Source organism: Alligator mississippiensis, chromosome 8, assembly GCF_030867095.1.
Source record: "Alligator mississippiensis isolate rAllMis1 chromosome 8, rAllMis1, whole genome shotgun sequence".
NCBI classification, from domain to species: domain Eukaryota; kingdom Metazoa; phylum Chordata; order Crocodylia; family Alligatoridae; genus Alligator; species Alligator mississippiensis.
Genome location: NC_081831.1, coordinates 67,903,097 through 68,145,262, shown reverse-complemented (window position 1 = coordinate 68,145,262; position 242,166 = coordinate 67,903,097). Strand labels below are relative to the sequence as shown.

General features: G+C 44.5%; 3 protein-coding genes and 1 long non-coding RNA gene across 12 annotated transcripts; 2 read left to right on the top strand and 2 right to left on the bottom strand.

The window, feature by feature from the left end:
- Positions 1-55,795: 55,795 nt before the first annotated feature.
- NXT2 (nuclear transport factor 2 like export factor 2) lies at positions 55,796-108,639 on the top strand. 3 transcript variants are annotated; one of them, XM_019487805.2, is made up of 5 exons: positions 55,796-56,015; positions 65,598-65,691; positions 102,976-103,062; positions 104,402-104,546; positions 105,522-108,639. In XM_019487805.2, exons 3-5 carry the CDS (start codon positions 103,045-103,047, stop codon positions 105,698-105,700), a joined length of 342 nt encoding a protein of 113 aa, XP_019343350.1. In that variant the 5' UTR covers positions 55,796-56,015; positions 65,598-65,691; positions 102,976-103,044; the 3' UTR covers positions 105,701-108,639. The 3 variants fall into 3 exon arrangements, with proteins under 3 accessions (XP_019343350.1, XP_014462750.1, XP_019343349.1); XM_014607264.3 differs by lacking the exons at positions 55,796-56,015; positions 65,598-65,691 and adding an exon at positions 100,434-100,544; XM_019487804.2 differs by lacking the exons at positions 55,796-56,015; positions 65,598-65,691 and adding an exon at positions 101,085-101,493.
- Positions 108,640-112,688: 4,049 nt separating this feature from the next.
- On the bottom strand, positions 112,689-117,181 carry KCNE5 (potassium voltage-gated channel subfamily E regulatory subunit 5). Its single transcript, XM_059732818.1, has one exon. The coding sequence runs from the start codon at positions 116,491-116,493 to the stop codon at positions 116,149-116,151; it is 345 nt and encodes a 114-aa protein (XP_059588801.1). The 5' UTR covers positions 116,494-117,181; the 3' UTR covers positions 112,689-116,148.
- Positions 117,182-119,954: 2,773 nt separating this feature from the next.
- On the bottom strand, positions 119,955-191,730 carry ACSL4 (acyl-CoA synthetase long chain family member 4). Of its 7 annotated transcripts, none has more exons than XM_019487806.2 (18): positions 191,648-191,729; positions 173,358-173,411; positions 158,479-158,555; positions 149,234-149,278; positions 145,898-146,438; positions 145,404-145,581; positions 144,267-144,376; positions 144,044-144,182; positions 142,925-143,075; positions 141,526-141,649; positions 139,539-139,610; positions 137,179-137,318; positions 136,471-136,643; positions 136,223-136,297; positions 134,790-134,981; positions 133,858-133,972; positions 131,318-131,475; positions 119,955-123,591 (listed from the first exon to the last, which is right to left on the bottom strand). In XM_019487806.2, the coding sequence occupies exons 5-18, from the start codon at positions 146,246-146,248 to the stop codon at positions 123,434-123,436; spliced, it is 2,136 nt and encodes a 711-aa protein (XP_019343351.2). In that variant the 5' UTR covers positions 146,249-146,438; positions 149,234-149,278; positions 158,479-158,555; positions 173,358-173,411; positions 191,648-191,729; the 3' UTR covers positions 119,955-123,433. The 7 variants fall into 7 exon arrangements, with proteins under 7 accessions (XP_019343351.2, XP_014462726.2, XP_019343353.2 ...); XM_014607240.3 differs by having other exon boundaries at positions 145,898-146,137; XM_019487808.2 differs by having other exon boundaries at positions 145,898-146,134.
- A 40-nt stretch (positions 191,731-191,770) lies between these two features.
- On the top strand, positions 191,771-227,709 carry LOC109283245 (uncharacterized). Its single transcript, XR_002090340.2, has 2 exons — positions 191,771-192,065; positions 224,373-227,709. It is a non-coding gene; the product is annotated as an uncharacterized LOC109283245 (long non-coding RNA).
- Positions 227,710-242,166: the final 14,457 nt, after the last annotated feature.

Here is a 242,166-nt window from a genome sequence, read left to right as displayed (position 1 = left end):
GCCACCCAAGGCCTATGGGAGCTGCTCCAAGAGGGAGCAGGGCAGAACAAGCTGTCGATGTGAGAGGGGGTGGAGTGCAAGAGCCCCTAGTAAGAAGAGGGCAGTGTGAATGTGCATGTGAAAGAGGCCTGACAGCAAGGGCTAAGCTTGGTCTGGCTTTAGGCCAGGTGTATAGCAAGAATTTATGATGCCATATGTGAGGCATGGGCCACCGTGTAGGGAAGGTTCAGAGCAGTGAATAGCGCACCCTGGCATCGGGGCCTGTAATGGATAGTCTTCCACATTTTCCACCAGTTATGGGAACAGCAAAGTCATGGCAGGCAAGACTAGGTTTACTGCCCCATAGAGACAGGTGGGTGGGCTGACTCGAGACTCGGCCCTGGGCTTGCCCCTGTCACACATTCACTTTTAATTCCAGAAATGCAACCACATACCTGCGGTGACCCAGGCCAGAAGCGAGGGAGCGCTAGAGCACACTTCTCTGCTCAGCTGAAACAGACAGCTTGGGCCAGGGCTAACCCACCCACCCTGCAAGGGGCGGGGGGGATTGTGGGTGAGGTGCAAAGTATCCAGGGATGCTGGGGGACTGAGAGTTAACTTGACTCTGGAGGGGTCTGGAACAGGAGTTCAATAAACATGATTTAACATAAAGTCTGATACTATATCCATTTGGGCTTATCTTAAACCATTTTTTGGCCATTTTGAAAGCAGTTTATGTATACTGAACTTCTATTGTGTTACAGATCTGAACTGGTTTCCAATTACTTATATTGGTTTATGTGTAATGTCTGTCCCTAGTCTAGAAGACAACTTCTTTGGAGTTCTGGTTTCTGGTCTGGGAGTTGGAAAAGGTTGGAGAGACAAGTATATTCTAGAGTCTTACCCTCAGATTCATAGGAGAAGCTGGCACAAGTTGAAGCAGACAAAGTAAATGAAAAAGTAATAACATAGATGATGAAATTCAGTCAACATTCTTTTCCCTCTGTTTTTATGTTTCATGTTCAGCAAGCAGCTAGTGATGCTGGTTCAGTGTGATACAGATGCTCAGCAATAGAAAAGTAAGAAGATGAACAGAAAATGAGTCAGTATGGCACTGTAGGAACATACTTAAGCATTAATTTAACTTTAAGTTGTAGGTGGAATCAGTGTAGTGACTGCCCACTTCTTTTTGTAGGAACAGGAAGAAACAGTCAGATGTCTTGCATTAAATTTGTGTAGTGCTGCCTGCAGTAATAGAACTTAATAATGAATAATAATTACATTTCAGAATGTCATAAATGAATAGCACTTTATGTTAAATTGTAGTTAAGATTAAATGAAAGGTTTTGAGGCTTTTTCAAGACCAAATTTTCATTAGATCTTCCTAAAATGTTTTATGCATAGTTCTGTTATTACTTCCAAAAATAGAAAGTCATTACATATGAACTAACTTGGGATACCAGCTATATAATATAAGAACACTGGACAAGAGCTGAATTCCAGAATTCACAGCAGTGATTCAGAAAGAAACCCTATTTTATTTCAATAATCAATTGCCTCAGGGTTTCATAAAGCATATTAAAATAGAAGAGATAATCCATGTAGATATGGAGGTTGGTAAGCAGCCAGCTCCAACACCTACACAGCTGTAACAAACAAACAAGAAATTTAAGCATTCAGTGGCCGGCCAGCCTATGCTGGTGCTACACAAGTAGAGTATGAAATATGGCATGGAAATTAATAGGAAATCTAAGGAGCTGGCAAGCTAATCAATAGATATTCTTGCCTCTGTATAAACAGGGTTTTTTTGTCAGACTAACAATATCATGGAGATCAGGACTCTTTAATAGATGGCCAATTGGAACTTTTTTTTTACCTTCTAAGGGCGTGTCCTACACATGTGCAGGGGCGCGCGTTTCCCACAGGACAAATAGCAGCAGCACATATTTGTGTTGCTGCTATTTGTCTGCAGGCATGCCCCTGCATGTACACTCCTGTGCACAGCAGAGTGACCTGGGTGGAATGCCTGGCCACACCCCCCTCAGCTCAGTCCTTTGGAAGCGAAGGGAGGGCTGCTCTAGCATTCCTTCCCCCCCCCCCCCCCCCAACTTGTAGCCTGAGCCACTGCAGGCATGTTCCTGCCTTTTTTCAGTCCAGAGGGGATGTCTGTACAGTTACAAAGTGATTTTGCCTAACCAGGTTAGACTAACCTGCAAAGATTGAATCAATTCAGGCTCAGGCTTTTTGAATGTATACCCTAGCCTTGAAGCCTGGCCAACAGGCAGAGAGTGGCTCTGGCTGGCCTGGCTCCCTTTCTGGCAGTGCATGCTGCTGCTGCATGTGCTGCACCACTTACTTTTAGCGGTAGCTTTTTGAATCTGGGATCTCCCAGTGTCAAAAAAACCCGCTGAATGGGTGCGTGTGTGCCATGTATGGTTTTGCAGTGCCTCAAAATGCTTTAGGAAGCATTTTAAGAAGCATATCAGTAACTACATGTACGCGCTCATTGGGATGAGCCCTAAAAGGCAACTAAAAGTCGTGAGTTCAAATCCAGGGCCTTACCAGTTAAGTTAGGCTCCAAGCATCAGATGGTATAAATTAACAAAATTCTACTGAATTCCTTTTAAGTCAAGAAATGCTGATAGACTCCAGCTAAAGATGTTCAAACAAGGAAAATCTTTGAGGGTAGGCAGGGAACATAGATACTTATGCACCTCTGATTCTGTTTTGATATACCAATATTATTTTCTGAGGCACATTTGGCACTATAATCTGTCCAATTCACTAGTCATGTAGAATTATATTTCCAAAGTCTGGAAGATATTTTAACAATTTCTGATTGTTCTGCAACAAAATCACCTGGCTTAAAAAATTGTTTGTGCAGTATGTTAGCACGTATGCTCTTGTGCACATCATTTTACTGAACATAACCTCAGCCATTCTTAAAGTATTAATTTCTTGCTTCTCTGGCTTGTCTAATCTGAAAGATGCATTTAAATTCATCTCAAATCCCCCCCACTCCCCAAAATTGCAAAACTTAATTTATCTGACAACTATTCAAGTTTCTTCAAGTAAGAATATACTTGAAGAATAAATGCAAGTAGTTAAGACAGTTTAGGGCAAGTTCCTACTGTAAAAGATTTTGTGTCACAAGACCATCCACCCAGCACTAATTTACAGATTTACAGCCAGAACACTACACTTCCTGCATGCTGAAAGTTTAAGAAAAAAAGAAAGAAGAAAATCTTTCAAATGTATCACCAAAGGGTATTTTCAACATAGCTTTAAAGGTGGATTGACAGAAATGTCTTAAGTGATTGTTCTCATGTATTTCACCTGTTGTAGTGGACTGGATGGGTAAGCTAAGTTTTATCCTGGAAGCAATACAACCCAGCATCCTATTTCGTACCATCATCATCCATCAACATGATGGGCACTCATAAAAAAAAGAATCAAAATACCAAATACATGATCTGGCTGTTTAGGGTGTCTGCCTGTGCTTTTGTGAGAGAGGGCAATATAGTAAGAAGTGGGGAGAGAGGGTTACATGATTTCCCTTTAACACATCTGCATTGTAAACAGAGCCTGGTTCTGCATACTGATTTCAGCAGTCAGCCAATGTCAACACTGACATTTTCAATCTCTTTCTTTTATGTCACATTAGTGGAAAGTGACCTGTTGTGTTTGTGGAAGCTCTGGAATCCCACAGGAGAAGGATCACTCAGCACAATGGCAATCTGCCAAGTACAACTTGTTCTGAAACACAGTGGCTCTGGGAACTTGCATTATCAACTGAAACACAATGTCAGCTTAGCGGGAGGTACGTTAGACTGTTGATTAGCTGAGCTGTTACTGAACAGCATACCCTCCGGGGTACAACACACCTCTGCTACCAGGGTCTTTCTCTTTTTTTCTTCTTCCTCACTTCCGCCCTGACTCTCTTGTGTCTGACCATTGCATAATCCAGACCAGTGCCTGCTTCTCGGTGATACCGAGTTTCTGCGGTTAATGCTGTGTTTGCTGGGAGTGCTCAGTGTCTTATAAAATGTTTTCAGCATCTTAAACTGTTAAGCTCCTCAACAGTCACATTTTGTGTTCCAGAATTATACTGCACTTGACCCTAGTAACAAAAATGTAAGTGATCCTAATGTATATTTCTGATACCCATCTATTTTCTATTGCTTGTTCTGGGAAGGCCAAAAAACTAATATCAACTCTACTTCATGGGTAGGGACAGACATTCAAAAAGCCTGAGCCTGAATTGATTCAGTCTTTGCAAGTTAGTCTAACGTGGCTAGGCTGAATCAGTTTGTAACTGCACAGACATCCCAGACATTCAGGCACATGCCTGCAGTGGCTCAGGCTAGAAGCTGGAGAGCCCTAGAGTACCCCTCCCTCCCTCCCTTCCACAGTGCTGAGCTGAGTGGGGGGGAGAGGTGGGGGCATGACCAGGCCCCAGCAGGATGTTCTGATTAGGGAGGGGTTCCCCCCTTTTCTGACAAGCCCAGCAGGGAATTGATAACAGTGTTTATCACCTCTAACTCAGTGTTTATCACCCCATTAAGAAAACAGAGGGACATTACCAGCTATCTGTTGATTCTGCCTTTGTCCCATCTGCCACAGCACAGAATGTTAGCTAATGTTGAGACATCTGTGTAAGGCAGAGGGGACTGGGGAATCCCTGTTTAGCAGGGAATGGGGAGGGGCGGTTGGGAGCAGGGGGAAGCCAGGCAGACCCCTGCAGTCTCTGCCAAGCTGCAGCCAGGGAGCAGTGGGGAGGGGTCAGCTCTGCCATGAAGCAGAGAGCCCCGCCCAGCCCAGAGAACCTGCCAGGATGCTGGGGGAGTCTGGTTTAACTTAAACAAGGGGTCTGGGACAGACAGTGCATAAACTTGTTTGACCCAAATCAGTTAAGTCTGATACTACATTCAACCAGGTTTATCTCAAACAGGTTTCAGTCATTTTCAGACTGGTTTATGTGCACTGAACATCTGTTCTGTTACAGGTTTAAACCAGTTTTTGATCATTTAAACCGCTTTATGTGTGATATCTGTCCCTAGCCCATGAGATTTCTGATAGGACATCATCAAATCAATTTGAGAGAATAAAGAGGAAGGTACAGTAGGCAAGAAACATCAGCTTCTAGCTTTATAGTAGACTTTAAGGTGAAGCTACATAATAGACTGACAATGACTTGTCTTTGTTTTTAATCTTTGATATTTGTGGATGGATATCAGTCACAAAATTTAGACATAGATTTATATTTAAGCTCCCTGCCTCCAAAAGTTGGACAGGAAAATAATTATTGGTTCTGATTTTGCCTTTTATTGAGATAGAGCACAAAAATCTGATCCAGACTGAGTTTTGAATATTGGACAGTACTGTGATAGAGTTCAGGGATATTCTGAAGTTGATTATTGGACCATCTCCAGTTGAAGTTTTATGACATAATGTAATGAATTATAGAAAGTTCAAAGCATGTAGAAACTGGACTGCCACCCAAGTGGTTTTCTCAAAACCAATCACAATTTGCTTTTTAAACTTTTCAGTTCTTAGGACCAATGCCAGACCAAAGGAATTGTGGGAGAGCAAACTGGATTCTGTTCTGGCCATACTTCAGCAATTTGTTAACTTTAGTTCTAACTGCATTATTTTATTACTGCTAAGAATATTATAGATGAGCTGTTTACTACCAGTTAATGCTGGAAAAAATTTTTTGATTTGTGAATTCTCTGTGGAAGTTGTTTGGGGTTTTGATTCAGCTTCAGTTTAAGTCAGAAGGAAAATTTTTATTGTCTTTGTTACTAGGATACATACAGAGGCTAACAACAAAATCAGTTTTCTGTCTTGTTGAAAGAACTCTCTTGCAATTGAAAATAAACAGCATAGTATATAAAAATCCTGATATAATTACGAAAGATAGGATTTGATGTGTTTAAGAAAACCCCTTATGAATCAATTATTTGAGTACTGGTGAGGAGGCAAGTTTTGTTTAAAAATATCTTTGCTTTTTCATTCTTATGATGCTTCAAAGCTAAAAATATCTTAGCCAAGCCAGTAACAACAGTGAAAGGAAGCTGGTAAGCTTTAACTAATGTTAGCTTTGTATTCATGCTGCTACTGTATGTAGTGTCTGTATGACATTAAGTTATTATGTGAATTTGACACATTCTCTGCTGGAGATAGCTTTTGGGAATGAGCATGTCCTAGTAAGATGAGGAGAAATGTCAGTGAAAGAGAAAATCAGAATAATTGCTTTAAAGATCATGGTAAGTGCCACATACTGATGTGAGTAGTAAATATTTACACAATATTGGAATATTACTTTACAAAGCTAGGTAATTTGTCTTGTTTGGAACTTGCAAAATACTAAAGGAGAAACAGTCAAATAGCCTCTTTAAGAAAAAGCCATATAGCAAAGCTATTCCAAGAAAAACAGTCAAAGTATGTAAGATTATAGATCTTCTTATTTATATTCAGTACAAGTTCAATACAAAAGCAAACATATAGTACAGACTGAAATGGTCAAAAGTTATACTTCTGTTCCCTTTGACCTATTATGCAGGTCATTGCAGGCCACTTCACAAACCTTCAGAGCCAAAGCCTTTGAAGGCTGTGCCATACAAACACTATAAACAAGTTGATCTTTGATTTTTTTTTTCAGTGGGCCTGTGGTTATATATTACTTGTTAAATTCTAAAGCAAAGACACTGTATCATTTGAGACTATAAAGTTTGATCGATTTGAAGCCTTAACATGGTGGCCTAACATGCCCTGCTGAAAACTGAAAGTAGTAAACACATCTGTTGTACAGTGGCATTTCTGATCGATAGATTGATTGGTATCAACAGGACTGCTGGCTTGAATAAAGGTGGAAGGACTGATAACTCAATGAGCAAAAGTAAATGAAATTAATAAATCAGCTTTATTCAACATAAAGTTAAGTAAATTCTAAGGGTCAAATCCAAATCTTCCTCTAAATGGCACTTTCAGAGCCTTTAGGTATCTAAACACAATGCTAATCTACCCTGTGCTAGTAATACTATGCTATTTGGACAGCTTGATTCCTTACGCATCTTCATTTTGGCCTTTTTGAATTTGCTTAGAAGGCTTGCAGTGAGACATCTACTTTCATTTATGCTCAGTTGAAATTTGAGTCCACCCTCACAAGCATCTAAATGTTGTGTGAGTCCCAAATATTTAGTCACAGAAAAACTGTAACTAGGGACTGTTGGATACAGAAGAAGGAAACATCCACCTTTTAGCAAAATAGTATTCTGGTCCTCCTAGACTAGAGAGGTTTGAATCCACATCTCTTATTTCCAACTAAAATTCCCTAACCCCCAGGGCATGAACTAAGCAGGGTCAAGAGTACCCTCCCTCTATTGATGCTGGTCCACTGAACAATTAGGAGGCAAAGAGTGAGTAGCCAGAAGAAGAATATGCAAAAAGGAGTGTGACTCTGTGGCCCAGTGAGGAGGGCACTGACTCGAGAAGAAAGGAGGCCTCATTTGGGGCAGCTGGCAACAATGCTGTTTATGCATTTTGTCTAATCACTATTCAAGTGCAAAATAAGGAGACGCCATTGGGAGCACTAGCTGGAAGCAAGGACCAGAGCCCAAATTTGCATGCTTATGAAATCTGAGAAATGGATTTTAATTCCACTGAGATAGGCCCATCAGTGATCCTGACTCTATTGTTCTACATACCTCCTATATTCCACTGCTCTGTTCTTTTTTATTATTATTTTCTTTCTCCAGACTTGTAGTTCTGTTGATCATTGCTATACTTAGACCTTTGTTATAGTGAAAACTAAAGCAAGACGAACATAATTAAGGACTTAACACAAACATCTCAGATGCTGTGTCATTAAAAGGGAAATGGAGTTCCATAAATGAAAATATTAATCTATTAAAATTAATAAAATTACAATAGAATATACAGCTGTACTTAGGATTTTTAAAGAGAAATTCCTGTATTCAGTGGAAATAATACCATGGTAACAAAAAAGAGGTATTTTGGGGTGTTAATCACAGCTGCGACTATACAAATTCTCAGATCTAATCTACAGGGCACAAAACTGTATTATAATTATTAAATACCAAAGGCTATGTTTAAATAACAGTAAGATCATCATACAAGCTGATACTCTTCCATTCCAAAAATGAAAATTTCATGAGTTTCAGAATGGAAGAGCCAACCTTCTTCAGACGGTTTATCATTTTTTGAAAGATGGTAAAATATGGATTTTTTAAATGTCAAGACATATTCATTGTAATTGTGAAATATATGCAAGACTATTGAGGTTTCCTAGCTTTGTGCTGGTGTTATTCCATTGAGATCCTGATCTAACGTTGTGTTACTCCAGGATCATGCTTACCTAACTTCACTAAATTAATTCAAGCTAGATTGACTTTAATTGCCAGATTACACTGGTTAATCTGTCTCTAAATATGCACAGAACCTTGTACTTATTGCATGTTCTTGTAACAAATTATGCTTCAGATCCAGCAGTTGCGGGCTAACAACCCATAAAAGCCACTTGAGCTGCGTGGCACCATGTACTACACATTCAGCAGTTCTCTGTGCTGCAAGGGAGCAGCTTGTTGTTGTTTTTTTCACCCCTGGATATCCAGGGGTCAAAAAAACCTGTTAAAAAAAATAGCAGTGCAGTGTACACAGGGACAGCACATGCCACTCAAAACCAGAGCCTGGCCAGCTGGAACCACGCTCCAGCTGCTGGCCAGATTCTGAGCGGCCCCAGGAAGCCCCCAAGACCCCAGGTAAGGTTGCTGGGGCCAGCCCAGTGCTGCCCCAGCCTCCCCTACCCCACCCAGTGTAACCTGCCATGCACCAGAGGGTGCATGGCACAGGCATTCCCCAGGTACAGATAGCAGTGGCACAAGGTGTCCTGCTGCTGGTTGTCCCCAGGGAACCAAATGCTCCATGCTCATGTGGATGCGACCTTGGAGTCTTAACTGAGAAAAGATTTAACCCAAAAGTATAAATGAGGAGATATGGAACATTCAGACTAATTACTGAACTATTCATGATTTGAATTACATTAATATCATATAAACAATGAATTTTTTGACCTATCGTTACCCATTACTAATATATAAAAGGTGCATTGTTTAACTGGAAAGGTACAGAAACTACATTGTATACAGTACTTAAATCATTAAGAGCAACTGTTCATAGCACTGATTGATATACCTCCTTTTTTTAGTTCAAAGTATCTCTGTTGTATTGGAAGAGTTTGACACTTTACACTAAATAGCAGCTGCCCTTAATAGGTTTAAAAATAAAATATTATTTTAGCTGTTAAGTCAAATCATTACATATCAGTAGTACTGCATATAATGCACTACTGATATATGATAAAATAACGTAAAACTAATAAAAAATATAGAAACAAATAACATCAAGTTCAAACAAGATATTGGAATGCTTAAAAATCTAAACCTCAACAATATCAAAATTCTGAAATGAAATTTTTCAGAAATTCCATTTTGCAGAAAATTAATTGCTTTGATTTAGGATTAAAACAAATGTAAAAATGTTAACATTTCTTAGCATCAGAAATTCCAGGTTCTAATCTGTTCTGCTTAAGAACTATTTCTGATTTAAGTGTTATTTCTAATATCTATCACTTCTGAATCTTGTTTTTATTTTTTTTCTCCTACTCATTAACATAAACACATCTACATTTTAGATCTCCCTTCTTCTTTTTAGTTTGTCAGACCTTGGATATTCAGGACAGGCTGTGAGATGCATCTATTTTTCCTGGGAAGTGGAGAGATGATTGCTGTATAGTTTAAGTTAAGATTGGGGGGTTTGAGTGTTCACATCATGAGAAGAGTTTATGGAGAGTTGACACATAAGTCGAACATCTTTACTGTGCAATTATAATAGGCTGTTTTGTGATTAAGGTTGGGGAATGTAGCTTGAGTATGCTATCTCCTCCTTATCTTCTGGACACAAAGGTACACTGGTGGGTACACTCCACTAATAACCAATCTAGCAATCCTGACTACCAAGACAAATACAGAACACCTGTTATTTGCCAGCAACAGGTAAAGCAGTCTATTATTTGTCCTGTTGGTTGGATTTGTCACTCATTTGGATTTGCCTTCATCTTTCTCCTTTCCCCTTAAAGCCAAAGTGCACACTTCTACAGAACATGATAGGAATTGTCTTGGTGACTTCTAACTTGATGACTTCAAGTTCATCTTCCTGTCAAAAGGAAAGTGTTCCCCCTTCCCCAGGAATGCTCACATAATGTTGGTTCAAAGGGGTATTTTGGATAATTCCAAGAGGTGTCTACATGTCACCATATGGCAATGTTGGTACAGCACCTTTTGGAAGTACTAAAGCACAATGCAGTACAGGTGGTTACTGCAACATACGTGCAGTGCACGTTTAGATTTTGCCACTATGTTGCTGTAGTGGTGCACTGTACTGGGGAAGTGCGCCACTATGGCAATGTAGCTGGAGATCATGTGTAGACCCACGTGATAAGTGACTATGTTGCCATGGCACACCACACGGCGACATAGTGCATAGGGCGACATGTAAATGCACCCACAGAAGAATATCATTTTCCAAAGGAGTCCCTGACAGACAAGTGCAGCTCCTCAGATATAATAGCAGGTAGGAAAAATATGGTCCTCCCTGTCTTTTATGCAAGACTGACTCTTTGAGAAGTTGTTCTTTTTGGGGAATTCTGCCTAACCCAGTTTAAATTCCACTGGCATTACAAGGGCTTCACATCAGAGAGAGATTTTGTATTTTTATGAATTGACTAGACCATTTGAACTGCATAGTCCATATAGCAACCTTCATTGTGGAACTGTAGACATACTTTACGCTATGAAAGCCTAAACTTTGATTATTTTAATATGCTGTTCAGAAATAACTATGGCAGTTAAACCATTAAAGAGACCAACTGAAGTAGTGTAATCTAGTAAGTGGAGCCTAGGACTAGATGGTCTTATACCTCAATTCCTGGTTATGTCTTTGATTTGCTCCATTATTTTCAGCAAACCACTTAAACCATTTTCTGAAGTGGCCGTGAATTTCTAGGGGCCCAGTTTTGCAGCCAGATTTTGCAGATCATTCCAATGACTTCAGTTAATTTGTGAGTTGTCAGACCCCCAAAGCAGGTCCCAAATGTCTCAGGCTGCCCCACCTTAAAAATGAGTCACCCAAAAATAGGGTCACTCTTGCCTTTTTTTATCAAAAGGCATCTCTCTGTGCCTCAGTTTACTCATTTCACAAGAAGGTCTTGTGACTCATGTCACAAGAAGATGTTACTAATAATCTAGTTCTTAAGGTTGGGGTGATTTAGAAACCTAATTAATTTTTTAAAGTGCTTTAGGATCCTTGAATGGAGGTATTATATAGCAGATTAAAATAGAGATCCGAAGAAATAAGTTAGTAATGAAGCTCTGAAGAGATTAAAAAACCTGTGTGTGAAAAGAATTGTTAGAAGTATGAAGTCACAGCTTGCATTGAACTTAAATTCTCATTCTATTCTTTCAGCTGGAAGGGGCCTCAAGCACATAACATGCCTTTTCACTTTTAGAGGCCCTCTATGTAACACAAATTAAAACCAGGGCACATATGCTGTCAGAACCTCTGCCAGGCATTTTATTTTCATAGCTGCTAGTGCTTGCTGACTTCAAAACCTGCCCTTCTGTTCTTAAAGTGATGTTGCAGGTGAAAGAAGGGAAAATATAAGGGAGGTCTGAGGACTTGAATGAAAGTGTTAGTCATTTGGAACATTCTCTTTTAGGCCTGTAGGTTCCTGGCTTAGCATCTCAGAGAATATGTCAGAAGTTAGGGGGCGGGGAACAACAACTAGTCTAGACAGAAGAGGCCAATGACTAGTTGTCTACTCAGGTTTCAGATTAGAAGTGGATAACATTCAATTTTTCACAGATGTTTGGCAGCCATTTTGCTTTGGTTTTCATAAGAAGCAGGATTTTTCTGTTCTGAAAGATGCAGTGACCAACATATTTACATATGTAGCCTCGTGAAATAATCCTCTACTAGAGCTGTGGGGCTAATGAAGCCATTTGGTGAGGGTTACATTTCTGAATGAGAAAACAATTATTTTTTAAAAAATGCATGATCATTTGGATTATGGTTGTACTAAGTAAGTTAAACTATGCAAGGCATGGAATGAAAACAGCACATGTTCTCTTACATTTTTTTGGATCGAGTACATCTCTTGTGTATATTCATTGTAGTCAGTGGTTTTAAACCAGAGATAAATTTAGCCCTTTATTTTAAAGTCAAACTGTAATTGTTAAGTTTCTTTAAGGATTAGAAAAATGTGGAACACCTTACTTATTTGCCAGGTCTGCAGTTAAAGGGATTTTTTATTTATTCCTTACTCCACTTGAGGGGAAAAATGCTATGTAAAAATGGAGAGCAACTAAGTAAAACATTGTAGTCACAGAGGTAATCTTTAATTAATCAAATATCATTAAGGTTATTGGAGACTTGACAATAGGGTAAGACCTTAGATCCTTTTGTCTCTAAAGTACATCGCCTAGCATAGTATGAAGGGAGAAATTCCATTTGCTTATAGCAGTATAGTGTCTAGGAAAAAACTCTGTTTAGCAGAAGCAGTTGTACTAAGCGTAACAATGCTTTACTCAATGAAAAAAAGAAAAGTAAGTGGTTCCTAACAGTGCAAAGGATAGAGAAGAAAAGATAGTGAAAATTGAACACTTTTAATTTTGGTATCTATGGGATTGTCAGAAATTTTCATTGCAGGATGATCAGTAATTATGGTTGTAAAAAAAAATAAAGGCAGATTTTTGGCAGAGCATCTGTTTATAAGAGGGAAAAACATTACAGGTTGACTTGGGAGAAGAAACTTTTATGTACTTTTGTGGTCGGAAGTTGATAGTTTGGCTGTTTCTCTCTGTGGTCCACTTTCCTGTTATTGCAGTCCACTGGTAGCATGCTTTCAATGTTTAAATAGTTCACTACAACATACATTTCTGTCACTGTACTTTTAAGCCAGTGTGTTATTTCCTGTAGAATTAGCTCAAACCTAGGGTAGATCGGCAATTCCAACTGTATTTGCCCTTTGGTTACAGAGGTTCAATATACAGAGAGAGATAATGAGAAATAACGGGATCAAAATAAGAACAAGAAAAACTAGGCTTAATAGGAAGAATGTTTGTGTTTTTGTTTTTTTCCTGAGATCTATTAGACTGTAAAATGTTCTCCCAGAGGAAGTGCTGAAACTGAATCACTTGGAACCATTACAAGTCTCCTGGAAGTACTATGAGAGGGGGAAGTCATACCTTAGCTGAGAAATTAGCTAATCGGGTCTTTTGGACTGTTTTTATCAAAGTTGATTCCCTAATTCTACTTTGTACAAAACCCAAAGGGTGTTGTGATCTACTGATGGGGTTCCTAGATCCTATAACAGTGCAAACATTAAAATAATAAGGCGGGATGGTACTGTAGTAGTATGCATCTTCTGCTGTGAAGGCTGCATTCAGCAAATATTCACTACTTCCTGCAAAATTGTTCATAGTCCAGTGGATGAAACACAAAAACTGAGAGAGGTCTCAGTGTACTACTTGCCTGGCCTTTATGTTTTCAGTGTTTGCTGGCACTCTGGCACAGATGAGATGTAAAAGGGATTGGAAGGAGGATGACATTTGCAGCTCTTTAGAAGATGTTTTCCCATCTTTAAGACTTTTCTGAGAGGTAATTTTGAGGGTATTTAAGAGAGATATGGATTAGCAGATGGTAAGGTATTTGTTGGAGTTTGAAAAATACATCAGCATTGTCTTCAGTATTCATTTGCCTATTCTAAAGAACTTCCTTTGTTAAAGTTCTTTTTTTTTTTTGTATTCACTTTCCACTATTACTGGTCAATGACTTGTCTAATGACAATATTTTCCAAAAAGAGATGGTTAAGTGGCTGTTGTAAAATATTTGTAGAAATATTCGTTATTCTGATTTTCACACTGGAAACATCATTTTAAGAATAGTACTTAATCTGGGAACGAACACTCTTAAAAACTTGCTCAGGAAGCTATGGACCATGAAGAATTTGCACAAAAATATTTTACAAACAGTTTTGCATAACTAATTAATTAAAAGGGGGGAAAAAACACAACCTGCTTATAGTCTGTCAGACTATTCATGAACAGGACAAGAGGTGAAATTCCAGAATAAACAATTCCTTATGAATTTTACAATGGTCCTATTCTCCAGCTCTATCTTTACTGGTTCTGTGCCTGGGAATATCATAAAGGCAGAGTGTCATAGTTTCAGAGTTGGTAGGGTAGGAAGGGACCTGAGCAGATCATCAAGTCCGACCCCCTGCCATGGACAGGAAAGAATGCTGGGGTCAAACGACCCCGGCGAGGTGATTATCTAGCCTCCTTTTGAAGACTGCCAGGGTAGGAGCGAGCATCACTTCCCTTGGAAGTTGGTTCCAGATCCTAGCCGCCCTGACTGTGAAGTAGTGCCTTCTGATATATCTAGCCTGAATCTACTCTCAGTCAACTTAGGGCCGTTATTCCTAGTTACTCCCAGTAGTGCTCGGGGGAACAGGGACTCTCCCATAGCCTGCTGGTCCCCCTTGGCCAGTTTATAGATGGCCACCAGATCCCCTCTCAACCTTCTCTTGTGGAGGCTGAACAGGTTCAGGTCCCATAGCCTCCGCTCATAGGACCTACCCTACTACCCCCTCATCATGAGAGTGGCCCTCCTTTGGACTCTCTTGATGCTGTCCACATCCATCCTGAAGTGCAGCACCCAGAACTGGACTCAGTACTCCAACTGCGGCCTGACCAATGTCGCATAGAAGGGGAGAATCACCTCCTTGGATCTGCTCGTGATGCATCTGTGGTGCGTTTAGCCTTCCTGACCGCATCCTCACATTGGTGGCCCATGCTCATCTTGGAATCAATAACGACTCCAAGGTCCTTTTCTGCCTCTGTGCTAATGAGAAGAGAGTTCCCCAGCCAACGTATGCTGCTGGTTCATCCTCCCCAGGTATAATACCTTGTACTTGTCAGTATTGAAACCCATCCTGTTCTCATCCGCCCACCCCTGTAACCTGTCCAGATCTAGTTGCAGCCTGTCCCTCTCCTCTAACATGCCACTTCTCCCCATAACTTAGTGTAATCTGCAAATTTGAACAAGGTGCTTTTCACCCCCTTGTCCAAGTTGCTGGTGAAGATGTTAAACAGTGTGGGCCTGAGGACCAAGCTCTGGGGAACCCCACTGCCCACATGCCTCCAGGTCGAAAACGACCCATCCACCACCACTTTCTGGGTGTAGCCCTCCAGCCAGTTTGCAACCCATCTGACTGCATAGGCATCGACACCACAGTCGCCTAATTTTTTAATGAGAATAGGGTGAGAGACAGTGTTGAAGGCCTTCCTAAAGTCCAGAAGGCCTTCCTAAAGTCCAGACAGGACCTGCTTCTAATGAGCCCATGTTGGTTGCCCCTAAGCATAATCTCCCCTGCTGGTCCCTTGCAGATGTGCTCCTGGATAATTTTCTTAAAGAGCTTGCCCAGGACCCAGGTAAGACTAACTGACCTATAGTTTCCTGGGCTCTCCTTCCTCCCTTTTTTGAAAATGGGGACCACATTGGCCCTTCCCCAGTCCTCTTGCACCTCTCCAGAGCACCATGACTGCTCGTAAAGCTGTGCCAGGTGTCCCGCAATGACCTCTAGTTCCCTCAGCACTCTGGGCTGGAGATCATCAGGACCTGCTGATTTGAACACATCTAGTCCCACCAGAAGCTCCCTGACTAGGTCCTCACTGACCCTGGGCCTGGCTGCACCTCCCCTGGGTCCATCGGGGATCCCAGTGGCGGGGATGACCTGGTCCCTGCTCAGAAAAATGGAGGCAAAGAAATTGTTAAAGAGGTTAGCTTTGTTGTCTGGTGCGACCACCAGATTTCGTAGCATGTCCTGCAGAGGCCCCACATTACCCACTACCTTCTTTTTATCTCCTATGTATTTAAAAAAGGACTTCTTGTTATCTTTGATCTGGGTTGCTAGTCCCAGTTCCATCTCCGCCTTAGCCTTCCTAACAGTCCCCCTATAATCTCGAACTATGGAGGTATAATCCTCCTTGGTGATGGCCCCTCTCTTCTATTGAGTGTACACCTCTTTTTAAGCTTTGAGACATTCCTGGATGTTTTTGGTGAGCCATGGGGGCTTTTGACCAATCTTGCCCCCTTTGATCCACGTTGGGATTGTCACCCTTTGGGCTTGGAGGATCGTCTCCTGAAGAAACGACCACTCTTCTTGGACTCCCAACTCCCCTGCCCTCCAGGACCTCAGTGCCTCCCCAACTAGTCTCCTTATCTCATTGAAATCCTCCCTCCTGAAGTCCAGGGCTGCTGCCTTCATGTAGGCCTTTGACACCCTGCACTGGATGGTGAATTCCAGTAGGTGATGATCGCTATTGCCCAGGTGGTTGAGAACCCGCAGTCCCCTCACCAGGTTGTTGCCTGTGGCCAGGATCAGGTCCAACAAGGCATTTCCCCTGGTGGGACTGTGCACCTCCTGGGTTAGATGGAGGTCCTGTAACTCGGCTAGGAACCTACGTGAGCGATCAGACCTGGCTGACTGCTCTTCCCAGCAGATGTCCGGATAGGTTAGGTCACCCATGATCACCACGTCCCTTGACTTAACTGCCTCTGTGAGCTGACCTGAGAATTCCCAGTCCAGCTCTTCCCCCTGGTTGGGTGGTCTGTAGTAGACCCCCGCCATTAAGTCCCTCTCCCTCTGACCCCGACAAGAATCTTGTATAATTTTCAGGCAATCCTTCTGAGTGAATTGGCAATGGCTTTTATGGATGAGAAAAATAAAGTGATGTAAAACTTAGGTCTGAGAAGGGGAGGGAAATATCATGGAGCTTCTAGCAAAGAGAAACAGGTGACATAAGGAAAATTCATTATCAGCCATCATTCCCTGATCCATGCAGAAGTTGTAAAGGTTAGATAAAAATACAGGGCCTGAAACATGGTGAGTTGCCACAAGTCAACTGAAGTGTTTGTCCTTATGGGAAAATCCATCCAAATCTAATAGAAAATAAACCTGATTCCAAAATTCTATAATATTGGTTATGTTCCTGCTATAGATTTCTAAAGATCTTTAAATGTAAACTATTTTATTTTCTAGTAAATTCTTTGGGCATTTAGAGTAATGTCTCTAGAACCTTGCAAAACTTTTCCATACAAGTACAGCTCCCACTGAGTTCAGTGGGGGTTTTGCCAGTGCGAAAAAGATCTAACCCTTAGTTTGCAAGCTACCTACTATGTTGGTTTAACACTGTAGGATGGTCTCATTTTGGAGAACTTCTTCCCATTTGAAAACTGTGGACCTTATACTTGGTGGTAAAAACATGATTAGATTACTGCTGCTTTTTTTAGTGGACTTAATCTTCTTAACAAAACTGAAGTTGAAAGGTAAAAGTGGCTTGTCTACAGCCACAGAGGGAGCTGGCAGACTCGCTTGTTTAACTCATGGTGCTTTACAGAAAGCACCAAGAGTTAGACTAACCCTCCTGACCCAACAGCCATTTGCTGTTGGATCAGGAGGGTGGAGGATCGAATTCCATTTTGGAGCTGATCCAGCAAGAGAGTCACTGTGTCTGTAACCTCTTTCCCTAGTCCTGCCCCCACTCTCCCAGCTCCAGTGCTATCTCAGGATGGGAGGGGGAGAAGCCAGGGAGGGAGGTCCATTCTGGCGTTTGCTCAGCCTGCACTGGAGTAGTGGGGGCAGGTGGCTGGGAGCCCCCCGAGCTGGGGGTCTAGAGGCTCCATGATACTCTTTGCCAGAGGCTCCATATGTTCCTTCCCCTCTCAGACCTAAGCCAGGAAGATTAATTCCTTTCCCACATCTCCCCAAAGCTGGCAAAGATACTCAAGCTGAAAAAGTACAGTTTGGTTCTACCAGAATCTTCAGTATGTATTGTACTTGTTCCTGAATTTTGCATTAACATTTAAGAAAGCATGGCAGATACAGAGGATATAATATTGTTCCTGTTTATGCTTAGTAATGTTTAAAGTTATCAGTATTGTTAGCTGTTTCTATAAGATAAACACCAAATTTTTAACTACCTACAAGTTCAGGGCTGCATCCCATGTTTATATGATTTAGCTCAAGATGACCATTATTCATTCGCGGCATTTGTTGCAACACTTGGGCCAAATTCCAACTCATGTGAACTCTTCCAGTATCTACTGTATGCACATTGCACATGCACCTTGCCCCCCCCCTCCCAAAATCAGCCCTCCAAAATTAGGGTGCATGTCTTAAGCAGGAAAGTTGTTATTTGGGGTTTTTTTGCTGGAATAGAAGCAGGGAGGAACAGAAGCATACCCATGCTGTGCTTTAATGGCTGCCATTTGTTTGTGGCCCAGGAGGCAGAATGAACAGTCATAGGCAGGGATCCTGGTTTTCTGTTTCCCATGGAAAAACAGAGAAAACCACGGATTTCCCCTTTTTATCAGAGAAAACGCGTATTTCTCTTTTTAGCAGAGAAACCCACGGATTCCCTGCTTTTGCAAAATGCTCTGCAGGCTGGTTGAGCTCCAGCCTGCAAGAGCTGTTTGCAAACAGGACAGGAAACCCCCAGCCCTGCCTGGAGGGGAAGAGGGAGGAGAAAGGGACTCCTTCCGGAGAGGCACTCAGAGTTCCAGAGAGGCACTCAGTCAGTCACAGCTCTGCTCAGCTCAGCTTCATTCTTCGCTCCTGGAGCCTGAGGTAGGTGGGGCTTACAGGGGGCTGGGGGCCCCTCTGGCAGGGTTGGGGGGCAGGGGCTGTGGGTGGTGTCAAGAGGCACAAGTAGGGTGGCGGGCTGTTGTGGAGGCAATGAGGAGCTTTTCATTTTAATAACAGATTTGGGGGGGTTTATCAGAGAATTTGTGTTTTTTTGTCAGAGAAAACCAGGATCCCTGGTCATAGGCACCAAGTTCATGGGGACCTGGCCCCGCTTAGAAAGAGGGTAGGGTGACCACGCATCCCTATTTGGACAGGACAGTCCCAAAATGGGAACATCAAGTCCCAGTCATGGGTTGCATGACTCCAGGACAGCATTTGTCCCAGATTCCTAGTACAAGGCAGGGATCCAGGTTTTCTGTTCACTGCGGTAAAACCTGGGAAATGCTGGGTTTCCCCTTGCAAGCTGGCAGAGTTCCAGGCTGCAAGGGGCTGCAGGGAGCAAGACGCAGGGTTTGCCATGTGCATGTGTGCACACACACGTGTATGTGGCCAGTAATACAGCCCCAGGTTGTGGTGGAGAGCAGCTTCCCAGCTGACTGCAGGTAAGTTTATGGGCAGGGGGAAGATTGAGGTCTTGGGGAAGCTCTTTGAGAATATTATCCAGGAGCACATCTGTGAGGGACCAGCAGGGGAGATTATGCTTAGGGGCAGCCAACATGGGTTCATTAGAGACAGGTCCTGTCAGACCAACCTGGTGGCCTTCTATGACCAGGTTACAAAATACTTGGACGCAGGTGTCACAGTGGACATAGTCTTTCTGGACTTTAGGAAGGCCTTCAACACTGTCTCTCATCCCATTCTCATCAAAAAATTGGATGACTGTGACATCGATGCCTACACAGTCAGATGGGTTGCAATTTGGCTGGAGGGTCGCACCCAGAGAGTGGTGGTGGACAGGTCATTTTTGACCTGGAGGGATGTGGGCAGTGGAGTTCTCCAGGGCTCAGTCCTCAGGCCTGCACTGTTCAACATCTTCATCAGTGACTTGGATGAGGGAGTAAAAAGCACCCTATTCAAGGGGGTGAAAAGCTTCTTGTTCAAGTTCACAGATGACACTAAGATGTGGGGAGAAGTGGGCATGTTAGAAGGGAGGGACAGGCTACAACTATTCCTGGAGAGATTACAAGGGTGCATGGATGAGAATAGGATGGGTTTCAATATGGACAAGTGTAAGGTACTTGCACCTGGGGAAGAAGAACCAGCAGCATACGTACAGGCTGGGGAACTCTTTTCTCATGAGGACAGAGGCAGAAAAGCACCTTGGAGTCACTATTGATTCCAAGATGAACATGAGCCACCAATGTGAGGATGCAGTCAGTAGGGCCAATCGCACATTGTCATGAATCCACAGATGCATCATGAGCAGGTCCAAGGAGGTGATCCTCCCACTCTGCGACATTGGTCAGGCTGCAGTTGGAGTACTGCGTCCAGTTCTGGGTGCTGCACTTCAAGAGGGATGTGGACAGCATCAAGAGAGTCCAAAGGAGGGCCACTCGCATTATGAGGGGAGGCTATGGGACCTGGACCTGTTCAGCCTCCACAAGAGAAGGCTGAGAGGGCATCTGGTGGCTGTCTAAAAACTTACCAAGGGGGACCAGCAGGGAATGGGAGAGACCCTGTTCCCCCGAGCACTACCAGGAGTAACTAGGAATAACAGCCATAAGTTGACTCAGAGTAGGTTCAGGCTGGACTTAAGGAAGCACTACTTCACAGTCAGGGCGGCTAGGATCTGGAACCAACTTCCAAGGGAAGTGGTGCTTGCTCCTACCCTGGGGGTCTTCAAAAGGAGGGTAGATAATCACCTCACCGTGGTCATTTGACCCCAGCATTCTTTCCTGCCCATGGCAGGGGGTCGGACTTGATGATCTGCTCAGGTCCCTTCCGACCCTACCTACTATGAAACTATGAGGCCCCCATGGTGAGAGAAGGAGTGGGGCAGGGGCTGGGCATGAGGCACTGACCAGCTAGGGCAGGGCATGAGGCCTGGAGCTGGGGCAGGGAGTAGAACAGAGCCACAGGCAGGTCATCCAAGGGGCAGTGGGTGGCAGTGGTTCCCTGTCACTCTGTGTACTCCTGGGGATGGGAGAAGGGAGGCCATGTGCCCGCCAAAATTATGCGCAGGGCAGGGGTGGATGTGGGCTGTGCACTGCCAGCTCACGGCTCCCCACCCTGCTGCCCTCCTCACTGGGAGCTCGGCACTGTCTATGCCACTATAGCAAGAACCCCTTGCCTGCCCAGCAACAGCGGGGACACAATTCTGTGCTGCTACTGCTGCCATTGCTGCTGCTGCTAGGCAGGCAGGGGGTGCCTTGCTGTGGTGTTACAGGTGGCACAGGACTCCCAGGGGGAGTACAGCAGGGCAGGGAGCCTGCAACAGGCAGCCCACATCTGCCCCCACCCCTCCATCAACTCCGCTCGGCTCTGCTCTGGCTGTACCATTGTGGGGAGAGGGCCATCAGTTTAGGTTCCCCTCCTAGCAAAAATTAAAATGGCTGCCTATGAATGAAGTCCAATGTTAACCTTCTCACAGTTGCTAAGGAATTTTGCAGTAGCTATTGGCTGAGCACTGAAGCAGCAATTGAGCTGGCTCAAGGCAAGTGAGTTGCTGCATGCAATCTGCAGGATCTTAATAAAGCTTGTGCTGTAGAGAGAATACTTTATTTACAGGAAATTATATAAAAACTATTTACAGTAAAGAAGTAACTGTCTTGCGACTGCCCTTGCAAAAGTATGGGGCCTCACCTTGTTGCTGTCCTGCCATACCATGAAGTTCCTGCTTCCTCACCTGGACTGTCTCCTAGGATGCCACACTTCCTGGACATTCTGTTTTCAGGATTTCCTCTATGCCCAGTCAGCCATGACCCTGGAAAAAATCTTTTCTTCTACATTCTGCCTAACAAAAACAAGGTACATATCTTAACTGGGGGCATGTACTATGTAAGAAACTTACAGTAATTTGCCCACAGCTTAACTTTACTTGATTTGGTATTTTTCACTTCCACATCTAGAATACTGCTATATAGGCTAACTCAAGGGTGTCTAAAGCCGTGTGCAGACAAAACGAGAGGTGTGTGCGCACAACACTTTAAAGCAGGCTAAATGCTTTTGCACCGCTCTAGTGGTGTCGGTGTTTGCACACCTCTGTGGCGTACTGCGCATTAATTCCAGCTGCTGTAGGAAATATGGCAGCATAATGTGCCTTAAATGACTTGGGGTGCAGCAAACTAAAACTCCTTCAAGGAGTTTTAGTTTGCTGCCCTACAGCCATGGAGCGAAGCACTGGGCTCTGTGCAGTTCAGGGGCTCTGCAGGAAGCCCTGCAGGCAGCCTGGGATAGCAGCTCCACCCAAGAAAAGCGGCAAGCCTGATCTTTTTTTTTCCTCCTCCCAGAGCCTGCCTGCCTGCCTGAACTGTGCAAGGGCCTGGTGCTTCCCTCCATGGCTGGGGTTCCCCTCGGGGTTGCCTGAGCTGGGTGCCTGTGGGTGGGTGCTGCCTGGGGCGGGTGCTGCTCCTGCAGCCCAGGGACTGCTTCGCCTGTCAGCAGCTCACCTTCCTCTCCCCGCCAGACAGGCAGGTAAGTCAGCAGGGTGTGTGCATGACCTGGGGGTTTAATTGGCCCTAAATTGAAGCAGTGCTTTTTAAAACTCACCACTTAAATTTAGGACCCCTGTTTTGTCTACACACACCCAAAGATACAGCCTGTGGGCCAGATTCAGTCCTCAGAACCTCATTATCTAGCCTCTGCTGCTGCATCTGGTTAGGGTGACCACCCATCCCTAATTGGGTTGGACAGTTCTGGAATGTGAATATCAAGTCCTGATCCCAGGCTGCATGACTCCAGGATAGCATTTGTCCTTGATTCACAGTGTTGTGTAGGGATTGGGAAGTAGTGGGTTTCCCTTTGCAGGCTGGCAGTGATCCAGCCTGCATGGGGCTTCCAGGAGCAGGATGCAGGGGGTGCCACATGCATGTGTGTGCCTGCACACATGGACTTGGCTGGGAATACAACCAGGCAGCATGGAGAGCAGTTCCCTGCAGGTAAATCAATGGGAGGAGGGGATGTGGGCAGTGGTGACGTGTAGGGGGTGTACAAGGGGACACGTACATCCCCTCAGAGTGCTGGTGCACCCCCTGACAGCCAGTGTTCTCCTCTTAGGTGACAGGCAGGCGGGCAGGTAGGAGTGCTGGCCTCCCCCCTGAAAGCACCGGCTGGAGAGTGGGGGCACCAGGAGAAGCGCCCCTGGTCACTGACTGGCCACTTGGGGGGCAAGTGTCCCCCCAACTCAGGAGGCACCAGTCACCCGTGGGTGTGGGGGACAGAATGAGGTCCCCAGGGTGAGGGAGGGAGTCGGGCTGGGGGCTCTGCCCAGCCAGGGTGGTGCAGTTAGCCCAGGGATGTCTGGGGCTGGATCAGGGAGTGGAATGGAGCCATGGGAGCCTCCTCCAGGGAGCACAGGTGGGGATGGCTCCCCACCACTGCATGTACCCCCCATGGGGGGGGGGGCCACGGGAGGGCACATGGCCCCCAAATTTGTGTGCGGGTTGGAGACAGGCTGCCGACTGTGGGCACAGGGCTCTCCACCCTGCTACCTTCCCCTCTGGAGCCCCCTGTGCTAGCCATGTGCCTCCTGCCCACCTGGCAGCAGCAGGGGTGGCAGCGGTGGAGGTATGGCCCCTGCTGCTGCTGGGTGGGCAAGGAGCATGCGGCTAGTGTGGGGCTTCTGAGGGAAAGACAGCAGAGTGGGGAGCCCCAAGCCCAAAGAGGGCAGCCCTGGTCTGCACCCATTTGGCTCTGCTCTGGCTGTGCCACTGGCAGTCGGGGGGGGGGGGGAGTGGGGAGGGAGGCAGGTATGTGTCCTGCCTTTCCATTTTGAAAAGGTGGTCACCCTACCCTGGGTCCAAAGTGGACCGCACACAGCATGCTGAATACAGGTTCTCCTGATCACGGTTCTCCTGATCACTGTGGGACTTGTGCCACATGCAGTACTGCGCCCTCCCCAACCATTCTGGGATTTGCACCACTCTGGGACATGTGCCATGCAGTGCCCACTCTGGCTGTTCTGGGACCTGCACTGCATGCAGGGCCTTCCTTCCACCCACTGCAGTGTGGATCCTGGTGCAGCTCTAGCAAGCACCATGTGTGCTAGATCCAACATGGAAAGGGCAGCTCTGTGGGCGTGACCCGGTCTGTGAGGCAAGCCACATGCCATTCATCTAGGCTGTGGACTGGTTCTGCACTACTCATCTGGCTTACTGGGGCATGAGTTTGACATCCCTGGGCTAACTGATTCATATTTCCATCCCCAGAAATGCATTGCAGTGAGAAGTGAAGTGATTTCACTGTAAATTTGTAAGATACTTAGTGCCCAATTCATTGTTGTGCCAGAGTTGAACTTGGGAGAGAGTGCAAGGTTAAGATAAAGGTACTTTTATAGCACTTTCCTCTCTTATTCTGGGCAGTTACTAAAAGCTGGATGATAGTACAGTTCTACACTGTTTCCTCTAAAAATTCTTCACATGCCTCCTGTCCTAGGGACTAGCATGGGAGGGAGTGGAGTAGAGCTGGATACATTCCTTTTAAGCCAGGACACTTATTTGGGGTGGAATCTGCAGAGCCAGGGTGAAAGATCTGTAAGGCAACACTGAATCAGGCATTTAGAGTTACTTTATGATGAAAAGTTATCAGTATATAAATGTAAAATATTTTCAACATTTGTTCCCTGAATTCCCAAGTCTAAAAAATCCACATAAATACATCTCCATGCCCAGCCTTCAAAGGATAAAATGTAATTCACCCAACTGAACACAGTGGCAGTTCCAATAATATGGAATGAATTACATTCCTGAATTATGATTTGGTTAAGTTGACTATGGCTTGGAAAAACAGTATTTCTAGTGAAAACCAACTGCATAAGGAGATTTAAGAGGTTAAGTCACAATATGGGTTAGTCACTGCTAGAAAAAAGAGTGTCATCTCACACTGAACTTCTGATTAACCTGGCAGAAAATGTAATGTTTGGTGTGTTAAAGATACTGCTCTTAAAAGGGTTTGGGTCTCCAGATTCATGTTTTGACATTAAATCCAAAGTCTGAAAAATATATTATAAGCTTTGACCACAGTGAAAAACAATATAAATAGAGTGACAGGAATGGTGCATTAAAAAATCTTGCAAAGTAATTGCTTTTAATTTTCCATTACATAGAGATCTGTGGTCTAGTGGTCTAAGCACAGTAGTAGGAGCCAAGAATTCCAGCATTCCAATCCCCTCAGCCCTTTCTGACTGTCTCTATTGCTCTAGGAGAGACACTAACCTTTCTGCTTCAATTTCCTTCTGCTTCCTAGGTTTGAGTCCCTAATGTTTGTAAATTACCATGAAGATATATAATACACTAAAGATGTAGAATAATAGAGAAGTTAAGTATTATTAAATTAACCCCAAATTCATTAAGGCCACTTTAGCATGAGAGAGAGGATCGGGCATTTTCCTGGGACTCATGAGACACATGTTCAACTTGCTGCTCTGACAAAAGTTACTCAAAGCCAGATCTAAATGGTACCTATCTTTCAATGATTCCAAAGGGAATTGGGCACCTAAATAGGAGCTAGGGACTAAAATACCTTTAACGATCTAGGTCCTCAGGTAGGGGGACAGATGAAATAACTATACTCGTTTAAAAGGAGAAGGTTTTAGTATGCATAAAGTGGATCCATTGTAACTGTAATTGTGTGTCCACTCTACCATGCAGTAAATACAAAAGCTAAAGCAGAGTAATTTAGTGGGTGATTCATTCAGGTGTAAAATACCCAGTTTAGCTTCTGCTTGATGCAAGATAGGGCAGACATATGAAAGAGTTATAAGGAATAGCTTATGTGAGTTCATAAGTGGTAAGTCTTTTCCCACTTTTAATTCACTACAATTGTTTTATTCCTCTATACGTTTAGTTTCTTGTGCTTCAGTTCCTAATCTGTCTAATGAGGATAACAGAACACTGACTGGGATTTGTGACAATAAATACATTAAAGATTACAAAGGGATTGGGTTCTATAGTTATGGGGGCCATATCAAACTGCAGGTAAATTTTGCTCAATAGGGATAGCCATAGGCATATGATTAAACTGAAGGATATGCTTAAATGCCTAGTCAAATCTGAACTTTTATTTTTTCTGTTACATGAAGATGTGCTGTCTAGTTGCCTGTGTACAGTAGTGAGAGTCCAGAGTTCCAGTTCTAAATCCTTTCAATCCTCGCCTACTCTCTGGGTGCTGACAGAAGTGATGTTTTGTCATGCAATCAGCCACTAAAAACACTCTACAGCTGTGCACTGACAGAAGTGCACAGCTGCAGAGCACTTTAAAAAGTTCCTGATCGCACAACAAATAAACTCTCACTTCATGAGTGTTCAGATGAAGGTGCTCCAAAGCAGAGCACTTTCATTCACTTCTGTTGGTGTGTACTAAGAGCAGGGCTGAGCTGAAGTATCCTAGCCCTATCGCTGATGCTGTCTTCAGGATTGGAGGAGGAAAAGGGAGGGAAGGGAGTTCTGTCTGGGGTTTGCCCAGCCTTTGCAGGTAGATTGGAAAACCCAGACATGGAGGGTCAGGTTCAGAAACCAAGGGTCTGCAATATCACAGGACCACAAGCCAAGCCAAGGGTCACAGTATCAGGTGTCAGTCCAAGTCCAGTGGTGGGTGCCAGGGGGTCAATCAAGTCTGTGGTCAAGGCCAGGCCAGAGATCAGAAGCCAAGGAATCTAACACAAAGAATGAGATAGGCAGGAATGAGGTATGGGGGATCCAAGGCTGGAGACAGGGCAGGAGGGGCAGAGGCAGGGCAGGAGGGGCTGAGACAGGAGCAGCAGTGCCAGAATCAGGCACAGAGGTCCACTACAGAGCTAATACAAAACTTGCAGGGGCAAAGCCCTACAGGTAGTGGGAAGGTTTTATAGTCCTCCTATCAGGGCTTTGCAGGCCACATTGGGAACCCCACAGAAGGACCCAGGCTAGGCTGGGTCCAGTATCAAACCAACTGCTTTGTGATACTACAGTCCAGGCATCCACCCATGAGCCAGGAAGACTGGGATTTGAATCCCTTGTGTCCTGACATAACCAGAGCCACAGGGATTCATACATTTCTACTTTTTACCCTAGCTCTGCAATTTCTAGCAGGTGCAACCCTAATGCTAGACCGGAGAACCTTACCAACCCCAATGAGTCACAACCAAGATGCCCAGTCTGTCCCACTCCTAACCCTAGCTTTGCAAGCCTTGGCAGCTCTAACCCTACTCATAACCCTAACCTTAGCCTCAGAGCAAAGTAGCCACAACCTAAGGATATAGCGAGCTGACTTATCAGCTCTAGTACTTACCTGACATCTAAAACCTCTTGCAATTGCATCCCTAACTCTAGCAGCCACAACACAACCCTTCTCGGGAGCACATTACCAGTTACCTTAATGAAAAGAGCAGAGCTCTATGCCTCATGCTGGGTTGGGGTCAGTGTGGTAGGAAAGAGAAAGTCAAGAAAGGTTTGGGGTCCTTGTTTAGCAGTACCACAGCAGTTAATAGTCAAGTGAACCTTTGAAGAGAGGATTTTCCCTTTAATAAATGTGTGGCCCTACTTGTGGCAGGTGACTGCTGAAAGTGCAAGGGGTGAGCCCTTGAACCACTCCAAAGCAGTCTCTTAGTTTGACTTTCTGATGCTTTTTGAATCAATCTTCTGGCTTAAATTTGTGAATGAAGCTAGTTTGTCTCCTACTCTGTTTAACTTCTGCACAGGACAGGAAGGCAAATGTACTACTTTTCAAAATAGGATGGCAGAAGTCCAAGCATATCTAGCAAAGGAAGGAAGCAATCTTATCAGAACTCCTGGCCCATTGATAAAAACCATAGAAGGAAGTCATTCAGCTTTAAATAAGAAAGGGAAGTGTTAGAAAAAATTAGAAATTGCCCTAGGAATTCTTACATGAACAAATAACATACAAACAAATAGCAAAATTCTCAGCCTCTGTCATCTGATGTAATACGGAGCAGAACTATCTTTTACAACCTTCTATAAGCTTCTTTACAGTGGATCAATTGAGATATTTATTTCTTCCTTGCCTGACTACTTTTATGTCGCATGCCTTTATGTATGACCTCCTCTGTTAGCTATCTGCAAAACAGCCATTGCTAAACTGATTCTAGCTCCAGTTGTGTCATCCTAAGAACATAGACAATCACACAGTTTAGCTCAGGGGTAGACAATTATTTTGGCTGGAGGGCCACTCACCAAGTTTTGGCAAGCTGTCGAGGGCCTCATGGGTAGTGCTGCCCCTTGGCAGGTACCTCGTCCTCTAGTCACTATCCTGGAGCCAGAAGTCCTGCCCCCTGACCTTTACCACCAGAAGCCCTTCCCCTTGTCCCTAGAAGTCCTTCTTTTGGCAAGGGGGTTTGCCATCTCAGAACCAGAAAAATACCAAATTATATTCTAAAAATCAAACATTTATTACAACATTTATTACTTTGATTTCAAAAAAATATTTTTGTCCTGATTTACTTGTGTTTTTATAGTGTACATGGAGGTGATTATATAATAGCTTAAAATGAAGTCTTACCCTTGCATATTGTGGGGAAGGTGTGGGGGGTATAGGTGGGTGGGTATAGGTTTGTGGGGGCTGTGGGTGTGTGGGTATTTGGGGTATGGTGGAGGGTGTGGGTGTGTGTAGGGAGTTTGTGGGGGTAGATAGGTGGAGGGTGTGTGTGTATGTGGGGTGGGGGAGCATGTGGGTGGGTGGGTGGTTATTTGAGGTGTCAGTGGGTATAGGGGTTGTGGGGGGCTGTGAGTGGGGGGGGTGGCTGGGGAGGGTTGTGGCATGTGTGGAAGGGGAGAGTGGCTGGGGTGTGCGAGGGGGCATGGGGTGTGCGTTTATGGCAGTCTCTCTCTCCTGCTGCTCCTGGCCCTAAGGCATTGGTGTGGGCCCCCTGCCCCCACTTGCCCCTCCCCCTCCCACTTGCTGCTATGGTACCATGTCCCAGCTGCAAGAGCTGGCCTGGCACTGCATGGAGCCAGTTGAGAATCATGAGGACTCCTGATGAGTCCTGCAGTCAGGCAATGCAGCAGGGAACCACATGGTTCTGGAAGGGCTGGTGGGCGGTGCTGGGCAGGAAAACAGAGAAAAGGCAGTGGCAGGTGGGGAGGTGAGTGGCAGCAGGTGTGCAGGAATGCAGCGACAGCTTGGAAAGAGCGTGGGGCCAGGACTGGTGGGGTGCCAAGGTGGGGCATCAGGAGCATGAGGCCCAGACTGTCAGGGGCTCCATGGAGCCAGGATGAGCTGTGCCAGCAGGAAGAGGGGGGAGCCACTCACCGCCCCACATGCCGCCGCCATTTACCCACTTCCTGCCCACCATCGCCTGCCAGCCATTCCAGCACCATGTGGTTCCCTGCTGCACCACCACCACCAGCTGGTCCAGCACCACGTGATTCCTGCCTGCATCGCTGAACTGCAGGACTCAGCAGGAACTGGCCTCGAGGACTGGAGCAATCACCTGCAGTTTCATGCCGCCCGCAGTGGGGGGGCCTCCCCGCACCTTATCTGAATTTTTCCTTTTGGGTGTAAGGAGGTGGGAAGAAACCCAGGGTCCCAAAGCCAAAAGCTTCCGATTGTGGGGAAGGAAGTGGGCCAGCTTTGCTGCTGCAGCTGCTGGGTCCTGTTGCCGCCTCCTTCTGGGTTGTACTGCCACTGAGTCCTGCCTGTCATCTTTGACAGGCAGCCAGGCGCAGATAAATATTAATTTTATAGATTTTTTAGAGGCCCCGTGGGCCGTATTTTGCCCTCCCCTGGTTTATCTGCTTTCAAGAGGTAAGCAGAGGGAGCTGCTGCTCAGGAGTAAACATCAGCTGTTTGCATCCACATGGGCCCATAATAACATAAGGTAGCTTAATTGCCCTCGACAGCTTGCCCTGACTTTGACCCTGAATGAACAGGTTTAAAGTTGGAGTTGTTTTGCTACACTTCTATCTAGTGTAACAGTTGCATGGTAAGGTCTACATTGATATTTTTTATATCAACACAATTGTTACATTTGTCTATATCCTAATTCACAGGAAGCGTTTTACTAGGCCATCTAGTATCCTAGGCAGGGAAGATTGATGTGATATCTTTTATTAGACCAAATGAGTAGTTGGGAAAAGAGTTCTTAGCAAGCTTCTGGGCACAGTCACCCTTCTTCAGACGTAGGGAGTTTCTGCTGGTCAGAGACTCTCTATGCTTGAAGAAGGGTGACTGCGCCCGAAAGCTTGCTAAGAACTTTTTTCCAACTACTAATAAAAAATATCACATCTACTTAAAGAACTTTGCCTACCTGTGTCCTTAGGCCACCATGGCTATAATCAAAAACCCAGCATCTAGTGTCCTATTCTTTTACTTAAACACCCCTTTATTTAACATGCCTTTATTTTTTACTTCCTGTCATTCAAAAAATCAAAACAGTTTTAAACTTTAAGGGCCAAAACCATGTGTGGTATAGGCTAATTGCCAGCCAGTATTACAGCTCAGATGAGTTTGTCCTACTGTACTTAAAACATAGTCTATGCTATAGAGTTTGCACATACTTATATCAGTGCAGTGCCACATTTCTGCCAGCATTATTACATCACATCTCTCAGTAACAGAAACTTTTGCCACCTATAGCAGCAGGCATAGGGCATGTAGGCTGATGCATATAGATACTTTTGTGCATCTGCCAGCATTAGTGGTCCTCCAGTAACAATTCCACACTTGTCCTTGCCAACTGCTTTGGGCACTATTGGCCAAAATTCAAGCATTTGCATGAAAAATTTCTAGAATTTCTTCAATATGCTCTTTGGAGATCAGGGTATTTTTAGGTGCCTGGGGAAATACAATCTCAATTTCCAAATTATTAACTAGGTGCCAAGTACTGATCAGTGCTGAGTACCTGACAGTCCCAAGGAAGTCAACAGCAGTGGCAGGTTTCCAACCACTCTCTTAGAGATTCTCTAAGATTCTTATCTGTGTTCTCTGAACAGCACTCCAAGCACAGAGATGACAACACACAGGAATTATGAAACCACATGGATTGCTTAGCACCTACAGTGTTTTTAAGTTACAGTCTTTTATTTAAGCTCTGATGACTAGACTTAGGCAATGAGATTAAATGTTTGGACAGACCTGTGGGTATATTGAGTTCTCTTCTATATGCTAAGAGTTGAAGGACTTGTCTATATTGTCAATTCACTGATCCATATTCAGTTAGATGACATGAATTAACTGTGAATCTATAAAAATACCCATAAGGGAACAATCAATGGCATTATCCTCAATTTAGTGTGTCTCGAAATTTAAACACTGAGACTACTTGCAGACATTAAAAAGAACAACCCCCCCCCTCCCCCCCCCGCTTTTTTACCGGAAGCAGCACATTACTTTGACCCAGCTCTGCAGCATCTGTACAGATTGGGTGCTTCAGTGGGGCTTCTTGGTATTTTAGCTAAAGCTTATTCAATCAGCTCTTAGATAAAGGTGCCAAAAAGCCCCACTAAAACACTCGATCTGTAGAGATGTCAGGCGAGCCAGGTTCAATTAAGGTGCTGCCTCTTCTGGGCATGCACAGGACTTGGGAACATGCTGAGTTTAAAGTAAAGTACTGTTTTTGTTTTGTTTTTGTTTTTAAGGTCTGCAAGCAGCCTTAGTCATGGGCTATTTGAATGTGCCAGAGGCACATTTTTTCAAGCTTACTCATGTAGTACCAGTTTTCACTGATACCACAAAAAATCTGCTATGCTAAATTATGTTTGTATTTGTTTGAGCCCCATCATTCTAGTTTCAGCATCACAAATGGTGACCTTTGCAATGAGAAATATGGACAGAAAGCTTAAGGCATTAACTAACCAGGAGTTTAACCATCTTTTTCTTAAAGAATAAGGAGATTATGTGTAGGTATGAGTCTGAGAGAGAAAAATAGAAACTTGACCAAGTTCCTTCTCTCACTGTAACAGCTACTGTACCAAATCAGTAGGGCATAAATAAAGGAAATCATCCTAATATCTTGATGCTTAGTTAGTACTGTGATGGGCTCTTTAAAGATGTCACAGACCATAGAAACTCTTCTATTTTCAAGTTGATATAACGTAATTGGGATAATCCAGAATGCTGGCTATTCCAGCCACTCTATTGTTTACTCACTTTAAGGCTTCTTGTTTTGTTATCATTGACTCACTGTGTGGTTGTCAAGCCTGATTTATCAGAGCCCTGTTCACTGTGACCTTTAAAGTACAGAACGTTACTGCAGCAAAGTTGGTTTTCCAGTAACAGAGGAATGAATCAGTTGACATATCCATGCCCTTTTACAACCTGCTAAATTTATAGAGTGATGGGATCTCTTCGTACAGTTCTATTAGACTGTAGGTCAGTAATATGTGAGCTAAGTATAAGTCACATCTCAGAATACCTCCCTTCTATGTAAGGTTACCTATTACAGTCTGAAAGGGTTTGTGTATATTGCAAAAGTGAAAATGTATTGTTCAGCACTGAGCAAATAAAGAAGTAAATCACAGGCTCTTTGAATAACACTCAAACACATTTTTTTACATAAACATTAGGAATAGAATCAAACTGTCAGATCCTCAGTTATAGTTCAGGTAAAAAAAGGTGGAAAGCAAAGTCTCCACTCATGCCTGACAGTCTCCTTTCTAAGTAACACACCCTTTGGCAGAATGACAATTGCCACAGATTGAAGCCTTGTAAAGTGATGTGTCATGATCTAGCATGAATTACATGGACATGCTATTACAAAACATTTTTACATTACCTCGGACAGTGACAGCCTATATATATGTGGGTTCCACTTTACTAATAATAAAATCCAGAATCAATTCCAGATTACTTATTAAAGTGGTTCTCAGAAGCTGCTGGTACTTTAAGCTTTGGTGAATTTTATACTGAGTTCCATTTGAAAAACCATTGACTTCTGAATGGGTACATTTACCCCAAAATGTTAGAAATTAATGACTTGGTACCTGTTCAGAATAGTTCTTTTCTCACAGTTATCTTTAGATCCTGGACTGTGGTATCTCTTATCAACTTCATATCATAGCAGTTATCATAGCAGCTATAGTAAATAAAAGAAAAAATACATATATTTGTAACATGGGATGAGAAGGGAACAGGAGGGGAGGATTCACATGGCTTGTCTTTGAGATTGGGATGGGGTCTTTGGGATCGTGTACTGACGGAGAGAGACCAGACCGACTGAGCATAGGCAGGTGCAAGTGACAAGGATTTGGGGGTGACCATGACCGTGCCCAGGGGAGACTCCCGGTGAGAGTCAGGACTGTCCAGTGAAAGTCCAGGGGTGGGGACTGGGGAGACTGGGTGGTTTACATGCGCCTCCTGCTGTAATACATTAGGAAAGACATTACAGGGGGTAACTGGTATTTGACTCCCCCTACTGAAATCTGCAGGGAATGACACACAAGGCTTAACTCGCTCAAAAGCGCAGTTCATGCAAAGAAGAACTCGGTGTCGTGGAAATACAAATGCACCGCACCAAAAAAGCTGTGTTAAAATTTTCAGGCACTCTGCATTAACGCCTGTGTCATCTACACACACCCAGAAGGAACAATTTCTGCTCTCACTAGCCACATTATAAACCACATTGTAACAGGGTAAATTAGGCCTATTCTGTCTGCTGACTAAGACTAACCCCTCCAACCAAGATTCTTCTAGGAACCTGCAGCATTGAACATTAATTCCATAAAAGAAATTGTTTAAAGAGAGGCCAAATCCATATTAAATGCATCTTCCTTTTGAGCATTGCCCATTGCAGTTTCGGTTGTTTTATACTCATGTGGAGATGCAATTCAGACAGGTGTAACACAGGTACTAATCTTTAATTGGGTCAAATAACAATTAACTCTGACAGTTAAAAATAGGCTAATTGCTTCAGGCTCAATTTAACAAGAATTAGCCCTCATGTAGCAAATCATTCTTATTATAGTATGGGGAGTGAAGCTACTTTTTTGATAGCATAGTCAGAAACCATGATTTTTAACCATTTATGAAGACGTATTAAGCATTCAGGGCCAAACTCTGCCCTTAGGTTGTTAATTCCCCAACAACGTTTTCCTCTTATAGTCTACGTTGAGATTTAGCTCAAAGCCCTTCCCATGGTCAGCACATCTAGCAGAGTCCTAGTCCTGGAATTTTACTGTAAATTTCCTGCTCCCCTATTCTGAAATGAAGCAATTGATGCAACCCTGAACAGTTTGCAGCTTCTCTCTTTCTACTAGCTGGTATGTTGGGAGTGTATGAAGCCAAGGAATTGCCCGTTTTCTCTCTTTCAGACCTTCCATATCCACTTAGGGAAAAGTAGATGAGAAGAGAAAGTATAGCGCATGCAGTTCCTGCTCTCCTTGAATTATGTATGAGGAATGACATGTCATGTCACCCCTTATTCCATTGTGTTGGTAGATTAAAGCCACTCAAAAACTAGCTATATGTATCTGTACAGCACTTGGTATATAGTGATTTTCGCTGAGGCCTGTGACCCTGAGTAGTCAAATATGCCAAACAATTACAGTGGGCCAAATTCTTCCATGGTATAACTTTTGATGTGAATGGGTCTGGAAAGAAGTGTGTGGGTAGCCCAGTATTTTCTTGGTGGGCTTTATCTACTCATTGTCCATTCTTGTTACTGTAGAGTCTGCTTGCTTTGTTAGCTCAGTTAAAGGAGGCTCTGTTCAGTCTTTGTATGTTGCTAATTGGAGTAAAAGGAATGTGAAGAATGAAAATATTTAACATAATCTTCTTGTGGACTTGAACATAAAAAGTTTGATGACAGGTATTTCCCAATTTACTGCTTCCTTATAATCCTTACTGGAACTGCTCTGTCAAAACATTGATCCAATATATGTTACAAAATACTTGTGGCTACAAGAGCTGAAATGACCCAGTGAAAAAGAGGGTCATGTTCTTCTGGCTGATTGTACATCTGTTATGCAGAGGGATATTTTGCTGGTCTCTGGGAAAGCTTTATTTTCATTTCAGGACTATATTTTGGTACCATTACATTTTGTAATAAAGTAGAAGATTAATAATAACAAAGTCAGAAGAACAAAAACTCATGCTCGACCTGGAGAGAAGAATGGTTTTGTTCTTAATGCTTGATACTAGAAGTCTGAAGTTTATCTAGCTATTTCAACATTTATACTCTGTTTATCTCACTCGTGTCAGAGATCTGGATTTTATTCCCATCCCTGTAACCTTAGACAAGTCACATCATCTCTCTGTACTTCTGTTTACTATCTAGTCCTTTGTCTTCCTTGTTCATTTAAATTTACATTCTGTTGGGCATGATTCAAATCATTTTGTACTTGTCCAGTTCCTAGCACAGTGTGACATAAAGCTTAGCTGAGGCTTCAAGATGCTTCTGTATTCCAGTATGTCTCTTTGCCTCAATTTTCTCCACTACAAAATGGAGATATTAACTCACAGTTGTGTTATATGGCTTAGTTCATTAATGTTAGCAAAGTGCTTTCAGAATCTTAAATAGAAGATGTTAAAGGAAAGAAAGGTAGTGTGAGTTGACATTAAAAGTTTCTTGAATTTCCTGTTGCAGTGACCTACATATAACTCCTTTGCATCCTTTGTATACATAAACATGTTCATTAAAAAGCAGATTTGTTTGTTCTATCACACAGTTCAGTCTGCCTTGTTTGAATGCATAGTGATTTGAATAACTTGTTCAGTGTTGTAACTACATGTTTTTGGATTTGTGCAGTCTTAACAGGAAAAAGAAATAAGGTAGAAGCCATACATGCATTTTGCTTCAGGAATACTAGGAATGTTAACGATTTCCTGTGTAGTGTCTGAAGGTCCCACTTGTCCAGTCAGGAGTGACCCTGTATAAACAGCAGCAGGGTATCTTTGAAAGACTTGTAAGGTAAGAATAAGGAACTAACTAGTTATGTGACTTTAATGCTATGCCACAGAATTGGAACTTGAAAAGCCTAGAAAAATGAAAGAGCAGTTTGTAGTAAAACTCAGTTCTACTCACACTCGTACTAATAGAAAGTATTGAGAATCAGTCCAGCAGTCTAGCGGTAATACCACAGCATTGTCCCAAGGAGCCATTCAGTTCTTTGTTCTTCCAGGCCAGCCGGGTTGGGGAACCTTCCTCCATGCACAGCATAATATGAGGAATACAGAGAATATCATCTAGCAAAAGAAAGAACATGGGGCCACAGTTCATAAAGAGGCTAAAAAACAGTCTTGGGCAGGAACTTCCTACAGACATATGGGGAAAATTGAGAGGATTAATAAAGAGAGAAACCTTTCAGTATTTAACAAAGGTCTAGAATGAAAGCTCCATTTCCCAAGAAGTAGTTTTTTCCCCTAAGACTGGCTGTGTATGTAAGACCAATGATGTAAACATTCCGCAGGAATGCTAGTGAATGGCTGAGTAAGCAAGGCAAAGGTTGGAGTGGGGTGGGTAGGAAGAATGTTTGATAATGGACTTCTGTAGCTGCTGCAATGTGTTACTTTTTTATTTTCTACTATGGCTGCTTCAAAAACTTTTAGGCCTTTACTGATAAGAAATGCTTTCTGTTCCTAGAATATTTTAGCACTTCTTATGGCTTTATTGGCTCGATATAGTTTTCAGAAGCAATAGCTTAAATAGATTAAATACTCCCTGAAGGCTTTTTCAGTCAGGAAGTGTCCCATACTCTATTCTAGATTTCTGTGGCAGCAGGAAACTATTGTAGTGCACTTAGATGTGTAGGACAGGGGATTTAGAAATCTAATAGCCCTGAAGGGATGCTGAGTATGCTCAGATTCAGGAAGAAAAAAAGAAGACAGGATCCTGATAACTGAAGAGACATTCACTTTACTTTACCCAGGCAGGCAGGAAAGTGAGCGCTACATAAGCAAGATACTTCATTTGTGGTTGAATCCACAGATGAGCTATTGTAGAAAGTATTCTCCAAAATATGCTTATATGAGAGATGGGGCACATGGTACTGATTAGAATTTGTACCAGAAGGGCAGATTTATTACACAGAACTGTTCCAGCCAAAAGCTGCTAATGTGTTTTAGTGTCAGAAAGTCCCCATCAAGTGTTGTGTACTGCAAGTGCCCTTTATGGGAGTTGAGGGTACTGTGTACCCTCTCACAAGGTGCTCAGCTCCTCTCTGGACTGGCCTAATATCACAGTTACAATAGTTCACAGATAGTGAACTAGAGACAATGTGTTCTTGTACTAGTCAAACATGCTGGAAAACAAAGGAGGAAGCATGCCTTACATTCCACTGAAGCCAGTGGTTTCAGCCCCTTTGTACATTTCAGATTACTTCCAGCCGTCTTTGGCAGGAGAATAACAACCCGTCTTTCAACCTCCAATGTCTGTTTTCATACATGAGCAGTGAGTTTGTGTCTCAGAGTAGGAGTGACAGACCCCTCCATTTCCATGCACTCCCTCCTACACCCTGCACCCTCTGTCAGTAACTCATCCTGCCTCATCATTCCAACTGATAGCTTAGTCATGGGAACAAAAATTGGTCCTACATTTTTGTTTCAAAATGAACTTCAGTGTAGTTTTAAATCATATTTTGAAGAGAAGGGAATTTTTTTTTAATTCAGACCTCCCTTCCCTCCATATACCCTAATTCAATGCATATTTTTCTAAACAATATATTTCAGTCATATGGACATTTGCATTAGTCTACTGAAATGTACTGGACTGTATAATAAACATTAGAAGTTTTCTGAAACTTGTTTATCTTAAAATATAATCAGTAATTGAGTAAAACAAATATAATTTAGTGCTTGTTTTATATTTATTTATTTATTTATTTATTTTCAAAGACTCTTCCAACCACTAGCTAATACAAAAGACTTAATTCTCCGTTGAATGCTTTTCATTGAGGATTGTGAACACTCACATATTTGTAGATCTATACCCACCAAGTGGCTTTCCCAAGGCAAAATAGAGAGTCAAAATCAGTGTCAAGAGTAGCATTCAGGAGCTTCTAGCATCCATAAATGCAGGTCCCGTCTAAACTGGTAATTAGTTTTGTAACTGATTAGAGCAGTAATAGAACTGTGCTGTTGGTGGCTGAAGGTGACATGATACATATTTATTGAATAGATTTCAAGACTACTTTATAATGCCCAAAGTCAGGTATATGCTACCATTTTAATTGGTTTTAAAATCAGGTTAGCTAAGTCATTTTTGAAGTGGTTAGTAAATTTCCCCAGCATAGACAAGCCAACAGAATGCAGCCCTGTTAATGTTTTTTTAACCAATATATATATTGGTTATATATATATATATATTAAAAAGTTTAATAATGTTCAGTATGTATTGAGTTTGACAATTACAACATTCAAACCTGTAATTATCTGCCTGCCTATTTTCTGTTTCTCTACCTCTCCCTTTATTCTAGTATCTAAATTGGTAGAAAATTGAGTTTCTACAGCTTGGCTTTATTTCATTAGCTGTTTTCTACACCAGGAAAGAATAGCAACATCAATAGTTTTAGACCATACAGGCAGCACTCTACCAACAGTACAACTTTTTTTTTCAAATGCCAATAGTGTATGATTGAATTAATGTTAGTAGATGGATGCACAGATGGATGATGGAAGATGCTCACAGGCTTCTTAACTAGTGCTGTTTATCATGCTTACCATGAGTCTGTATCCTGTGACTGTTGTGCATATGAAAGCCCCATGAATGTTAGACTGTGCCATGTCTGTACCTCACATATAAAATTATAGGTTTTTTAATTGTTCAATTTCACACATGCCCTGGCAAATGTGTATGATTATATTTTAAAAAACACTGTTTTACTAGTGTTAGTGTATTTTCCCAAAGGAAGTGTGAGGGGCCCTCCCAACATGAATTGCTAATTAGTTTCCTCTTCAGACTTCACAAAGAACTCATTAAACACCAAATTACTTCCCTAAACAATGAAAGAACACCAGTTTCTTCTTGGCCTAAATGTCCAAGTTAAGTTATTACAAGTAACAACTTCCTCGATTGATGGATACATTCACAGGAAGAAGAAATCAACACTAAAGTTGTTTTTGTGTCGTCTGCGGTCAAGGAAAGCATCTGAAATATTTCTTAAACGTTGAAAAACACCATTTATTTTTCATGCTCAGATACCTTAAAAACAGCAACATGGAATTTTACCAAATGTCTATGAACTCTTTTTACCTTTAGGCTGAGACTAAGAGCATAAGACACATCAACTTAATGTGTCATTATTTTTTGTTGTTGTTCAGTGCTCTAAATGCTTGAGAACAGGAGGTTAAAATTAAAGTGCCTCCTCCGCTATAACAACAGTATCACTCAAAAGCCTCATAATGTGTGTAAGTGTGTGCATATGTGAGAGAGTGCAGAAGGGAGAAAATTAAGAAGATATCTTGGAAAGATGAAACAAGGCTAACGTTTTAGCAAATAATGTAAAAGATAAACATTATGGGAAAATGGATTTTAGGGAAAACAGCATCACTGAGAAAGATGGGAAATTCGACTAACAAGAAATAAAACAAACTGAAGAAAGAGAAAAGGGAGAGGGAAGGAAGAGTTAAAACAGCTCTTTCATCTCTGTTTCATAATAATTCACTGCCCATGTATGTTAAATATCCCATACTCAGTGGAAGTTTGCCCGAGCAAAGACTAGGTAATCACTGAATTTAGTTTCAGTCAGGCAAGGACCTGAGCACCTTGTAGATCTGAGTTCTTGAAAGGTCTGATTTTAAAACTGTATGCTAAAAAGGCACAAAAACTGCCCTGTGTAACCTGCACTAGACTGTCTCCTGACAAGGGCAAAGAAAAGCCAGTACTCATTTAACAGGAGAGTGATTGGAGAATTCTGGCAGAAAACACTGTGGTTATATGTGGTTAGGTTAGGGAACAAGGAAGGCAAATGCCACAAAAGAATGTGCCCATAATAGGGAAAAACTAGGTAGAGATTGAGAATAAGCCCAGTATCACAAGGATGAAGGACAACAAAGTGTATCAATCACGGCCACAGCTAGGAGCTAGCAACAGTCGGGGAGGTTCCAGGGAGGTTTCAGTACAAGTCTGGTTTAGCTGGAATCAACAGAAACATTGTTAATGACAAGGAAACAGTGATTACTATTCTACTTTCCTTGGGCAAGTAGAGGCTCACCTCTGTCCTGTATCTTTGGTAACCCTGACTCATACAACTTGACTGGAGCTACAAAATGGAAATCAGTCTCCTACCACTGTTCCTGTATATCACACATTCACAACACTGACACGTGCATATTTGCATACTGGCCATTACACATTTATTGGAAGGCAAAACAAGAAATGATATTGCGGCCATGTTAGAACATGCAAGGTGTGGTTCTGGCTACACCTTATTCTTCAGTCAGGTCCATTCTGGAGTGCCAGTTGATGGATGAACAAAGGTTTTGCTTTGTGATGGCAAGATATGAGTGTGCACAGGAAGATTGTTAGAGCATTTCCATTTTCTTTGGATTACACTACATTGAAACTATACCTTATGGCTTTTCTTTCCCATGTGGTGTAGAGCAGAATCTGGGTCCCATTAAATATATTTTAATGTACTTAATTGCTCTTAGGTGACAACACATAACCCACTCATCTGGCATGTTGTTGAATCTTCTTATATTAACCTATCTGAGAGGAAAAATAGTAAAAAAATTGCTCTGTTTGACACATACATGGGGAATGTTGGTCTGCAACCCGAGTCAACATAAATCTGCAAAATTCCTGTTGGATTATTGCTAGTAGTGTCTTCAGCAATATACCATGCCTGTTATCTGGTTAGATGAATTATTTTTGTGTTATTTCAAGGCATTCCAGTACATTAAGCTTAAAGTTGACATTAATTTGTATGCAGGTTCTGATATAATGTTACCATAACCTCTCCATTCCATATGGCAGTATCATACCCTCCCACTAGCATTCTCACTCTTCAGCTTCCCAGGGTATTCTTCATATACTCTTCCCAGTGAAACCTATGAGATATCTGCATGATTATTGGTGTTATTGGTACTATCTTCCTTTTCAAAGCTCATTTATTCCATGAATTCTAGTAATGTTAACCCTCATAAAAAAGTAAGTAAAAATAGACTATATTTCAGGGTCCAAGTGCATCACTGTTGCACTGGTATAAATCTAAAGATCTTTGGCTTCAGGATTTTAAACAGTGCAATAAATCAGAATCTGGTCTTAAGAAAATTCTGTTATTGTTTTTTTCTACTAGATTTTTTTTTTATTAAAACCTGCTCGTGTTTGGAGTTATAACTAGGTAGGTAGTCCCTCCACTAAGGCCACCTCCACACATGCAGGCATGTGCACTTGCAGCAGCTCAAATAGCAGCGGCAAATTTGTGTAAAAGATTTGTGCCTCAGCGCACATGCCTGAACATGCACTTTGGTGTGGGACAAATTGTGCCACTTGGGGCAAGTTGACCCTGTCCAGCTCCCCCAGGATCTTCAGCCAGGGGGAGCTGGAGGCTGGGGCTAGCACCTGTGCTGCCCCAGCAGTATAAAAAGCTGCCCTGGCAAGCAGCTCAGGGCTAGCTGCCTTCAGGAGTTTTGGAGGCCCAGCCAGTTGGTTTCTGGGGACACTAGCCCCTTGTGCCAGCTGCACTGCTGAAGCACCCCTAACCAAGAGTGGCCCCTGCACCCTCTACCCACTGCAACAGTCTGGCAGTGGGGGCTGCTACCACCTGCAACAGCATGCGGCCCAATGGCTGCATGCCTGCCAGACCAGGACGGGGACTGCATGGCCGCCTGGGCTGTGGTATGGGCACTAGTGCAGCGTCACCTGTACTTCTGAGCCAACTGCCAGTGGGCCATGGCTGCACAATTGGCCTTCATGAGGAACTGCTGTCATGTCTTCTGGTGCCTGTACCCTGCCATCTGGGTAGTTATAGCCCAAAAGATGTGCTTGTTGTGGTACCCTGCTTTGAACTGTCAAAGCGTGTCCTCCTGGCCCCAGATGGTCAGGTCAGCCACCTTGTTTGCCCTCCAGCTGGGTCTCCAGTGCTGGCCTTGGGCAGGCTTCTCTGCCCGAGTCTCACCACTTGTCTCACCAGCAGGGATCCTGGTGTTCCCTGTTTAAAAATTGCAAATTCTGCAATTAAAAAACCTGAATTCTCTCATTAATATACCCAAAATCCGCATTCTTCAATTAAAATGAAACGTCACTGTATTTAGAGAGATCAATTGGGCAATGTTGTATTGATATATTTAAAATTTTAAAGCAATTTGGAAGCCTCTATCATCATAATAAAATTAATTCTAAATATCTATACACTTTGGCCTTTGCTTTTGGCTAAGTATGTAGGTGGGGGGTGTGGGGTTTATGTGTAGGGGTTTGTGGGTGTGGAGGGATTATGTGGGTGGGGGGGACTGTGTGGGAGTAGGAGGGACTTCTTGGGAGGGGTGGGTCTTGGGTCCCCCACCTGTCCCCCCACGCAGTGCACAGCACCCCTGCAATAGCCACAGCCTCTGTGCACTCAGGGCCTGCTGCTGGCAGTCCCCCTGTAGTGCAGTGCAGCCTTGGCCACCCAGCGCTCCCTGTGCCAAATGTTGCAGGCCTAGTGCAGCCTGGCCCACAGGTGTGCACCTATGGGCAGACCCGGGCCACTTTTGCTGTTACCCAGGGTCCTGGCACTGCATGCAGGGACTGTGCATCAGGCCTGCCTGGCTCCTGCCTCCAAGTGCCCTGTGCACTGTTGGGCTAGGCCAGCTACATAGAAGCAGGACCTGGCCTGGCCTGATGTATGGCCCCTGCATGCAGTGCTGGGAACCCAGATGAAGCAAAAGGGGCCCTGTCCTGCCTGAAGGTGCACCCCCCTGGGTCAGGCCATACCGGGCCCGCAACACGTGGCACAGGCAACGTTGGGTCTCAGGCAGCCAAGGCTGCGCCATGCTGCAGTGGGGGGGCTCTACCAGCAGCAGGCCCTGAGGGCCTAGCAGCTACTGCTGCTGTGGGGGGGCTGTGCACCATGCGGGGGGGTTGGCAGGGGACTCACCCCTCCTGAGCAGTCCCCCCACCCCCACACAGTCCCCCATACACAATCTCCCCCATGTTCCTACTTACCTGGGACAGCGCCTGGGTCTGGGTCATGCTGCAGCCTTGCCCAGCTCCTATTTGGGGCAGCATGCTGGGGCAGCAGGGGAAGGGGGCAGCCATAGAGACACTTTGGCTGGGTGCCAGAGCATCTCCTTGGAGGACCCAGCCTCCAGTAGCTTCAGGGCATGCTCCAGGAGCACACCCTGCACCTTTTTTTTCCTGTGGGTTTGTTTTTTTTTTATACCAGGATTTCCCAGTATCAAATTTATAGTCCATACGGCAAATATGCAGTGTGGGGTACATTTTTTTGTTCCCAGTCTGCCTCTTGAGGCATCTCAAACTGCTTTGAGATGCCACAACAGGCACATGAGCGCTCGTCTGAATGCGCCCTAAAAGGCCAAAATGAAACCCTTTCTCCTGCTGACTTTGGCTGCAGTTGACCCTGCTTTAGTTCTCTAAATACTCACCTGTTAGAGAGCTGCTACAGTGCTTCTACTTTCAGGGACTTGAGACCTTACTATGCAAGTAAGTTATTGTTCAGAGGAACAGATTTGCAAATCAGCTTACTCAGAACAGCTGTCAGTTTTGTAGCAAGGGCAAATGTCATTCCACTGCTCCTGGAAGAACTGACCACCCATTGCAGTGAAGTCATGCCAATCACTGAGGCAGTCAAAGGAGAAGAGACAGTGTTAAACCTTGGTCCTGCAAGTGCAAACACAGGTTCTTCAAATCATTCCGCAGCTCCTGTTGATGCATCTGAGATCTCAGTGTACTTTATCTTTTTGGGTTTTTTAAATTAATGATAGGTATACAGCCAAATTTCAGAGACCATAAATAAATATAGTACAGTATTTGTATACAACTGGCATTTATGCAATGGCCTAAAGTCTTTCATATGCACACTTGGTCTGCTTTTCTGAGAATGTGTTCTGGTTGCAAACTTAAAAAATATCCATCTGAATGGAGATTTGGGGAATAAGGGTAGAATTTGCAAAAGCACCTGAGGGGCTTAGCTTAATGCCCATCTTCAAATAAGTTAAGGCCAGAAAAGGGCTTAGGTGTCAAAACGTAACTTAGAGACTAAGTGCAGACAGTCAAAAAGCCCAAGGCTTAATTGGTTCAGTCTTTGCAGGTTAGTCTAAGATTAAACCAATAAGCAAAGGAGCAGACAATCACTTTTGATTGAGGAAATGCATTCAAGCCAGAAGCTGGGGGGTGCTAGAGCAAGCCTGCCAGCCACTGCCAAAGGGAAGGGAAGTGAAAGCCCTCTAAGACTTTCCCCACCACTTCCTGCTGGAGTGGAGGGTGCATGGTCAGGCCCCAGCCCATGCTTTGCCTGGGGTGGAGGAGGGGTGCTGCCAAACTGAGGAGTGGTGGGTGGGGAAAGAGGTAGTGACATTGAATTCATAAAAGCTTGAACAAGAATAATTCTTTCTCTGAAGAACTATAAATATATCATGGAGTGTGTGTTCGCTTCCTCTTACTGCTGTCCCTGCAGTCTCTGGGATTTGCAGTCCACAATTACAGCAGCAGGACTCTGTAGGGTTGCTCATCACTTCCTCTTCCTGCTTCCAGGTGCCTCTGGGATTTGTAGTCTATAGTCACATCCAGCACTAAGTAAGCCAGTAGGGCAGGGCAGGGCAGCTATGTACTCGGGGGGAACATGAGCTTAACCCCTCTCCCTAGCCCCAGAGCCCAGCTAGGGTTTGAATGTGGAAGGCCAGTGAGCTAGCACTCACTGCTCTGGCTAGGGAGCAGCGGGGTGGGGCCAGCCCTGCTTTCTGGAGCAGACAGCACAACCCAGCCCAGGGCTGCAAAGCATGCTGGGATGCTGTGGGACTATAACTTGAACCAGGAAGGGGTCTGGGACAAAAGTTTCATAAACCAGTTTGACCTAAATCAGTTAAGTCTGATACTGCATTCAACCAGGTTTATCTTAGCCATTTTGAAACTGGTTTATGTGCACTAAACTTCTGTTCTGTTACAAGTTTAAACCAGTTTCTGATAGCTTAAACCAGTTTATGTGTAACTTATGTCCCTAGCCAGGGAGACCAAGTCCAAAATTGCATTCCAAAAAACCCTTGCTCAGCTGCTGCCTAATTTCATTAGATGCCTTCCTTTTGAAAGGTCCTAGGTGTCAAAAATTCTGCCTTGTGGGCATAGCTAGAACCATCCCCAGCTGAGCAGTGGGATACCCAACTCTCACATAAACCTCATTTGGATCCAGAAGCCAAGTAGAGTGACACTTAAGTTCTCTGAGGGGCCTTTTCAGTTTTGGCATGCTCATTGGTACTGCCCAAATGTTATATAGTAGTCTCCTGGTTAGAATGGAATATTTCAACCCATGGGTTGGGACTCAAGAATGGGTCACAAGACTATAGGAAAGTGTTGTGAACAAACTTTAAAAAATGGATCAACAAATTTAAAAAATAGATTCTCTTTTAAAGGAGAAAAACTTGGGAAATGGTGGCTTTTCCTTTGCAGGCTGGCAAAGTTCCCCCTGGTCAGCCCTGTGGAAAGGAAGGGCTGCTCTAGTGTCCCCTCCCCCAGCTCCTAGCCTGAGCCACTGCTGGCATGTGCCAGCATTTTTTCAGTCCAAAGGGGATGTCTGTGCAGTTACTAAGTGATTTAGCCTAGCCAGGTTAGACTAACCTGCAAAGATTGAATTAATTCAGGCTCAGGCTTTTTGAATGTCTGTTCCTAGCCTGGGAGCCTGGGTACAGGGGGCAGCAGGTCAGGAATGAGGGGCAACGGGTTGGGACTGGCCAATTTTTACAAATAGGTCCTGGTACAAAAAAGGTTAAGAACCATTAGGTTAGAGTACCCACCAGGACATAGGAGACCAGGATTTGATTCCCTTCTCACCCAAGGGGATTCATTCTCATGTCTCTCACAATAGTGCTCAAACCACCAGGCTATAGACTAGTTTGCAGGATGGGGGGCCCTCCCACTCCTGTTGAAACTGTGCCAGTATGCCTAAAGAGATTCAAGATTCATGGGGCCAAAAGGATAGCCAGCAAGAGAAGCCTGACTTTGTATCCCAAGGGGAGCCCTGGCTTCTGGGCCCTGCTTTCTGAACCATTTCTGTGTTTTATCCAATGGCTATATAATGCAAAACACACAAGTCAGGAAGCTTCGACCAGGATCCAGAGCTCCCTTCTGCCAGCTGAGTATCCTAGCCACTGAGCTGCAAAGTTATACTCCCTCTTGTCTGTTCTCCTTTTGACTCCACAAATCTTGGATTCCTTTTTTGCATAGTGGTTCAACCTCAACAGGAAGAATGAAAGGTGCACCCCCAAATATTAACCTTTGATTAGAACATTTCATAGAGATAAGGGATGTGGTTCTGAATTCTTTCTGATTCTCAACCAGCATGCCATAGCATTCTAGGGTGCCTTGAGAGCATTTCAAGGGTGCCATGTGGTGCCCTGCAATGTTAGCGCTATTAGGTGTGAAAACATGATTCACAAGATAAACCCAGAGATTTCAAATAGGAATCTGTAGCATTAAAAATACCACAACAGGGCAGAATGTTTTTGAGTTCTTTGCAACAAAATTGCTCTATTATTTTTCCTGTAAAGTACTCAAAAATATTTGAAAAATAAGAGCTGGAATATTTTGAGAGGTGCCTTGAATCTGTCCAGAGTGACTTGAGTCTAAAAAGATTGAAGACCACCGCATTGGGCTAGTATATAAACTAGGGGCAGCACCACCATCACTGTCATTTTGAAAAGGATGAGCCCTGCTGAGTTCCTTCAATTAATATTTTGTTTCAGAAGTGCATTTTAGGATCTGGATTCTGATTAAAGCACTTTCATTGCAGTCCTGACTTAGGTGCTTGAGCATTATAGAAAGATGAAATTTCAGATGAACTCATGTGCTTAGTGATTTTTATTAGCTATCTCCTACTATGCAGATTTTTGAATCATCTGATTTCCCCCATCTACTGGATAAGAATCATAGGGCATTTTTAGACCAACTCCGAGAGCTGATCTAATTAAAGTGCCCAAAGTATCTCATGTATCAGTGTTCCCATGCTTCAAAATGGTAGTGGGGGCACTATCTAAATCTCATCAAATAAGCTTTAATTAAAGCAAGCCTGGCACCATTTCGAAGCACGGGGACGTTGATACACAAGACGTTGGAGGCGGCTGGAGCACAATGATTACCACTCTCTAGCAGACTCAGTTAATCAAGTCTGCTTTGACATGCTGTGCTTGTGTATATGCACCCGCAGGCATCTAACTCTGGGATTTGGATTTCACTTTGGAAGCTAGGCACCTAAAGGCACCTAGGGCCTTCCTTGGAATGGCTTTTAGTCATGGCCCATGTCTTGTTGCCTACACTAATGGAGTTGCCCAAGAATATGGAACCTTGATATACAAACCTGGAGGTAGCAGTCTGAGGGCAACTGCACACAAAGAGCTATTCTAGGAAGGAATTGTCTTTGATTAGAACCGATTTTCAAACTGCTGCAGATTTACTTGATGTCAAGGAGCTGCATCTTTTTGTAACATTATTTTTTTCTTGGGGTAACTAGAGTTTTCCCAGGATATCTCATTCACATGTCTATGGACTTAGGATCTTAAATATATTAGACACTTCAGAGAAGGCATGCAGGCACAAGTCACTAAAGTGTTTTGAAAATATTATCCCAAATTTTACTGTGGTTCATGGGCACTGGTACAGGTACTGACAATCACCTTAGTTTTATGTTTAATCAATATTTTTACAGTAGCATTAGATTTTGTTTAAATTAAATTGATTACTGTTTTCATACAAATGCAAAACTGTGATGTGGTATACATTCTTAAATATAGATAAGCATTAGATCTCATAGTCACATTAATAAATTACATTTTTTATATAGTCTTTCCCTTCCAGAAGACAGGAATAAATACATATGTACACTAACTATTCCTAGTCTAAAATCCCAAATCTTTTCAATTCATCCTCTACATTTTTCTGTAATTTAATACAAATTGTGCTTGGCTGCCCTGGCAAAACCCAGTAACATTATGGAATGTTTGGCCAAATTTATCTTCAGTGAAATTCACTGGAGCTCATTTGGAGATTAATGTAGTCCATGTCATGTAGTATGAGACTTATTTAGTCACTTGACATAAGTTGTTGAGTTCTAGAGGTCACTCTGCCATCAGGAGAAAGCTGGAACTCTAGGGGTTACTTAAAGTCTAGGAAGCCTGAAAGACTATATAGGAGGGTTGGCCAAACTTACCAACCCTTTTAGCTGCAAACCAAAATCTTGATATGACCAAGACCCCAGGATCCATAATCAGTATGCTGATTCCAGCTCAAACAATAACTTCTTGTCATGCCATGAGTCAGCGTGATGAATTTGGCTCCACCCCAAGGTCGGGGTTCCTCCAACTTTCCTGCCATGACTTGATGGTATATGTAAAGAAGGAGGGGGTTCATTGGGATCTTTCCTCCCCTCTTGTCCCGTAGGTGGGGTACTCATGGGTGTGCCGCGGTGTTCCTCGGGGTTCCACCTCCCCTGTACCCCATCCACATGCCAACCGCCCGGGTACGCAGGTCTGCGTCCTGAGGTGATATCTACTCCTTGACCATGGGGTCCACCGCTGATGGTAATGCTCCAGCTCATCGTCCGGATGAAGTTTGCTCTGACAGCCCCGATCCCCCTAGCTACAGGGGTCTGAGCCTCCCTGAAAGGAACGCCTGCCTGGAATTCTTTAATGTGGAGAAGCTGGGAACAGTCTGTCCCCAGCTTGATGCCAGCCACTGCTCCCACTCAACTGCCGCGGGGCAGTGCCAGTGGAGTCTCTGCTGCTGGAGCCTGGAGCTCCCCACTGGCCAGTGCACTTCCAGCCATCTCTCTGTCCCCTGCTGGCTTCTTGCAGGGTTTTTAAATTCCCCACGATTAGCTGGTTCCCCGTGATTCCCCTGCTGCAATCAGCCAGCCACTGCCCCACCCGGGAAGCAGCCTCTTAAAGAGCCATCAGAATGCCGGCTCGCGTGGCTCTTGCTCTGCCCCAGCCCGTCTGGGAGGTAAGTTTCCCAGGGTGCAGGGGGCTCTCTTTCTCCCTTCAGGAACTCAGGGGGTTGACCCCAGCATTCCCAGCGCCTGTGGGGACCTCTCACCACCACACTTGCTAAACAATTTATTAGCATAAATAAAAAAAATTATGATCTGAAAAAAATAAAAAATTCTAATAAAATAAAAGGCTTAATTTGTGTGTGTGTGTGTCTGTCTGTAATGCTTCTGGCCAACTGCACATGTGTCGCAGAGAGGGCAGGCGGCTATTGGATTGGCAGCCCGGGCTGCACAGGCCCAAGTTTGCGCTGCTGCCATGGAAGTTTGGCAGTAGGGAGCACACCTGGGCCACCCAAGCAGCAAGGTTTCCCCATGCCTCCCTGCCTGAGGGTGAAGTGGGGAATCATGGTGGTGGCGCCCCCCTGCCTGGACACTCTCCAGAACAGCCAGCAGGGAAGGGGAGGCGGCAGGAAGGGAGGGGAGTGGGGAGGCAGGCACACCCGGAACGGCAGTGGGGGGAGTGGGGTCGGACCCAATGCAGTGGGGGGAAGAGGGGGAGTGGGACTGGACCTGAAGCAGTGTGGGGAAGGCGGGGAGTGGGTCCGGACTGAAGTGGCGGTGGGGTGGAGCGTGGTTGGACCCAAAGTGGCAGGGGGAGAGGGGGAAGGGTCAGACCTGGAGCAGCGGGGGGGCGGGGAAAGTGGGGTTGGACCCAATGCGGCAGGAGGGTGGCAGGGAGCAGGATTGGACCCAAAGCAGGAGGGGGAGGCAGGGAGTGGGGTCAGACCTGAAGCGTGGTGGGGCTGAGGGGGAGCAGGGTCAGACCCGAAGCGGCAGGGTGTGGGGGGGAGTGGGGTCAGACCTGAAACAGAGTGGGGCGGGGAGGAGCGGGGTCAGACCCAAAGCAGCGGGAGAGGGGTGGAGGTAGAGCAGGGCCGGAAGAGGAGCAGTGGGGATGGGGCATACGACTGGACATGAGGCTCTGTCCCTGCCAGCTTCCTAGCCCATCATTCTTGGTGGGCAGTTTGCTAGTAGAAAATAATGAACAAAGAGAAAGTAAAAGAATCTTTTCATTGAGCTGGCTTTCTTCAGGAGTTGCATTTAAACTGCCCAGGATCTGCATGTGATTTGCAAGCCATGGCTTGGCCACCACTGCTACATGACATGGTATTTTCTTCCCCTTGTGATCTTTCCTATACACCAACATGTCTAGTAGCCAGGTCACCATTACAGTTCCCTATTTGCCATCCTGTCTTGATTGGGTTATAGAAGTTAGATTCTCTAACTGCCATCCACCCTCCCTTGCTTGGAATATTGCACTTCGGCTTCTTTTCTAATTTGTACATAGGACTCATCAGAGGCCTCAGAGACTTAAATGTCTAGTGGGTTAAGTGATACTTGGACTCTCCTCAGCCAGAGATTGTTACAGACAGGCAAGTGGCTGCAGGGGAGTGTTGTGGGAATGTGGAGCTGAAGCTAGATGAGGTTCTGCTTATTTTAATTCCCATAAGGCCCTACAGCTTCATTCTTCATTCTTCTGGGATCTGAATAGTTACCTAAGACTTTCTAGTTCAAAGTTTGTTTACCACGGCTGGAGCTCCCTTTTCGTGATAGCAGTTCAAGGCTGTAAAGATCTGTCTAAAAATAAAAATGAGCACATCTCCCCAGTGCATATTTCTATATCTCTTTTCTCAAACAAGACCACCAGAAAGCAGCTGGCACTAATACTAGCACTCACAGTTGTATTTAGAACTTTGCTGAGAACACAAGGGCAATGGTGAGGGCTTGCGTGCTATTGTCACTGCACTATAGCTATATGATTCATTCTCAAAAGAATGTTGTTCTGATGTGTGATAAGTTGCTAAGAGAAGGATTTCTCATTGCAATAGTTTCTGTGATGGAAACATAGGTGCATCTTAGACTGTTGGACTGAATTTTCAGGGGAGAGTAAGGTCTTTGTTAGGCAATGATGGAATGTCATTGGTTCTTAACAATATTCAAAGACTTAGACAGCTGGTATAAGTTCTTTTAAAATGCCCTTTCCATTTTGATCAGCCAGCCACACACCCACATAAAGCTATGAGCACAGTGAATATACATATTGTGCCTTTTATTCTCTGTTTCAGCGTGTCTCGGTTTAGACCTGATACCAGGACTGCAGATTCTTATCCCATTACCTCGATTAGTTTTTATAACCCCTATGTCCCCCAGTGAATTAATTGCTTTGTTTTTCTCTCTTCTACCTCTCTCAGCCATGCCTCCTCCTTTTTCATCCCACTTTTCTACCCTTAGCTTTCTAATATAACCAGTCTGTTTAGAAGCTCTGCTTCTTGCAATCCCTTTGAGCATTTGATGAAGTAAGCTGCTGCTTACAAAAGCTTATGCATCTCTCATCTAGTTAGTTTGTAAGGTGAAAATCTACCCTGCCTTCTGCTTGACTTCAAACTAACACAGATAACTACCTCTCCCAAATTTTGCTGCTAGTTACACAGGTATAACCATTTTGGTAATATAAAACTTGTTTAAAACATATATACAATATAGAGCAATAGGACACAGTCTAGCAAGTTTTAATCATATAGGGCTTATACACATGAGGGGGGTTTAATCCTTAGGGTTGCTTATTAATTGAAACCCACCATTTCAATTTAGGGCTTTTATTTTTCATCACTGTTATGGCAAGGGACCCTATCCTTTTGTTTCTGGTGGAGCCTGCCTGCAGCTGGGGGCAAGCACCCCCTGAGCTGCATGGGCCCCGGTCCTTCCCTCCACAGCAGAAGTACTCCCCAGGCCACCCAGGCAGGCAGCTAGCAGGCTGGGTGCTGCCCCAGCTTGGAGGTGGCACCTGGCCTGATCCAACTGTTCCCTGACCCCAAGCTGGCGCAGCACCTGTGGCCCCAGGGGGTGCTGCCAAAATGGAGAAAAGGACTGGGGCCCCCTGCAGCTCAGTGGCCACTTGGCCTGCCAGTAGCTTACACCGTGGCCGAGGGAGAGATGGGTAGACTCTGCCGGGGGGGGGAAGGATCGGGCCCCTCACCACTTCTGCCTTCTGAAGGCAGAAGCAGTGAGGGACCCAATCCTTTTATTCTGCAGGGCCTGCCTGCCTCTCCTGTGACCAGGGGGCGAGCTGACATCAGTATTGTTGCAATTTGCAATGTTGCAAACTAAACTACATCTATAATTCATACTCTGCCAAGTCCTTACTGAGTGGCTAACATGGAGATTTAGGGCCTTGAACAGTCTCTTCTTAGATCCATAGATGTAGGGTTGGAAGGGACCTAAGTAGATCTTCAAGTCCGAGCCCCTGCCCTGGACAGGTGAGCCCAGTATTCACTGGGCTCATGTGACCCCAGCTAGGTAATTGAATAGCCTCCTCTTAAAGACGCCCAAGGTAGGAGACAGCACCACTTCCCTTGGAAGTTGGTTCCAGATCCTAGCTGCCCTGACTGTGTAGTGCCTTCTAATGTCCAGCCTGAACCTGCTTTCAAACAACTTATGGCCGTTAGTCCTTGTTACTCCGGGAGGTGCTCAGGGTAACAGAGTCTCTCCCATTCCCCCTGGTCCCCCTGGTAAGTTTATAGACAGCCACCAAGTCCCCTCTCAGCCTTCTCTTCTTCACTGGATAGAATTTCCTTTAAATGAAGAATGTTGCCAATTAAAGAGGATACATGGCCCAAAGTAACTGGCATTGAAATCAGTCAAAAGAGGCCCACAAACTTCAGAGGGTATTGTTTCAAGTCCTAGGACAGACTAGTTTAAAATCTGACAAAGTCTTAAATAGGCTGCTTGGGGATATTTTATTAACGTGTTTGCAGTATATCCTGCATGTATAAATTATAGCTACAACCAGGAATCAGAGGCACAGGGTAGTTAAGTCTAAAGAGCAAAGATGTACTGTTGACCTTAAGACCCAATCCACTAGAAATGGTTCCTGGTTTTCTCTCCTACTCTTTGTGTGAAAATATACACAGGCAGGTATGCAAATTTATGGACTCTATGGGGAAACTTTGAAAGAATCCTCTAGAAAATGTGCATTCTGTCACATTCCTAGGGCAATAAATGTTTTCCTCAGAAATATTTTTATGAACTCTGTAGATAAAAGACCCCTGTCTCCTTCCCTTTGTTTTTCCCAACTCCCAATGGGGCAGTGACCTCAAAAGGCATGAATAACATTCCTTCTCTACCTGCAGTATCTATCTAGCTTTCAAGCTGCTTAAGGGGTTCGTATAGCCATCACCAAAAGATCTGAGTACCTTCCATGTAAAAACAGATTGTCAGTAGCAGAATCCCTAATGGACTTCATGATTCTTCTCCTTTTTAAGACTATAGGATGTCCTACTTGTAAGGAGAAGCTGCAGAAGCTGTGTGGCTGGATAAAGCACTAGTTAATATTGTAAATGTCAGTGTAGTTATGATAGAAATGCTTTCTCAAAGTTTGGTGTCAAAATTTTTACAACAGACTTTTAAATGGGTAGCCTCCCACTTAATTGACATCTTAATTGAATCAATTAACATCAAAGGCGTGGTGGATGAGATAGGCAGGCGGTTGCCCAGAGACAGGTGGGTGGGCCGTGGAGATCGGCCCTGAGGAGGCCCCCTGTCACACCCTTATTCAGCCCAGTTTCACAGGCCCAGAATTCTGTACAAGCTTTGGAGAGGCATGAAAGTTTAGAGAGGTTAATTCAAGCAGCATCCAGTTTTAAGTGTCTTGATGCTTGCCCATCAGTAACTCTAGGACAAAAATGGTGCATCTGGTAGCCATACAACCAAACTTATTGTTCCATTTCAATTTATATGTCATAACTTTTCATGCCAAAAAATTGTACTGCAAGCCATATTTTCACCCATCATGGCTGAACGTATTGGACTGTCCCACTGACACAAGGTCTTAAGTGAACATTTGCAAACATGTCTCTTATTTTTCATTCATGAAAAATATTTTTCAGCATGAAAACTAGAGTTCCTCTCTGTGTATAAAGTAAATGTATTGCACCAAATTTCACCCTTTAGACCTTACTCTGACATACGATGACTAAGTGTTACAGTCATGTTTGACCTCCATCACAAACCATATACTGTTTGAGAGTCTAAGAATGTTTAGCCCATGTCTAACCTTAGTCAGAAATCCATACTGGGGTATGGAAATAAACAATGCTATCATCTCTACAGTATTTAGTGGGGGAAAGCCAACTCAACCATGTTGCTTATGTGCCACCTGTTGGTGAGAGAGAAAACAGTGGCTAACTCCAAGGATATCAATTTCCTGGATTCTTTTTTCACAAAAACTGTTACTCAACAAATTTTAAGTATTGGCATTGGCCAGTCTAGGTAAACAGAGCACCTTTCATTTAATTAAATGACAGTATCACTGGTGCCTTGGTTACCTTTGATACCCATTATGCCTCATATTCTTTTTTTTTTTTAATTGGGATACCAGCAAATATCTGATCCTTCTTCAAGGGAAGAATTATCATTCTACAAACTTTTTCCTTTGCAAAGCCATTGTGGAGATCCACATTGTTGGGATGTTGTCCAAAAGAAGACCATTCAGAACCTTTACTGGTGTTTTTGTGTTTGTTTATATTTTAGGACTTAGAAAAATAAATTAATCAAATATGCTCCTGAGCATCAGAAATCATTGGGGTGTGCACATTTGATGGGTGGAGGCAAATCCTTTTCAGAAGCGGGGCTGCTTTCCTCTTGTGGAGCTAACATGTAGTGATCAATGTTCCTTCTAAAGAGTAGCGGTCTGTGAGCATGCCGCCTCGGTCCAGCATGGGATGCTTACTGAAGGGGGCTGGGGCCTGGAGGCCGGGGGCCAGAGGCTGGAGCTGGGGGCTAGGGGCTGGAGCCAGGGCCGGGGACTGGAGCCAGGGGCTGACGCGGGCTCTGCTGGCTCCAAGAAAGTGCTCTGCTCCCCCACATCAGGTCTGGGGAGTGGAGCACTTCTCCGGAGCTGGTGGAGCCCACACCAACCTGCTGCTCCATCCCTGCCTTGCCTCACCTCGGGGAGGAGCCGCTGCCTGCCCCGAGTGAGGCTCCACCAGCTCCGGGACACTGCTCCGCTTCCCAGCATGGCCTTGAGGAGCGAGGAGGCACATGGCATCAGGGCCAGGGAGTGTAGCAGTGTCTCAGAGCTGGCGGAGCCTCACTGGAGCAGGCAATGGCTCCTCCCCGAGGTGAGGCAAGGCAGGGATGGAGGCTGGGACTGGGGGCTAGCTCAGGCTCTGCCGGCTCCAGGGAAGTGCTCCACTCCCCGGCCCTGTTGCGGAGGAATGGAGCACTTCCCCAGAGCCAGCAGAGCCTGCACCAGGCTCCCGCCCCCACCTCACCTAGGAGCTGACCTTTAGCTCCTCTCCTGGTGCGCGGCCTTGAAAAGGCTGTGCGCGGCCACACTTTTAGTTGTGTGCGACCGTGCGTATGCGCACCTCAGAGGGAACCTTGGTAGTGATCTAAATGAACTGACAGACAGTCAAGAGTGTGGTCCTAAGCAGGTAAGTCAGTGTTTGCAGCTGTTATTTCTGCTGACAGCTTCCCTGTTCTTCACTGAGTCTATCAGTTAATGATTTGATTGGCCATGTGTAGACAAAATGAGAGGCGTGTGTGCATGACACTTCAAAGCAGGCTAAATGCTTTTGCACTCTTAGTGGTGTTGGTGTTTTCACATATCGGTGGCGTATTGCGCATTAATTCCAGCTGCTGTAGCAAATTCGGCAGTGTAAAGCACTTTAAACGACTTGGGGCGCAGCAAACTAAAAATCCTCTGAGGAGTTTTAGTTTGCTCCTACAGCCATGGAGCAAAGCACTGGGCTCTGTGCAGCTCAGGGGCTCTGCAGAAAGCCCAGTAGGCAGCCTGGCAGGAACCCAGGAAGGCAGGCTCCGCCCAAGAAAAGCAGGAAGCCTGATTTTTTTTTTTTTTTTTTTTTTCCCCTAGAGCCTGCCTGCCTGCCTGAACTACACAGGGACTTGGTGCTTCTCTCCACAGCTGTGGTGTCCCCCGGAAGCCCCCCGAGCTGGATGCCTGCAGGCGGGTGCTGCTTGGCGGGGGGAGCTGCCGCTGCCACAAAGGGAAGCTTTAGCCCCCCTGCCTCAGCCCAGGGATTGCTCCACCTGCTGGCAGCTCGTCCTTCCTCTGCCTGCCCCCGGAGAGGCAGGTAAGTCAGCGGGGTATATGCGTGACACGGGGGTTCAAAGGGCCCTAAACTGAAGCAGTGTTTTTAAAAACCCACCACTTCAATTTACTGCCCCCACTTCATCTGAATAGTCCTTCCTTCCCTTTGGAGCATATTTTAAAAGCATCAGTTTCTTCTGGCTGGATCCTGATGGGCTTCTGTAACTCTCTCATCTGGTGGTGGTTGTCAAACCTCTCTAGCCATTCCTAATTTATCTCCTTAGGGAATTCTTCTTTTGCCCCTACTATGGGGTCCCTACTATGCCTCTTTTGCCTTCTTACTATTGGGTCCCACTAGGCTCTGTCCTTGGCTCTCTCCTCCTCTTGCCGAGAATGAGGGGCAACAACAAGGCCAGAGGGGCTGTAGGTTGGGATTGACAGGCACTGGCAGGGCCAGGGGGTCTGTGGGTCTGGAGTGAAGGGCACCTGGGGGGCATGGGTCAGGAGTGAGGGACACTGGTATTGCCAGAGATGGTGGGGGACTGTGGGTCAGGAGTGAGCAGGACTGGGTGGGGCTGTGGCTTAGAACTGAGAGGCAATGGCAGGGGCAGGGACAGGGTACTGACATATCAGGGCTGCTCAGTGCCACAAAGCAGTGTAGGGGACAGCCACAGCTGAGTGAAGGGGGCTCTGATTTCCTAAGATTAAAAAAAAAAAAAATCAAAAGCCAAAATATATAGGTATTTATAATGATTGAGGCACTGGTAGACATCCAAATTGCTTTACAATTGTAAATATATCAATAAAACATTATGTTCAACTGATTCTTGTATATATAGCTGTGTTTCACTTTAATCATGGAAAAAACATGGGTTTTAGGTGTTTTCATCAGAGAATTTTGGACCTTTATCAGAGCAACTAGAATTTTTAAACAGAGAAAAGCAGGATCCCTGCTGATAATACACAATGGGCGCATCTACACATGACACTACATCACCATAGCATGCATCATACCACAGTGATTAGTGTCCACGGGTGTCTATTAGGGCTGTGCAAAGCTTCAGTCCCTGATTCAATTTGGCAGAGATTCGACCCCATTCAGTGGCCAAATCTCTGAATCCGAATCGAATCAGGAGACTCTTTAATCTCTCTCAAATCAAATCAGAACCCTCCGAATCGATTCAGAGAGATTCAGATATAGACACAGCTTTAAATGTGTTTTCTACATACCACAAGCTACCAGGCAGCTCATAATGCTGCGATGATGGGGTAGATGGAGTGTCCCATTGGAGCACAGGGGGCTCCCCAGCATACTCGGCACCAGACCCGGAAGTGGACTAGAAGCACTTCCAGTCTACTTCTGGTCCGCCAGGGGGAATGCCCTGCATCCCTTCGCTCAGCAACTGGTGCCTCCTGGGTCTGGGGGGGCATGTAGGGTCCCCCCCATACCCAATCACTGAGCCAGGCAGGTGCAGGGGAACCCCCTGCATGCTTGCCAGCAGACCTGGAAGTGGACTGGAAGTACTTCCGGTCCACTTCCAGGTTTGCTGCCAAACACGCAGGGAGGCCGTCCATGCTCCTGTTGGATGCTTCATCTGCCCCAGCATTGCAGCATTCACAAGCTGTGCCAGGTACCTCAAGGTATGTAGAAAAATCATTTAAAGCTGTGTCTATGACTGAATCTCTGGTTCTCTGAATCAGCATCAAATCTTCAGAACTGGATTCAGCCGAATTGAATTGGGGACAGTGATCCGAATCAACAAATCGAATCGCTGTCCCTGATTAAGGCCAAATCTGAATCAAATGTGGCCCATTTCACACACCCCTAATGTCTATATGTGACCAGCAGCTACTTCACTGTAGTGGCAGTCTCCCTTCTTATAGCACACTGCTGTGGTGAAGTAGCTGCTAAATATAACCATGTGCTGCATGTACAGTGCAGTACAGGTAGTTATTGTGCCATGCTTTAGTACTTCCAAAAGGAAGTACTAAAGCATGGCGCAGTAACAATGTCACCATAGGGCAATGTGTAGATGCGCCCAATGTTTCCATTTAGATCTGTCCTTGTATTTCTATCTCCACAGCTAAGTCTGTTATCCATACACTCACCATTTCCTGCCTTAACTACTCTAACCTACTCCTCTATGCCCTCCTTGATACAGATATAGCCTGCCTTCTAATTCAGATAAATGCAACTACTGATCTTATCTTCCTGGCCCACTGATCTGGCCATGTCACTTCCCTGACATCTTAAATCAACCTTGTGACTCTTCTCTTTGAAGATAGGGTCTACATAACTCTTCTTCTTCTTCTTACTTACATTTCATTGTGCCTGTTTGGATTGAAACACACTGAATTTGACTTTTCCATAGATGCTGAACACCCACAACTTCAACTCAAGTCATGGTACCTCTGAGAATCTCTTCCTAAGTGGCAAAAATTGGTCACCCTAAAATTTGTTGGGTCCCAAAATCAGTAACTACTTCTTGAAAATTTGGACTTAAGGGAGTACAACAATTTTCCAATTCAGAAACCTTATGAACAGTGGAAAAAAAATATTCCAAACCCCAGGACAGTAGGAAAATATGACATTTCCATTATTTCAAACTAAGTACAGAATGTCCGAATACAAATTTAGCAGTCAATTGTTTGTGTCAGACAATATGACAACTATTGAGCAAACAGCTGTTACTCCAGATGGAGTATGTTTGACAGCTGTAGAGCCCAGGTGCATAGCTCTGGAATAAATCAACAGAACAGGGGCATGTGAGTTTATTATTGGCTGTCTGAATGGCACTTCTACCAGTTTATTTGATACTCTTCCTCAGGGAACCAGTTCTTGAACACTTATACATTAATCTGTTGAAATTTAAATATAGCATCACAAAAAGGGAATTTGGAGATAATCCACAGATTCTCATATATTGTGTAAAACCTAGGTACAGAAGATGGCCACTTAGCTTGTATTTTCTGCTTCAGATTCCTGAAGTCACTTGGTAGCTGAGATAAATAGTGTTTTACTCACTTAGCCTTAACTGGTACACTAATGACAGGAACTCCCATTGACAGGGGCACTTTATTCTTAGGAACTGGAAACAAATTTCAAGTTGGGAATTGAATGGTGTTCGGAACTGGCTGGGTTCAGTTGGAGGTCTAGATATGAAAGGCTGGACAACCCATTACCAGTAATTTGCTTGATTTATGATTTTAGGGTTGAGTTAGGAGGCAAGTGATGTGTCTCAGTCTATTTGTATCCATTCTTAGTCACCAGGAAATGTAAATCAAATAATATTTTCCATGTAAGGATCTGCTCATGTTTCTGCCTCGGTCTATTCTACAACTCTGAAAAGAATCTCCACACTTTTAAGTCTGTTATCAGGAGAAAAAAGGGATCATGGAGTGGTAGATTAAAATGGACACTCACATTCCTTTAGTCATTATAAACTTTGAAGCAATGCCAAAACCCAATTTTTGCAGTTCTCCAAGCTTTGTTTTTTTTTTTAAATTGGCTTTTTTGGCTGGCTAAATCATGATAAAAATCAAGAATGTTCTTGTAAATCAGCTTTATCGATTTGCCTTAGTTACTAGCTACTGTGTTTTGTTTTGTTTTTTAACATATTCTTCATTAACAGACTAATACAATCCAGGAAGTAATAAATCAGGTGTTGTAATCATTGGTGAACCAGTATTTTCACTGCAACAACAGAAAATTTGTTATTCATAGTCTTTAGTGGGAAAGAGAATCCATTCTAATAGTTCTTAATAAGATCATGAAATCTGTGACAGGAAGATTCACATACTATACATTGCATGGAATCACATTCCAGAAATTACAGCTTTTCAATAGGTAAATAAATCAGGCAGCCTAGAGCTATCTGTCTAGTTTCTCTCTCAACCCCCACTACTGACAAAATGAACCCTGACTATTTGCTTTTGCTGGGCATACCAGACACCAGCCATTAGGTGAAGTAGATTACTTGGAGGAGACCTCGGTGCTCATCCCAGCACTGCACTTTGTCTCATACCACTCTGAGATTCACCATGAGCCCATTGGCATAGTTCTGAGCCTTCTGTTCTGCCTAATTGATGGTCTTCGTGCATCCTAGCTGAAGCAAGTGGATGGAGTTTATGTCAGCAGTGGCTCCAGGGGCAGGATGGAAGCTATATAATCTCTACGTAGACTGATGGGAGAATATATACAGTGACCCAATTTTAGGGCTTCCCTGGATCATCCGCCCTTGGCGAAAGAATTTGTAAAATTAATAGAAAGTAATAATCACTTCCTGCACAAAAGTATTTACTGAAAATAAAAAGGTCTTGACCTAATAAAAGAGCAGAAGGAAAAGCACATAGGAAGAATACTCATCTGATTATCCTGGCCTGTGGAAGTCAGTCAGAAGCTTCACTGATGACAGTGGTGGTTTTGTGGGTGTCAGGCCTATGGAATTCAGTAGCAGCCAAGTTCAGCAGCAAGTTCAAATTCTCATGGACAGCAGCAAAGTTCAGCAGGAGTTCTCTGTGTGCCTGCAAGGGTCCCCTGGCTGTCAGTAAAGATGGGGGTTTCCCTAGGAAATCACTGAAGAAGACTTGTAAAGCCTCAAGAACTTCAATTGGAGATCACAAAATTCTTGTGTGTTCTTTGTTGTTAGCAAGACTACATTTAAAGGACTCCAGGAGAATCCTCTGAAATTAGTGCTAGTTTTATCAGTCTATTAAGTTTGTCAAAGGCTAGGGTTGCCAACTGTCTGTAAATGTATGGACATTCCATAAATAACCAGGCTAAAAATGCTTGTCTATAAAATCCATTTTAAAAAATTGTGCTGTCCATAAAAACACAAAGCAACCAGAGATGATTAAAGCTCTGTGGTGGAAAAGAAGCTAGAGGCAGTGTTGAAGCACAGACTGAGTACAGCAGTGCCACCTCGGTCACATTCACACATGCAGGAATGTGCGCTTGCAGGAGCTCAAATAGCAATGGCACAAATTTGTACCGGATATTTGTGCCTCAGCACACATACCTAAACGTGCACTTTGGTGTGGGACAAATTGACTCTGCTCAGCTCTTCCCTGATCTGCATCCAGGGGGAGCTGAAGGTCACATGTGCTGGCCCCAGCAGTATAAAAAATTGCCCTGGTGAGCAGCTCAAGACTACTTCCTCTCAGGAGTTGCTGAGGCCTGGCCATTTGGTATCTGGGGACACTCGCCACTTGTACCAGCTAGACTGCTGCAGCAACCCTTACCTAGAGTGGCCCCTGTACCGTCTACTCACTGCAGCAGTCTGGCAGTGGGGGCTGCTGCCTGGCTGTGACCTGTTGCCACCTGCGTCAGCATCTGCCCCCTTGGACCTGTAGCCCCATGTCTGCACACCTGCCAGACCTGGATGGGGACTGCCTAGCTACCTGAGCTGTGGCATGCACACTACAGCAGAACTGTCTGTACCTCTGGGCTAGCTGCCAGTAGGCTGTGGCTGCACAGTTGGCCTTCGTGCAGCATGTGTACTTCCACCCTGCCATCTGGGCAGCTATCACCTGGAAGATGTGCTCATTGTGGTGGCCCACTTTGAACAGTCAAAGCATGTCCTCCTAGCCACAAATGGCCAGTGCCAGCCCTGGGTGGGCTTCTCTGATTGGGTCCTGCCACTTGCCTCACTAGCAGGAATCCTGGTGTTCCCTGTTTAAAAATTGCAAATTCCCTGATAAAAAAATCCCAAATGCACTCTTTAAAATACCAAAAATTGGTGTTCTTCCACAATTAAAGTGAAACACCACTATTAGACAGAGAAAGAGAGGTCTGTTGGGAAATATTTTATTTATATATTTACAATTTTAAAGCAATTTGGAAGCCTACCAGTGTTTCTATCATCATAATAAAATTGTTCTAAATATCTGTATGATTTGGTGTTTCCTTTTGGTTTTTTTATCATAGAAAAATCAGAGCTTCCCCTAGCCCCTTCATTAACCAGAATGTGGGCATAGTTGCTCCTGCAGCCACAGCTTCCACCAGTAGGTCCCATCCTGTCTGGCAGCTGGGCATGCAGGGTGTGAGATGTGGGAGGGACGCGGGGTTTGCAGGAAGGGGGTGGGAAGGAGTGTTGGGGGCTGGGTGTGGGGTTCTTGGGGGTGTGTAGGTGTGAGGGTGTGTGAGTATAGGGGGATGGGTGTGTGGGACAGATAAGGGGATTGGGGTGTGGGGTTTGGGGTTTGTGGGTGAGTGTATGGTAGGGACGGGCAATTATTTCAGGTGGAGGGCCACTTAATGAGTTTTGGTGAGCTGTTGAGGGCTTCATGGGTAGTCCCAACCCTTGACAGTTGCCCTGCCCCCTTGTTGCCATCTTGGGACCAGGCATCCCACCCCTAACCACTTTGCCACTGCCACTTCCCCTTGCCTCCCAGAAATATTCCTTTTGTGAGGGTGGGTTGCCAGAACCGAAACAAATCATACACTAAAAGTCAAACACTCATTATAATATATTTTAATTTTATTACAAAAAATATTTTTGTCATGATTTGTTTGCATCGTGTATATGGAGGTGATTACATAATAGCTCAAAAATAAATTCTTAGTTGTGTATATTGTGGAGGGTGTGTGTGTGTAGAGTGTGGGTGGGTGTGGGTGTGTGTGTGTCATAGGATGTGGGGGGATGTGTGAGGGGATGTGGCTGTGTGGGGGGGACCATAGGGTATGTTGGGAGGTTATGTATATGTGGGGAGTTGTGGAAGCAGGGTGGGGGTGTGAGGGAGGTTAGGAGGGTGTGGGGACACCCCTGCACTCTCCCTATGGTGCCGCAATAGGCAGGGTGCTCAGTGCACAGGTGCCCGGTAGGGCATGGCTCTGGCCAGCACTGCACATCGCAACAAGGGGTGCAGCCTCCACTGGGCTGCCTGTATCACTGGCACCCCCTGCACTTGCACAGCAGGGAGGGAAGCCCCATGTGCTGGAGCCAACTGCTTTCTGTTCCGGGGCTGCACAGCACCGGAGAGAAGCCTCATGCAGGGAAGGCAGCCAGCTCCAGTACCTGAGGCTTCTCTCTGGTGCTGCACAGCCCTGGCAGGGAAGGCAGCTGGCTCCAGCACATGGGGCTTCCTTCCCTGTTGTGTGAGTGTGGGGGCTGCATGTGAGTGGTGGGGAGCACCGGTTATACAGGGGATCTGGCGGAGGCTGCACCCCTTGCTGCAATGTGCAACACTGGCCAGAGCCACACTGCTAGGCACCTGCACCCTGAGCATCCCTGCTGCTGCCACTGCTTGCTGGGGTTGTAGCCTATGGTGAGAGTGTGGGGCAGTCCCCACATGCTGCCCACCCCAGTTCCACGCTATGCCGTGTCCCCCTGGGCATGGGCTCTGCATTGCCACAAGCCCCAGCCCTACGCTCCATGTTCCTGCCCAGCTGCAGTCTCGCCCCTGCTGCTTCCCTACCCGCTTCGTGGAGTAAGCAGGATACCAAGTCCCCAGGTCCCTGGGGACTGCAGCAGCAACCCTACACGGAAGCTGAAGGCTGGCCAGCCAGGTCCTTCCACCCACGAGGGTGGGAGGCAGGCAGTAGGATACATTTTTGGGGCTGCATGTATATGTGGGTGCCTCACTCCCACCCTCATGGGAAGAAGGGCTGGGCAGGGCACAATTTGTTGGGGGACCGAGCAGACCAGATGAAAGTGCCTGGTGGGCTGGATCCAGCCCGAGGGCTGTTTTGCCTGCCCCTTGCATATGGGGTTTGTGGGGGGTGTTGTGGGTGTGGGATTTGTGGGGAGAGTTTGAGGAGGGCTGCCCCACACCCGCTGCCCCCCCTTCTGCAGCGCACACCCCCTGGTGCTGGCAGCAGCAGCCAGTGGGCCATCGGGGCCAGAGCCCGCTTCAGGTACAGCCCAGGGGCAGTGTGGCACCACCTGACCTAGGCCTGGTCTGTACATGGCAAACAGAGGCAGCCCAACCCAGCCTGGCCCAGCCAGTGCATACCTTTGGACAGGCTCATGACAGCTCCTGCCACCACCCATGGCTTCTGTCCAAAGGTGCATGCTAGTGGGGCAGCACAGGCTGGGCCAGGTCAGGCTGGAAATGTTCAACATGTGCAGATCCTGGGTCAGGTAGTGCCGTGCTGCTGCGGGGCTGTGCCTGTGCCAGACCATGTTCCCGGCGGCCCAGCTGGCTGCTGCTGCCATTGCTGGGGGCTGTGCACCACAGGGGTGAGATGGGGGGGGGGCATGTGGTACCCCCCCACACCCCTTACATGCCTCACACCCTCACACCCCCCATGCCCCTCACACACCCACCTACACACCCCACACCCACAACGCCCCCCCCTGCCAGAAACCACACAGTCACCCTCGACCCCCACATCCCTACTTACCTGTGACAGCTCCTGTGTCCGGTTCACCACTGCTGCCTTGCCCCACTCCTTTTTGGCCTAGCATGCCGAGGCAGCAGGGGTATGGGGCAGCCATAAAGACACTGGCTGGATGCCAGAGCATCTCTCTGGAGGAATCAGCATCCAGTTGTGTCAAGGCATGCTCCAGGAGCATGCCTTGTGCTGCTTTTTTTCCACTGTGTTGTTTTTTTATACCAAGATTTCCTGGTATCAAATTTTGAGTCCATGCTACAAATATTCAGTGGGGGGAACATTTTTTCATTTTTAGCGTGCCTCTTGCAGCATCTCAAACTGTTTGGAGATGCTGCAACAGGCACATGAGCACTCATCTGGATGCTCCCCTTATGTCCATGAGGAAGATTAGTACCCTGGAGGGAGCTCTTCCCAGGTACTTGTGGCCCATGGGACTTTCCATAACTCCTTCCCTAACCTCCAGCCATGTGCTGGTATTAGCACTGCTCCTGGTGCTGCCTCCCAATGCCCTGTAACACTGCTGGGTGGCAGGTAAGCAGACAGTGGTCCTTCTTTGGGGGGTCCATGCTAGGGCAGGGAGGAAGTAAGGCTGAGGGGTGGGTTGAGGATCAGCATGGTGTGGGGTGGAGGTGATTCAAAGGTGTGGGGATGAGTTGGAGACCACTGGGGTGGAAGCTGTAGAGTATAAACCATTGCTGCAGTCAAGTAGAGTTGCCAACCCAATAATTTTCTTTACTGATATGAAAACTAGTTACTGACAACCAATTTTTTTTCACTATGATTTGAAGTAGGTTTATGCCTGGGTTTGCTGTCACTCAGTCCCACCTGTCAACTTTGGGGCCAAACATCACTTGATGAGACTGAACTGTGTCCATAGTTCTAAAAATTATTATATTGACAGGGGCTGGACCATCTCCTATCTTTAACATTTGAGCTGGTTTAGGGAAAAAGGACAGATACTGGCCTGTCTCCATCAAAGCAAACATTCATTATTCAAAATAGCGCACACATTCAGGAATTTAAGGAGTATAGCCAATTTGGGATTGGTTATCTGAGCCAGATTTATGAATATCAGAAGGAGAAGAAAGATGTAGGCAGTTATAGACAGGCTACAAAGTCCTGTCATCACAAGGGGTCTATGTTCAGAGAAATCACTAATTCCGTGTGTTGGGTCACTTGTTTGGCAGAAAGTGAAATCTTTCTTTTTGAGCTTTCTAGGCTGGGTAACAGAAGAAACTCATACAGCTACAGGCGATGATCCTTCTGTAAGCTTCTGATCTCTTCTTGCAGGGAAAAAGGATAGCTAGCCAGAGATGTGAAGATGTCTACATGAAGCCAAGGCAGTACAATGGAAGCATTCTCATAAGTCCTATCTCCTGCTTTGGTAAAGTATAAGTGGGGGATATACCAACCCAGCCATTTCTTTTGTCTCTACTGACATCTCATTCTATAAACAGGATTTTTTTTAGTAAACAAGAAGCTCTTTTTTACATCACAGACGTCGTGTTTACTGATATTTCTGTTTATTCTTGCCTTCTTTGATGCTCGAGTCTAGTAAGTCATTTACAAATCAAGAATAACATAGGCTCAGTGGCAAAATTTGCCTAAATGGCTGAGATGTTAAGACTTATTTTCAAGAGACATATGCTATGTCTCCATAGTACACGTACCATGCCCAGCAGTTGCACCCTAAATTACATTATGGTATGGATGGGCGGCTCCCAAAATTACAGGTTATGTGGCCATGTCCCTACAGCAATTTGGGTGGACTAATTAACACTGCTGAGTGCCATTTAGCCCTCTTTGTGCTTATTAGCCCACCTGTGCCACAAACAGAAGGCCCCCCGATATCCAGTTTTATATTCCAAATCTGCTAAACTAAGAGGAATGCAAATACATGGACATAGTTAATAGCTGTTGTAGAACTAGCAGGGAGCCTTCATGCAAGGTTTTGGGGGTTCTAAAATGGCAGCTGTAACTGGGCTTTTGTTTTTATTTCAGCAGAAGGAGGGTAAATTTAATAAAAACAGTGATATATTGAAAATGTAACCCAGGGAATAGCTTGAATCAAATAATAGGGCTATTTTCAGTTAGAACACATTTGGTGCCTAAACTGCTTGATAGTTTCTCTTTAACTTTGTCTATATCGGCCTTTAATTTGAAATTGCTTGGATGTCTATTGATTAGTTTCAACTGAAGCACAGGCATCTGTTACAAAATATTGACTTTTGCATCACCTTTTAGCCAAGTAGGTTAATTGAATGGTGCTTGGGGAAATTATTTCAGAGACAGTCTCTGGCTAATATTTATCTTCAAATAGCTGATGGTATTGTTTGACATTTAGCCAAGATATCTGATAAAACTGCAGCCCTAGAGATGAGGCTGTGTATCAGCAGCACTTATCAGTTACATTTTCTGCACACTTCTCAGTTTGCTCTATTGACTACATTAAAACAGGGGCTGGTTCCTACTCCCACTGAAGTTAATGAAAATTTGCCACTGACTTTATAGTTTGCTTTATACAAATGTATTTCAGAATCACTGGTGTGATGGCAGCTTAAAATACTGCACAGCCATGCAAAAGACCTGGCTTTACTTAAAATGGTATCTCACTGTACTGCAGCCATATGAAATATTCAGAACAAATATTTTCTTTTGGTGCAGGGTCTCACGACAAACTCAAAATCTAGCCAGGGTTTCTTGTTAAAGTGAGGCAGGTGGCACACTAATTTGCCAGACAGTACAAATAGTGTCTATATTTAATGAGACAAAGATACTCTTAATGGCTTATCTCCTTAAATTGCTAAGGAAATGTAAGGGAATAATGGCTCTCATTGAAAATCACTGTCATTTTCTATTTACCTTTCTCCAGTGCTCAAGGGGTATAAATATTATGGAGCTTCCTTTAAAAAAAAAATCCCCTCTCTAAAAACACTGCCAGCAGCTTGATTGTAAACCACGTTATCTTGGACGGCTATTAGAAAATAAGCATTACCTCTCTCTGTATACTGACCTAAATGTCTGTCCCACACCAATCACTGTGATCTCTAAGCACTGAAATAGAGTTTTAAAAGTGGTCATTTGGCTTCTTAGGGTATGGTTGTTTGCACATACAAGTTTTTAACGCTATGGAAAATAAATTAGGTTACAAGACATGCATAAAAATGAATATATCTAAATCAAATGCCATACTGATATTAGATTGTCCTGCCATTATTTTCCCTATAATACAGGAAATATTCATAAAGCAAGAATTTTAAGCCAAAGCTTTGTGGTGGTGATGATGCTTTGTGTTGATATCACTTGGTGGATTCTTGATTTCAAATGTGGTTAGTCCATTCCATTTAGCCATGAGTTTCCAAGATGACCATTTCACTTCTGACTTTGGTTTCATTCTGCTCTCAGACTTGCTGGCTTGTCTACCTGTAAGCAATCCCCTTCCCTAACTCCCAGCTCTTACTTAACCCCATTTCTTGCTTCAGAAGATGCACAAAAAGATGCAATACATTTGTTGATCCAGTGCCTCCTCATTTCATATCTCAGAGTTAGGGGACATGCTTATATATGTGACAAAAGCTTCCTTACTGTTAAGAGACTGAATATTTGAAATGCTTGGAGCAGTACAATATTGATGAAAATAGCCTCATGTAAAGGGCCTACTCAAAGCTAAGGATTCCTAAGGAGATTTAAAACCAGGAAATGATACCATTTTCCCTTCCTTTTGTATGTGTAAAGTGCAGTAATTTTAAGCCTACATTTTCTCATACCATATACCTGAGCAGGACATATGCCAAGAGTTTCACTCCATACGAGGTGACTCAAAGAATCTGAGACTATTTGATTAGGGATCCCTGGGCTTTGAGCATTCCTTAATTTCCACAGAGCTTTTTTCTTGAATAAGTGCATTCTTTTACTTTGTAACAGCTACCTCTGCAAAGTGCTTGATGACATATTCAGTTATATGCTTACACCTCCACAGGGAGAGTGAGAAAGTTGCATAGCTCTCCTAGTCTTCCCCATCCTTAGCAAAACAAGTCCCAGATATGCATCTTGAAACCACCTGCCAAGTAACCATTCTGATGGTCTGTTGACTGTTGTTTTGAGCAGAAGGTTATGCTTTAATCTGCCTTTGACTTGTAGCAATGAAGGCCACGTCCAGACAAGTAAGCACGTGCCTGTTGCAGTGTCTCAAAGCAGTTTGAGATGCCATATTTGCAGCGCGGACTCTAAGTTTGATACTGGGAAATCCTGCTTTCAAAAAAGACATTCCAGAAAAAAGCGGCTCAGGGCACGCTCTTGGAGCATGCCCTGAAGCAACTGGAGGCTGGGTCCCCCAGAGAGATGCTCTAGCACCTGGTCAGAGCATCTCCATGCCTGCCATGTGTCCCGACTTCTCCAGCACCCTGCCTCAGCATGCTGGAAGGAATAGAAGCAGGGCATGGCAACCAGAACCATGGCAGCAATGTCTTGGACCCAGGCTCTGTCCCAGGTAAGCAGGGATGTGGAGGTGGAGGGACTCTGTGAGTGTGGGGGGTCTGTGTGGGAATAGGGAGGATACCCCACTTGCTCCCCACACACAGAGCACAGCTCCCCTCCCCCACAGCAGCAGCAACAGCAGCAGCAGCCAACAGTAGGCTGTTGAGGCGCTCGTGGCCCACTGCTGGCAGAGACCCCTAGCACTGCGTGGTGCCGCCTGAGACCCAGGGGCTTCATGTGGCACACAGAGCCACCCTGGCCCACTGGCACACACCTTCACACAGGACCAGGCTGGATCCCGCCTCCATGTGCCCCGTGCACCATTGGTTTGGGCCAGATCCATGGAGGCAGGAGCTAGCCCAGCCCAATGGTGCACAGCTCTTGCCTGCAGTGCTGGGAGCTCCAGGTGGCAGCAGGAGCTGGCCTAGTCTTGTTTGCAGGCTAGTGCCAGCAGGCTGGACCATCTTTATGTGCTACATGGAGCCCCCAGGTCTTCAGGCACCGCTGCATGCTGTTGAAGGGCTCTGCCAGCAATGGGCCACAAATGCCCCAATGGCCAACTGCTGGCTGCTTCTGCCACTGGGGGCTGTGCGCCACTGGGGGAGGGGGGGCTCTCCTATCCCACACAGTGTCCCCCACCCCACACACTCTCCCTTCACCCATAAATCCTCTTACAATCCACCCACAAACCCCACACCTCCACCCACAAACCCCATACCCAAAAACTACCCCCGCCACCCTCACCCACAATCCACCCACAAACCCCACCCCCAACAAACCCTATACCTAGCCCTAAAACCTCCCCCAAACCCCACCCCTCTACACCCCTGCCCCCCCCAAACCCCACATCCCCCCACAAATCTCACACCCTGCCCAGCCGCCAGATGGAATGGGACCTGCTGGCGGGAGCCATGGCTGCAGGGGCAACTACCCCCTGCCCTGTGCCCACACCAGAGCTGGGACATGTGGCCCCAGCATGGGGGGGCTCCTGGTCCTGGAACCACTTGGAGGGTGTGATGAGCTGAGGAAAGAGGTGTAGGTGGCACAGGGGTGTGTGTGTGTGTGTGTGTGTGTGTGTGTGTGTGTGTGTGTGTGTGTGTGTGTGTGTGTGTGTGAGAGAGAGAGATGGGAGTCAGGGACGGGGGAGTGCTCTGGGTAGGAGAAGCTGCCAGAGCAGGGCTTGGAGCCCTCTGACCCCACAGAGTATCCTGTGCAGGAGGAGGCAGGCCTGGAAGGGAAGGGGCTTGCCCAGCCCAGTCCCAGAACCCCAGTCAAGAACTTCCCAGGACGGGCATAGGGTTTACTGGGGCCTGGGCACAAGCACAGGGAGCAGAACAGCAAGGGCTGGCACTACTCAGAGCCACAAAGCAGCAGGTGAAACAGCTGCAGCAGGACTCATTTCCTGGTGCTGGGATGGAGCTGCTGTCAGGAGGAAACTAGTGGGGGCAGGCAGGGGTTGTGGTTCAGGAGTGAGGGGCACTGGCATCCCAATGCTGCTCAGTGCCCCACATCCTGATAAGCAAAGCAGGCATGGGCAGCTCTGATTTGTTATGATAAAAAAACCAAAAGCAAACACCAAAGTGTGTAGATATTTAGAATTAATTTTACTATGATGATAGAGGCACTGGTAGGCTTCCAAATTGCTTTACATTTTTAATGAGAGAATTTGGGGTTTTTAATCAGCTAATTTACCATTTTTAAACAGGGAAAACCATTTGGGGCCAAGAGGACATGCTTTGACAGTTCAAAGAGGGCCACTGCAATGAGCACCTGTTTTGGGCAGTAGCTGCCCAGATCACAGAGCAGGAGCACCAGAAGACATGACAGCAGTGCCGCATAAAAGCCAACTGTGTAGCCACAGCCCACTGGCAGCCAGCTCAGAGGTGCAGGTGGCTCTGCTGCAGTGCCCTTACCACAACCTAGGCTGCCATGCAGTCCCCGTTTGGGTCTGACAGGCACGCAGCCATGGGGCTGTAGGTCCAAGGGAAAAGATGATGTCACAGGTGGCAGCAGGTCACAGCCAGGCAGCAGCCTCCACTGCCAGACTGTTGCAGTGGCTAGAGGGTTCAGGGGCACTCTAGGTTAGGGCTGCTTCAGCAGTCCAGCTGGCACAAGGGGCTAGTGTCCCCAGACACCAACTGGCCATGTCTCAGAAGCTCCTGATGCCAAGTAGCCCTGAGCTGCTCATCAGGGCAGCTTTTTACAGTGCTAGGTCCAGCACAGGTGCTGGCCCCAGCCTCTAGCTCCTCCGACTGATCAGTTTTTAAAGTTTGTTCACAACCCTTTCATATATTCTTGCGACCTACTTTTGGGTCGTGACCCACAGGTTGAGAAATGCTGATCTAGGTAATATTTTTAAAGCACTTGGAGATACTCCAATGAAAGGCCTTATAGTAGCAATCTGAGACAGGCCACAAGCAAAAGGGTTTTCAAACCAAATTAAAACATTCCCAAATATAAGGAAACAAGTTTAATTATGTCAGTGTTGTCCAACTTCCTAGTGGACAGGAGCTGCACACCATGGGAACTGCACCAGCAGTGGCTGTAGGCTGTGGAGACTGCATCAGCCATGAATGTCATGCCCACCTCCGCCCCCTCCCACCCAGCTGCAAGCTCCTCTGGTACCATGCAGGCAGGCTGTCTACCCCCCTCCCCAAATGCTGCACTGTGCATGCAGGCAGGCATCACCCCCCTCACCTTCTTCGCTGCAGGCTTTCTTGCTGTACCATGGGCTTCCCCAGCACTGCAGGCTGCAACTGAGCCAGGCCAGCCTGCCATGCCCCATTCCCTGGGATGAGGGCAGGAAAGTGAAACCCAGAGAAGTGAAGGGGGTGCCTGGAGAGCCCACCAGGAGCAATGGGGAGGAGCAGTGGCCAGGGGGAACCCCTCATGGACCAGCAGTTGCCAGTATGCTGTGGCATCTGTAGTAGCTCTGGCTACAGGGACATTCAATGGGGACTGGATATTGAGAGGAAGCATCAAGGATAGGAGGAGGTCTGCGTGAGGTATCCTCTCTGAACTCAGACAGGGTTACAAGTTAAAGAAGCCCGAGAGCTGCACTAGTTTCACAGTTCCTAAATAAAGGAAGCTCAAGCTGATAAACAGACTTCTAAATACGGATGATTCTGACCCAGTTCAGAGTTTTTAGTTGAGTCCTTCTCTGGAAGGAATTAAATGGCCTAAAGAAGTGCCAAATTTTAATATTACATAAACCTTCCTCTGAGATTTACTTCATTAATATGAATAAGTTATAAACAAAAGGTAGAAGTCGAATGTAACTGAATGTAAATCAGTAAACTGGTGAGACAAGTAAAGCAGGCTGCAAAGTACAATATGATGTGCTTTGCTTTCTGTATCATGTAACAAATAGCTCCAAAGATAAAAATAGATATACTGGCTTTGTCAGTAAAATGTGACTGTTTTTCAGTCAATGTGTCATAATCTATGTAATGAGCAAGGATAAAGCAGATTGAATTTTATATTCCTGAAACAATTTAGGTTGTTTATAGTCATGGTGAGAACCTAATTAATCTGTGTTAAAGTTACGCCATCTCCCAGGATAGAGATTGCTTAAGTACATTAAGCTGAACTATGGAGTGTACTATATAAACTAGGTTACATAGATGAGCCACCTTTCTTTAGAAATCTCTGCTACCCACATTCCCAAAATATTTTTAATGAAAACATTAGGCTTCATTCTTCCCTCAGATTTACAACTGTGCAACCTCATTGCCTTTTTTAGATTTAAGCCCTATTTACAGGGGTGCAAGTAAAGCCAATATATGACCAATGAGTTTATCATTAATGAAAGATTCCCACTGATTTAAGTGGGCTTTGGATAAAATCCTACATATGTTAAACGATATTCTAATTACAGAACAATTCAAGAAGTGTGCATGAGCAAAAAATGTCCATCAAGCGTCAAAATCTGTCCTCATTATATCTGTGCTCTCCCATTAAAAGTGCAGTGTTGCACAGGTGCAAGTGCAGGCAGAATTTGGCCTCAAGGCATTAAGAGACACTGTCAAGATATATTTTATATTTATATATGTATCAAAATACTCTCACCTATGTTACTGTAACAGCTTCCATAATGAAAACAGAAAAAATTGTTTTAACATTTTAATTTTCTTTTGACCATTTCTGCTGTTTGTTTGGTGTTTGCCAGTGAAACCTGACTGGTCAGTTGGTTTGTTCGCTTAGTGATTCTCACGCACTCAGTCAATACTGCTTGTTTTGTATTCACAATATCCAAGGGGAATGTTTGACTTTAAAAGCAAACCGTTTTTACAGAAACACCCATGTGCATATTTAAATCCCATACCAGATTTTTCAACCCTTCCTTTATACAACAAAAAAGAAAATGCTCTACATTTTGGGCTTGCACTACTTGATAATTCCCCTTTAAATAGTTACAGGCAAGTTTAGCCTAGGAGAAACATTTGTTAGCATCGATATTAGGTGATTTTTATTCACTAGTTCGTTATTGTGTCATAATCAGTGAAGCCAAACATTTATTTGAGTCAACTGTAATATGAACTCAGAATATGTTGCTGTATGACTAATCTGCCTCTTACAGGGAGCATACAAACTATAGCTTTGTCCAGGCAACTCCTAGTCACCCGACTTAACCTTACTCACATGAATACCTCCATTAAGAACAAGGTCAAATTCTGAAAGGTGTTCAGCTTATGAAATACATCTTTTCTTTATTGAGAGTAGCAGATGCTTTATCCAGGGCTCGGTCACAAATTTTCCATCAAAAATGTTTTTAAAGGAAAATTGGGTTTTCAACTAAGTTAAATTATTCTAAAAAAGTGTGTGCTTTCCATGCAAGAATTTGTGTTTAAAAAATAAACATCTGAAAACCAGGGTGGGGGGAGTGTCTTTGGGTCAAAACACATGAAAACCTGTTGCCAGTAAATAGCTGAGTTTGTTTTTTTATGTTGTTTGTTTAAACAAAAAAATCCACTTCATTTTAGTTGACATTTCCAGTGGAAAAAAAGACAAATTTTCCATCTATTTCTCTATTTCTCAAGATCTGGCTCAAAGAAGCAACTCATATGAGCTAAGTATAAAGAACTATACAAAATAACTAGTTGTTCCTGGTAACATGTAGTCCTTTATATATTTTTGCAGCTAGGAAGTATCAATGCATACAGGCATACAGCAAGTGCTTATCAGTATAATTTAGATTATACTAATACATTTTATTTACACTGCCTTTATCTGCCATGACAATCCTGAGAAACTCATAATGAAAGTGCATTAACAGCAAAGATAAATCCTGCTAAAACCATTAAAAATCACAATTTTGTGCAAACGGCTGAGAAAAGAATAAAATGCATCTCTGAAAGTCTATTAAGATGAACCAAATCTATTACTTGTGTTAGCTCTTTCCCCCAAAATCCTGTCCAAAGTCAAAAGCCAAAGTACTACTATTGCCAAACCTAAACATTCAAAAATCATGAGTTAGTCTGCAAAAAAATTACTAGTTTGGCTTAAAAATCATACATTTTTAATTATATTGCCTATGGATTTTTAAATTTATCTTCTGGATTCTGACCCTATCCATTTTAGTTTTTCAATATTTCTTTCCAACTGTGAGGATTCAAAACTTTCTTTATTAATGAAAGCTAAGACTCCTACATGTTCACATGACTTAAGGATACAAGCCTTCCAGAAGATACCAAACACTGCAAGACTGAGTTGGCAATACTGAGACAGCCTTGGCCTAAAAGTAGTCTGGTTTAGAGTGTTAAGCTATTTATTGATTAGAAAGATAACATTATAAAAGCTGCATATTGGACACTTCCTGGAGTGGATAGTGACAGGGCAGAGGTGGCTTTAAGTAACCTCAGCAATGTTGTTTTGTGATATCTTTTATTGGACCAAGTGTATAGGTGGGAGAAATGTTAGACTGCGATACGTTAATGATGTTGGTGTTCTGGGTAGTACTTTCCTGACCCCTCCTGTGTCCTGGTATGCTGTCTGTGAGGGCTCTTGTTGCAAGAGTTGATTCCACTTTTGATTCACAAAAACCCCTTGCCTCTCATACATTTCCTAGACCATTGTGGCTACAGTAACATTCCAACCCTACTTTAAGTCATCTAGTTACTTTTACAGTCCCTATTTTCTAGACCCTGTATAACTTCTAAGCCTGAGGAATGGTGAAATGAAATCTTAATTTCAGTACCTCCTAGTTCTGCATGGACTGGGAAAAGCAGGCTCCTCCTTTCTTTTTAAAACCTTTTCAACCTCCCTGCTGGGTTTCAGAAGTTGAGCTGAATATACCAGCTCTCTACAAGCCAGAGATCCCCAGATTCCTAGGGGATGTCTTCACCTTTATGGCTTTTCTCTGTCACCAAAGCTATATAGCAGGGGAAAATGAAGATTTATTCAGGAAATAATAACCCCAGGAGGGCTGGAAGCTTCTAAAAGTCACAATATTGGAAGCCCAACAAAAAGCTGTTTCAACATGATGGAAACACAAGAAGAATGGCAAGAGACCAATGGGACTGCACAAAGAGCCTCTAGGATGCCTCAAATGTAAAGGACAGCATACAGGCAATGGAAAGATGGTCAGAACATGAAGGAAGTATCCCAGGAAACTGCAAGAACTTGCAGGGACAAAATCCAGGAAGGCAAATATAAAAAGAATGACCTTCAGCTGGGAAGGCAAGCTAAGGACAAGAGACTCTATAAATATATTGGCCAGACCAAGGAAGCTGTGGGTCTACTACTAAATAACCTAAGAAAACTCTTAACAGAAGATGCAAAGAAGAAGGAGCTGCTCAACAACTCTTTTGCCTCAGTCCTCAAAAAAGTTAGGTTGCAACCAGACATAACAAGGATCATATGAATATGGAAGGAGAAAAGCTGAGGGATAAGATAAAATAAACAGAGATCTTTTGATTGGTTAGAATGAATTCAGATCAGCGCGGCCTGATGAACTTCATCCCAAGGTACTGAAGAAACCAGCAGAGGAGATCCCAGAGCCCTTAGCAATAATATATACAAAGGTCTGCGAGGCATACAAGATACCATAGGACTGTAGATACCAACACAGTGCCCCTCTTTTAAAAAGGCAAAAAGGAGGACCTTGGGAAATAAAGACTGGTTAGCCTCACCTCAATATCCAGGAAGTAACTGGAGCATATTGTAAGGAAGTCCATTTACAAGCATTTGAAGAAGGAAAGGCTGATCACAAGCAACCAGCATGGATTTACTACAAGTCCACTATACCAAACAAACTTGCTCTCCTTCACCAAGAAAGCTGCTGGATGAAGGGAATGTTGTGGCTATAGTATATCCAGACTTCAGCAAGACTTTTGACAGAGTCCCACATGACCTCATAAACAAATTGGAGAAATGTGGGCTAGGCAAAACAATTATAAGGTGGATAGATGACCAGCTCAGTAGTTGCAAGCAAAGAGTAATTATAAATAGATCCACATCAAAATGGTAGGAGGTTTCTGTGGAGTCCCACAGGGGGCAGGCTCCTCTATGTATTTATATCTAGATCAGAGAGAGGTAGTTAGCCATGTTAGTAACTTGTTGCAGCTGAACAGCTTGAAGTTATTTCTAGTTGAAATGCATTAGCTTTTACATGGGCCAGATTTCCAAAATTGCTCTGCACCCAGCAGTCATTTTAATACTCTGCACTAATCTGTTTTGAAAATCCAGTCTTAGTTGTAGGTGCTATGTAGGTTAGACCTGAGAAGTCACTGATTCTTGACTATATGAAGCTCGGAGGCTTATGGAACTAATATTTCTTTAGTGAGTGTCAGTATAAGGAAGGTCATTCTTTTCTTTAAAAACCAGGAGGGATGTTTATCAGGATAAGAGTCATTAGACTCCTGGTGCTTCAATATGATGAGAATTTGAGGTGAAGCAGTGCAGAATTCAGAGTGCTTGTGGGAGTCTAACTGCATCTGAGAGATCCTGCTTGAATCAATCTGTTGTAATACATCTGTTTTTTTGTTGAAAATGGGGCTCCAGCAGTAGCTTTCACTGAACCCATTCCAGTTTGGTTAATCCAAATACAATCTGAAACACATGTGGGTTTAGTGCTTTGTCCAGTAGATACTAACATGGGCCACAGCTTGAGGGATGCGGAGCACCTGTGAGTTATCCACATCCCACTGAAATCAACAGGCCAAAACCTAGGATTCTCACTCAGGGTTTGTTCAGGCAAAACTCTTCAATAACAGTTCACTAAGGATTTGACCCAGTAGGAATTGTGCATGGACAGCACATCTCCGGATTTTACCCAGTGTCAGTACCTATGTTGGTTTAGTAATCCCATTAACTTCGAGGGAGGATCTGAACACTGTCTCACAGGTAACATTCAGCGTCTTACAGGATTCAGTGTTTTACATGATAGTATCTACAATTGCTGCACAGTGAGCAGCTGTAAACATTCTGCAGTGTAAGCTTTTAGGCTGAAGTGTGATATCTCACAACATTATTTCCCTGCTGAATCAGTGGCCTGGATGGAAGCCTTCCTGTAAACAGCATCACATCTGTTAAATCTGTGTAGTGTAATTAGACATTATTAACAAGTATGTCATACAAATTTAAAACAGATGTTTATTAGCTTAATTTAGGAAAGGAAGACCCACCACTGGAATGTAGAAGATCTGTGGCAATGGTAAACTGGTGCTGTGAAGGCTGGCAAGTGTAGTGAAAAAGATACTAATTTACAAGTTTAATTTTAATTCACAGGCACAGGACATAGGCTGTCCTGCTTCAAAAACAGACAACAATGCTGCCCTCTACTGCCTTCAGGGTTTGTTTTTCAAGTTTTGTCCAGCCCTTGCTCACCTCATGAGGCTGCCAAATACACTCAGTAATAGGAGGTTCTTTTTAGAAGAGATTTGTTTTCACCTTTGGAGGATATTCAATTCTGATTGTGTGGCTTTAAATGAGAACAAATTACAAACCAATACTAGTGGGCATCCAATGGGAACATTTACCAGATTAAAGATTGCTCATATCAAAGGTTTGCAAAGCGCAAGACTTAAGAATCCAGTTCTACTCCTCCTGAGGTCAGTGCAAAAAGTTCACAATAATTTGATCAGTAAAGAACTTGGATCTAAAGCTGGAAAGAAACCAAGAAAAACCTAGTCTTCCATTTAGGTTTTGCCAAATGTTAAACAGGATTAATTCAAGCATAATAGAGCATGATGTGGGAAACTTAGGAAAGAAGGATGGATTTTTGCAGGTTTCTCTTTTAACTTCTTTGGAGAGTGAAATATTAGTAAAGTGTTCTTCCCACGATACATCCAGGAGAACACTAAACAACAGCAGGCTCTCCCTATGCCTGAAGAAGTGTGTTTGTGCTTGAAAGTTTGCAAAGAATAATTTTTCCAACAATTTAGTTGGTCTAATAAAAGATATCACATTTACCCAACAAGAAATGTAAAACCTGCAGACATATCCCCAGTACTCCCACAATAACTACAGCCCACAACAGAACCATCACCATTGCTCGATCTTACACCTGCACCTCCAGAAATGTTATATATCTCATCCAGTTCACAAAATGCCCTGATGGAAAATACATAGGAGAAACCAAACAACAACTGTGTACCAGAATGAACGCACACCAAAAATCTATCAAAGACAAAAATACCCAATTACCTGAGGGTGTGCACTTCTCACAAGACAACCACTCTTTCCAATCTCTCAGTTCTAATCCTCAAAGACAATATACAAAACACCTTTCGTAGATGAGCCTACAAACTTCATAAATCTACTGGATACAAAAAATCATGGACTAAATATAGACATTGGATTTATGGCACATTATAACCTTCCTGCCATCCGATAACCCCAGGTAACCTGTCTGCATTTTACCAGGTACAGTCTATCACCAGGTCAACATCCCCACATCTTCCCCCCCCATCCCCCCACCTACCTGTCTCGCACCTATTGTCTCCCATGGCCTCTGATCTCACTGCCATGTATTTGCATTTTCACAGACCTGCATTTTGCATACTGGCTTCTATTCCATCCAGGAGATCACACAACACCAGCAGACTCTCCCTATGTCTGAAGAAGAGTGTTTGTGCTGAAAAGCTTGCAAAGAACAATTTTCCAACTATTTAGTTGGCCTAATAAAAGAATTTACCCAAAGAAACCTTGTTTGCCTTCCCACTATACTGACGTTTTCATATCAAAGATTGGCCCTGATTGTGAAAAATCAAATCAATCAGAGCTTTGCCATTGATTTTGATGAGTTCAGGATCAGACCCAGGAAAAACAAAAGGAAATAACACAATCCAGAGGGCCAGATTTCCTATTGCAGCTCAGTACTTTTCAGTCAAACAACTCTCTCTTCTCTTTTAAATACTATTTCATGGTTGTGGCATTTAGACTCTCAAAGCACAACAGTTTTTGATTAAAGCAGTGTTCAGTCCTCTTAACTTGGCATTCCCAATGTGCGCTGAGCAGAATGTGTGCTTGCAGTATTAATGCACCAATGTTTTTAGTGCAAGCTATTTGGAAATTTTCCCTGCAAATAATAATTAAAACAGGTTATACCAATGTAATGCCAAAAAGCTAAAGGACCGTATTCTCCTCTCAGTTATCCTAGCTAACCCAAAGAACCTTATCAGGGTCACATCTGAATTTGATCCAGGATATCTAAACTGACACAAAGCAAGTTCTATTCCATATTGTAGGTGGGTGTACTAGAATACCAGATTCTAAAGTCTTAGTAGGGTAGAGGGCTCTTTTGTTGAATCATTAATATCAAATACTTGAACCTTGCATAAGGGTACATTGCAATTGCTATTGAGTCATTCTAGCAGACAAATTTTTTTAGTTTCAGTCAGAACGTAAGTGGAGCATTAGTGGTAACTTGGGAGAGGGAGTCTGGTAAGAATGTATTGCGAGCAACTGGGCTTGAGCAAAAATATTTATAGCTTGTTGTTGTTTGAATTATTACTAAAGTTACACTTCTCATACAAAGTATGAGAATATTCTGCTCAGCACACAGTGGGAACGCTATACGCTAGTAGTGAAGCTGGAGGTCATAAACCCCTAAATCAGAAACTTACTCAAGCAAAAGCAACTGGAGTCTTACCGTGAGCCCTTGATATAAGACAAAGATGTTTCAAATGAAATTTTTCCCCCTCTGTTACTGATGCCTTCTTGGTACAGAAAATTAATATTCAGAGAGCCTGTCTAGGTTGAATGTCTCAGAAGCATAGTTCTGTTCAAGCTGTAAATGATTCAGGAAAAAAATACTACAGTAGTTAGGTCATAGTAGTTGCGTTAGGCTAGGATGAGAGAAAAAAGTAAGTGAGATTCAAGCTATGCAGGAGGTGTTACTGCCAGGAAGGTCTGTATTTCAGTAGAAGTTAGTTTCCTAGAAAGATTACTGTAGAGCTTCTAAGAATGATAGTCCAGGATCATAGACTCTGGAAAGGAGAACTATCATTAGGAGAAACTAACAGAGAAGATGACCTTCACTAATAGTGATCTCCAACTCGGGGGCTTATATTCATGGGTGTGTCTACATGTGTAATTAATGAGAAGCAATAAACTCTAGAGTTGATTGCTCCTAGGCATGTCATTTGAATGTGCGCTCAGGACCACAGCATGTTGAATTGGTTTGCAACAGCCCTGGCTAGCAGGGGGCCCTGGGGGGTCCACCTGCCAGCCCAGGCTGTCCCCCCCCAGCTCAGCATGTTGCAGGGGTGGCAAGGGTATGAGGGTACTCCATTGTGGACCTAGGCAGCAGGTAGCCCTTGCACTGAAGCACCCTCGTGCTCTAGCTAGCCAGGGTAACATTTACACTTGTGCTGCTGTGGAGTAAAAAACCCTGCCGCAGGATAGTATTACTCTGCTGAGGAGATCATTAATTTACTCCAGCCTAATAGGGATGCATGTGTAGACACACAACATTTATTGTGGGGCTAATTAGTCTACTCTGCAGTAAATGTTTCATGTAGACACTCCTTTTTATACTTCTGCAAGAAGGGAACAAGAAAAAGCTTAAGCTCCAGTTTTTGGGTCTGCTCACCTTCAAAATGCTTGCTATCAGGTGCAGTGCTTACTTCCCTGAAGAATAACAATACTCAGCTCTTATATTTTCAAATAGGGTGAGCTTCACTAACTCCATGTTATAGATGGTACCTAGTTACCAACATCAAATATGCCAGCAGTGCTACAGAAAGGTGAATTGCCCAGGGTCTTCCAGCAAACCAGTGGCAGAATAGGAAATAGAGTGCAGGGGCATTTATATACATGCTCGGGGGGGCTGGTGCTTTAATTAGAATGGCTCTGATTGCTGCTTTAATTAAAGCACCCAGAGCATCTTGTGTATCAGCACTCCTGCACTGAAAAATGGTTGCAGGGTGGGGGGTGTGCTTTAATTAGAGATTGTTGAATGATACACGAGATGCTGGAGTCTGCTGGAGCATGGCAATTACCGAGTTGATTAATCAAGTCTGCTCCAATGTGCTGTAATTACAGTGCATCAGAGTAGCCTTACTGCTATTTATAGGTGTCCGAGGTTTCCTGAGTCTCAATCCAATGCTAAGTCCACAAGGCCTCATTGAAGATGGGTTTACATTGTGGTCATAATGCCATCAGTAGAGTGTAGACATTTGAACTAGCTTCAAACAAGTTCATTTTGGTACTGGCAGCTTTCTTTCTGCATCAGCATGGAGTTTAGCATGGTAAATTAGCCCATGTTGTATTCCCCGCTGGTATAGCTAAATTGCTAGTGGTGTAAGGGTCATTCTGAAAGATATCAGTGCAAAGTTAACAGAATGACTGCTTCCTGCTCTGTATGTTCTGGATTTCATTTTTTCCCTTGATCATATCATTTCAAATATAGCCAAAAGGACCCACTTTTCATCTTCCTTTATCATAAGTTATGTTCATACAAAATTACCACTACCATCCTCTCCTGAATAGAAGGCACAACTTTTGCTTTATCATAGAGTTGCTGTGTAATTGTACAGCAAACAGAAAAACATAAAGCAAAACTCTGTGCAAGTAAAACCACCTCATTTACTCATATCTCTCAAAGCTGAAAGTGGACTTGGATGTGAATCCTTCCCTCATTGTTAATATTGTATACAAAGTTTTCCATATCTCTTGATAAAGCCAGATAGGAATCTGAGATTCAGATTTTTTAAATCTAATTTTAATAGGGTTGCAGCAGCAAAAAGAGTGATCTACATACAATGGAACCATAGAATTTAGAGATGGAAGCAGCCAGTTAGAACATAGGTCATCATTGCCAGGACAGAATTGTTCCCTAAAGTGTTAACAGTACCATCCACCAGAGAACATGCAATGCTAGCAAGAAAACGTATGATCCTTTTTTCATTCATAAATATTTTAGAAAATCAGATTACTTTTGTCTCTTTGGAAATAAAGTAAATCAGAAGATTGTATAAGTAAGAATCATGTATTTAAGAACTATCACTGCACATAGGGAAGGTAGATTATTTGAGGGCTCTTGACATGTTTGCCAAGTGCTGGTCACTATTCAATTCCTTTGTTGAATGAACAACACTAAAATCTGGGTGTAAAATTTATTTTCAGCTACTTTTGCACATCGTGTGCAGTACAGCAATCATTGAACTTGTTTATATGCACACTGAAGACACTGGCAAGAGATTCTCATTAACTTCAGCTGGCTGGGAACAGTGACATCTGTTATTTAAAAAAATATTTGAATTTTTCTTTTCTATTAAGAATCAGATTTAATCTTTATTGTAAAAAACAATTTTATTCCACTGTACAATTACATGGCATTTTACAAATTTAGGTCTAGTCCTTCGAGATGATAAAATAGGGAATTGCATGTACTATTATCTACATTTCTGCACAGACAGTCCTACATGATCATTATCTATTTATATTGCCACAGTGGCTATGAGACCATTGTGCTTGGCACTGTACAAATCCAAGAAATAAAACAGGAGATAATAGTGAGGGAGAACAGAGAAACAATGATACAATATTGGTTAGCATAATGAACAGTGGTCTCAGCACTTCTACAGCCTACCTATTGTCAAAATGACATTGTGGGCACTGACAGATGTTCAGGGCCCCACTCTAACTCATGGTGCTTTATGTAAAGAATCATGAGTTAGAGCGCCGCCCCCCACATTGGGGATGGGTGCAGATATCAAGCCTATTTGCAGTAGTCCTCCTGGCCAGCAGGTGGGGGCACTGGCCAGGACTGCCTGTCTCCCCAGCCCCCCCCCCCCCTTTTTCCCCTGCAGCTCCGGGGCTGTCAGCAGACAGGGAGTGAAAGGAACAGCAGCTGTGGGGCTGCTATGCCCAGACTAAGCTAGAGTGGGGGGAGGCAGTGGAATGGAGCGCCTCACCTCGTGGCTCCCACCGGCTATCCTGGCTGAGATATTGCGGGGAGCTGGTCTGGGCCCCCAAAGTGAGGGGGCTCCCTTCTCCCCACTCCAGCTCAGTCTGGGCTTGCCCAGCAGTTTCTGCTGCTGCTCTCAAGAGACCTGACCAGAGCTGCTTCTGCTTTCTTCATTCCCTCTCTCCTGACAGCCCCATGCCTGCATGAAAAATTAACCCTTGAGGGAACACAAGTGCCCTAAGACGCTCAAAAGCAGAGCGCCTAAATTTGTTACCTGATTAGACAAGGGTTAATTTTGTGCATGATTGGCCATTTTTTAAGCACTCTGCAGCTATGCAAATCATAGTATCATAGTGCTTAGGGTCGGAAGGGACCTAAACAGATCATCAGGTCCGACCCCCCGCCCTGGGCAGGAACAGGTGCTGCAGTCATATCACCCCAGCTAAATATCTGTCCAGCCTCCTCTTGAAAACCCCAAGGTAGGAGAGAGTACCACCTCACTTGGGAGCCCATTCCAGAGCCTGGCAGCCCTAACTGTAAAGTAAAGTCTCCTGATGTTCAGCCTGAACCTTCTCTCTAACAATTTGTGGCCGTTATTCCTAGTAATTCTGGGTGGTGCGCAGGGGGACAGAGCCTCCCCCAATTCCCGCTGGTCCTCCCTGATGAGTTTGTAAATGGCCACCAGATCCCCCTCAGCCTTCTTTTGTGGAGGCTGAATAGGTTCAGGCCCTTTAGCCTCTATTCATAGGGCCTGCCCTGCTGCCCCTTGACCAGGCAAGTGGCCTTGCTCTGGACTCTCTCAGTGCTGCCACATCCCTCTTGAAGTGCAGTGCCCAGAACTGGATGCAGTACTCCAACTGTGGCCTGACCAATGCCGCATAGAGGGGAAGGATCACCTCCCTGGACCTGCTTGTGATGCATCTGTAGATGCACGACAAGTTGCGGTTAGCCTTACTACCGCTTCCTCGCGTTGGTGGCTCGTGTTCATCCTGGAGTCAACAATGACTCCAAGACCCCTTTCTGCCAACGTGTTGACAAGAAGGGTGTTCCCAGCCTATAGGTGTGTTGCTGGTTCCTTCTCCCTAGATGCGGCACCTTGCGCTTGTATGCGTTGAATTCCATCCTATTCTCATCCACCCACCTCTGTAATTTGTCTAGATCTAGCTGGATTCTGTCCCTCCCCTCCAGTGTGCCCACCTCGCCCCACAACTTGGTATCATCAGCAAATTTGGACAGTGTGCATTCCACACCCACATCCAGACCGCTGATAAAGATGTTGAACAGTGCAGGCCCCACGACTGAGCCCTGGGGAACTCCACTGCCCACATCCCTCCAGGTTGAAAACGACCCGTCCACCACCACTCTCTGGGTGCAATCATCTAGCCAATTTGCCACCCATCTGACTGTGTAGGCATCAGTGCTGAAGTCACCTAGTTTTTTTAAGAGAATGTGGTGGGAAACTGTGTCAAAGGCCTTCTTAAAGTCCAGGAAGATGACATCCATCTGCTGGGCCCTTGCAGATGTGCTCCTTGATAATTTTCTCAAAGGTCTTCCCAAGGACCGAGATAAGACTGACAGGCCTATAATTGCCGGGGTCCTCCTTTCTCCCCTTCTTGTAAATGGGGACCACGTTGGCTCTTTTCCAATCCTCTGGTACCTGGTCAGTGCCCCACGAGCACTCACAGAGCCGTGTCAGAGGCCCTGCTATGACCCCCCCCGCCAATTCCCTCAGCACCCTTGGGTGAAGAGGATCTGGACCTACTGATATAAACATCCCTCCAAAAGTTCCCTAACTAGGTCGTCCCTGACCCTAGGCATGGCGGTGCTTCCCCTGGGTCCGTCCACAGTTCTAGTGGGGGAGATGTCCCGGTCCCTGTTCAGGAATATGGAGGCAAAGAATTCATTAAAGAGGTCAGGTTTTTCATTTGCTGCAGCCACCTGATTGCCAAGCTTATTCTGCAGGGGCCCCACGTTACCCAGTGCCTTCTTACTTCCTATGTATTTGAAAAAGGACTTAATTTATTATCCTTAATCCTGGTCACTAGCCCTAGCCCCATCTCAGCCTTGGCCTTCCTAACAGCCTCCCTGCAGTCCCGAGCAAGAGGTGTAATCCTCCTTGGTAATAGCCCCTTGCTTCCACTGTTTGTATGCCTCCTTTTTTACCCTCAGGTATCCCTGGATGCCTTTGCTGAGCCATGGGGGCTTCTTAGCACTCTTGCCCCCCTTGGCACGCATTGGGACTGACTCCCTTTGAGCTCAGAGGATTGTCTCCTTGAGGAACGACCACCCGTCTTGGACTCCCATCTCATTTAAGCTCCGAGACCCCAATGCCTCTCCTACTAACCTTCTTAGCCTACAGAAGTCAGCCCTCCTGAAGTCTAGGACCTCTGCCTTGCTGCTTGCTTTCACCACCCTGTGCTAGATAGTAAATTCCAGCAGGCGATGATCGCTGTCACCCAGGTGGTCGAGTACCCACAGACCCCTCACCAACTCCAGCAAGGCATTTCTCATGGTGGAACTATGCACCTCCTGGGTTAGGTGGAGGTCCTGGCCCTTCCCAGCTAGGAACCTACGTGAGCAGTCGGACCTGGCTGACTGCACCTCCCAGCAGATGTCTGGGTAGTTTAAGTCACCCATGACAACAACATCCCTTGACTTTACTGCCTCTGTGAGCTGACCTGAGAGTTCCAGGTCCAGCTCATCCCCTAGTGAGGTGGTCTGTACTAGACGCCCACTATCAAGTCCCTTTACCCACACCCCCCTTGCATTCTTACCCAGAGCGCCTCAGTTTGCTGGATTCTGTCCCTCCTCTGACCCTATCCTGATCACTGAGGACGTGTATTGCTCTTTGACGTATAGCGCTACACACCCCCTCTTTTATTTGCTCTGTCTCACCTGTACAGCCTGTATCCCTTGATGTCCACTGCCCAGTCGTGGGTAGAATCCCACCAGGTTTCCGTGAGCCCCACTAGGTCTGGGTTTTTGCTAGCTAGCAGGAGGATGAGTTCCTCCTGCTTTTTCCCCATGCTTCGAGCATTTGTGTAGAGGCATTTGTGGCCTCCTGTAGGTGCCCATGCTGCCCCCTTGTTCCTAAGCCTGCCCTGGCCCCTGTCACTTACCCGGGTACTACCTGTGCGCGTCACCTGGCTTGACGGCGAAGTGTCCTCATGTTCCCCTGCATCCCCATCCCCCATGTTAGGTCACAGCTGTAGAGAGCTTTCAGGGGCCAGATTGCATGAAAAATGCCACTTCTGTCTTTGCCCTGTCAGTGAACTTTAAACCATAGCATTTTCCTGCTTTTCAGGCACTGTGCATTGACAGAAGGAGTTGGGCAAGGAAGAATTGGGCCTTGGGAAAGCTCCTTGTGTTGATCATATCTATAACCCAATAATGGACAGATTCAGAAAAGAACGTAAGTACCTATGTAAAAAAGGACTCAGGCCAGTGATTCTCAACCATGGTCCAGTGGCACTCTGGCTTGCCTTGAAATCCTTTGAGGGGTGAAACAGGGAGCCACACAATGTTGGCACTGTTAGGTGTGCAAATATGATGCACAAAATAAGCTAAAGATTGCAAACAGGAACTTATAGTGTCAAAAACATTCTGACCTTTCATGGTCTGAGTTCTTTGCAACAAAAGAATTGCTCTGTTCTTTTTCTGTAGCTAAAAAACAAGTAAAAACTAAGAGCTGGCATTTTCTGAGGGGTGCCTTGTATCTAATGTGGCCTTGAATCTAACAAGGGGTGTCACGAGTCTAAAAACGTTGAGAATCACTTATGTAGGCAGATTTAAGCAGCAATATTGTAATCTAGAAAAACACCACTCAGGTGTCATCTAACCCTTAAAGCAGCTAAAACTAAGTCCCACGCTCCTCAGCCTGGAAGTTGTCTAGGCACTTTCATTGGCACTTCATGTGCTCAGCTTTGATCTCGACTGAGCAGTTGAACACTAGTGCGAAATAAACACAGGGCGCATCCAGATGAGCACGGTTGTACACTGTGTGGCGCTGCAAACACGTTTGCAGCACCACATACCGCACAGTCCAGTGTTCTCCATGCTACAGGGGTGTACTGCCTATGCATGCACTGCTCTGTTTTTTTTCCGTGTTTTTTTTTTGACTGTGGGGTCAAGAAAGTATGCAGAAAAAAAACCCCATAGTGCATGCTCGCAGCACATGGTGCTGAAAAGCAGAGCCAAGCCACCTGGAATCACACTGTGGCTGCACAGCTGCAGTTCTGGTAGGTCCCCAGGACCTCAGGTAAGGCTGCTGGGGCCAGTACGGTGCTGACCCCAGCCTCTCCTACTGCCACCAGGGTAACTTGCCATGCGCCAAAATGTGCGTGGCACAAGCATTTCCTGAAGACAAGTAGCTGCGGCGCAAAGTGCACCACTGCTAGCTGTCCCTGGGGAACCAAATGTGCATGCATGTCTGGACGTGGCCACAGTGGCTTATTCCACAGTAGGACTAGGGTAAAAATACCCCAAAACATAGGAAGCTGCTAAGAAGTGAATGACTCAGTTCTGTGAAGAGGACACTAGATGTTTGGTGCGCTCTCACCCCCTACTGGTTTATTAAGAATATGAGTGATATTTTTTCAGAAGAATCATAGTCACTTAAACGAATAAGAGCAGTGTCATAAAAAAGGGACAGGTGGGAAAAACAATAAAAAAGATTAAATGGAAAACTGAGAGAGAGATGTTCAACCACACTCCTGGTTTTACATTCCCAGTTTTGCAGGCACAAATAGTTGTCTCTTTATGTTCCAAGGCACTTCTCACTGTATCATCTGTAGTTCAATTTTCCACCCCAAACATTGTTCAGGGCAGGTCATTTAAATGTTAATTTGTGTGTGCAAATGGGGGTCCACATGCCTAAGTGATATTAAATGTGCCAACAAAACTTCATGCTCAAAACAGGCTCAGTAGGGATTGGACTAGAAATCTGGCCCTAAATCTTTCCATAATAGAAATGTTTTCATTTCCTACCAGCTTGGAGACATTTAGAAATGTCACTGAATTGGATGGAAGTGAAGGCACCCACTATTTGGATGAGAGAAATTTCTTTGCACACAAAACTGAGTACATTCCAGTTGAGCTGTATTAAGGATATCCTTAAACAGGCAAGTGAGGCAAGGGAGGCCACAAATCCCTGCTGTTACAGATGTTATAGAAAAATGCTTCATTGCAAAATGTCACAGACTCCTGTAGAACAATATTTTTCAGGCTAAGGATGTCTAACTCCTTTGGAGAGCTCTCAGGCAATGTGTGCAGATCACAGCGAGGTCCCTTCATCTATAATCATAAACGCTCTAAAACAGTGGTTTGCAACCCTTTTAGACTCAAGACAGCCCTCATTCCAAGGGGTCTCATTAAAGGCACACCTTGGAAAATGCCAGCGTTTAGCTTCCTCTTATTTTCTGACTACAGAAAAAATAGAGCAGTTCTGCTGCAGAGAACTCAGAAAGACCACAATAGGTCTGAATGTTTATGATACTAGGGTTTTGTATGTGAAATCTCAGGCCATGTCCAGATGAGCACAGACGTTTGGTTCCACAGGGACCTTGCGCTGCACCTATTTGTCCCTGGGGAACACCTGTGCCACACATGCTTTGGTGTATGGCAAGTTACCCCTGAGGTGATAGGGGAGGCTGGGGCCAGCACTGCGACCCCACAAGCCTTACCTGAGGCTCTGGGGGCCTCCTGTGGCTGCAGCTGTGGTGCTCCTGCCAGGCAGAGCCTGGCTCAGCTCCTGCCAGGTGGCCTGGCTCCGCTTTTCAGCACTGTGCACTGTCCATGTGTGTGCTGCTTCAGGGTTTTTTTTCTGTGGGTTTTTTGACCCCTGGATATCGGGGGGGGGGGGGGGAATGGAGCAGTGCACACACAGGCAGTGCACCTTTGCAGTGCAGAGAACACCTCAGTTCATGGTATGTGGCACTGCAGACATCACATTTACAGTGCCACGTACCATGCAGCCGCACTCATCTGGACGTACCCTCTGGATTTATCTTGTGAATTATATGTAGATGTTTGCACACCTAATAGTGCTCATATTGAGCAGCAACCATGGTGCCTTTAAAAGAATCTTGCACCACTCCATTGTGCCATGTTAACCTGGTAACCTAGTTGTTAATCACAATTGGCAATGCATAGGGGTCCCCCTGAGATTGGCTGCTGGAAGCGGGGGCGCCAGGAGAAGCACTGGCATGTCCTCCCGCCGCAAGAGAAGCCATGGTGGCAAAACCAGAAGTGCTGGCAGATATGCCACTGGTGCTGCCAGTTTTGCTGCTGGTTCAGTGATCAGCCACTGGGGGACACCCCTGCCCACTGCTAGTGGGCCAATTGGCCAGTGGGGGACCGCCCACCATTCGGCAATCAGCTGCTGGAGGACCCCCCCCCCCAGCGATCAGCTGTTGGGGGATACACCCCTGGTCGGTGATCTGGTGAACCCCCAGACTCAGGAGGCACTAGCTGTCCATGTGAATCACTGATCTAGAAGGTGCATGATACAATGGCTTGAACATCAGGGGCATGTCCACACATGCAGGCACGTGCACTTGCAGCAAGTCAAATAGCAGTGGCTTCTTGTGGCACCACAAACTGCTTTGAGGCTCTGCAACAGGCACATGCTTGCCTGTCTGGATGTGGCCCAGGAGTCAGAGAATTGTGATCGTGTTCAGATACTGGCAAGGTCTATTTGACTCTTCATTTTTTGGAGATGGATGTAGGCCAGGCCAGGCAATTATTTCGAGCGGAGGGCCACTTACTGAGTTTTGGCAAGCCACTGAGGGCCGCATGACAGGCAGCCAGGGGCAGATAAATATTAATTTTCTAAATTTTTTAGGGGTCCCGTGGGCTGGATGGAATGGCCTGGTGGGCCACATCTGGCTGCGGGCCACATTTTGCCCACACCAATATAGGCCATTTTATGTGCAAGAGAAAAGCACTTTCTCAAAAGCACAGCCTGAATAAATGGTCACTGCTGGGGTTACATACAGAAAGGGTAAATGATTTAATGCTTGTGAAGTGCTTTGAGATCATCAGCTGAAAATCTCTATATCCGTGCAGAATATCACACCAGGAATTCATTCAGTGTATGACAACCCTGACAGTGCAGTCCTTTCCTTGTACTGCATGAAGCTATCAGCTGTGGATATAGGCTGGTTTCTAGTATGGAGTGTGATTCTTGACCTTGCTGCCTAGAAACAAGTGTTATCTGATGCATTCTGACTGACACTGTTGATTATAGTACTAGGCAGGTACAGAATTGTCAGTTGCTTCTCCCCTTCAGGTCCTAAACATTATCACTTTAACTTGCTATGCTTGGAGCCACAATGGATGTAGTAGTAAGTGACAAAAATAATAGTTTGGGTTTTCATGAGATGTCTTAATGTAATAAATTAAATTGCATAGAAAAATGTCAATGGTAAGACTGATTTTTCCATTGTTGTCACTACTCATAATTTTACATTGGTGGAAGTGGGTCCAATATGCTACCTAACCAGAAATGTAGTGTTTCATACCTACTCTGTACCTAGTTGGCACAGCTGTACTTAGGCAAGGTATAAGACAGTGGTTAGTCAGGCATTCTCTGACTCCCAAGATATAATTTAACCTCTAATCTACTACTTTTAATACAGAACTTTCAAGCAGTTCTGGGTCTTGGTCTTTCTGTGGCCATCTGTTAATAGTTTACATAATTAATGTCCATTACAGGATGTAACCAGAAGTTATTTAGAAACTGGTACTGTACTTTTTTAAAGAACAAATATATGGACTGATAAACATCACAGGCTATTTTATGCGCAAACATCTTATCTTTTGTATATACTGTAGATTGTGTGCATAGTGAATTAGCTCTTATTATCTTGAAAAACTAAATTTCTCTCTTCATGGATGCTTTCTAGCCAAGAGTTTTAGTAACTGTGCAGTTTAACAGGAAAGGTGCTAGTTAGTTCCATACGGTTCATATTTTTGAAAAAATGAGCTATGATTAGTTTCAATGAATATTGTTGTGTGAATAATATTGTCTGTGCTGCTCCCTTTTCTGTTTATGGATTGTAGGCAAACCATTCCTAATTTCCTCAAATGTCTTCTATACTTGAATTGAATGAATAGATTGATGGAAGTAATTTCAGTCTATTGGTTTCAAGTAAACTCGTCTCCTTAACTACCTGCGGTAAAATCGGACATTTTATTCACATGATATTGTTCTTTCCTTCCTGTTTGGCTGACTGAAATGTAAGAAGGAAGAAAATACTAAATTCTCAGACCAATCATCATAAGCACCACAACATTTAAAGCCTCTTAACATTTTCAGGGGCCCACAGGCCTGTGTCCCAACAAATAGCTTTAAGGTCAAAAGTGGTCCTAAGTATCCATTTAAATATCTCTTTGAATACCCAAACCCCTGTATTTTATTTACAAACACATCTGTGGATTACTTCCTGTGTTGGTCTGTGAGCTCTGACACTAATGGTCTTGCGTATGAATTAAGATCACCAAATAATTTGCTAGTGCCAAAACAAATTCATTATAATCCTAATGTGCTCTAGCTTCTGCTTTGCCTGAGATCCTGTTAGACAATAAGCAAATAACTATGGTTCGTCTTCTACAAAGAAAGTAGAAGTGCCATTCCCGTGTGTCCCTCTGTAGATTGTTTGACGGCACAGATTGATAGGCGGCTAGGATCTGGAACCAACTTCCAAGGGAAGTGGTGCTCGCTTCTACCCTGGGGGTCTTCAAAAGGAGGCTAGACAATCACCTCGCCGGGGTCGTTTGACCCCAGCATTCTTTCCTGTCCAGGGCAGGGGGTCGGACTTGATCTACTCAGGTCCCTTCTGACCCTACCTACTATGAAACTATGAAAATATGATGTAAATAATGCTTTCCTCCACCAGACTGTCCTACCTAAAGGAATGTCTAAAAATGAGCTCTGGACATAATTAAATGCTCGATTGCCTTTTTGCGTGCAGTAAACAATACAGAACTGTAGTTTTGACTGCATTTTTCCCAGGGCAGATCCTTCCAAGACACTAAACTTAGGCAACCAAATTGTTTTTTCTTGTAACCTTGATTTAAAATAATGTTTCCTGAGGCTGTTCTTCTCCACAAAGCTCTTGTAAGCAATTTTAACTGCTAATAGAAATTAGTCAGGTGTTGCTGACTATGCTATCAAAGTGGGATTGACACTGCATGTCGGACAAGCACTTCATCATTCTAACACTGAGGTTCAACTAGAAAATGTTAATGGGGTGGAGGCATTTGGTATTTTTAATGCACAACAGTGCACATGGTAGAAATGTGAGGCAGGTGGTGGGCTATATGTATCTACAGTCTACATATAACCCTGCATGTATCGGAATGATGTCTTCCCACTACTAACCATGTGTTTGTTTCATCCACCTACTGCATCTTGTCATTACCCAGGACTACAAGCAGCCTGTCTCTTTTTATGCCTATACAGTAATTAGCACAGTGAGTTCCCTGTCTCTTTTTGGGGTCTCTAGGCATTATTGTAACCCAGATAAATTAACTATATAGGGCAAACACCTTATTAAAATCAAAGCTCGGGGTACTGTTATTGAGCAGTCAGAATAAAAAAAATTGAAAATGTGTATTGATTCTTGGCTTCAGACCAAATTCAGCTTTGATATCAATGTTTTTCTGGTAGCACAGCATGTGTGTACAGGAACTCAAGTCTCACTGTTAATTTTTGATTAAAGACGTTCATTCCCAGCCTGCTCTGGGCAGTGTTTTTACTGGGAGCACGCACAAGCTTAAATCAAAGTCCATTAAAATCAATGGGAGACTTATCATTGACTTTAGTGGGTGCTGGAACATGTCTCTGTTCAGATAATACAGGGGTTACACTGCTATGAGCAGCCCCAGTACAGGGTGTGCTGCTGCAAGATTCTTGGACATTTTCTTCTATCCCATGTACACCGTCAGTCACTGTCAGGCCCTTTGTCTTTACTCACGCCAAACTCCTATCAAAATACTTTTGCCTGAGTATAGGCCTCAGGATTTGCTTTTGCTTCCTGTTGACCAGGCAGAACAAAGGAGTTCTTCAGCACAAAGAGGATTATTTGTCATTGTTTCTGCCTCTGGGATATAAATGTGAGATAAGAGCCACCTGTTCAAGTGTACATAGCTAGTAGAGATCTTCCCTCCCTTTCTGCTTTTAATAAAGGATTATTTTTTGTCTCCATTATTTTGCCATGAGGAAATCTACTGGAAGAATCAATCATCTTGTTTCCAAAGTTTGTCCTTGTGCAGTGATGCACAACCACATAATAAAATCAGAATACAACTTTAAAATAGTTACAGGGAGTCTCCAGTGCTCAGACAATCAAATTTTAAATTCAGCACAAATAACTACTTTGGGCTGACAGTGAAGGAAAATGTCAGGACGCTGCAATTCTGTAGCTAACTGAGAAGCTACCAAGCACTATCTTGGTTTTGAAGACTCTGAAGCCAAGCCAGAGCAAATGATCTGCGGAAATACCTGTGGTCATTGGGATGGAGCATCGAGTTTGGCAGGCATTTGCTGTGCCACGTTCTGAGATTGTGCCGCCATATAGTGATAGAGCTGCGGTACAGATGCTGCATGTTTTGCTGCTGGGAGCTCTGGGAGTATAACCCACTGTGTATGCAAGGTGTTTGTTGGGGAGGAGCCAGTGTCTTGCAGTCTTCAGAAGAGTTGTGCTTCTGAATACAATCTCCAGTGTAGGAGTAGGAAGTGGTGAAAAGAGGAAAAGTCACTTCCTAAAACTGGGCCAGAGCATATGTCCCAAGAACCCATTTCACAAAACTTGCCTTTTTGTCTGTGGCTTCCCTGCAGCCAGTTCAAAACAGCACATAGTCTGCTGATGGGCTCCTGGAGTATAACTGTTTTCAGGTTAGTGTCTCTACAAGCTCTACATCATCATTTGGCCACATCCAGCATGTTTGGTTTTAGGGAGAAAATTTCTCCCCTAAATTACATGTATGAATTATTCCCTGACTGCAGCTATAAACCCTCAGCTGTCACATGTACCAGAGAGGAAACTTTGAGCGAAGGTTTGAAAAGAAGATAACAGTTGACACGCTTGATTTTGCAAAAGCATGGAATTAGCAGGAAGGAAATGTACCACACCTCACATTTATTTAGATAGCTGTGGAATTTCGTTTGCAGTCAGGGACTAAGAAGTACAATTTTGCACTGGTTTGAATCTCCTGACTTTCATTTTCACCAGCATACACCATCTCTGAATTTGTCCTTAAAAGCACACAACACTAAATTGTTCTGCTGTTGAACTATACTGCATAGTGACAGATACAGCAGAAGTGAAGCTCTTCCATTTAGTTCTGATACTTAAGTTAAATACAGACAGTCAAAAAGCCCAAGGCTGAATCAATTAAATCTTCACAGGTTAGTCTAAGCAGTGTAGATTGAACCAATAAGCAAGCGAACAGACATTTGTTTTGATTCTGGAAATGCAGCCACATGCCTACAGTGGCTCAGGGCAGACGCTGGGGAGATGGGGACGGGGACTAGAGCATACATCCCTGCTCAGCTGAAGCAGACAGATTGGGCCAAGCCTAGCCCACCCACCTTGCAAGAGAGAGATTGTGGGAAAAGTGCAAAGCATCCTGGGATGCTGGGGACTGTGAGTTAATTTGAATCTGGAAGGAGTCTGGGACAGAAGTTCAGTGAACCAGTTTAACCCAAATCAGTTATGTCTGATACTACATCCATCCAGGTTTTATCTTAAACCAGTTTTGGCCATTTTGATAGCGGTTTACATACACTGAACTTCTGTTGTGTTACAGATCTGAACCGATCACTTATACCGATTTTATGTGCAACTTCTGCCCCGCCTTACAGCTGAGTGGCAATGGCTATATAAATAGTCATAGAATTGCAGGTGGTTGGAATTTTGCATATATGGCTGTCCATGGCATAAGTAGTTGTATATAATTTGTCCACTGCACCCTCAAGTATTATATTCTTGAAAGAAAATTGTGGTTTTCTATATTTTCTCATACAGTTACAGTATCTTAACGTTTGCTACAGGCTGTGGAAGGCAATTAGACAGCAATGTGAACTTACAGACAACAGGTTCACTAAACCCATGCAAACAGGTTTGGAGTTATCCAGGTATGCAGAAAACAAGATACCAAAAGGTTGCATGTAGTAATAAACAATAGTTTGTTCTCTCTCCACTATTGCTGAATACCAGAAATGGGATGCAAATTCTCCTCTCCTTTACACTGATGCAATGCTAATACCTATGTGTTTTAGAAGCCATGAATTAACAATTCTAAAAGCAGCTTTAAATATAAAGCAGATACAGGCTGACTAGGCATCTGTTTATGTAAATTAATAACAATTGCTGCAAGAGTAGCAATTATGGGTAGCATTTTGACTTTGTGCCTTCTTTCTTATTATTCTTTTTAATTAGGGATGCTGTACTGAGGATGAAGCCAGTCACTATGGGAGAGAATGAACACACAGATAGTTGTAGACAAGTAGTTAGGTTTAATCATGTCCTTTGTCCCTCTGAAAGGCAAGGAGAAAAGATAATAGGCCAAATCCTGCAATTCCAACTCAGTCCTTTCCCCAGCCAAAATTGGTATAGAAACCAGTGGTCTCCGAAAGGACTTCTTCACGTAAGTACCAAGAGTAGAGTAAATATAGTGACTGTCAGTTTCAAAGACTTTTTCTCATTTAGAGTTCAGTTTGACACAAGGTTTTCCCATCTCCTGCCCATTATGATCATGTACTGTTCAATAAAGTAGTATTTAACACCAGAAAGCAAAGTTTTCCTCAAATACTCACTCACATTTGTGTGATCTCGTGACTGTTTCTGCCAGTAAACTCTCATACCAGTCAGAATACATATGGAAAGCAAAATCCAAGTCAACTTAAACACAACTGATGTGAACTGAATTTATATTTGAGCCTTTACATATAGAAAATAGTCTGTAGTATTTGAACAGCTCTAATACCAAATGTCCAAAAACCTTATTCTAAAATTGAATATCAGCTGCTGTAGGGGACATGATTAGACCATCAGAACCTGACTCAGGAAAGCATGCTAATGAAGAGCAGTACTTAAGCATATGCTTAAGATCAAGCACATGCTTAAAAACTGAGCTAAATAGGGCTTGAATTAAGCATCCTGAATTGTGGCTTAAATGCTGCCATTTAATAGGATATAGATGGGAGTTTCTTACAATAAATACAATTCAAAATAGTAATTGTGCTTGCTGTGTTTTTTCTAAAATCTCTGAAGGAAGACGGATTCATCTGTACTCAGTCATCAGCCACAAAGATGAAATGTGTAACAAATTATGAACCAGTGTATAGATTCCAAGTAGATACTTTTATTTACAGAATAATCTGAATCATTTCTGAATTAAGAAAGATGCACTAGCACTATGGAGGAGTTTTACAAAGGGTTCTCCCACGATTCAGTTTTGTAAAAGACTTAGTATGTTACCTAATTAAGGGCCTGATTTGTGGTCTTAGGTGAGAATACCCTGTGCATTCATTGCACTTGATGAGGCCTTATTAAAGAGTCCCCCATGGGTTTAATACTGTTTTGGTTAGAAGAGGTGGAAGTAACATACATTGTGCAAATATCTGACCATTGGAGCCTCATTGCATGCATTTGAGATGGAAATTCAGGCACTCTGATACAAAAATCATAAACATTTATTGAACAAACGATAGCAATTTCTGGAGAGCACTGTGCAGAAATTGGAAGAGATGAAGTGATTCACCTCTTAATAGTCCAAAGTAGCACTATCTTTTTAGCAGGCCAAATCACCTTATCTTTGAATACAATTGAAATCCCAGCACCCACCTGGTATGAGAGGAAAACAAAATGGTAGCTTAAATTTTCCCTATTTTTCCTCAACTGAAATTTGCATAGTACTGATATACATATAGGTTCTTTTCCTTTAATCCTAAAGCCAGATTTAAAATTAAATGGAAAATGTTTTCTGTCCTAACAAATGCAAGGGATACTATAGAAAAGGGATTAAATTTTCAATAAAAAGGCTGTATACTAGAAAGCAATTTAAAAGAAGGCTAGTGTCATACCAAAGATAATTATTTAATTTTCATTTGAACCCTTATGAATGACTCATAACCTCTGTTGTATGCAGAGCTTCCAAATAAATGGCTAAATTTAACTCCTATGTGCCTTAAATAAGAAACATGTGAAGAAATTGTACTTGTATCTCACAGTTCCAGCGTAGATGGAACAAAATACGTGGAGATAGGTTTTTTTATATTACTGTTTCCAGTCAACCTAAGCAGCAAAAGGCTGGGTCAGTCCTCCCCCTCTGTTATTCCCGTAGCCTCATTCTGGCAATTACAAAGAAGGCAGAAAGCAGTTGCAAGTAACTCCTTTAACTGAAAATTGCACCAGTTTGGAAGGGTTCCCAACAGCTTCAAACTATTAATGGGAGCTAGATAGCCAACTCACCCAGGAAACTACAGTCATTAGGCTACTCTTTCCTTTGAACAGCAACACCTTATTTAATTTATGTTGCCGTCTTTCATTAGTGTATCTAAGTATCATTCCATAAAAAACAGTAGTGATAGTAAGTTATTTGGGGATTTAATGGTGTCTCTGGAAGTTCTGTCTTTCTAACCCAAACTCTGCTTGGGTTAGGTAAATTAGGAGCACTGGTGGGGGTTGTGTGTGAAGGGGGATTTCAGTGTTCTGAGTATCATTCCTCTGAAGGAAAAAAGAGGAATGTTTTGCAATTCCTAACAATTTGTGTGGGGTTGCACAAGATTCAAAATAAGAGAAGAATAAGCAATCTAAATAAGAGGTGCCAAGTAGAAAGGGCATATGGGGAAATCCAGAGGCAGGAATATTCTAACCTGAAAATCCAAGCTTTTACTTCTTATTGTTATGAGCTCATAACTTGTTAGCCACTGGGTATAAATATTCATTCAAGTACTTCCAGAAATGCAGAGAGGCTGAGAAAACAGAAAGCTAGGTGCCAGAACTATTATTTTCTAATGACAGATTCACTCCAGATTACCAGAAATCAAGTGAATGCTTGAACTCCTACTTCTCCACAATCCCATCTTTAACATACTAAAGGACCCAGTGCTTTCCTCTGTTGCCATTTTTGGGATGGTTTTCAATACCAATGACTTCTGTCAATTCAATACTCATAAATCAGGAGTTTAATCAATATTGAGGGTGTATGGCAATATGACTTCAGGCTAGGAAATCACTTAATTTTCTGCATTTACTTGCACCCAAATGTAACTGTCTGGCACTGGGTTCCTCTTAACATTCAGTGACAATTCAAAACAAAGCAACACATTCCTAATTTGGACTGGATTTAGCAACACACTTAGGCATGTATGTGGGTCCCACTGGAAGCTGGTGAAGTTTAAGCAGCTCTTTAAATTAACCATCTGATTATTAAGTACTTTGCTGAATCTGGGCTTGAATTCTACTTCTTTAGATTGTCCTGTTGATCTGATGGAGGTGGAGAATAATTCTACTTTTCTGAAGCAAAAGTTCTTAGCATATCTGGAAGTCAGTCACACTTTGTGAGGCTTTCACATAATTTCTCCCCTCTAATAGAGTGCAGGAAGGAAGGGAACTTCAGGATCTTCGGATGAAATTGAATCTAAGCAGACAAGAATTATATTTCTTTCATAAATAAAAGGCCTTTCATAAATCCAGGTACACAGCTTTGGTAAGCAATAGCTGAGGAAGATGGGTGTCATTCTTTAGAAGGGAGACACTTCCAACTTAGTCAAATAATTAGTACTTCCGTGCATCAGCTGCCTTTCAGCAGCCCTTCAGGTAATTCTGATCGCAGAAGGAGCTTGTTCCGATTGCTGTGCAGGGGCTTCCTCTTTGCTGAGGCTCCTAGGCCTTTCTCCAGGCCCCCAAGCTCTCTGCTCTGCCCTGCCCCTCATTACCCACATGGGTTGGAACAAGGCCTTGCCCCTTTGCCTTCTCTGCTCTTCCATCTTCCTCCCTCTGTAAAGCTGTTTCCCCAGTCATCCTGGCACAGGATTAACTCTGTTCCACTCCTCATACAACAGGGGTGGGCAATTATTTTGGCTGGAGAGCTGCTGAACGAGCCTTGGTAAACTGTAGAGGGCTGCAAGGGTAGCTCCACCCCTTGATGGGTGCCCTGCCTACCATCTCAGGACTGGAAGTCCCATCTCTAACCCCTGACCTTTGCCACCAGAAGTCCCTCCCCATGCCCCAGAACTACTCAGTTTGGCGGGGAAGATTGCCGTCTTGAAACTAAAAAACAAAACAAATCAAATCATATACTAAAAAAATAAAATAAAAAAAATCAAACATCTACTATAATTTTTTTTAATTATATTTAAATATATTTTGTCCTGGTTTGTATTTGCACAGTATATATAGAGGTGATTGCATAATAGCTCAAATACAGTCTTACTCTTGTATATTGTGTGGGGGGGCAAGGGGGTGTGGTTGGGGAGTGGGTGTGTGTATGGTGGCATGTGAGGGGTGTGGGGTATGTAGTTGAGGTGGGAGCTGTGGGAGGGTGGGGAGTGCAGTGTCTGGGAGGGTGTGGGTGTGGGAGTGAGTGGGGGTAGGGGCTGGGGCAGGTCAGGCCAGGCTAGGGGGGTTGGTTGCTTAGCAACCAGAGCCACCTCCTGCAGCGACCTGCAGGCTGGCAGCCCAGTGCCAGGGCTTACAAGGGGCTTGCAGAGGATCCCTGCAGGCAGATGGAGTTGCCTGGTGGGCTGGATGCCACCTGAGGGTTGTATTTTGCCTGTGGGCCATAGCCCGTGAGGGCTGGGAGGGGCCTGGGGAGGTCCCATCTAGTCCAACCCGCTGCTCACAGCAGGACCATCACAACTGCATCATCCCAGACAAGGCTCGTTGAGCCGGCTCCTAACACCCCCCAAGGATGGAGCGCCCACCACCTCTGCGGTAGCCTGTTCCAGGGCTTCACCATCTTCCTGCTGGGATCGTTTTTCCTAATATCCAACCTAAACCTTCCTTGCTGCAACTTGAGCCCGTTGCGTCTCATCCTGTCATCTGCCGCCACTGAGAAAGTCTCGCTCCAGCTCCAGCTGCTCCTCAGCCCCGTCGCGCCCGGACCCCACTGCTTGCACTGACCCGCGGGGGGAGGGGGCGGGAGCAGCTCCCGCTCTACCGACACCCACGTGCCAGAGCCTCCAGCCTCGCCCCCCTGAGCGCGCAGGACGCATGTGCGAGCGCGAACGCGAGCGGTCTCTCTCCTTCCACCTCCCCTGTTGGCCACCGGAAGCAGTTGCGGGGCAGACGGTTGGCGCCGGTGAGCACTTCCGGGGCCGCTGCGAGCATCGAGCTCTCGGCCTTCTCTGCCTCGCCTCGCGTGTCGCCCCGGGGCCGCCCCTCATGGCCGCCCCCGTGGTGAGTCCGGCTTCGCGCTTCCCGCCTGCGGGGCCCGGGGGGCGTGGGCGGCGCTTGTCCCCTCGGCCGCGGCCCTGAGGCGAGCAGGGCGGAGGCTTGCGGAGCTCGGTCCCGGCCCCGGCCCCCGCGCACAGTTGGACCGCGGCCGCCCCCCTTCCTGCTCGGAGCGGCGCGGCCGGGCCGGGCCGAGGCTCTGCAGGGGCTCGTGGGAAATCCTCCCCCGGCCCTGGGAGACGGTCGTGAGAGTCGCGGTGCGGATCCGCTGCCAGATGGGCAAAGGCGCCCCCGGGCGTGGGAGGCTGCTTAGGGCGGTTGGGCTCGGGCTGTGCGCCAGCCCTGCGCCGCGGGTCGGGGGAGCAGACGGCAGTCCGGAGCATTAGGTTTTAGCTCCGATAAGGTCTCGGGGGTCGTTGTCACAGGCGGGACCGGGGGAACGATTAGAGAAAAATAAGAATAGGAGCCAAAGAGAAGACCTGGTGATGTGACCAAGAGGCAGGCAACAACCAGTAGGTGTAATTGGAAATACTGTATTATTATCCAGTCCCTGGCCAGTCGAGCGTATGGGGCAGACGGACGAGCAACACAGGGAGGAGGGAGCAGACCATGACAAGGGTGATGGGGTTGTGCCATCGCCCTGGAGCAGTCGTACAAGATGCAGCTTGGACGCAATTATGAAGTTGTTGAGCAAGTTCCTGTTGGTGATGAAATGTGGGAATAAATTGCTTGGTAGCATGTGGAGTTAGGAAGCTTGTAGAAAACTTAAAGAACTGTGGAAGGGAGCTGAAGAAGTTGTCCAAGTGACAGTCATGGGGCTGGAGAGATGTGAAACCATTGATCTTACCCAGGGCGGTTGCATTTAAGTCTGGTCCCAAAAGAAGTCAAGCACTTGACCCTTGACGTTTCCATCAAATATCTATGTATGAGAACAAGCCAGTTGCAAGAGAGCAAGGTACTTTGGGGGTCTGTCCTCAGTGCTAAACTGTGGCTTTTGTCAAATATTGTTCATCGTTGGTTCAGAGAATGAACATCTCTTTACATGCCTCATTTCCATCAGAAAGAGCCCATTTGCATGGTCTGACTTAAAAAGGGTATTGACTATCAATAAAGGACACGAAAGGTGTTAGCAAAAACTTTAGACTGTTAAAGCAGTGCTAAAAATGGCAAAGTTTTGTGATAATATACAGTGCTGGGAGTTGCATTTCACAGACGTCACCAAGCAGGGGACTGAGGTTTTCTGATGGAATTTTTGGAAATAAAAGGCAAGGAAGAGGAGAGGTGACACTTACTTGTGGCAAGTTTTCAAAATTCGCATAAAAGAAAAGTGTAGCAAGCTGCATGCCTCCTACCAACCTAGGAGTGAAACTGCAGGCATTAGCTGCCTCAACTAACTGCAGTGTTTGGTAGCATGGTAATTTTAAGCATATTGCAAAAATGCTCTTAACTGTGTTACATGTTTTAGAAGAAATTAGAAAGCAACTTGCATTGTGTGCTTGTTTACAATTAAAAAGATGGCTGTTTGGAGCCAACCTGGCTGGGTAGTTTCTTTATATTCTCTCCCTCTCATAACAAATACAGGAAAAAATTATCCAAGTGAATGCCTTGATATTTGTTAAGGGCATGATAAATTTAGATAGCTTTATTCCTAATTTGCCTGAGGACAAAGTAGTGTTACTAAGACCTAGTTTAACCTCTGTAAAAACACTACAGCTGGATTTGCAGTTGATTGAATAATCTTTTCATGGTTAGTAGAAATGCAATATTAATTTGATTTTTGAATGCATAGTGTTTGCTAATAAAATACAAACTAGAAGGGGAAGTGCAGTACTGTGATATTTGGGAGCTTCCCCCTTCCTCCCTATACTTCATTCATGGGAGTGGCATATCCTCTTCTTTTCATAATGGCATAGAAGAGGTGTTGTTGTAGATGACCTGAGAAGTCCTCGGCACAATCAGCCAGATAAACCTAACTTGTATAAGCATTCTTTGCTTAACCGCAGCAGGGGTGGGGGTAGTGAGGTAGTTCACATATTGATCAGAAATAAATGTTTATGTTGAGGGGATATGTATTCAGGTTACTCAGAACAGTCTAGCAATCCTGGACGTGTCATTTGGTTTGATTGGGCTCTGACTGCTTGTAAATGACAAAACTTTTTTCCATTCCCAGTATAATTGTTTTGGAAATTCACTGAAATTCAGATTAGCACATCAAATTTTTATGGAACTGATGCTGCAAACAAGGAACTGGAGTAAGGAACCAACTGCAGCCTAATTCCTCATTACCTTTTCTGAGAGGGAAGTAATGAAATCGCTCTCCCATACTTGTGAATCTGGTTTTGCTTTACTTGCTTACAGAAACTGTTCCGGAGAATTCATTGGTCAGTTTTTTATATATTAAAAGTTTCTTTGTGCTTTTTTGTTTCCTTCTCTCTAGGATTTTAAAACATATGTGGATCAGGCTTGTAAAGCTGCAGAAGAATTTGTCAACATTTACTATGATACCATGGATAAAAGGAGAAGGGTATGTAACTATTATTGGGGGATTCACTTTTTCCTACTTATTATTGTCTCTATTTGGGGACATTCATGTGTATGGGAAGGATTTTCTTTGTTAATTGTTGTCTGATATGCATAGTGACATCTGTGAGTCTGTTACTGCCCTAATTGCTACTGAATCCAGACCTCTGCTTGTCAGATCTGCCCTTAAAAGAATCTTTTGCGCAACTAAGTGGATTGAGGTTCTCAGATTTGTCATTGTGTGGGACCCTTTTCAAGTTTCATGGACTTCTTTACAGTGATTCTGTTCTGCCTACCCCTTAGGATAGTTAATTTTCAATGTGTCCATGGACAGTTCAGGCTTACTTTCACTAAGTTTTTTTTTTTTTTTTTCTTCTCAAAGAGTGCCTCTGGTCTCATGAATCAGGTTTTTTCCTATCCTCCTATGCTAGCTGTGCTTCTTTTATTGTGGCAAAGAGTGTCTGTAGAAATATCTGAGGAAAAAAGTGGACCCAACACCATAAAACTTGACATTGTTCTATTAACCATAGTTAAGGAAGTGCTAATTTGAATGCTTATTCTGGATATTTGCTTAATGTGAGATTATGTAGATCCATAAGTGTGTGTGGTTTTTAATAGAAATAAATGTTCTGCACCAGAAAAAGAGCAAAAGTAACTCCTTGTCAGACTTAGAATTATAAAGGTCTTTTATATGGAGAGAATCTCAGTATCTGACAAAGCTCCTTGCATGTTACTCGTCCTTTTGTCCAATGGCCAGTCAGAAGCAAAGTAGTATGCAACCATTTACTGGAACATGTGTTTTACAGTTGTGAGAGGTACTCCTTGTAACAACGTATAAAATGGTATGAAAGGTCTAGTCTTGTTATTCAAACTTATTGCACTTTTCTTCTATAACTTTGTTGGCCCCACATGGTATTTTAGTCTAGCTCAGATTACGCTTCCACATATTTGTGTCTCACAGGTGTACTATAAGTTGAACTTTTAAGTCCTTCTCATAAAGAAAGCAATGTATTTTGGGTGGGCTGGGGTATGGTTCTGTTCCATTGCTTCCTGTTGGACAATGTCGTCATTGCTCAAATTCAGAAAATAGAGTTTTTATTTAGCAAATTAAGTTACGAAGCAGCAAACATTTTGTACAGTTGTTCCAGTTCTTGCTGAAGGACAGCAGTGGCTAAGATAAACCAGTGTCCAAGCAGGACATTTTACTTGCTTCTGTTACAGGATCTAAGACTTGTTTAAAGTGATTTCAGTGTCATATATTGGCAACAAGTAACTTGATTTTCTAAAAATGCATTTTTACACCTTTTTTCCCCTTTACCTTCCGTGTGTTCTCCATCTCGTAGGTGTTGAACAGACTCTATCTGGACAAAGCTACATTAGTTTGGAATGGTAATGCGTTTTCTGGGCAAGAAGCATTGAATAATTTCTTTGAATCGTTGCCATCTAGTGAGTTCCAAGTTAATATGTTGGACTGCCAACCAGTTCATGGTAAGGTTACTTTATATTAAGGGCCCCTGCTATTTCTTAACTATAAAATAAAAACAGCTGTAATAAATGGTGCTCAAGATGACTTTTGAAACATGGCCAATTTGCAATTGGAATGTAAAGTTACTTTAATAAAGGGGCACAGTGAGAGGAAGGGTAATAGCATGGCTGAGATTCTTTACAATTCAACTAATTTCTTATTAAGAGCACTTACTTAGGTAATGCATTTATCTTCAGGTACTGAAGAGGTTTTGTGTATATACAGCTGGTAGGACATGGGGTAAAAGTCGAGGTACATTCTACACCTGAGTCTGCTGCTGGTTTGCAATATGTACTTGGGCTTCTCTCTCTCTCTTTCCATTACTTAGGGGGAAAGTGCCTACCTGTGTAATCTTCTGAAGTTTGTAAACATACACTGCCAAGTAATTTGTTCAGTTACATTAAGTATTTGTTATGCAAAACTTCTAAGCATCAGTCTCCAGTTCGCATCATGTGGATATTTGAGGAAACCTTGCACAGAGAAAACAAAAGCTACAGCCTGGCTGTCTTCACTGTGTTCTGCAAAAAACCAACCAGGTTATAACTTCACAAGTAAAGGAAGCCAAACATGCTGTAGGTGAGAGGCAGGCAGTTGATATATCAAGAGAACTGCCTATGCCTATCTGAGAGCTTGCTTCAGGAGAATGTGGCAGTTTAACCTCTAGGTGGCATGCTTGCATAAGCAGTATGAAATTAAGCTCCCTCCCCCCAGATGTGGTAAGTAAGCACATTAAAAAAAATCCACAGCTTAATGAAGGAGCCTGCTGTGATGGTTCTGGTAGAAAGAATATAGCGAACAGTTTTTGTGCTCTTTTAGCTACTTGTAAAAGAAACTGTAACCAGCAGGTAACAATGCAGTAGTATTACTTAAAAACAGCTGAATTACAGAAAATATGCGTAACTTTTTTTCCCCCCCCATCTTTCATTCTTTCTGTAAAGAGCAAGCTACGCAAAGCCAGATGACGGTACTTGTTGTGACTTGTGGGACAGTAAAATTTGATGGCAACAAGCAACGTTACTTCAACCAGAATTTCTTATTGACAGCACAAGCCACCCCTAACAACCCAGTATGGAAAATCGCAAGTGACTGTTTCCGCTTTCAGGACTGGGCCAGTTAGTGGCAATTGAAAAGCGATCGCTTTCCCTCTGCATTATGTGAGTTTAGCTGTCTGGACAAACGTTATCTCTTCTCCTGTTCCGTTCGTTTTGGAAGTACTGCACAACCGTCTCTCTGTAGTTTCCCAGCAACCATGGACTGAATGGCAGACGCTTTAAGTTGGAGGAAGTTTCCTAAAATTAATTGGACCATCATGAAATACTCCAGGCACTGAACTGTGATTCACATGTGTGGGGTTGCCTTACATGTGGTTATGCTGGCACTTTAGGAACTCTTCTACATCCTCTTGAGTGCTGAAGTCTCCCCTACTTGGACACTGAATTCACTTACTACAGTCCTGTCCAAACATGTTCAGTCATTTTGGTTTATAAACATCACCTTTCATAAGCAGTGTTTTTCCTTGTTTGAAGAAGATATACACTATGACAGTGAGAAATAGAATTTCTTCCTCAGAACATGTCTATATGAAAGTTAAAACCACTTTCTGAGCCTTGAACTTAATTGAGCAACTTTTTTAGAGGAAGTTTTTTTCTAAATAATTTCTTTCCTAGTAGCTAGGTAGAAGTCCAGTCTCAAAATTGTAGGGAATGGAAGTGTTGTCAGTGAATATGAGTTGGGACTGGTAGGATGATGGGCAGGATGGGCAAGTCATGTTTTCAGCTGCCTCTGAAAGTATAGCTTTTGTATGCGAGTAAACTCAGGTGGGGGAAATCTGCTCTAAAACTATTGTTTACTTTCCTTGGTGTATAAGAACTGCAACACTTGACTTAATATCGTATCTTAACCTCCTAATAGTTGGTTAGGATAACCTATGTTGATCCAAATATAAGCGGTGCTGAATAATTCAGCTGTTAAGTCCCCTACAGCAGCATCTATGCTGTATGCCATGATAAAGGATAAGCCCATCAAGGTGACTGCAGTATAAGCTATTTACCGATCAGCTACGTCATTCTGTCTTATGTAGCTAATAATTCCATTGTTACTATGAAGGACAGAATTACTCTTTTTTTTTTTTTTTTTTTTCCAACTTTTTTCTTCCATCTTGAAGTTCAAAGGTTTTGTTTCAACCCTTTCAGGAAGCACTGTGATGAGAAATTGATACTGAAACTGTACTGTATGGCATTCAGCTCTTTGGTGCAGCTAATCAGAATAGATGCTTTGAGTGCCATGATCCTGGAAGGTTAACCTTTCTGCATGAAGGAAGAGAATTTTTTTTTGTTCCAAAGTTTGACTGAAACTTTCATAAGTGTATCTCTTATGTACTTTGCTTTGTATTTCTTGAATATTCATCAAAATTTTAAAATTACTATGTTTTATAGATTTTGTTTTTCAAAGAAAATCTTAGTACTTTAAAGGCTAGAAGGTAGCCTGCCTTACTCTGAATGAACATTGTAGATCTCAGAATGGCAGTATGTTTTGTATTCAAACTTCTGCCTTTTTAAGTTGAGCAGAATTAAAAGGTTTGAAGTTCAGTCGACGTGTGAAAACAAAATATGTGTATCTGCTTGTAACTGAAAATATGGGATGGCTACTTGTAGTTCTGTCCTGAATGTAAGTATTCTTGACAGATACTTTGGATATTCACATAGCTGATACAGCCTTTTTAATTGAAAAGTAATGTGACTGGACAATTTACTTTAATATCTTATAACCAGAAAACTGTGAAAATAAACCATATGTTAAAATTATGTTAATCTCTAAAGAATACACAATGGCATATTTTGATATTAAGATAAACTAGTTGGTTTTTATTTCATCTAGAGAGTCTCATGACTTGCATCAGAAAGGAAAAAAATTAGTAAACTGGGCACCTATATTTAAAAAAAGATGGCTTCCCTGTAGTATTTCACCAAGGAACTATGCCTTTGAGAGAGAAGAGAAATACTAAAAATAGTGCAAGATCTAACTGTCTAGCAAGGTAGATACTGTAATTTACTGGGGAAATGGTACAGTTTTAACTAGCAGTAATCTAGAGAGAGTCTCGATCTTTATTTTATTTTTTTCCCTTTTTAAAATAATTTCAAAGAAAAAAATTATTCTTAAAGTTTCCTGCTAGTTTTAAATGTAGTATTTTTCACATACTATCCTGGTTGTACAAACAAAACTTTCCATCCTGTTTTGTGCAACAATCACAGTGGGAAGTGCATCTGGTCTGTTGCTTAGATTTCTGGAAAATTGGAGGAAGCAAAATTCCACTCCAGAGATGAATGCTTGTCTGCTACTCTGTTCTCTTGTCACTGTACTTTCACTAGATCCATAATTTAGGTGTTTGCTTTTTGGGTTTGCCCTTGCAGTGAGAAGGGTCCTGTATCAAGGCAATTGGAGCAATACCTGCTATAGGACAGAGTCCTTGATTTTTTTTATTTTTTTTTTTTCCCTCATCCTTACAGAATCACACAAACTAAACTGTATTAGAAGTTCAAACATCCTCATTCCTTTATTTGCCATTAAGGATTGTAAATCACTAAAACAGCCACAATAAAAATCACTGTCAAGTAATATCTTGTGGCATTTGAAGACTTGATACCTGCAGCTGTTTTGCTTACCTGATTTCTCTGGTATTGCACACTAATCTTTCTTTGTTTGCCGTTCTAGTTGTATTGTGGCAGGCTGAAAGGAGGAAAGCAACAAATTTAACTTAAAATACTAGTGCTGCTGTTTCTTGGAGTGGAGCCTTGTAGTCTTGATGGTTAACCATAAGTGATGAGTTGGCTGTGTCCACATCTGCTGAGGGAATTGTATGTAAACAGAGAAGTGTTTTAACATCAAAATGGCTTGCCACAAACTTACATAGCTTGAATATATCTTGTAAGCTTTTGAAACTGTTTAGGACCTCTTACAGGGGTTTCTTTTTTAAATAAGTTACTGTTTTATCTGTTTTGTTTTTTATTACAAATTTTCATAGTGTTTTCTTACCAGATTAAAGTGCAGGAAACAACACTGGCTTTTAATCTTTACTATTTGGGTTTGGTCTTGGGCTTTGAGTTACTTGCCATTGAGTTACTTGAGTATTGAAGCATTGCAGAACAGACCTGTCACTGTGTCTGCTCTTTGACTGTGATATCAACTGGGTCTTGTTGCACCTGCTGCTGTAAGCTGCACAAATGTTAATAGGCTTAGTGTTGTTTGGTTTAGTGGAGCAGGTGCACCCTAGGGTGAAACAGCATCCGATTGTCCTTCCCATGCATAGCTGTGACTTGCCACTAGAGGCTTGGTGAGCAAGGGCAGGACCAGCTTGCTGTACTTACTCAATGCATGTAAGATAAGTCCATTTAAAAAATAAGGTGGGTAGGATTCAAGTGGGGATTTTCAAGAGAGAAATCCATCGAAAAAAGAGTATGGGAAAGTAAGAGAGCTAATGTGATGGTTTAAAAAAAAAAGGGGTTATAAATATTCCTGTGAATCCTAAAGCTAAGCTTCTGAGAGAGCTCTTCACTATCTCTAGTAGCTGCGGTGCCTCCCACCAGTTCCTGGACTGACTTCCTGCTTGAGCTCTGTGGGGCCTGATCTTTTTTCTCCAGAGTTCAGGTGGCTCCTGACCAGCCAACAGCCCAGCCAGTGGCAGTGTAGCGGGGGGTGAGTTGCAGAGAAAAAAGGATCAGCCCCCTAGGAGCTCAAGTGGCATTGCTTTTTGTCTCCAGAACTTGCCGTCCTGCACTGACAGGAGCAGTGAGCCGGTCCAGGTGGCAGTAGGAGTCACTGTGGCCTCTGGGTGCTCTGGGACTCCACTCTGCCCAGTGTTCCTGGGGTCCCTACTCGCCCACTGCATCCTGGGATGCTGGAGGACTTCGACTTGGGTGAAATAGTTGTGGGAAGTGGCCGCACCTTAATGGAACAAGAGCAAAATTAGGTGGATTAGAGAGAATCTTGCCCTGGAGTGGTGTAACTTTAAGCCAGATAATGAGTGCTTTAAACCACTTAAAAGGTGTTTAATGTGCAGCCATCCAGGAGTTAAGAGCTTCAGTTGCTGCCTAAAATACTGTACAACAAGGCCTACTTCTGCAGTAACAAGGTGGCATTTCTTGTTTGAGCAGTCACCACAACCTGTTCTTGGCATTAGCATTATGTAGAATGATAGAAGTAAGTAACCTTTGACTGGTGAGAAATAAAATTGCTCAAGAATGTTCCTTTATGAAGAATTTAAGTTTATATTGACATCCCACAAATGTAGATAAAGCCAAACATGTCATTTGCAAAATGCTTGGACTGTAAATATTTATCCCTAAGAATAAACTGCTGTGCTTGAGCTGTCCTGTCTCTTACAGGCACTCATCCAAGGAACCATCAATGCAGGAACTCTGTGCATATTAAGCTGATGCTAACATTTAAAATAATAACAGAGAAAAGCAGACCAATTTGGTTATTAATGTGACAAGCCTACAGGTAGGTGCTGATATCCTTCAAATGCCCTAAACTCCGTAGCAGTAAGGATGTTGGACCCATAAAATCCTGGTACTAAATAAGATCCTAAACACCAAAAGGGAGATTTGGTTTTTAGAAGTGCAGCAGAGAGCTTGCCACCCTGAGGCATTGTGGGAGCGATCCTGTCCTTGTCACATTCTGCATCATTCTGACCCAGACCTGTCCTGGGAGAGGTTTCAGGCTGACCTTAAACAGCCCAGGGGCTCACCTGAGTTGCAGCAGTGACTTGAAGCTGACCTATGGGCCACAGTATGGTAGAATATGGGAAGAGCTGTGGCTTCTAATGCACATTACGTGCTGGGCTGGCCCTGTGTAGGTGTCCTTAGGGGCACTATGGCTGTTGTCTGGTGCTTGCTCCAGTGCAATCTTATCATATCACTGGCCCTTTTACCTGCTCTCTAAAGGAGCAGGAGTGGTATAAAACCCTTGTCTCAAAAGCTTAAAAATAAGATGCACTTTTGTACGTAGAGGTCGTGCCATGTGGCATTCTCATCTCTGACTGGGGCCTGCATGTGCTTCTGCTGTGTTATTAGTAAAGGTACGTGGGAAGGAGCAGGGTGGGAATAATCCAATTGTTTGTGATGCATCCTCCTGACCAAATGCTGAAGTAACCTCCGTTCTGTTTTCCTTCCTGGGAAGGAGCTAGTAAACTGATAGTCTTATAATGATGGATAAGTGAATATATCCAAAGTTATTGGCACTTTATTACTGCTTTAAGAGGGTAGTTGCAATAATATAATCAAACATGCATACAGGTTTCCTTTGCTTTTTGCAGGTTCTGTATATGCAAATTTGCTCTTACATGATTACCCTTTATACACTCAAAATTCATGATACTGGAGGTAAATTCATTATGTGAGGTAAGCCTGTAGAGGAAGGGACACGGGGGAGGGGTGCAGCAAAGCCCAGCAGCTGCAGGTAGGTGGCATTGTCTGCTCCTGGGGCAGCTGCAGCAAGGAGCAAAGCAGAAGGAACTGTCAGTGGGTGTGGGGTAGGGGGATGTGGCTCTTGCTAATACGTGCACCCTGGGAGGGCTGTGCTGGGTCTTCCTGGGTGACATGTGCCCCCAAATCTGTGCATGGGACAAGGGCAGGCTGGGGCCAGTGGCAGCACTGGGCTTTTCCCGTTGGGGGTCAGGCCACCCTGTACTTGGGGCAGGCAGCAGTGGCACTGGGAGGGAGGCTGCAGCTACCCTAAAATTTGCCAGAGCCCTCCCCGCAACCTCCCCTCCCAGCACCACTGCTTGCCCCAAGTGCAGCGCGGCACAGTCCCCTGCTGGGAAGAGCCTGGTGCTGCTGCTGGCCCCAGCCTGCCCTCATCCCGTGCACAGATCTGGGGGCACATGCCCACCGCGAAGAGCCTGGCATAGCCAGCAGCCCTCCTGGGGTGTATGCAGCAGCAAGAGCTGCGTCCCCCCCCCATCCCATGCCCTACACCCAGTGACAGTTCCCTCTGCTTTCCTCCCTGCTGCAGCTGCCCCGATGCCACCTGCCTGCAGCTGCTGGGCTGTGCCATGCTGCGCCCCTCCCCCCCCCCCCCCCCCCCCCTTCTGTAGCTCCAACCCCATTCCCTCCCTCACTGCTGTGGGAACGTATCCCTATTTGTTACCTTATAAACTGGGTTCCCTTTAGCAAATTCAAGTTATTCAGTTTTCTGGGAATGCGTCTACTGCATAAAATGTGGGAAACCTGTATTGGCATCTTCAGAGTCCAATCACTGAATATGAATTACAGGGACTGAATTGCCATCCTGTAACTAAGGCATATTGGCATGGTGCTAAGAGAGGCATGTAAAATTGCAGGGTCTGCTTTCCTTATCTAAGCTACTGGCTGAGCACCACTCTAAGGAGAGGCTATTTGCCTCTGCTTAGGTTGAGCACATGTCTCTGGCTTTTGTGATGTGAATACCCCACTGATTGGTATTAAACTGAGACCCCCACATCTCTTGTAGCCCGCTAGACCCTCACCACAAAGTGACAAGTTCTCATATATGGAGATTGGTCTGTCAGAGGTATTGGTTATGTTATACCAGAAAAAAAGTGTAAATTTAAACTCTAGTGTGCAAACATTATGCAGTCTAAAAATAGGCCTTGAACCGGAATGAATTATGGTCGTTCCTATGTCATGCCTGCATTAATAGTCTGAAGAACCTTTTTCGTGATGACTATACCAGATGGCATCCTGTACATTTTCTGCTTATCTAGATGGACTGGTCTGTAACTGTTTGTACTAGGATCCTTTTTTCCTCTTACAGACCCAAATGTCTGTAGGAGGCCCCCAGTCATTCTCAGCTACTTTGAAAGGTTTTGTCAGGTCATTTGCACATTCTCAACATCGGGACCTCACCCAGCTTCTAGCCTGTTCCTTTTGGATGCTGAGTCTTCCCAGCTGCTCCTGGATGTGATGGATAGTGGCTTTCCTGCAGAGCCAATAGGGACAAGATATGCAACACTTTGCAGGAAACAACTTTGTTGTTCCACCCTTCCATTTTTATAATTTATAACGTAACATGGGTAAGAATGGAGTAGGGGCCACAACTACCAGAAATAACACACTGGATGCCTGGAGTAGTGCAGAATGGTATGTCAGCCAATTTAATATTTAGTCACAGCTGGGTTCCGTATGTCCATAAAGTTTTAAACTGCTCAGTATTCATAATACAAAAAGTTTTATAAGGTTTGGGAATGAATAGTGCTTGTTATGTGTTATGGGGTGGTCTCACCAGTCCTGGTTAATCAGTTAGATGGTAAGTAGTTCATAAACATAAAGGCAAACTGATCTTAGGATCGTAAGAAAGTAGGGTTGAAAGGGACCTCTCAAGGTCATGTAGTCAGGATCATCCCTCAGCAAACCATCCCAGCCAAGCGTCTGCTGTCCTCTTGAAAATTTCCAAGAATTAAATTTCCACGATGGCTCTAGAATCCAGTCTTGTTTAGAGAGTTGAATTATTGCTAAACATGTCTCTTGGCTGATGATGATCATCTGTTGCACAGCTGCTTTTTACCAGAAAAACTTAGCGGTATCCTTTCATAGTAGGAAAGCTTACTGTATTCCAGGAAAGCTGATGTGTCCATCTTGACAGATATCAGAAGGACTGCCTTTTAAACATGTTTAATTTCAACATGAGATTTATAGCTGGAGTTATGTTGGAGGGCAGAGTAGATAGTGATAAATAATAGTCCTTTGAGGCTTTAAAAATGTTAATAATGATGCATCTTTCCAAGTACTAATGGGACACTGATAATTACTTTGAGAGCTGTTTTCCTGTCAAAAATGGTCGTGTACACCTTTTTTTTTAATAGAAATATTTTTATCCAGTTTAAAAGAACTCGGTGAGAACATTACTGTGTAAAAACCAGCCATTTTTTTTTCAGTGTCACTGAACAAGCCTCAATATGTTCCATGAAGTGTCACCCTCAATTCACAGGGACACGGAGAAGCAAAAGGATTGGACTAGGAGCCGCAGCTGGAGACCATACATGGTTTTGCTAGTAGTAATGTAACTAGAAAATTGTCAGGATATGAATGCAGCCGAAGATTTGATGCATTTGTTCAGTGCATTGTCAGTTCTTGCTTATTTGCAAAGTTCATGAACAGAAACTAAAGTTTCTACTGCACTTTGAAAGGTGCCATAGAGCTATTATGTAGTTGTGTGTGTGAAGACTAATAGGCAAGCAGTGTTTTGAGGTAAGGTGTTTTCAGTGCTTGGGAAAGGCACCTGCTATCTTTACTGCTCTCTCCAGAGTGTGATTCTACATGCGTCTGCAAATGCTCAGTATCAAATCCTTGGTAGCCCTTTTGCATAAGTAAGGAGTCTTTTGTAGATCACCACTGAGACCTCTGCTTTTAATTTTTTTTTAAACTTATATGTTGAGATATTGTGTGCGTGTGTACACAGGTGAGTGCATGTCTGTGTAAAATCAACATGTGCATGTCCATGCTAGTGTAATCGTATTACTTGGGATCTAAATGAACTTTAGTTGCGAAGAATAAATATACAGTTCTAAAACATGATTTCTTAATAGCTCTCAGGGATTCCAGATTTCTTCCTGACTATATACTGTTCTATTTACACCTTTTTAATAGCTGAATTAGCAGATGTTTCAATAGTACAAACATTTGCAGATTACTTGGCAGGACATTTTGTACTTCTCTCTTTCAGGAATTATATTTGCAGGGTTAAATCCTGCCCCTCAGGCCCAGATGTAGCATAACAGACGTGGTTTGTGTGCGTGTGCTGAGGAGGAGACGCAGCCCAGGGCTGGGGGTAGTATGGCTGTATGTATCCAGTATGACCTTTTTTTGCATGTAGGGTAGCAGCAAGTAGCAAATGCTTTCTCCTTACAGAGGTGCTTACTAGGTGGATGGCCAGAAAGCACACCTAGTTTAGTTGCAAAAATAGTTTCTATTATGAGCATTGTTGCTTTTGTGTGTGCAACTATACACTGCACAGCTGCTTTTGCAAATAGCTGTCTTTTCATTCTGATTGTACTCTCCTCTCCCATCGAGCTAGGGATTGTGTGGCACCCATCACAATGGTAGCTGAATGCCTACTAGGTTAGTAGTTTGCCAGAGACAAATTGCTAGTGGGCATCTAACTTTTATTTGTGCGTAACAGTTAAAAGCCAGTAGCCCAGGACTGGGTGACACGCAAACAGAGCTGAGATGGGTGCCTAAACTCTGAGGCAAGGACTGTACAATGGCAATAAAGTGTCATAACTCTCCCTTCTCCGGTTATGTGACGCTGCTTATGGCATATATGCGGCGGGAAGGGACAGTTCAGTGTTCTGATGATACTGGAAAAATCTTTGGACGAGGACCTTGTAGCGTGGATCTGGTCTGTCTTGGGTGGGGGTGGGGGGTGTTGTCTTTTTTCTGGATGCTTTGACCACACTCCCTGCTACAGAATCTGCCTCTCATGAACTTCATAGAAATCCTAGAGGCAGAGGCAAGGCCAGAAGGGACCTTCAGAGGTCATCTAGTTCAGCCTTTTTCACAACCCAAAAATGACTAATATAAAAGGGTTGTGAACAATCATGGAAAAAGATGGGGAAAGCATGGGCTTCCTCTTGCAGGCTAGCAGGAGGCTAGCTACTTAAACTATTCACTGGGTTGGGACTGGCCATCGCTGTTTACGGTGCTGGGTCCTGCTACAAAAAAGGTTGAGAACGGCTCGTCTAGTCCAAGCCCCTGCCTGAGGGGGGTGGGCAGAGTTGGCAACTTTAGCGCAGGCTTTGTGAATGGCAGCGGTACCAGGGACACGCGTCTTAAACATGCCGACCCTGGAGCCCTTACCTCGGTCAGATCATGGTGGCTCTGATCATAAAGCTTCCCTCCAGGGCAGCAGTTCCCAAGCACACCGCCAATTGAAAACAATACAGCTTTAAGTACCACCAACAAATCCTTCAGTTCAACCTTAAAAACTGCCAGCAAATTTTTGTCGTATATTGTAACTATAATAAATCTGTTAACGCATACCACTGCTTGGAAACCTCTGCTCTGGTAGTATATTCATAACCTGGTCCTACAATTTAACAAGAACTTGGCTCTGGTCATCGTGACAATTCCCGGGAAAGGACACTTCAGTTTGTTACAAGAGCGGAGGTGAAGGTGTAGCGCTGTCTCTACGTAGAAAACTAATATTTACCTGGTCCTGTACTGGTCTCTGTGAAGGATTTCGGCGCACACTTCACAGGAGCATGCTACCGCTGCTGGTTGCTGAAGGCTGCAGACCTTGTGCAAGGCAGTGTTGTCTCCCAGACCTAGGGCGCTTTCACTATCAGACCAACCGTCCTCCGCGGGCTGAGGGGGGCTCAGGCACATAGAGAAGTGTCCAGCCCAAATGACCGTGGCTATTGACAGCCGAGTTGCTGGGACTGGCCTTTGGCATGATGCGTTGTCACTCCTTCCTCTGAAACAGCAGTGAACCCCCCTCAATGCCCAAGTCCGCAGGCGGGGTCAGTCACCGCCCCGTCCCCGAAGACTCCGCACGTGAGCCGCCCTCGCAGCGGGGCAGCTCCCGGCTCCGTCAGGGCAGCGGGCGGCCGGGGCCGGGGCCGGGGCCGGGGCCGGGCTCGGGGCCGGGCGCGTCGTCGGGGCCGTCGGGGCGGGCGCGCGGGCCCCAGTCGCGCTCGATGTAGACGTGGAAGGGGTCGTGCTTGGACTCGAGCTTGCGGGAGCGCGTGTAGGCCAGGATGAGCGCGCCCGCCAGGCTGCCGTAGAAGATCATGATCAGCAAGATGTAGAGAGACGCGTCCGCGCCCGCCCCGGCCCCGGGCCCCGGCCCCGGCCCCGTGGCGTTGCCCGCGCCCGGCAGCTCCCGCAGCAGCTTCTCCAGCAGCGCCCGCAGCCGCCGCCACTCGCTGCAGTTCATGGCCGGGCCGGGGAGGGGAGGGGTGCTGCTCAGCGCCGCCGGCCGCGCCGGGGCTCAGGCGGGACGCGGCGCTCCGGAGCCCGAGGCTGCGGCTGTCACTTGCGCGCGTGGCCGGCGCCGGGGGAGGGGGTGGGCCGGGCCGGGCCGGGCCGGGCCGGGCTCCAGGCGGCGCCGAGCACGTGGGGCCCCGGGGAGAGGGAGGGCGGCGACCCCGCACGGCGCGGGGCTGTGCCCGCTCCTCCTGCTGCTGCTGCCGGCGCCGGGCGGGCGGGCGGGCGGGGGCTGCCGGGGCCCACCTCCGCCGGCCCCATGGGCGCTGCGCTGCGCTGCGCTGCTCTGGCGGGTTAGTTTAGGCCCCCCCGGAGCTGGCAAAACGAAAAGCGCCGACGCCGAGTCCTCGCGAGGAGGTCAGTGACCGCTCGGGTCGTTTGCCAAGAGCCGTTTCTGCAGCGTGAACGAGGCTCGCAGGGAAATCAAAGCTCCCCCTGCGGCGAGCAGCTCAGCACTTGAAGTAGCCGTGTCTGGTTTGTACAGAAACGTGCGCGGGGTGTGCTCGAGCCAACGGCCGTTTCCTGAGCGCGCGCGGTGCTGTGTTTCGTTTGCTTCTCCTCGGCGAGCTGTGCGCGCTCTGGTCTTGGCCGCCTTCCCTTCCAAGCGAAATCCCCCGCCAGTAAATAGCTAAGCTCTCACCTACCTCGGGTAAACGCTTGTGCGCTGAGCTGTGCGGTGAAAGGAGCCAGACACTCGCTGGGCATTAGTGACGTTTGAAAAACAGGAACGGAGGTTTATGCTTTCCTCTGGCCCTTTCTTATCCAGGCTGCTTTATTCTGACTAGTGCTAACCAGCTTTCTTTTACAGGCCCCGACTCCTCCTTCCCTGCCTGTGCTGGGGTCTAGTTTTCCATGGGAAAAATTTGGATGTGGCAAGTAAATCATGCTAAACTCTTCCCCACTGCCGGCCACATGAGTGTGCCATGGGCTTAGGAAGATGTCACCAGCACTTGTTTTTTAAACCAGCTGAACCTCTTTTTTTGTAAGGACATGCTAAAATGTGGGAAAGAAATAGTAGGTCAGGTTGCTAGCGTTCTCTGGTGGGCAGCGTTGGAAAGGTAAGATGTGCGCCTGGCCTGCAGCTGGCTGCAAGGGCTGTGTGAGGGAATTTAGGCAGCAAAAGATGGGAAATGGGTTGGAGTCCGTGGGGCCAGCTCTGCTAGGCGCTGATCTAAAGAGGAGAGAATTCGCAGGTACTGGGCGAGTAAAAGCAGGACAGAGAAATTATGAGTCCTGTCTGCTGGGAGCTGGACAATGTGCAGTAAAAGTCATGCTCTTTTTTGCTTCATAACAGAATTGTGTTGAGGTGTTTAACACAACAAACACTAACAAGGAACACAAGCCAGAACAGGTGAAAGGTTAGATGGCTTTGTATCAGCAGCACCTGATAAAAGTTTTAGGGCTGTCCTCAGCTGTGGACAATTCAAGGGTTCTCACTATTGTAGTTTGTAAGGGACACTTACCTGAGAGTGGTTGCAAACATTTTGGAGGACACTCTTAGAATTCAGAAAATCTCTTGATAAGTTAAAGGTTTGCAATCGATGAGAGAAAATGCAGCAAAATGCAGAAGTGCTGCATCTGGAGCAAGGGAAAACTGAGATGCAAAAATACAAGCTGGGGAATAATGTTGCAGAAATGACAGGCATCATCATGGGACTCAGTGAAAATGTGGACATGAGGTATTCTGTTTGCATTCTGTTAAACACTGGCGAGGTCTCAGTTGGAGTGTGGCATCTTGTGTTGCACTGTGGAGACTTTTAAGTGAGTGACTAAATGGGGGTGGGAAGCATGGAGGAGAGTACTGAGAGTGGCAAGACATTAACAAACCCGAAAGAAAGAAAATGTCTAGGAAAGAAGACTGGTAAGTGTTCAGCTGTGTAAGATCAGTTACTTTCCATGTCCAGGAGGGGGCAGGATAAGTAGTAATCAACTTATTTTTTTACAGAGATTTAAGGTTAAGGCTCTCAATTACAGAGTATAGTTTAAAACCTCCAACTAAGGGATTTGGTGCTTAAGAACAGGTGGATAAATGGTCATTACCTTTTGCTGCACTGTCAGACTTTGCTGGCCTATATCTGTGACAATGGGCTAAGTCCAAACTTCCCTGTGGCCATAAATGTTGCCCACAAGCCATAACATGGGCACTGTAAGGTTAGACAAATCAACTGCCAAGGGCTTTGCTCAGTCTTGTTTCAGCGTGGCAGGTGATGGGTAGATGGTCCTTCCAGCTCTGTGACACACGTCCTTTTAAGTGGCAGTTTTTCTTGAAGTGCAAAAATACCACAATAAAGTGCAAAAAGTGGAGATGGTGTTGGGGTTGCTTTGAGGGTAGTAGTGCATGTTAGGTAAATGGAGACACAGGCATATGTAATTTGTGGACCTCTGGCCTGTCATGACTCACATTTTAAATCAGCCAGTCTTGCTCAGTCTTCTACACATACAGAAAACACATTTTTACTTTAAAAGGACAGATTGAATCCCATACTGGAGGCAGTAGAGTAAAGAAAGGGAATCTTGATGAAACATATTGTCTAATGTTAATTCAGATGTCTGACTGGGAACTTTTCACTAGAGAGGTCCTGAAAGTACTACTTCAATACAGAAACAAGAACACGCAACACCCAGATTTCTGAATTGCACCCTGGACCTCACTTTCAGTGGTAGGAACAGCTTGCTTATGGAAATTATCGCTACTAACAGCAAACCAGTATTTCAGAGAAATAAAAAGCCCTGCCCTGTCTACCACTGCTCTTTTCTTCAAAATTAAGAAACAGTTTAACAACAGATATTTACTAAGTTTAACTAGCTTTAATTAAACATCTAGTTTAATCCAAGGGTATTAAAGAGATTTAAATAGTAATCCACTTTGCCCCAGCACTGATTTAACAAGGAGACTGACGGTTTTTAAATTCACACTGATTTTTAAATGAATTCCTTAACGTCCCATGGAGGTAGATGGTTATTCTTTTACAAGCATAGCTTTGCTCTGTCAAGCAACTATGCCATCTTAGTGAAGACATTAGGTTTGCTGGAAATGTGGAGACCCTATAGGAAAAACTTGGCCTAGTAGGAGCTGCCCCTTACTAATGAGTGCTTAGAGGCTTGTTTTTCATATTTAGTAGTGGGGAGAAATACTTCAAGATTTTTTTTAAGCCATGAAGACTGAAAATCCTTAATGGCAGTGAACAATATGCTGTTAGTCACAAAAATAGTTGTTTACAGGATGATCAGGCCTTTCTTTTGATAGCAGAGGTCCAAGGAGTAATTGTTTTGAAGCTCGACTGTGCTGCCCCTAGAAATGCGCTTCCCCTTCTTTGGTTCCTTCCACCTTAGAAATGAATGGCTTTATGCAATCAATGGCTTTAGGACATTAAGATAGCATGCACTAAATTACATCTGAAACATTTTGACTTCTTGAAGCAGTTTACTTGTATTCCATCTCTGAAAGATTATTTTAACTCGTATACAGTGCAAATATCAATCCCCCAGTCAACAAGAGAACCAGCAAAGTACAACAGAGGTAAAAAGAGTAGAAGCCAGTAAGTACATTTCCTGTGGAAGGGGGAAAATAAAATCTGAAGATCTACTGACAGATTTCAGTGCAAATAACTAGCTTTTTCTTTCATTTGTTTAATGACAGTTTCCTTGCAGTGGTAGCAGTGGTCTGAAAAGCTATTACTTGACATAGGTAATTTTTTAAAAAACACAGAATAGACTGAACAGCTCCAAGACCGAATAATCTGAAAAGCTATTACTGACATGGGAAGCATTTCCTGTATTTATAAACCAGTGTATGTGGTTAGTTAATAAAAGAAGGTGGGTTTTTCCTGGTCCCTTTGATTGTTGGAATTTCATGCACAACTAGCAGCAGCCAGCTTCAAGAGAATTGATTTGCTTTTCCCTCAAAGGGTTTTTTGCAAGATCAGTTGGCAGTGTTCTGGGTTGGCTAGAGGAGTCATGCATGTGAAAGCGATCAAGGTTATCAAAAGTATCCCTTGAAAGTTTAAGGTACCGTATTTTCTCGCATAGCACCTGCCCCCCAAATGAGACACCCATCTTATTATGAAGAAAATGTATTTTTTTCAGCCCTGGCTAAAACATGGACTGCAGCGGATCCTGACTCCGGCAGCCGTGGCTGTGAAAGGGTTAACGCGCTAGCTGACCCTGAAGGGTGAACTCTACCCCTCTTTCCTTGCGGCCAGTAGAGGAAGAAGCAGGGCAGCTATCTTGCAGCAGTGTCTCCCTGCTTCCATTTGTCCATGTTTCTATTCCAATAAAGGGAGAAAAAAAAAAAATCAGCTTCTCCCCTCCCTGCCCCTTAAGACACCCCAATTTTGGAGGGCTGTTTTCTGGGGGGGAAAATGTGCACGTGGTATTCGAGTAAATATGGGAACTGGTCCCCAGAGGAAGGGACCGCCTAGTAACCTGTGGGTTCCCCCCCCCCCCACTTTGAAAGTTAGTTGAGAAAAAAGATCTGCATACACCTTGAATAAGGAAAAAGCTTGCCCAGCTCTTTTAAACCACTACATACTGAAGAGAAATTTCTTACAAAACCCTTCACTCAGGTAGCATTACCAGATAATTGTCCTTTTAACCATCATATACACAACACTTAAAAATATTATGAATAGAAGAAACTTATAAATACTTCAAGTTATAATCGCAGTTGAGGGTCACATCTGTACAAAATGTAAGCGACATATATAAATGATTAAGAAAAAGTGCAAAAACAGAACAGTATCAAGAGTTTCCACTTTTTACAGTATTTATGGTTTAAGTCTGAACAACGAGCAAGGACGCACGAGCCCAGAGTTTAAAAAAAACCCAAAAACCAACACACAAAACTGTTCTGAAGCGACATAATAATGGTTGTTGCACACAAAATGGCAAACCATTATTAAATCGTATCCCTCCCTCCCATCTTAGCACATCTACAACTTCCAGTTATTAAAACAGGATTTTCAAAAAAACCCCCAAACAAAGTTCTGGCTGAAGTGATTTGTCCCCTTGTTTTAATATAACCCACAGCACACCAAGTTCCTTAACTGGACACCTAGATCATCCTCCACAGGTAAAACAAGACAACAGGAAACTTGGCTTCCAACTGCAGCTTGTTTTGACTGACATCTAAAAGGTGAACAGAAATCCCTTTATAAACAGGTAATACAAAATGCTAGTTTAGACCCTGATCCTGTCAGCTTACACATTTTGCTCACATGAATAGTGCTACAAGGTAAAGTTACATGTGTATGTAAAAGTTGAGAGGATTAGAGTCTAACGATCCCACAGCAAGAATGTTAGTTTAGAGTCAGCTGTCTGGTTCAGCCATCGCCTGCCTGCTAAGATCCTGGCTCTGTATCTAGTTTGTGACCTTACTAGTATCAGCAGCTTTTCCAGTGGAAGGAAGCTTTAATTTTACATAAATCTTTGTGTTAAAGCTGAAAGTGCTGTAGGAATAGGAACATCTTGGAAAGTTAAATAAAAAAAGAAAAAACCTTTTAAAATGTATATCAAAGAGTTAAATCAGTCAGTCATTCACAGAACACCTGAAGAATGAAGTTACAATTAACTATTTTTAAGAGCCTTTCAGTTCACCTTTACTAATTCAGTAAGTAAGTGTAATTTATGCTCCCTTTTAGGCACTGTAAATATTCAAGATATTAACTAATGTGCAGAAGATTCCATCCATCAGCAATGCAGTTTTAGTGCCCTATAATAATAATTCTGCAGCACAAAAATTCCATGGTTTGTAATGAACATTTAGCTAATCATCTGTAGTTCCAATTTTTGGATCTTGCTGAGCTGTGTTCATGGCAGGATGTAGTGGGGCAGGGAGGGAGGGAGGGAGGGGTGTTGTAAATTGAATTACCTTTGACTCTCAGATTCCAAATATACAAGGGGCTACACAATGGTAGTCTCCAGAATTGGGCCCAAATGCTTTGCTATATTCTCCAGCTTATTCCCCTTAGCCATGAAGGGATTAATGATAAAGGGTCTTTGGGCATTTATAGACACGCTCTGGGAGGCAGGGTGCTTTAAAGTGGCTCCAAGAGCTGCTCTAATTAAAGTGCCCCAAGCATCACATGTATCAGTGTCCCCGTGCTGAAAAATGGTGGCGGGGACACTGATGCTGGAGTGTGGTAATTACCATGCTCCAGTAGACTCAATTAAATCAAGTCTGCTCCAACGTGTTACAGCGCATCTGAGCAGCCTCTCTGTACATATATAGGCATCCTTCATGTCTTTTAGGTAATGTTGGAAAATATGAAGTTTGACAGGCATCTTTTTATAACAAAAAGGACCCAAGATACCAGGTATTAGACCAACACTGAAAGCTGCAAAGATTGGTGTTTAGTTTCTCCCAGTTTATCTTCACCCTATTTCATTAAACAGTGCAAATATTAAAATGTAGTCTTCCTCACCAAGTACCTTGCTCTTCCATGGATCTCACCACAGATGAGTTAAATCAACATTTTAACTCTTCGGATATTAAGGGAAAATTTGGGAGAGAACAGCTGATGTAAAAAAAACAAAACAAAACTTGGAATGTGCTACAGAAACATCAGGAAAAAAAAACCTAGTGCTCTAGTCACACTGTTTCATACAATCCTATCTAACTCAAAGCTGGAGATGATAATTATAGAATTTAAGTGTCTGTTTTCTGCTAGCAGCTAGGTCTGATTCATTAAAAAAAAAAAAAAAAAAAGCATTTTCCCTTCAGCTCTTGGCTTCAAAGGTTATGGAAGTCTGACAATTTCACGTACTGTCTTAACCTGCACGTGGTGTCTACAGTAGATAAGGAGGTCCAAACTTCTGAGGCTTAAGTTTGGTTGTGGAGGATATGAGAAGAAACCTTCTGCACAGTTTTTTAGTCAATATAGCTGAGAAGCCTATTTGCCTCCATACATTCGTTCGATATCGTTGAGGTAATGGTTCTTCAATTCTTTCCTTTTCAGTTTGAAAGCATCAGTCACTAGACCAGTCTCTGGGGTCCATGGTTCAGGGCTTAATCGTACCTTGATTGGTATTTCAAACCTCTCCAGTTTCACTGCAGAGACAAGGGGAGAGAAAAAAGAAACCCAAGTGTCATATATGCTCTTTTATTCTCATATAAAAACGGATTCATACTGCGTAATAATTAAGGCCAACAGTTGCACTCAGCAGTATTCTTTACACCACAGTGCAGCAACTTACTCAAATACAAATAATGGAAGCGATACCTGCTGAAGAAGAAAAATTCAAAACTTGCCCCCATAACATTTAGCACCAAGTAATACCATCCATGTATTTTGGTAGCGTGTGGTATTGTAGTTCTCATATTTAGATCCACTAGCTGGGGAAACTGTTAGTACCAAACAAAGAATCTCCACTCTGATAAGCTCAGTCTCCAGCAGAGTACAATGATGTACAGTTGTAGAACATAGCAGGAATCTAATTAAGTAAGGACTATATATACCGTTACCCACAGTAGCATTAAAGGAAGGTGAAAATCCTGCACCTTAGCTTCCTTTTGTACAATAGGTATTTCAGAACCAGCCAAACTCTGCACACTTTTACTTGGCAGTTTTGATACTATTTTTGCAATGCCTAATAAGCTCAGTTTGTAGAAGCATGCATACAAAAAAGCAAGTACAAATCAGTAATGTTCTTGTGCACATATCTGTGCATCTATATTCCCCACACAGGGGACATTTTGCATCCTGTTATAACACGTGGACTCCACATTTTCAGCACATTGCAAAATATGTATTCTTAGTGTACAGTCCAGGCATTATGCCATCAAGCCCCATACAAGTTTGCATTTCATCATGTTAAGTATCAGCTATCTAGTTATGCAGTTGCCAGAAATGCCTTGTCCAGAAGCTAAAAAAAGTGCTTTATTCCTAGAAGCAAAATTTGTTTGTAGAGTCCAAAATGAATGGGCTTCTCTCTTTGTGTTATAGTACTATTGCATATTCCTTAGAAGTTGACATGGCTATTAGAGCTCACTTGCATACAAAAAAAAGCCTTCCTTACAAAGCAAACTAGGGTGAACTTACAACTCTTCTATTGCTAACAGTCTGTTTCAGAAGAGGTGTAAATGATTTAACATTTATTAAGACTACAGGCTCTTTAGAACAGGGACTGACTTGCTCCATGCTTGTACCTAGCACAATGGTTCTTCTCCAGCAGGGTCCTTTGCAGCCACAGACATGGTTAAAGCAGTCTTTTGCCCCCTATATGACTGGAATAAAGCATGGAGAGAGTACAACTCTCCTCTTTTCCCTCATATCAAAAGCCCAAGGTGCTGAGGTTTCCAGAAAAGTGGGCCTTGCATATGAACAGGGCTTGTAGCCTGCAGGTTTTGGGGATGTCACATTAAGTGGCCCTGTACAGGTATATCTAACTAATTACCCAGTCAGGCAGGTGAAAAGATATGATGGTGATTATATGTTGAAGTATGGGTCACGAGGGTCTGTAGAAGGAGCACACATCCACAGTTCAGAACTAGCAGACACTAGATCAGACACTTTCTAGATTCTGTCTTGCTGTTACAAGCTGCAAAGGGAAACTAGGAAGGGTTCGGGCTGCCCTGCCCTTTATACTTTCCTACAGAAATACAAGGCATGGGACGCACAGCCTCGACAGGCACTGCTATAGCAGAATTTGTATCGACTCACTTAGAGTGGAGCTAGGCCAATGCTGAAAGTTAACGATGTTTTCAAGCCCATACCTGCCACTAATGCATCTCATAAATACCCAAGTTTGACCTAAGGCAGAAGATACCTCTCAGATCTGGAAGCTCTGCTAAACTTTCAGGTATAAGATTGACTGTACTATCACTTGCCCTTTTCCATGGTGTGTTTGGAGTTGATCAGCTTATTGTAAGCCTCAATTACAGGAATTCTGCCAGCAGCAATTCCACAGACAACGGCAACACATAGGGGATGTATGCGGGTGCATGTGCACCCCCTGTGCGTGGCAGCGCACCCTCTGCAGAAAAAAGGCGTCTGTGGGAGCCCACCACTCGCTGCTGCCGGCGCAGCCGTACCCCACCAGCTGCTGAGGGCACGCGCCTTTCATGTCCACAGATTCTTCTTCCTGTCATCCCACCCCACTTCCTCAAGCAAAAGGCAAACCCAGAGACCAACCCTGCCTCCTAAAATGGCTACATGTTTATTGCACATGGCACTACGATTCCAGTGTGGATGACTGGTGCAGGTATGTACAGACAGGCAGAAGCAGCCAAATTGAAGGGGGCAACTAGGGCACCAACTTAAGCAGGAAGAGGGGGATTGAAAAAAAAGTCAATAGCTGCTACCACTGCAATCCACCATCACTTGCTGATGAATAGATGCCATATGCCACCACTGCTGGCTGAGCTACTATCATTGGTAGCCTCTACTGCTGTTTTGTTATGCCTGTGGCTAGAAGAGACTCGAGGAGTAGCTGAAGACTGCTCAAAGGCCGACTTTAAATATGAATTAAACAAAACACGCCCTGATTTTCCAAACAGTCTAACATTAGTACAGTCACTAGATGGCAGTAAATGTAGGCTGATGATCACTGACCAGCATCCATGGCTAACACATTAGCAACTTTCAGTTCCTGTAACTGTGGGCTATTATTGAAACACAGGCATATCTAGCCAGCATGACACGTCTATTTGTAACTACAGAATGTTTTGTTAATTCCAAATTCATGGTGATCCGTTTAGTAGTTGCAAAGACTGAAGGCTACATGAAAATCTGAATACATTTTAGATAAAACTATGGCTAACAAGTGGTGAAGGATTTTTTAAGTCAATCCTTAAAAGGAACATAAAATGGTTTTCCACAAAACTTATTTGATGATGAATATGTAATACAGGGGTGGGCAAAATATGGCCCATGGACCGCATCCAACCTGCCAAGCAATTCCATCCAGCCCACAGAAGTTCACCAATTAATTGTACCCTGTCCAGCCCACACGTCTTACCCCAACCCTCATGAATAGAAAGGCCTGGCCCAGCCACTGCTACAGCCACTTGGGTACCTGCTCAACTCCCTGGCATCCATCAGTGACTCATCTTCCTGCTGCAGCACTCGCCCCATGGAGCAGGTAGGGAAGGGGCAGGGAACCCATGCCCAGGGGGTGGGCAAGATGTGGGTGAGGGAGGGTGGAGGGCTGTGGGGACCCCTCCCCCCCACCAACCTCTTCTCCCCAGTGATGCACAGACCCTGGTAGCAGCAGCAGACAGGGGCCCTTGGGATACTTGTGGCCTGCCCAGGATGAAGCAGACTGCCTTCCCTGCCATACGCAGATGCTGGGACTCTGCTGAAGTGGCAGGGAGCCCCTACTCCATGCCTCCTCCACCAGTCGCAGGGCTCAAGTGCCTATATACTAATGCTAGGAGCATGGGGAACAAGCAGGATGAACTAGCACTCCTGCTTGCACTAAACACCTATGACTTAGTGGGGCTAACAGAGACCTGGTGGGATTCATCCCATGACTGGGCGGTACATATTGAGGGCTATAGATTGTATAGAAAGGACAGGTCAGGGAAGAAAGGGGGGGGGGTTGCACTTTATGTCAGTGAGCAATATACATCAACCCTCATCAAGACAGAAACTGAGGTTGAGGAAGTAGAAGGATCGTGGGTTAGGCTACATGGGGGGCAAGGAGAAAGGGATTTGGTGGTAGGGGTCTGTTACAGACCCCCACACCAAGGGGAAGAAATAGATGCGGGGCTCCTGAGGCAACTCTCGGAGACCATAAAAGCTAAAGAGGTGGTAGTCATGGGGGACCTAAACTACCCGGACATCTGCTGGGAGACGCAGACAGCAAGGTCCCATCGCTCACGCAGGTTTCTAACCTGTGTACAGGACCTCCACCTGACACAGGAGGTGCATGGTCCCACTAGGGGGAATGCCATACTGGATCTGGTATTGGCAACAGGAGATGACATGATCGGGGACCTCCAGATCGGCAGCCATTTGGGAGACAGTGATCACCTTATAACAGAATTCAACATAAGATGGCAAGTGGGTAAGGTAACTAGTAGGGTGAAAGTGCTAGACTTTAGGAAAGCTGATCTCAATGCACTCAGGCGATTAGTCAAGGAAGCACTGCAGAGTAGGAGTTTTGAAGGGATGGGAGCCCAAGAAGGGTGGCTGTGCCTAAAGGAAACGATCCTTTGGGCACAAAGCAAGACGATCCCCGAGCGAGGCAAAAGAGGGAAAGGGGCCAGGAGGCTTCCCTGGCTGACCAGAGAAATCCAGGGCAGCCTAAGGGCCAAAAGGGGAGCACATAAAAAGTGGAAACAGGGTGGGATCACTAAAGATGAATATACCTCCTCTGCTCGTGCTTGTAGGGAGGCAGTTAGGCGGGCCAAAGCTACCATGGAGCTGAGGATGGCAACCCAAGTAAAGGACAACAAGAAGTTGTTTTTTAGATATATTGGGAGTAAAAAGAAGGCCCAGGGAGGAATAGGACCACTGCTAAATGGGCAGAAACAATTGGTGACAGGCAGGGGGGACAAGGCTGAACTTCTCAACGAGTTCGTTGCCTCAGTGTTCCTAAGTGAGGGGCACGACAAGTCTCTCACTGGGGTTGTAGAGAGGCAGCAGCAAGGCGCCAGACTTCCATGCGTAGACCCATGGTGCAGAGTCATTTGGAAGAACTGGATGCCTTTAAATCGGCAGGCCCGGATGGGCTCCATCCAAGGGTGCTGAAGGCACTGGCCGACATCATTGCAGAGCCACTGGCGGGAATATTCGAACGCTCGTGGCGCATGGGCCAAGTCCCGGAGGACTGGAAAAGGGCTAACGTGGTCCCCATTTTCAAAAAGGGGAGGAAGGAGGACCCGAGCAACTATAGGCCAGTCAGTCTCACCTCCATCCTTGGTAAAGTCTTTGAAAAAATTATCAAGGCTCACATTTGTGAGAGCCCGGCAGGGCAAATTATGCTGAGGGGAAACCAGCATGGGTTTGTGGCGGGCAGATCGTGCCTGACCAACCTAGTCTCTTTCTATGACCAGGTTACGAAATGCCTGGACACAGGAGGAGGGGTGGATGTCGTATACTTAGACTTCAGGAAGGCCTTCGATACGGTATCCCACCCCATACTGGTGAACAAGCTAAGAGGCTGTGATGTGGATGACTGCACAGTCCGGTGGGTGGCGAATTGGCTAGAGGGTCGCACCCAAAGAGTCGTGGTAGATGGGTCAGTCTCAACCTGGAAGGGTGTGGGCAGTGGGGTCCCGCAGGGCTCGGTCCTTGGACCGATACTCTTTCATGTCTTCATCAGTGACTTGGACGAGGGAGTCAAATGTACTCTGTCCAAGTTTGCAGATGACACAAAGCTATGGGGAGAAGTGGACACGCCGGAGGGCAGGGAACAGCTGCAAGCAGACCTGGGCAGGTTGGACAAGTGGGCAGAAAACAACAGAATGCAGTTCAACAAGGAGAAATGCAAAGTGCTGCACCTAGGGAGGAAAAATGTCCAGCACACCTACAGCCTAGGGAATGACCTGCTGGGTGGCACAGAGGTGGAAAGGGATCTTGGAGTCCTAGTGGACTCCAAGATGAACATGAGCCGGCAGTGTGACGAAGCCATCAGAAAAGCCAATGGCACTTTATCGTGCATCAGCAGATGCACGATGAATAGGTCGAAGGAGGTGATACTTCCCCTCTATCGGGCGCTGGTCAGACCTCAGTTGGAGTACTGCGTGCAATTTTGGGCGCCACACTTCAAGAAGGATGCGGATAACCTGGAGAGAGTCCCGAGAAGGGCAACTCGTATGGTCAAGGGCCTGCAGACCAAGCCCTACAAGGAGAGACTAGAGAACCTGGACCTTTTCAGCCTCCGCAAGAGAAGGTTGAGAGGCGACCTTGTGGCTGCCTATAAGTTCATCACGGGGGCACAGAAGGGAATTGGTGAGGATTTATTCACCAAGGCGCCCCCGGGGGTTACAAGAAACAATGGCCACAAGCTAGCAGAGAGCAGATTTAGACTGGACATTAGGAAGAACTTCACAGTTCGAGTGGCCAAGGTCTGGAACAGGCTCCCAAGGGAGGTGGTGCTCTCCCCTACCCTGGGGGTCTTTAAGAGGAGGTTAGACAAATATCTAGCTGGGGTCATCTAGACCCAGCACTCTTTCCTGCTTATGCAGGGGGTTGGACTCGATGATCTATTGAGGTCCCTTCCGACCCTAACATCTATGAATCTATGAATCCTGCTTTCACGGCGGTGGGGAGTGTGGAAGGCAGGCGGTCGCATTGCACAGGGCTTCCCCAGTGGCACACAAGTGCCAGGAGCTGCATGTGCAACACAGGGAGCCCCGTGCAATGGAGGCAGGTCAGCTTAGCTGCGCTCCTTGCCATATTACATTACATATACGTATATACAGAATTGATTTAAAAAAAAAAAATCAAATAGGTTTATTAAATCATGGATTTAAAAATCACTGGTCAGGAAGCCTTGATTTAATTACTGTTTTCTACAAAAAGTTTATTCATATTGTTTGATATTCTTTATTCATTTAACTTCTTGAAACTTTGTACTTTTAGAGAAATGTAAGGGCTTGACTGTGTACACAAACTTGCACAGAGACAGTAGGGCTGATGGGTGGGTAATCAGGTCTGTTCTCTCTCATCTCCATATACTGCCGTTAACAAGGATGTTCTCTGGAGACAACCAACTCGCACTATGCCTGAAGAAAGACGTTTATGCCCGACAACTTGCAGAAAACAAATTTTTCCAACTATTTAGTTGGTCTAATAAAAGATATCACATCTATCCAAAGAACCTTGTCTGTAAGATCTCTGGAGAATCCCATTTGAAAACAAACTAAGTATCACAGAGATGCTTAAATGGGATCTAGACTGAGCCCCAATCTTTACTACTCTACAGAGGAGCCTCTGGGAACCTCATAAGATAGGTCACAACAGGCCTATATTAGGGGCCCAGTTTATAAAACTTCTAAAGAGGTTACATGAATATATTGTTTCAAATAGTATATAATTAGGAGTTATAATCCCTATTCCATGATGATATCTTTGAGCTTTAACATATCTTACATTAAAAAGATGTATGTTGTTTTTAAGTATCTTAACAAAAATATAATTAAATCAAAAACCCCGATTTAAATTTTTTTTTAAATCTGATTTCTTGCGTTTTTTAAAAATTGTTGATGTTTTTCCACCCCGATTAAAGTCGCCTGCGATAATGGAAGTGTCTTCTTTCGACTCTATTAGTTGGATCATCATGAAAGCCCAAAAAGTATAATGCCCGCTCTAATGTTTGGCTGCAAAGCCCTTGCTAGTCTATCTTTTCCTTGAAAAGGTCACCTCAAGTTGTTTTTGACCTTCATTATTTGAAATGACATGGAATTCTACAGGTCAAGCTTGAAGGACAAGGACATTGGAAAGAGACTTTCCCTGACACACACCTGGTCCCTGCCATACCACCATTATCAACAGCTCTTACAACGTATTTCCCACATTTTGTTTGCTACTTCCAGTCCTTACATGTACTGTACAAGAAGCCTTCATCTTAGTTAAAATTTCACAGTTTAGCAAGCAGCAGTATCCTTCTCATGCGATGTGCCGATTAGGAGACTAGCATGCATTTTTCTAGTAAAAATAAACTGAAGGGAACTCAAAGTCAGTGCATTCTTTGTCTCTGCCCCATTTCTAACTTTTGGGAAAGGAAGGAAAGCAACTGTGAGGCCCTGAGTAGGGCAAACTTCTCTATATATGGTCAGACTTACATTTGGAATTGGCTAGTACAGCAGACAAGCTAGCTTTACTTACTCTTGTTTGCAACTTCTTTTATTTCTTTCAGTATTTCAGCTTCCATGATAGGGTTGTTACAGATATCAATCCATGACCCACTGACACTTTTCTGTGCAGCCAATGCTGTCAGCTTTTTCTGGTTAGGCACCACAAAACTGATCACGTAAGACTGGTCGCTGAGACAGGATGGGAAAACAAGAATTAAAAATAGGCAAGTGAAAATAATTTAAGAAGTACAAAAATGCCTTCTTGAGTCCAAGAAAACATTCTTCAGTGCTTTCATATCTGTAGCCAATATTCTCTCCCAAACTGTGTTGGTCCTTTGGTGACAATCTTTGACAATATTTGAATTGCAAGAGATTGCAACTTTTGTAAGTTGTTAGAAGTTGTTGTAAACAAGTTCAAAGAAGTTAAAGGAAGGGAGTAGAGAATCTGGACATTTATGTTCAGCAAGTTAAGAGTTACAAGCAACATCTCTTCAGGTATCTCCCTTCCATCAGGCTCTAAGTGGCAAGGTGAATATTGCTCTAGTATTCTCACTGAAGGCAAAACCTGTACAATGTGGATTTTACTTGCATTTAAGGGGAAAGGCTTACTATTCATTCCTTCATTTGAGACAGGATCAACTGAATTTGGGGTAGGAGAAACACGCACACGGTCACTTTAAGCCAAGGTGGTCCAACTGGCAGCCTGCACCAGTTAATGCACAGCCCTGGGCTCCTACCAGGCTACAACTCCTCTTTCTGCTCCAGTGTCTGCTGCAGCTGGAGACCCTAGTCTCCTACTACCTGCCTCAATTTTTCCTTCCTACTCCCACTCCAGGGGGCAGGACCGTGCAACCCACAGCACTAGAAGAGCCCATGATAGGGTTCAGCAAGAGAACTGATGTGGGGGCTCCCAATACATGGTATGGCACAGGGGTAGGGAGGCACTGCCTGTGTGCAGTAAAAGCCATTTGTGTGGTATGGGGGATGCGACTCTGGGAACTGTGGCTTACACTGGTATGACCCACATGGCATGCAGCCCTCAGCCACTTAGAAATTGGACCACCCTGCTTTAAGCCACCTCTGCAATCACTACGTTCCAAGGATTCAGAGTGACCCCTAGACAAATTGGATGATTGGGCCAAAAGAAACCTTAAAGGTTCAATAAGGACAAGTGCAAAGTCCTGCACTTAGGACAGAACAATCCCATGCACCAGTACAGGCTGGGGCTGATTGGCTAAGCAGCAGCTCTGCAGAAAAGGACTGGGGGGGTGGGGGTAAGGGGTGGGGGGGTGTTAAAGCAGACAGCTAGGTGGATACGAGTCAGCAGTGTGCCCTTGTTGCCAAGGCAGCAACCAGCATACTGGGCTGCATTAGCAGGAACATTACCACCAGACTGAAGGAGGTAACTATTTTGCTCCTTTTGGAAGTGATGAGACCACATCTGGAGCACTGTGTCGTTTTGGGCCCCTCACTACAGAAAGGATGTGGACAAAGCTGGAAAGAGTCCAGCAGAGAACAATGAAAATGGTTCAGGGGCTGGGGCACATGAGGAAAGGCTGAGGGAAACTGGGCTTATTTAGTCTGCAAGAAATGGAGAGGATTTGATAGCAACCTTTAATTACCTGAAGGGTGGTCCCAAAGAGAGGATACAGCTAGACTGTTCACAATGATGATAGAACAAGAGCAATGGTCTCAAGCTTCAGCAAGGGAGGTGTAGGTTGCATAGTAGGAAACGCTCTCACTTGGAGAGTGGTGAAGCACTAACCAGTGGTTACCTAGGGAAGTGGTGGAATCTCCATCTTTGGAGGTTTTTAAAGGCCCAGCTTGACAAAGCCCTGGCTGGAATGAGATAGTTGGGGATAGTATTGGTTTGAGCAGGGGGTTCAACTAGACCTCCCAAGGTCCCTTCGAGACCAAATTTTCTATTATTCTATGATTCTAAGCTAGGAGCCTGCACAGTCTAGCTAACTTCCTACAGTTTCTCAAGGGCACCAAGGTCATAGTGCAGACTGACCATGATCCTTCCTTGCTTCTTATAATAGGAGTTAGGAGCTATTATTCCGAAGCCATATTAGGGGTGGTTCCTTAAGAGGCATTTTACTTTATATAAGGAGCTTTAGTGCACCAGTGAACTGACATTTCAGGCATGTCCTAAATATATACAGTAAAAGCTCCATTATCCAGTATCCCTTGGGAACAGGGGATGCTGGATAACAAAATATACCGGTTAATTGAGCAGCCCCAGCCGCCACCCCTTTCGCAGGGACCTGTGGGCCCCACGGGTCCTGGAGGCAGGTCCTGCACAGCCCCACGCAGCCTGCTATGCCCTCGGGCTGTGGGGGGCTCAGTAGCGCAGACTGCTTTGCCCCAAGCAATGGGGGCTCAGAGAAACCGGAAGTGCCACAGTGGGCACTTCTGGTTTCACTTTATCTTACAAGCCAGCATGCCAGTTAGTGGAGCATGCCAGCTTGTAAGATGCCAGATAACAGCACTTTTACTGTATATGGCAAGCAAAAGGAGCCCCTTTAAAATGAATTTCTGAAAAGAACAGAGGAACAAGTGAGAACTCACCTTTTGGCATAAGCACAAATATTATCAATAAGTGGACAGTTCTTCAGTGCTGCTTCTACTTTGGCCAGAGATACATATTCTCCTGCTTGCAGCTTCACCAAGTCTTTTTTACGATCTAGGGAACAGTTAGAAGTGACGTAATCAAAACTCCTTTCTATATGTTTAGTTGCAAAAGCATTAAGTACCACATTTTTCTGAAGTTTAACAGAACACTATGTAAGACTTAGAGTTAAAAATCCTTTTTAAGAATCCATGAGCATTTCATTCTCAAGAACGTTTACTTTATGAAGCATCTTTCAAGAACAGAGATTTGAATTCTTAGCTATGGAATTAATGCTGATTTTTTTTCCCCATTTTTCTGTCTACATAGGCTGGATATAGACAGGGATAAGATTACACAACAGCATCAGTTACAGACCTTCTCATGATCATGGTAATGTTTAAGAATGTGCTTTAATGACTGATTCAGCAAGTTACTTACGTGTAGTGATTTACCCAAGTCACACCAGAAGCGCGTTGCACAGCAGCTCCTTTAATCTTGCTGTTTTTACCACATGCCCCCCGCCACCGATTGTCAGAGGGGCCCCAGCAGCTCTGCTGCTTCTACGGATCAGCTGGGAGGCAAAAGCTGTGGCATATTTAAAACCATGGTTTTTCCATCCTTGCCAATCAGGACCAAGTGGCAAGGCTGCTGGGGTCCCTCAGCCAAATGAGCAGGCAGAGGAGGGGGGCCATGCCAAAAAGAGCAAGATTATAGGAGCCATTGCAGTGCTCTTCCAGCAAAATTTAAATAGATCCTTACTTATGTGTATATCTTTAAGCACGCAATATCACTACCAGCTTCAGTAGGACTGCTCATGTTTATAGCTATATTGAACTGTCTTAAGCATCTTGTTAAGTTAAGATTTAAGTTTACAAAAATTGAGGCCAACCTATGATCTGCAGGCAACCATCAGAATGAAATTCTCCAATATCTCCAGTACAAAACCATCTCTGGCCATTTTCATCCACAGAGAAATCTTCTGTTGTCTTCTCATCATTTTTGAAGTATCCCAGAGAAACATTGGGTCCACCTATTATAATCTCTCCTCTAGGATTAGGCTTGTCTCTGAAAGTGTAGCCTCCTGTAAGTTGCAAAATAAATTTGAGTCCATTATACAAAATGCATTCCTCTGCAGGGAATTAAGGAAAACGTACTTAAATAGTCTCTTAACTACAGTAAAAACAATATAAAAACATAAAAATGGCTGTCCATATATCAAGAGATTGCAAAAAAGAGAACCCCCAGCTGCCGTACGATCTACAGTGAAGTGCGAGTTCTAAGCACAAGAATAGCAGAAGGCAGGGCAGCACCTCAGAGCAGGGGTGGGCAAGATATGGCCCAGATCTATCCTGCCAAGGGATTTTAGAATTGGGCCCATGGCAGGTTTCTCAGTCCTGCTTAGTGTAGGCACAGGCAGCATCCTGCACCATGGCATGTGCAGCAGGTCTTACTGCCTCCAGGTGCACAGCAAGGCTGGAGCAGCATGGTGGCTGGACTCAGCTTCGTGGCAGCAGTGATTTCGTCTGGTAGCCACTGCCAGTGTCGCCACTTCTGCCAAACCCAGCTCTGCTGCTCAGACACCCCAGCCCATCTGCCCTGTACCCACTGATGGGGGCACTGGACAGAGTTGGCAGGGTCTTCAAAGAGACTGGCTTGGGACCCCTGCAGGTAGGGTGCACTCAGCTGGGCAGATAAGATGAGGCCACATGCCTGTGGCCTCCAGCATCTAGGAGCAGGATGGGGCGAGGGGAGGTAAATCACTGGCTGATGACAGCATGGGCCTGTGCAGAATGTGGATCACAGCTCTGCCCTGGGTGTCAGCCCCATGCTTTCACCACCCCAGCCCCACATGTCTGTCCTGCTCCCAGACACCACTCCCTGCCTACCTGCGGTTCCATCCCATCTGCCCAGCTGAGCGTGCTCTACCCATCGGTGTCCTGGGCTGCCCACTCCATCTTGCACCCCTGGACTAGTGTAGTAATCTACCACTTGGGGAGTTTTGGTGAGCTGTTGCAGGCTGGGGGGAAACGTGGCAGAAGTCAGCACTGACCTGGCCTATAAACAGCTTACCAAAACACCTTAAGTGGCCCTCCAGTCCAAATAAATTGTCCACCCTGCCTTACAGACTGATTCAGAGAGACATGAGCTTTCAGATGCAACATCCTACTACATCAGATGCTAGAAAAACATAGTACTTTGTATTCTACTATATTTTTCAGGGTTTGAAACGCATACTTATGTTTTACTATTAGTTTGAAGAACTGAGGCCATATTTACTGAAGTCTTTAAATAAAGAAACTGAAAAAAAAATAGCACTCTCACCTTCTTGCCAATCTCTCAATTTAATCTCACAGCAAATGAGAGGAGCTCCAACTCTGCCAGTGCTATAGTCAGCAACTAGAAAAGTGAACAAAGATTTTTCAGTTTGGCATAGAAGCTGTCTTCCTGTTCAAGACCTGGCAAATTACTCTATAGTATGTAAGAGCTATGACTATTTTCAGTGAATTTTAAGAACTGAAGAGCTGAAATCTGCAACTTCCATGTATGTGTCCAGAAGCCTGTTAACATACCTTCAGTAATGGTTCCAGCTCCACATGTTTCTGTTAATCCATACCCCTGGCCAACAGGACAGCAGAAACAGATGTTCATGAACCTTTGTGTCTGAGGCGAAAGGGGTGCTCCTCCAGAAAGCATCATACGCACATTCCCTCCCAGCAGGGCTTTTACCTTTTTAAACAACAGTCTAGAGGGAAAAGAGTTGCATTTAAGCATCACTTGCTCCATTAATTTGTAATGAATACAAGAGTATATAACTACCCTCTTCACCTACTCATCTGACACACCTAGACAAAATCAAGGGTCACAGAAGGGATCATAAATGAGCATGTAGTCTGTCAAACATTGCAAAAAGCCATGGCATTTTATCTAGCAGTTCCTTTCATCTTGCTCAATACAGGACAAGTGGTTTTAAGAAAACTTCTACTCTTTTCTTTTTTTTTTGTTTTTTGTTTTGTTTTTGTTTTAAACCCCCCTCCCAAAAACAACAACAAAAAAAGCTACCTGGAAAGCCTATTCCAATGATTAGTTACTATTAAAAGCTGACTTTTCAAGTCAGACCTTTGCTGTCTTCCACTTAGTCATTAGATTTTATTCTGTTTGCTAGATTAAAACATGTTGGGGCATGAGATAATTTTTCTTGTATAAAACTTAGCCTGATTACAGTTCTCTTGACATCCCTTGTAAACCACACAGATATGAACCCTTATAGTCATACTTACAGATTACACAGAGGTGCATCATAGCCCCTCTTGATCTGTTCCTGTTTATAATCATAGCCTATTTTAAACAAAGTTTTCTGAAAACAGTTCATCTCTTGGACTTTGCTCATGACATTCTTATAAATTCGGTCCATTATTTCCTATAGAAAAGATAAAAAAATAAAGAGACAAGAATTACTACTTTTGACAGAAAGCACATGCATCAATTGTGCTAGAAACCAAGAAATAATACTTGATTGTTCTGCATGAAAAGGCACAGCTATGCTGTTGCTGCCAGTTTGTTGGATAACAGTTAACAGTTTAAAGGCGTCATCTAGTTAATCAGTATATAGCCCATTGTAGCTGTGGGCTATCCAAGGTGGGTAGAATAGCATTTAGGAAAAGGTGTGATCATGTCCTCTACTTCCCCTTTCCTCCTCCATCCTCTCTCAAATTCTAAAGTTAAAAAAAATAAGTCACATTACAATATACTGTAGTGTGATCTTCAAATGCCATAGTCAGTCCAGGAAAAGTAACCAAAGTACCTCTGCAACCACCATGCACTAATTAACAGTATAACAGGATTTCTACTAGCCGATTCTTAAATCTTAAACCATTCTCCCCACTACGTGAGCATAAAGAAGTAACCCCCCCCACGAGCTACATAACATTACCTATTATACAGATGCATTAGTACTTCTGGACTCTACATGCTGCTTACTCTTATGTACTATATGCACATTGAAATAATCTTTAAAATAACAAATCAGTTAAAACAAAATCTGACTGAGAACAGTCACATCCATGTGGACTGGGACAGTTTATATGGTAGGCCAGAGAGAGTGCTGGTGATGCCACATACTGCAGTTAGCAGACAGAATGCACTGAAAACACAGAAGTTTGAATTCACAATGTTTTTCTTGGAGCAGGCTCATAAGCTTATCAGGAATGAGGCTGCAAGAATGTTGTTTGCAAAAACAGGAGGCTTTGGGTGTTCAGACTGTTGGTATCCTTGGAAGCGGCTAAAAGGAGACCCGATTGCTGCATGCGATTCTTACATCAGCATCTAGTGACATGGGGTCCTTGACCTTGCTGACAGCATAGGACCTGGTGGCAGAGGCTGGAGCTAAAGAAATTGGCCTTAAGAGGGAGGAGGGGGAAGTCAAAGGTTGGAGCAGTGTTTGCTGTTGGAATGATAAGGTTATTCGAGTTCAGTCCCTTACAGTATTTTTGAACACACCCTTAGTCTAGACTACAGGGACTATTATTGCCCGTGTGCAGAAAAAAAGCAAGGGCAAGCTAGGTAGTTGCAACAGCTGTGTCTCCTTCCTCCCCGAGTCCAATATGCTTTTGGGGCTTGTTGCATTACATTTAATATTGCATTTAAAAATTAAATATTCCATGCTTCAGGACCAGGAAGGAATTCTACTCTGTGCTCCCCTCCCCCCATGTCTAACTATTCCATTCTCCCCTACTACCTTCTTCTGAAGCCTGGGATATCAGCTGCAGCTAGAAATAGGCACTGGGTAGGCTGTACTGGCAATTCTGCATGGTATTGAGAAAGCTCTTGGGCACCTGCTGATGTCTTGTTTATATGCTCAGGGTTAAGAATCTTTTAGAATTGGTTATTATTAGGAAGATATTTCCCCCCCCCCCTCAGGTCAGACTGGCAATGACATTTGGGAGTTTCTTTACTAGTATGGGATACGAGTTGCTTCTTCTAGGCCTATTCACCTACACATGGCAAAGCCAAAGCTTTCCTTTCTCCTGTTGCCTTCCTGTGATATTGTGCAGTTTGAGATTCTTTTGTACTAAAGGTCCTAAGTTTATTAGGTGTTGGGGGCTGTTGGGTAGCTTGTGCTGTTCAGGGAAGATGTCATATGGACCCATCTGGAGGCAACACCTATTAAATGGTTACCTACAGTTCTAGGGCCTAGACTCTGACCTGATACTCCCTTCCAGTCTGATGGTTTAAGTCGCTTACCTTCCTGTTCAAAAATACTTTACATTTGTGAACACACAAGACTTTATGAACATACTCCCTCCATTCTTGCATTAACAGACCAACATTTCAATTACTTGTTTGTTTTATGAATTATAACATTTAAAGAAGGCGGATAAGGTTCTTTGGGTGAATCTGATATCTTTTATTAGACCAGCTATTTTTTTTTTTTAAAAACATTTAAAGAAGGAGGTCTTGTGCTTCAGCACAATCTACTGCTGGATGACACCAATTACATCTAGAACAGTGAGAACTGCAACTTTCACACATGGCATTTCACTCTTCTCCTAAGTGACAATTTAATACTAATGAAGCAAGTGTATGGTTACTGCTGGAATGAACAACACACAAAAACAGGAGTGCTCTTGCTAATACTTACAGGCACTGCAGCCATCAACGTGGGCTTCAGTACAGTACAGTCTCCTTTGCTTCCCTTCTTAATTTTACTTGACTGTAATAAAAAGAAAAATGTTACTATGTTTTCAGTGTCACTGATTAGAGGAAGATCAGAAAGACAAATAAAATCAGGAGATTACTTAACGGGCAGTTTCCCCAAGAACAACCATTTACTCCAAAGCTGTTCTTTTCTCAATGGGATGGAACAGAAAAGGAGTATCACAGTTGGCTGTAGTGTCCTGCCAAGCAGTTGTGAAATAAAGCCTACTAGAACAAACCCAGCCATATCTCATATTTCCTTTTATTATTTTTCTTCTAGCAGTTTCTATTGTATGGTGTAACCTCCAGGTGATTTCCTAGAGCCAGTTCCGGCATGTTCCTATTTGTCACTTTAATGGTTCTTCAGTGTTTGTGCTATGCATTTGCCTGCTAATGTGTGTAACAAACTTTCATTCACTTCTCTCTCAGCTGCTTAAGTCCTTCAGCACTTCCATAACTTCCTCAGAGACTTTCAGTGAAATAGGTGCCAAAAGCTTTCATTAGTAGCATTCCCATCTCTACCCAACTACCTGTCCACAGTTTCTCAAACAACTGTTAAGTAAGGTAAAAAACACAAACCTGAGCAAAGGGGCAAGGTGACAATTTAGAAAGCAATTACTGGGCAGAAAATTTAGGTTAATCTCAGCACAGTCCTTGTCCATACTAATTTATATTGATTTTTATGCAATGGTTACACTGGGGAGGAAGAAAACAGGGGAAAGCGGCTTGAGCAACTTTCTTCGATTCTTATTAACCTTTAAGTAAGAAGAGCAAACAAAAAAAAGAGACTTAAAAAACTAAAAAAAGAGCCAAAACCCACAGTTAAAAGCACAAAACCCGAGATGGGGCTAGTCATGAAAACAAACAACCACCAGAAAACAATGCAAATAAAATGCCAGTGATGAAAACCTTTGTGCCTCTTCCGTTCCCACACACCTGCTATTACATTTTAAAGAGCCAGCTGGCACTCTTTCACAGTACATAGTGCCCCCTCTAATGGCCCAGTGGGATACAAATTGGTCAATGTTTTGTTTTTAGGGCAATGTGCCCAAACTCAAGAGATAAGCATGGGACTGGAGAGAGAAAAAAAAAGGGATGTCAATAATAGCGAAAACTCTTAAAATATAGATTCATTGCTAGGTATGGCCGTGTCAAATGCAGTTGGTCTTTGGATGGTAGTTAACTTTCTCCAATTTCTTTCTCTAATTACAGAATTATTGATTGACACCACAAAGTCATAAGCATGCTTTTTCTTTCCATTTATAGATAAAATGGAATGTCACTTAAAGAACATGTAAGCTCAAAATGTTGATAAAAATTGTGATACAATCTGTTTTAGCTTCATCAGGACCTTATTTTAAGAGAGCAGAAGGGCAGATGGAAGGAAGTTAAGTTTTGAGAAGGTTCTGTTTAGGGGTGCACAGATAGAGATTGAGGGCCGATACGGATACCCAATATGTAAGGGGGCACGCTGACCAATACTGATCTGATTTCTGAAACAGCTGCCATCAGCTGGTCAGTCCCGTGTGGTGGAAGGGGAGGGGGGAGGGAAGGGGCGTAGGCAAGCTTATCAACTCCCTGCAGCGAGGAAGGGCAGGGGCAAGCACTGCCCGGGGGGGGGGGGGGGGGGGGGGGGGGGGGAGGAGACATGGACAACAATCATGCCCCAGATCTGCACAGCATAGGGTGGCTGCAGGCAGCATGGCCATTTAAAAAGCAGCCAAATTAAAGAACTGGCCCCATCAGGCTGATATAGACAATTTTCCTTATATCGGACTGGTACTGATCAGACCAATGCATCAGTACATCTCTAGTTCTTTTGCTTATGATATTGATAACATTTTTCAAGGGTAGATCAATGACTGACCAGCAAGGACACAGAAACAGAGCTGAGATTTTGCTTAACCACCAACCTGATAGTTTTACCTTACCTGGTCTGAGAGTGTGAGTGGAGAGGAGTATCCAATCCTGCAGCCATATGCAACACAGGAAAGTTCTGCTGTCAATTCTAATACATGAGCCAGAGGCAAGTACCCAATGTAAGTGTCCTTAGATCTGGCAAAGAAAAGTACTGTGTAATTAAACTAGGATGCAAGACTGAACAGAAAATACTTCATTTGGTTTAGCAGAATATTGAGTATATACAAGAACAGAGATGGAATATTAGTTTTCCAGAAGCCTACATGACAGATCACTAATGGTGTCTAGTCACCCATGTACAATCACATTTTTCTTCAGTTTTACTATTTATTTCAGTGGGAACACTTCCACAACATTTATAATGGCCCCTAATCTTAAAACGAAGATTGTGAGGGGGAGCAGGGGGCAGGGCTCAGTCACTAGGAAGTCATTCATTTTGATCTAAAAGTAACTTCTCACCAAGAATACCTTAGTTGACAACTAGCAAACTGCTCAAAAAAGCTCTTTCACCAGCATAATCAGGACATATTTATACCCAACAGCAAAAAGAAGCTTCTTTAGGTCATTTCAAGTACTGTATGACAACATGTCCTTTATTAACCTGAAGACAAGGCACTGTATTAAACCCGTTTGCCTTCAACATTTTGCATATTCCTTCATGAGGGCTTTCCTTAATTATATTGATCCTAGCATGATCAAAGCTTAAATGACTTCTTTCCCCCCCCCACTGTTCTTTTGTTGTACATTGTTTCAACTTGCAACCTTAATAAAGTAAATTTGGTAGCTAAATTTTATTTTAAATATTTTTAAGGGAAGAAATCTTAACTCCCTGCTTGAGAGGTGAACAAGGTAGTGAAACAGGCTGGTGTAGCATACATACAAGAACCCATGTGGGCCTAGTCCACCAGGACTATGCACTCACTCCAAGGCAATGCTGAAAAAAGTCTACTCAGAAACACCAACCTATGCACTCCACTCTGAGACTTCATGCTGACATGGTTTGTGAACCTTTAATAAGCTAAAGAGAAACCCTACGTGAAAAAGATACAGAAGTCTCTCCATATAGCAACCTGCTGTGCTGTGCATCTCGAGAGTATGGAGACCTTAAGAGGAAAGAAACAACTTAAAAGGAACCCTGCTGTCTTCTAAAGGAGGTCCAAAATAGGGATAGAAAAAGCACAAAGGCAGCAAGGAGCCAGAGACACAAAGTTGTTACCAGGAAAAGAATAAATCCAAAGCAACTTCAGAAAAAGGCAACTTCATGTACAGAAAATATTAACAGATAAAAACAGAGGAGCAGGTAAATCACATTCTTTTAAAAGAACAGTGACTAGAAACCTTGGAATCATGTGAGAGATGCATTCCAACAAAACTATTTATCCATATGCATGACAGGAGATTCTTACTTACCCCAGTCCAGGTATTCGCTCACACTGGCCTGTCATTCCAGCTATCAAGTTCTTATGCATCATCATCACTCCTTTAGGTAGCCCAGTGGAACCGCTAGTATACATTACTAAAGCCAGGTCTGTTGGAATGGGTCTGGTTATAGGGATGCCTACTGTAAAAGGGAACAGAAAAAAAGTGCTCACATTAATTTTAGCTAGAAGTAATACTCAGATCAATGAACAAATCAAATGGGAGCCCCAGATTAAAAAAAAATTATGGTGCTTGCCCTAACTGACCTCTGTAAGAAACGCTTACCAGGATGAAAGGCTGACTGGTAGCCAAAGGGCCAGGTAGACTGGCTGCAATCTGGCCCACAGGCCATACATCTGCCACCCCTGCTTTAGAGTGAAATGAGTGACTAGAAAACAGTCAGCTTTTCCATCCATAGCACTTGCAGAGCCTTCTTTGGATCAATGTGGGCCTGCCTCTATTAAAAACTCTTAATGGAAAAACCAGAAGCCAAATTTATAAGCAAGTTCATTAACTCTGTTTTTCTCTTAGTCCTGTTAAGGGTTCGTTAGATTTGGCTAAGCAGTACTGGGTATTAAAGAACGAATCCTCATGCCTACCCAATATAATCATCAGGGGTGGGAAGAACACATCCAGTGCTTTGCCCCATAAATTTGAAGGGTTTGGTAGCTACAAAATTATTCAGTGAAAAGAAGGGAAAAAAAGGTTACTAAAACAAGGTGCATCTGATCCTCTTTTAAGTGGCAGGAAAGGGGTGGGGAAAGGAAGATTTTAAAGAGACGACACCAAGCTAGACCTTTAACTCTTATGTGCCTTATTTTAGGAGTGAGCTCAAAAGTCAATGCCAGTCATGGTTTAAAAACGATGCATCTGGAATATCAAGACAAGTAAAATCCACTTGGCACATGGCAGCAGTAAGAATCCCACCCCCCCAGAAATGTTTCTTTTATGCCATGCTTGTTTAAGAGAACTGCAAAGTTTAATCTTTATGCCATCCTTTCCTTTTCGTTAGAAGCATGCATGTTTCTTCTCTGCTACCAAACATCCCAAGATCAAGGTACATCATCCTACCAGACTACTTGTTTTAGTCCTCCAAATTGCTTCACTTACTGTTTTCTGGTTTGGCTCCCAGCTCTTCTACTGTTTCCATACTATGAATCTCCAGGCCTTCAGGGTATTCCGATTTACTGATAGTCTTCTTATCCACATAAATGATGTGTTTGAGACGTGGGATTTCTGACAATGCAGTCTGTTCGAGAGAACTGAAATTCAGCACTGACTGCACAATATATTGCAAGATTACACCGAATACAAAAAGTGGTTCCCAAATTACCTTAAGTTTACTCTCCAGAAGTTCTGCGCTAGTGATCAGATATGATGTTTCACATTCATTGAGACCGTAGGTTACTGCCTCTTCACCAAGAGTGGCATATAAAGTAACAACTGTTTTACAAATTAACAAAAAGTTAAAAGCAAGGTAACACTAAACCAAGCACTTTTGCATCTACATAATTAGTCAGTAGTAAGTGTGTGGGGGGGAAAGAACAGCACTTAATTGCATGTGCAATATTTTTCCATTATGGAATAAAAGCAGCTTTTATTTTTTCCACGATTTTTATGCAAGAACAAGAGCTCACTGCGTTGAGGACTGTTAGAGGAGGAAAAGGAAAAGTAAAGTAGTTTTAGTGACAGCATTTCAGAATAAATTAATTACAAGTTTTGTTTATTCTTTCTGGTGTCACACAGCTCCCTCAAAGCATTTCTCTCTCAAATCTTGAGCATCTCTTATTTTTTGGTTCTTTAGCACAGTGGTGTTCAAACTTTTGGCCCTGTGAGTCACATGAATGGTACAGGGCTGCTTCTGACTGGCTGGGATTGGGCCCAATACTGCCCTGCACACTAGATCAGGTGTGCAGGGCCACAGCCCACAAGGCTCCTCACAAGTCTGTTTATTAAGCCTCATTTATTAAATTTGTTAATAGGAAGCTCCATTTTACTTGTTTTCCTGCATGCATTTTAATGAATAAACTGTTTCATCATTTGCTTCAGTCACTGGTTATGTTTAGGGGGGAAAAGGCTAGATGATTTCAGAGATTCTTGCAACATGCTTAAACCCATCACCCTACTTTAATCTATGTTCTGATAGAGTTTTTGAAAGAAAGCAATTATCTGCAATCCTACTTAGCTTCATTTTTGAAACAGTGATGAGCACCATGCACTGAACTTTAATTCTGGCCTGTTCCCCATTATTGGCAGACACTAAATTTTGACAGACACACGACTTTTCTTATCCTAACAAAATGAGCACAAGTTGAAATCTACTTTTCACTATTTGTTCCCCAATTTTTTTAAAGTAATGTTATTACAGAAACACACTAGGCACATTACAAATATTTAGCCAGCAGCTCAGAGCTCAATATCTAAAAAGCATTTCTATGAACATACTGCAAGCGAATGGGTCAGCACTCACGAGGAAAGCCGTGTTGGAAGCAGCTCTGTGCTGCGATCATCCACTCTGCTCGGGTCTCGCAGAATACGGCAATGGTACTCTTTGGCTTTAGCCCAAGGGCTGCAAGCCCACTCCCAAAGTGCTTCACTCTTTGGTGCACTTCTTCATAGTTTAACCATTGGTAGTTTCCTAGAATTAACTGGTACAAAAGAAAAAAGTCAAAGCAGACATGCACACACCCCACCCCACACATCTGGTGCTACATGAACACACCAAACTAATCATTTTTAAAAGTTATTAATTTTCTTTCCCCACCCTGCCTGAAGAGAAGAACATAAAATGGACACTAAATATGCTGTAGTGTGCACTTCAAGCTACCATTAAAGATCTAGTGTTACCCAACCTGTAAAAATTATATGAAACTAAAAGGAGTCCAGCAACAGGCTGTTGATGAGACACAGAATGCCTCTCCCTACTACTGCCCCAACTTTAAAAATTCAAAGTTTCAGTGTTACCTTTTTAAATACTTTTCCATTCGGTTGCATTTCATTCTCCTCACTCAGTATTTCTCTGGTCCCAAGGCAGTCCTTTTTCCCATACTTGGTTATAGCATGCTCAAATAACTTGTCCAAAGTATCTGCTCCAGGAAAGTCTATGGTTGCTAGCGACTCGAGATGAGTAACGGAACGGTAGGGACTTCCAGGCTTGTCTGAGGTGGGTTTGGCTTTTAAGCGTTTAGCCATAGCCTTTTTCTTCTTAGCATTGGTAAGAAAATACCACGGAATAAATACAAGAGCACTGTATACAGATATTAACAAGTACACAGGGAGTAAAAAAAAGCCACGTACTTCTAGCCTAAGTTTCATAGTGGATATTTAAAAGAAAAAAAAAAAAGTCTCTTATCCTTTGTGCTGAGGACTACTCTGAAGAAGGCAACAGTGAAAGCAGCAACAGTGGCAGTGTAGTCAAAGAAGCAACAATGAATGAAGCTAAGGTAGATCAGATTTAGGGCAACAGCTAAAATATTAGTAACCTTTGCAAGCCAACAGTAGACACCTGTGGGTGAAGATCAGCCAAGCAGAGAGCAGGGGGAGAAAAAAAAAAAATTAAAACAGATTAGTAATGCCACAAATCAATCCATTAGTTTCAATTCTTTACTATTTCAACTCAGCATGCAGACAAAGAAGGTTGAAGTAACTGGTTTGAGATGGCTTAAAGACTGAAGAGGAGGAGTCTTTACATACTCGGTTATTACATCCACAAATATTTACTCTTCAAAAGGCTTTCCCTGTATCTCTGTATAAATGATGTTTCAGGGCTTTTGAGGTGCACTCTGTCCTTTATATCAAAATATTGCATTTAAGCTACTTGAGCAATCCTAGAGTTGTGTAATTATGGTCAAAGGTCAGCCACTTTTCCCTTAAATATTTGTGCTACTGCTAGAAAAGATGTGGTGCACTTTTGTAAGTAGAGTTTCAGAATAAATGTATATCAACTTAGTGGTTAGAATAAAGCACATTAATAAAAAGAAGTCTTAAAAATAAAAATCCACACACTATAAACCAAGTTGCTATGCAATAGCCATACACCTATTTCCTCTAGCTTCACCTCACCAACTACATTTGAACCTAAAAACAGGACTTAGTAATTCACTGTAAGTGTTAGGATCCTGTGCCAGGCTTTTAACATTAAATACATATTTAAGGGTTCTCATATAAACTAGAAACCAATTCATCTTCCAATACAACATTAAAATCCTCTAATAGCTGTTCTAGAGTTAAACACACCCACAACTACTTGAGCATGGACTCTCAACATGAGAATTCCTTGGCAGAGGTTAAACGAACAAAATGGCTGGGATGAGTCAAATGACCTAGTACTAGTCTGCTTTGATATATGGGAGGCTGGTTCAAATCCACAAGCCTTATCTTGCATCTTGTACAGATGAAGGTCATGAATGCCATACAGGAGATGAACACATGGGAGTGGTGCTGACTGCCTTAGAGCAGGGGTGGGAAATTTCAGGCAGAGGGCCGCTTACTGAGTTTTGACAAGCCATCAAGAGCTGCATGACAAGCAGTCAGGGACAGATAAATATTAATTTTCTAAATTTTTTAAAGGGCCTCACGGGCTGGATAGAATAGCTTGGCGAGCCACATTTTGTCTGCCCCTGCTTTAGAACAAGACCCATCTTCTCCCCACCTGCAAAGACAGTGCCTGATAAACAGAGCAGGGAAATTCTCAAATCTCCATTAAAAAATAAGCAACATGCAAACAAACCCAGCATTTTAATATTATATACGCAACCAATCACTCAAGGGAGATTGTACCTAGAGATTCAAATTAAGGGCAACAGCAGCACAAACTAAAAGGTAGTAGCAACACTAAGTATTAATATAGAACAGTGTTTTTCTTAACAGTACAGGAACACTTGCAGTCAGGCAGCATTCATTAACATAGTTTCGTTTAATTAAACAAAACATGAGAGATTGACTATTTAAAATTATCCCCCAAATATGCCATGCTATATGCTAAGAAATGGATTACAACAAATTCAGATGGCTGGGGGGGGGGGGGGGGGGGGGGGGGGCGCCGATGTATAGTTTTGTCTAAATACAAGAGCCAATAATGTTCTACCCAAGATTTTCACACAGTAACACCTTGGCCTGCCTTCTTAGCACACTTCAAAATGTCCTTAAAATTCTGTTCCCCTTTATTAGCAGGCCACCTCAGTAACACAAAAACATCCACAAGGTATTAGTCAGAAAGGGTGCTCAAATCAAGTTTCATTGTATTGATGGTATTAAAAAGCAAACTGAAGATTTGCTCAAATAGAACATAAGTTGCGTCTCACTTCACTTTCACTAATAATTTAACTGCCACTTTTGTACTCTATACGCATACACAGAAATCCTGTAGTAGTTGTGTCTGAATTCTATTACTTTACAAAAAGCGGTAGATCTTTTGGAGAGACCACTATACGTTAGTTTTTTGTACTCCAAGCTCCAGCCCCTTCAAATGAAGGAAAAAGGCTGATTATTGGGTCTTAAAACATTTTAATAATTTCATTCCAGTTAATTCAGCATTCCAGCCAAAGTAGCTCAGGTTGTACACAGAACAAAAAGCAGCAGAAGTGCCAAGATTACAGTTAAAGCTCTAGTGCGCAATGGTAACAGACACTACAATGTGCCAAAACAAGCATTTTAAAGGGAATTCAGTCATCTTCTCCCCCCATCAAGAAACAAAAGCATGCAACAGCAACTGGATCAAAGAACAGACTATTGTGCACTAATGCAAACTACTGATATGATAGGCATGGTTCTGCTGCCTTTACTCAGGTTGAATAATACCTTGGCACTCTTATTAAAACTAAAGATCTCTTTGGAGCAAGTATTCCTCAGCCTCAGTAAGACAGCAGAATCGGAACTCAGGAAGTTAAAAAAGACAGGCGGAAGGACCATATCCTTTGACAAATATTCCAGATTAATGGAGTTTGACACAACACATCTTGACAGAAAATGAAATTGGGTTGACCAATGTGCTTATACAGGAGGGAATGGCTCGTAATTTGTGACAAGGCATTGCAGTTGCTTGCCTTACCATTATGAATGAGTACTCTAGTCAGAGTGTTATCTGCCATAAAATAAGCAGAGGCTGGATTTGTGGAAGTTTTTACTTAGAATAAATATCTGTAGCAATTAAATCTAAATGGGGTGTTTAGGTAGTTTTCTCGATACAACTTGAAATTAAAAAAAAAAAAAAAATATAGCAGAAGTTAGTAATACATTTTCCAATGAGAGAAGGACATTTGAAACTTTTGATTTAGCATATGAATAGTAAAATACACTTACACTATCTAGAAGTTATGACTGAATCTTCTTCAATGTCGATTCAATCTGCAGTAAAGGAAGAGAGATTCATAAGACTATGTACCAAATAAAAACGTGGAAATGTTTGATTTCAACATTTAAATTTTACATTTATGTACCTGAATAATCGAGAATTAATTAATGCTTGCGAGAGGCAAGGATTTCTTAGGGCGATCTCTTTTATTGGCTAAGTAAGAGGAACATTCAGATGATTCAAATGCATCTGGATAAATTTCCACCTAGTTACAAAATGCCTAAGATATTCTTTGAGCAGATTTAGTCAATTATATGCTCATCAGCAATCCCTTGCAGTCAAGGGATGACAGAACAAGGAGCAATGGTCTCAAGTTGCAGTCAGATTCATAGATGTTAGGGTCGGAAGGGACCTCAATAGATCATCGAGTTCGACCCCCTGCATAAGCAGGAAAGAGTGCTGGGTCTAGATGACCCCAGCTAGATACTCATCTAACCTCCTCTTGAAGACCCCCAGGGTAGAGGAGAACACCGCCTCCCTTGGGAGCCCGTTCCAGACCTTGGCCACTCGAACTGTGAAGAAGTTCTTCCAAATGTCCAATCTAAATCTGCTCTCTGCCAGCTTGTGGCCATTGTTTCTTGTAACCCCCCCGGGGCGCCTTGGTGAATAAAACCTCACCAATTCCCTTCTGTGCCCCCGTGATGAACTTATAGGCAGCCACAAGGTCGCCTCTCAACCTTCTCTTGCGGAGGCTGAAAAGTCCAGTTTCTCTAGTCTCTCCTCGTAGGGTTTGGTCTGTAGGCCCTTAACCATGCGAGTGGCCCTTCTCTGGACTCTCTCCAGGTTATCCGCATCCTTCTTGAAGTGTGGCGCCCAAAATTGCACGCAGTACTCCAACTGCGGTCTGACCAGCGCCCGATAGAGGGGAAGTATCACCTCCTTGGACCTATTTGTCATGCATCTGCTGATGCATGATAAAAGTGCCATCGGCTTTTTTGATGGCTTCGTCACACTGCCGGCTCATGTTCATCTTGGAGTCCACTAGGACTCCAAGATCCCTTTCCGCTTCCATGCCACCCAGCAGGTCATTCCCTAGGCGGTAGGTATGCTGGACATTTTTCCTCCCTAGGTGCAGCACTTTGCATTTCTCCTTGTTGGACTGCATTCTGTTGTTTTCTGCCCACTTGTCCAACCTGTCCAGGTCTGCTTGCAGCTGTTCCCTGCCCTCCAGCATGTCCACATCTCCCCATAGCTTTGTGTCATAAAGCTAGTAAAGCGACCAAAATGCTGGCTTGCATCCATAGATGCTTCTCAAGCAAATCCCGGGACGTCATTCTCCCCCTGTACTCGGCCTTAGTGAGGCCGCAGCTGGAGTACTGCGTCCAGTTTTGGGCTCCACAATTCAAAAAGGATGTGGAGAAGCTTGAGAGAGTCCAGAGAAGAGCCACACGCATGATCAGAGGTCAGGGAAGCAGACCCTACGATGACAGGCTGAGAGCCCTGGGGCTCTTTAACCTGGAAAAGCGCAGGCTCAGGGGTGATCTGATGGCCACCTACAAGTTTATCAGGGGTGACCACCAGTATCTGGGGGAACTTTGTTCACCAGAGCGCCCCAAGGGATGACGAGGACGAATGGTCACAAACTACTACAAGATCGTTTCAGGCTGGACATAAGGAAGAATTTCTTTACTGTCCGAGCCCCCAAGTTCTGGAACAGCCTGCCACCGGAGGTCGTTCAAGCGCCTTCATTGAACACCTTCAAGATGAAACTGGATGGTTATCTTGCTGGGATCCTATGACCCCAGCTGACTTCCTGCCCTTTGGGCGGGGGGCTGGACTCGATGATCTTCCGAGGTCCCTTCCAGCCCTAATGTCTATGAAATCTATGAAAGTCATCTGCAAACTTGGACAGAGTACATTTCACTCCCTCGTCCAAGTCACTGATGAAGACATTAAAGAGTATCGGTCCAAGGACCGAGCCCTGCAGGACCCCACTGCCCACATCCTTCCAGGTCGAGACCAACCCCTCCACCACGACTCTCTGGGTGCGACCCTCCAGCCAATTCGCCACCCACCGGACTGTGTAGTCATCCAAGTCACAGCCTCTTAACTTGTTCACCAGTATGGGGTGGGATACCATATCGAAGGCCTTCCTGAAGTCTAAGTATACGATATCCACCCCTCCTCCTGTGTCCAGGTGTTTTGTAACCTGGTCATAAAAAGAGACTAGATAGGGAGGTTTAAGTTGGATATTAGGAAAAAGAAAAAACAGCCTCTCACTAGGAGGGTAGTGAAGCACTGGAACAGGTTACCCAGAGAGGTTGTGATATCTCCATCCTTGGAGGTTAAGGCCCGGTTTGACGAAGCCCTAGCTGGAATTATCTAGTTGGGGCTGGTCCTACTTTGAGGAAGGGGTTGGATCAGATGACCTCCTGAGGTCCCTTCCAACCCACATTTTCTGTGATTCCATGAGAATGATAGTCTTCCATGACTGTCTTATCTGTGGGTACAAAGATGGCTCACCAGACCCATCAGGGATTGACAGACTGCTGCAGATCTGACATCTTTCCATGTAGAGTGGGTGGCTCTGGGTTCTTGGTTCAGTCTGCGACATGCTGCTTCTGCTGCTCCCATCTTTCAAAACCTTATGACGACCACAGGAGATGGAAGTATTGAGATCCTTGCAAAAGGACTCTTCCTCCATTTGGTGTGGTCCTGAGCAATAACCTCCCATGAGTTGATATCAATATTGCATTTTTTCAAGTTGGCCTTGAAGACATCCTTGAAGTGCTTTCCCTCTTGAGCGTATGCCTTGACTAAGGTGGGAGAATACAACTTGCTTTGGGAGTCTAGAGTCAGACATCTGGATGACATGGCTGGCCCAGCAAAGTTATCAGATGAGCATTGAGGGGATGATCATACCGTTTACTTGTAAGATGCCGCCAATATTGCATTGTCTACCCACTGGATTTGAAGGATACTCTACAGGCAGCATTGATGGTACTTCTCCAGAGATTTGAGACATCTCCTGTAAATTGTTCAAGTCTCAGATCTGTATAGTAAGGTGGGGATCACAACTGCTTGATAAACCATGAGCTTGGTATCGGATCTCATGTCACAATCTTCAAACGCCCATTTCCTCAGGTGCCGGAAGGTTGCATTTGCATATTTGAGATTTGGATTTCTTCATCAATGTCAGAACACCAGCTTCACAGAATCCAGAATGAACTCATAAGCCAACTCAGTGAGTTCCCTATTGGAATTAAACGACTACCTCATGACTCTCCATCTTAAACTGTCAGGGATCCAATATGCCACTCATCAGTGCATGTGCCCCAACTGAATACTGCCAGCAAATCCAAGGAGAAATCTACACCAACCTTGACCAAATCCTTTCTGGCATTCTAGAGGGAGACAGACTTCTTCTTGGTGATTTAAATTCCAGTGTTGGAAGGGACTCCAAGCTCTGGAATGGAACCATCAGCAAGGAAGGAGTAGGAACGATCAACTCCAGTGGCATCCTCCTTTTGACCAAATGTACAGAACACAGACTTGGCATCGCCACCACCCCATTCCACAGACATTGAAAAACAGACAAAAGATGTCATGGCAACACCCGCAATTCAAGCATTGGCACTTGACTGACACTTCAGTGACTACATCACTGTTCATGCCTGGGATTGCAAAGATGTCCGCATCACCTGACCTATGCTAGGAGCTGATGATTGCTGGACTGATCACCAACTCATCCACTCGGTTATGCAATTCAAACTGGCTCCCAAATGATAGGTGCAGCAGAAACAATGCTGACAGAGGATCAACTTTGAAGGACTCAAGAACGCAATTAAGCAAAACCTCTTCTACCAGTGCCTCAAATGAAAAAAAAAAAAAACCCTCTCAAATTCCAATCAATAACAGTAGGAGAATGTCAACACTTCTTAGTGTACCTTCCAAGTCCACCATCATCAGTGCTTGTTAAGAGCAGCTTGAGCTCTCTACCAGGAAACATCATGACTGGTTTGATGAGAATCACCAGAAGATCTAAGAGTTGATCAACCACAAGCAGAAGGCCTTTTGTGCTTGGTAGGACAAAGGTCAACTCTAAGCAAAAGAAACTGAATCATCAAATTAAGGCAGAGATCCAAAGGAGAACCTAGTGATATGAAGAACAGATGGTGGGAAGACAAGGCCAAGGAGATTCAACATCTGGCTGACATCCAAGATATGCACAGTTTAATGCCACAGCCATCTACAGTCTAAGCACTCAGGGACAACCCCCTCAACATTTAAAGGATGAAGAACACCCGATCAAGGAAAGGGGAGCTATCAATGCCTGTTGGAAGGAGTGTTTTTACAACCTTTTCAGACAAGACTGTGGTTGACAAAAGTGCTCTAAACTCCATCCTGCAACACAGTCAGAAATGATCTTGGAAACCCTACAACCTTTGATGGCTTTCCTCACTTGGTCAAACAGATAAAGAATGACAAGAGATCTGGAGCTAATGGAATCTCCACCAAAATCTTCAAACAGGGGAGAGGAGCTCATATCACAGCTCCACACTTTCATCTTAAGGGCCTAGAACAATGAGGAAATCCCAGTTGACCTCAGGGAAGCCATGATCATGACAATTTTCAAGAAAGACTACAAGTCCAAATGTGGAAGTTACAGAGGGATCACCTTGCTGTCCATCACAAGAAAAAAAAAAAAAAAAAATCATTGCAAGAAGAGTGTTGGAGAAATGACACAGCCTTGCTTAACTCCTGTCTTAACCTCAAAGGGCACACGAAGATGTGCAGTTTGTTGCACCTCAAGCCACATATGTTAGGCAACCTAAATAACGGGAATGGACATCTCACTGTGACAAAGCATTTCAAAATAAAATGTTCTTTAAAATATCAGTAGTAAACAACTACTGAAGGTATAGCAATAGCAAATTTGAAGCTTCTCAGAAAGTAACAAGTAAGGTCAAGTCTCTGCTAAATGAAGGAACCATTAACTGGTTTAAAGATGCAATTCCACATTTGGTGGTTAAAAAAAAAAAGAAAATGGACACGCTCAAGTAGAAGGTGGTAAAATATGGCGGTTGAACAGGATGAAAGTGACATGCTGAAAAGTGATAGCCACAATGCTCGAACACAGACAAAGGCAAATTATTTTCATGAAGCAATTGTGCAAGCAATTCAGGTTGTGTAATTCAGCCTTTTCAAATAGATGCTTGATTTTGAAAATGTCAGAGACAAGCTGTAAACAACCCTCATGATTTGCAAAAATTCTTGAGAGCATTCTTTCTGTCAGATTTCCAAGTTAGACCAACCGAGTGCCTTCAAACAAGTGAAAGACAGTCTGGTTCAGGCCATAAAACTTATTTTCTCTTGCGCAGCTTAGAAGACACCTTCTCAGTACACCTAAAAGCAACCACCAAAACATGAACCTTATGAACACCTAGCCTACAGTGCTGCCAAGAGGGTGGCATCCACAAGCTGCCATGCTGCTGAAGCAGTTGTCACCAGGACAGCTGTGAAGGAGGAAAGGTCAGACCAAGTTCTCCTCATTGTATCCCCAGTTACACGAGACAGTTTTGGCACTGCACTCCTCCTCTAGGGATATCACATTGGTTGTACCTACCCATAGCCCTGGAAAAACAAAAAGGACAGAGGAAAGTGGGGTTGGGCTTCCTTATAAATCCCCTGGGCTGAGCAATCCACTCAACACCTGCTCTATATAGCAGAGGAGGAGGAAGAAAAGCTGTAAACCAACTGTATCTCCCTCTCCCCAGGATAAAAGCCTTTGGCTGCTGCCAGCTAATATGATTAACTTTAGAGGAAAAAGATAGCCATATTAGCTAAAGCTGAGCAGAAGGCAGGCCAGGGCAGAACCTCATATAGGCCAGTTTGTTCAGACAAGCATGAGCTCTTGTAGTTTACAGACTACTTTGTCAGACACTCAGCATCTGAAGTAGGTTGTCACCTATGAAAGTTCATGCCTCCAAATGAGTTGAACCCTGCTGTGCCTTCATTAATGAAGTCAAGATTCAGAGTTCAAACTTCGTGCGATAAATTATCATCATCAGAGAACTCTTTCCATCACCAGAAGTCATACATCTCCAACAGAGACAGAATGAAGGTCTATGAACAACAGTGTAAGATTAGAAAATGTTTTAGTGCCTGACTTCGCAACCCAGCTAATAGTCTAGTAATTCATTTTGTTATGTAAAATAACTAGATGGTACCTGTGTGTGCAAAATGTTAACTGCACAACACTGCAGAAACATGACGGTCTGCCAGCTTCCCAACACCCTAATCACTGGAGCAGCACAAGCCCTAGTCCCCTTTCCTAGTTTTCCCTCTTCTGTTCCCAGCTGGGAACTGGCCTCTTCCCCCCCCCCCCCCCCATCACTACTCCTCAAAATAAAACTGTACAAAGTGCAGGCATGGCTAAGATTCAGCTTTGCTTCAGTAAGTTTTCTTGGGTGGGATTTTTTTTAATTACACACACAATTCAATTTATTAAGGATGCTGGCTAAATGCCATGCTTCTGAAAAGCAGCATAACACACATACACCCATAATATACATAAGTTTGAACAAAGTAACCCAACTACAAATATTATACTAAAAATAGAGCCCAGCAACATAAAAACAATATAAATATAGTAGTAAATCAAGACATGAATCTATAATATTGTTGTACATAGATCCACAATTGAGACAATAAAATCAAGTCTAATGTTAAAATGTATCCATCTATAATAAAGGATATTTAACTCTAATTACTATACACAATGTATAGAACATGTCTCTCCAATTAGTTATTTTTACATATAAAATACTTCTAGATTAAAATTTTTTTTTCTATCAGTTACAAATTAGTACCTTATTAGGCTCGGAAGGAAAAAAATGTACAAACCTGAGAGAGGCAGAAGTCCCAATAATTTAAATTAAACATATCTTCAGAAATATTCTGTACTTCTCCCCTGCCCCCAAAACTAGAGCAAGTACAAGAAATGCAATGGTGCAGTAAGTTTTATTGGCACTCACATGGGACACCATCTGTATTTCTAAAGCACTGACATTATTACTAATGTGACCAAATTTGTGCTAACCTAAAACTCTTACACCACAGAACACAGACGTACAGACAGTTTGTGCAAAACATCTAGATACCAATTTCAATTGATCACAAGCTGACATTTCATCTTTGGATTTCTATGCCTTATGTTTATCTGTTCAACAAGGTTTTTGAAATCATTGTCCTTGTTGCTTCACTGATAAGTCTCAAGGCAAGCCAAGAAGAAGTCATGCTACAGTACAACACTTTACTCAGTATCCCCATGTATACTAGCAAACTATTGCCTTTCCTCACAATTGAGTAGCAAACATTCACAAATCTGTCTCATCGAAATTAAGCTAGTTTGTTATTTGAGTAGACTTAATATTTACTTTATTTTTCTAACCTTTGTATCAGTTTCAAAAGTGTTCTGTAATATAGTTAAATGTTACATTCCAAGTTCTTTTGCCTACAAACTACATATTTTAGACAGCAAAGGAGACCTGTTTTCTGAGGCAGGAACTGTATGTTCACAGGAACAGCAGCTCACATTTGTGGGGCACTACTGTAATCTGAGAAAGAACAGCAATTGCCGCTGTCTTGTCACTTTTACTCAACCTGACTCATGGAAAGAAAAATCTAGTGGTTTTACTAGTTTTAAAATAAGGCTTAAATTTGTCACCAGGCTTTGTCTAGACTAGAATTACTTGCCTAATTCTGGTTTGTAAGGAAAAGTAAGTGATGCAATTACTTATGTGAGCATGACCATCTGCAAGAGGTAATACTATACAGTATTTTCAATCAACCCTAGGTTTGATAGTCAATTAAAAGCATCAGACAGACTGTGATACACATCTCTATTCTTTTCTAGCAAATAGTTCCTTAGAACTAAATCTAAAATAGGGCAGCCAGACTGGGGAAGGGAAAAAACCACTCCCCGCCCCCCCAAAAAAACTCAAACAAAAACATAACAAACAAACACCCACCCACCCAGGAGGCCCTCAGTTTCCAGTTTTCATTACTTTTCAAAAGGTACATCCATGGAATAAAATGGCAGGCATGAGAGCTCATTTTTCTACTAATTGCTCTTAGTTTCATCATCCAAGTTCAAATTAACTTTAAAGCTAAAGCTTGGGGAAAAAGGAAGCTGAGGTTATAGTGCTAGAAAATGGAACAAAAGGGCTATTCACAGAGTACAAAAATACACTGCTCTGGATCTCAATATTTAGATCAGAGAAAGTAGAACTGTCTCAGTGTTTGCATATGCAATTAGAATTTCAAAGTGTAATTTAAAACCCAACTTGGAGTGTCTTCATCTAGAAATGTACAATTTAATTGTGAGGAGCTGCAACTTAATGGTTATTTCTACTAGCAAAAGTTGGGGTTTTTTAAAGCATAAAATTCAAAGAGAAGAAAGACTTAAAGCATATAACATATAGAAATGTTTATTAGTTCCTCAGATTATTTAAAAGACCTCTCTGCATTCTCATTTCCTATAAAAAAAAATTCATATATTTTTTTTTTTTATTTTTTTAAAAGGAAGCTGCACTTACAAGAGAGTTTCAAGTTACAATGGGCTGAGAATAATGATTATACAGCGAGGAAGGAATTTGAGATTAAGCAGAAAGGAGGGAAACATAGGTACATGCTTTTATAAATACAGATTTTCATTTCCCAAATTAAATCCTGGTCACACTGATGTTCAATGGCAAAACTCCTACCAACTTCAAAAAGGACCACAAGTTCATTGTTAGCACAAACATTCAGGGTTAAAACCTTTCATAAAAAGATAATGAAGCCTTGCCCCTCCTTTTCCAAGACAGACAAATATGAATAAAAAAAAAAAGTTTCTGGAATTTCTGAGATTCAGAGCAATTGAAATAATTTGGAAACCAAAGTAAAATATTAAATAAGTAGTTAATGAAAGCCAGTTTTACATATTAAAATTATGTAGCAATACCCTTCTTACATTAATGCAAAGGTTATTAACCATGATCTGTTCTGAAGGTAATATAGTAGTTCGCTGTTATCTAAATTGCCTGAGTTTGTTCAAATACTAGATCCGAGCGTGTTCTTTAAAATTAGTTTGGTTTTGAAATGAGGCAAGAATGAAAAACTTTAGATCTTGAAAAAAGATCCATTTGCTAGAAAGAACTGGACTAGTTTAAGCAAACTGGGAGAGACGGAAACAATACAAACTACTCACCAAATTTCCTTTCAAAGTTTTATTGTACCTCAGACAAGCATGTACAGAGAACTTTTAAAAAGGCAAAGAGGTAATGTCTAAAAAAGAAAATAAAAATTGAAGAGTCTTAGTACATATGGTGGGATTTAAACAGTCAAGAGAAGTGAAATTAAGGGAAGTGATTCATATCCGAGTTAATGTCAATATTTTTAAAAGGACAAATTGTGCAAATGCTTGTACAGTTTATTCATCCTAGGGAAAAGACTATACAAAACCCAGTGGCGTCACAAGCCACAAAGCCTTGAACAATCTAAGGAGGGCTTTATAGGATAGGAACAGATTTTAGAAGCATTACAATACCAATGAATAACTGGTTTAGTCAGAAAAGTAATGACCCCCCCCCGGTAGATAAAAGTCACAGATTTTAGCGTGCAAGTATGCTCACCACCTTATATTAATCCTCAGTACAGGAGTCTTCACAAGTAAAGCAGCCAGTGCTAGTGGATCCTGATACAGGCTCAAAACTTACGTTTGTCAGCAAAACAGGTTAGGTGCCCAAGTGCTGCTGCAAGGACTCCTACAGGCCCCCTCATCCTTGTTGGTCTCTCTCTCTGCCCTACCTCTCAAGGCCTTGCACTGCTGTGGTCTTGATGGAAACTTTGTAAAGGGAAGCTGCTCTCAGAGACTGATGAGCCTAAGGCACTCTCTTTCTCTAGCCCTACATGCCTTTAAAAAAGGTTAAATTCATGACTTCTAGCCACCCCCATAGTCACAGCCAAGCTTCACAAGTGTTTTGTGTCAATCAGGTGGGACCCTTGTCCCCAAGTCACCAGGACACCTCAGGCCTTTATCCCCCTGTGGGACTTCAGCCTTCCTGGCTTCTGCCCCTCTACTCTGGCTGGTCCTTTAACCAAGGCCCGCTGTTCTGGACCTGGCTTCCAGACTCCAGCCCCCAAGTTCTGCCCTCCATGCCTGGGGCCTCTTTCAATACATCCTGGTCCCCCTCCCAGCACTGCCACCCTCCTGCCCCACCCCCCAAAGGCACCAGACTGTTTCCCCATGTACCTAGTCCCTCTTAAGCTCAAGCTATCTCCAAGGCCTGCTCCAGCCCCATGCTCCATCCCCCTCAATGGGTTCAGGTTCTCTCCTCTTCAGTTCCTTCCACAACTACCAGGAAAAACTGTAACCCCAGTAGTAAGCCCTCTTAAAAGGCACCACTAAACCTGCTCTGGGTCCAACCTTAAATAACAGCTGCCTGCCTGGGCCCCTTACTACCTGGGCCCCAGGTAGTAATTCCCCTGTTCCCAGGCCTGCAGAGCTGCTTACCCCAACTCTAATGTTAGCTGGGCAGCTGCTGGTAACCCAGGAGCTCTCGGAACTAGACTGCCTGCTCTGGCTCAGGCCCTGGGCTTATATGGTTGGAAGCCAAGCCTGCTGGGTCATACAACTTCCCTGTCAGTTGACCTGACTACTGGGCTGTTCCTTAACCTCTTGCTCTGCTGGTGGCCTGAGCTACAAAACTTCTGCTCTTAAAATGGGGTTACATACCCCTTACTGGTAGCCAGGCAAGGGTTCCCTGATCTACAATACTACTCGTTTCAATAGAAGAGTGTTCCTGTAGTTTAAGGTGGTTGCAACTAAGTTAATGGTTAATCATTAACAGTGTTAATGGTTTTGCCCAATTATGTTAAGAAATAACTCCATATGAAGTTGGTTTCAAGCAGTACTATTTATTCCTAACTGCCCATTATGTAGCACTTGGTGACAGTACAGGTGTTAACTACTTTTGGAAGTTTTAATGCTTTAAACAAAGGGTGGTCAACCCACAGCACATAGGCACACTGCAGATCAAGGAGGGTGGAGAGAACAGCAACAGACTGGGAAGGAGAAGGGGATTCAAGTGTCACACACTGGGTTTAGGGCTTGCCTTGTAGCATGCCTACTAAGAAGGCTGGGCCCCACTGCTTCAAACCATGTAGTACAGTGTATGTATTGGCACACCCTCAAAAAAAAAAAGTCTTTATCTTTAGAAGTTCTGTACCCATTTTATGCACCTGTGACCCACATTACAATACAGTGAAACCAAACCAAATTTTCCCACCTACATGCAAGCTATTCCCCCCTCACTTTAACTAGGATGAGAACCATAACACCCTTAGCACAAGGTAAGGCAAATGTTTGCCTCAAAGGATACAAGTGCTGTCATGTGCTCCAAACATCAGTGTCAGCTCCAACAGATGAAGCAAGTACTCCACAACTAGGGGCTCTCTACAGAGGATAATTTTAAACTGGGGAAGTGTCTCCTGCAAATGCACCTCTATCCTCCTCTTCCTAATTAAAAACTTTTCCATTTTAATGCCTAAGATAGCACTTCACTAGTTGTAAATATGCACCATTGGATTTGCACAGCTGCTGGTCCAATAAGGGAAATCCAAGGGAAAAGGTTGGGAGAGGGCTTTAAGTCAGGTGTCTCAGGTTATAAAATAGTACTGAGATCCCTAGTTTTCAGGATGTCTAATGGTGTATCCAGGCAGCTGTCACCAGTCCTTAAAACAGTTGGAGTCAGCGGGATGCTCCCATCCTGCCTCAAAAGGATATCCGACAGCTCAAATCAATGGAGTTAGTTGAAGTGAGCAGGAGAAGACACAAAACCCCATACAAAACACTAAATTTATTTCAACAACCACCACCACCACCTTTTCCAGCCTTCCAAGTCTTGAGAGAAACTAAATCTAGACAAGCAGCTCTAATTTCTGTTCTTTAACGCACAAAAAAACCCATGCCCAGTTTAAAAATAGTCTAGCAAATGTTACTGTCACCCTGACCCAAGTTATACTAAGATCTCCCTCTCTTGGTAAAGACTCTGTAGTAAATAAATGGGTCAGTAATCCCGTCACTGCCAGATACAAGAGAAAAATACTACAGGGGTAAGCACTCAAGCTGTTTTGGTGGAAAGGGGTCCATCATGCTCATGGTCACAACTTTGCTCAGTATTATTTTTATAGGAGACAAGAGAAAAGAAAACAACTCTCCAGTAGACTCCAACAGACAAAACATTTGGGTTTCTTTTGTATTCACTTTATTATTTCATTCCCATTTCTGCCCAAGTTTCAAGAAGGGTTCAGAATAAGGGCTAACAGGAGGGAAGGGGAATGCCTTATTTCACAAGACAGTTTTTTAAAACAGTCATAGTATTACCACCCTTGGCACATCTCACCTCAGAGAGCAGTACTGTGTGTGTTTATCAGGGCTATGCGCCTACTGCTCTTTACTGAATTCCAATCCGTTAACAGTACTCCAACCGGGAGGGTATGCCACCAATCAGAATATGCAATATGATATTTGTAGTTTTGCCTGGAGTGATTCATACCTCACAAGTGTTTCATTTTCCCTACCAGCACCTACTCATTTCCAAAACTTTTTCATGCATCTGTCTTTCAGGGTATACTTTGCTAACAGGTCTTTACTTCTACCTATACAAAATCAATTTGATCTTAAATCTACAACTTCATTTACCATGTCTAGTCTTGTTCCAATTTTCAAACACCAATAAGAAAGCATCAAGAAAACAGTAATGCTAAATTAACGTGCACATATCCTATTGGAGAAAGCCAGAAAAGTAAAAAGGAGGTGGAGAGCACCTCAATGCATGGCATTTGAACATTCAATCACGTACTAGTCTGCAAATGCACAGCTTCATACTATTAAATGTCATACCATTTCTATTACTCCAGTACATAAGCTTATTTAGTTTTTCCTATACAATAATCCAGTCCTCTTCAGCACTGACAACACTTCCTACTTGTGCACTCTTTATGAATTTCATAAGTACACACTGATTCTTGCACCTGGGTCACTAATGAAAATAACAAACAAGACAGATCCCCAGGTAACACCACCAATCTCTGTTTGGTCTGATATATAACCTGATATTTCCAGACTGTAGTCTCTTCTTTAATCTGTTCCTTACCTACCTTACATTTATTGTATTTATCCCCAGATTTGCTAAGAATTTCCTGAGAGGCATGATGTCAAATGCTTTGCTTAAGTAGAGAGAGAGACGGGGTCTACTGCAAACAAGAGCTAAGTCAGTTACCCTGTCCTAGAAAGATATTTGAGTTATCTGACATGATCTTTCTTGAATAAAACATGTATTTTATCCTGTTTCCTTTCATATCCATTATTATTCTTTCCTTCAAAATCTGTTTTAAACCTTTCCTCACATTAAAAGTCAGAACAAAGAACAGCTATCTAGGTGTGGCCAAACCTGCCTGCCCCATTTTTTTTATTAAAAAAAAAATAGGCAACCTTTTGGGAGTAGCACCCTGCGATGGGAAGAGAGCAAATTGACAGATTCAGTGAAAATCTTCACTGCTGGGGTTGCAATATCATGTGCTAGTTTTTTGGGGTATTAACTCTATGTATCAAACAACTGATGGGTGGCAGCCATTAAATAATCTACCACTTCATCCGCATCATCCTCACTAGAGTTTAGGATTGATGTCCCTAGCAGTTTACAACCCAGACAGAAAAAGCAATAAGAACTGTGGAGAAAAGTGTCAACAAATGGCAATTTTGCACAAAAAAAAAGTATTATTCTGCAGTGGACCCTACTTAAAACAGTCATAGATCTTGAGTCTTCTTTTCTACCCTCCACCCCCAACACTCATGGATCAACAAATGGAAGAATTCAAGGACCCCATGGTGTGCACGAGATGTCAGTCCAGAAAAGCAACAAAATGCATGGCACACTGGGCTAATATTTTGGGGGAAAAGTTAAGACTTCTGCTGCAGTTTGAAATGCAGAGATACCATACAACATGAAGATTGCTCTTGCTTCCAGAGGGGGAGAAAGACAGATTGTTGTGTTGCTGCAGAGACAGAATGAGCAGCTTAGGGATCATAATACAGTTTGAAGACTAGGCATTTAAATTAGGGAGGTGGGGTTAGGGAAGGGGAGGAACAAGACCTCTGACTAAGTAATCTGCCACAGCCTTTTGTACAAAACTGTCATTCATTGAGTTTGGTATTTAGCACCGAAGAGGAGCAGCAAGCAAAGAAACCACCAAAACTCCAAAGAGGAAGAAAACTAACGAAAGGTTATGGTCAAATTGGACATTTTTGTCTTAACATGAGGAAGAAAAAGAATATATGGCATTAATTTTCAAATGACCACTTGGAAAAATAAATCCTATCCACCAAACAGCTACTGTTGCATTAGGTATCTTTTCTAGTAGCTGTAAAAAAGGTATTACACAAGCTGTTAGGAAAAACAAAAACCAAAACCACCACATTTACTTCAATAGAGCATCTATACTGAATGTAAAACCTGAGATCTAGGGCTCTTCTGTACCATCTCTTGGTGAACAAGATAAATGTAGAAAAATGTTACCAGCATGGGTGACAGCAACTGTAACATGAATGTTTTCAGTAGTTCAGTTAAAAAGACTACCATAACCAAAACTCACAAATATGCTTACACCACTTTTAGGAGGTGAAGGTTCTCCCTCAAGATATGGGAGCTGTCCTCCCTATCTACGTTACATTGGTGGGGCTAAGAAAAAAAAACACAATTACCTTGCTATGCAACTGGAAAAAAAAAAAAAAAAAAAAAAATCAAGAGAGAGAAAAGTACTGGGCAGATGGGCCCAGTTCCTGTGCTCAGATACTTCATATAATTCAGTGCTCAGATGAGTTTCTACAGAATTACTGCTGTAAACCATTTCCCCTTAAAAATGTATTTTATATGTAGACTCAGCATTGTGGGAGGGAGGTTTAAAGTCTAAGTTGTTTCTGGGAAGTCTTGCTATAGCTCCATTCATCTGCTGAGCAGGAAATACAAAACCAATTAGTATACTATATATAGATTAAGATATACTAGGAAAGCTGTAAACCAAGGGTCAGCAACCCCTGGCACACATGCCAGAGCATGGCATGCAAGGATATTTAGCTTGGCATGCCATAGCTGCCCAGGCTCTGGGCAGCTTTTACCAGCCAGAGCCCCAACTAGTCATAGCAGGCAGCTGGGAGGCTGCAAGTACGCAGCTGGGAGGCTGCGAACAGCCGCACTGGGGTCCAGAACCACAGCATGGCTCTGTGGTAGTGGTGGCTGCACGTGCACCTCAGGGCAAATGGCAGGGAAGGGGCTGGGGCAGCACAACCCGACTCCTTCCCTACCGTTTGCCCAAGACATGCATACAGCTGCTGCTGCTGCCGCCGCAGATCCCTGCTGGAGCTCCAGACCCTGGTGCAGCTGTTTGCAGCCTCCCAGCTACGTACTACTACAGTTGGCCCGGGCTCTGGGCAGCTACAGCAGGCAGGCTGCAAAGAGCTGCACCAAGGTCTGGAGCCCACCCAGGCTCCCTGGCAGCAACAGCTGCGTGTGTGCCTCCAGGCAAACAGGGAAGGGGCTGAGGCAGCACAACCCCCGCCCCTCTCCCACCATCTGCCTAGAGGTGCACATGCACCCGTTGCCAGCAAGGAGTACAGGGCCCCTTGTGGATCCCCTGCCATCTACCCCAGCACACCAAGTCGAGGCATACAACTTTTCTAAAAGGCATATTCATAATACAGTTGTGAGGCTGGTTAGTTATTATTGCAGACAGATGTTTGGAGATTAGCAAACTGCATTAAGTAATGGCAGGGAGGCTGTTCAATTCCAGGCACAAATCTATTAAAATATAATTCCATCAGCTACTTGGCCTTCTAGGGTTTAAATATAGAGCAGCTAACTCCTTAAAAAAAATGTTGTTTAGAAAATAACTCCACTTGTATTCAAAGCACTCGCAACATAAGGAACATTTGCACAAAAACAGGATCTGCTCAGAGTACTCAGAAATCATAATCCTACTAATCCTTTTAGCAGCCATCAGCTGTAGTGTCAGTGGATTATGACATCAGATAAGAAAATAAGGAGTATCTTAAACTCAAGGATCTCATGTTTAGTTATAAAGATGAGGAGAAGAAATCTAGACAAAGTTGTTTTTGATTCTTTCTGGGTGCTGCAGGCCAGAACAACTCAACTGTGGTCCAGTGCGGGCCAGGTGGCTTCAGTGGTGGGGCAGGAGCTTTGACCATGCGTGCAGAGCCAGTAAACTGCACCCGTGCTGCTGCTGCTTCTTCTAGTCCCTTAACTTCCAGCTGTTCAGGAGTTGTGCCAATCCTACCTGCACCAACACTGCTGCTGCTTCTCCCCTCTCCCCCCACCACCTGCTGGAAGCTGTCCTGACCTAGCACAGCTCCCCACTGGCTGAGAGCCTTCATTTACCATTCTACAGGCCCAGGACTTATGAAACGATATGCTTTCTTTCTGTACTCTAGGGTCGTTTGTGTTGTCAAGCTTCTGATACGACACGCATGTCAGTGGAAATAGAGTACTTATTCAACGAGCCAAGAAGCTCATTGATTAAATTGTTTGAACTCTATAAAAATTAAAAAGATACCATTGCTAAGCTCTGGTTCCTGACTTCAAGGTGTCACCTGGCAGGTGTTTTAAACACTTCTATGTTTCTAATGCACTCATCATAAAAAACAGGCAGAACATTCCCAAAACAAGATTTGAAAAATATTACTAAAGGGAGAAAAGGCAGGGAAGACTGAATCTGTCCGTACAATACGTTCATGTAGTAGACTCTTGGAAAGTAATGTTGTGTGCGCATATCTGTCTCCTGCTAACCTACTTCCTCAGGAAAGAAAACACAGCATCAGCATTGTCCTATAATAACTTTTGGCCAAAAGGGCAATTCATACTACAGTAAAATCTCTGCTATCCAGTACTTCACCAACCAGAATACCTTATTAACTGAAGTTTTAGTGCCTCACCATGCACTTTGCCTCCTGCTGCGCCACTTTCAGCAGCGGGATGCACACGGCTGTGCTGCACCACTTTGCCTCCTGCTGTACGGGCGGGGGGAAGAAGGGCTCCCCCCCCCCAAGTTTGCACACTGCCACCACCGCCACCCACTACCCTGTGCTGTCACCACTCTGTGTGCAGTTGCCTCTGCTACATGTCTGGCCGCCCCTGCTCCACGTCCGGATGGAAACCCTGTACCTCAGGTAACTGGCACTTTTAGCTTACCGGCACCCCCCTGCTCCCCACTCATGCTGGATAACAGGGATTTTACTGTAGTAAATTAGAAAATATAAGGATGTGCACAGTTAAGGGTAGATGCTTGCTGAGTAGCCATGTATGTGATGTGTACCACTAAACCCTCTACATATTCTATTAAAAGATTCAGGGTATGTGAGTAACAGTGGTAATAACATTTACACAGTAACTGTACCCTACCAACAACTCCCTTTTACTCCAGAAAAGAGCTGTTTGTTTCTTAATTACCCAATTCCATTTCAGTCTGCTTTATTTGTTTGCAACTAAAAGCCATGATGACTGGTGCATAACTTACTACTGACAAACTTCAAGTAGTGAACAGCATGTACTGTATTAAATGGGACATCTGGTTGTCTGGTATTGCCAATATTCAATTTCACATTACAAAAACATGCTCCGACACTTCTTACTCTTTAAGCACATTTGTCATCAAAAAAATATAAATCAGCCTTGGATTTGCATTGTTTCCCCATCTTCTGATATCAAGTATCAAGTGTGACAGTAAAATGATCGTTCCATTTTTACAGGAACAGTCAGACTCCTTAATTTCCATATTTCCTACACAAGCCATTTTTTGCAGAGAATTTTTAAAATAATTCTCTATTAACAGAGCCAGAAATCGTAACTTCAGAAAGATAAATAATTATATTGGTAGGTCTTTGTTTCCCCAGGTAAAGTTATTCTGAAGTAGTAGCTATAGAAGTCTGGGGGGGGGGAAAAGGAAGGGCAGAGGGGAACATCTGTGCATATGACCCTTCAAGCTACTGAACTACTCTAAAAACAGGTTCCTCAGCTCCATAAAAATTCTTACCACCTTTAGTGGTCTTGCATTACAATGGTTTTCCATCTGCCTGAAAAGGAATACAAGTCTCTGTAGGTTCTGGAGTCCTCCCACATTTCTATCCCTTCTGTGGGTACAGAAGAGGAGTATAGGGTTTCTCCCTTCCTACTAGTGAGAGTTCTGGATCTAATTATCCCTCTTACCTGTGCTGTAAACGGCGTAAAACTGAAAAGTAAAGTAACATTTTATGTGGAATTCAAAAAAAAATATTGGTACTTGTGTAAAGGATACAGTATTAAATGTTATGTCATTTAAAAGGACAGGTTCAGGAGATGCCTCTCTTGAAACAAGGGTCATTTGACATAGAAGCCCTTGGTATTTCAAGTGCATCTAAAATGGGGCAGGCAATTATTTCAGCCACAGGGCTGTTCACCGTGTTTTGGCGAGAACTGCAAGGGTAGCTCTGCCCCTCAACACATTGTTCAGAGTGCTCGCGTGATCTAGCTCAGCATACTGGCCTTCCCTTTGTTTTAAAGCAAAGGGCAGAAAGCTATACAGAGACAGTAAAACAGAAATAACTGAAACCTATATTAATTTGACATTTTAGATTTTACGTGCTCAAAACCTACATAAAATATGGCTCAAAGTTTCTGTAAGACTTCCCCAACTTTTGTTTAAGTCGCATCTGACTCATAGTGCTCCCAGAACAACAGACTGAGATACCTGTAGGGAACGTTTCTTTTAGTGGGACCAGTAGGTTGCACTATAACATAAATAAGCCTAGCATTTTTTTTTTTTTTTTTTTTTTTTTTAAACCATAGCTTATAGCGAGTCCAGAGGAAAAGCAGCAGGAGACGGACTAGAGGGGAGTCACAAAAGCAAAAACTTGGCTCAATTTGTTAAGTCTAGTCACGGCAAGGTTAATCAGGGAATTGGATCAGAGAGAGAGAGAGCGAGCGAGCGCGCGCCCAAGAGCGAGAGATAACGTCAGTAGCTACGGCAAGTGAACAATGCTGCAACAATTCTTTGAATTTAAAAGCATCTTAAAAAGAAAGAAAAAGTTACCAAACAGTAGTATATCTTTTTTATATACAAAAATGCAGGAAACATTTCCCCCCCATTTAACAGCTAAAACAAAATCCAAGAATCAGAGCTAGAGGTTGCCAAGCCTCTTGACCACTGTAAAAAAAAAAAGTTGCTTCCTTCAAGGCAGCCTGAAGTTTTGAGGCTACTTCATATCCATTACCTTCAACACCTAGGAAAAAGTGAGAAACTAGTACATCACTAGAGAAATGAAGGGAAGAATTTTAACAAAAAAAAAAACAAAAACAAAAAAGACTTTTACTGTCTCAGTAGTTCCATTTTTTTTTTATTTTTTTTTAAGGGCTAAACTTGCAAAAACAAGTCACATTTGTCACTTCCTTTGATTTACAGCCACAAACAGTGTCTGCAGCAGAAAATATAGGCTGGCAGACATCTACAACTGGTCCAACAGCAGTATAAAATAACACTCTTGCTAAAAAAAGCACAGGTGTTCAGTGGCTGAGTATAGCCCCATAAGTCACCACCAAACCCTAACGCAGGGATGGACAAAGTGTCCCACAGGCCCGATTTGGACCTCCAATTGACTGTACCTGGCCTACAGCTGTACCCGCCAGTGCTTCACATGGGGTCAAGCCCCACCTGCTCCATGCCACGGTCCTGCCCACGTCCACCCCGCAACCACCGACAACACTGCACCAGCCCTGGCTAGGACCCACAGATTACTGGCAGGGCTGCTTCCGCTGCTGCTGCCACCATCTGGGTACTGTTCAGTATCCCCACCCCATTGCCTCCAGTGTCTCCTTGCCCAGAGCAGTGCAGTAGGGACAGGACAACAGGTAGCATGAGGACGTGCCAGGAGCCACAGGGACATATGCCAGGCACGACGCACCCAGCCAGGAAAGGAGGGAAGCTGCAGTCAGGCAGCTCCTGCCTCAGCACATGGGGCTCCAGCTCCCGGCCACCTTTCAACTATTCTGCCCACCCAGCATAATGAGCAGCCACCTGCAGGTGGCTGAGTGGGTAGAAGGCAGTCCCACTGGGAAACTGAGCTTGGGTGGTGCTGTTGGCAGGTGCAGGCAGGAGCATGGTGCTAGCAGGGATCAGTCCCAGGTGGAGCACTGGAGTCAGCTGCAGGCCGGATTTGGTGGGGCAGACCATACATGCGCCACACCACCCATGCGAGCTCTGCTGCCTGCAACCCCTGCTCCCCCCCCCTCCCCCCGCATCTTTGGCAGGCTTCTGGGACCTAGTATGAGGGCAGCCCTGCACACACATACACTCCTTTCACCATTCTCCACCTCCCCCCCCCCCCCCCCCGACAGTATACAAAAGTAGGACTTTATTTTGAGCTATTATGTAAAAATCAACTCTACATGTACTACTCAAAAAAACCCCATAAAAATCAGGACAGCAATTATTTTGGTAAATAAAATTAAAATGTTGTAGTAGATGTTTGGTTTTTAGTATATGGTTTTATTTAAATCTATAATTTGTTACAATAATATCTTCAAAAAGACTACATGCGCTTGGCCCTCAACAGCTCACCCAAACTCATTAAAGTGGCCCATTAGCCAACATAATTGTGCACCCCTGCTTTAACAGGTATGCAACAGGGGTTATAGATTAAGTCATAGTAGTAATGTTTATGCAAATTGCAGTAGGAAATAAAGCAGCTTTACACTTATAACATGGAGGGGAGTAAGAGGAGGCAGCAGATATCATTGAGCATTTCACATTCAAGGAGTGCTTATCCTTCGGAAAAAGAAATAGAATATTACTGCTGTCATTGAGAAAATGTCAACTACCCTTAGACCTCTCCTAAAACACACTATGTTCATAAAATATCCCTCTTTAAGGCCAAGTCAAAGAGTTGCTTCTGTCTTACAATGGAACCTTCCTTTAATTAGAGAGACTATGAAACTAGGGCCTTGAAGTTTATTATAAGCCCGTGTGAAAAAAAAAAAAAAAAAAAAAAAAAAAAAACCAGACACTGAGGAACATTTTAATGGATTACACAGAAAAGGGGGATAAACAGTGACACTAGCTAGAAGGGGTCCTAAATTGTTTCCAACTCTTGTCTCCTTAGCTACCCTTGCTTAGTACAGGGGCTAGCTCAGATGTGCGCTGCTAGCAGTATTTCACCACAAGACCAAATTTTAAATCTCAGCTATTTGGATTAAAGCTTCAAAATTCTAGTTTTTCAAAATTCATCATTTCTAAAACCTACTTTTATACAATTGGTCTGGTAAGTCACACTGCAGTGATATTACTAAAAACAAAGCAGAGACAAAAAAAAGCTTATAAAGTATGGTCTTAAAACATATGGTCTGCTGGTCACTTCAGCACCATCTAGCCCCTGGTGCTGTCCCTGCATCTGAACAATTCCACACAGGGCACAGTGCATACCAAACCAGCCCTGCAGGCAGGGCCCAGGATGTGCATTTCATGCAGCACTCAGCACCTGCTCCAGCCACTCCACTTCTGTGTGCATGGCAGCTACATGCAGGACAGATCCCAGGGGCTGAAATGGGCCCCACTTGCTGTGCAGTCTGGGTGGGGCATGTAATGTGGGTCCCAGACTACCTGGAGCAGGCACTGCACTACACATGGTACCCACTCCAGGACCCATGCTGCATGCAGTGTCTGCAAGTACCACATGCAGTACAGGTCCTGAAGCTGTCAGGGAAGGCAGTGACTCGGTGTCTGCAGCACAGTTCCCAAAGCATGTGCATGCAGTCTGGCCAGGGTGGGCACCACGTGTAGTATGGCACTCACTCCGGCCAGTATAGTATCTACAGTACGTGCTCCCAGCCGGATTGTGCTAAACATGGTGCCTGTTCTAGCTGTTCCAGGATAACACTGCATGTGGGGGAGGGGCAGAGTCCTAATCCAGCCCAGACTGGCCCTGCATTCACCTGAAATTAAGAAGCTTGTGGCAGGGCACTGTTTTTGCCTGCCACTTTAAGGGCCTGAAGACAGCAGCTGGCAGGTGCCGGATTAGGGCAGTCATTTTGGATTCAGGGCTGCCCATACAAACAGGGCATTTCACTGTTGGAATGAGGGCAACAACATTGCCTGGCTGCAGGTATCAACTGGAGGTAAGGGAGGAGCTGTAGGGGATGGTCAGGAGGCTCCTGGTCCTGGCACGACCTAATACTGGACCCTGCCGGGAATGGGTGGCCTGGTGGGGCTCCCAGTGGTACAGGAGCCCCCAGGAAGTGCCAGGCCAGTTACCACCCTAGTAAAAGGCGGGTTGGGGCACCTTAACCCCAGCTCCCACAACCGGGTGGGTTACCCCCTTGTAGGGTCTGGAAGCTGGACCCCAGCGAGAGAATGTGGCCATAGACTCAAACCTGTCGACACCCCCCAACTAGTCCATGCTGGGGCCAGGACTGGAAGGGTTGAAGGGCCACGACAGACACCCAGAGCTGAGGGCCTGGGGTTCTGACTGGCCTGGAGGTGGGCCAGGGCCAGTAGAGCCAGAGGTCCCAGGGGGACCACACCCATAAGGGGGAAGCAGCTCAGGGAGCTAGCTACGCAGCCTGGAATTAAGGTGGAATAGGCTGCCTGAACGGAGGGATCCAGATGAGGTTCAAATAGCAGAATTCTGGAGCCCAGTGTAGGGCTGGTGAAGTGGATAACAGCTGGATGCCATCTGCAAGGCTTGGGCTGCCATGTAGGGGAGGAACGGAGCCCCAGATGGTGCCCCCTGGCATCCGGACAAGAAATGGGCAGCTGCCCGCTTAATTAACAACAATTTAATTATCAAGGCATGGCAGGAAAGAAGGCAGTTGGTTAACCCAGAAACAGGTGGGCAGGCCACAGGAAGTTCAGTCCCAAGAAGGCCCCTTGTTACAAAACTATATAATTATCATAATGTTTCCACTTCTACCCAGGCTATAGGTTCCTGTGAGCTGGAAGCAGCAAGTCAGAACATTGACTTTCATAGATTTCATGGACATTAGGGCTGGAAGGGACCTTGGAAGATCATCGAGTCCAGCCCCCTACCCCAGGGGCAGGAAGTCAGCTGGGGTCACAGGATTCCAGCAAGATAAAAGTCCAATTGACTCTTAAAGGAATCCAGAGTAGGTGCTTGCACCACCTCTGGTGGCAGTCTGTTCCAAGTCTTGGGGGCTCAGACTATAAAGAATTTCTTCCTTATGTCCAGCCTGAAACGGTCTTGGGGAAATTTGTGACTTTATTTGATAATAAAGCCCAAGTGCAATTGTCTTCCCAGAAGTATGCATCAGAAGTTCTTGTGTTTAGGGTATCCTTGAAATTATCGTTTTCTGAACTGAACATTTCCAAGCATGACATTTCTGCAGTTCCACTTCAACCCAAAACACTTCTGCCCAGTCAGTTTACCATTCCTAGATACCCGTTACTTTTCCTTTGTAGAGTGCTTCATCTCCTTCGTAACCAGAAATCAGAAGTGGAAACCATGGATGCCTATAGACATGCTGGGAGGCTCTTCTGACATGCTGTAAGTACAGCGCATCAGAGCACATTCAATTAAATCGAGTCTGCTCCCCCACTGCACATGTAAGAAACACCCTATGATCTATTTTATCAAAACTAGATTTGGTTTTCACTGTAATGATTACTTAATTTGTTGGCATGAGGCACACAGTAATTTTTTTTTTTTTTGGCCAAAGATTAAGTATTTAAAAAAAGGAGAGAAAAAAGAAAACCCTAAAGTTCAGTCTATAGAAACATTTTTTCCTAACTTCAGAGTGCTTATAGCTCACATTTCAGTTTCAATGAGTCCATAATTATTCATGAGGTTAGAAAGTTAATGTTTATTAAAATTCTAAACAGGCAATTAAAAAAAGCTCATGAAGAGCCACTGGCTATTGTTAATCTTCTTATATTTTATCTCTATTGCAAATAAGTAACAGTTTTTATTTTACAATGAGCCATTCACACTAAAAGGTGTGTGGAAATGTATATAATCAAATTGTAACTGACCTTTTCAGTGACTATGTGGAAGGCTGCTCGACAGGAAGGCAATTTCAGCAGAGTCTAAAAGGAAAGAGAGATAGGAAATGGTGAAAGTATGCACAATTTACAAATTATGAACACATCTAAACAAGTATGTTAGGTATGGTCAAAACATAGACAATAACTTCTTGCCCCAGTACCTGGATTAGCTTTTGTGACCCTTATTGTGCTTATGAGGGTGTTTGCCCCTCATGACATAAGCTTCGTCCACAAAAGTGTGTGCTATTACATATTATACCTTTGGCTAGCCTATAAAGTGCAGATGTGCCCCGATTTCTACTCGACTTCAGACTAGCATGGTTAACCATGTCCCCCTGGTTTGCCTGTCCAGAACTGCCTCCCCCCAGTCTGTTGTAATCAAATCACTCTCTCCATTTTACACACTACTCTGTGAGTATCCTCTCATAGCACCTGATGAAGCAAGCTTGGGTTCAGCTTATGCTCTGGTCACCCCTCTCTCTCTGGTTTAGTTAGTCTATAAGGTGCAAGTCTACCCTGCACCCAAACAAAAAAAACCCAAACAAAAACATCAGTTTACATATACTGCCATTCTTGGATTTTATCCAAATGTTATACCTTGTGTACCCTCAAATATCCAAGTCCTAGATCATATTCCACATTTCAAGTGTTGCCAATGATAAAAGATCTCAGATGTAGTCTCCAATTAAAATTAGTGCTATACTTTATATTAGAGCTGTGCGAAGCTTCATGTGCCAATTCGATTTGGAGGAGATCTGGCCCTATTCGACAGCCGAATCAAGTCAGGGGACCAATTAAAAGGTCTGAAGCAATTCAGAAAACATTCAGAGAGCTTCAAAGATTCGGGCAGTTCCCACCCACTGCAACAGGGAGCTGGACCCAGACTGGGGGGGGGGGGCCTTGCCATGGCCCATCCCCTGCCTACTCCCCCAGCCCCCCCCCCTGAGCACCCCCATGGAGGGGGCTTGTGGCAGAGCCCCCCATGCAGCACAGGCCAGTGGGGATTGCACCCCCACCACCTGGCAGCACCCAATGAGTGGGGGATTTTATTTAATTTTTATTTTTCAAAGAACTGGGAGCTGGGGCCAGGCCTCGCTGGGAAAGCAAGTGGGAATGGGGCCTGTGTGATTCTGAGATTCAGCAGTAGCCAGATCTCCAAATCAGATTTGGCTGAATTGATTTGGGACAGTGATTCAAATCGCTGAATCAAAATCACTGTCCCCCCCCAAAAAAATCAGCTGAATCCAAAGCAAATACCAGCAACTTCACACAGGCCTACTATATATATTACTTTTACAACCACTTTAAATATTGGGTTGCTACAACCTTTTGCTTTGCTCCCAAATGAAAAAGTTTACTACACTTAAGGGAACTAAGCTGAGTTTTAAACCAAAAACGTGAACTGGAACAACTTCCTGGGGTCTGTTTTATGTTCACAAACAGCAACTACATTTCACTTCTTTATGTAAGAAGCCAAATGAAGACACCACCACCTCCCCATCAGATGTGTACTTCGCCTTTGCGAAGTGGAACCTAGGAAGAATTTTTCATCATCGGGCCTCTCTCCTTCAGGTGTACTGTGTACATATACAAGTGAAGTAAAGATTCAACCTGATAAAACTCAGTCAATTAAATTGGGGGGGGGGGGGGGGGGGGGAAGAGAAAGCAATAGGCTATTGATTTCTCAGTGCATCCTAAAATACCCTGAAAAAGCATTCTCTTGTCCCTGCTTTAGCATTTTCTATAGCTTCCTTTAAGTAAAATATATGCTTAAAACCCAAAGGCAGCAATCCTCTGAACACAATATTTTTGAAATTGGAGTGCACACACCAGTTGTCAAGAGTTGCAAATTCGTTTCTGACCTTTTCTATATCTGAACTATTTGGTAAGTTATGCTCCCTTCATTTATGCTGCTGGGAACACTGACCACCACCAACATTACAAGTCTGGACTAAAATTTTCAAAATGCTCCATTTTTAAGTCCCATTTTATTTACGGAAACTAACCAAACCAGTCATTTTTGCTGGAGGCAAGCAATGGGATGTTATCAAAACACAGACCAACAACAGGAAATTTAGTCAGAACAATGCATAGTTTAGGCTTATAAAGGCAAACACTATAGACTACTATTGAAGTAACAATCCAACTACTTAAATATATGCAATCCAAGTCATGAAATACCCAATGGAAGTATCAGAAGATAACACTTATACAAGTTGGCTATTCTTTACTTTTTTCTGAGGAATAAGCCTGCTATACAGTCTCAATGAACAAAAAGGCAGATTTGTTCCACCTTCCAGCTGTTTCACTTCCTCATGCAGATATGTTTAAACAATGCAAAGATTACTGGGAGAGTTGTTTAAACATGCAATAACCCATAAAATGCAAAAATTTATTTGCATGTTTGTGAAATAGGACATACAAAACCCATTTTTTAAATGGAAATGAAAGACAAATATTCAGGTTAATAATATAGCTTTGGAGACCTAGTGGACAAAATTGATGCAAGAATTCTGTAGAGAACAAGGAAAGTTGTGTTTTTTACACTATTAAGTCAGAAATATGTGATGACACGTTCATAATGTAATGTAAAAACATTATAGACTAGTGTCAATTTTGTTTATTGACACAAGTTGCACTGCATCTTTTCCCCCTCACACACTTCCCTTATTAGGTGGCAACTGCAAAAACAGGAAGACAACATCAAGTATCTCTTGTTCCTTTTCCTTATCACTTCCTTACCACACATCATTCTGACCCATTGCACACTATACAATGTGCGCTCTCAGACTTCTGTGAAGCACCCGACAACTTTAAAGAGCTAAAAATGGAAATGCAAAACTACATGCTACCTGCCTTAGTTACCTGTTTTTGACTCTTTAAAAACAGGAGCCCACAGCAAGATCAACAAAGAGATTTAAAAAAAACAAAAAGCAAAATAGGGACACTTTATATGATAAACAAAGGTCACAAATTTTAAACCAATCTCAATCTGAAACAGGGGTCTGCTGGAACAGACTCCTAAACCCATTCACTGACTTGAAATGCACATGGACACAAGAGGACAGCAGTCCCTGGCAGGAAACTGAACTTGGAGAAACTAAGTGGCGTGGCTTAGCTGTCCCTGTCCCCCACCCCTCCCAATATATTCAAAACAAGTGATCACATCAATGCCTTATGACGTTCAGCAAAGAAACCTTATGCAGGATATTAAAATAATGTAAGTTTCATGGTGTGGCTGACTTAGCTGCTTATTAAAGAGCATGAGTTATATTACAGCATCATAGAACCTTTAAGGTAAGACAAGCTCAAGAAAGGTCTGGTGCAAGGTTTCAGAGTTAAGCACTTCAGAACCTTACCTTAAATACAAGAATCAGGTTTCTAACCTTGTACATATATCTTAGAGCTTGACTTTGGTGCCCAGATGCCAAATACAGTCAATACACTGTGCATATTTGATTCATATGCAATGTAAAAAAGGGGGAGGGGGCAGGGAGGATATTTGGCTAGAAGTTATTTTGTTCTTAGCTACTATGCAGTTTTGTAGCAGACTAATTAGGAAACAATATTTCTGTTCTCAGATTAGCCATTGATTATTGAACCCACTGGTTTCAGATGATCTGACCAAGATAATAAACCAAGAGCTAATGTGCTGTGCTGTTCAAAAAAGCCTTAGAGCATGGTTGTTTCTTCTGATGTGACAATGCTTCTTCACTTAAATTTCACTGACAGCATTGACTTTGCTTACACATATTGCTCAAAGTTTACATAGCAGCTCAGCAATTTTCTGGTATAGAAAACATAAAAAAAAAATTATCATTTCCACAGCATACTCAAATATCACAATCAGAAGGCTCCATGACACTGAGCAGGCTTGCTAAATGATGGGTATCAGGGACTGACATTCTTTACACAGAACAGCATGCTGCATTTACTGCACTCCATGACAAGTGCCAACTAATAAGGCTAGTTTTGTCCACACTTCCGTGGTCCAGCTGGTGTGGCAGATTTTCCTAGTTTTGAGAGAAAGGATTGACAGCCGAGGTGGCACAAGTTCTTCTAATGCTCCCCTGACAACTCATTTGATTCAGTATCAGTGTCTCAGCCACATAGCTTTCTGAATGTCATTTGTATTCTTGCTTTGAACTGAACTCTTCTACAGAAAGAACAGCAATTCTCACTGCTTTACAAACCAGAAAGATTTTACAAGGAGTAATAGGACTTCTTTAGCCTACAGCAACTGCAATTAGACCCATCTCATTGATTATGACACACCCCATGCCTGTAGGCTTGGATTAGCTTAAATAGTTCAACATCAATCTTAGTCAAAGTGGGACATCTGCATACTATGGGAAATAACCAAGTAGTTATGCAGTTGACATACTGAGCAGAGTTTAAAGACATATGAGGAGTGTCCCCATTCATGAGTTGGGGGGGTGAAGGAAGGCAGAGGTTTGCTGTTTTTGGGGGGGGGGGTTTTTTTTTTTTTTAAGTACTTAATTGCTGCAGGTGCTTCATAGCCATCAGCTAATGTTCAGATGCACGATTTCTAGTGTCTGCCATGTAGCAGCCTATTTGTAGGGGTGAACCAACAAAAATGTTCTTGGCATATACAGATTGCTGATAACCAGCCATATCAGCTGATGCCGATATTTAGTAATAATGCAAGGCATCTGAAAATACTGACATTAACTTTTTTTTTTTTTTTGGAGGGGTGGGAGGGGAGGGGCACAATCCAGCAGCCTCCTGCGTCAGGTATATCAGCATCCCAGTGCTTAAAAAATGGCAGTGGGGGCATTTGAACTAAAGCTTGTCAAATGAGCTATAATTCACACATCACCACCACAATTTTTAAGAGCAGCAGAACCAAGTGGGCCTCTACTTTTTTGACATGTTGACAAGCTACCCAACAACTCCAAGCCCCGGGATAAACTTCTGTACAAGTTTTACTTGTGTGATAAAGTGATTCATAAATCGATTCATGTAAAACAAAACAATTCCCCCTCTTCCCCACACTTTTTTCCAAAGGCCATTGTCTATATGGCTTATAGGCAGCATTTCCAAGTACACTTAGTGTCCAAGCTTGAAGCCTTTTCTGAAATATGGTCATTTTTCTTCCTCATCAACCTCTTCTGGACAAGATAATGGTGTCATCTTCACATCAACTGTCTTGCCATGTCTCCACTACCTAGCAACATGCTTCTCCATACTCTTCAAAATCAACTGCACACTGATGCCAGCTACTCATCCTATATCGGGGACAGGAACAAGTGTTCAGTAGTGTGTCCAGCTATAGTAAGTCCATTTAAAAATTAGTAACTTAGTATGGAATTTGAGATCAATAGAAGGCTTTATAATTCGGACTGCAAAACACTTGTGTGATGAACCTGCAGCTTAATTAAGGAGGTAGTGAGTTCCCTCAGATTCTAATGTGGACTGAGAAACAGTTGCTGAGAGTTTACAGATTAATGTCTGAACTCCATAGCACCAATAATCCCCATAACTAGTACTGGAGTTCATGCAATTAAATGATCATGTCCTGGTCCTATTTAAGTGAAAGGATGTCTTCTGATTCAGCTCAGCACCAGATAAGCATTCAATCATGCTGGAAAAAAGAAAATTCTTCATTCCTAAGGGAAAAGTGTTCCTTTAGGGCAGGGTTTTCAAAACTCACCTAGATCCACAGACTGGATTCCTCAGGGGGCAGATCTGGACCCACCTCCAGTGACATGGCTAGTGGCATCAGAGAGCCATTAATGCAACCATCACTTGCCTCCTACCACTGACATGCAGATCCAGTGGTGGAATTCCTAACCCCAGATTTTGGCAGAGGGTCCCACCCCCACATTTCCAGCCCCTTCAGGAGCCCCACAGGCTAGATAACAGTTCCCTGGGCCAGATCTGACCTGTAGGCCATATGTTTGACACTTCTACTTTAGTGAACATATTTGTACCAGACTGGGTTGCTGCTGACTCAGTCTTGATGCTTGATATACTGGAATCAGTGCCTCCCAAAAAGCAGGAAAAAGGACCTAAACTATGGTAGATCCCAATACAATTTCATCGAATGTAGTTCCAAACATCAGCACAAAGTTACTAGACCCTCACTCAAGGAATGTTTATAAACCACAGCAGTAGCCAAAAGTAAGCCTGTTTGGTAATGTAGGGATCAACAATACAGAATTTTTCCCAACGCCAAGCACAGTCAGCTTCTGAGGGTGGGCATAAAATCTTCTTGGGTGAACTGAAGATTTGTAAGCTATCCAAGGCTACTAGGTGTGGGTGCCAAGTATAGCTGGAATGGGGCCGCGATGGAGTGGAATTAGGCACAAACGCGTATTGGTTGAATTGAAAAGAACTTTACTTACAAACTGACATACAGGGACTTGCGTCGATGCACACAGTGTAGGCACAAGCAAAATCACGCCAATGTTTTCCGAGCATGCAGGGTGCGGGGTACGTCGGGACGGTCGTCGATAGGGAGCGGTTGATCAGGCCTCCAATTTTGCTCCAAGGTACACGAGGAACTCATTCCCAACGTACACGCGGAGTTCTCTGACTTGGGCGGAAACTACCCAAGCTTTTATACGGCTAGTGAGCCAATTGCTAGCCACCAGGTGTGAATAATTTACAATGAGTCAATCGGTAGCATGCATCCAAATGGTGCAACTGCTAGTTTTGGAGGGAGCTGATCACTGCATCAAGGCTTTTCCCGCCATAGCGAGGCATCCCTTGCACCGAGTACTCGCATCGTGCTAAGAATTCTGCTGTGTCGAGGCACTTTCAATTACTAAGTACTGACACTAGGGTCAACAGCACAGCTGGCATTTGGAACTTTCCAGTATGAGAAGAGTTATCACCTTTCATGAGCTGATCTGTCGTCACCAAGCCATTTGGTTTCTACTGAAGCAGCTGACAAACTTAATACATAGCTGTGGGTTCTGTTCTTGTACTTGACAGATGATTAAACAGAAAACATTCAAGGGGAGAGAGACTATAAAAACTAAGCTTTTGGACCAGTAAATGTTCAAGGGAACAACAGAGATCGTGGCGTTAGTCCTGTTCCTACTGAGGTACAGTAGCAAGAACGTTTTCAGGGAGATGCCCGAGGGTGTACTTGTACTCCGCTAAAACACTTGCATGCTTGTGCACCATATCCAACTTCCTTTTGTAGGGGGCTGCTTAAGGGAGGGATGAAGAGAAAACCCATCTAGGACTGAAGAATTTGTGACCAGAAGAATTCTCCTTAGTGCATACAAAATGAGAAAACTGCTTCTTAGTCATCAGGAAAGGACTATGTGGGCATGCGCTTGAACAGGGAATGGTTATTTCCCTAACCAAACTGGTTCTTAAAGGTGCACTGCCCACCCCAATTCTATTACCCACCCTTGGTTCCTACTAACTGGCAGTCCACATGTAGAATTTGTTGTTTCAGTAACAGGACTGAGCAGAAGTTGCATCAACCCTTAAGGCCCCTGAATGTTTTAAAGGGCACAGGAACAGGCACAGCTACTCAAAACTAACCCTATTCAAAACTAACCACATGGACATCAAAAGAATGTCAGTGGATATTAACTGGAAAAAAAAAAAAAAAGTGGTTAGCCAGTAGCCTTTCTCCTTAGAGTGCTTGATCGCACAGGATTGTTTGTTGGTGAATAGCAAGCAGTTTCTCTCCACACAAGGTAAGAGGAGGAAGGAATTTTACATCAAGTGATTGCAGGACACCTAGGGTCAGACCTGGAAAACTTTCACAAGAGTGATGGGATGTGAACAGATGGCCAGAGTTCTACAGAGCAGCACTACAGAGGTGAGATCAGATGAAGGAAGTGGCAGAGGATACATGAACTTATGACACTCGGTCACATGAGCCAACAGTCCTGCAGTCCTAATGAAGTGATATTAGGGGCCTAGAGTTTTCCAGGGAACCAAAAGCAGTATGCCAGACAACAATTCAAACCCTTTTTGCTGGGACTGGGTACTTTGTCTGCTTATAGTGTCAGAGCTATGGAAGCAAGTGAGTCAGAACACGGTAGGTTCAAGTGTGTTTTTGTCGATAGGCATTACACAAATTCAGTCTGGCAGAAGTCCATGGAGGAGCTCTAGCAACATACATTGCTTTTCCCCGATTTGCCTGTAGCAAAAGTGCAAAGTCTCAGATATATTGGAAGGCTTTGATTTTGACCTGAAAGGCTGAAGGATTGAAACTGCCTCAGCAACAGAAAAATATCCAGGCTCTGCTCCCACCCACCAACAGTAAAGGCTGGGCTGAGAAAGGGGACCAGTACAGCAAAATTTATTCAGGAGGACAGACACTCACGGTATGCTTAGAGTTGTGACAATTCTTCTAGTGGAGGTACAGATATTTTTAGGATACTGGATCTATGTCCTGTTGGACCTGGTGGATGCCCAGGGACCATGTGCCTTAAGTATTCTAGGACTAAAGACTCCAGATACTGGCTATGTGTCTCTTTACCTCGTATGCTGTTACAGTAGCTCAAAGAATGAGAAAGGTACAGGCATCATAATGACAGACACTTATCCAAAAAAGTCCAATTTCAGCACGTGAATACATCAAGAATAGGGACTATGTTGACAAGCACTTTAAACTCTGACACACAAATTCTTTTTCAAGGGGGAAGAGAAGGGAAACTTTAGAAGAAAAGGTCACATGACAAATCCTCAATCCATACCAACTGCTCACCTAGGATCATGCATGGAATTTGTATGGGGGCAAGGGCCACAGAAGTGTGGCTTATTTATAAAGATGTTAACTAAAGACATGATTATGTGCTACAAGCAAGTACACTACTTCACATTTTCTGTTTTTACCTTTGTGTTTCCTAGAACAGATAACATTTAATATACGAAGTGTTAAAATATTTCCACACTTAATCTAGCACCTACGTTATAATAGTGTCAAAATATTACTGGTAAAAGCATCTAACCTAGGAGAACTAGGGACTAGAGTTCCTTCTAACGTCAATCTCACTCAAACAGCAAAATGTCACAAAAAGTAGGAATTAGTGCAGCCAGACTGCAAGACAAGTAATTCTGCCAAATATAGTCTACTAGCAGGATGTCACAAAAACAGCTAATCATATCTACGCTACAACACATAAGCACAAAGGAGGAAACTAAAAAGACCATTAAGCACTTTCCTTGTTTTCACAATTAAAAGATGCCACTCTGCCCCTCCTTCTGCTTGTTTCTACAAAACAACCTTCAATAATGAACACACAAATGTGGCATTTTTTGCCATACTCTCAGTATCACTAGTTTAAATTCTGTTTTTATAATAAAAACAATTTGCTTTAAAACCAATCAATCAGTTAAGGTTCCCAAGTCTAAAACACGTTAAACTTTAAATCATACCAAGTTTTACTGTAAAAAGCACTGAAAAGTGTTGTGCTATTTTAAGTCTGTCCCTTATGATGTCAAATTGTTTCCAATTTAATAGACTTTCAGGAGTTCCAAATTAGTTTAATATTTACTGGTGTATATTAACATTCCCACTGCCGTAATGGTCTAATTCTTAAAAATAGAGCACTTATCAGGGCATGACTGAAAAGGCATCTTCCCACACTAGGAAAATCAATGAGCAAAAAAAAGTCACAAGGTAGAGCTGCATCACTACACTGTTTAAAATAATGGACACTGCTCAAGGACAAACAAACAACAAAAATGCAAAAAAAACCCAAAAAACCTATCTATCCCCACCAACTGCATCTTTGTACAGTGTATCACTTCTTTTGTTTTTGAACCTTCATATACTCTATTCACAGCTGATGAGCAAAGCCGCAAATTTCCGTTTTGCTAACAAAAAGAAGTTGATATGCTTTACAAAATACATAGTCAACTCTGCGACCAAGAAGATCAGTACAATTCTACTGAAGTCAATACAGCTACACAAATCTGAACTGCCTGAGATCCAGTCCTTTACATTTTCTTTGCTGAAAGCAATGGCAGCAGTGTAAAACAGCCCTGATCTCAGATATATTTTAGTGACCCACCAACAGTCAATTCAAGACAATTACGTTTTCTCACACAACAGGCAGGACTAAGTGGAATGCATTAATACATAAAGTGCAATTTCTCCAAAAAGAAGTGATGAATTATGAAGTACCTTCAACTCATATTGACTTAAGTGGAAGTTCAGGGCATTCATCTTTATGGAGCAACTTCTAAAGCAAGGAACTAGCATTTTATTTTGCAATGCCTTCAACTTGAATGCCTATTTTTACCAGTGCAAAATGCATGTAAAAAAGTGTTAGTCAAGCAGCATGGTATTGCTTTACTTCCACTACCCATAGCTATAGGCAACTGGCAGCAATACTGAAAATGGCAGCCAAAGAGGTGACTATAGAAACCATGAGACAACATTAAATCACATGCCCCAGCCCCAGGGACTTAGGTACCTTTTTATTAAATTAAATGGGAACTAGGTAACTAAATAGACTCCATCTGAGCCCAGAAGCCTCCCCCTAGTTCTTCTGAGATATTCATTCTTCTAATAATACCTTAAAATTTAAATTAAGGAATAAGTACAATTTCATTAGAAAACATTTATGATTAATATTAACCAGATATGACTCCTTGAGAGAATAATCACTCAACTAGTTTTAGTTTGTGTTTCCCCAAAAAGGTGTCTCAGGAATTCATTAATACATACAAAAATATCAGTGCTTTGGCTTCAAGTGGGCCAGAGGAGGGCATTTTCATTTTAAATTAAAAATCTAACACAAGGGTAGGAATGAGAGGAGGCATTCAAAAAAAAAAACCAAAAAAAAAAAACCACAACGGTTTTAGGATCCATCTCTCTAATTTGTTATACATCAGGCTTTGTGAAATCTCAAGCCACATAGTGTTAGTTTTCATTAGAAGGAGTATGAAATAAGATGGCAAATCCACCCTACAGAAGGACAATAGTATTATGGATCTTCTACAGTGTGTTGAAAAGCTTGTCTTTCCCCTAAAAAGTGAACAGCGGAATAACTACTAGCATCACTAAGCAAATGAAAACAACCATAGCCAAATTAGCAGCAAAAAAAAAAACAAACAACAAAACAAAACAAAAAACACCTCAGAGTTCAGTGATGTTCAATTCACAAGGCTTGCACTCAGTCCCAAAGTCTGAGAGAAAAAAAAGTAACAAATACTAATTAGATGTGACAAAATGTAGCAAATACAGAATTTATAGCCCACATGTGCAATTATAAGAGACTATATAGTTGTTCTTCAAATTTAAGTTCAGATCTTACTAGTTAAGCCACCATTTTCTAATGATGTGCAAGACTACTTATTTGCCCATCTTGCATATTCTAATATTATAAAAGGCCTAAGTATGTCCGTCTGTAACACTTTGGCTGCCAAGACAACTAATCAGAGAGCAAATAATCAGAGTGCCCTACACAGATAGGGACAGACAGCAGAGCACAGCCATGACAATAGAAACCAAGGAGCCATAGTGGCCCCCCCCCAGCCTCTCCTTCCCTGCTCCTCAGAGGCAGAGGGGGACGACAGAGACCAGAGAGCTGCTATAACAGAGGTGACAGAACTGGGGAGCGAGGCCATCAGTGTTGGCCTTGCCCCCCTGACCCCGTCTGCTCCTTGGAGCTGGAGGCTAGTGACCCCGCCCCCCCTCCAACAGCCAGCAGGTAGGAGGCCACTGGTGGCTGCACCCCGCCAGCACCACAAGTGCTGCCATGGTCATGGGTGCCAGCCGTAGCCGAAAGCAGCGGGGGCAGGTAGGAAGCAGTTCTGGCCCCAGCTGGAAGTGGTGGGGGGAGAACGACCCTGGCCCCAGCCCAAAGCAGCAGGCTGGGCTGGGCAAGAGAGAGAGAGAGAGAGAGAGAGAGAGAACCAACCTGCAGGCCCCAACCCGAAGCGGGGGCAGGGGGAGGAGGCAGGGAGCAACCCTGGCCCTGGCCCAAAGCAGCAGGGGGAGGGGGAAAAAGGGTCACAGACCTCCGTTTCTCCCCCCCCCCCCCCCCCCCCATCATTCTTTATGGGCAATTGGCTAGTTTCACTAGAACAGCTAAACCCAGAGGTATCAGAGGGACCAACTGGGCAAGACACTGCACAAAAACAAATGCAGATCCATCTGCCTCTGGAAAGCTTACAACATAATACTTAATATAATTCACTGGGATCACTTTGGACTATAAAAAGTGTTTCCTGTAGGGATAGCAGATAGATCATACATGCTTTTTCACCATCAAAAGACTTCAACAGAGAGTGAATTAGTGCCCTGAATTTTCTAATCCTCTTTCAAAGCATCCAATTCAAACTCAAATTTCCTGGTTTTCAGCGGTTTAAGATGCAAGGTACCCACTCACACAACCTTACCTCTGTCTCTCTGGATTTGCTAACAGTCTGTAGGAATTAATCTACCCGAACTCCAGCTGCATTCACCTAGTTAGGTGTAGGGATAGTGTATTTGTTGAAGCAGCTTGGCAGAGCTGTATTTATGACCCGAGGCAATTTGGCAGGAGCACACTTTCTTCCCAGCCTTACCAAAAGAAAGAAATGCACGTGTTTCTTTAAAACTCCAAGATGCTAGACCTCAGGGATGCACTGTGTAGGCTGTGTTGGTTTCAGGGTCTTCCGGTCATGTCAAGTAGTTAAGCAAGGGGCCAGCCTGAGGTTAGCAATGGGTAAGCAAAAGCAACGTTAGCATCACATGCTGCAGGGTAAAGGAGTTGAAATTAAGCAGAGATGTCTGAGAGCAGATTACATGTATTACAGCAAAGCAGATGAGGTACATCCTGTGTGATGAAAGCAGACAGAGAACATATATATTCTGGGCACAGATGTGTATCTCCTGGTCTTCAGGGGCATTTATACATGTGTGGCAGCGGGGGGGGAAAACCGGGATGGGACACCACTCTGTAATTACAGCTTGTTGGAGATGCCTCGCTGTATGTGTATAGGTGCCCCAGAAGTCTGACTTTTCCTGAACTAGACCTTATAGAAGGCCAAAAGATACCACTGAGCAGTCTTAAAAAAAAAAAAAAAAAAAATTTAGTAGAGAACTCCCGTTGAATATCTTAGTGCTATTTTCAAGAAGGTGAAAAGTACTATTTGTAGAAGATGGTGATCACTGAGACAGCTGTAGGTTTGCAGTCAAGATGGTGTGGTTAAATAAAGACGCTCTGTAATTCTTCAATGCTTCCCCCACCCTGCCCCCATACGCTATATTTTAGTGGAATAGGGGATTTTGGATGAGCATTGATATCTTTGGAGAACGTAGTTGCTATGAGGGCCTGTGGGAGAAGTCAGACATGATTTTTATCTCAAAATCTGGACTGATTTATTACATGGTCATCACAATTTTATGCAAGTGAGCCTCTCTCCTTTTCTTCATTACTCTACAACATGTGGGCCTCCTGCCAGCACTTCTAGGTTACTTTCCACTTCCCATCCTTACCTGCTACTGATATCCAAAATCCTAACAGGAGTTGGTCTCTGCTGTCTGGCACTCTCTACTGCAAACATGCATCAGAGGCAAGCAGCTCTGCCACAGGGTCACAAGCTTTACTAGCTTGAGCCATACATTAAACCTGACCCCACACACTCCTATTATATCTCCCAACAGCCTGGCTCCATCCTTTCTTTGACCCAGTCAGCCTCTGACTTTTGACACCCTAACCAGCTCTTCAGCATGCCAGCACCCCCATTTCTCTCCCTCCCACCTGACAAGCCTCTCATCACACACTGGGGAGGCAGGCACCTTAGCCTTTTTATATTTTGCTCCTCAGAAACTGAAGTTTGCTTACTTTCAGACTGCCTCCAATTCTTAACTGGAACAGAGGGCAAGGGGCCAAGATCACTTTAGGGCAGTGTTTCTCAGCCCATGGTACGCACACCCCTGGGAGTACGCAAGACATGGGTAGGGGGGTACATCGGTGCTGTGTTTTGAGTTTGGCTCACCCCTCCGCCCAGCAAGTTGGAGGCATCTTTGCCTGCTTAGGTCAGAAGTTCTGGCCGCCACCCCTCCCGGCATGTCTGGTGCATCAGGACTTTCACTCCCCAATGTCAGTATGCTGGGGGATAGGGAGGGAGGCCCTGTGCAGACTGCTTTGCCCCAGGCTGTGGTCTGCGAGGGAAAAAAAAAGTGGGACAGGAGCTAGCATGCCGGCAGTTTTGACCCTGCTGTGCCTTAACACATACAAGTGACATAGGTGCAGGGGGTGCAGCAAAACTCATCTCCTTGAAACCTGGCAGGCTTCATGCCCCAAGAAGGGACTACCATTCCTACAAGTTGCATCCAAATCAAGCCAGAAGTGACAAAGTTATAGGTGGTTTTGACCTTCCCCATTATATCCTATGGGCGAAATGTCAAAACAGCTTCACCATTTCAACAGAACAGAACAGTTGTTTCGAATAGAAACAAAATTCAAAACGAAATGCTGTTCCTTCAAAACACTGGTCGAAACAAAACGCTGCCATTTCACACAGCCCTTGTATAGAGTCCCATCTTGCACTCAGAGGCAAGGACCCCATGGAATCTGGCTCTTGAGAGGGAGCAAGGGAAAGGACTCATACTGCCTTACAGCAAGAGTTCTCTCTCTGCTCCCACCAGAAACACAAGCAAGGGGAACAGGGGACTGACAGCCACCCCCTCACCAACCCATCCACGCTGACATCACCTTCTCAGTAACTCACTTCTCTCATCACACCATCTTATCCCCACCTTTTGCCTTACATGTGCAACATTTCTCCCTAACACCCAATCCTATTCATCCCCACTCCCTGTAATCACATCTTTCCTTGATCTCTCATCTTTGCAAGGATCTGCCGATGTCAATTCTTTTCTTTTTTGAAAAGTCACACGCCTCCTGTACTCAGACAGCCTCTTGCCAGACTAAGAAAGCCTGGAACGGAAACAAATTCTATCATATGCACCTTTTACTCTCTCCAACCCCATAGTTTCTGCCAAGAGTCAAGAATCAAACAGATCCTGGCTATGCAATAGTTGCTGTATTGTCTCTTGAGCCACTGAGCTCACATAAGAACAGGGTAGAAAAGCTTGCAGCAAACAATCTGCACATGGACAACCCAATAGTAGGGGTGCACCAATAAAGATAGAGGCCAATACTGACAGCCGATCATTAACAGGCCATACTGGCCAATACTGATCCGATTGCCAATATGCAGCCCGGCAACTTGGAGAGTAGCATCAGGCTGGTAAGTCTGCCAGAAAGGGGGGGGAGGGGGGGGGCCAGGAAGGAGCAAATCAAGGCCCCCATGGTGAGGGAGGGAGGGAGGGAATGGGGCTGAGGGATATTGCCCAGCAGGGGCAAGGCAGGACAGGGCAGAGGATGGAGCCCCAACTCATCCAGGGGGTGCAAGGGGATGGGCAGCTCCTGCCACTGCATGCACCCATGGGGAGGCATGGAGGATGCGCCCCCCCCCCCCAGATCTGTGCACTGAGTAAGGGTGGGCTGCCGCTGTGAACTCAGGGCCGGGCTCTTCCCAGTTGGGGGGGTGGAAAATGAACGGACACTGGACTGGGGCTGTACTTGGGGTAGGCAGCAGCAGCACTGGGAGGGAGCGCTATGGAAAATTTTGGGGTGGCTGTAGCTGCCACCCACTCCAAGTACAGCCCTGGCCAACATCCCACCCCCACCAGAAAGAGCCTGGCACTGGCCCAGAGCATGCAGCAGCAGCCCACCCTTGCTCCACACACAGATTTGGGGGGGGGGGGGGGGCACACACCCCATGCCTCCCCCTGGGAGGACTGCAGTAGCAGGAGCTGCCCCCCTACCCCCGTTATCCCCGGATGAGCCACATCTTAGTCCCTCACCCCACCCATGCAGTGCCTACCACACTCCCTCCCTCATCGCTAGGATCTTGATCTGTACCCACCTCTTCCCTACCCACAGACTTACCAGCAAGACACTGCTCTCCAAGCTGCCAGGCTGCACTTCTGGCCGCATTCATTGGCCACATCAGCCAAAAAAGCCAATTGCTGATAATGTCAAATTTTCCTTTCATCGGTGCCAATACAATATGGACCGATATATCAGTGCACCTCTACCCAAATAGGTCTGGTTCACAAGGGTTTGACTGACTCCTATTCTGAAACAATTGGGGGGGGGGGGGGGGGGGGGGGCCACAGAAAAACTTTTGAATACTGCACTTCGCTATGCTCTCCCAAGCCGTCACAAATGCTAGTGTAAGTATAACACTGGACAATGTAAATGTTATGCTTCTAAGTTTTAATTGTTTAACAAGGGCCAGAGATTTACTGTGAATTCATGCAAAGACAGTTTCTAGAATCTGTCAACCCTTAGGAAAGCTACTGTTTTTAGGGGTGGGCTTTTCTTCAGGTATCTGTTGCTTAAAAGGCACCTCAGTACAACTGTGGACCTGAAGGACTAATAGCACTTGAGTAGTGTTAGTTTACATCCCTACTATAGACAAGGCTTATTAACAACCAGAGCCTAAAGCTTGACAGGCATTTTCCTTTTGGGCCAGCTAACCCAATTTAAAAAAATACCACCCTTGAGTTTTGGTTGCAGGTTTGTGGTTGGTATTCCAGTAGCAGGGGAAAAGAATCTTGCGTTATAAAACTTAAATTCACTGTAAAGTCAAGTGTAGTCCTAAATAAGTCATTCTCCTGGCTGTTCTAGAAAGCAGGATGACTGATAAGCGCTGGCAGGGAAAAGAATGTCTCACCAAAAAACGACGTTAGTTGGCTGATGTCACACCATCTAAAAATGAATCAGCCAAAATACCAAACTACAATGAAATATCATTACTGTAAATCTTGTGCCATTCTGGGAAGTAACCACTATTTCAGGCTACCCCGAGGAGATAAAAAAAAATCCTGAAGATAAGAGGTTACCAAAACAACCAACCACGCAATGGAAACTCATTTCAGCATTTTTTCCAGACTCTCTACAATTTCAGTAGTTAACTTTTAACAAATATTTATTGGGTGCGGGGGAAGGGGAGAAACGCTCAGTAAATTTCCTTCTTAACTACCAACAACTTGTCTAATAACAGACAAGTCTTGTCATTCTGAAGTTACTCGGTTAGTTGGCTCAAACCGAACTCTGCTAGCTGTTTCATTCAAGCACCGTGTTTGCTCAAATCCAAAACAAGTCTCTTGGATTTGAGTAAAAGGAATAAAATAAAAGGGCCTCATCTAGGATTCAGGTACTGGATCTGGGGCAGGCTGTGGCTCAGCTCTGGCTTTGGCTGAAGTGCTGGGCTGAAGTCAGAGCTAAGCCACTGCTAGCCACAGACCAGCACATCTCATTAATGGGGAAGGAGGCTCACAGCCAGGTGAGCACAGGGGAAACCACAGGCTGGTGGTGGGAGGGGAACCTGTAGCATGCCCCCCACCACCTGCCCCCTCCCTCCCTTACCTCCTGCCAGCCTGGACCCCCCCAGCCCAGGTGGGAGCTGCCACTGCTTCTACCTGGAAGGACTGGGGCTGGGGCCACTGCTGCCAACTGCCCCAGAGCTGGAGCAGAGGTACAGCAGACAGTAAAGGGCAGGCGGTGGGGGCAAGAACAGGCAGCAGGGCTCATGGGCCAGTGGGAAGAGGGGCAAGGGGGCAGGCTGCAGCAGCTGGTGCAGCAGGCATGGAGGGGGCAGGCACAGGCAGAGGAGGGGCAGGGGGAGCAAAGCACAAGGGTCTGGCCCTCCCCCCTCCCTCCTGCTGGCTTCCCCAGCACTGCTTTTGGGGGATGAGAAACTGAAGATGGCCTTTGACCAATTGGATCCTGTGCGTGGAAAATGGTAACAGGTTTAGTGTTTTCCACATACAGACTCTGGACAGCGAGCGTGGGGCCGCCTTGCATCCAGATGGGTCTCGAATTCAGGCCAGGACGGCACGAGCTGCTGTGGACCTCATTCAAAAAAGAAAAACGAACCACAAAACCCACCAGCCCGGGGTCCCCTCAAGAACAGGTGAACAAAAAACACCCCCCCGCGTCATAAATTCAAACGCTGAGAAGCAGCGCTTCCTCCCTGGCCGCAACCGCCGATTCACAGCCCCCGAGTGATTCTCACCGCGCAGCCGTGACGTCACGGCCGGGAGCTGACGCCAGGAGGAAGCGCCGGGCCCCACAGAGCCCCCGGGCTGCCCCAGGGCGGGGCGGGCTCCGATGACAGCACCGGGGACCCCCGCCCGGCCCAGCAGCAGGTGGGCTGGGGCCGCACCGCGTCTTCCCCGCTCGGTGCCGACAGCCCCCTCCCCGAGGCCCTCCGGGCCCCGACCTGGCTCGCCCCCTCCCTCGCCCGGCCACTCGCCCGCTCGCACTCACCCCGGCAGCTCTGGTCTCGGTCCGCCACGCCGGCCCCGGCAGCCGTTTAAGATGGCTGAGGGGGAGGGGCGGCCGCCCGCGTCCAATCCCCCGCGCGGCTGACGCCAGAGGAAGCGGGGGGGGGGCGGCGCCGCGAGGGGCTGAGGCGGGAGCGCGCGGCCTTGCAACCGCCCATCCTCCCTCCCCACCCCGCTCCGCCAACACCTTCGGCCGGAATGCAAGCCCGGAGGCTTGGGGATGCCCCCAAGTTTCACCTGCCCAGGGGCAAGGTGGGGAGGGAGCCTCCTATTTCCATAAAGTGGGCTTTAAGCGCCGACACCTGGGCGGGCCCTGAACCAGCCAGAAGAGCAGTGATCCCCGGGAGCGCTTAAGGACAAGTGCCTTCAGGGACCCAGACACATGGTGTTTCCCCTGCCAGGTAAGCCCTGTGGGGCTGGCACCCTGCCTTGCCAGTCGCAGGCCAGCCCGCTCTGCTCCCCTGATGGGAGACGCCTGCCAGGAGGCCTGCTCCGACCTCTGCGACCCAGTGACCTAAAATTGAAACTCAAAGGCCCATCCGTTTTTTGCCCAGAATGAGTAACGTGTCTCATCGGCAGCCCCCGCAAAAACAGCTTGCGTTACTTGCTTCTGGGAGCACTGACCTCTCTCTCTGATTCATCCCCAAATTTGCCAGATGTTCCTACAGTTCATCTGGACTGCTAACTGTGCCCCAGACAAATCAGTCTGATCATACTAGCTCATCAGGAAAGCATGTAGCTAGTAGCCCTTCCTCTTCTTGCCAAATACATGGAGAAAAAGAGAAGCCATTCTCCCCTTGTTCCCCTGCTCCTGTGGAGGGGAGGAAAAGCACACATCCACAGGGTCTAACACAGGATGTGAATCTACACTTCATTTGATCCTCTTAAGACTAGGATGAAGTAGCCAAAGCTATAAGCCTATGATATTGCTTTTTCTAAGGTTAAAATTGCTCATAGGAGAGGTCAAGCTATTACAGCAGTTGTGAAATATTCAAAAGTGACATTTTTTGGTTCCTCTTATTTGGGGTGTTACTAAACAACCCATCCTGAACGGACTCAGAGCTGAGGTATTGTGAGGTCAATGTGGTTTTTACTTTGCTTACAGGATGTGAAATCCAGGACTATATTGCTCTCAGAATTTGCTGCTTTATTGTCAAGTAGTAAGAGTCATCGGTAATGAAAGTGGCTGCCTTGCACAATACACCCCAGGGCACATTTTTTGCTAGCTTCAAAGTAACTTGACCTGCCTAGTATATATTTAGGAATGGTTAGGCATGAACTTAAACTTGATACGGTATTTTTAATAAATAAATGTATCATTTCCAATGTTTATGGAAAAAAAATTAAAGTAGTAAGTGCACTAGTCTGGAATCTGTTCTGACATTTTAATATGTCTGCAGCCTTAGGCTTCAAATTAACTGAGTTTGTGTTTATAAGAGAACAGATGACATCAGTAGGCAAGGAGGCACATGTTTAAACACCTACATCTTATTTTAAAAGTAATACTTTTAAACATGTTCTGGCAATTTAAGTTTTTAAAAGAGAAATCATCATCTTGAAATTTGCCTCAATAAGATAAATAGTTATAGATAATGTATCTGGCCCTCAAGTTTCCTGCTCACTTTTTCTGGTCTTATATAATCACATTTTTCATAAACATCTATGGAAGGAGGGGAACCCAACTAGGGAGAGCAGCAGGGTGTTTGTACAGGAAGGCTTTGGAAGGGTGAAAGGCTAGGTCACCCCTGCATAGGTTCAAATATGATTTCAGGAAAGGCTAATAGGAATTCTATTAGCATCCTAAATCACCCCCACCTAGTATATGCAAAAGTTTCCAACTTAAAATCAGGAAATCATTTTTTTTCTTTTTCTACTGAGGTCTTGTAGGTAACGTTACATACTTCTGTAAGAAATCCTTTATATTGGCTAATCATTCTGGCCTATATCCTCAAAGATATGTGTCCAGTTCCCCTAAGGCTGAAAACAGATGGCTCCTTTGTGCCACCACAAAAGTTTTACAGTGCTACAAAGCAAAAGCAAGCAGATCTCCACACCCTTTGTCATGCCAAACGCCCCAAATCTGTGACCACAAGAAAAGGTACTATTAATTTGTGCTGTTAGTTTGCAGTGGACATCTGTTTGCTTTATGGCAGGAGAGTGTAGGCAGCCTGGAGCTGGATTGGGCTTCTGAAGCCAAGTGCTTGCAGAAGTGACCCTGGGTCCCCCAGCGGGAGATTCCCCAAATTTGTGTATCGCGCTACTGTAGGGTGTGCTTCCATTTGAAGCTGAAGCCCTGGGAATAGTAAGGGCCTTACTCTGCAGGACAATGGTCAATGTCTGTGTTGCCCAATGAAGCAGATCAGCTATGCGAGGACACATTTCAGAGTGGAGTCCCAGTTTATTTTTCACTGTATTTCTTCAATGACAGAAGAATTTTATAAACACTCCTTTAGAAAAACTTGGAAGTTTATATTTATTCTCAGTTTAGTAACAACACTGCTACATGCTTCCATTATGGAAAAGTCTAAATATAAGCAACTCAATTCTGCCTCCTGTTACAGCGGCTTCTGGGAAATACCACCCATGTAAACACCACCCCCCAGTGCAGTCATTCTGGACCGACTCCTCTCTCGGACCCTGACTCAGAGGAGTGCCAGAGGAAGAAAGGAGAGAGGAATGCTGAAGCGTAGATGGAACAGCCCTGAAGCTTTTTATAATTTACGGATAGGTTCAGACAGGATCCAAAGTACCAGAAGATGCCAACTTCATATCCATTTAATTCCTATGTTCAGAAAAGGAATTGAGCAGTGTTACCACTTTTGATCTGAGCAGTTATTAACCAACTTTTGGAGTCTGGTGTGTGGTACTAAGGCTGTGCGAGGCTTAGGACCCTGCTTTGGATCCAGAGAAGCTTTGGACGTTTTGGCATCCAAAACAGCATGTCCAGATCGAAGCGCTGGCTTTGTTAAGCTTTCCGAAGAGGTTCAGAGCTTCCAAAGTGCTTCAGAAAAGCTTTGGAGCTGCTTCGGCAATCCGGCCATAGGGTATAATGGGGAATCAATGAAGTATCTTTAACTTTGTTATTTTCTGTCTGATTTGGATTAAATTTGCAGGGATGGTAGCCTCTGCTGACAGCGTGAAGCCTGCCAAGTTTCAAGAAGATCAGTGCAGGGGTTCGGGGGGAACTGCACCCCAAATTCTTGAAAGCAAAACTCAAGTCACATGTATGTGTTACAACACAGGGGGATGAAAACTGCAGGGTTGGTGGCCCCTGCTGAGGACACAAAGCCTGCCAAGTTTCAAGAACATCGGTGCAGGGGTTTGGGGGGGAACTGCACCTCAAGCTGCTGACAGGCAAAACTTGTGACACAGATGACCCCGTGTGTGTTAAGGCACAGCGGGCTGAAAACTGCAGGGTTGGTGGTCCCTGCACAGGCCACAAATCCTGCCAAGTTTCAAGGAAATAAGCGCAGGGGTTTGGGGGAAACTGCACCTCAAGCTGTGGACAAACCAAACTCGTGACATGGGTGACCCTGTGTGTGTTAAGGCGCAGCAGGCTGAAAGCTGCAGGGATGGTGGCCCCTGCTGTGGCCACAAAGCCTGCCATCTTTGGAGGAGATAGGTGCAGGGGGGTTCTGGGGCCCTGCACCTCTAGCTGCTGAGAGGCAAAACTCATGACATGGGTGCTTGTGCAGCTGTGTCTGTCTTTGTGTCCTCAGCAGGGGCCACCATCCCCCTTTGTTGTAACACATAGCCATGACATGAGTTTTGCTTTCAGGAATTTGGGGTACACTCCCCCTAAACCCCTGCACCAATCTTCTTGAAACGTGGTGGACTTTGTGATCTCAGCAGTGTCCATTACCCCTGCAGTTTTCACCCCCCTGTGGTGTAACACATGCACGTGACATGAGTTTTGCTTTCAAGAATCAGACAAAAAACAACAAAGTTATAGATATTTCATTGATTCCCCGTTATACCCTATGGCCGGATCTTCGAGGCAGCTCCAAAGCTTCGGAGCCGCTTCGGCCAGATTGAAGCAGGCATTGGGGGAGTCCCTGTTCCCCTGAGCGCTACCAGGAGTGACTAGAAATAACGGTCACAAGTTGGCAGAGGGTAGATTCAGACTAGACATCAGGAGGCGCTACTTCACAGTCAGGGCGGCTAGGATCTGGAACCAGCTTCCAAGAGAAATGGTGCTGGCTCGTACCCTGGCAGTCTTTAAGAGAAGGCTAGATGAACACCTTTCTGGAGTTGTTTGACCCCAGTGCTCTTTCCTGCCATGGCAGGGGGTCGGACTTGATGATCTGTCAAGGTCCCTTCCCACCCTACAAACTATGAAACTATGAAGCAGAAACCCGGTCCGGAGCTCTGGATCAGATCCCTGGCTTCCGAAGCCGAATCAAATAGCTGCCTACTCGCACAGGCCTAACGACTACTGTTTCTGTGACACAATCCTGTTTGTTTATGTTACCCTTCTGCCAAGGCCTGGTGGTAGAACAAAGGCTGGGTCCAAATTTGTGGAGTTTTGGCTCAAGTCCCTACTCAGAAACCTGGGAAAATATCACCTTTATTGTGGGTCCTAAAGGACAGCTTCCCCACTCTCAAGCTATTTAGACCGTAGCTATACCGACAATATATACATGTTTATTAAATGGAAAAAAGAAAATAACAAATCCTTATTAAATCTAACTCTCAGTACCTAAACTATTAAATACCCCCAAATACCAAACAACATCCCAAACAACAGAAGAAACCCCCAAATAACAAACAACCCCAAACAACAAGCCCTCTAGGTCTTTTTGTGTCGATTTCTTTTTGAGAACTTCTCCCATCAGGGAAGTTGCTATTTTCTCCAATAAAATGATGCAAGGAAAAAGTTGTCTCTCTCTGGCTTGCTGGGGAAGATCTGGACCCACTGGTTTCTGCTTGCTATTAGTGCTCCTGGGACTGGTGCTGAAGTTTACTAGCTAAGAGCAGGGGGACACTATCTCATGTCACTTCCTGGCTTGCCACCTCTCACTGCTAGGAGCTACCACCAAAGGCCAAGATTATTTATTTTTTAAGGAAAATGTTTCATGTCCCAGGTCAAATCAGCCAGATCAGTTCCAAATCCTTTGACTCATTCAAGAACTACATGTCAAGAACTACAAACAGCAAGTATCCTCCACCCCAAATGTTTCAGCCTAGGGTTTCAGATACTTCCCAATCTTTTGGCAGGCATCCTATGTATAGGCCTGGGGCTCGGATGCCCCTGAGTTTTGCTTGCCCTCAGCCGTATGGCTGAATCTCCCATTTCCATAAAGTTGGGATGTAGCCAAGATCTTCCCACTGGAAGCTAGCTAGTGGGAAACTAACTATGAGGCTCTTGTAGGGAGTCTTGTCCACAAGCACACAAGGGTGCCCCTGCCACTACATAGTGCCATTTCAGTTGCCTTACCTTGGTCATGGTATGTCCCTTGAACCTACCACATGAATAGAAGTTTGCACAACACATCTGCATAAGATATTCGATGGTGCCCATTGTGTTTAGTCCCCCTCAGCACTGATTCTTTTTCAAGTCATGGTGAGCCACTCCATTGAATAAATTTCAACTTCCTTTTCACTCCTTCAGCTGAACTGTACCTTTCTTCTCCATTTCCAATGATTCCTGTTTCTTCATCAGCCTTAAATGTTTGGCAAGCATCACCAAACAGAAACCCAAACCCAGAACCCATGTGTCTCCCCCTCTCTCCACCTGTCACATATAATTAGTGCAGCCCTGTGACCCATGGAGGTGGAGCAGGACCAGGTTGCCCAGTGCCTCATTTGCATATACATTTTTGGAGGATCCCAGGTCTCATGACAAGAACACCCAGTGTTCCAGTCATGAGTGGGGAGCTAATTAGCACATAGATCCTTTGATGGATGGAGGTTGGGGGAGGCATCTGGAGTACATACACATACTGAGGAATGCTGAGCTGTAGGGTCACAATGGTTTGAAATGCTGTTGACTCTTGGGGCCCAGCTCAATGAACTATATTGTAAATCTGAGCCCTCTGGCTTTGGACTAATATCATTCATAGTTCATATTACATATGAGTATGTACAAAAGTCCTCCAAGAGAGGGAGAGGGCAAGAGAGCCACCTGACCTGCCCAGATTTATTTTTCTTGCTGCAAACAGGGGGACAAATTCAAGGCAAACCTCCAATAATTAGATTCTATACCTGGATATATAATTCTACAAACTAACAAATATATGTTTTCCAAATATAGAATCTAATTAGTAGGAGACCATCTTATATTTGAGTAAATCATGAGTGTGTGTGCATGCATACACACATCCTACTGTGTTCAGGGAAATGGGACTAAATATAAACCTGCTTATACACACACAAATATATGTACATATAGATAGATATAAGCAGGGGGGTTACATTTACAAAGTCCCATTTCCCTGAACACAGTAGCAATCAAACAGGAGACAGTCCTTGCTCAGAGTTTCAAGCCCTTTTTTAGGTAGCTTTCAGCCCAAAGGCTCTCTCGGCCTTTTTCTCTGGTTTGCCAGTGGGATGTTCAGGGCAGGGAAGACAAATCCATTAAAGATAGGCAATTGTAGCATTCATGTTGAAGGCATTAAACATCTAAGTGGATGCTCTCATTTAGAAGGGACATGGCCTTAGTTCTCATTTAATCGGAACTGCAGACACTGGGAGCCACAACCAACAAACTTAAAATCTCAGTCAAAATATTGGAGAAGAGAAGCAGCCACTGGCAGAGTGAGTAAATGCAATTCACCAACATTTAAAAGTTTTAAGTCAGTACATATTTGGTGAGAAGTACTGGTATTATAGACCTTTTCAAACTGTGTATTATAAGGAAAACCAAAAGACAGAGACATGGCTTACAGAATTAGATAAAAGATTCCAAAAGAAGGGACCACCTACATTGTTGCCCATGAGTTTTCTGTGTTTATTAATTACTTGTTTAGCTTGTTCTCTTTTTTCCATGGTACATGAAACTATGCAGCCTTGAAAATCAATCCTTGACTCCTCTCACAACACTGTGAAACAGCCAATTTGCATTATTTATAACAGAGAAGAACATTCTTGCATCACATCTCTTCTCCCTTACCAACGTATTTTATGTTTTGAAGGTATGGAGCAGCTGTACTCAGTCATTACAGGGCAAGTTGTGCAGACATCTGCAGTCGCAATGAGTTTTGTTACATAATACTGAATCCCTGATTATGCGGCTTGAGCCCCACCTCATACATGTACATGGGCTCTCATGTGTCTATGGTTTATATATGCACCTATAAACAGCATTTTCAGTGAAAGCTTATTTTCTTACCTTCTAAAAGCCATGGTGTGATTTTAAATCTACTTTCTTTTCCAGAAGGTCAATGACCAGCAGTAACCTCTTGTCTGGTTGGCACATCAGCAATAGATATAATTCATTGTGCTGTTAATTCCAAGGCAAGCATTAGGTATTACCCCACCCTGGATGTCCATGAAATTTCACGGAGGCAGTGATTTACCGAGTTCAGCAAAGATAGTGGCTACAAAATGCTACCAAAATGTTTTTATGTGTTTTTATCTCACATCTAAGCAAATTCCTAGTTATTTAAAGATAATGAATCGAACTTAGAGCTGTGCTACCCCCACAAAATATTACTGAGGACAGTGGGTGTGCACAATATATGAAGGACAGTGAAGAATTTAGTGCCATTATTTATGGTAGGACTGAAAAAGCCTCACTCAGAATCGGGTCTTTATTATTTTAGACATCAGAGAAATACACAGAGGCAGGCAAATACTTTCTGGCTTTAAGAATTTGTATGCTAAGGCAAGCAACATCAACTGCAACAGCTGTTCTGGCTTCATACTGTCACAGGATACCATCTCCAGCGGTGGCCATAAAACCCCTAGGGTACCTTGCTTTATGCACAGTTGGCCCTGTTCTTACCCACTATGCCTTGATAGTAATTGTTATCAAGAGTGTAGGAGGTTGCTCTGGTCTTATCATAATGACCACCAGGTTTGTGGTCAAGTTCTTATGAGCCAGTTGTGTGGCTCTGTTCCATTCCTGCACCACCCCAAGCCTCTGAGATGACATCTTCATTGCTGTTCTTTCTCTCTCACACAGCCAATCTCTGGGCCCTTAGACCTCTCAGTCTTTCAACTCAGCCCCTCCCTGGGTTGCCAGGCCCCTCCATCTCCCCTCCCCTCCATCTCCCCTGTGGTCCCTCTCTGGATTGTCAGACCCCTTGGTCTCTTGTCTGGCCCCTTTCTGGGCCCTTAAACCCCTTGGTCTTTCACCTGGTCCCTTTTGGGGCTGCCAGGCCCCTTTGGTCTTTTCCTGGACCCTTCTGGTCCCCCACTTTTCTTGGCCACTTTCTAGGCCTCTGGACTCTTCCAGTCCCAATCTGTTCCCAGCCGCGCTCTAGGACTCAGGACCTTTCCAGTCCTACTCTGTTCCCAGTCTCTCTCTGGACCCCTGGGCCCTTCTGGTCCCACTCTAGCTCTTGGTCCAACTCAGAGTCTCCAGATCCTTGTGGTTCCACTCACTCTCAGTCTCTCTCTGAGCCTGTGCACCCCCTGACAGGCCACGCGCCCACTTAGGCAATGGGCAGGGGGGGCAGGTGGGAGCACCGATGCCCCCCCTGCAAGCGCCCACTAGGGAGTGGGAGCACGGATGAAGCGCTGCAGCTACTTCCAGGAGGTACTTCCCAGTCAGCGCGATTGACGCAGGGGACCCTCCCTCCCCTAGTCACTGACTGGTCGCTGGGGGGGCATGTGCGCCCCCTGACTAGGGTGGCACCAGTCGCCCATGTTTGATCCCCTTCCTCTCTAGAAGTGATTTCCATCAATCTTTGGCTTACTGTCTGCCCTGGCTCCACCTCAGGCCAGTGGAGAACTCCAGGCTCCTCTCTAGCTCCAGCAGTCTCCCACTGTGGCTGCCTCTGGCCTTTGGCCCCTCCCTCGGCCTTGAGCCCATTAACAGAACAACAAGATTCTGTTGGGATCAGTCCTCTGGTCTGCTAGCCCATGCTCACTCATGGGTCTATTCTTTTGGGTCCCTCAACAGGTCTCTTATGCATGGCTTCTCTCACTGGGCTGCCAGGACCCCATGCTAGGTCTCATACACTGAGCCCCTCTCTCTGGCTCACCTGGACCCCAGCCTGGGGTCCCTAGGAACCTCCTCTAGCCCCTTAGTTCCTACCTAAACCTCCAGACTTTTAAGATTTTGATTTTGTCAGAAACAGTAATGCTTATTGAGATAAGTGACTTTTCTGCTAATTAAATAAACATTAAGGGCATGTCCAGACGAGCGCACACATGCCTGTTGCCCCGCCTCAAGCCCCTTTGAGGTGGGGCAACAGGCACATGCAGGAATGAAAAAATGTTCCCAATGCTGCAAACTTGCAGTGCAGGGAGAAAATTAGACCCCTATCCAGGGGTCTAAAACAACCACTCGGCAATAGAGTGGAGCAAGGCACAGTTCAAGACCGTGCCTGGAGCCAGTCCTCTAAAAGAGATGCTCTGGTTTTGGCCAGAGCATCTCTTTTGTGTTCCTGCTGCCGTTGGCACTGTCCAAGGTAAGTTGGGGGGGAGGGGGGCTGGCATGGGGGTGTGGGAGAGGTTGGAGAGTGGCGGCGGGGGGGGGGCAAGGACCTGGCCCAGATCCCTGAGGCTCGCTAGTCTGGCTTTGCATTGGAGCAGGTCAAATGGCTTCAGGAGGCATGCACAGGAGCCGCACCTCCTGGAGCCCTGTGACCCAACACAAACAGCCCCAAGGCCAGCAGGACCCGGCTCGGCTCCACGTGGTCCCCGCGTGCCATGCCAGGCCGGGGAGCATGAGCCATCTGGGGCCAGCAGGACACAGCTTGGCTCCGCACGGTCTCCGCGTGCCAGGCTGGGCTGGGCAGCATAAGCCACCCAGGGACCACGCAGCTGCCTGGTCCAGCCCAGCATGTAGGGACCATGTGGAGCCAAGCTGCGTCCTGCTGGCCCCAGGAGGCTTGTGCTCCCTGCCCTGGCTTGGTGCGCAGGGACTGCATGAAGCTGAGCCAGGTCCTGCCAGCCTTGGGGCTGCTCATGCCACCCAGCTGCCAGACAGCACAAGCAGCCCCAGGTCCAGCAGGACCCGACTCAGCTCCACATGGTCCCCACATGCTGGGCCAGGTCCTGCAGCTATAGGAAGGGCCCGGCTGTGGCAGGACCCAGCGCGGCACGTGGGAACCGCATGCCATGCTGGCTCTTGTCAGCATGGGCCAGGCCCCAGGGCCGGCTCCCATCTCTGCCCCCTGTGCCTGCGGGGGGTGAGGACCTGGCCCAGCCATGTGGCTCACTAGTCCGGCCTTGCACTGAAGCGGGTCACAGGGCTCCGGGAGGTGCGGCTCCTGTGCGCACCTCCCGGAGCCATGCAACCTGCTCTGGTGCAAAGCCACACTAGCGAGCCTCAGGGATCTGGGCCCAGCCCAGCTGGGCTGCAGAGGGGGCCCAGGACCTGGCTGGGCCTGGCACGTGGTCCCCACGTGCCACACCGGGTCCTGCTGCCACAAGACCAGCCTGGCTGGGTGGCAAAAGCAACCCCAGGGCTGGCAACCAGGCTGGGCTCAGCGCATTGTCCCTCTGCTGCTGCTGTTAAAGGTTAGTTATGGGCCCTGGGCAGGGGGGCTGGGGCCCTGTGGGGGATAGGGTCTGTGGCCCTCCACGGGGGACCTGGGACCCTGGGCGGGTATTTACTGTGCCATGCAAACTTCTGTTATCTCTTGAGGGCAGAGGGACCATCATAAATCATATGCTGAAATCACTATATAAGGACTTTTAGTACTTCTCACATCTTATATACTCTTTCCAAGATTTAAATTAACCAGTATCTAACCTCACTCAGAAAGAGTTACAAGAAGTCAGGCTTAGTATAAAGTGGACATTAGTTTAGGATGAAAGGAAAGATGATAAAAGACACAAACTTTCTGTCCTATTTCGTGTTGTATTTCTGTGTTCTTCAGGTCTCTCTCCCTCCCTCCAGGACTATTCTGAGTGGAGAATCAGATTGAAATAGATCTCAGTGTTCCAGAGCATTGACTTGAAGTGCTAGTGTCTCAATTCAATATAAAATCCTTTCAGAGACTCAGTAAAGCTACATGATGGGCTTAAGGAAGGACTTCAGCAATGGCATTGACTTCAGTGCAATTTCTCCTTGCATGTACCAGGGCTGAATTTTTTCTTTGCAGTTTTGTAAAATGATACAGCAATCTAATTTGACTGCCGAAGTTAAGTTCCTTTTTCCACATTTGCATTTTCCAGATAGATGTATTTTAAAATGTAATCTCTTCTATTCGTACACTTTCACTCACTGCTCACTGTTTAGAAAGTCAGGCTTATATTTGATATACATGCAAAAAGTAATAATTAAAAGCTAAAACAAAATGTAATTTTGTACATCTGAAGGCATTCTTCTAGGCAATACAATTTCAGAGGAATGTGATGTAGGCAAGAACATAGTACAGTAGCATCCCTATCCTACTAACCCATAATCATTAAAACTATTGGGTTTTGTACTTGCACATATTCTTTTGTAATTCTAAAGTAAGGAGCTGAAAGTTAGCAGGTCCAAAAGATCAGTTACTCTGATGCAGGCATTTTTCATTCCCACAGATCTAATGGTTAGACTTCAGTGAAATTGCCCCAGAAGTAAATTTGATCAATGTATCCATTATGTTATCAAGTGAAGGATTCCATTAATCTAGGGGAGACTGAGCATATCAGAAGCGACTACAGGGCTCTGGGTGCAAGGGTGAGAGGATCTGGGGCTCAGGTTGTGTTCTCATTGATCCTTCCAGTCAAGGGAAAGGGCGTGGGCAAGAACAGATGCATCCTGTAGATCAACACCTGGCTGCACAGGTGGTGTCGCCAGCAGGGCTTTGGCTTCTTCGACCAAGGGATGTTGAAGGAGGATTGCTGGGGAAGAGATGGGATTCACCTAATGAAGAGAGGAAAGAGCATCTTCACAGACAGGCTTGCTAACCTAGTGAAGAAGGCTTTAAGCTAGGTTTTCTGGGGGATGGAAACCAGAGCCCTGAGGTAAGTGAAGAAGTGGGGGACCTGGGAGAAGAGCAAGCAGGAGGGGCCAACAAGGGAGGTGTTCTCATACTTTCTGAGAAAGGGCAATCAACCAGCTACCTCAGGTACCTGTACACAAATGCATGGAGCCTGGGAAACAAGCAGGAAGAACTGGAAGTCCTCTCACAGTCATGGAACTATGACATGATTGGAATAACAGAGACTTGGTGGGATAGTTCACATGACTGGAGCTCTGTCATGGATGGGTACAAACTGTTCAGGAAAGACGGGCAGCAGAGAAGAGGAGGAATTGCACTTCATGTAAAAGAGCCATATGATTTTCTCAGAGCTCCAGTATGAAACAGGAGGTAGGCCTGTTGAGAGTCTCTGGGTTAGGGTCAGAGGGGAGAGCAACCAGGGTGATGTTGTGGTGGAGGTCTGCTATAGACCACCAGACCAGAAGGACGTGGTGGATGAGGCTTTCTTCAAAACAGCTTCTGGAAGTTTCCTGATCACAAGCCCTAGTTCTCATTGTTTCAGGGCTGTCAATCAGAACTCTTTAAAAAGCACTAAGCAGATTCACTTAAAAAAAGCCAAGAGATATAAATAGTATGTTAATTAACAACAGACATCACCCTTGTGGCAAAATGCCAGAAGGGTTCCAGCAAAATGTGCCTCATTGCAGTTGTTGATTTCATCATTGGCTATTGTAGCAATAATTAATGCAGCCTCAGTATTGCTGATCTACAAGGCACATCCCGAGGATCTCTGTCATCCTTGCCTCAGCGTGCTTTTCCTTATTCAGTACTTCAAATTGTTCTTTATGTTTTTACTGTACCAAAAATCTAGTCAAATCATGTTAACTTTCTCTTCTGTTAACTCTTTATTGGGCCCTCAAAATGTTTTATATGAGTTCTGCAATCTTAGACCCTGCTCCTGCAAGCATCTGAATAAATTGAATCGAGTTGAAGGAACTTAGCATCTCAGAAAACTGGACCCTAAATCATACGTTTGTCAGCCCTTCTGTGGTATTTCTGTTTGTCTAATTTCTATTTCCTAAAGTCAGTTCTCTTTTCACACATGTATAACTCAAAAATAGCTCCAAGGAATTCAATGGAGTTTCATTAGTATAAAATGAGTTAGTCCAGAATTAGGCCCTACAAATCTATCGTTTCCCATCTTACATGGAAGTATGATTTAAGCTAATGATATGTTGATGTTTTCCAGTGAAGTTTTAAATACACCTGCTAACTTTTCCCTTTGTCATTGTCACGGCGGGGTCCTCGCGGAAGGCCGTGATCTCCTTGAAGCCCTCTCACCGCGCTACTCCGGCCCGAGGGCACCCTCCATTCTCGCCCGCCACGTCTTGATGGAATATATGTAATAGGGAGGCTGCCTTGTGTTTCCTCGGGCCTGTCAGCTCCTGGACCCCTCGTGGGTCTCCCCGTATAATGGGCGCTACCCAAGCACCCTAGCCTTATGGGCTATGCGTGGCTCCTACCTCCCCTGATACCACGCCCCAAGCCTTGCAGATGTAATGGACGTTGTCTGGTCTATACGCCTGCTTCCCGGGCCTCCTCTCTCATGTGGCCCACTCTGGGCTCCCTCTCTCGTGCCCAGCCTCTTGCTGGGACTCCCGTCTAGCCCACTCTGGGCCTCCCCTGCCGGTGTGGTTCCGCTCCGGGACTCTCCCGCAGGCCCTGGTCCTACGGGCCAACCGCACGGACACCCTCCCTGACTCTGGCTCCCTGTGCTGCTACTCCCTGTCTTCTCAGGGGCAACTGCAGCGCCCTGCCTTGGTCTGAGGGGGGATTGCTGCACTGGCCTGCGGCCGGGCTCACTATGCCCGTGCGCCCACGCTGGGCTACTCAACAAAGCACAATGGCGTTTCCCCTTTCTGGGGCTCGCCGCGCCCACACTGGGCTACTCAATAACGTACCAGGGCGTTCCCCCTCTCTGGGGGCTCGCCGCGCCCACGCTGGGCTACTCAATAACGTACCAGGGCGTTCCCCCTCTCTGGGGGCTCGCCGCGCCCACGCTGGGCTACTCAATAATACACAATGGCGTTCCCCCTCTCTGGGGCTCGCCGCACCCACACTGGGCTACTCAATAACGTACAAGGGCGTTCCCCCTCTCTGGGGGCTCGCCGCGCCCACACTGGGCTACTCAGTATGGCCCCGCTCTCTAGGGCTGCTCAGTATGGCGCTCCCCCCTTCTCTGGGGCTCGCCGTGCCCACACTGGGCTACTCAGTAATACCGCCCCTTTCCTGGGGCCGGGGGGCTACGTTCCCCCCACACGCAATCCGGGGTCTCGGTCCCCATCCGCAACCTACGGGTTGCGCCCGCAACCCACTGGCCGCGCTCCTCGCCACCAGCTGCTCGCACAGTGGCGTGCGAGTAATTGAGGCCTCCTCCAACCCCTACAGCCTCGCCCAAGCCTCCGGGTGTAATAATACAAACACAAAGCAAAACCACAAGCCCCTAGGCTGTAACACAAATGCAAGCCACCTGGCCATAACTCCTCATCATAGCTCAAGCCTCCAGGGCTATCATGAGCTGTACTTGCAACTTAGGCGCCTTCCCATATCTCAGCTGAGGGAGCTCCTGCCTCTCCAACTGCTGGCAGAGAACTGCCAGCCTGGCTTTGGCCCTGGGCTTTATAAGGGCCAGGCCCTGCCCCCTACAGGCAGCTGGCTCCCCTTAGTTGCTCCGGCAACCCACAGTTGTGCTCACTTGGTTCCGCCAGGGCTCTCTCCCTGGCAGTTTCTCCTCTCTTAGGAGCAGGGGTACCGAGGTGCCCTGCGACAGTCATCTTAGCTATTATCTCTGCTGGTGGTCCAAATTGCCTTCTGCATTTCTTACTTCCTTGTAAAACTTGTTCATTCCTCTCCTCCCTCTTCTGAAAACCATCTCAAGTTAATAAGCTAACTGTTGTCTCTATCAGAAGCTCTTCTGTCTCATTCAGTGTTTTTCTCTTCTTTATTGATGTGATTTGGGGGTGGATTGGGGTGCAGTGGTGCAGTTGCACCCCCCACTTCCACTGTGAAGGTTAGGTGTCAGCAGCTCCATTTCCCTATACAGGGTTTCCCTACATGGCCTGAGGCACAGCTAGAGGCACCAGGGGGACCAAGCAGGGAGCAGCCAAAGAAGTGGGGACCCACCTGCTGCTACTGCTGTTCCTAGCTGACCCAAGGGTGGGGAAGCCCCAGGACCTCTCCTGGCCACCTCCTGCCAAGGGCTGCAGGGAGCTGTTGCATGGGCTGCCCAGGTAGTGGTAGGTTTGAGTTCCTGTTCCCTACCTCTCCATTGTGTTTCCCTCATGGCCCAAGGGTTCCAGCTTCAGGGAATACCTGTGAAAAGTGCAGGGCAAGGCTGCAGACAGCAGCAATCCCCCCCACCACCACCACTTCTGGCACCTGCTTTTGGACCACAGGGAACAGCCAGGGGGAGGGCAGGGAGCAGAAGCACCTGGAAGGCAGGGGATTGCCACTGATGCCACCATGTTCAGCCATGTCTGGCCCTCTGCATCACTGCTCCCACAGCTGGAGCCCTTCAGCCAGCAGGTGAAACAGGGTGGTGGAGAGGGAGAAATCAGGGACTTGACCCTGCCACTGCCACAGAGCCTGGCATCCTGTGCAGCTACTCTCCCTAGCCTCTGGCTGGAGTGGGGCAGGAACAGTCCTTAGTCTTCCCTATCCCTGGGTCACCTAGAGACAGCAGCAGCAGCAGTCTTGAGACCTTCTGCTCCCTGCCTTTCCCCCGTTGTCTGGAAGCATGTGCCTGATGGGGATCTGCCTGCCGCTGTATTGGTCTCGCTTTCTTGCACCTGGAGTCGATGTCTAGGCAACCCTTCTGGAGACAGTGAGAGGTTGAGGGAAGGGAAATGTCTCCCACAACATTCTCATAGGCAAACTAAGGAAGTGTGGGCTGGATGAATGGACTAAGACGGATAGAAAACTGGCTGGAGCATCAGGCTCAGAGGGTAGTAATCAATGGTTCAGTGTCTAGTTGGCAGCCAGTATCAAGTGGAGTGCTCCAGGGGTCAGTCCTGGTGACGGTTTTGTTCAATGTCTTCACCAGTGACCTGGAAGATTTCACAGAGCACACCCTCAGCAAGTTTGCAAATGACGCCAAGTTGGGGGCAGCAGTAGATACGCTGGTGACTAGGGCTAGGATTCAGTGACCTAGATAAATTGGAGGATTGGGCCAAAAGAAATCTCATGAGGTTAAACAAGGATAAGTGCAAAGTCCTGCACTTAGGATGGAACGATCCCATGCATTGGTACAGGCTGGGGGCTGACTGGCTAGGCAGCATCTCTACCGTAAGGACCTGGGGGTTACAGTGGACATTAAGCTGATTATGAACCAACAGTGTGCCTTTGTTGGAACGAAGGCTAACAACAGACTAAGCTGCATTGGTAGGAGTGTTGCCAGCAGGTCAAAGGAGGTGATGATTATTTCCCTCTATTCAGCACTGGTGAAGTCACATCTGGAGTACTGTGTTCAGGTTTGGATCCCCCACCACAGAAAGGATGTGGAAAAATTGGAGAGGGTTCAGCAGAGGGCAACAAAAATGGTGAGAGGGCTGGGGGACATGACTTACAAGGAAAGGCTGGGGGAACTGGGCTCATTTAGTCTAGAAAAGAGGAGGCTGTGAGGGGGTTTAATAGCAGCCTTGCACTACCTGAAGGGTGGTTCCAAAGAGGATGGAGCTGGACTGTTTCTCAGCAGTGGCAGATGACAGAACAAGGAGCAATGGTCTCAAGTTGCAGCAAGGGAAGTTTAAGTTAGATATTAGGAAGAACTTTCTCATTAGGGGAGTAGTAATACACTGGAACAGGTTACCCAGAGAGGTGGTGAAATCTCCGTCCTTAAAAGTTTTTAAGACCCAACTAGACAAAGCTTTGGCTGGGATGATCTAGTTGAGGATGGTCCTGCTTTGAGCAGGGGGTTGAAATAGATAGCCTCCTGCAGCCCCTTCCAATCCTAATTTTCTATGATTCTATGATTTTAGTGTAGCAGGCTTCTATGCAACTGTCCAACTGTTATAGCATGAACACAGAAAATACTGTGTAATTTCTTTTTCAACAGTTTGTTATCAATTCAGGTTTCAAGGAAAAGCTACCTTTAGCCCTGGGGGGATATACAGACATAACATTCTTTCCTATATTTATAGATATAAATACATCTAAGAAGTTTTGTGAAAAGTCACTGTGAAAATTTGGGGGCAATCCATCTATGGATTATACATTCTGTTTGATACTGTGGATTTTCTGTGCATGCCTGCATCAGATTACAAGATCCATTTTGAATGTTAAGTTCCTTTTTGTTACTCTATGCCTTCTTTGTTATTGTGTTATCTCCATATTGGGATGAAATTCCCGGAAAAGGTGGCATAACACTAGCAACAAAGGGTCAAACATCAGTGGGATCTATATTAAGTTCAAATTTTGTTAAAATGCATGAAGTGTGTTGACACTCAGACTTTAGCCTTCAAGACCAGGTACAGACATTATGCTTTTACTTTTATAAGGGATCAGAAACCAGAAAAAAAGTTTGGCACACAAAACCAGGCTACACCCATAACAGACCAGAAGTTCAGCACACATAGACTGGTTTAAAAATGGTGGACCCCAGTCTAAGATTTGCACACACCCCCCACCACCAAAGGGCAAATGTGTGTTCATTTCACTACCAATCTAAACTACGCCGTTTACAGACAAACACATAAGTTAAATTTATTCTGCCTCAGGCTTTTTGAATGGCTGTACCTAGCCCAAAGGAATGCAGTACAAACAAAGAGGCTGGAAGTAACAGTATCTCATCCATCATACCATAAAGTAAAGATTTTTCAGGAGAATACATAGGTATCATCACTATTTCCATTAGGTTCAAACAAATACAACTCTCATCTGTGTCTCATGGTCCCACATGAACAGCTGTTAGTCCGTATGGTATGCAGCTGGCAAGATCATCTCATTAGCAACTTGCATGGAACTTGGAGGGACAAGCACAGAATTCTGTGTCTTTTTCCAAGTGGAGATAATGCTAGGAAACTAGACCACATATACATGCTGCACAGCTGGAGCATCTCTATAAAAAGTTGTCTTACAACAGAGGCAATTTAATTTTATAGGCAGGAAGTCTTTCCATGCTATTAACCAGCCTTGTACATGGAACAGTTGTTTTGGCTGTAACTAAGCATTAGTTTTTTGGGACACTTTGCTAGCTCCTCTTTTCCAACCATGACAAGTTCAAACTTTTTGTCCTTGTGCAGGCCGGGTGTGATCCAGGCCCTTTTCGTGCTGCACGTGGGCTGTGGCCAGCAGCCCGGGCACGCCGGATTGGAGAGGGCGGGTGACGAGCTAGAATTAGGCACAGACGCGTAATGGTAGATTTGAAGATTGTTTACTTACACCGGAGATGGTTGCGGTGCAGGCTGGAAAACTTGCTTGAGTTTCGGTTACAGACAAAACGACATGAACAATCACGTGGAGTTTGCTAGGCTCCACATAAACAGAGCTCCGGATGCCCTGGACAAGCGCGCCACCGAAATGGAAACTCGTAGATACGTCTGATAAAATTTTATCGTTTGAAGACGGGAAGAGGTGGGTGGTGGATCAGGCTGCCAAACTTCTCTGAATCTCACACAAGGTTTCTATTGCCCTGCCGTGTATCCAGAGTCCCCACGAGATCGATGTGGAGTCCTCCTCGACCTGGGCAGAAACCGCTCAAGCCTCTTATACGGCTAGCAGGCCAATTGCTAGCCGCCACGTGGGAATAATTTAGAACTAGCCAATAGCGGGGAACAAATTTGCATACGGGTGGCAGGAACTCCTTTGCACCGTGCATTTCTGTTGCAACTTGAGAAATGCACCCCGCAAATAGAGCTGCAAATTGGCAGGAACTTTTCCCTTGCACGCGGGTTCTCTATGCAGCAAAACTCCACCATGCAACGAAGCTGTAATTCAACGGGGATAATTCTAGTTCCGAAGCACACACAAAATCATACCTTTGGGTTATGACAGTCCTCACAACAAGAACCTCTATGACCTGACTGCTTTCACACCATGCTAGTGCCAACACATTTTTCAGCTTATCCAAAAATCTGTTCTGCATTCCTCTGCATGATGCCGCACTCATGCAGTGCCTCCTTTGAAGTGATCTCCAAGGTCATCCCCTTTTTTTCAAATATGTTCAGGTGAAATTCGTTAGTTAATTCGGTACTGCAAACTTACCCCACATGCTCAAAAAATTGAGTCAACCACCCCTCCCCCAAATTGGAGATTTTTAAGACAGTTTTAAAATAAGGAAACAGAAGTTGGGTGGTTCTTATTTTATTTGTTTTTTGAGCCTTTAGAACTCAGGTTTTCCACCTTTTTTCCATAACCATGAGAGCTAGAAATTTACTTTAAAAATGAAAGCAGAAAATCTTTTAATTGTAAAACTCTGGGAGCTGGGGTATGATGAATACGCCAAACATCATGAGGCCCTGGAAAAATAGCAGGAGTTTGCAACCCAACTAACACTGGATAGGCTAAGAGATAGCTAATATCATTATCTTTGAACGTGGATATACAGGAAACCCTCATTATTCGTGGGCTCGGCATTTGCAGTTTCAAATATTCGCGAATGCCAAACCCGCATTGTAATACAGGTACTCCTCACTTAACGACCTACCTGTTTAACTACCGCGCGGACTTACAACCAGCTCTCCGAGCAGTCGGTATTGTACGAAACGTATTGTGGAAACGGCAGCGCGGCATCTCAAGCCAAGGCACGCAGTATCAAGGGGAGGCTCCTCGCTTATCGACCAATTCGCTTAACGACCTAGTAGCAGGAACGGAACTTAGTCGTTAAGTGAGGAGTGCCTGTACACTTAAAGAAGCCCCTTGGGAGCTTCACACTTGCTGCCTCCAGGCTCCTGCCGCTGCTGCCGGCCTCCCACCATCGCCAGAGCAGCCATGGGCCCCACCGCGCCCAGCCGCCAGGGGCACTGAGTTCATGAGCGCTGTACGTTATTCGCAGATTTCGCCATTTGCAAGGGATACGAGAACATATTCCCTGCGAATGGCAAGGGTTACCTGTATATTTTTTTCACTCTTCCCCTTTCTTGGTCTGTTTGTCACCTTAGTCTTCTTTGTACAGAAAGCTTCCGCTTTATCTTTCTGTACATGTGAATAGCACATTGCTCAATATTGTGGAAAATATTGTTAAGACTTTCATCACTATTTTTGTGACATTCTTTGTAAATGTATTAGAAGGTTTCATCAACACGATTTCTCCTTTTTTCAGACAAAACATCCACTCTTTTACCCACAAATGTTGTGCCTTCTGTGGAAAGATCATTTTCCTTCAGGATATGGAGTTGTCTATATATTTAAAATATCCTGCATTCATCAGCAGAGGATCACTATATCCCACTTATGTTAGGCCACGTGTAATTAAATAGTTATAATTTAGCTTAATGTTATCTGTGCAGTTGTCAGTAAAGCTTCCTCTCCCCAAGTTGTACATTTTATTTTGCAATACTATCCAAAACTTAATGAGAAAGTAAAAAAGGGTGTGTTTTGGTTTGGTTTTTTTTTAATAAATCAGAGTTTTGTCCTATTCAAACAAGGACACAGGAATAAGGCTGAGCATTCAGATGGATCTACAGTTCTCCTGGAAATATTGTTATTTTATGGGGCAAATCCTGACAGCTTCATTCTACAATCACAAGAGAGATGGAGGTGCAGAATTTATGAAGCTATGCTATTGTCAGAGTGGGTGAGCAAAGAGAAAGATGAAATGAATCTTTGTGTGTCTTGGCTGGTCAGATTATCATCTCTGTAGGAAAGCGCTTGTGTATTAAGTATCTAGTGTTCACCTGGGGGTTGGGCCTTATTTGGAGTCTTTACTCTCTTACAATACATATTATTAGTGTGAACAATTACAAGAATTCCACAACTTTTATCTAAGAATTAAGCATTCTCATGTCCTTTTTACAATTACATGTTTGTTATGTTGACGTTTATGTCTAGTATAAAATAGTGAAATTTAGAACTGATAAAAGGAAATATCTGTGTCATACAATGCCACCGAGTGTCATTAATATGCAATAATACTGAACAATTGTGTGAATAATTGAATGAACACTGAATAACTTACTAATACTGAACTCAAAGGAAGTTAGGTGCCTAAATACCTTTTAGGGTTTGAACTTCAGTGGCTGGACATTTGTATGGATAAAAAGAACATCCAGCATTTTTAACAGTTAATGCTGACAAATTGGAAGGGGTATAAAATTGCATGCCTCAGGATTTGAGCCAATCTTAGAACAGGAATAGAGTGAGTCTTTCTTAGGGAGCACCTACCTATGTAAGACAGCATTTCTTATGCCTTCCCTTGAAGCATCTGTAAAACAGCTTCTGTCTGATGGGATACTGGCCTAGATGGATAAAGGCTATTCTAGCATGGCATTTCCTACATATCTAGTTAAATTGTCAGTCAGTCAGTGATTCCTGTGCCTTTGTAGAATAAATCGCTCTTTGTGATCTATTTCCACATCCGAGAGAACTGCATATCTTTGCATAGATATTTCTGGCTTCACAGGCAAGCCTAATGTATAAACATACACAATGTGTTAACAGACAGTGCCTTGATTCATTTGAGAAGGATAATTCAGTTCTTATCTTCCTCTGTCCTAGCGGAAAGAATGTTTGCTCCAGCTCAGCACCTCTGTCCCAGGGACATACTTTTCTCCCCAAAGCTGTCATGGAAAATTCCAGGCAGACTTTAATCATCCATATTTTTAACTTTTTGGTAGCGACGTCATGATTGTTTTGTATTCATGTGACTATGGCAGTAAGCCTCCCTTTACTCTTAAAATTAAAAGGGATTCTATTGGCCCCAGTGATGCAATCTGTATGCCATGTCATAGACTTTAACCTTATGAACTAACCAAAGTGTATGTGTACGTGTAGCCTAAGCTTTTGTGGTCTGAAGCTCACTTCATCAGCAGGGATCCTGGTTTCCTCTGATAAAAAAAATCCCCAATTTTGGGTTTTAAAAAAGTAAGCCAAAATCCACATTTTTCTGTGATTAAAATGAAACACCACTAATTTATAGTGCAATCTTATAACACTTAGCCACATTTTATCTGGGACTAATAGGAGCTAATATAATAATTAAAATTGCTGTGTAAATATATATAAAGTGTCCCATGATTTTCCATGTCATTATCTCTTTCAAGCCATACCCTGGAGCTTCATGTAATATATACTCAGGTGTTCTGACACTGACAGAGCAATCTGATGAACAAGGATCTTGGTTTTCTCTGATAAAAAAAATTCCCATCTGTGTCCCAAATCTTGACACAGATTCTGCAGAAATTTTGCAGAATCTGTGCCCTTACTACATGCTATTATTTTATACTATATGTGACCAGTGCTTGCTGTTGAATCCTTACCTCTTCATATGTACATAATTCAAGGTCACAGCAGCCTTGAGACTGACTTGATTTGTTATTCAGATCCTATCTTTCAGCATGTTATTCCCACCTGTGAAAAGTCTTATTAATTGTAGCTGCATTACCTAGTCATCAGTTAGTAAGTCTCACTTCTCTCATAGAAAAATTGTGGTTGGAAAACAATAGGCTTCAGTGAGTCTACCGCTAGAGACCCATGAACTGCAGATATTCCTGTATTATTGCTAAATACATGCAACAAATTAGTAGGCTCCTGGGCTGCAAACTGCTGATCTACCCCAAGCTTCTGCAAAGATCAGCTCTGTTACTTTCCACCTAGTTCAATATTTCACAATGCTTGTTTTCAAAGTCCATAGGCCACACACTTCTTGCATTATTGTGTATGAAAGTCATAGTTACTTTGCTTTGAGTATCTGATCTCATGTACTGTCCTGCTTTACACTCTTCACAGGAATATGGTTAAACTATTTTTAACAAGGCTTTTCAAATGCACACTATGGTCTCAGTAGCTCAACAGATACTGACTGAGAAGTCATATTTCATATTTCCTACGCCTTTTCTATGACTTCTTTGATAACTCTGTATGAGTGTAATCCAAAAACTAATCTGTTTGCCCAAGGAATCCCCTTACCACCCACCCCCAAACCCAAAGATTGCCCTGTGCTGAGTAGCAGAAGCATGGTAGAAAAGAATCCTTTACAGTTTGAATGGGGAAAATTTAGTTTCACTAGCGGCCGCATCTACATGAGCGGCAGACTGTGCAGGTATTACTGCGCTGTCATTTAGTACTTGTAAGTACTTGCAAGTACTAAATGACTGTGCAGTAATCAGAGTTACTGTGCAGTACTGTTGCTACATGTTTTTTTCTGATGTTACTGCGCAGTATCTCATTACTACTGCTCAGTAGTATCGCATCACAGTTAGTGCCTGGCAATGCAACTGTGCGGTAGCAATGAGCTACCGCACTGCTACTGCACTGTAGCGTCTCATATAGACATGCCCACTGTGGTTTAAATTATCTATGGTGCTTTCAGCAGCTTAAAAAAATTGATATTCAGAGTTCTTCCCACGGTCCAACTTCTTCAGCTGTGAAGTGACTCATGGAAACTATGGCTTCCCTATCTTTTTCATGCAAACAGACTCTCACGCCTGAATTGATGGCTTTACTATCTGGTAATAAAAATGCATGTAAAGCTCTTTTCCTCCAACTGTGTTTCATGCTGATGTTTAGTTTAATCTGAACTTGGAACTGAAAGCAATTCACAGGTCAAAATGCAAGACAGAGCTCATGTGAACACACTGAAAACTAAACACAGTTTTGAGAAGCTCTAGTTAAGTGTTCAGGTTACGATGCAGCAGCATTCAGTACAGTGCCAGAAGTAAAGAACCATTTAACCAAATGTATCTATGGTAAAAAAAATGGTGCAATGTTTAAAAGAATAAATTGCTTACTCTGCTCCAGATTCACCCCTAGCATATAAATTTTTCAGCAGAGAGACTCCAGGGTTTAAACACGCTTGGTTTTTTTTAAGTTTTCCTTTGCGAATGCTTCTTTTTAAAGAACATCCTCCACTGGAGCACATTATTGTTTAAGAATGCACGTAGCTGTTAAGACTCTCTCCTGGTTTAGACCTGAACATATTATTTTCATGTTTTTTTGAGCTTGTGTGTCTGAGGTTTACCAAGCCCTGCAGGCAACAATCCACCCTTTATCTGCATCCTGTGTGATATCTGTCAGAATTTCTACTTCCACCGGTGTTGTATAAAACCCTATTGTCATTCCCTTCCTTCAGTCAGTTTGTCTGGCTGGTAACGCAGTCTGCTTCACACAAGCTTATAGTTTGTAAACCAATATTAGTGAAAGACTCGCCCATTTATTACTAGATACACAAAAGTGTATGATGCAGGCTTAGAATGTGGTAGGAGATGTTGTGCTTTTTGAACCAGAAGATCTGAACACGTATTACTGAGTGGCTAACTTGCACCCTAGGGATAACTGGGTACAGTGGTATAACTGAGAGGGGGCAACTGGGGCATCATCCCACCTTTGTTCCAGGGGCACAAAAATAACCGCCACTGCAGCTCTGACTACATTGCCACAGTTGGCATGACAGCAGCTAGTACTGCCTTGTGCATTGTGGCTGCCTCAGGTGCAGAGTTGCTACACCTCTGACTGGGTAACAAGTCTAGAGGGACACAGACCTGTTAAAATACCAAGAATTTGGCAATTTATGTATCATTGTTAAATGTTATTTGTACCTTAAGTTTTCTTTATATACCACTTAAATTAATGGAGCATAATGTAGCCTTCAGATCAAGACGTTGACTAGTTCTGTAGTTAAGATGCTTTGCCATGACTCCAGAGACCCAGGTTCAAGCCTCCCTCTAGAACAATGGTTCTCAGGCAGGATGCTGGAGCACCTTAGGGTGCCAAAAGATCCTTTGAAGGGTACTGCAGGAAATGTGAGGAGATAAGCCAATAAGAGCAGGCTCTCTCTGCCTGGTCTTCTCTCACCCCTACTGCCTGGCCCCTCTGCAATGAGGTAAACACTGTAATAAATAAGTTAGACTTTGAAATAAGGTGGTGCTCAGGTCAGAAAAGTTATGGAGACATGTCTCAATTCTAACAAGGGGTGCTTTGAGTCTAAAAAGGTTGAGAATCACTGCTTCACAATCATGCCCAGGCCACACAGGTGGAAATCTGTATCTCCTTATAATTTCCTACCCAAATGACCACCCAGATCTTATGCTAGCCAACATCACTCCCTTATGTGCCACGTTATAGAAACTGCTGTATCTAACCAAATGAGTCCAATAGGTCACCAAGGCTCAGGTAGACCTTTGATACTTTACTGTAATTGGAATATACTTATTTGTACCATCAACAGATTGAGGGGAATGGTATTTTTATTGGTAACAGTAGTGTGTCTGATTTGTCAGGTAGTCACACAGTTCGCTCAGTATGCATTTCCTCTAGGCTTGTAGGATTTTCTTTTTTCTCATGTGCATGCAGTCACTCAGAGTATAAAGTTCCTCTCCTGGTAAACCAGCTTCTAGAAAAGGAAGTGTCAATGCATCAGTATAGGAGGATGTTTTTAATCAGCTCCAGTTCAGCAATATTATAGCAGTTGCTGAAGCTGGAACTTCAAACAAATCCTATCAAAGCACAGATAGGGTTTTCTAAACTTTCAAATGGTTTTAATATTTATGCTCCAACCTTGTTAACACTTTCTGTTCTTGTGGAGTTTAAATTTGTATTTAAATGGCACAGCAGTCACATGAATATAACCACCCGCAACTTGTGTTTCTTCCGCAATTATGCTTTTATGTTATGTAATATTATCACTGGATTTAATGGTGCTTTACAGTCCTGAACTCTCCCGATTTATTTAATGACAATTTCCTGGCACAAATTTTAACTTGGTTTAAGTTGGATAATCATTGTTTTGCTGCTTGTGGTGTTTGCTTGCGAGAGAATGCTAATGTTGGTGAATCTCACTACCCACTGCATTCAAAGGCACTTCTGCAGGCAGTGCTGATGGTACTTCTCCAGTGACTTCAGGTGTCTCCTGCATGTTGCCCACATCTCATTTCTGTAAAGTAAGGTGGGGATCATGGCTGCTTGATAAACCATTAACTTGGTTTCAGATCTGATGTTGCGATCTTCGAACATCTGTTTCCTCAGGCATCCAAAGGCTGCACTTGTACATTTGAGGTGATGTTGGATTTCTTTGTCGATGTCAACCTTCTGTGAGAGAGAGCTTCCAAAGGTACAGGAAATACTCAACATTCTCCAGAATCTCACCATGAATCTGAGTAACTGGAGCTGGGGACTGTCCATTAGGACCTTGTTGGTGGAGGATCTTAGCCTTCTGAATGCTAAGTGTCAGTCCCATTTTCTTGTATGGCTAGGTAAAGACATCAATGATTGCCTGAAGGTCTGCTTCTGAGTGAACACACAGTACAGCATCAGCATAGTGGAGCCCGATGACTGAGGTTGGCGTGATCTTGGTTTTGGCTCAGAGTTGGCTGAGATTAAACAATTTTCCATCCATGGAATTTAGCTCCACTCCAACTGGAAGCTTGTTGGTGGTCAGATGTAGCACCATAGGAAGGAATATCAGGAAGAGTGTTGGAGTGGATTACACAGCCTTGTTTAACTCCCAACTTAACCTCAAAGGGATCTGTGATGGATTGGTTGTTGAGAACCACCTTTCACACCATCATGAAGAAGGCAAAGAATGATGAAGAATTTCAGCGGTCCATACTTCAGAAGGATTCTGCATAGTGCTTCTCAGTTGACACTTGCAGGCTTTCATGAGGTCAAAGAAGGCCATGTAGAGAGGTTTATGTTGTTCCTGGGATTTTTCCTGCAGCTGGCCTGCCCACCTGACTCATCTGCTATGCCTTTGATGTAACTGATAAGTTGTTCCTAGGAGGGAGGCTGCCCATTTAATGCTCTGATGCCAAGGGCATAATACACGGCTCCATACTGACCCTACACCATGTCCCATGCCTCACAGATGGCATCACTATATGGCTCCGGCCCCACACTGGGCCTTACTGTATTCCAGTCTGACATTTGGACCCTACCCTGGATCCCTCCTACTCAGGCAACCCAACCTCTGCCATTATCCTGTGCTGCAAACCCTGCTAAACTCCTTTCCCTTTTGGCAGTGACCACCCTCCGGGACCTTTGGCTTCACAGGCCCTGGCCTTGCCGTAGGCCGGTCAGGACTCCAGGTGGTTGACTCTGGCCATCCCTTATGATGGGCGCTCTTGCCCTTTGATCCTCATGGTCCTGGCCCCAGCATTGGACCAGTCAAGGTCCTCTGGGTAGGTTCTTGGCAGCTAGCCATCTCTCATGCAGCTCCGCCTTCTGAGCTTGTGGACCACCTAGTTCCTCCGGACCCTTCCTGGGCCCACTGTTCCGCCCTCACTAGGCTCGCTCTCTCTCTGCCCCTTACTGGGCCTCTAATCTGGCCACCTTATGCGCAGTCCTTCACCACCACCACCACCCCCTGCCATGGATCCTACTCTACGTGGCCTCCAGTTGTCATTCCACCTCCTCACTGGGGCCACTACTCTGCCCCCTCACTGGGGCTTCTGGGCCTTACACCCCATGGGCCTCAGGTCCCACTCTTTGGCCCTTGGCCCTGTGCTTTTCTCTCAGGGTGTGCTCCCCTGCCCTTTCCCCTCCACAGGGTACCCACAAGGCAGTGGGGCTGACGCTTCATGGTGCCCCATACTTACCTCTCACTAGGGAGGCACTGGTGTGGCATTTCCTGGAGACTACCCTGCCACAGGCATCCCCACCACACCATCCAACCCCAGCAGGGTGTAGTTTCAGATCATGCCCCAGGACCAGGAACTTCCTCCATCCCCATAGCTCCTACTCTTGGCCTCCAGGTGTTCTGGGAGCAGCAGTGCTCCAGTCGGGAGATGTTCACCCTTCAACTCCCCAGTCACAACTACCTGGCTCTGCTCTCAGGGCCTGTCTTATACCCTGACTGCCTAGCCCTACACCAATCAGGCAGCCTCCTGGGTGCCATGTGACCCCCCTGACTGGATCTGCTCCCACCTGCAGGCTGATCTGCAGTCTGCTCAAGCCCGTAAAGTGGCAGGCACAACCTATTCTCTGCCACACCATGCAACATGGGCTTCAACTGAAACCTGTCCAGCATCATCATCTAACTGAACTGTCATAGCTTGTTCGTTCAGTAAGAAAACAGGTCTGCAATTCATACAGCTTCTTTCTCTGCGGATGAATAGTTATTATCATGGAATCTGTTGGCAAGATGTAATACAGATACTGAAGAAGCTCTTTAGACAGAACCTGGTATAATTACAAGTAATGGTATTTACTTTGAAGTGGATTCAATTTAATAGAGAACCAGTGATCACCGAAAAATGTGGATTCTGCAAAATTTCCACAATTTCACTGTCAAGCATTGATGAAAATATACAGGAAATGCCACAAAGTAAACCATTTTAAACTAGTGTGTCATTCAGACAAACAGAAACAGGACATACAGTAAATGCAACTGGAGAACATTCTGAAGGAGTTCAGTGCGGCAGTGATGACATGCTCTTTTTTTGGCTACAGTTTAGAATACAGAAGACAGTAATGGCACATATGTAGCTAACTTAAGTCCAGAAGGGAATACCTTTAAAATCAATATTGATACCATGGCACAAGTAAACTGCATCCCTGAAACAGTATACACAAAAAGTTTGACCCACTTCATTAAAATAGCACTGCTTAGTAAAATATGGAGGGCATGTATTCCATACAGGGCATGGGGAAAAAGGTCAGGAACTAGATTTCTATGCAAGAAGCACATCATTAAAGAGATTTTTTTTAAATTACTAACTCGATTAAAAACAAACAAATTGTTGTCATGGCAGTGAAAACTATAGAGAGACACAGCACAGGGTACAGTTGAGGAAAGATTTCCCCATATGTTCATAGACATAGGATAACTCTAGTGTCAGTAGTGCCTATGGAATGACTGCCACTAACAATAAGTACTAAAGCAGAAAAAGAACTTCTGCATGTGACAGATGGGCATAACTGTGAAGCTGGAGGAACAGTCAGGATGGGATAGCTTGATGATTGCATTATGGGGGGAAAAAACCTATACCCACATATACAACTTGGTTATTAGGGGTGTGCAAAATGGTCCGTATTCGACTCAGATTTGGCCCGAATTGGGGACAGTGATTTGATTAATTGATTTGGATCACTGTCCCCAATTTGATTCAGCCGAATCCAGATCTGAGGATACAGCCATAAACTCAGCTTTAAATGTTTTTTTTACATACTTTGAGATACCAGGCATGCTCAGCGGTGAACCCGGAAGTGGACTGGAAGTACTTCTGGTCCATTTCCAGGTCCACTACCAAGCATGTGCGGGGGCCCCCCATGCTCCTCCAGCTCGGTGATCAGCCATGGGAGGCACCCGGGTGCCCCCCCTAGACCCAGGAGGCACTAGTCGCAGATCTGGGATGTGCAGGGGTGCCCCCCAGGGTGGTCCCCGGCAGACCCGGAAGTGGACTGGAAGTGCTTCTGGTCCACTTTTGAGTCTGCTGCTGAGCTCACTGGGGAGCCCCCCACGCTCCTGTAGGACGCTCCATCTGCCTAACCATCACAGCATTCACGAGTCACCCGGTACCTTGAGGTATGTAGAAAAAACATTTAAAGATGTGTCTATATCCAAATCGCCAAATCTCTCTGAATCGATTCAGAGGGTTCCAATTTGGTGAGATTAAAGGGTCTCCTGATTCGATTTGGATTCAGAGATTCGGCCACCAAATCGGGTCGAATCTTTGCCAAATCGAATCAGGGACTGAAGCTTCGCACAGCCCTATTGGTTATGCAAAGACCCTAAAGCGGGGTGGGGGTGCAGGTGTGCGGGGATAAAATATAGCCCACAGGCCGGATCCAGCCCACCAGTTGACTGTACCCAACTGGCAGCTGCCTCTGTGGCACTCCACATGGGGCCAAGTCCTTCCTGCTCCTGCCCATGCCTGGCACCAGTCCCAGCACCAGCCAGTACATACAACTTCCTGGCAGGGGTGTTCCCAGTGCGGTTGCAGACATTCAGGTAGTGCTTGGCTCCCCACATCTCCAGCAGCTCCTCCTCCTGCCCCTAATGCACTGCTCTGGGCAGCAGGCATGGGGAAGTGGGTGGCCATAGGGATGTGTGCAGGGCATCACATGGCCTGCCAGGTTGTGGGGAAGCTGCAGCCAGACAGCTCCTGCCCCAGTGTGCAGAGCTCCAGCACCCACTCCTGGCTGCCTTCCACCCACTCCACTTGCCCAGCATGATGATCCACCACCTGTGGGTGGTCCCATGCCCCCCCTTCCCTTCCCTCACCAACCTGGCTCCTGAGACCTAGAGTGCAGGCAGCCCCTCCCCCACCCATCTCCACATGTGCACACCCCTGCACACACACTCCACCCCCCCACGACTCCCACATCCTCCCCACACACATGCCCACCGCACCATGCACCCCAACCCCCACACACAATATTCAAGAGTAAGACTTCATTTTGAGCTATTATGCAATCACCTCTATATACATTACTCAGAAAAGCATAAATCAGGAAAAAAAATATTTTTTTAAATAAAATGAAAATATGTTATAGTAGATATTTGATTTTAGTATATGATTTTTTTTTACCTATAATTTGTTAAAATTATACCTTCTGAAAGATTTTATGTATGCAGCCCCATAGCAGGGAGGCAGAATCCACCCCTGCTAAGCTTACCTGGCAGACGAGCCGACAATGAAAAATAAGTGGCAAAGCTAAAATAAACACAAGTGCGGCCACATTTAACTGGATGCAGGAGAATGATGTCAGGGGCATGCAAAATTTAAAATGGATGCCAGGACTGCAAAGTGGTTAGGAAGACTCCCGACTGCAGGGAGTAGGAGGGCGGACCCCTGGGCAGGGCCTAGAATGGGGGACAGTACTTACCAGTGCCGGTGTGGAGACGCTGGTCCACAAACACCAAACCAGCATGCTCAGCAGACAAGGATGACTTGCTGGAGCTTCTTTTGCAAGGCAGAAGGAAACTGAAAGTGGTGGTTTTGGGCAGAAATTGTAAGTAAGAAGCTAAACCCTAGGCATGGGACGAGATGTGACCCTTGTATTGAGAATCCTGGTTGGGGAGGACATAACTGGCAAGTGGCAGCAGCCCTCGAGTAAAGAGATAATTCAGTTGTGGGCAGAATTGCTGTGAACAATAACAACATGAGAAGTCACCCGTGAAGAGACAGCAACCCTAAGGGGGGGAGAATCACTAAGTGGCTGTGTGTGGCCAGCAATTTTTCAGTTTATGGCAGCCTGGATTGTAGCTAATTATTGTTCCAAATGTAACTTAATGGCAATTCCTATTAATACCGGATTAAAAAGTTTAATACAAGCAAGCCATATTCTGTACCATAGGAGATCTACAGTAATACCAATTAAGCCAGATAATCTCATAAAATCTACAGCTGTTAAGTAGGGCTCTTGAATGGCAGGCAATACTTGAGTCACATACTAAAATTTGTGAGCCAGGTCAATTAGTTAAATAGAGTCACTATATATAAATAGTGGCAGACACTTTCCTTATGCCCCAACAAACTTAGATTTATATATTTGCTATGCATAACTATAATAATATAAGTTTTGGGGGTAAAATTAAAGTGTTTGACATTCTCAGGAAATAGCAAAATTCACTCTGAACACTGTACTGTACAATCATTCAATAGCCAGTGTTCACGGTATTCCTATGAGGATAGGATAGGATTCCTATCCCAACTGTACAGATGAGGAACCTACACAAGGAGAGCAGTAATCGGGGTTCAGCATTTTAAAAAATAGCTGCCAGTTTTCCTGTCAAGTTTTGGATGCCCATACTTGGGACACAATTGGCCCAGTTTTCAGATATGAGTACCTGAAACCTGGTGTCAGCTGAAGGCATGGGTTCTTTATAGCTCTGGAACAGGGAATCGAACCAAAGTATCTTAAACTGGGTGCATCTACTGCAGAGCTGCTTAATTAGTCTACACAGTGTCTACATGTGCAGCCCTATTAAGCTGCAGTAAACTAATTAACTCCGCTGTAGATTAGTACTTGTATATATAAGTACAATCCTGCAGCGACATTTTTTAGTGCACAGAAATGCACATGTAGATGGTGATGGGGGCTGGCTGGGGCACAAGGGTGCTTTAATGCAGGGTCTGCCTGCCAGCTAGCCCCACACTGTAGCACCATCATGTCCCAGCCAGCCCCTCCACAGCATATTGAGCCAGGTCAGATGCTCCCTGCCAGCTGGGGCTACTCTAACCTGGCTCAACATGCTGCAGTCCCTGGTGCATGCACATGTAAATGCAGTGCCCCAGAGCAATAAACTCTGACTCAATGTACACTGGAGTTTATTGTATTGCATGAGTTTCACATGCTGCCCACTGACTCCCCAAAATTCAGGTAATTTAACAAAGTCAGAGACCTTTTTTAAAATGTTTAAAATGTATAGATTATTGTCTATAATAATTTTTATCTGAATTGAGAAGGCCAAGCAGCAACTTGACCAGAAGTCAAAGGAAGTAAACTCCACAGCCTAGATTAGAACCCCTGAATTCCTGGCTTTATTCCGACATTCAGAGCTCGAAGCATCAGTCTTCTTTTTTCTTGCAGGTATGGCCAAAATACCCCAGAGGATTATTCACTTCATTCAACACCCAAAGCCTAAAAGGTCATCGTGGCGATGAGAAGACTGCTCTCCAGCTGTAATGTGAGAAGACCTGCACAAACTGCTGTTGAGTGTGAGGAAGCCTGACAGGCTCTGCCACCTGTTCCTATATATGTGTACAGAGATTATGTGCCTGGATTCATTTCCCACAGGTCAGAGCAGGTATATCCAATAGCTGAAGAAATTTCCTCAGAAGAATAGCTGGTATATTTACCATCATCTTGCCTCACCATAATCCTGTAGAAAAAAATATGGAAGAGAGTCAGGGAAACAGTTTGAACAGGTATCCAGAGGAGAGAGAAAAGAAAAATGGTTCTTAACAGGGCTGGGACTTTCTGTTCCTACTAACTACACGTGACTGTGGGTAACCAAGTAGCACCACTTGTCTTAATGTGTCGTCAGGTTTCTTCCCTGTTCTTCCCTGTTACCCTGTGCTTATTCATGCAACATTTTGTACCTGCACTGTGCAGTCTTACCCAAAACACTTCCCAAGAGTGCAGTGAACATTTTCCCAGTTGTTCCTCCTTCCAGTCTTCCTCAAGAAAATAAACCCTTGCAGGTAAGGCAATGTCACAGGATGCTTTACCTTTTCTGTGTCAGCTAGATAGAAGCCATTTGTTTCAAACAAAAGAAGGGGGGGCAGTTGTCCAATGGCATTATTATCCAAACAGGACCTGAGACAGATTTTGTCAGACCCAGCCTCTTCCCTACACGGTCACACCAACAGACAGGGCTGAAATGAAATAGCATCTCTACTGTACTGTACTGTCACCTGTTGCAAGACCTTTTTTTTTATTCTGTATCAGGCAGTTCATAGCTTTCATCTTAAAATAATGTAATTGACGGACAAGGCAAAAGGCCATATTGCAGGTAGTAACACCAGTGTGTAACACCAGTTTCCTACAGAATTTCTCTAAGTAGGAGTTAAGAGTGAAGTATTTCTCACTTAAGCGGAAAAACCCTCAGAAAGGTAGATGGGTATGGACATGTACAAGGAGTAACAGTGACTTTGCCTGGAATCATCCAGGGAGACACCTGATTGGTAAATCAGCTCATGCAGGTTCTGCAACTGAAGTTTTTAATCATGGGCACTGCATATTTAGAAGCTTAAATATCTGAACCCATGGTTTTTATCTATAAAAATCCATGACAATGCAAAGTAATGGCATTAAACATTTAGGAAGAATGAAGATGCATAGGTAAGATAACCCAAACTGCCTTTAACTGGACTAGTGGCTGGTGGTAGAGTTTGGCAAAATATTAGCCTTGTAAAATTGTTCTCATCCATTTGACTTCAGTTCCTTTTTTGAGGGTAAGTAAGCAATTTGTATTTTTATAATCCCTGTTGCAAAGATGTCAAAATAAATTGGATGCCTCGGTTAGGAAACGTTCATGATAGTCCACAAACTTATCGGGTAGTTTTCCTTCAGAGTTAGCAGGCAGGTATCCGAAAATGACTCTTTTGGGATTTGGTAAATTGCCCATTGTCAAGATATGGAGGTAATTACAAAGGTGGCTAGAAGAGTGAACTGGAAGCCAGGCCTGTATGCAAAGTGGCTTGAAAGACTCAGGTGGAAGACCCTACATAGATGCAAAGGATTAAAAGTACTCTGTCTTAGAGAAAGAGAAAGGGTGAACTAGCTACCTTTCAAACAGAGTTGTCTCAGGAAGACTTACCTGTTCCTGCCTACACTCTACAGATAGAAGGCTTCCCTCAAAGGAAGATGCATTCACTACAACTGCTCTTGGTGAAAATTCTTGGAAAGGCAGCTAGTCGGTGCCGGATTTAGGCACAAGCTAAGTAAGCTACAGCTTAGGGCCTCACATTATGAGGGGCCTCTAAATACGAAAAAAATACAGTAAAACGTCACAAATCCGGTGTGCTCAGGACTGACCACGTGCTGGAAATTTGAAAATGCCAGTTTTTTTAAACCGGCACTGGAGTCAATCACAGAGCTGGGGAGGCGTGCGGGGATAGCGGCAGCCAGTCCCGGAGCACCAGCTGCACACAGAGCTTAATCAAGGTGGTAGCAGCCACATGCAAGCTTCCTCTGCCACTCCTGAGCTGGCGGGGTGGGGAATGGCAGCCTGTCCTGAAGTGGCAAGGAAATAATACACTTTTTTTGGTAATGCTATGTGGCCTCTTAAGCTTGACATTGCTTAGGGCCCCAGCATCTCATAATCCAGCCCTGCAATTAGTAGCATAGGCTAAAACTGTTGTAAGTGCTTGATACAAGACGCAATGACCATTAACATCAGGGAGCACATGATAAACTTAGGATGGGTGTATGCATTTGGAAAGGTGCTTCACTGCTCATTTCACCTCCTTGGGCACATCCACACATGCAAGCACATGCACTTGCAGCAGCTCAAATAGAAGTGGTGCAAATTTGAGCTGGGGCTTTTTGCCTCAGCACACGTGCTCGGACATGCACTTTGTCGTGGAGCAAATTGTGCCACTAGGGGCAAAATAACTCTGCCTGGCTCCTCCTGGATCTTCAGCTAGGGGGAGCTAAGAGACTGGGGCCAGCACCTGTGCTGTCCCCAGCAGCATAAAAAGCTGCCCTGTCCTGGCCCCAGCAGTATAAAAAGCCACCCTGGCAAGTAGCTTAGGGCTACTAGCTCTCAGGAGCATCTGGGGCCCAGCCAATTAGTACCTGTGGACACTACCCCTTGTGCCAGCTGGACTGCTGAAGCAGCCCTGACAGTTCCCTGCACCCTCTACCCACTGCAGCAATCTGGCTGCAACCTGCTGTGCACCTGCCAGACCCGGATGGGGACTGCAGAGCCAGTAGAGGCATCTGCCCCTCTGGGCCAGCTGCCAGTGCACTGCAGTTGCAGGGTTGGCATTTGTGTGGCACTACTGCCATTTGTGCCCCCTGCCTGGCCATCTGGGCAGCTATCACCTGGAAGATGTTCCAGGTGTGGTGGCCTGCTTTGAACTGTCAAAGCATGTCCTGGTCCCATTCGGCCAGCAGGTCAGCCACAGCCAGATGGGCCCAAGGTGCCAGCTCTGAGCAGGCAGGGTCCTGCCACTGGCCTGCCTAGCAGGCATTCTGGTGTTCCCTGTTGGAAAACTGAAAAATCCCTGATAAAAAAAATCCCAAAATCACTCCCTAAATTACCCCAAATCCATGTTCCTCCACAAGTAAAGCAAAAGATCACTATAAAGAGTGAGAGAGTGAGACAGAGACAGCGATCAGTTGGACAATGTTTTATTGATATATTTACAGTGTTAAAGCAAATTTCTTATCATAAGAATAAAGTGAACTCTAAATACTGGTTTCATGAATTCATGAATACATATTTTGCTGCCCTCCAACAGGGCGATGGCCCCCACACAAGGGGTTGGTTCCTCACACAAGGGCTATGGCCCCCCAACATGGGGTTCAGCCCCTACACAAGGGGTTCAGCCCCCCCAACAGCCCCCACACAAGGGCTACACCCCCCAACAGGGGGTTCATCCCCCACACAAAGTGTTCATCCCCCAAAAGGGGTTCAGACCCCCAAAAGAGGTTCAGCACTATCAAAAGGGGTACAGGCCCCCAACAGGGGGGTTCATCTCCCATACAAGGGGTACGACCCCCCAACAGGGGCCAAATGACCCCAAAGGGGCTATCACCCCCCGTGCAAGGCCCACATACTCCACCCCAGCCCCCCGATTGCTGCCCCACCTGGCCCCATCCCCCACCAGCTGCTGCAACCCCCCAATGGCTGCCCTGCCCAACCCCAACACCCCACTCCCCCAGACCCCCCAATGACTTTCCCACCCAGCCTCACCCCCCAGCTTGCACCCTCAGGCCCCCAAGGCTACCCCCACAACCCCAGGCACCATCACTTAAAAAAACAACAACCAGAAAAAGAACAGAAAAAAAACGGGGAAAAAAAGCCTCTGCTTATCTGAGAAGCAGGGGTTTGGGGGGCTCCGGGGCCTCCTGGCAGAGCCCCCCGGGCAGCACAGGACAGTGGAGGGGCAGGAGGGCCCGGGCTGGGGCCACTGGGGCTGTCAGCCTGCCCCGCACTGTGTGGGTGGGGCCCCAGGCAGCCGGACGGCAGCTTCAACTGCAGGTAAGTGCTGGGGTTTTTGGGGGTTTTTTTAAAGTATGGGGGGCAGGGATGGGGTTGGACAGGGCAGGGGTCGGGGCCTCGGTGGGGCTGGTGGGGGGAGGGGACAGTACCGGCAGGGCTCGGGGGGCCGGCCCCGGCAGGTGGAGGAGGGCTCAGGGGGGCTTGCAGGAGGAGGGGGGCTGGGGGAGTGGGCGGGCCGTCGGGGGTCCCCCCCACAGTCCCTTCCCCCTTCCTTCAGCCCCCCCGACCCCTTACTCACGGGCACTGGAGCCCTGGTGCTGAAACACACAGCTTGGCCAGCTGCATAGACTCTGGCAGCCACAGTGTCTCTGTGGAGAACCCAGCCTCCGGTTGCCTCAGGGCACAGTCCCGGACTGTGCCCTGCCCTGCTTTTTTATACTTCACTTGTTTTACACCCCTGGATCTAAAAAAAGGGGTCTAATTTTCTCCCCACACTGGAGCATTTTTTTGTTCCCGCACATGCCTGTTGCCCTGCCTCGAAGGGGTTTGAGGTGGGGCAAGAGGCACTTGCACGCTCGTGTGGACACGCCTCTTGTGGTTGAATGAAGCATCAAAGATTTTCGGCCATATCTAGCACCCTTCCAACTTCCAGTATAGGTCTTGTAGGGGCCTGCCTTTTCTGTGACTTCCAGGTTATCAGTCACGTAGCAAGTTTCAAAACTCTCACCAAGTCCCCAGAAGCACCATTCTACTCTTCACTCTTATTTAATACCACACATGGACTCCTTTTCAGTCCTTCTCTTCTTTCAGTCCCTAGACCCTGGGTTCTTTTAATAGCAGTCCCCTCAGGAAAACTCTAAACAGAAACTTGACTTATTCAGTTTCTCCTCACCCTACCATGTGACTATCTCATCCCCCCGAGATGCATCTTTAAGCTCCTTGTTCTTGAAAAACTATGTAAAAGAGCCACAGCCAAGCCTAGAATAATTTTCTTCCCAGCTGATCTCCCTAGTTCAGTTCTCTCCCACTAAAATTCCCCAAACATTTTTTTTCTGGAAGAAACTTAGCTTCTCTGTTGGTGGATTCAATAACTCAGTCACTTCAATAACCTCCTAGTGCAGCCATGAGGACTATTCGTGCTCAGATACCCATTAACCCTTTCTTTGCCTATGTCAGGTTTATATATCCCATTACCAATATATCCAAAGCCCAACTATTATGCTTGTCCAGTATGTATTCCAAACCATACAGTCATTGCACAGACTACACCTTAAACATATGTCCATCTATGCAGTTGTCTCATTATACCCATAGTAGAATTAGAGGTAGAAAAACATTCTGAATATGGTGTAGATAGGGATGGTGCTGCCTGGAGCAATGGGTTAAGCTAGATGACCTCATGAGATCCCTTCTGGTTCTATGTTGTTAAGATTATATAGAAAGGCTGTCCCCTCCATAATGGAGGTTTGGAATTATCCAGACTCAGTGATTTGTGTTCAGAAGCAAAATGAACATGCTTTTAGCAAAATGAACACCTGCAACCAGTGTTCCAGTGAACCAGTCCCTTCACTGACTTCACTGAGACTACCTGTGTGAGCAAACACCACTCCAGTGAAGAGAAGCTTCAGCAGAAGGCCCCAATTCAAACTAATTGTTCTAGGATAATAGAAGTTCTTATAGCTGAGATAACCTGCAAAAATGGATTAACACTGAGAAACTATAGTGCTAAAATGTCTAATGCTAATATTTAATAGCTGTGCTGGAGCTTTCACAACAAGGTTACCCAGTAAGTGAATGTATTTATTAAAATTTACATTCAAAAGAGAATAAAATACATTCCACACTTTAACCAGGTTCCCTTGGATAAAGGTCTGAGAAAAAGTCCACAATTTTCTTTAATTCCATTATATTTCCCTGATCTTAAAATTATATCAATATTTTATAACTTTCAGCCATCTGAGAATGGTTTTAGCATTAAACAGTCAGCAGTATGTATTAACATTCTAATGAGTTTTTATCATTTAATGAGAAAGCTGCTTCTGCTTCTCCTTCTGATAGCTGATTAAATATACGTTACTACCATTGCATGTCTAGAATTTCCTTTTCTTATCTTGTGGATGTCTGTGATCTCTACAGAGAATTTGCAAATGGATGTCTAGAAACAGAAGGTGTTTAGAACATTCATGAACTGGGATCAGAATATCCCTTATCACTTTACCCTTGAATAGACAGAATCTTTGTCTCTATCCAGCAGTTTCAAATAAAACAGTTTAATTAACCAAAATAAATCCTTTTGAAAACAACCTTATCTTGATTTCAGAGTGTTTTATTTTTGTTTAACTTAAACCTATTTCTGAGAGCTTTTCCCCACAAATAAGTTAATTCAGATAGGGTGCAAATTTAAATTAGAATAGCTGTTCCTGATTAAATTTGTGGGCATAGGCTCTTATTCTGCAATATAGGTACCTTATCTATATATAGATTTCTACCACTTCAGTTGAACTCTTTTAATAAACAGTGTAAACTGTTGTGTGAACACACTTATAATAGATTAGAATTTATTTCAGATTAGTTTGTTTTAGTATATTAACACAAACAAGCTAAATTCTAATGAACTAGGTTTAAAACGATCTATACATAGACTGGAACCAGATTAACTGAACTTTAAAATTATACCAGAATGGATTTGGAACAGCATGTACAATTTATGAATATCATAGCTAGACAGGGTTATTTTGTAGTTATGGCACGTATACGTAGTATAGTGTATACTATATATACATACACAGCTACAACAACTCTGACTCTGCTGCGTGTATGTACTGAGTTAATTCAATAGCAACCTTAGGAAATACAACCCAGGAAGGGGAAGTAAAACCTGATATGTTTCTTTCTGCAAACACTTGGGGACAATGTAGACCAATTCACTTTGGACTTAACTACATTGCTTTGGCAGCATACTCCCAAGACACCTCACTTATCTATATTCATAAGCATACTCAAACTGAGCATGTCTACAAGTGGGCATTTAACACATATTAATCCAATTTAAGGTGCATTAAAGGTGCACGTCTACATGTGTGCGGGTACTTTTGCACGATGGACTAGAATTAGGCACGGACTCGTAGTGGTTAATTAAAGATTGTTTTACTTACACCGTAGGTGGTCGCGGTGCAGGCAGGAAAAACTTTCTTGAGTTGCAGTTACAGACAAACACAAGATGGTTGTGGAGCCGCCACGTGGGAATAATTTAGAAACAGCCAATAGTGGGAAACAAATTTACATATGGGTGGCGGGAACTCCTTTGCACCAGGGTTTTCTCTCTGCAGCTGAGAATTGCACCCTGCAAAGAAAGCTCCATGTGGCGGGAAATAATTCTGCAGTGCTGAAGCGCACACACAATCATTGGGTCATGACATCCCCCTTTGCTGAAGGCACAGCTGAATTATACTACATGCTCGTCACTTGGGTCGCCAGTAGCTCTTACAACGGGTTGTTGAACTAAATGAGTAAACACAAAATCAGACAACATAATAAATTCGTCCTCCAGGGATCGAATCAAATAATAGCCGGCACAAATACATACACACATAATTATATTCATAATAAAGAATTGAACTATTAGGGCTTCAGTGGGCGTCATGGCGAAGTTGCGCGTCAAGCCCTCACTTCTTCGATGATGTTGTCCTTGGGGCTTCTCTCCGCCACGCACTCTGAATTCTAGATCTGTGAAAAGAATTCTCTTAAAACAGTTATTTCACTAATATTACAAAATTCACATGGAACCGGACGACAAGGCGGTCAATTAAACTCACTATCTCTCCCAAAACATATAATACAGGTGTTTGAACACGACTCTACTCTGGACAACCCTCTCTTGTACACTCAACAAGATGAAAGCGTTGAGGATTTGTCATCCAGTTTTTCTAAATAATGAAAACCTAACTCATAGGCCAGTTGCCATTGGCCTGTGTCCCCTAAAAATCTGAAGTTGCCGCTTATTGAGTCCAGAATGCTGTAGGAGAAATCCAAACATGAATCGCTCCTCTGGTGTTCTCTGTGGCAACGGTGGGAGATCGGATTCGCGATGTCTTGCGCTTTGAGCCTCGGTCGGGTATCGATGTTCCCGATTGCTGGATATTCTTGGCTCCATCAGGATACGCAGTCGTGACAACTGACGAAGAAGATTACTCAAACTCCATGGACATGAGTCCTAGCCATGAGGCTAGAGCCTCGTCGGATTTCATCCCAGATTTTCTGTAAAGCTCTTGTAGCTCCGCCCAAACATGAGTGCGACAGGTGGCAGCGCAAACTACACCCTGTGCATCAGTCACTGGGTTGATCGTGGCTACAGGACGAGCTGTTACTTCGGGAGTCAGTGCTGTTATTGTTTCAGGCAGGAGGGGCCGATGCACTCCTCTGCTCAATTCTCCCTTCCATCGGCAAGAAGGTGTGGTCGCCGGAAGCGACGCTGCATCGGTGGGCGGGGTCGCTGGCCAAGCTCTCGCTTGTTCCTCCGAAGCTCCACCCTTCTCTTCCAGTTCTTCCACGCGGTCTCCCTCTTGCTCGGCGCCATCTTAGAGTGGCGTCTCAAGATTTTCTTTCGCAGCTGCCTCTTTGACCGCTTGAACGGCCATACGCAGCTGGGCTCTTAAACTTGCATTTTGCTGCATTAGATCAGTTACAGTACAGAAAGTTGCAACCAACATTTTCCCTTTGTCATACCTCGGGGCTACCCTCTCATCTGCAGCACGTTCCTCCGTCTCCAGATCTTCGCGGAGCTCGGATAGACGCTTGCAACCCCTCAATTTAGGCACCACCATAAAGGGGGCAAACCGGTCGATCGGCACCGGTTCTTCACTCTCCTGAGCACATCGCGAGCAACGGGCACACTCCTGGGTGAGGGTCGGGTTTACTGCGCCTGCCGGGTTGACTCTGGCGAGGGACGCAGTCTCGAGGGGCCTAAACAGGACCCGCTCATCATTCATTATACACCCGAATGCAGCGGGGTGAAGATACACTTCCCTCTCTCTTGGGGCTCCATCTTTGGAAACTCCCTCTTCTCCCTTCAGCGAAAGATGTCCGCTGATAAACCTTTCACCCATTCCGCCCGCCTGGTGGTAAGCGATATGCACCTCCAGTTCCATGATGTTTTCTACTAGGCGTTTTCCACTGCACCAAGGGCAGTTCTTAACTAATTCTAGTTCCATCGTGCCTTCCCCGGATCCCATCCTTGTCGCCATGTGCGGGCCAGGAGCGGTCCGAGGCTTTCGGGGGCGCGCGGCAGGCTGTGGCCGGGAGCCCACAACGGTAGGGCGGGTACTTTTGCACGATGGACTAGAATTAGGCACGGACTCGTAGTGGTTAATTAAAGATTGTTTTACTTACACCGTAGGTGGTCGCGGTGCAGGCAGGAAAAACTTTCTTGAGTTGCAGTTACAGACAAACACAAGTGGAGTTTGCTAGGCTCCACCGAAGACACACACACGGAGTTTGCTAGGCTCTGCAAAAACAAACACGACAGAGCTCTGGATACCCTTGACGAGTGCGCAAAACCGTAGATACGTCTTAAGAATTTAATGAACGAGATGGGAAGAGGTCGGTTGTTGATCAGGCCACCAAACTCCTCTGAGACACACACAAAGTTTCTATTACTCTGCCACGTGCTCAGAGTCCCCACAAGATGGTTGTGGAGTCCTCTACAACTTGGGCGGAAACTGCTCAAACCTCTTATACGACTAGCAAGCCAATCGCTAGCCGCCACGTGGGAATAATTTAGAAACAGCCAATAGTGGGAAACAAATTTACATACGGGTGGCGGGAACTCCTTTGCACCGGGGTTTTCTCTCTGCAGCTAAGAATTGCACCCTGCAAAGAAAGCTCCATGTGGCGGGAAATAATTCTGCAGTGCCGAAGCACACACACAATCATTGGGTCATGACAGTAAGTACCAAATTTAGGCAGAATTAGTTAAAGCGCATTAATGCATGTGTAGATGTGTTAATGCACATTAATGCAGGGCCTTCAGTGCTGGGCCTGCCCAGCCCCTAGGGGCCTGGCCAGAGCCCAGCCCCAGGGCTTCTGGCTGGCCACCTCTCTTCCCCCAGGGCTGGGCTGCTCTCTAGGCTAGGCTATAAAAGCCTCCAGCCTTTTTGTGCCTTGGGGTACACACACCAGGAGCCTGAGGGAGCCTGTTGCTGTGTGCAGGAACTCACCAGGCCCCATGTTTCCCCCTGGACATGACCCAGGCAGCCTCTGCCCATTCTATCCCCTAGCTGGAGCTGCTCCTTGGCCACAGGTGAGTGTTGCAAAGGGCTGCAACCTGCTGCATCCCTTGTCCAGCCCTGACATTCTGCCCAGGGCTGCTGGAGCTAGGTAAAGTATGTTCAGCTTGTGGAAAAGGTGCTTACCAGGTGACATGATAACAGACTTCAAATATGTGAAGGGTTACCATAAAGAAGGAAAGCACCTTTTCTCCCTTACTGCAGAGAGGAGGATGCAGACCAATGGCTTGAAGTTGCAGCAAAGTAAATTTAGATTGGATATCCAGAAAAACTTCTTCACTGTGAGAATAATGAGGCAGTAGAATAGACTGCCTAGGGAAGTTCTGGACTCTCCATCACTGCAGGTGTTCAAGAAGAGGTTGGACAGCCACTATTTGGGGATAATCTAGTCCAGGGGTAGGAAACCCCCAGCACACATGCCAAAGCATGGCACACAAAGGTATTTTGCTTGGCACTTGCACCTTGGAGAAGGGGCCAGAGCTGAGCTGCTACAACAAGGATTGGCCCCCTGAGGCTCCCCTGCTGTCCCTACCTGGCACACCAACATCTTATAAATTGAGATTGTGGGTGTTTTTGGTACTCTGCCCAAAAATGTTGCCAACCCCTGATCTAGGCATAGCTATGCCTATTTTCTATCCTGGGTATTTCCCATGCTTCTGGGGTTTTCTGGTTGCTCTCACCCCACCTCCCCTTTTTCTGCTATGTGTCAGAGCATTTTTAAGCCTCCCCAGAGGCACTAGGTGCTGGCTACAGCTAAGGCTGGGGACTTCAACTGGGGCATGCTGATTCTCCTGCAAAAAGCAAAGCTGGAGGTTCCTGGCTAGAGGGTCTTGCCCCTCTGCCCAGGGTCAGACCAATTGCCATATTTGGGGTCAGGAAGGAATTTTGCCCCATGGTCAGATTGGTATGAACTGTGAAGGTTTTTGCCTTCCTCTGTAGTGGGGGGCATAGCCTTTTACCTGGGACCTCTTGAGCATATATTGGCAATGTTTTATAGAAGCAGAATATTAGGTACTGTGGTTCAAGGCTGTGGCAAGTTCAGTTACAGTGGCCTCAGCCCTTTGCCAAAGCTTCTTTTTGCACCACCTTCATAAAAAACTGCAACACCTGCTTTCTTCTTTCAGTTCTGATCTGGGATAGAAAACCATTTCCTATGACTTATGCAAAGCCAGTCACTGAAGATAAAACTCTATGGATGTGTGTGTATTATTATACAGAATAATCATTCTGTTGAGGTGTTCCCTGGTATTCTAGGCTCCTTCCTTCTTCACCTGTCTCCTTCCCTGCCACACGCTCTAGGAACTCAGACTAGCCATTTACTCCCACTTTCCTGCATTCTAGAGAGGTGACCAGATCATTGCAGTACTCAGGCATAAAATGGACCTTTATCCATGGTCCAGGCAAAAGAATCTTGTTGGGAAAAGACTTGTGCAAAATTATGCCTATAAAACACTTTGATTGGGCATTTGTCCTGAAGCTGCATACTCTGGGCAGGATTCAAAGGACAGGAACAATATCAGCTCAGTCAGCTACACTGGATAGGGCTTGGGCAGAACAGATACTTGATAACTTTTTAAAATCTTCTTTCCATCAGTTCACAAAGTATAATCAAATGCCCGCTAAGTCTGAGCCTTCCTATCTCCCAGTGAGTTTCCTGATCTGAACCAAAAAAAACCCCTATGGATTTGCTGCCTCTTCACGCATGATTGGATGCCAAAACATGATCTGTTATTGCAAAGGCCATCGACTAATGCCCTGAGCCATCACCAGGCTACTCATCAGGACATTCTCACATGATGTTAGTTAACACAAACCATGCCAAGGAGCTGAACACCTTCTAATCTCATTGCAGGATCAGGCCCAGAATCTTTTGGAGTTTAAATTGAAATAGGATAATTTTCTTAAGTTCCATGAACTCAAGAACTATTCTGTGTGAGTCTGTATTTCCTCTTTATTGGCAGCCATTATCACTCACTAAAACAGAAATATTTTCTAGGAGTGGAGAGCAATGATAACAATGTAATGGCAGCAAGAATTGTGCCACTACTTGAAAAGAAAGAATTACTTTTCTAATGTCTGAGAGGGAGTAGGGAACAAGATGGAAATATTTTCAGAGTGCATAACCACTAGGGGGCACCTTACTCCACAGAGTCCTTTTAATTAGGTGGTTTAGAGCTGAGAAATTATATGCGATACATTGCCCTGCCTACAATATTAATTTTTTGGCCCACAAATTATAAGGTGTGTGGACAAGTGAAAGCCCTTGTTTTCCTCCCTAAAAAACCCACCAGAATGCATATTCTGTGCAATAATACACACACATCCACAAAGTTTTAAGTGCATGCAATCAGTATGGAAAAACAGTAACAAATCCAAAATAAATGTCAGTCCACAGAGTATCCTATAGCATTTCAGTGGGAAGGAGAGGGATTCAGCCATGGAAATTTCATAGCTGTTTTCAGCAGGCATGTGCAGCAGAAGCTATTTTGCGTGATGCTGCATCTGTACTTCTGCTTTACTATTCAGTGAATGCAAACATTTCTTTTGTTCAATAGGAATGTTTGATGCTTGACACTCTTGTTTCCTTTATGTGAGGATAAAAGCCACTGGGATCTGTGAGAACAAGTATATTGCTTCTGCAGAAAAAACCCTTGTTCAGGATCTGAGATGTTCTGACAAAGACAAAATGTTGTTACTCACCTGAGCAGGGCTTGTGACTTGTGGCCTAATCTTGCGGCTGCTGAATGCTTTCATGGGTGTAGAAGTGGCAAGACTGAGTCCAGAATCAGTGCTCTGTCTCCTTGGTATAGGACCACCCTTTCCCCCACTTGATACAACAGTTTAAAGAAAAATAATAGGAAATGCTTGGGAAAAAGGAGACTTTAAGAGCATTTTAGTTAAGAAAACTAAAACTTTCCAGTGCCTTGACATCATGCCAAAACAGGCAACAGGAGAAACTGCATTTACCATATTCAGCTCATTTTCCTAATTAGATGCAAATTTTAAGCAGTTACAGAAATTAATATAGTATGAAGAGTCTTAGGTTGCTGGGCAGTCTGTACAGACTCTCAAACAAGCAAAAACCTCATAAAACAAAAGATCTACAAGATAGATGTGAATGATATTTCCAGCATATGCAGAGGTAGGTATCCAAACATCAGCCAGCAGAAACATTTACATTCCTAACTAAATGCAAGCAGCTACTTCATTGCAATGCTTAAGTGGCAGAGGTAAGCATTTAAAAGTAAGGAAAGGTCAGCTCAGGTTCAGTGCACAGGCTGCTCTTGTCTCCTTGCACATATGTAATACAGTATGGCCAACTTCAAGCATTCAAAAAATCATGAGTCCTTTTTTCCCCAAAGGGAAAAATGATTTTAATAGTACATTGAGGCTTTTTAATAGTACATTTGGGGCTCTTCACTTGCCTCTTAATTTTTTTAAACAATAAGCTTCATATCTCAAGATTTTCTCTGCAGCCATGAATAACTGGATTTTTAAAAATTTTTAATTAAAGCCCAGTTCTTGGTATGCTCACATGACTCCAGGACATGGAGCTTTGAGTAAAATATTTAGTATCCCAAAACTCATGAAAAACTGGTGCGTGGCCATACTTAATTTGGCCACATATTATTTCACAAATGGCATAAAATAATACTATCTTTGTTTACCAACCAATATCACACAGTTAAACATGTCCTCTCTTATGCCATCTCTTGTCTTTTAGGCAGGGACTGTCTCTTTTCATATGCAGTTCTAGCACAGGACATTCCCAGTTCTGATCACTACTTCTAGGTGCCATTGGAGCACACATAATAAAGAGAACATCTGGGTCAGGGTTACGTACCACATGGGATTTACTTGTTACAGATCTTATTTTTCTGGTTTCAAATACAAGACCAAATCCTAACCGGTCTGAATAGCTGGAATTCCAGAGTGAAATTTAGGAAAGGTGCATGTATCGGGTATCTCTCAGGAACAGGCCAAGAGTAGTATTAAAGTCTCTCAACACTAAGAATGACCTTCCAATTGTTTTTAAATGTACAACTGATGTCTGTCTTGAAGTGCAGATATAAAAATATGGGGACATATCATCTGTAAACTGGTGTGGCACAACCTCTATTTGTACTAATGAAGGATCTCTTGCACTGCAGTCACTTTGGCAGTAGTGTTTGTGTCATGGCTGTCGACACTCTTAGATTAATTTCAAGCTCTACAAAACTATTAATCCCCATCATTCTCTTTTATTCTCTGATTGTCCAAGTAATATTCATGATCATCCTTCATTGCCATCTGCCCCATAATACCTGTAACTTGCTACATTCTCCACTGATTCACAGATTTATCACTCAGGCACTTAACGCCCACTGCTTCTCAGCCTGGCAATTTGAATTGCCACTGAAATGACAAAACCAATACAAACACTTATTATCTGCTTTAATTTGATAATACGTGTTCATCTAATATAGTTGCTCTGCTAGTCATATTAAAAAGGCAGGTACTTGACCTTACAATTTTTTTAACACATCCTCGTCTTGCAATAAATAAATCAAGTTTTGGCTTAGCTTCTTTTGTGAACTTGATTTGCCAACCAATCCAATTTAGAGCATTACAAATACTGATCTGCAAACCACTAATTCTAGAACTATTTATTCAAGCCAAAGCAAGGGATCTTTTTCTTTTTGGCAATATATTTTATTGCACCAATTGTTGTTGGTACAATAAAAGATATTACCTAAAATCCTTTGCTTCTCTCATTTTCTGGCCCTTCACAGCTACAACAACCCTTCAACCCTATTCAAACTGAAAACAGCCACAAAATCAAAGAGAAAAGCATCTTGTTCCAAGCTGGAGAATCTGTGCTATTGGTTTTGTATTTATTTTCCAATTGGTTTATAACAAGCTTTTTCTTATAAGCTTTTATGGCAGAGGTCATCTTCTTGTGCTTGTCTGAACCATGGCCAGCATGGGGTCCTTGCTTATGATGAGGACTTAAAGATATTATCACAATTCATATGCTAAATCATGTATTCATGTGATACAGAATAATATGGTATTAATACAATATTGACACAGGTGGAGTTGCATTTGTTTAAATGAGTGAAACTTCCATGAAGTAGAGAAATTGGAGATGGTCTAGAGGTGTATGAACAACGTAATAAAGGGAATGGAATTCAAGCTGTATGAGAAAGTTGAAGGCACTTTGCATGCTTGGCTTGGAAAAAAGATTAAGAGGAGACTTACTACTTGAAAGACTGCCACAAAGAAGATGAAGAAACATTGTCCTTCTTTTCCAGAAGGGGCAGGACATGTGGAGCTGAAACTGCAGTAAAATAGATGCACACCAAATCTCAGGAAACCTTAACTGCAAAAACTATAAGACAGTGGAGCAAGCTGCCTTTAGAAGTTGTGGAATCTCTAGCCAACATATATGCTTGTTTTAGCACTTATGCACTCTTGATGTTGTTTCTGTGATTTGTTTGGCCAAATTTACTTCTGGAATCCTGTCTTTGCATGTCCTTGTGATAAGGTATTTAGTAGAATGTACAGATTTGTGTGAGGAAGTGAAGAGGCAGCCCGAGACAGCAAGAGCGGCTGCAGGCCAAGAGGTTTCCTCTCCTGACACTGCCGTGCCACTGAGGCAGGATGCTACCATAAAATACGTTTTTCTAGCTGGTCCTTCCTCTGGATAGGAGGAAGGGATCCGGCGCCTGTCATAAAAGATCCTCCTATGACCACTTGGGGAAGACAGAGAACTGGAAATCTGGAAGGATCCCAAGAACAGCTGGAACTGGAAGTGGCATCCTGGAGCCAGGGGAGGAGAGTCATGCAGACAGAACACAGTGTGGAGAAGGGGAGAGGAGTCAGGTAAGTATAGCATGGCATGGGGAATATCCCGCTCTACCCAGCGCTGACTGGGAGCCAGCATAGCCTCAGCAGCTAGAGGAATTGCAACAGGAGCCTAGCTGCAGAGACTTCATATTAGGGAATGAATGCAGCAACTGAAGACAGTGGAGTAATCGTCAGTACACCTGCTGGGTGAGTGCTGAATGATTTATTCAGCTTTATTTGTTTGATACATCCTGGCAGAAGCCATATTGGGATGGTGACTAGACAGGGAGGCATGGGACTAAGGCTGTAACCTACACTCAATCCTATTTATTTCTATAGTGAGATGCTTGTGAGTGTCAAACAAACTGACATTGTGTTTCTTTTCAACATTTGAGGGTCACCTGTGAGTGATTCACCCAAGGCAAACAATATAGTGCTTTCAAGAACACAAACATCCTAATGGTGTGGCTCAAGCTGGGGGTGCAGGGGAAGGAGGAGCCCTTACAAGATCAGAAGGAGAACCTCGGAACCAGACCTGTTCACATACTCTTTCTCCCAATTTAATTAAGTATACTATCAAGTTGTGGCAGGTGAGAGTATGAGAGTGTGGGTCACCTGTGAACAGGGAAATTTTGAGGGTGTCTCCTTGGTTACCAAAATCAACAGACAATGCAAGAGGTACGGACAACTGAGATACTTGGTGAAGACTTGACAACTTGCTGGAATCTTACAGGGCCATGACATGAATGCTTCTGCTATAGCCTGTTAACCATGTGCCTTAGTACCCATGACACCCCAGCCCCCTTACTTCTAAAATGATTTCAATAAGGTTACATGCTGGTCTCTCGCCTACCAAAACTTTGATCTTACTTCTGTTAGGGAGCTAGTTCCGTTGAGTGATACCTTGGGGCAGGGGCGGGCAATTATTTTGGGCAGAGGGCCACTTACTGAGTTTTGACAAGCCATCATGGGCCTCATGACAGGTAGCCCAGGGCAGATAAATATTAATTTCCTAAATTTTTTAAGGGCCCTGCAGGCCAGATAGAATGGCCTGGCAGGCTGCATCCAGCCCCCAGGCCGCATTTTTCCACCCCTGCCTTGGGGCCTGTTAGAGGAGTTTCTTTATGGGGCACTTGTGGGGGAATTCCCAGTGGGGTTTGGGGATTTTCCATGGGAATTTCCATAACTCAGTCTTGTAGGTAAATGACTATGCATTTTCTCCTAAGCGATGATGCGTGCTTTCTGAGGCTTGTATCCATAACAGATGGCGTCTTCCAAATAAAGGCATGATTCAAAACCTAAGATTGTGAGTGGCTCAGCCAACAGTATAAAGTCTCAGCACACCCAAACAGTGGTGGAGATGTTCGAGATCGACACTGGGACCATCACTTTCGATTCGATCAGTCAGAGACTGAGGTCGTGATGAGGATCACGCTGGACCATGCCTCACCGGCCAGAGTCAGCTCACAAACTGGGGGACACATGACTTTTGAGAGGCTAACAGCCTAATTGGACAGAAAGCGTGCACGCTTGGCAACCGGCTCTGACCAATAAGTGCCATTGATATATGTTTATGTTTGTGGTGTTATTGTATGTC

Excerpts from the sequence above, each read along its gene's own strand:
- NXT2 (XM_019487804.2), top strand. The coding sequence starts at position 101,464 with ATGAGAACAAGCCAGTTGCAAGAGAGCAAG. Across the intron at positions 103,063-104,401 it reads CCATGGATAAAAGGAGAAGG|GTGTTGAACAGACTCTATCT; the intron begins GTATGTAACTAT and ends TCCATCTCGTAG. Across the intron at positions 104,547-105,521 it reads GGACTGCCAACCAGTTCATG|AGCAAGCTACGCAAAGCCAG; the intron begins GTAAGGTTACTT and ends CTTTCTGTAAAG.
- KCNE5 (XM_059732818.1), bottom strand. The coding sequence starts at position 116,493 with ATGAACTGCAGCGAGTGGCGGCGGCTGCGGGCGCTGCTGGAGAAGCTG.
- ACSL4 (XM_019487806.2), bottom strand. The coding sequence starts at position 146,248 with ATGAAACTTAGGCTAGAAGTACGTGGCTTTTTTTTACTCCCTGTGTAC. Across the intron at positions 144,183-144,266 it reads TTCTGGAGAGTAAACTTAAG|ACTGCATTGTCAGAAATCCC; the intron begins GTAATTTGGGAA and ends TCTCTCGAACAG. Across the intron at positions 139,611-141,525 it reads CACTCACACTCTCAGACCAG|TCAAGTAAAATTAAGAAGGG; the intron begins GTAAGGTAAAAC and ends TTTTTATTACAG.